This window comes from Neodiprion fabricii, chromosome 7, assembly GCF_021155785.1.
Source record: "Neodiprion fabricii isolate iyNeoFabr1 chromosome 7, iyNeoFabr1.1, whole genome shotgun sequence".
NCBI lineage: Eukaryota > Metazoa > Arthropoda > Insecta > Hymenoptera > Diprionidae > Neodiprion > Neodiprion fabricii.
Genome location: NC_060245.1, coordinates 17526702 through 17805425, shown reverse-complemented (window position 1 = coordinate 17805425; position 278724 = coordinate 17526702). Strand labels below are relative to the sequence as shown.

At 37.4% G+C, this 278724-nt stretch overlaps 31 protein-coding genes and 4 long non-coding RNA genes across 79 annotated transcripts; 16 read left to right on the top strand and 19 right to left on the bottom strand.

Moving 5' to 3' along the window:
* The first annotated feature begins 41063 nt into the window (after positions 1-41063).
* Positions 41064-42231, top strand: LOC124186499. Of its 2 annotated transcripts, none has more exons than XR_006871681.1 (3): positions 41064-41253; positions 41450-41509; positions 41658-42231. It is a non-coding gene; the product is annotated as an uncharacterized LOC124186499 (long non-coding RNA). The 2 variants fall into 2 exon arrangements; XR_006871680.1 differs by having other exon boundaries at positions 41450-41545.
* A 9041-nt stretch (positions 42232-51272) lies between these two features.
* Positions 51273-55081, bottom strand: LOC124186448 (seipin). Of its 3 annotated transcripts, none has more exons than XM_046578184.1 (5): positions 54552-55081; positions 54238-54383; positions 53900-54102; positions 52498-52804; positions 51273-52365 (listed from the first exon to the last, which is right to left on the bottom strand). In XM_046578184.1, the coding sequence occupies exons 1-5, from the start codon at positions 54773-54775 to the stop codon at positions 52295-52297; spliced, it is 951 nt and encodes a 316-aa protein (XP_046434140.1). In that variant the 5' UTR covers positions 54776-55081; the 3' UTR covers positions 51273-52294. The 3 variants fall into 3 exon arrangements, with proteins under 3 accessions (XP_046434140.1, XP_046434141.1, XP_046434139.1); XM_046578185.1 differs by having other exon boundaries at positions 51273-52326; XM_046578183.1 differs by having other exon boundaries at positions 51273-52175.
* A 16667-nt stretch (positions 55082-71748) lies between these two features.
* Positions 71749-77025, bottom strand: LOC124186446 (nuclear exosome regulator NRDE2). Its single transcript, XM_046578179.1, has 9 exons — positions 76904-77025; positions 75401-76071; positions 74948-75314; positions 74623-74769; positions 73935-74203; positions 73008-73877; positions 72785-72931; positions 72191-72360; positions 71749-72100 (listed from the first exon to the last, which is right to left on the bottom strand). Exons 1-9 carry the CDS (start codon positions 76977-76979, stop codon positions 71848-71850), a joined length of 2970 nt encoding a protein of 989 aa, XP_046434135.1. The 5' UTR covers positions 76980-77025; the 3' UTR covers positions 71749-71847.
* A 974-nt stretch (positions 77026-77999) lies between these two features.
* Positions 78000-81284, top strand: LOC124186077 (rRNA 2'-O-methyltransferase fibrillarin). Of its 2 annotated transcripts, none has more exons than XM_046577443.1 (5): positions 78000-78153; positions 78444-78811; positions 79283-79456; positions 80279-80524; positions 80635-81284. In XM_046577443.1, the coding sequence occupies exons 1-5, from the start codon at positions 78141-78143 to the stop codon at positions 80803-80805; spliced, it is 972 nt and encodes a 323-aa protein (XP_046433399.1). In that variant the 5' UTR covers positions 78000-78140; the 3' UTR covers positions 80806-81284. The 2 variants fall into 2 exon arrangements, with proteins under 2 accessions (XP_046433399.1, XP_046433400.1); XM_046577444.1 differs by having other exon boundaries at positions 78006-78144.
* Positions 81285-85066: 3782 nt separating this feature from the next.
* Positions 85067-106866, bottom strand: LOC124186078 (GTP cyclohydrolase 1). 3 transcript variants are annotated; one of them, XM_046577445.1, is made up of 6 exons: positions 106556-106866; positions 98464-98703; positions 95642-95851; positions 91386-91551; positions 88137-88253; positions 85067-87161 (listed from the first exon to the last, which is right to left on the bottom strand). In XM_046577445.1, the coding sequence occupies exons 1-6, from the start codon at positions 106641-106643 to the stop codon at positions 87032-87034; spliced, it is 951 nt and encodes a 316-aa protein (XP_046433401.1). In that variant the 5' UTR covers positions 106644-106866; the 3' UTR covers positions 85067-87031. The 3 variants fall into 3 exon arrangements, with proteins under 3 accessions (XP_046433401.1, XP_046433403.1, XP_046433404.1); XM_046577447.1 differs by lacking the exon at positions 106556-106866 and adding an exon at positions 99302-99561; XM_046577448.1 differs by lacking the exon at positions 98464-98703 and having other exon boundaries at positions 106556-106865.
* Positions 106867-110987: 4121 nt separating this feature from the next.
* LOC124187229 (saccharopine dehydrogenase-like oxidoreductase) lies at positions 110988-117068 on the bottom strand. Of its 2 annotated transcripts, none has more exons than XM_046579632.1 (8): positions 116885-117068; positions 115384-115556; positions 114887-115062; positions 114220-114536; positions 113991-114137; positions 113630-113720; positions 113263-113525; positions 110988-111749 (listed from the first exon to the last, which is right to left on the bottom strand). In XM_046579632.1, exons 2-8 carry the CDS (start codon positions 115553-115555, stop codon positions 111644-111646), a joined length of 1272 nt encoding a protein of 423 aa, XP_046435588.1. In that variant the 5' UTR covers position 115556; positions 116885-117068; the 3' UTR covers positions 110988-111643. The 2 variants fall into 2 exon arrangements, with proteins under 2 accessions (XP_046435588.1, XP_046435589.1); XM_046579633.1 differs by lacking the exon at positions 116885-117068 and adding an exon at positions 116743-116764.
* Positions 117069-117347: 279 nt separating this feature from the next.
* Positions 117348-118640, top strand: LOC124187237. The gene is made up of 2 exons (XR_006871804.1): positions 117348-117479; positions 117976-118640. It is a non-coding gene; the product is annotated as an uncharacterized LOC124187237 (long non-coding RNA).
* Positions 118641-120144: 1504 nt separating this feature from the next.
* Positions 120145-136869, bottom strand: LOC124187217 (chromodomain-helicase-DNA-binding protein 1). Of its 2 annotated transcripts, XM_046579601.1 has the most exons (23): positions 135412-136869; positions 132611-132723; positions 130807-131097; positions 130108-130296; positions 129854-130023; positions 129572-129735; positions 129311-129470; positions 128906-129218; positions 128575-128782; positions 128201-128478; positions 127381-128107; positions 127051-127296; positions 126807-126974; positions 126602-126728; positions 126213-126373; positions 125779-126140; positions 125441-125678; positions 124946-125065; positions 124619-124846; positions 124148-124471; positions 123484-124058; positions 123281-123394; positions 120145-123148 (listed from the first exon to the last, which is right to left on the bottom strand). In XM_046579601.1, the coding sequence occupies exons 1-23, from the start codon at positions 135418-135420 to the stop codon at positions 122926-122928; spliced, it is 5508 nt and encodes a 1835-aa protein (XP_046435557.1). In that variant the 5' UTR covers positions 135421-136869; the 3' UTR covers positions 120145-122925. The 2 variants fall into 2 exon arrangements, with proteins under 2 accessions (XP_046435557.1, XP_046435558.1); XM_046579602.1 differs by lacking the exon at positions 130807-131097.
* Positions 136870-136892: 23 nt separating this feature from the next.
* LOC124187235 lies at positions 136893-138463 on the top strand. The gene is made up of 2 exons (XR_006871802.1): positions 136893-137308; positions 137674-138463. It is a non-coding gene; the product is annotated as an uncharacterized LOC124187235 (long non-coding RNA).
* Positions 137370-140035, bottom strand: LOC124187230 (trafficking protein particle complex subunit 13). The gene is made up of 10 exons (XM_046579634.1): positions 139871-140035; positions 139546-139714; positions 139370-139454; positions 139163-139290; positions 138732-138855; positions 138487-138583; positions 138193-138419; positions 138009-138109; positions 137731-137878; positions 137370-137592 (listed from the first exon to the last, which is right to left on the bottom strand). The coding sequence occupies exons 1-10, from the start codon at positions 139911-139913 to the stop codon at positions 137500-137502; spliced, it is 1215 nt and encodes a 404-aa protein (XP_046435590.1). The 5' UTR covers positions 139914-140035; the 3' UTR covers positions 137370-137499.
* Positions 140036-140118: 83 nt separating this feature from the next.
* On the top strand, positions 140119-141048 carry LOC124187234 (probable small nuclear ribonucleoprotein Sm D2). The gene is made up of 3 exons (XM_046579640.1): positions 140119-140279; positions 140520-140775; positions 140862-141048. Exons 1-3 carry the CDS (start codon positions 140137-140139, stop codon positions 140964-140966), a joined length of 504 nt encoding a protein of 167 aa, XP_046435596.1. The 5' UTR covers positions 140119-140136; the 3' UTR covers positions 140967-141048.
* On the bottom strand, positions 141037-142963 carry LOC124187231 (proteasome subunit alpha type-6-like). Its single transcript, XM_046579635.1, has 5 exons — positions 142803-142963; positions 142523-142617; positions 142337-142418; positions 141355-141784; positions 141037-141251 (listed from the first exon to the last, which is right to left on the bottom strand). The coding sequence occupies exons 1-5, from the start codon at positions 142876-142878 to the stop codon at positions 141194-141196; spliced, it is 741 nt and encodes a 246-aa protein (XP_046435591.1). The 5' UTR covers positions 142879-142963; the 3' UTR covers positions 141037-141193.
* A 39-nt stretch (positions 142964-143002) lies between these two features.
* LOC124187227 (probable galactose-1-phosphate uridylyltransferase) lies at positions 143003-145911 on the top strand. Of its 9 annotated transcripts, none has more exons than XM_046579623.1 (9): positions 143254-143305; positions 143421-143456; positions 143750-143876; positions 144115-144252; positions 144322-144491; positions 144566-144771; positions 144849-145077; positions 145192-145408; positions 145487-145911. In XM_046579623.1, the coding sequence occupies exons 3-9, from the start codon at positions 143801-143803 to the stop codon at positions 145759-145761; spliced, it is 1311 nt and encodes a 436-aa protein (XP_046435579.1). In that variant the 5' UTR covers positions 143254-143305; positions 143421-143456; positions 143750-143800; the 3' UTR covers positions 145762-145911. The 9 variants fall into 9 exon arrangements, with proteins under 9 accessions (XP_046435580.1, XP_046435584.1, XP_046435578.1 ...); XM_046579626.1 differs by having other exon boundaries at positions 143289-143305; positions 143750-143822; XM_046579624.1 differs by lacking the exons at positions 143254-143305; positions 143421-143456 and adding an exon at positions 143003-143065.
* LOC124187226 (adenylyltransferase and sulfurtransferase MOCS3) lies at positions 145884-148420 on the bottom strand. The gene is made up of 5 exons (XM_046579621.1): positions 147858-148420; positions 147580-147793; positions 146822-147120; positions 146241-146708; positions 145884-146072 (listed from the first exon to the last, which is right to left on the bottom strand). Exons 1-5 carry the CDS (start codon positions 148033-148035, stop codon positions 145921-145923), a joined length of 1311 nt encoding a protein of 436 aa, XP_046435577.1. The 5' UTR covers positions 148036-148420; the 3' UTR covers positions 145884-145920.
* A 128-nt stretch (positions 148421-148548) lies between these two features.
* LOC124187232 (ras-related protein Rab-39B) lies at positions 148549-151747 on the top strand. The gene is made up of 4 exons (XM_046579636.1): positions 148549-149378; positions 149893-150002; positions 150323-150799; positions 151552-151747. Exons 1-3 carry the CDS (start codon positions 149271-149273, stop codon positions 150759-150761), a joined length of 657 nt encoding a protein of 218 aa, XP_046435592.1. The 5' UTR covers positions 148549-149270; the 3' UTR covers positions 150762-150799; positions 151552-151747.
* Positions 151748-152897: 1150 nt separating this feature from the next.
* On the bottom strand, positions 152898-160252 carry LOC124187222 (actin-related protein 2-like). 2 transcript variants are annotated; one of them, XR_006871794.1, is made up of 6 exons: positions 160037-160252; positions 158383-159207; positions 157862-158225; positions 157114-157417; positions 156341-156612; positions 152898-155958 (listed from the first exon to the last, which is right to left on the bottom strand). XR_006871794.1 is itself a non-coding variant. In XM_046579612.1 (5 exons), the coding sequence occupies exons 1-5, from the start codon at positions 160162-160164 to the stop codon at positions 156524-156526; spliced, it is 1710 nt and encodes a 569-aa protein (XP_046435568.1). In that variant the 5' UTR covers positions 160165-160252; the 3' UTR covers positions 152898-156523. The 2 variants fall into 2 exon arrangements, 1 of the variants encoding a protein (XP_046435568.1); XM_046579612.1 differs by having other exon boundaries at positions 152898-156612.
* Positions 160253-160760: 508 nt separating this feature from the next.
* Positions 160761-167005, top strand: LOC124187220 (protein Son). Of its 5 annotated transcripts, XM_046579607.1 has the most exons (13): positions 160761-160795; positions 160919-161281; positions 161387-161764; positions 162304-163009; positions 163129-163280; positions 163361-163506; positions 163689-163797; positions 163989-164191; positions 164264-164374; positions 164473-164586; positions 166046-166274; positions 166623-166738; positions 166836-167005. In XM_046579607.1, the coding sequence occupies exons 2-13, from the start codon at positions 160963-160965 to the stop codon at positions 166947-166949; spliced, it is 2697 nt and encodes an 898-aa protein (XP_046435563.1). In that variant the 5' UTR covers positions 160761-160795; positions 160919-160962; the 3' UTR covers positions 166950-167005. The 5 variants fall into 5 exon arrangements, 2 of the variants coding, with proteins under 2 accessions (XP_046435563.1, XP_046435564.1); XR_006871790.1 differs by lacking the exons at positions 160761-160795; positions 166623-166738; positions 166836-167005 and adding exons at positions 165660-165721; positions 165890-165979 and having other exon boundaries at positions 160802-161281; positions 166046-166180; XR_006871792.1 differs by lacking the exons at positions 160761-160795; positions 166623-166738; positions 166836-167005 and adding exons at positions 165602-165721; positions 165890-165979 and having other exon boundaries at positions 160802-161281; positions 166046-166180.
* Positions 167006-167329: 324 nt separating this feature from the next.
* LOC124187219 (DNA mismatch repair protein Msh2) lies at positions 167330-182051 on the top strand. 4 transcript variants are annotated; one of them, XM_046579603.1, is made up of 15 exons: positions 167330-167513; positions 167596-167645; positions 177090-177213; positions 177325-177581; positions 177704-177871; positions 177957-178145; positions 178375-178769; positions 179274-179488; positions 179697-180014; positions 180144-180365; positions 180505-180737; positions 180816-180907; positions 181093-181315; positions 181434-181526; positions 181654-182051. In XM_046579603.1, the coding sequence occupies exons 1-15, from the start codon at positions 167480-167482 to the stop codon at positions 181807-181809; spliced, it is 2769 nt and encodes a 922-aa protein (XP_046435559.1). In that variant the 5' UTR covers positions 167330-167479; the 3' UTR covers positions 181810-182051. The 4 variants fall into 4 exon arrangements, with proteins under 4 accessions (XP_046435559.1, XP_046435562.1, XP_046435561.1 ...); XM_046579606.1 differs by lacking the exons at positions 167330-167513; positions 167596-167645 and adding an exon at positions 175932-175951; XM_046579605.1 differs by lacking the exons at positions 167330-167513; positions 167596-167645 and adding an exon at positions 175974-176090.
* LOC124187236 lies at positions 172369-172947 on the top strand. The gene is made up of 3 exons (XR_006871803.1): positions 172369-172492; positions 172556-172765; positions 172829-172947. It is a non-coding gene; the product is annotated as an uncharacterized LOC124187236 (long non-coding RNA).
* A 1236-nt stretch (positions 182052-183287) lies between the features above and the next one.
* LOC124187223 (death-associated inhibitor of apoptosis 1) lies at positions 183288-192749 on the bottom strand. 7 transcript variants are annotated; one of them, XM_046579617.1, is made up of 4 exons: positions 192545-192658; positions 191976-192081; positions 185895-186808; positions 183288-185442 (listed from the first exon to the last, which is right to left on the bottom strand). In XM_046579617.1, exons 3-4 carry the CDS (start codon positions 186744-186746, stop codon positions 185083-185085), a joined length of 1212 nt encoding a protein of 403 aa, XP_046435573.1. In that variant the 5' UTR covers positions 186747-186808; positions 191976-192081; positions 192545-192658; the 3' UTR covers positions 183288-185082. The 7 variants fall into 7 exon arrangements, with proteins under 7 accessions (XP_046435573.1, XP_046435569.1, XP_046435570.1 ...); XM_046579613.1 differs by lacking the exons at positions 191976-192081; positions 192545-192658 and adding exons at positions 189258-189370; positions 190142-190380; XM_046579614.1 differs by lacking the exon at positions 191976-192081 and having other exon boundaries at positions 192545-192749.
* A 479-nt stretch (positions 192750-193228) lies between these two features.
* Positions 193229-199731, bottom strand: LOC124187221 (baculoviral IAP repeat-containing protein 7-like). Of its 3 annotated transcripts, none has more exons than XM_046579611.1 (8): positions 198416-199731; positions 198179-198299; positions 196592-196753; positions 196264-196442; positions 195024-195164; positions 194505-194647; positions 194164-194420; positions 193229-194053 (listed from the first exon to the last, which is right to left on the bottom strand). In XM_046579611.1, exons 1-8 carry the CDS (start codon positions 198908-198910, stop codon positions 193863-193865), a joined length of 1689 nt encoding a protein of 562 aa, XP_046435567.1. In that variant the 5' UTR covers positions 198911-199731; the 3' UTR covers positions 193229-193862. The 3 variants fall into 3 exon arrangements, with proteins under 3 accessions (XP_046435567.1, XP_046435566.1, XP_046435565.1); XM_046579610.1 differs by having other exon boundaries at positions 196592-196798; positions 198416-199730; XM_046579609.1 differs by having other exon boundaries at positions 196592-196801; positions 198416-199728.
* A 562-nt stretch (positions 199732-200293) lies between these two features.
* On the top strand, positions 200294-206518 carry LOC124187233 (MIP18 family protein galla-1). Of its 8 annotated transcripts, none has more exons than XR_006871801.1 (6): positions 200295-200651; positions 200868-201131; positions 201613-201718; positions 202208-202382; positions 204773-205816; positions 205918-206518. XR_006871801.1 is itself a non-coding variant. In XM_046579639.1 (4 exons), the coding sequence occupies exons 1-3, from the start codon at positions 200495-200497 to the stop codon at positions 201708-201710; spliced, it is 519 nt and encodes a 172-aa protein (XP_046435595.1). In that variant the 5' UTR covers positions 200294-200494; the 3' UTR covers positions 201711-201718; positions 203169-203336. The 8 variants fall into 8 exon arrangements, 2 of the variants coding, with proteins under 2 accessions (XP_046435595.1, XP_046435594.1); XR_006871798.1 differs by having other exon boundaries at positions 204773-206207; positions 206290-206518; XR_006871800.1 differs by lacking the exon at positions 204773-205816.
* Positions 202013-206017, bottom strand: LOC124187061. The gene is made up of 14 exons (XM_046579309.1): positions 205910-206017; positions 205728-205833; positions 205370-205612; positions 205070-205291; positions 204743-204936; positions 204525-204654; positions 204338-204427; positions 204140-204240; positions 203349-203483; positions 203130-203287; positions 202819-203035; positions 202473-202632; positions 202229-202386; positions 202013-202036 (listed from the first exon to the last, which is right to left on the bottom strand). The coding sequence occupies exons 1-14, from the start codon at positions 205955-205957 to the stop codon at positions 202013-202015; spliced, it is 1986 nt and encodes a 661-aa protein (XP_046435265.1). The 5' UTR covers positions 205958-206017.
* Positions 206519-207768: 1250 nt separating the features above from the next.
* Positions 207769-209996, bottom strand: LOC124187060. Its single transcript, XM_046579308.1, has 5 exons — positions 209516-209996; positions 209119-209403; positions 208444-208564; positions 208004-208195; positions 207769-207935 (listed from the first exon to the last, which is right to left on the bottom strand). Exons 1-5 carry the CDS (start codon positions 209756-209758, stop codon positions 207769-207771), a joined length of 1008 nt encoding a protein of 335 aa, XP_046435264.1. The 5' UTR covers positions 209759-209996.
* Positions 209997-211303: 1307 nt separating this feature from the next.
* On the top strand, positions 211304-220491 carry LOC124185925 (protein fem-1 homolog B). Of its 3 annotated transcripts, XR_006871503.1 has the most exons (13): positions 211304-211961; positions 213756-213933; positions 214086-214303; positions 214413-214753; positions 214979-215139; positions 215409-215569; positions 215709-215852; positions 216129-216358; positions 216449-216565; positions 216689-216795; positions 217294-217447; positions 219571-219756; positions 220422-220491. XR_006871503.1 is itself a non-coding variant. In XM_046577148.1 (12 exons), exons 1-12 carry the CDS (start codon positions 211830-211832, stop codon positions 220447-220449), a joined length of 1971 nt encoding a protein of 656 aa, XP_046433104.1. In that variant the 5' UTR covers positions 211304-211829; the 3' UTR covers positions 220450-220491. The 3 variants fall into 3 exon arrangements, 2 of the variants coding, with proteins under 2 accessions (XP_046433104.1, XP_046433103.1); XM_046577148.1 differs by lacking the exon at positions 219571-219756; XM_046577147.1 differs by having other exon boundaries at positions 219571-220491.
* Positions 219764-225405, bottom strand: LOC124185927 (SHC-transforming protein 1). Of its 4 annotated transcripts, none has more exons than XM_046577151.1 (12): positions 225162-225405; positions 224950-225101; positions 224642-224748; positions 224475-224545; positions 223656-223716; positions 223186-223359; positions 222949-223103; positions 222494-222729; positions 222255-222401; positions 222045-222172; positions 221297-221407; positions 219764-221215 (listed from the first exon to the last, which is right to left on the bottom strand). In XM_046577151.1, exons 3-12 carry the CDS (start codon positions 224741-224743, stop codon positions 221063-221065), a joined length of 1338 nt encoding a protein of 445 aa, XP_046433107.1. In that variant the 5' UTR covers positions 224744-224748; positions 224950-225101; positions 225162-225405; the 3' UTR covers positions 219764-221062. The 4 variants fall into 4 exon arrangements, with proteins under 4 accessions (XP_046433107.1, XP_046433109.1, XP_046433108.1 ...); XM_046577153.1 differs by having other exon boundaries at positions 224950-225079; XM_046577152.1 differs by having other exon boundaries at positions 224946-225405.
* Positions 225406-226137: 732 nt separating this feature from the next.
* Positions 226138-231837, top strand: LOC124185926 (WD repeat-containing protein 43). The gene is made up of 6 exons (XM_046577149.1): positions 226138-226660; positions 227898-228395; positions 228566-229013; positions 229202-229511; positions 229577-229821; positions 230428-231837. The coding sequence occupies exons 1-6, from the start codon at positions 226466-226468 to the stop codon at positions 230628-230630; spliced, it is 1899 nt and encodes a 632-aa protein (XP_046433105.1). The 5' UTR covers positions 226138-226465; the 3' UTR covers positions 230631-231837.
* A 471-nt stretch (positions 231838-232308) lies between these two features.
* LOC124185928 lies at positions 232309-240620 on the bottom strand. The gene is made up of 8 exons (XM_046577154.1): positions 240361-240620; positions 236219-236408; positions 235977-236094; positions 234593-234703; positions 233979-234128; positions 233609-233878; positions 233176-233473; positions 232309-232796 (listed from the first exon to the last, which is right to left on the bottom strand). Exons 1-8 carry the CDS (start codon positions 240379-240381, stop codon positions 232689-232691), a joined length of 1266 nt encoding a protein of 421 aa, XP_046433110.1. The 5' UTR covers positions 240382-240620; the 3' UTR covers positions 232309-232688.
* Positions 240621-242958: 2338 nt separating this feature from the next.
* Positions 242959-245749, bottom strand: LOC124186416 (arylphorin subunit alpha-like). The gene is made up of 6 exons (XM_046578126.1): positions 245437-245749; positions 245001-245340; positions 244503-244918; positions 244076-244392; positions 243655-243992; positions 242959-243542 (listed from the first exon to the last, which is right to left on the bottom strand). Exons 1-6 carry the CDS (start codon positions 245650-245652, stop codon positions 243130-243132), a joined length of 2040 nt encoding a protein of 679 aa, XP_046434082.1. The 5' UTR covers positions 245653-245749; the 3' UTR covers positions 242959-243129.
* Positions 245750-247754: 2005 nt separating this feature from the next.
* On the bottom strand, positions 247755-250671 carry LOC124186504 (arylphorin subunit alpha-like). The gene is made up of 6 exons (XM_046578265.1): positions 250421-250671; positions 250016-250352; positions 249188-249585; positions 248788-249104; positions 248382-248716; positions 247755-248296 (listed from the first exon to the last, which is right to left on the bottom strand). The coding sequence occupies exons 1-6, from the start codon at positions 250637-250639 to the stop codon at positions 247887-247889; spliced, it is 2016 nt and encodes a 671-aa protein (XP_046434221.1). The 5' UTR covers positions 250640-250671; the 3' UTR covers positions 247755-247886.
* Positions 249019-253260, top strand: LOC124186505. The gene is made up of 5 exons (XM_046578266.1): positions 249019-249114; positions 251672-252140; positions 252691-252885; positions 252956-253076; positions 253154-253260. Exons 2-5 carry the CDS (start codon positions 251823-251825, stop codon positions 253258-253260), a joined length of 741 nt encoding a protein of 246 aa, XP_046434222.1. The 5' UTR covers positions 249019-249114; positions 251672-251822.
* A 4833-nt stretch (positions 253261-258093) lies between these two features.
* LOC124186520 (arylphorin subunit alpha-like) lies at positions 258094-260775 on the top strand. The gene is made up of 6 exons (XM_046578297.1): positions 258094-258322; positions 258385-258715; positions 258812-259230; positions 259329-259645; positions 259812-260158; positions 260235-260775. Exons 1-6 carry the CDS (start codon positions 258164-258166, stop codon positions 260642-260644), a joined length of 1983 nt encoding a protein of 660 aa, XP_046434253.1. The 5' UTR covers positions 258094-258163; the 3' UTR covers positions 260645-260775.
* Positions 260776-263051: 2276 nt separating this feature from the next.
* On the top strand, positions 263052-265886 carry LOC124186389 (arylphorin subunit alpha-like). Its single transcript, XM_046578051.1, has 6 exons — positions 263052-263302; positions 263370-263703; positions 263892-264310; positions 264395-264711; positions 264807-265144; positions 265219-265886. Exons 1-6 carry the CDS (start codon positions 263087-263089, stop codon positions 265635-265637), a joined length of 2043 nt encoding a protein of 680 aa, XP_046434007.1. The 5' UTR covers positions 263052-263086; the 3' UTR covers positions 265638-265886.
* A 2627-nt stretch (positions 265887-268513) lies between these two features.
* Positions 268514-271153, bottom strand: LOC124186438 (arylphorin subunit alpha-like). The gene is made up of 6 exons (XM_046578172.1): positions 271003-271153; positions 270592-270922; positions 270077-270495; positions 269662-269978; positions 269114-269460; positions 268514-269029 (listed from the first exon to the last, which is right to left on the bottom strand). Exons 1-6 carry the CDS (start codon positions 271150-271152, stop codon positions 268620-268622), a joined length of 1974 nt encoding a protein of 657 aa, XP_046434128.1. The 5' UTR covers position 271153; the 3' UTR covers positions 268514-268619.
* Positions 271154-274281: 3128 nt separating this feature from the next.
* Positions 274282-277637, bottom strand: LOC124186437 (arylphorin subunit alpha-like). Its single transcript, XM_046578171.1, has 6 exons — positions 277459-277637; positions 277067-277397; positions 276552-276970; positions 276137-276453; positions 275624-275970; positions 274282-275547 (listed from the first exon to the last, which is right to left on the bottom strand). Exons 1-6 carry the CDS (start codon positions 277606-277608, stop codon positions 275138-275140), a joined length of 1974 nt encoding a protein of 657 aa, XP_046434127.1. The 5' UTR covers positions 277609-277637; the 3' UTR covers positions 274282-275137.
* Positions 277638-278724: the final 1087 nt, after the last annotated feature.

Genomic DNA, 278724 nt, shown 5'->3' with positions numbered 1-278724 from the left:
ATTGCGTCCCTGTTTATACAAATTTAGCGCAAATTTGTCGAAAGGCAATGATGATGATGTTTTTTCACGAGGCTAATTCGCACGGTATAATTTCATTCCTCCCTTCACCAGCCGCTGTGCAACAACCCAGCCAAAAGTCCGCGGAAATTCAACGTACGTGGAAATTCATGAATATGTATGTACAGTATACCTTGTACAGTACAAGTGCGATGAGAAAATACAAACGAGAGCTTGAATTAACACAGCTGCGGGGGGTGGAAACTTCGAGTTTATCATCGAGTATAATACTTAATTACACAACTGTGAAACATCCCTTCGCGCAAAATTTTACAGCCTCGCGAAGCGTAAGTTGAGACCGAACTTGATCATCGGGAGGATTAAAAATAAAATAATGAACGAAATTCGGTCAGGCGTTAAACCGTAAAACTGGTTTGAGCAGAGCCCGATTTCTCATGCAGATCGTCGAGTAGAGTATCTCAACATGCATTTTACTTCTCGAAGATCGTACAGATACCCCCGAGTTACGCGTCAAGGCTCGGACAAATTGGTGTTAGGATTTGGCGAAATACTCGAGGTAACGACGTGAAAGATAGAAATTAATTCCAAGATCATCGTTTAGTCAAAATTACAGGGTTGAAAATTTGGCAGTCGAATCGAAATGGCGGGAATTATGGATCAGTGAAGTGAAAATTTCAAAATAGTGTAAATCTGAATATTCAAGCTTATAATGAAGATTAGAATCTACTGATGATTCTGAATATTTGTTTCACGATTAGGTGTACAAAATGCAAGATCTTTACTTTCCTGAAATTTGATTTGCCGAATCATCGTCTTTAACCATCCTCGTCGCAATTTTGTTTACGTTACATTGTTATATTGTAATTTGCATCATCGATCCCTAAATTTTTAAACATGGGAACAAAATTGCCGTACTAGTTGCATTTATTACGCTAGTAAAAAATTTGGTACTGTCACAGTTTACTTTCAAATTTACCATACACGGTTTGTTATTTAAGTTACTACAGCAATGCTGCGAGTTACCAGATCGACGATAGAATTCGCGACGGAGAAACTCTGCACTTGTAAAAATTGTACAGTAAGATCAATAAAAAAAAAAAAGACTAAAGTCAACTTCGACGTAGGCTTGGGGGTAAAAATCAACGCTGAAAACGGAGAGAAACGATAGGTGAAAAAAGAAGGAAAGAGAAGAGACAGGCAGGTAGAGATGTACGTGTGAATCGAGTCGGATGATAGTCGCTGGAGCAAACAGCCACCGTGCCTGCAGTCTCTCTTTCTCTCAGGAGCATCGGAGGGCAAGAATCTCGCCGTATCCCTGACATTGCCCGAAGGCAGGCAGGTGTAAGCCATCAGCTCTCCGGCACCATCTTTCCTTCCTTTTTTTCTCCCGGCTATCTCTCTCCGATTCCCTGTTTCCCCCGGCGGCTCGGATGAGGCGCACAGCATCGATGGTCCCCGCTGCGTCCTACCTACACGTCGTCCACTTTCCACCTGCAGGGTTCCCCCTACTCTCGACCTCCGGATCCGGCACTTGCATCGTTTCTCTGATGCGAGGCTACAGTAGGACCTTGTTACTGTCGTGTAATCGGGATTTGTTACCGAAATGACGAGGCGAACAAGATACTGACTACGACGATGTTCAAAACCGGAGGGTTTAATGGAACCACGAAGTTAAAAACAATACCATTTCATGGTAGCAGAACTGCGAAGAACGAAGTTAAAAAAATGAATTTCGCGGTAGCAGAGCTGCAAAGAACGAAGTTGAAATCAATGGAGTTGAAAACAATGAATTTCGTGGTAGGAAGTTGCGAAGAACGAAGTTGAAAGCAAAGGAGTTGAAAACAATGAAGTTGAAAACAATAAACTTCGTGGTAGCAGAGTTGGGAAGAACGAAGTTGAGAGCAACAGCGTTGAAAGTCACAAAGTGGAAAACACGAATAAAGTTCAAAAGAGCGGAGTTTGAATGAGTAGCGTTGGAATTGGCAGAATTAAAAACAACATGTTCATAAATGTGAGCAAGGTTGAAAACAATAAAGTTGGAACCAGTAAAGTTGAAAGTAAAGAAAAATGAAAGGGGAGATTTGAAAGCGACAAAGTTGCAAACAACAAAATTGGACGCATCATAGAAATTGGAATCAACAGGAAACAACAAGCAGCAGGATTGAAAACAGAAATATTGAAAACTACAATGTTGATAGCAGTAAAGTTGATGACGATGAAGTTGGAAATAATAAAGTTGAAAGCAACTAATTTATTGTAAGTTGAGAGCAACAAAATTGTGGATGACAAAAGTTCAAAACGACAAAGCTAAGCCAATAGAGTCAAAAGAAATAAAGATAGAAACAAGTAGCTTCATGGCACTGTGGTTAAGAACAACGGAATCAAAAACGTCAAAGATGATAACTATGAAAGCAAAGACAACCGAGAAAGGTTGATATTAAGAATAACAAAGTTGACGCGATCATAAAAAATTTCTACGGTAGGTTGAAAAAAAGTGGACTCGGACCTTCTCTTCACGAAACTCTTTGGTACAATCAACTTCATTTTGCAACACCTAAACAATCTCGATAACAGCGAGCTGTTGTTCTTACTAACCGTGTAATTGCTACCAAGCTTGTTATGTTCAACTTCGTTTCTTTCCTACCCGTCGATATCAACGTTCGGTATCGTCGATTTGGTTGTTGCAAGCTTTGTTGACTTTGTTCTCAAACTTCCGATGAATCCTATTATCAACCTTGTTGTCGACTTTGTTTTCGCCAACTTTATTGTCAGCCTTGTTATCGACTTTGTTTTTGTCAACCTTGTTTTCAAGCTTGTTGTGAACCTTACTGTTAACTCTGACGTCATCTTTGACGTCGATTCCACTTTCGTAAACCCTGTTTCCAACTTTGAAGTCGACTTTGTTTTTGCCAACCTTGTTGTCGACTTTGTTTCTGTCCATCCCTGTTGTCAACTTTGATATCGACTTTATTTTTGCCAATTAACCGTGTTGTCAACTTGGTTTCCGTCAACCCTGTTACGAACTTCACTTGAACCAACCCCCTTGAAGTGCGCCTGGTTTTTGTCAACCTGTTTGTGACCCTAGCCTGCAACATCAAGGTTCTACTGTATCTAGGAATACGTAGATGCGCCAGGGTCGTACTCCGAAGAGCCTGCACCAATACGGAGGCGCGCGCGTCCTGCAGCTTCCAGGTCCACGCGGCTACCTTGGCGGCTCGTTAAAGCTCCCCCCTCCATCTCTCCTCCCTCCCTCTCATCCCGTCAGCCAGCGTCCTCGAGTTCCCTGATCGCTCCGTATTTCAGCCAGGTGGAAGAAGAAGGAGTAGAAAGAGTGAGCCTGTGGTTCGGGAAGAAAGAGAGATAAAGACGGGGGTAGCACAAGACTACACGGAGCGGGCACGCCACGCGATATGCAGGCGGAGGCCGACGTGCTCCCTGAAGGAGCAAGTGAGCCGAGTAAGGGCGTAGACGATGAACGAGGGGAATTACGCTTTGCTCTCGTCCTCTCGGTGCACCAGCTCATTTTCTCTCTTCGACAGAGAGAGAGAGGAGTGGGGAGGAGAGGAGAGACGAGGATAGGATCAAGGCATAAAGTGCGTGCGTTCGTTCGTTGCGGCACGTAGAAACGCAGGTACAATTCCCGGTGCTCTGGAGTGTCTGAAGAGGGGCAAGAAAGAGACGTCAAAGACGGGCTAAATTGCTATTGATCAATTGAGTATAAGGTACAGATATGAGGAATATGCGATTTGTATATATAATATATAGATGCAAATTGTTAGCCACATTCATTACGGGACACATGGATACCATAAGTGATTATACCGCTTCGCGTGGTGTGCTATTAACCACGAGGACATTATATTGGTTGTAAATGATGCCGGTAATTATTGTCATTTAGGATTCTTTCCTCCTATTTTAAACTTCAACGGCACTATTCTTCGTCAATTATTATCGTCACACCATTATTTGGTCTCACATGGCATTAACCTACGCAAAGGCTTGAACGTTCCGTCAGATAGGCTGACGATTACTACAATTCACTATGAAAAACACCTAATCTTTTGTTTTTACAGATAACTTGACAATTTCAAGTAAGCCACCATTCATTGTACCGGTTTACACGACTCGGTAAAATCTTTGGACCGTATGAAAAATCTTTGAGAATCCTTCCAAGTTCTCCAATTCTGAAAATCCTTCAGAAGTCACATAAAGTTGTTCTAACATTTTTTGTAAATATTCTGAAACGTACGTGCAAGCCCACAATTTATGATCGTCAGGAGATCTCTTGACATGGTTATAAATCTTCCGAAACTTATAAATAATCTAATTAAGTGTGTTAAAACCATACAAAATCTTTCGATATCGTCTACAACCCCGTAACATCTGACGGAAGAAACGATGATAAATCTTCTAATTCACACGAGTCCATTATTACCCGAAATCTTAAGATCTTGCATACATTCCTAGGTTTCACCGTTGAAACTGTGGTCGAAAAATTTAGCAGGAATAAAAAAAAAACCCCGAGGATATGAATCAACTGCTCAACGATTTGGACCAAGCCTCGCAGCTCGATATTTTCCGTGATACCAAAAAATTTTCCTAACACAGGCCTATCGATACTTGATACAGTTATTGACCCTGAATCTCTCCCAACGAATGTTTTCGTTCCAAGACTATTTTGAACATACCGTGATGTAACATCCTTAAAAACGTTTTTCTTCGACATAAATGAGAAGAAGCAGCGAAATCACCGCGTACTTGTCAATCCCGCGTTTTTCACCTCGTATTCATCTTGGTCCCCGTTGTCCATTGCTTACGATCGGCTGGGCAAGACGTGACCGTCGGCGTCGTTGACCCGAGCATCCCGAAGTAGTCGAGCCTTTGCCGAGCCAGCGGGCGTTTACGCAACTAAATGCAACACGTCTAGGCCATGAACATTGGTGAACGAACACCCATGGCCTACCTGGATGTGTGTTACGTTGGTACATACAAGCGTACCTTCCTAGCACAGAAATACCTGGCAGATATACAGATAGACGGTCTGTATAAGCCCGAGGCTCTTGTAGGGCGTGAAATATAGATTTCCTCAGTGTTTATTCAACACCAAACGGTGTTGCATGCTCGTGTATATGCCTGTTTTGATGATCACCACGCTTCGGGCATGTGAAGCACGCGCGTAGCTACAGCCCGGCAATAATAATGACGTTGTGTGATGCGTGGGAAGAGTAAACAGGACTATTTTTTTTCTCCATTTTCTTCCGATTTCTTCTATCGATATTTATTTTACTTTTAATTTTTTTTTATTTTTTTTCTTTCATTTTATTTCTTCTTCATCTTTCTTTTATATCGAAGATCCCTCTTTGCTTTCTTCCTTCAACCGCTTGTTACGCTTGAGCTTTCCTCCGGCTCTTTTCACAACCGATCACCGAACGCCGCTTTCGTTCTTCGTCAATGTCAACGTCCATCATCTTCTTCTGATTTTTATTCAACAAGACTTGTGTCAAAAGTTATCGTGAACTTTCTGAGAACAGCACTCGATTTCGATATACTCTACTACACTTTGGAAACTTAAAGTCATTTCAGATGATTTCATCCAGATCGATGTAGGCATAGATCAAGGTATCGAGATTCATTCAAACAGTTGCCAGTGGTCGGGTCTTTAACTCTTTCAGTCACAGAAGCCACTATAGTGGCATCCATTTTTTCATTTCTTTTATATTCCACGCAAAATCCTGAATTGTGAAGCCATAATTGTTTGTAATTATTATACAGAAACATATGCGAATAAAAAAGTATTTTCGTAAATGTAATTCGCTGGTGGAGAAATTTGACAATGAACGTGTATTAAAAACGCTTGGATTTCATTGGTTGACAAACGGAGACCTCGGAATGGCCATTAGATCAACGAAATTCGATAGAAATAACCAAAATCCTAAAAACCAATTCGCAGTGTTTGTTTAAAGAAAAAATTGTCAGAAAATCCAAGTATTAAAATTAGTTCACTCGTTATTTTTCCAAAAGTACAAACCCTTTGAAATAACGACTTTACAACCAACCTTAAACTAGAAATTATTCTTAAACTCTCTAATGCCACGTGACCTTTTAACAGTTTTCGAAATATTCATCTTTTTCACCCGGTTAGTCTTATCATCTTCTAACTGCACTGCTTTAATTTCGTAGACATGACGATTCATCGACGATCGTTTGACGCTGGCTCGGCAATAAATTGGTTCCACATCGATCACAGGGATATTCGACGTCTGGATTTCGAGGTAATAAATAAATAAGTAAACTGATCGATACAGGTGTACTTATGTATACGCATACATAGTGGATACACATTATAGACGGGAAATTGACTTCCGTGTCGAAGTTGTGTAGATGATTCAAGCGACGAATAATAAACACGGTCTAGACTGGACGACGAAAATCTAGATCAACGTTACAGTTACGTCGCCTCGACGTCGCGTCGCTGCCGTTGAACGTTAGATCGAGGGACCGACGGCTATCGATATTTATCAATCATTCGTACGGCGGACAGTATAATCATTTGGATATGGTAATTCGGTGTAATTTTTATACAGATAACGGACAACGATGTCGAGAATACAACGAAACGACTGACGTTTCGACGTTCGAAAAAGCGACAAGTAAGTATCTCGCCAAAATTATACCAAGGCTGAATTTAACGGAGAAACAAATTTGCTGCATCGACGAAAAATTTTTCCTTTATTGACGATGTTGATTTTTTCTTTTTTCTTTTTTTTTATCATTCTACGTTATCGTTTCCCATTCTTTGGAATAGGGCGTCGTTTGTAATACATTGCATGCATCAATCTGGCGAAACGGTTTCCCCGACTCGAGTAACCGTGTCTAGTTTCAATAAAACGGATAGTAACGCGTCGCGCCGCTAGGCGGCGTATTTTCTTCATCTCTCTCGTGAAGCAAGGAACTCGAGTAGTGCATTAGAATCAAGGTGACGGGCTTTTATTACACTTCGCGATGTCGGTTGTTAGACTAATTGCTGCCGGTTTGAGTCGAGTGAAATCTGTGGGAGTTTTGTAAAAGAAATATAAAAACTCATTACGATAAAAACTGCTCTTTCGAATAAACAGCAGTTGCCTTGCCGAATCTATTTTATTTTTTTGTGTGTATCGGTAAGGAAAATTGAGTTGAACAAAAAAGTGTCCAAAAGCTGCGAAATAAGTGATTACTCGTGCCTGCTCTGTAATTACAATCATGGCTGAAATCTGTTAAAGTAATCAAGGCGACGGATGCATGCATGTATTTTTTTTTTTCTCTTTCTTTTCTGCCAACACAAGTTCCAGACTCCGTACCTTTTTTTTTTTTTTTTTTGTTTTTTACTCCGTACATGTTTTTGTCAATTCTTTACCGCCGTCTGATTCACCTGTCAGCCGTGCTTCTCAGGCGTGACCGAACACTTTGTAAGTGCCTCACGCTGCAGATTTACCAACGGTGCAAAAAAAAAAAAAAGGCGTCGGAATGGATGGGACAAAAAATGTCGTCGCTAAAATTTCAACCGATACCTGCAAGCGGACATTCCGTTATTCGCATAGCGTAGTGAGTGTCTCGGGTTTGCGTGAGAGGCACTGCACAGATTAAAATTACATTGATCATCGTGATCTTGGTGAGAAAAAATCGCAAATTATACGTTGTCACAACTCGTAACGTAGCAAGAAATTCAAACAGATTTTAAATCACGGATTTAAAGGTGCCATCGACGTGATTGAAACGTTTTATGTCGGAAATGTAACGTTTTGGCAATTCTAAACCTAGTCGAGGTTTAATTAGTGAATAGAATATTTTTCGAATCAGAAACAGATGTAATTCAAGTTTAAGATTCAGAATTGAAGAGAATCGAAATAATCCGAATAAATATACGTGATGTGTAATTTTTAATTGTGATTCAAAAACTGAAATTCGTAAATCTTGATTTTGTGTATTTTGAAATGTAATGAAAAATCCAAACCGCAGTTTCAACTGTGAATCTTAATAATGCAATCGAATTAACTTGAAAACAAAATCATAAAAAATCGTAAGTTTAACATTCAAATAATAGCCAATAAAACAGAAAAATAACACTGAAATTGAAACTTTGAAAATTAATCTTAACGACGGAAGAGAAACTGACAAAAAATATGCAAAATAAATCACTACCATCAGACAAAAAAAAAAAAAACTTGTAAAAAAGTTGAGTATAATATTTCAATCCTTAGAATAAAAGATATATAAAAAGCAAATAAAAAAAAAGGTTTCGTCAGTTTTAAGCAATTAATTGACTGATGAAGGTCTGCGATGTCAAGAAACGGACAACGGTGTAAGTTTATTTATACTCTTTCCATTTCTATTTTTTTTTTTTTTTTTTTTTTTTTTTTTAGCAGTAATCGCACATGGCCATAGGCAAAATACATACATCATAGGTGCGAATTGATAATACTAGTAAATCATATTGGATATCAGCTAGTTTAAGTAACGGAGCGACGAAACGAGCGGAGATTGGAAAGTGACGATTCTATATGATGTTAGGGGCGGGGATGACGAGGGAAAAAATGAAAAATGGTGTAAGGTCGCGGATGCAGGAAGGCGTAGTCCAACATGCTCGGCCCTCACGTCTCGACAGTGACGGAGTTTCAAGAATTATATGAAAAAGCAAAGACCACCCACTTACCCGGCCCATTTCTCTCTCTCCCTCTCTCTCTCTCTCTCTCTCTCTCTCTCTTTTTTTTCTCTTTCTCTCTCTTCTCTTAGCGCAAGACAGACAGACCGGCCTTCCTTCCCCGGACAATATAGTCGCAGTAGGTAGCCAAGGGTGAAGTAAACAGGTAGGAGTGGCACAAAAACAATTTTTCTTACGCCACTCTCTGCGTGATCTGGAATAATCTCACCAGCGCGGCGGATATACCTAACCGGAATTTTTCAACACCATCGCCGCGTCCACGAAAACCTTCCATCAGCAAGTATGTGTATATATGTATATGTAGAGGCAAGCTGAGCTAATGAATGGACAAATTGGATAGTTTTTTTCATGCCGCAGTTCAAATCTCTCGGCCAAATAATCCTGCTTCCTTCAAATTTTTACTCTGCTATTCTTGGAATAGTTGCTTATATATATATATATATATATATTACACACACACACACACATATACATATATATATACATATTTTCTGATTGTGAGTGTAACTTACAGACCAACGGTAAATCGGAAGATCTTATAATGATATTCATGGTCCGAGAGAAGATTCTTATGAGCATTCAAAAATGTCTGGAGCACTGTCAAGAATGTGGTGTTTAAATTGGCTGGCTCGGACGTACACTACAGAATAATTGTTGCAGCCAAGTCAAAGAAAATTCAGAATCACATGGTATTGACTCGGCATCAAATTATCTTATATTGACATCAAATAGTGTTGTATTGACATCAGACAAAGTTAGATTAACGTCGGACAATGTTGAATTGACATCGGATTGTCTTTAAGTTAACATCAAATAGTGTTGTATTGACATCAGATTGTCTTATATTGACATCGGAAACTATTGAATTGACATCGGATTGTCTTAAGTTAACATCAAATAGTGTTGTATTGACATCAGATTGTCTTATATTGACATCGGACAAATTAGGATTAACATCGGAAACTGTTGAACTGACATCGGATTGTCTTATACTGACATCAAATAGTGTTGTATTGACATCGGATTGTCTTATATTGACATCAGACAAAGTTGTATTAACATCTGACAATGTTGAATTGACATCGGATAATGTTGGATTGACACAAGATAATGTTCTATTGACGTCAGATAGTTTTAGATTGACGTCAGATGAATTTAGATTAGAATCAGATGATGATAGATTGACATCAGATAGTTTTAGATGAATACCAATTTATAATCTATATAATTGAACACTCAAATATTTCTTACAGTGCGTCTATTCATTAAAAAAAAATTCCTCAAAATTCGAACAGCGAACGATTATCGATGCCCGAGTATTTTTGTTTTTCATTGAAAGCCGACGAGGAAAAGAACTCGTAGACCCGTATCATGAATTATTGACCATTTTATGGTAGAAAACTTTTCTCGAATAGTGTAAAATATGTATGGATATTCACAACGTAAGCATGAAATAAATTTCATCGAGATCGTGCATACGGCTGTACACACGTATGTGTAAACATATATACCGGGCTATAATGCATAATTGGAAAAAGACATCCTCACGAAGCTATAAGGCGAGTGTAGATTTACAATGTTAAACGAATGGATTGAAAATTTATAGATTTAAAAAAAGAACTTACGCGTATACTAGAATATTAAACGATGAATAAATTGTCATTGGAACGATAAAAGTGCGTATTCTATAGGCATTGAACGTCATGTCGGCAACGATCGTCTTGCTGAGTTGTTGAACGGGAACTGTACAAGAACTCTGACGTCTCGTCACTTTATAGGTACGAGTTGCGTCTATGGCTTGTAGACAAAAACAACCTTATTACGGTATTACACTTTACGGTGTGGATGTAAAGAGTCGCCGCAGTAGCTCGAGTGATAATAAATAAAAGTGAACGTGGAATTAGGGCGAAGAAAAATATTAGATGAGATAGAGAAACGAAACAAAAAAATCATTCCGTTGAGAATCTTCCCACAGAGTGAGAATTCCACCTATTCTGCAAAGACACACGCCTTCCAATCTTACCTATTCCAACCATTTCCGTCCACTGCTTTCAGCCGATGCTAGATCATCGAACCTCTCCCGACATAAAACTCATCCCCGGTATTATTACCTCCTGATTACAGAAATTATGCAGCATTTTTACCTTGAATATGTCCAGCACCTTAAACGAAGTAAACGTCAACGATCTTCATGTTCTTCAACTACGCTCACTGCTCCGTAAAAATTTGAAAACTTCAGTAAGAGACTTCCATTTTAGAATGATAATGCCAATGGCAAGTATAATCTAGATTAATGCAGAATACTCGAGAAATACGAGAAGAAACCTGCGTACGAAGCATCACATTGTAATTTCAAGCACGATTACTCACTTCCTGGACAATCTTATTATCTGCACGTTAAGCCACCAAAATTGTTACAGCCAACGTATTCAGAATGATAATAAACTGCTCGCGGTCAGTAATTGAATCACGGACTCCCAAAGGGATTTCATTGTACACAACACTTTGAACATTTAATCTGATTAACAAAATGTATCTCGTTGAAAATAATTTGCAAAAATTCATTAATCGTGCTACTGTATCTTTTATCGAAAACTATTCAAACAAAACAATTGCAAGATTTGGAAATTAAAATTTGGGGCATTTTTTTTTTTTTAAAAATGAAAAAACCTGGAACATTTTGAGTTTGAGGGCTTTATTGTTCATAGTTTAAAGAACATTTTAGAATTTTTTCATTGAAATTAATACCAAAATGGCGGCATGGTGCATATAGGTATGATTATAGACCGTCCAAGCTGTACAGCAGCAAAAAGGTTAATGAAATATTGAAGTTTGCAAAATTTGGCAGTGATTTAAGGTGTAATATAGACCGAAGTTAGCCGTTACCGTCTGTCATAAGAAATACTCGAAGCGTGCAAAAAAAAAAAAAGAGCAAGAGACAATTTCTCTAACATAATAAACATCGAAACGAAATGCTGAACTTTTTCGCAGAGTAGGTAGATATTTCTTTTATTTTCGCCGGTCGTGACTCTCTTGCAACAAAGCCTGTTACTTCAGGCCTACTATGTAAGGTACCTACATATAATATACCTACCTATACAATAAATATAGACCATATATAGAGCTGATATCCGCAGATAAACTCGTTATTGGTAGAAAAATTGCTATGATTCAATTTTCAGAGTTTCTTTCGTTGTCGCCCCCTTATTTTTTCTTACTTACTCTTATGAAAACGGACTGTTACCGAATCACGACATTTGAACACATATTTATAATTCAGAAACTCATTGGCGATTTGGAAATCGCTACTTTTCGTTGGTTTGATTACGAGATAGTCGTAAATTCCGTTTTTAGCCGATTAATACACTACGTAAGCTACGATGGGTTTCATAAAACTGCAAAAACTAAAATTAATACTGAAATTGTAAATGATTTCGTACTACACATGACTTAATTTTGTTGAGGACACTATTTTTTTTTTCGAACGAAAATCGAAGATACGATTATATTTCTTCTACATGTATAAACAAAGAAAGAAAAAAAAGAAAAAAATTTACCGATGGAAAACAAATGTATTCCGATCAGCAGAGACTGACCGTGGGCGAAATCAACAAAGTTAAGGTTATTTAGTACGCCTACCTTTACCGACCGAGCAAACTCTCATTTTATCTTTCATTTTTTATTTACAAATTTATTGCAATTCCTAGTTCTCGTCTAGCGACCTCAATATTACATGAAAACAGTATCACGATGGCTCATTTTACTCCTCATTCTTTCGGGAACTGCGCAAAATATCCGAGCTATACACTTTTTGAGCCCTGAAATGCGGAAAATATGGAAATAGTAACACGTATTAAAAACCCACACATCTTTTGACAATTTTCGGCTTAAGAAGCATAAGAATTCTCGGGTGTGAAGGTCATTTCCAAAAAAGTTGCAACTTCCTTAAAACGTTTCGATCGGGGCATGTCCGGCCATCCTCAATTTAACAAATTATACAATACGACTGTTTTATAACACATACTGAAATTAATAATCGAACCAGACGAAAAAACAACATTACCAAAGTTCCTGGAAGTAAACCTTATACCCAAATTGTCGGAACTTCTACGATTTTGTAGGTTAGGAAACCCCACCTTACGTTTTGTCTTCGATATATAAAAAAAAAAAAATGACCTTGAAATCAGTTTCAGATTTTCGTGATAGGATTATAACTTTCCTGAATTCCGCTACAAAAGAGCGACGCATTGTCGAAATTTCAGCAATTTCCGTTCATTTGTTTATTTAATATAGAAAGAAAAAGGGTGGTCTTGCTCGGTCGGTAAGGGTAGAAATACTACATGACCTTAAGTTTCGCATCCGAATTAAGAGATTATAGAAAAAGATGGTCTGGGAGTGAGATAGAGAACGAAGGAAAGTGAGAAAGACGGAGATACCACACCCTTCCTTCTTCATCCCGCTAATCTTTTGGGGCAAGAGAAGCAGGCCGAGGGGTAAGATGCCGCGATACCGCGCACTAATTCGCAATTCTGCTCGACGTTTCGGCCTCCGCGTTCTTTCTCCCCTCTCTCTCACTCTCTCTCTCTCACTCTTGGTGGCGCCCGTTTTTCACTCTCCCTCCCTCCCACCCTCTCTCTCTCTCTCTCTCTATCGCGTCCGAAAGCGAGGAGCAGACAGCCCTCAGCTCCCGGTCTCCTTTTTCCCTCTTTACCCCGGAGCACCCCGGAGGCCATCCTCACCGCAAACTAGACAGAGTCTTGAGGGCCACTTAGAGACCTCTTAGGCCGATTAGTTTTGCTAGAGGGTGTTTCAAGTTACACCGAGGTGGAAAACTTGTCAGGGATACTCGCCGCCACATCGACCTCGAGTGTCCACTCCCTATTGACCTCTGAACCCTCGGCTTCACCTCGCCACGTGTACCGACGAGACCCGCCTTATTCCGCCCGCCTCAATCTCTCAAAATCAACCCGCCCGTTTTTCACGTACCTGCGCCATATTACCTCTTTGTCAAATTTCAAATTCACGATATCACACCGTAAGGGTGATTCATTTTTGACAACAGTTTTGCTATCAACAAACCAACCACGCTCAAACATTCAAAGGAACTAGATAATCGCTGAAATCAATTCGGTATTTGTTATAATACACAATCTTTCCTCCGAGATATGGTTAATTACTCATAGGGTGAAGAACTTGCTGCGCGTGGCAAAGAAACGAAACAAAATTCCCTCACGTAGTTAGATCCCATTTTAAAATGACGCACTTGGAAATTTCAAGTTTTCCCATTTAAATAACAGGGAAGATATAATTTTTTTTTTTTTCTTTTTTTTTCTAAAAGCGTTCACTGACAATGAGCGACATCCGTTGCTGAAACGGTTCAAAAGTTGTGAGCCTCGAAAATTAATTTTTGGGCGTTGAACAACACTGCAAAGGAAATTAAAATCACGATTGTTGTACGGAATTCAATTCTCTACTGACTGTTTCCAGGACAAAATCCGCATCATCAAATTCCTCTGACAATGAGTGGTAACGATTGAAAAACAATTAAGAGCATCGTACGCGTGATATTCAAATGAAAAAAACATAGAAATTCGAGAGCAACCTTTTAACATTGGATTCAGAACATATCCTTGAATTATTTTTGCGATTCTAACTTTGTCTTCAGACGATAAATGATAAGAAATACATGGACTTTTTGGTGTTTTTTTTTTTCTTTTAAGTTTGCTTTTTCGAATATCGCACCGAAAAAGTTATGATGAAAAAAGAAAATTAACGTTCAAATGGCAGGCATTATCTATTCATACAGAAAAAAGCTGCTGGAAATGTTTTGAAGTATCAAATATGTACAAAATGAGTGACGTGAAACGTACTTCCAAGATGAAGGAGAAAACTTTTTCCGAGGCAAAGTTTCTTGCGACTCGTCAGCTCGCTGCGATATCCTTCAATCTAATTGTACGATGTAAGAGTATAACAATAAAACTTTACTTATAATATTTATATATCTTTATACATAGAATATATGGTGTATATATTACATCCACTTTGTGAAATAATATTCAAAAGTACCAGACCGAGAAGTTTCACTCAAATTCAATTGTTACACCCAATAAATTATTCGCAATTTGCGAACTTTTGAAAAGACGACGAGAATAAAAAAAACAAGAGCTCTCTTCTTCTTTATATCCCGACTCGCCAACTCGCTTCAGAAATTGATATTCAATAGTCATAACGAAAGCTGTATAATAAAACTCTTCTCGATGAGCTGAGACGAGAAATATATACAGAAGCTATATAGATAGATAGATACCTTTACCAATATATTATACAATATTATACATGATATCGGAAAGAAAGTTGATTACATGCATAATATCTACACAAATGTGGGACATTCAATGCTAATGAGAATTTTGTCGAACCTTTTAAAACTTATGTTACAGAGACTTCGTTTTCATACTTTCAAAGACGCGATATTTAAATTAACCCCTGACAGGCAATGAGGGTAAAATTTTCCATTCAACGTTCATTTTTATTTGCCTAGTTCAACTTAATTACTTTTAAAATACAACCATTTTATGCAAAAATGTTTGGACTTTATTTAAAAAAAAAAAAATCTCGCTAGCATTATTAGAAGCTGAGATATTTGTAATTAATTTCCACTGGATTTTTTTTTACACTCATTGTCACGAGAGATGGCAATACGGTTTGGACGTTTGGCTATAAGCGCAGTTAAAGAAAAATTCTGCTATTAAAATCGAAAGGAATTCACAGAAGAACAAAAATCAGATGGTGCGGAAGTTGAACCGAGTTCAAAATAAACCATACCAAACGGAAACTGTGCTTCTACTTCATAAAATTATTCTGCAAATTTATACTCTGATAATTAGGGGCCCATTAAACAAATACATTCGCTTTTTGGACGATTTTAACCACCCCCTCTTTTAACCCCCTTTCTTTTGTCTATTAATCCTTAATCCGATCTATTTCTATCATTTTCAGATTTCTAAGAAACATATTAAATGTTCGAAAAACCAAAACTTACCAATCTGAAATCAGATTTTGAAAATTCAAGATGGTGGATCCCACACGGTGGACGAAAATTTCAAATTTAATGGAATCCGAAGAAAAAACTTTATTCTGGGGTATTTGGGGTCGCTGATTGGATTCGCCATACTGAGTTTTCAATATCTCTTTATGTAAAACATGTACAGGTGTAGAGGAGTAACTTTCTCGGAAATGAATGATTCCTTCAATTTTTACGATTATTTCCAATCAATTTGTTTCCAACAACAACAATTTACATTATATCGCAACAACTACTCTCGAGTGTTGAAAACCTATTAGAATACTATCAGAAATAGCAGAGCAGATGTTTAAAAGTTTTCTAAACATACAAAAAGTGGATATAAAATAGGTCTTAACAACAACTGCCACCGTGACACAAAGGGTTAATCAAACAGTGCGAAGAACGTTGATGAGGTTGATGAAAACAGCAACGAGACCGAGAACATTATGTCATTACGGACCAATGCAGGAGGCATTTACACAAAGGGTAGACCATGAAATTTTTAGAAAAGTTCGCATACCGCGAACTAACAACTAATGGAGGCTGCGTCGGAAGAGGAGGAGTGGCATGTTGGTTCACCACGTGGAACTGGGCTTCGGTAACGAACTCATAATGGCGTTTAACGATAACGATAACGAGAACGAGAACGACGTGGGCGACGTGACTTATACGCACGTCATGTTGAGTGCAGACAGACACACGAGTGTCCGGTAGGCAAGTGCAATACCAGTTCAGGTGGGCACTTGATCCTGCTGCTGCACAATTGCCCCTCGATAGTTTCAACGCGAGTTGTCGGTGATGCGTTTCACAAGAGCGTGCAGGTTGCAGAGATTGCAGGTTAACGTTCCTTGCAACACACAAACCAGTTCCAACAACCCTGCATTATTCCCCTGTACCGATTCATTTTATTATACCCACTGCTCGTTCACGATCATAGATACTGGTCGGATGGAAGGTGGAGAGGCATGCCAAGACCATTTATGATCCCTCAGTAGAGCACCGGGCTTATTATCGGACGCGTTTAAAATTAGCTGTGGGTATCGTCAGCGACAGCCGCATCATCGTCTGGTCTTATACCAGTAAGTTGTTGCGAGAAAAAGCATTCCTGTTAGCCGATCCCATGCTTTGGTATAAATGACAGTCCACCACGTTTAGCTTGTTATCATAATTGCTTCTTTCGCCGAGAGAACGAGATTTTCTCTGCCAATTTGTACAATGGTGGATATCCTTTCTTATGTAGCTGCTGAGTACATTGAATATGCGGGAATCGGGATACGTTTTGATGTGGTAAAAAGTGGCATAATATGACAGTTGATATGAAGAACAATAATTGTCGATGCTGTTCAAGCCATTATCATAAAAAATTTTTGTCTCATGAAACGTTATTGATCGTTATTAAATTTTATATGAACTCTGAGGATCAGATTTACAGACATTTCAGACATGCTGTAATTTAATACCATCCAATTTTCGTTCTTCTACTGTTAAATTACATTACCCATTGAGCTTCCATTGCAGCGAATTAAACGACGAGAGTTTTCGAATAATTTATCATGAGTAGGATTTTAAGCTCTTTCGTAGATTATATTTCATTTTGTTTCAGGTCCATTTGTCCAGCAGTCATCACAGCTAGGTACAAAAGCTATACTTTATCACTTTCGAATCGCGTTTCAGGATTGATGGACTGATGGATCATCTATAATCTCACCGTTTGGCAGAAACAAATACCGACACACGCGGATCATCGTCGAAAATTTTCGAGTTCATGAGTCAACCGATTGAGATACAAGGTTTTGAAATGTTTTTCATCGTGATGTTAAAATATGTGTTACAAGATTATTACTTATCGTATATCAGGAATGAACGACGACCAGTTGTTCACGGAATAAACCGACCTACATGCATGAAGACACTCAACTCGACACAGTATACATAGTCATATGTATATAAGGGGCAATTCGAGTGCCCCTTTATTACTTTATTGAAGTTGTAAAAATATTTTGAAACAACATTCGAAAGGATTTGATCTTTGTAAGGTGATTGTGCGCTTGACCGTTCTTAAAACTTGGCTTAAAGTGGTCGGAGGATGGTCGCAAAGTAACTGTGCTATTTCCAATATTCAACAAGTACGAATAAAAACTTTTTTCAAACGAGAAGTGAACAAAAGTTGTTCTCTGAACTCCGTTCTTCAATTTTTTGTCTGCATCACTACAGTTTCAAGGGATGTCAAAATTTCCAGTTCCAAAACAAAAGAACACTTGTCGGTACACACTCTGACCAATTGAGCCAGTAAATTCAAGTCTGAAACAATATCGTAATGTTATTAATTTTATTCACCGCTGCGGCGCAGGTGGATTGATTAATTCGCAAATTAGTTGCATTTGGTACAAAATCTGCCTACCTATGTGCTATATATATAATAAATTCAACAAATTTTTGCGTATGCGTACATCGACCAATTTTGAATACAACTCAATTCGCAGGTGAGTGGTATATGAAGTTTATAAAATTAATGAGGTGAAATTAGCGTTTGCACAATGGCATTATACAAACTGCAGAGTATTGACTCATGGCGTATTGTACCTACAAGGTACATCCCATAAATCTGGTATTATAGGCACATGTGTAGGTATATTATACATGCGTGAGCGTGAAGCTGGTGTAGCAAGTGGCTGAAAATCCATTAGTTGGGTGTTCTCTGTACACCGCGAGGCAAAAGTTTGAGATCTCTGTGTTGGCGCAGGTTCAACAACCGGTACACAAAACGTCTGGATGGCGTATATATGAGAGAAATCGTTGTGTGAATGTGAGTCTAGGTTTTATGTCAAAGTGGACGTTTTGACAAGGGTCAAAGTTATCCAACGTTACATTACAGCGCCCTCCTCCCTCACTCTGCTTATGTACAACCACACACTACGCACAACCACGAGGTAGAGGAAAGAGGAAGACAAGGAGAAGGTGAATGAGAAGGCACAGGGTAGGCGCTAAGGAGTGAGGAATAAAAAGAAGAGCACGAGAAGAAAGTGAGGAAAGTAGTGAGGGATAAAGAAGGGAACGGTAGAGAAAAAAACCTACACAAAGCAGGTGAAGAAGGAGGAGGTGGACGTGTTGTAGAAAAAGGAAAAAGTTTATATGCGCGTGTGTGTGTGTGTATGTGTGTGTGCATGGAAGAGGCGACTCACGTGATGGGCGAAGGAAAGAAAATCCACTGGCGGATTTTCGGTACGTACAACGAAATGTGACGCAAGCTAACACAAACGACAAATTGGACCAACGTTCTGTGACGAAAAAAGTGAAGTATAGTGTTGTTCGCGAATGGGTTATTATATTATGCCTCATGCGTGTTTGAATTTTTGATTTTCTCATTTTCGGTAAAAGTATGCTCGGCACGTACGATCGATCAACTTGTTGCCTACCGTGATGCTTTTAGTTGCCAGTTAACGATGACTATTCCACACAGATTTCACCATAAATAGTAGCTCAATTAAGTCAAGCTTTATGACGAACACCGCGCGGTAACTTTTGATGTTTCAATCGTCATTATACCCTACCATTTAATGTAATGAATCTACACCATTGGTTCCAATTATTGACCAAATAACCTTTACCGTACTAAAAATCTTGGGTATATTATTCGAGGCCATAGAATCCAAATGTACACATAGTGAAAGTATAGTTTTACTAATTTTTTCTACTGGAATCGATTGGGGAGTAAGTAGATTGAACTTGTTCCATATTAGTTCCGACTTTCCTCCCTTCGCCATCTCTTGCATCGGTTGAAACGTACTCGTGACGAGGACTCCATAGATTATTGACCTCAAAAAGTGTCCGAATCAATTGATCGAGGTGTGTATTATAGCGACGGTAATAGGTTGGTATACTTTGAACGAAATATCATTCGAAGTGATAAATAGTCAAGTTGTGTCCCTGATATACATGAATGTAATTAGCGTTAATGATGATAATAATAACGACAGTAACTTCCAAATAAACGAAAAAATCAGTTTCTATGTATGCGCCTAAAAGGAATTCATAAAAAGAAGAGCTACCTTGTCGAAGTAGCGACCTGACTAATTAACTCTTACTTTTATAGCCGAGGGTATATAATAAAAGCTCGGGAGTAAATTAGTCCCCGAAGGCGACACAGTGTATAAACGGCGTCAGAAGCATCGGGAAGACCATGATCGAGATGAGGACGCCTGGTCGAGAATAGGAGGAGATAGGAGACGAGAGAGAGGAGAGCAGATGCGAGATTCTTGTTGGGGTCAGCAGCACCTATTCCAGCCATCGTTCCGCAGCCCCCACCCATAGCATCTCGTCTTGAATCCGTCCATCTCTCTCTCTCTCTCTCTGTCTCTACCTCTCTATCTCTCTCTGGGAGAGCAGTTTTCCAGGGCCGGAAGGTGATCCAACCGGTCCAACAGGTTAGCATGGCTACAGGGTGATCGCGTGTTGCTCGCGTGGCCGAGGACTGACGAACGGTGGCGGAAACCGGCGATCTCCGGCAAGGTGGTGCACGGTGTCGGTTCTCCAGCCCGTGGATCCCCGGTATAATGACACTGCATGGACTACGTTGTAGGCACAGTGAGGAGTGCCGCCTTGCCCACACCTACATCGTGGTCGAAGGAATGAAATATCCCGGAAGATGTGAGAGAAGGGTGTTGGACAGGCCTTCGTTCCCGCGATCTCGAACCTCTTGACACAAAGGACTCACTTTGATGGACGGTCCAAGGAGAGGAGAGGAGCTTCGGTGAAACAGAGAAGGCACCGGGTGCGTGAAGAGATTTCGAAACTGTTAACGAATCCGAAGGGACGAGGATGGCGAAAGGATGGGAGAAAATGAAAACCTCTAGTTTCGAAAGACCCGATAAACTGTCGTTAACGTTAATTAGAGTGGGTACAATTATTTACCGATGGCTCTGTGTTCCTACGTGACTGTTGGATTTCTCATTTCTCAAATATCATTCTACCTCGGGCAGCTCATAACTTACCTCCGCTTGTGCAGGCTACACGGCGAACCGTTCACTATAAGAAATGATCACATCAACGACCACGTATAACCTCCAGGGAATTTCTTGTAGATCGTACGTCTTACCCGTCGTTTGGTTTTATGCCACGCGACGATGATACGACGGCTAGCGTCCATGCATTCGAGGATGGTATTCAATCCACAGCTCTTCATGTCCCGCTGTAGTTCGAACGAAATTGAATAATTTGTACCGTGAACGGAGATACTATTTCCACCTACTTCAAGTCACACGCTCGTCTCACGTTTTTCATATACCTGCTCTCACCGATTCTTGAATAATAAGAATCAAAGAGAGGACTTGACCTGGCAAAGTAGCAACACAACGGAGGGTTCTTAACGCAGATTCCTACTACCGATACTTACCGACATCTTACCCAGACTCAAACCCTTCTACGCGATTACGTCACAGCGATCGATGCCTGCTACACTGACGCGAAGATCAAAATCGCACTGCCTTACCAACAATTTTATTAACCGCAGATCAAGGCATCGAGGAGAAGAGTTTGAGTCTGGGTAAGATGTAGGTAAGTGTTGGCAGTAGGAATCTGTGTGTAGAACCCGCCTTGTATGGCTATTTGGTAACATCTCGTTTGAATTTTCACCAAAACCGTATAAATTGTACAAATTTCGTTACACGAAAGAAACATCAACTTCATTCATGGAAGCAAAAGTTTGTTACACACCACCGAAAGACATATTCGAATTAACAATTCATAATCCTTCTTTATTCTGATACCCACACAAGATAAACAACATTACTTGACTTGGGTAATTTCAGCTTCCATATATCACAGTGACAATTTCAAAACGGGGGTCTCGCAATTGTTTAAATTACGATATTACGTTTCCTCCCAAGAGAATGGAAATAAGACGACAAAACTGTCACTTCCGGCGATAAGTAGGATGAAAAATAGCAACTGGCCGCACGTTCCAGACTCGGTAATATCGTGCAGGAAACTCTATTTTGCAGTCTGGCAAGGTCTGAAACGGTATAAAATATTTGTCTACCGAGTAACCTGGCGCCTTTCCAAACTCCGATTCTCAACGACTTCAGCCGAGTCTGTACAATGACTTCCAAGAAGACACAAAACGGTGGATAATTTCATGCATGGAACAAGGGAGAGGGAATTTATGGACTTCGGTCGGAAACCGAAAATTGAAAATGCGAATTACAATCGGGACAAGCGAGTGTAAAGCTAAAAAAAAAGGACAGCTGCTGAGCTTTTCGGACCTGACTAAAAATAGCAAAAATTCTCCTGCGACAAAATACACTCAAATCTCGGTAGAATCGTTTCACCGGAATACGAGGTACAAAATTATTTCTTTGAACGCGCTACGCAGAACGTAACTAAAAATGGGACACAGGCGCGTGACAAAACGTGACTCCTGTTCAGAGAAGACAATTTATTGTTTGTTCGTTTGTTGTTTTTCTCTTTTTTTTATCTTTTCAAAGCGAGACGTTTCACACGATGCGAAATCTCCATAATAATAAAGCAGGTTTCCTTCAGAAATACAGCGAGGAGTTTTGAGAAAAGAAGAAAGCTCTTCAAAAGAACGAATAAAGTCGTGCAATTGAGATGCGCCCGGTACTCTAACAGCATCATGTACATATGAAAAGAAGAATTAATCGTAGCAATTTTCTCGCATCTTTCTCGCTCTTTTGCAGTAATTGAGACGAGCAATTTCGGTTTTCCTTGTTTCTTTTTCACACCTCCTTTCATCCAATTCCAGCAATTCCAGGGCGCAGTATACGCGTATCCCACACCTCTGGTCGCATCGATAAAAAACGATTCGAAGGCCCTGGAAGAATAAAAACGTCTCGATATTACGCATATTGTGTATCCGTGCAGAGACGCAGACTCGTGTTGCAGTGTACATAACGGTGTAAAACCTAGAGGTGAGTCCATAACCGTCGGTCGACTTCTGAGGTTCGCCCCCTTCCCTCACTTCACATCTCCGCAATCTTCCTTTTTGCGGTACATTTCGTACGTGTTCGAATCATTCTGAACCAGGCTCGACGATCGACTTCCACGAATCCCGGCAGCGCAGCTTCCTTCAGGATCCATGAATCCTTTTCGAATATAATTGCGAGCCGGGAACGCGTCGAGAGGCGGACCGTTTTTGCACACCTCATCGCCCGGAGAGCTCTCTGTAATTTTTGCCGATTCAGGGGTTGTTGTTCGAAATTGGCCTCCGAGAAATCTACAGCCTCACACATACCCGGTTCCAGCCTGAATCATCATCCTTTACATACATCCATCCTGCTGTGTGAAAAGGACGAGAATTTACACACTGACTCGGTATCTCCATCACCTGTGCACGCCCCCCCATCGTATTACTGTGTAACCTTTAATGTGTATTCTTGAGTCCCTTCAATCTTCGCATATTTCACGTATATTTAATTAGGATTCAAGGTTTTCAAGGGACCCTCGTCAAGTTTGATTATAATTACTCATTCAGCTTGAAGAGGAGGTAAACCATGAATTTCAAAATTTTCAACAATTTTTTTTTTCCCCGACCATTCTATTTGCTCCAATCTCAAACAAATATCATCAACTTATCAATGTATGATAGCTCCCCTCGATTTTGCACCAAGTTTTATTATGATAAATATACAAGAAAGCTGAAAAACGATCCCTCGTAGGATAATGGAGTTATTTATTATTGCAAGTATATGTGTATGATAATAATCAATTTGTCGCATTTTTCAGACATGCGTATTTTTTTTCAATATAACAAACGAATTGTTTTATTCAAACTATTAAGCATGTAAGAGCACAACTATTGATCAATATTTTGAGAAATTTAAATTTTACAATATTGAAAATTCAGTCGTTATGACCTGGTTTTCGGAGATCCTTTATAAAAAAGTATAATTTTATCTAAAATCAAAAAAAACCTACAAATTTTCTAGCAGTAGGTGAATATAGCTACTGAATTTTTTGAAAAACGACTTTTTTGTTCGAGACAAAGAAACATCCTGTTATTTACGTATCGAATACGTTTCAGAAAACAAGGTGAGCCACAAAATTGTAGGGAAAAATCCCCAGTCATCAAAAACCGTTCCGATAGTATTTGCAGTTAAAGAAGAAAAATGATCGATGCTCGGTTTGTGCAAATTTCGAAAACAACAAATTAGTGAATATTTCTTAAAGAAAAAAATTGTGACAGTAGTTGTTCATAAAAAAAATTCAAAACTATTAACCTTATTCGACAGCATCTAAATATTGTAATCATCGAAATTTACTGATCTTCCATTTTTTTCGTAAGAAGTTTAAGACTAGATCTACAAAACAATAAACGTTTAAAAGTAGTAACGAATTTTCCTACCTTCCGCGCGTGAGGATTAAAAAGAAAAATATCGAGCTTTCGCCATTCTCAACCCTTTCTTCTCGTTGTTAATATTTTTGCATTGTATTACGTTATTCATCTTATTCGCTACTCCTTTTTCTACATTAAAGGCGATGGCTTAGGACTGGCGGCAGAGTGGATAGCAGAGAAGCGTAAAAGAGGGAGAGATGGAGAGAAACGAAGGAGAAGAGGGAGGGAGGTGAGGTGGGGAGGAAGATTTTAGAAAATTTGCATGGAATTAAACGGGGTGAAATTACACGCGCAGCCAGCCGGGCTGCGCCTCGCGATGCAAAGTGGCTACCTTGCCGCTCGCTCACTCGCCCGGTTGATGCTGTTCCTTCTTTCTTTGTCTAAATAATGAGTTTAATCATAACTTTGGAGACAGGAAGATCGGAAGGAATATAAGCGGGCCAGGTACCCGCGCATGATGCCCCGCTTAATAATAACCGAGCGAGGCGAAATGGAATTAAAAACTTTTTACGACAAAAGGCTGCATTATGTATGTATGCATGTATGTGTGTATATGTATTACATAGATTTATTATACAGATGTGCACATAATGTATAATACAACTGTACATATCGTGCAGCGCCCTCAAAGACCGGTAAGAATTCAAGTGTTGCATTTATTGCCTCAACTGCAGATTGTAGAGATATGAGAATGAAGTTGGCGACAAGGAGGAAAAATCGCTTATTCGCACCCTTGCGAATTTCCAAAATTTAGCAAACCATTATTTAAATAGAATATACATCGATTCGGAAAAAGCAACTACTTGAAAGTCGTCCTAAAATTGTCCAACAATGATTTTTTATCCGGATGTAACGTTACGTTAACGTTAGTAAATTCAGCCTCGTAGGTTATACCGGGACAATCTCTTGAAAGTTGAAAATCAACCGCGCATGCGCGAGTGTTATCGCCTGTTCGTGCAGACTGGCAATCCCGAGTTTCAGCTGTCAAATTGTTTCGAGCGGCGATGTAGTTGATACGAATTTTCGAGGTTAGAATCTCAAATAATTGAGGTAGTAACTCGAAAAGGTTTGGGAAGCATTTGTTATTTGGCCGGAAAGTTGATTCTTCAAAGAACGGTCGATATTTAATGTTCATACTCTTTGAAAATTCAAACGTACACATTTTGCATACGTTGGCCGGCCTGCATCGCAGACAAGAATATCGCTGCGGGAAGATTTCGCCGACCAATTAGATTTAATTATTTGGCGCATGCGCAGTTCATTTTCAAGTTTCAAGAGATTATCCCAGTATACTTCGATACGTTATTATGGGTACATTGTATATATGTAAATTGACATTAGACTTCGTCTACGGATAATGATTGTGATGATAGTGGTGAGGATGAGGTTAAAGTTGATGACAAAGGTAATGATGATAATCGGGATGAACAACAAGGTAAAAGGATGACCGCATGAGAATAAGAATCAAAATTAGGAAGGATGAGATTGAGGAGCCTTGTTAAAGGACAATTGAGGATAATAACGAGGATTTGAATGAGAATAAAGATGAGACTTGGGCACCTTTAGTAACGAAATGAGGAAATTACAAATTTGAAAATTGGAGATGAAATTGGTAAATCAAAAGAATCTCTGTGGCTTAAGTATGATTTGAAATAAGAAGGAAACAATTGTGATAACTGAAATTATTGTAAATCTCTTAAAATCGTATAATCGTTGTGAATATTGCGATAAATGCCAAATGATTGCAATTCGTTAACATTCTATTTATTTCCATCTCATCAAGTGCTTTCGTTGATTTAAAGCTTGCCAGTTGATTTTAAATAATTTCCAATAATTTACCAACGTTACAACCGACTACAGTGATTTTTTTTTAATTCCCTGTGATTCTGGCCAATTAAAGAAATCGCTGAAAACCGGCCAAAACGCTCGAAAATAATAAAAAATCATACGTAACACCGAAAATTAACGCGAGTCATACGATAATCTATAAATCAATAGAATCACGCAAAATTAATGTCAGCTGATTGATATAATTTATTTGATATTCAGGCGATTCAACCCTCGCTTTGACACAGTTACAGTTTCAAAAATCGCCTGAATTCACCGCCTCACTATATTTAATTTCATTCAAAATTAAGGGCTACGTTATACTAAAATACAGGATAAACGACAATTTTCCGAAGAAGAATGTAATTTAACCTTTATAAAACAATTATTATTTTCAACGACACTGTTTCGTACACGCGCTCTACGCATATTGCAAAACGTAAACACAATATATTGTACTTTGCCATTTGCAAAACTTTCTAATGGGCTTGTCAAAAGCGCGCTGCTGCATCGTCGTACAACGTGAGTTGCTTTTACGCGGAATCTCTTTTTCCTCTATGCATACATACGCACATGTATATATGTATTATATATTACATAGCTGTGTACCGTACAGCCAACAAGTGTCAATACCACAAGCTGGGTCTGCTCGCGAAGCGAAGTTGGAGAAGGGAAAGAGAGTAAAAAGGTTGAAAACGAAATGAGAAGTCTGTAATGGCAAGAAGATAAAGAAAAAAGAAATACCAATACTGCTCTCGCGGTATAAAATTGCAGGACATATAATGTGAATAAGGATAAGGAAAAGAAAAAAAATACAAAGTATACCTGCGACAAAAGTCTCGCGATAAAATTTTCCGACATCTATGTATAGGGTGTGTGTACCGGGACAACCTCTTGAAACTTGAAAATCAACTGCGCATGCGCGAGTTTTATCGGCTGTTCGCACAGGCTGGCCATCCCGAGTTTCAGCTGTCAAACTTTGTTTCTGCCGGCGATGTAGTTGATACGAATTTGCGAGGTTAGAATCTCAAATAATTGAGAGGTGGTGACTCGGAAAGGTTTGGGAAGCATTTGTTACTGGGTCGGAAAGTTGATTCTTCAAAGAATGGTCGGAATTTAATGCTTGTGCTCTTTGAAAATTAAAACGTATACATTTTGCGTAGGTTGGCCCGCCTGCATCGCAGATAAAAATATCGCTGCGGGCAGATTTCGCCGACCAATTAGATTTAATTATTTGGCGCATGCGCGGTTGATTTTCAAGTTTCAAGAGATTGTCCCGATATGCTTGTATATGCAACACGTTATGCAATAGAAAGACAGAGTTAAACTACCGAATATTTGAAAACCAATCTCGGAGAAAAGGGTGATAAATCAATTCATCCCCCCTTTTCCTTGGCCAGTCATGAACGCAGCGACCCCACAATTTGCAATATCGCGTTTACAAAAAACGTGTCAACTACATAAGTGCATGTATACGCATTCATACAGATAAATCATGTGAGATAAAAAGAAACAAAAACAACATTCGTATGATGTATTAGTTTCTTTTGTCTGCGATATAGAATTGAGAGGCCAAGATATGGATACGGTTTACCAGGTTATAATCCAAATTGAATTTCCACCCTGCAATTTCTCCCCCAAGCTTATATATATACGTATACGTAAAACCGCCATCCCAGAGTCATATGATAAAATATATCTTTCCAGAATTCGCCTTCCGTGTATGTGTATAAATATATGTATATGGGTGCATGCATAACGAGCAATATAATCGTTTAAAACGAAACCTGTGAGTATGCACGTTTTATAGATACATATATCACGGAGTTCGTTAAGATGCATCTATAAAAATAATGCCCAGAGAGCGATTTATGCGCTCGGTTTATTTATAATATTTCAACGCAGCGTATGAAAAAAATAAAATAAATATATAAATATCCACTGGATTAAAAATTGCGAAATGCGTTTCAAACGATAATTACGATATTTATTTTAACTGTTCGAAACCATTTCTCTTCATTTTTATAATTAGAAAACATTTTTATACCTCTTTGTATATGTATAATAATTAATTAAAAGCTATAAGTATCGTTTTTAATATCTGCGACGTGAATTATACTCATACGTTATAAATAAAGTGTGTAAAAAAAAAAGGAGAAATAACGTCTGCACGAACGTTATTAAAGCTTTCAAAACATTGTTCGAATGAGTTAGATGGAAGAAAGAGTTGGAAAAAAACAACGATACGTCATTTGTATCGTGCTAAGGCACCGAGGAACACGTCCACTTTCGTTGTTAAAAGGATGAAAGTAAAAAATTTCTACAAGCCCTCGGCGTAGATTTGTGAAAAATCACATTAAGCCTGTTTTAACGTACACATATATAAAGTTTAATTTGCATGCACGTGACTGCGGAGAAATTAGCGACGCGTTCTTTTATACCTCGAAATTCAGGCGAGCTTACGACTTCTGCTAATTTAAAAGTCAATCAAACTTGCCCCGTTAAACGATCAAATGGGACTATTTGCCGTTAGACAGTTTGCATGATGCCCGCGCCAATAATTATTCCTCGCAAAGTCTGAAGCTCGGATTAAAAAAAAAAGAATCCAAACTTCTTAAATAAGTGTGTAAAAAATCTGTAAGAATTCGCTTTCATCAGAATAATTCAGGCAAACAAATTTCATACATTATAACGTTAAGGGGGGAAATAGCTTTAAGACTACATTTTTTTTCAGTCATCTGGATGATTTTTTTTTTTTTTTTTTTTGCAAGACTGGAATGTATATAATTTATTGAAACTTTGAGAACATTTTATACACATATTCAAATAAATATCATAATTTTTTTTTTGTTTTTTAAGTATTTCCACCCAACGGAGGTCTCCACTATCAGACTGTGTACATTCTGGAAGCCACAGTTTTCATCTGAAATCAATAGGGTTTCAAATTTACCTTAAGAGCATGTCTTTGTTGTACATGAACCTAAATTTGGGGTAATATTATCGTTTCAAGTATTTTTCTATTGGAAAGAAAGCTTTCAAAAAATGGCAAAAAATTATGCTCTTTTGTTTAAACACGTCTAAAAAATGAAATTAAAAATTTTCTTGGGACAAGTTAAGTTCACGTATTTAAAAGAAAGACATGTACTTAAAGTAAATTTGAAACCCTATTGATTTTAAATGAAAACTGTGGCCTCCAGAATGTACACAAACAGTTACGTCTGATGATGACCTCCGATTGACGGTAGCTGATGTCACGATAAAAAATCATGATATTTATTTCAATTATTTATAAAATGTATTCAAAGTTTCAATAAATACATACATTTCTGAACAGAAAAATTCATGAAAATCACTTTAAAAAAAAAATGAACTTTTTTCGACTTTTTCGATACATTAAAGACCTAATTTCCCCCCTTTAATGTATCGAAAACGTTGAAAAAAGTTCACCATTCGGCAATTCTGTAAAAATGACTTTAACGGAGTTGAGAGTTTACAAAACGTGAACCCTGTCTATGGATTCCTTCATTAGGGGTGACTGAATTACCAAGAAATCCCTAAATTTGCTAATTAAAAATCGTATTCCCTTGAAATAAAAATACACTGACGAAATTCGACGAAATTTTTCTCCGGCAGCGATTCTAATTCACAAGAGACCTTCGACCAATGAATAGTTAGAATAGTTTCATAGCGGGTTAATTCGAAAACACACCTGACGATCAACCGCGATTAACCCCACAGAAACGGGGTTTATACTTCGTGTATAAAATTATCGTTCGAGCGATATTTATACACTTGTTTACGTAGGTATAGATGCACGTCGTTAACGATGGTCGAAGGTTCGCCTGACCCCATCAGCAAAGGCACGCATCACTGGACCATGATACTAGGTACGTACGTAATAAACTGCTCGACAACAAAACTCGCGCGTAGAATATAAAAAATCTTTAAGGGTAAAAAAGAAAAGGAAAAGAAGGTGACACAACTCAAAAATTCACGGTTGTCAGTTAATACTACGTTTCTATTGCCGGGAGTTGAATTTTTAACCGTATAAGTGAAAACTTGTTTAGTTGCGAAACTCGCCACCAGAGTGCAGAAGTGTCACTGTCGCAGTGCAGCGGTTCTTAACCGTATTTGTCGTAAACAGTGCCAACTTAAATTATGCATTTATTCGAAGTTAGAATTACTGGTAATCAGTGATACTTTAAAAAATTAAGATCTCGTACAATTCATCTTCCGTTATCTCATTTTCGCATGTTTGAAATTTTGATATATCGGCCGTTCCAAATATTGATCCTTCCAACTTTGGCCCACCGTTCAGCGTCGGCCAAGTACAAGCGTTATTGTACGGATTTTTGGATACGAAGATTGGACTCCTTTACCGTGGTCTCCATGTCCTAGGACTTATTGTTAGAGGTGGTATTTTCTGTACTCCGCGAATGGTTTATGTGTGCGAAATGCGTATGAAAAAAAAAAAAAACGGGTAAAACATGGTTCCGTTGCATAAAGGTATAATATAAAAAAGTAAACCGTTCCATCCCGTCGTATAATAAATTGTCAAACGAAGAGGAATCGAGGGGAGGTGAAGGTGTTACGAGGACTGAAGTAAGCGATGCTCGGATAATTCCACGGTCTGATCCAATCCTCTCTAGTGTGATAAATTCATAAGCCGCGTATGAATTACCATGGCCAAGGGAACGTAACTAATTAAGGTTAATCGACCGATGAACTAATCGAATAAAATCGTCCCAAGCTCCAATCTCCGCCTCTTCTTACCAGTCTAAACAACCTTGTGAACCTTTCGGATGTGCGGTACGGTCATCCGAGCGATATGCTGGACCCTTTCAAATTTGGGAAATGCTAGTTTTTTGATTTTTTTGCTAAATCAAGGTCTAGACGGTAATTTTTACTGACCGAAATATCCTCCCGAAACATAGGATATTTAGTTCAAGTCTAACGAGTAGAGTACCGGAGATGTGATTTCTCGTGCTAAATGAAAAAAACATTAAACAAACATTTTTTTACGTGCTAAGTAACGCATATTGTCGTCCGTTGACAGTGTATATCGTTCCATTAATTTTGCAACAAACATTTGCTTCATTATCGAGACATGCTAAAAAAAAAATTGCTTTTTGGAGGTAAATTTTAGCGGTGATTTTGCTACTTAATCAGCCAAATTGACAGGTAAAAAAAAGTACGTCCCAATGGTTTGTTGATGTACTATAACATATCGCTACATAAAGAAAATCGAAATGATCGAGAAAAGAAAAATGAGGAGAAATGTAGTTTACTTGATAAACTTGAGCCAAAAATTCTACATTTCGGCAGGATTTTAGAGACAGTATATGGTGAGAAAAAAACCTCCTAGCAGGTCCACTAAAATTTTTGTATTGATTTGATCACTTTTTAATCTACTACTCACATCAGTGAAATAAAAAAAAAAAACTTTTACAAACTGAAAATTACAAATGAAACGTTGATATGACAATGTCAATGTTAAAATCACAAAAAAAGGGCGTCATATTCACTAACAGAAATGTAACAAATAACACAATTACAAAGTCGAATTGCTCGCGATACAATCTAAGGTTTAGGACCTTGTTCGAGGAACGAACAAAAAATATTGCCTTGATTTTTAAACGGTCCAATCGAAAACGCAGAATTTCGACTTTCCACGGGCTCTGCTTAATTTCTCCTCCACCGCTTGGCGAATACTCCACAGGGTGAAAAGTTGATGCCAGAAATTCGTGTCTATACACAGAACCGCCGGGCTATCTCTTGACGTTTCCGCGTTGAAACGATGCTAAGTGAAAAAGTCGGGGGAGCCGGAGGGTTGCAAAGGGTTGTGCAAACGTTCAACCCTGCCTGCAACTTTTGGGGGAAAACCAATTTACGCCATTATCGATCCTCGTGCAGGCTCTCGGCAAGCTGTACCAATTAGTACGATTTCGGTAATTAAAGCGCGGGCCTCGCGTATACCAGAAAAAGGAAACGCATTCCTAGAAATTTTTTTGTTTTTTGCCCGGTAAATTTTCGCCTCCCTTTATTTACATTGACTTGGTCTTTTTTCGATTTATATATACTTTGTTTATTTTATTTATTTATGTTTTTAATGAGTATTTGCTCGTACCGTCATCGCCATTTATACCCTTGTCATTGATAAATACCGTCCCTATTTTTTACGTGCAGCGATAGAAACTCACTATATGCCCATAAACACCGTTTTAACTGTCAACCCGAATCGGTCCGGTGCCTCTGGCAAAAAAGGTCGCTTTGAACAGCTTTCAGTTACATTTTCTTTTTTTTTTTTCTTAATAGAGAATGCCGTAATTACGTTATACATATGAGGGTCGATTTTTTTAACCAGCCATTCACCGCGCGGTAGCGGCTTTATAACGTCGCATGTATCGAATATGATCATTCCTCGTCTAATTACCTATTCAAGGTGCCACTTATCTCCACACCATCACCCTCGACACGTTGTATACCTACTATAATATTGTACGTAACCAATTTTTACCGCCAAACGTGACACGATGAAGATATAATATATTCGAGATTTATATTACGGTCTGATTCTTCACAAATTGAGTCATTTTTTCTTCGAAATTTATTCACAAGTATATCGCTTTCAAGTAACCTGATATTCGTAAATTTTTCAATAGTACAAAGATGCGGACATTTTTCCGTTTCTTTCATTTTGCAGCACGTTATGTAGGTCAAGTATAAAAAACAATGAATAAAAAAAAAATAATAATAATAAACAGAACGAATTTTAATCAATACATTGTTGTGTTTTTCACTCTTTTTCATCAACGTTCCAATTTGGCTGCACGTTTCAGTACTTTTACAATTGGACTGAACGATGAGAATATCCATGAGTTAGAAAAACTGAAATTCACGTCGAATTTCACATGGAATCGTGCGATTATATATCTATCTGAAAATAGTTACATTCCGTTTATATTCTACAAACGTACAAACTACATTGTGAAGAGAACAATAGGCGGCAAACTGACGGATTGTAAAGTAATCGATTCAAACAGTTTTATTCCCGATTGAGAATAATATATAAGCCACACTGAAAACTGTTTTCCATTCTTTTATGCTTCGATGGATTCCGCCGCATATACAATCAACAATCCCACAGATTGTGAACAATATTTCATGAGGAAATCAACGATGCAGTTTTATCGAACAGCGAGAACTGTGTCGTTCTATCATCGCCGAGTCGACGTTGGAAAATTCAGTGATTAATATTTTTTTAGCTTTTCTAATACTGTAGAAAACATACGAACGTATAAACAATTCCGAAAGATTACCTCAAACATGGTATAAATACGAAAACGTAAGCAATCGTGTGATATATCCAAAAATCTATTAACATGGTTATATATATTCACTGTACAAGAAATATCTTCAGGATATTTTCGTAAAAGACTCCTTTAACGAGTATCAACCAAACTTCGGAGCTTTTGAAGAAAAGTAGAAACTGAGCATTTCATCATTTCGTTAATGTACAACACTTGGAACAAAACTTTGTAGCGGATCAAGTGTCGTTTAAATTGACACATTTCGATCGTTGATTTTATCCAACTGATACAGCCCGAAAGGGCATCACTTCGCTTCCATTTGATTGGGCCTTTTTTTTAATGAAGATTTTCGTACCGCGCTTTACAAAATCATACAACGACCGATTCCACAAACCACTGTATTCATGATCCGTAATAATATTCTATCGACACATAGTTCATACCAAAATTAAAAATCTTACACCTGATCTTCTTTCCTATTGTTTACTCCACTTCTGAGAGGTCTTGGCTGGAATATCTCTAACTTGTACATGTTTAACTGTTAATGTAAACAATAACCTGTCACGAAACAATAATAACAATTACAATCTCGATAACGATCAAGACTGTCAACGACAACGTCGTTAATCGGAAATCTCGACGATACTTGAATTCCAACATCTGACAGAACATACGCATTAATTCGAAAGAGCAAAGCGAACAAACACACAAGGTAACAAGGAGAGAGCTGGGAGTCTGAGAAAGCGAGATCAGATAAGGGACGGAATCAGGTTGACAGCCACTGGGAACGAGACGTCGTGGTCGTCGTGTTGGTCCTTTCTTATCCCTTTTCCTCTTTTAACCATCAATTTTTTTTTTTTTTTTCTTCTCCTTCTCCTTTTCTCTGTTCACCTTTATTTCCCGTTCTATCTCGGTCGTGCTCGGGTGGTTCCGCGGCTCTTCGGGCACGCGAGAACCACGCGCACCAAGGCCGTCCGCCGGTCCCCTTTCCATTCCTTTCCATTCCTTTCCTTTCCTTTCCTTTACTTACCTCGGCCCGTTCACCTGACTACAATTCACCTTCCTCCTCAAGTCCAGGGCACGTAGATCTCGACGTCGGTGAAGAGGCGAGACCTGCACCAACCTGCCTGCCACCGAACCCCAAGACCGCAGGTCTAGTCCGATGCCCGTGTGTATCCGTGAGTTGATCCAACACGAAGGACTGACCCTCCGCAGGCAGGAGAAACAAGTTCTGGTTGATTTGTAGTAAATTTTAATAATCGTTATGCACGCATTCCTCCTCCAGCTATATACCCGGTGTCGATTGTAATGGGTGGGTACACCCGCCTCATGCCTACCAGCCTGACTACCTGACTCTTACTATTTTCACGGAGTTTAATAAGACCACGTCAAGTCATCCTACCTAACTCTGTACCACCAACATGGCTGATCCTGCCGCTTCTACACGCTGTTTTACCTCCTAATTGCGACTGCGTACAGTGTTTGCAAGGAATCTCGAGCGCCATTAACTGACATTTTTTTACAATTGAATATTTGAGAAACGACCATCCCATAATTGAGCATCTCCAGCACTCAAAGAATGTCAGTCTGGAACCATTCCAGACAGTCTTCAATTGGCAAGAAATACCGGACTTTACTGGGACTGTAAAGTTTGAAGCTTGACGGTGCATAAAGGTGATGCTATCATCAAAGGAGGTTCTCCCTTCATTCGGAAAAACTGTGAGAAATCAGTGTCGTACACGCGAAGATCAGTTCGAATGATGAAGTAGGAGGTTGGAAGTGTGAAAACAAAGAGGTTCGCGGATGTATCGATATAACAAGTGCAGTATTTTTCCAGCGAATAATAAATAAACGAATTGAGTAAGTAAACGGATGAATAAATCTCAGCGGAGGATGTATTGTGAAGCAAGCAAGTAAGCGGAATCATTTGACGGTGTAGTGTAGAGCTGGCACAGCACCACCTTGCGGCTACCGCGAGATAGATGCTGGGACGGACCAAAGTGTTTAGCCTGGGGCAGGACAGGTTGTTGCCGCCTTTCTCCGACAAAGGTTGATCTCTTATAGCCGAGGCGTGAGAGTGGGGGATAATTTAAAAGCAACAAAAATGCGAAGAACGAGTCGTAGTGAAGAGTGAGCGGAGGGAGCGGGCAAAAAGGAAGAATAGAGCAGAGCGGAGCGAGGACGAGGACGAGGAGGTAGAAAATAAGAAGGAAGAGAGAGAGAAGAATGGATGGTAAAAAGTGAGCCACGAGTAGGCCTTTTGTTCGACGAGTGTTTCGAAATAAATTAATAGTCGGTTCCACGGCAACGTGCCTGGTCCAGGCCGAGGGAGGAAAGGAAGATGATCATTTAATTGACCCGAAGAGCTCCGAGCCTCTGCAGAACGAGCGGTATGGTAGCTGATGAGTAAAATAATCGACGGGAGCCGAAGTGGTTATAAACACGGACGAAAGGTGAGACTGTTTCGGTGGGGTTACGATCCCTGAAAAGCTGGCGGAATAAAAAATAACACATCAGCAATTTCGTAACACACGGATAAACCCTTCCTACAGCGTACAAGGCGCGCAATTTTCAAGCGAGATATTCGAGCAAAAAGGATGCTGGAGTCGTTTCGAAAGTCATTAGGTATTCATCACTCTGCTAATTCGAATTTGGAAACTTTTCTGGTATATTCAAACGCTCGGCGCACAGCCAATGGAAATTGATGTTCTGCAATTAACACCACTCCACACAGACCAAGGTATCGTTAAGAAGACCACTGTGTTCACTGGGTACCGACAAAGTTACATCGAATGAACGTTAATTGAGTTGTTCACCTAATCCTGCGTGTAATTCGAGCATCTTCTTATCGTTGTTCACCCAATGACTCAGCTGATGATTTTTATCTTCAATTAATATCACAATGGATAATGGTCGAGTCATTTAATTAAAATTCATGCACAGTAACCCTGTAAATACCCCACCTCGACCTTTTTGTCAGGTATAAATGACGGAGTAACGTTTGGCAGTACAATGAACCACATAAATGGACTATGAACACTTTCAGCGGCAAGTTTTCTTACGATATCTTCTTTGTGTTATACCGATCGTCTCTGAGTACATACACCTAACCGGCGAGGAAAGGTCTAATAGTTATACCTAAAGTTTTTCTTGCGATGTTTTGGGTTAGACGGTTGATCCCTGTGACCTCTGTGCATATAGGTATAAGGTCCTCAGCTCAGACAACCCGCGCTAATTGTAAGCCGGGTATTTCCGTAGCCTCTGGGATCTCTGTTAACCTACCAAAACCACAGGGATCTTGGAATTGACAGTTACATAGGTCCGAGGATCTGTCAAAGGGAATTGCCTACGCAGACAGAAGGTTCGACTCAAAGGACCATTTCCTCATGATGATTTAATTGATCCCAAGTCACAGGGACTACCAGAGGCCTCGTCGTTTGGTATTACGTATAATACCTGTATCTAGATCCAATGCCGAGAGGAAGAAACTCCAAGAATAATTGACGCTCTGCGCAGTTACCCAATAAACTATTTACACCATAAGTTCTTTAAAATCTTCTCTTCTTTGTTCCAGCATCTCCTCTCTTAATACATCCGGCTGTTTATTCAAGGCCACGAGCGAGTCGATCAAGTCGAATGAATCTTGCAAGTAAGTCGTGATCGTACCAATCAGACGAATCGAATTTCAACGATCCGAAGAATAAATCCATCGACTGAAAATACTGTGTCGTATCAATAACCAACACAGAATGAAGAGAGTACCATGGATAAAGATCCATCTTGAATATTTATACTGTCAAATGTTTGGGAGAAAAAATCATCATGGAAAACATGTAAGAACACACCGACAAGTCAAAATCACCAGTTAACGATTCGAAGAGCTATATTTTCCTTGCCACTCCGCCTTCTTCATCATTTTTCATCTTTGTTATTATCAGTAGGTAATATTATACCCCGAAGTTGAGCAACGGGCGATCACGTGTTTGGTTAGAATTCCAAGTGTGGTAACAGAAGCAAAGCAACGGGATAAGAGATTATTTTCCGAGCTCTTTTTTTTACGTTCAGCTAACCAGGGAGGCCCTAATTCAAGGATACATATATATTTTTTCAACCTTTTTCAATACTCTCAACACGTGTGTAAGTCGTATTGCTGCAGAGAGTAAAACCACAAGATATTTTTACTCGGTGTGCTGGAATCGACAGAGAATTCTGTACAAAGTGTAAAAGTATGGGTTCAACGCAGAACTTGGATTCCTTGACGAAGGATTCGACTAGGGAAGAACACGAGAGGCTTCTCTTAAAGCGGGGATCATTTGGTTACCCGCTTGCAAGATGACGCCAGGCCCCGTGGCCGCCACGCACACACAAATCCGACACAACGAAGTCACCACACAGGCACAAGTAACCTTTGAAACCAGTTTTTGGTCGTTCATCGGCTAATCGCACCTGGTCGCGATCACCAGATTGGAATTTCGTCGAAAGAGAATGAGCAGTGAAATCGGTTTACACACAGCTTAGGTATAAGACACACGATGCGTGTAGGACACCCGAATTCGGGACGTTTAGCACCTTTGCGACAAAGCTGACACAACTGAAAATTGTCATTTCTCGTATTGAGACCATAGTTGGATTTGCAAATTTCGAATCTGGAAGCTTGAAAAGTGACATTTCTGTAGTTGAAAAATTACGGCTCATTAGCCAGCAGAAGTGACACCAGTCAAAAGGACTCTTCGTTCCTGCCACGTAAGAGCCTTTAGTAAAACGGAATGGATCCGAATTTTTTACAAATGAATTAAGAAGCCGTGAAAAAACTTTTCGCCGTAAACGGTTTACTTGATAGAACTACAGGCAACTTCCTTAGCAAACATACAAAGCTTTTACTCGTATTTATCTGCTTCTAAACACGCAGACTCCTTAAATTCACTTCACAGTCTTTTTCTACACACCGTGTTTCAAATATTTGAGGAAATGGATGTAAAGGGGATCGTAAAGTGCACAATACAGATCTACGACGAACAAGACAAAAGTGGCAAAGTGGTTTCAAGCTGTTTGAAATCAATGAGATGCTTTGAACATGACATCAATTCATTGCCATTACCCGTTACAATTATACGAAGAAGTCTACAGGAAGTTCAACCCATGCCTTTAGCGTATTTCAAAACATGTTACCAGCAGTGCAATGTGCTCAGTTCGTTCTAACGGGTTCTTAAAATAACGAAACAAGTCGATCCGGTTCCCTTTTTCATCCAAGCACTACCAACCGTGTTTCGCTCTTATTTAAATCCTTATATTTATGCGATGCGTGGAGAGAGACAGAGAGAAAGGAATTTTTCAGCCAATCTCCAGAAAAGATTGTAACTCAATTTATTCCCCTTTCCTGCCTTGTTCGTCAATTACATTCAATGAATTTCGAACGCAATTTCACCATGGTAAAACGAATTTATTCAATATTCTGAACCGAAGTATCGAAACAGTTTGGAAGACTGGCTGATGAATGGTACTCAGATGCAAGAACACATTCTTCCTCTCCACCAAAACTGAAAGGTTCTCGCAATTATTCACGTAAACGAACAAATTCCGGAATCTCCGCGGTGTCTCCTACCCAATTCCTAATTAAACGCTTCTCTGGTTCTCCGATCCTGTATTATAAACATAAGGTATGTTTACGGTTCCGTTCGTTTAGATCCTAATCATTGCATGACCAAAAACGTCCCAACATGCTTCTCGTTAGTGGGGCCTAAAGAGCTCACTTAAAGTTTACGGTAGGCCAAGCAACCATTACACGTACATACATAGAGTCTCGAAGAAAGGGCTGAGAAGGGTCAAAATTTAGGTTTACCTTGGAGAAAGAAATTCGCTTTGATCGTTTGACATGGCGGTCAGACGAGACTGAGGTCGCGGATGCCATAAGGTACAGTAAAACGATGTGCATACACTGGTGAGTTTCAGCGTGTACAAGGACAGGGGTAGGTAGGGTACTTACTCAGTCTCTCCTTGGTATATACAAGAAGCAAACATTTATTCTGAAGATACGATCTATGGCTCGACAAGGAAGCGTAGATCTCGCAATACCAAGTGTGGTTCGTACACCTACGTGTGTACTTCAACAACGTGCGCGTCACTTTGCCGGGGGAAGTTTAGTGCTCGGAAGAAAGAAAGTGTGAGAGAGAGAGAGAGAGAGGGCTTAAGGGAGCCTTCGAAGGCCTTCCGTTCAGGAAAACCGATCTTATCATCCGTGTCAACTTGTTTGTCTCTAAGAACCGCACGATGATCACAGATTGCAACCATCTCTCGACGAGTTTCAATAATGCGCCTGCACCTTGCCGCCCTTTTACCTTCTTCCCTGTTCCCCCTTTTTATTATTATCATTATTATTATTAACCGCTCCTGAGCCGTCCAGGGCTACATTCGTGTCGAATATCATCAACGTATCAAATGTCGTGCACGAAACTTTTCGACTCTTCGACATACAAAAGGAAGAAAATAAGGCGGTAAACATCAGCTACAGCACCAGCTATTGGCTTCTCTTTCGTATATAATCACTGGTGAAGGTTTCTTTTCTCTCGCATCAACACTACCGATCAACTTTACAATTCTATTCAATCATCTTCTCCGAGACCTTACACGAATTGCGAATACACTTAGCAAGACCTCAAGAAAATTTACAAATTATTCGACGATCACTTCACTCATGTATGAGTTCGCTTGATTCCAACCGTATTCAAAATGTAGCAAATGTGAAAATTTTATAGTATCGAGGGCGCTATTTTAATACAGTAATTGATACTTTGTCAAGCATAGTAGCTAAAAATATGAATTGTAGGGTCAAATCCTTTAAAATAAAGCAACCGTTGCCATTTACATACTAAAGGATACTATGCGGTCAGGTTATTATGTACTGTAATTATACAAAATAGTAACCATTACTATGTGGTATAACATCAGTTACAATCTATTTCGTAATAACTGTTATACGAATGGTAGTGACTACTCCATGAACATGGTAAAGGTTACTAAGCGTATTACATAGTAGCCGTTACTACGCTTACGGAGTTTGGAGCATGAAAATAGTAAATCAGTCACTTGCTATATTTTTTTCTACTAATCATTACTATAGAATCTTCTCAGTATACCAAACGATTTCACATAACTCCCCGTTACAACAAGTGACTAAAAATACCTTGATTTGAATATTCCTGACGTAACTTTATCGTAACAAGAAATTGAGATTGAAGTATGGGTTCACACCGTAGCCACAATCGGAGCCACATTACCTTCCAAGACGTTAATTCCCGGTTTTAAACTGTGGCCCACCTGCACCTCGATTAGGCCTGTGTCCTTAATGAGTTATAAAAAAAAAAGGAAAAGCTATTTCTACGTATCAAACCATTTTCTCGGAGTGTGAAAAGAGTTATAGGTATGGACCGGGCCAAAGTGTCGATAATGAAAGCGTGTACCAATAACAGTTATATATCTTGCATCGAGCGATACACAGCATTCCAGTACTTATACGAAGTATATTGTATATACCAGCATGTAATCGTAAACGTCAAATTTGGATCGATTGGATCGAAGAAGGACTAATGCGGTGTCGAAGTCGATGTAAGAGTGACGCGAAGAAATAGACACGGAATTTATTTCCGGTTGAGTGACGTTCGAAATTGCTTTTTCCCCTTACACCTACACACATACCTGTATATATAAATACATGTACATTTATATGTGAGTAATGCATGTACACACGCGTTTACGTGTAGGTATGATACCTACACATATACATATTCCCGTATAGCAGTAGCGGTTCAAGAGATTTTCTCCCAGGAATGAAAAATAAGGGACTTTGAAGGAGCGCGTGTCTCTCCGGTTTCCGGAATCCAGTTTGATCTCGCGGATTCCAGAGGACTGTATACCTACACTCGCCAGTACCTGCCAGAGCGTCGCGACGCCGTCCTGTCAACCTCCCGCAAGATATTTTTCCCGTATGGTACGTTGCCGTATCACCGGGTGTTCCATTCCAAATGATCCATTAGAATATTGCGAATGCTGAAGAAGGTAGTGGAAAAAAAAAAGAACAGCGTCAAACAAGAGTTCAATTTTGTTGCATCCGATGCGCCACTTTCCAACTACATTACGACCATCGAAATTCCTAGCAGCTTAATCAACTTTTTTTTTCTCTCCAGGCTTACGACGAAGTAAAGTAACACCACTTCAAAGGGTGGCTCGACTTACAATCGAACTGGGTTCGTTACTTTGAGTCTTTTAATCAACTCGATAACGTAAATACTTCCGTTTCTCGTTTATTTCACGAAATTAACACACCGGTTCAAAATTATACACCTTGTATGTGCATGTTATACGTACATAAAATATATATCTGTGCAACTGTAGGTGCGAAACTGGGACGCTTGTTCCTCCCTTCGGCATTAAACACTGCAGTTCCTTCTACATCGACGATCAGTGTTGTTTTACCGGAAACTAAGCCCCGCGGTGTCTCAACGAAGCGTGGGAGCGGCGAACGAAGAAGGGAAGAAGAAAAACGAGGACAAAGGAAGGAAAAGGGAAAAGACAAGTCGCTGAGCATAGGGATTCATCCGTCACTGTCGATATGTCGGAAAGCCAAAAAGCCGCCTCACCGTGGAAAAAAAAGAAGGTGAAAACCCCGATGTATGTACATAAATGAAAAAACAACCATGACTCGATCGGTGTAACGGAAAAATTCAACCAAAGAAAGAAATAACCGTGAAAAATCAGGGTGAAACTACAAACGATACACTGGGGGCCGTTTCCACCTGTACCCGATAAGTCGTTTCGCCTTGTTGGATATTTTCTTTTTCACTGTTTTCGTTATTACTCCGATTGTATACGTATACCGATCAATCTAGAACAACGTTAAATGGAACTTCGAGCAAAGGAATTAGAAACAAAAAACAAAAAAAAGAAACACGGTGTTACTTGTTAAATAGCAACGCCAAAAACAATTCCCGCATTTGATGCAAACTCTTTATTATTACACTTGCGTCTCGAAATGCAATTATATCCGTGCTGTGTCTTGACGCGGCTGCAGCAATTACTCTCCCCTCTCTCTCTCTCTCTCTCTCTATTTTCATTATCGTGTAATTACTTTATTTCTTCTTATCAGTTTATTTTTATTGTTATTTTATTTCTTATTTTATTAGTGATACATATTCTGTACAATGTCTTATTATATTTATTGTACTTTTTAGTTTATTTTTTAATTTATTATTATTTAAACACGTTTCTATTGTTATATTTTATCAATCACTATAGTTTGTTTATTTAGTTATTTTTCATTCTTAAACAGCAATCACAACTATCATTGGGGTTAATTTGTTAACGTTGGTTATACTTGTGTATGTATTTTCTTTTTGCCCCAAAATTTTCTAGGGCATAATATATATGATTTCTCTCTCTCTCTCTCACTATTCTTGTACACAACTAATAGGTGTAAGAGTATACACAATGATAATAATAATAATAATAATTTACACAGCACAGCTGTAAAGCGAATTTCAATTATGCAACTCGGCAATATAACACTAGTCGGTCGTTACCGTAAAAGCTTGGAAAGAAGTATAAAAAAAAAAGAAAAGAAAAACATCATTCGTCACCGTGAATTTACTTCTATCCATTTTCTATCCAAACCAATGGTACGTATACCCACATATCGTGCATAACGTGGTATAAAAATATCGTAATCAGAGTAATTCATCATTGTCAAAGTGCGCAGAGGGTACGAAAAGAGAAAGGGAAGGAGGGAGGTACCGAGGAGGTAATGGATTGGTTCGTCAATAAAATTATGAAAACATTAAATTCCCTTGACTGCTAAACGCGTACCTATGTATGGTACACGGAGTGTATATACATATATCTATAAAGTACTCCACGGTATTATTCGCAGCAAAATAGACTTGATGATTGAACATTGTGTAATTATGAATTATATATGCTTTGCAAATGTAAATGATCGATGAAGAGCCGTTGAACAATAAACAAAAAATTCTTATACCCTAAAGGTATTCACGCGATGAAACGCGGCCAAATGAACTGTAACTCCTTGTACATCCACATGGTGGTGTTCGGCAGTAGTACCATGATCGCCGGGTCCATGAATATTATATTCAATCCACCTACGCTGCACACACGTTCCGATTAATATACGGTTCCTAGGCTACGGGTGTGTCGGTTATGGTTCAGGAATTATTACGGATGGATTCGATGAGCCCTCCGGTGAGGCGTAACGATCATGAGAAACCGGGCCTCATCGACTCGGCTCCAGATTCTGTGGCAGTACCATGGCGACTGGCGTGGGTACCGTACAACGCATTGATACAAGTGTACATGTATACCAGCTACAAGAAGCTTCTTGGCGTGGCACCAAACTGCTTATCCCGACACGCGATCGCTCGCCAAGACAGCTCCGCAAAACGTCGCGGAGTAGAGACCACTTAACCGTGTAACACAGAAGGTATTTCATGCCGCGGAATGATTACTCCAAAGCTTTTTATTTTTCACGGTTTTAAGGCTCCATGATTAACGAAGGAGGTCCTTTTCTCATTCCATGTCATCCTACGGTTATAGTGTATGCAGATTTTTAAGGCTTTCCAAATCTGTCAGATGCGCGTGTTGCTGCTCCGAAGAGCCAGAAAACGACCATGTGATAAGCGACCTGCCTTTCACACCAAGAGACCAACGAGTGTGTTCCCGGCTTTGTGTCCAACTTTATCGCTCCAGCTGCAAGTAATTTACCGAGGACATGTTACGGACACGTACATACATACTGTGTACAACTTATCACCGTCAATCTGGTCCTCGATTTGTTACTTCAAGAATGGAATGAAATTCGCATTCACCTTGATCAACCCCGTGACGTATACGTACAATCAGACTGTCTGTCAATGGCTTCAAGTTGCCACTCAACGATATTTGCAGCCGTGCTTTATTTTTCAGACACAAAGCGAGCAATTATCATTTTGGACTTTGTTATTGTACACACTATTGGTGTTTCGAGTCCATAAGACTTTTCGAACACCAACGATTCAGGATTCTTGCCTTTCCAAAGCTTGTTTTACGCTGATTCATTCGACGTTACAGAAATGTATGATAAATGTTTTATGCAAATTTTTCAGCGAAGTACCGTTACTTGGGAGAACGTTTAACAGCATACCTCGATTGATTCCAACCAAACTTTCCACAAGTGAATACCAAACCTCAAGTTACAGGTATATACATGAACAAAGAAAACTTTGCGATACAGTATATATGTATAATACTCTCAATTTTCCATTAATTTGTTATTGAGTAGGATATCCTGGCAAACGAGACGGCGAGGATGATTCTCATTCGGCAGAACTCAATAAAAGAACAAAACGACAGCGAAAAAACTAGGCATCGATCAGTGCCTTGGTGATTTCACAAGGTTCTTAACCCAAGCATAAATAAGGAACTTCTTCAGGTACAATAATAATGTTTCCATGACTCGATTCGGAGGACTTGGAACACATCGGGGATCAAGGTCCACACTCTCACACGAGATCGAGATCATTACTCGTCGGAGGTTTGAAGCCGAGTTAAAATGTATAGCTTGAACCTTGATCCGGCGTGAGAAGAAGAGTATCGAGAGTTGAACTTGCGGTGGGTAATTAGTGAAAAGGTGAGACCAGGCGGCCGAGGAGGCGATAAAAAGCGTTCCATATTGGCCGGGCTTCCTCGGGACGGTGATGGCCAACTCCTCTTATCTCTTCGCCGGCGATCGGGCTTCACCGGATCGAGGGTTGGGGCGTCCCGTCCCAAGCACTTCGTTATTATTTCATTATTTGGTTGCGCTCCACTCTTGTGGCATTACTACCGCACGCCAGCACCTGTCGTGTGCGGCTTGGGGGCTTCTAAGGTAAATGGATGAGCGACGGAGCGCAGAGAGAGAGAGAGAGAGAGAGAGAGGAAGACGAAAGCCAAAGCATGGGGCAGTGCGGCTAGAGAGGAAGCTTCGAACTCCGTCTAACCGGTCCAGGAATCCGGAGAGCAAGGAGGCTCAGAACAAGGAATGAGAGGAGAGGGAGAAAGGGCCACGCTTACCGAACAGCGATCCTCAACCGATCGGGATGACGTGCCTTGGTACTGGGCAAAATACAGAATTGTCCGAATTCGGACTTACTCTGTAATAATATCCAAAGTAATATCCATTCGTCGAAATTCACAACGACTAAGGTGGCGGTGTACTGCATATTCCAAGGTGAGTATGAAATTTGGAGAGTATTGGCCATTCGGAGTTTTAACCATTCTCAACCTATTCGAGGTTTTGACTATTCAGTTTTCAAAGTTAAGAACATTCACCATTTAAAGTATCGAACGTTCGTACTTTTTACCATTCGGAGTTATGTCCAATTGTAATTTCGACTCAGTCAAAGCTTTTACCATTCAGAGTTGTAACCCTTGGCAACTCTCGTCTATTGAAAGTTTCGACCATTCGGGGTTTTAAACATTTGTTACTTTGATCCAAGTATTCCAAGTTTTCAACATTCGGAGTTTTGACCGTTCGAAGCTTCAATCATTCCAACTAATGAACGTCTGGAATTCCTACTATTCGGAGTTTTAACTATTCGCAACTCCGACCTACTCAGAGTTTTGACCATTCAAAGTATTGACTCTTCGCAACTTTGGCTTATTTGAAGTTGTGACCATTTGGAGTTTCGACCATTCGGTGTTCTGACCAATCGCACCTGCGAGGATAACAATCTATAATGGCCGATTGATAGAAGGACTGAAATATCGAATTTCCAAAATGGTAAAAGTCTAAATCGCAGGATTATCGAACCATAGAAAGCCCAAGTATAGAAAATTGAAAATATAGAAAGACTAAATAATAGAATTATTCAAAGATAGAATGGCAAAGTCTAGAATCCGTATACGATCTATATTACCGAGTCCAATTTCGTCGACTCTACATTTTGGCATTCTGTATTCTGACCTTTCCATATTTCGTATCTCCATACTTATACCTCCTACATTCCCAAATTCTACAGATCATGTTTTCGCTTCTTTGAAAATTCGATATTGTGACCCATCGATTTCTCGATCTTTCTATATTAATTTACACCCGCGCCCTTCGATCATTCGATGCAATAGTCACTCGGAACATGGAAGACTTTGCCTACCCCGACGATAACCGGAGTGGAATGGATGCGGTTTCTTCAGATTGCCGTAATGGCGAAAGACCGGGTTTCCAGCCTCGCACGCAACGAGTTCCAGCAGCATCCTCTCTGTATCTTCTTCTATCCTCCGCCTATCTTTCTCAGGACAATTTGCTTTACTTCTCGCCGTTGCTGCGTGCGTGTGCAGGATGCCCGGGAATTACTGGAGTTACATGGTCCTCGGGTATTATACTCAATAGGTATACTATTCCCTGGTAGAGAAAGGTCTTGACGAATCGAACCAGGAAACGGGCATGTATATCGTACAAGACAAGGCGTAACGTCCTGCACCGGACGATCAACGGATAACGATCTTCGCAGTGGATCAGGGATCCGTTAGTCCGTGAAAAAGAGAAATATCGAGTCAATAAAAAAAAAAAATATATAAATAAAAAAAAAACAGGAAACGACACCACGTCTCAATTTCCTACGGTTAATTATGTGCACGCTGTGCAACAATAACGGCAGATCGTCCGAGTGCGACGCACAATAACGGACAGCTAGATAAAACTAGAAGATAATCGTGAATAAAGAAACCTGATACTTGTAGCATAAAAGCATAGGTATAATGATAGATCAACCACTTATCGTTAACATGGTCGAAACATCAACTCGTGACCGTAAGGATGATGCAATAAGTGCAGGCATAAGATATCACAGCATTCGGGTTGAGATACCTAAATACCATTACCAGTAACGACCGAGTTCGTTAAGAAAAATTCCAGGAGTATTTTCAAGAACTTCTAAACATTTAATCACATTTTTGTATACATTAGGCTATTTCGTTTATTCTTTTTTTAGACTTGTAAAAAAGGGACTTTTATGTCTCCCAAAGCGGCCAAGTCAAAGATTAATTTCACATCTGGCAGGTCTGACTCAATACTAATGAATTTGTGTTTCACTGTCCGATCCAAGTTACTCAGTCCTCTCTCTGTAATATCGTCAACGACTTTCAGACTGTTTAATAATTCTAAAGATCTCAAATGACTGTCGTATATTTTTCACAATTCACTGGGTTGAGGTTGAGAGCGTAAGATGAAATTTCAATAAACCAATCAACGTGACAATTTGATCGTTTATTCAAGCCTCGCAGATGTTTCTCATATATTATAATTATTCACAGGAGGCGTTATAGTTTTTACAAAGATATTATTAAAATTCTATGTAAAATTGATTAATTTAACCAATAAACGGATAAAACAAACTTTTAACGTCTAGTTCTCTGTGATAATAAAACCGACATTGTTTTTTTTTCTACAACGGAGGCTTGAAGAAAATGAGTAAAAAAAAAAAAAAATTGATACAACCTTAGGTGCGCACGTCGTACGAAGATATTCACCCCCCTGAATTATCCCTGAATTCAAACAATTTTTACCGCACGCCCACGATGGTTTTACGTACTAAATAAGAACCTAAACTGCCCTCTCAGCGATTGATATTTAATTACACCGTCTCTCGACGCGTCGGATTTATTTGAAATGGTAACTTTGCGAGGTAAAAATGGGAGGGTAGAAGGGGTTTAAAAGTGTCGGTAAACGCCCCTTTGCGGAGCGATTATTTTCGTGAGGGGTTTATATACGTATAATTAACTCTATCTCGGTGTTATGCATAAACCTCCTTTTCGACAACGCCGCATATTATACCGCATGCATATGGATATATCGGAGCAGCCATCGCAACAGTGTTTTATTGTTGGCCAATTTATTGTTGCAGACTTTGAATTACCGCGTCCCCTGCACCGTCGATTGTTTATATGTATGCCCAAATAAGTATGAATGGGGCGTTCCATGTCGACTCGGTACAGGATTGACCGTGACATTTTTTTAAATTTATCAGGGATTTTTTCCGCGGTGAAAGGGGTTGAAATTCCGAATTTGAAACGTTTCGAAAGCGACTAATACCCAATTATTTGATGGCAAAACTTGAAGTAAAGAAGCCAAGAAAATGGTTACGAGAAGAAAATACGCGCGTTTCAATTTAAGAAATAATAAATTTCAGAGTAGAAGTTTAATTTTTTCCTTTCGTTGGATCTTCTGTTTTTACACCAATGTTTTAAATATCACACATCTCAAAATCTACTTACACAGCAATAACATATCCAATATAGATAGTTAACGTCATGATCTAACTGATCAGAGATCAAGCCCCGATATAATATTTCTGTAATACTTCTTATTCAATTGTCCTATTAGAAAAATCTAAAGAGATGTACTACCACACTGAAATCCGCATGTAAGAAACTATCAAATCAAAAATCAAACATACCCAACGTTGATTTCTGAAAAATCAATCGTGTCATTCTTTCAATGTATAAGATCTGAAAATTAATAGACCAAATAAAGCATCGCAAATGAAACAAAAAAAATAAATAAATAAATAAAAAAAATACACCCAGACGTTTCAGGGATTAAATATTATTACGTTATCGCGGGAAAAAAAAAACCGCTTTAATTAATTGAAATAAAAAATCTCGCAAAGTCAGTCACGTACGTGTACAATGACTTGACATGGAATACCCCATAAACGTGTAAAAAAGTATCGTACTTCATAGCTGTGTACGTACATATGTACAAATAATAGTCATAATACAACAACCACCCCCCCACCCCTCTCCCCGCCACCAAATTCTCACCCCTCGTTATATCGAATCGCATGGCGTGGGAAAATAGCGTCATAGTGATAATTAATATATCGGAATATATATACATATGTATATATGTATATATATATATATATGTATATATATTGTATTTACGAGGTGTAACGAGAGAAAACCCTCCCCATCGGCCAGCGACAATTCACCCGAGCTGTTTTCCTTCCGCTAATTGGATTATACGAGCTCATACCATCCGGCCCACCGACGAATCGATGGTAAAAGAAAAAATTGTGCGTACGATACTTTGTACATTTCTTTTTTCTCCCTTTCGATCGGATTTTTTTTTTTTTTTTTTTTACCTACTCGTTTTCCTCTTTTAGCTTTTGTCGTTTGCTTTTCTCTAATTCATCTCAAACCGTTTCGCGCTTTCTTTTCCCTGCGAACTTTTCCGCCTCTACCCATCTCTCTTGCCGTCTTTTCGCAAGCTCGCTTTTTCTTTATCCCTTAACTTTGTTGCGTTCTTTCCCATCTCTGGCTCTATGCCAGATTCTCGAATAAGGGTCGGATGAGAAGAAAAATTCCAACAATACATACCGCGTACATTCGACAGGTGCGGCGGGCTTGCTTTTCCGGTATGCGAAAAAAGCATCATCCGTAAACAACCGCGAAAGTATCTTTTGTCTTTTTCGTTTTATTTATTTATTTTTTGATTTTTTTTCTTTTTTTTTTCCTTTATCTGAAAAAGAATTTCACGCACGTCGTAAATATGAGGCATTCCAGGCCTGGTTTTTGAACCTGTAGGTGCTCCCATTTCTACATATTCTTCGAATTTTTTCCCCTCAATTTTTCGTACCGCGTATAACGTTCAACTAAAAGAACTGAAACAAAATAAATAAAAAAAAAAAAAAAAATACACACACGCGTGATATCGAAAGAGAAAAACTCTGGAATCTTGTTGCTTCTCTGAAATTTAATTAACGCGGGTGAAACAGCAAATAATTTTCATACATCCGCGTTGAAATTGTCGTTTTTTTTTTTTTTTTTTTTTTTATTACAGATAAAAAATGTCTCGATAATTGCGTGCTATTGATCGTTGCGTGCAAATAAGTTTTTATAAATTCTCGATTCAAGTGTAAAAACTTCAAAGCTCAACCGGAATGCTGAACAATTTTCGAAATCATTAATTCGTTTCACCTCACTACATCAAATTGATAATACATTGATCCTAAAAAACGACTTTATTCGATGAAGTTGAAAAACGAGCATGTATCTGTTTGACAGTTGCGGAAAAAATTTATAACAAGGTCTTTGAGTATACACTTTGACTGCATTTTGCAAATGACGAAAAAATTTCAAAACCATTCCGCAAACTGCGAAGAAGCGGGGTGAAAAAGAAAAATAAATATAAAAAAAAAAAACAGCATATCAAACCCCGAGAAAATTGAATCTTTTTAATCAAAGTGCGAATTTAAATTTGCACTCAATTACAGAAGATGAATGAAAACCGTTTTTGATTAATTAAAGCTGCGATAGATTCTTAAAAGATTTATTCTTTGTTCCAGAAAAAATACTACATCTTTCAGTATCCACAAGTTTTTCAATGAAAATGAAAATAATCTCACAGTTCCGATGTTTGCAAAAAATTTCAGTTTCATTGAGAAACAAAAGATTGATAATAAAGTGTCAAGATAAACAATTGGAAACACGCTTTTACCGAGAAGAGTAAGCGATCGTTATTCATAATTTGTAATAAAAATTCACTTACAACAAAACCATAATAATATTTCATTTAATATCCTGCAAGAGATTTAATCGCAAGTGCCAATTGAAAGCGAGGCAGGAATATTTGCGATTTTAGGATTGTTTGGGTGATTTAAATAGCATTATACAGAATCGAGGTTCGCGTATATACGTTCGTCAATTATACGACCATTGGGATTTATTCCCAAAGGATATTAGCGGCTTGTTCCATTCGATAAACTAATTTCACTAGATATTGAAAGGTGTGTTTGTACGGTGGTGAAAATAGGAATACTTGATTTGACAAATTGTATCACGCTGTTCCATAATTATTTATTCTCACCTTTCCGCAACTTATAATTAAAGCATGCATATACATTCCACCATTAAATTTTATACCCCTAACATTACGATATTTACATTATAATATTATGTATTATAGATAAATATATGTATACGTATACGACTACATCTAAGTACATAAAGTAAAAAAAACAATTCTTTTTCGTTGCATTTCACTCCCTTGCTATCACTTTCTTTTTTTTTTTTCCTCTCTTATAATTCGCTTGAATTGTTATTTCTGTAAATCTTAACAATAATGCTTTAAATACACAACGATATCGAAATTATCTTGGAAATAATCCTATCACATGTGACTGCCCGAAATATTGGAATATTTGCAATTTCAATTGAATTCATACTAAACGCGCGTCTTCTTACTTTTTCACACGCGTTAACAATTCAACGTTTTCCAACATTTTTCACATAATCCGTACACACAAATGCACATAATTAAAAAAAAAAAAAATCATTAAAACACTCTATCGATATCTTTGGTTAATTGTATAGCACAAGTAAAATCGGTGAAATAGAAATAAAACATACTGTAATTAATATTGCAATGCGTGTATAACAACGACAATAACAACAACAGCAATAATAATTATAATAATAATAATAATGATAATAATGATAATAATAATAACAACAACAGCAACAACAACTGTAGTCCGTTTGATAAAATCACGATTTGCAAATAAAAATGAAAGATATAAAAATAAAAATAAAAACAGTCAAGGAATGTAGCTCAGAATCCGAAATTATTGTAATATTCTGATTGATTCGATAATAACGAAACGTAAAATTACGAATCTTACATGTTTTGATCCTGCAAAATACTAATACAATAGTTTATCAGCTTCAAAATCTGTTCATCCACTATGAACTTGCAGACGATAACCGATTACGTGATCATTTCAACTCGCAAAGTCGCAGCAGCTGTGCTCGAGCCCTCTTCTTTTTTACGCTTTGGAATTTCTTCAAGCATCGAAGTATCTCCTTGCGACGAAGTATCTGAAGACACTTTGAGAAGGCAATGGTGTATCGTTGAGATTCGACAAATTATTCTTGTTGCAGAAAAGAGATAATTTTCACTATCCCATTACCACAGCAGGCCTTCCACTCAATTTTCTTAAGCCGCTTCAATTTACACGATGATCGATCGGTAATTTCGCTTTGCATTTCCAGGTAAACAAAAAGAAAATAAAGTTTCCTTTTGACAAAAAGTTTTAATGCAATTTAATTTGAGCAAAATTTTCAATTACAACCCTTTGTTTGTAACCCTTGTACTTAGCGGGAAGGCCTGGCGAATAATTATTACATGTTGTACGATTATTGAACTTACGATCAGTATTGGATTTCTCATCCTTGTAATCGTCATCCTCCTCCTCGTCCACCTCCTCTTCACCTTTCTCAAAAATAAAATCATCGTCCAGTATCTCGTCCTCGGCAATAAAGTGCAAGTAAGATAAAACGCATATCAACGCTATAAAAAATAGGTTGGTACTGATCCCCAGAATGGCAGACAATATTGGCCAATGAAACATGATGTAACGCAGCCCGGACAAGTGTGCGTTTATCATCACGGTAGCCGAGTAGAGTTCTACGAAATGCGACTGTATTTCCACGTATACTTCTGTCACTGGATGACTCTGTGCGACAGAAAATATATTCATCGTTATCAGTATCTGCCTGCCTTCCGCATCCATTATCAGGTAAATTGTCACCCCTTCAAGATTCCATTTTGTTGCAAGTTGTTCCTTAATAAAAAGAAAAGCTGACCGATTGAATGTTTGTGAAAAATTCATGTTAAAAAGTGATTGAGAGACTTTGTAATAAACTCTATACTCATCTCTGAATATTAAGATAATTAGCGAATTTCAAGTAAGCACGTTTTTAAATTTGAAAAAAAAAAAAACTATTCATCTTTCATCTTTCGAAGAAAAGCTCTGATTTCTTAAAAGCTGATCGAAAGTTTGAGCAACGAGGACGGTGGATGCTTTCCAGGAAATACGTCAAAGCTTTGACGCAAAATGTGTCCAAAGCTTATTGTTTATTTCAATGGGTAAGTAAAGCGACTGCTGTAGAAACAAAAAGGAAAGCCGGTTTTTTAAATAGAATTCTATGTCGACAATTGCTGGCAGGAGATTCTGTTTGTAGCCTCTTGATGAAAGGTTGGGTTAGCAGAAAGAGTATAATCTTAGAGGATTCGAATTTGCACTAAAAATGATATAACGCTGCTTTTCCCTGTGTTTCAAATGTTCATAGAAATCAGTGCGCACTCGCAGTTTAAAAACTTTTAAAAGGATCCCAGATCCTAATTTCCTGAATTTCATAGATATTCAGAAGGTTTTTGATAAAAGTGTTTCTATTTTGCAGAAAAAAAGACGGTATCTACAAGGAAAGTGCGCAGCTTGTAAACATGGAAGTTTTTTGCTAAATGAGACGCAATCGAACAGTTTCTTTTTACATCGCTGTAAGTCAATCGAGCTACAAGTTCCAATAATTAGGATCTTAAGTAACTTGGAACTAATATTTAATAAGGTAATAACAATGAAACGTATCAAACGCAAGCTTCTTGTGGATACATAAATTCGTATCTCAAATAATGTCTTTTACCCATCTTCTAACGAACAAGAATTCTAGATTTCAATAAAAATTTTCGAGCTCACTCTTTCTATTACTTTATAGACAAAATATTCATTTCATATAAGAAGTGTCTTGATGGAATAAGTGAAAAAGCATACTTGATCTTCCTCAAAATTGGCAAACATTTCGAGAACAATATTTTGCTTCTCTTCAGCACTGCCCAATATCATCATCGGTGAGAATGTCAAAGTAGTGAGAATATGCAGCAAAGAACTGCGATAGTGGAGCATGGCTGAACGGCAAGCATTTTCGACCAAGACTCCATCCCGATCCCTCAAGTCAGTGCAGACCATGAACATTCCTCAATAACGAATAATTGTAAATGCATAAGACGAAATCAAGATTATTTAAAGATGCCTGATTGAGAAAATTAATCCTCCGACATCAAAGTCATGGCCGATACTGGGCGATCAATCGATCTGCCAAACAAACGTACCGAGTTCCCTGTTGGTCGGCGATTCCGGCATCTCCAAATGCAAATTTACTTTGTAAGGCTGGCCGACCATCAGGAGCTGTTGTTTCTTAGTCAGCTGAACATGGGCAGAGGGATAGCTACATATCCCTTTCTCGTAGGTGCATGATCTGGTGTGGAAAAATTGAAGTATATAAACAGCGAATCGGGTTGACAATGAAAAAATTGAAAATGCACGTGCCAGACTTGAGAAGGGAGAAGAATGTAAATAAACAGAAACGTAAAAGCGGATTCCTAACCTCAAATTTTAACCTAAAAATTTTCACAGCTTGACTCACTCGAATTTTAAGTGGACGGGGCGCACGTGAGATATGTTCGGCATGTAAGCGTAGTAGAAAGCGGCGTACAAAAATACAGATATCCAAATAACAACAACCGCTGTCATAACGATGATACCGCCGCGTAGGACAGCATCGCGTGCCGTTTGAACGCCTTCGGCAGTCTTTTGTTGAACGTTAAAAATCCTCTCTTCCAGCCGGCGAAACAATCGAAGTACAACCATTTTCGTACACAAATTTTACTGACAGCTGTCCCGTTAATGAACGATGCTAAAGATGATCAATGTGTGGAAAAACGTTTGCTTCGTTTGATTCCCAGATTTTATAGCTTGTGTCAGAGATGATTGTTATTAATATCCAACGACATACACCGTGTCTCCTGCAGTCGGCGACTGTTTCGAATACATTTTTGATAACGAATCAAGTCACGATGTCGTTTCCCGTGTCAAAGTGCAACATTTGCTCAATCACGCTTTGGTGGCTTGATTAGTGATAAACTTATTTTCGTTATCGTACTTTGGTAAACAGGCATCGAGAAGCGCCAATACTACGACACATAAGCTGATGCCAGCGCTACCTGGCGCTGCGTTTGCTAAGCTTGTGCTAAAAGAAACTTTAAACAGACGGTGAACCAATTTTTTTTCTAGAGAAGAGTTGCCAGCATTTAACGTAGGCTTAGCATGCATTCTGCAATACCGACGTTACTAGCTGGCATACTGACAGTAAAGATTAGCGTCGCTTATCTTCTGTCTCAAGTACGCATGCCCGCATGCAGTCTGAGGAGGCTAATTTTTTCCCTAGACGATTACGTTGGTAACGGGGAATTTCAGCAAGCGTAAGCCATACGTAAGCCTAATGGAACTCTCCGTAATCAAAAACGGACGAGATAAATTCACCGACAAGCGTTGCTGCTGCGCCGAAAAACTCAAGTCCGTAAACGGTCGGTACGTAAAGATGAATCACCTTAAGGTGCCATCACGTATAGACGGAGGGATAGTGTAGTGTCTGATATTAGTATGGGTATAAAATGACCACACCGCAGATGCAAATTTTTGTGTATCGCCGTATAGACGCCGTAATTATATTTCGAGGGTTAGTTTTCGTTTAAGTAGTCCAAAAGGTGGATTTACGCCTACGTAGGACAAAAAATATTCTTCGCATCACTTAGCGCCCTTGGTGTGAAAATAGCGCAGCGATTCCGTTGTGCGCAATCGATTCCTCTTGCAAAATAACGTCTATACGGTACATCGAACAATTGTTCCCAACATTTTTTATAGTCCACAGGATCTTTAACAAAACTCAAAAGGGGATAAACTTACTTTCTTTTTTAGTAAAATATCTTGCCTTCGAACCGATTTATATGACTCTATCTTGACTGATTGAACATAGAAGTGCGGAAAAGAGATCTAAAACAGTAAAAGACCAACAGCTGGAGGAAAACAAGAAGAATACGGTGCAAATTACTTTTTCAGTCATACTCGTGTGGGTAACGTGTGATAGAGAAAATACATCATACATCATACATCGGATCCTGCGGAGGTGTATACCACCTCTACACAGGCCTTAACTTAAGATATATGTTAAAAATATGATACTAATTATCTAATATAGTATTTTTCATATTCTCTTTAAGACAATATATGCTCCATACATATTTCCTCGTGTAAAATCGAGATTTCTGGACTAGTTACATATCATATTTTAGTGTTCCTCTTTGTCTCTCACTTAAGTACTATTTGTAAACTAGTTGAATTACCAAACACTGACAGCTGAAAACTTGTAGTAGATAGACGTACATTGAATAAACTACTGAGAAGTGTATGCTAAGAAATTGTAGTTTGTCTTCCCCTCCTTTTTTTTATTTACTGAGCATATTTTGTGTTCTCGCGGGTACTTTTATTGCCTTGCTCTTAGCGTGCTGGGACTGCGCCCTACCAATTCCTCTCCCAGGATGACGTCGGAATTGTGTCACAAATAATTTATTCCAGCATTTTTCAAAATCGTCGTATTTTCACCAAAATGGCACAGGGGTTAGCCTTGGTTTTTCTTCATTTTTCGACCGAAAATTTTGGGTCTTCGATTCGATTTCATGACCTTATTCTGACTAATTGGACCCTCCGGAACTCAGAAAACGCAGCTAAAAGAGCGTGGGATCAACAGGAGAGAAATGGCGAAGGAAAAAGCACCTGCTGAAAAATGTCGAAAACACAGGTTCTGCTTTTCTGTCTGTAACTTTTCATACAATAATCGCAGCGTATTGGGACTGCGCCCGATCGATTCCTCTCGCAAAATTACGTCGGAATAGTGCCACAATGAATTTATTCCAGCACTTTTGGAAATCGCGAAAATTTTCGCAAAAAATGCAAAGGGGTTAGCCTTACTTTTTCTTCGTTTTTCGACCAAAAATTTTGGGTCTCCGATTCGATTTTTATGACCTTTTTCTGACTAATTGGACCCTCCGGAACTCAGAAAACGCGGCTAAAAGAGCGTGGGATCAACAGGAGAGAAATGGCGAAGGAAGAAGCACCTGCTGAAAAATGTCGAAAACACAGGTTCTGCTTTTCTGGCTGTATCTTTTCATACAATAATCGCAGCGTATTGGGACTGCGCCCAATCGATTTCTTCCGCAAAATTACGTCGGAATAGTGCCACAATGAATTTATTCCAGCACTTTTGGAAGTCGCGGAAATTTTCGCAAAAAATGCAAAGGGGTTAGCCTTACTTTTTCTTCATTTTCAGACAAAAAATTTTGGGTCTCCGTTTCGATTAGCATGACCTTTTTCCGACTAATTGGACCCTCCGGAACTCAGAAAACGCAGCTAAAAGAGCGTGGGATCAACAGGAGAGAAATGGCGAAGGAAAAAGCACCTGCTGAAAAATGTCGAAAACTCAGGTTCTCGTTTTCTGGCTGTAACTTTGTGAACAATAATCGCAGCGTATTGGGACTGCGCCCAATCGATTTCTTCCGCAAAATTACGTCGGAATAGTGCCACAATGAATTTATTCCAGCACTTTTGGAAATCGCGAAAATTTTCGCAAAAAATGCAAAAATGCAAAGCCTTACTTTTTCTTCATTTTCAGACAAAAAATTTTGGGTCTCCGTTTCGATTCGCATGACCTTTTTCCGACTAATTGGACCCTCCGGAACTCAGAAAACGCAGCTAAAAGAGCGTGGGATCAACAGGAGAGAAATGGCGAAGGAAAAAGCACCTGCCGAAAAATGTCGAAAACTCAGGTTCTCGTTTTCTGGCTGTAACTTTGTAAACAATAATCGCAGCGTATTGGGACTGCGCCCAATCGATTTCTTCCGCAAAATTACGTCGGAATAGTGCCACAATGAATTTATTCCAGCACTTTTGGAAATCGCGAAAATTTTGCGCAAAAAATGCAAAGGGGTTAGCCTTACTTTTTCTTCATTTTCAGACAAAAAATTTTGGGTCTCCGTTTCGATTCGCATGACCTTTTTCCGACTAATTGGACCCTCCGGAACTCAGAAAACGCAGCTAAAAGAGCGTGGGATCAACAGGAGAGAAATGGCGAAGGAAAAAGCACCTGCTGAAAAATGTCGAAAACACAGGTTCTGCTTTTCTGGCTGTATCTTTTCATACAATAATCGCAGCGTATTGGGACTGCGCCCAATCGATTTCTTCCGCAAAATTACGTCGGAATAGTGCCACAATGAATTTATTCCAGCACTTTTGGAAATCGCGAAAATTTTGCGCAAAAAATGCAAAGGGGTTAGCCTTACTTTTTCTTCATTTTCAGACAAAAAATTTTGGGTCTCCGTTTCGATTCGCATGACCTTTTTCCGACTAATTGGACCCTCCGGAACTCAGAAAACGCAGCTAAAAGAGCGTGGGATCAACAGGAGAGAAATGGCGAAGGAAAAAGCACCTGCTGAAAAATGTCGAAAACACAGGTTCTGCTTTTCTGGCTGTATCTTTTCATACAATAATCGCAGCGTATTGGGACTGCGCCCAATCGATTTCTTCCGCAAAATTACGTCGGAATAGTGCCACAATGAATTTATTCCAGCACTTTTGGAAATCGCGAAAATTTTGCGCAAAAAATGCAAAGGGGTTAGCCTTACTTTTTCTTCATTTTCAGACAAAAAATTTTGGGTCTCCGTTTCGATTCGCATGACCTTTTTCCGACTAATTGGACCCTCCGGAACTCAGAAAACGCAGCTAAAAGAGCGTGGGATCAACAGGAGAGAAATGGCGAAGGAAAAAGCACCTGCTGAAAAATGTCGAAAACTCAGGTTCTCGTTTTCTGGCTGTAACTTTGTAAACAATAATCGCAGCGTATTGGGACTGCGCCCAATCGATTTCTTCCGCAAAATTACGTCGGAATAGTGCCACAATGAATTTATTCCAGCACTTTTGGAAATCGCGAAAATTTTGCGCAAAAAATGCAAAGGGGTTAGCCTTACTTTTTCTTCGTTTTTCGACCAAAAATTTTGGGTCTCCGATTCGATTTTTATGACCTTTTTCTGACTAATTGGACCCTCCGGAACTCAGAAAACGCAGCTAAAAGAGCGTGGGATCAACAGGAGAGAAATGGCGAAGGAAAAAGCACCTGCTGAAAAATGTCGAAAACACAGGTTCTGCTTTTCTGGCTGTATCTTTTCATACAATAATCGCAGCGTATTGGGACTGCGCCCAATCGATTTCTTCCGCAAAATTACGTCGGAATAGTGCCACAATGAATTTATTCCAGCACTTTTGGAAATCGCGAAAATTTTCGCAAAAAATGCAAAGGGGTTAGCCTTACTTTTTCTTCATTTTCAGACAAAAAATTTTGGGTCTCCGTTTCGATTCGCATGACCTTTTTCCGACTAATTGGACCCTCCGGAACTCAGAAAACGCAGCTAAAAGAGCGTGGGATCAACAGGAGAGAAATGGCGAAGGAAAAAGCACCTGCTGAAAAATGTCGAAAACACAGGTTCTGCTTTTCTGGCTGTATCTTTTCATACAATAATCGCAGCGTATTGGGACTGCGCCCAATCGATTTCTTCCGCAAAATTACGTCGGAATAGTGCCACAATGAATTTATTCCAGCACTTTTGGAAATCGCGAAAATTTTCGCAAAAAATGCAAAGGGGTTAGCCTTACTTTTTCTTCGTTTTTCGACCAAAAATTTTGGGTCTCCGATTCGATTTTTATGACCTTTTTCTGACTAATTGGACCCTCCGGAACTCAGAAAACGCAGCTAAAAGAGCGTGGGATCAACAGGAGAGAAATGGCGAAGGAAAAAGCACCTGCTGAAAAATGTCGAAAACACAGGTTCTGCTTTTCTGGCTGTATCTTTTCATACAATAATCGCAGCGTATTGGGACTGCGCCCAATCGATTTCTTCCGCAAAATTACGTCGGAATAGTGCCACAATGAATTTATTCCAGCACTTTTGGAAATCGCGAAAATTTTCGCAAAAAATGCAAAGGGGTTAGCCTTACTTTTTCTTCATTTTCAGACAAAAAATTTTGGGTCTCCGTTTCGATTCGCATGACCTTTTTCCGACTAATTGGACCCTCCGGAACTCAGAAAACGCAGCTAAAAGAGCGTGGGATCAACAGGAGAGAAATGGCGAAGGAAAAAGCACCTGCTGAAAAATGTCGAAAACACAGGTTCTGCTTTTCTGGCTGTATCTTTTCATACAATAATCGCAGCGTATTGGGACTGCGCCCAATCGATTTCTTCCGCAAAATTACGTCGGAATAGTGCCACAATGAATTTATTCCAGCACTTTTGGAAATCGCGAAAATTTTGCGCAAAAAATGCAAAGGGGTTAGCCTTACTTTTTCTTCATTTTCAGACAAAAAATTTTGGGTCTCCGTTTCGATTCGCATGACCTTTTTCCGACTAATTGGACCCTCCGGAACTCAGAAAACGCAGCTAAAAGAGCGTGGGATCAACAGGAGAGAAATGGCGAAGGAAAAAGCACCTGCTGAAAAATGTCGAAAACACAGGTTCTGCTTTTCTGGCTGTATCTTTTCATACAATAATCGCAGCGTATTGGGACTGCGCCCAATCGATTTCTTCCGCAAAATTACGTCGGAATAGTGCCACAATGAATTTATTCCAGCACTTTTGGAAATCGCGAAAATTTTGCGCAAAAAATGCAAAGGGGTTAGCCTTACTTTTTCTTCATTTTCAGACAAAAAATTTTGGGTCTCCGTTTCGATTCGCATGACCTTTTTCCGACTAATTGGACCCTCCGGAACTCAGAAAACGCAGCTAAAAGAGCGTGGGATCAACAGGAGAGAAATGGCGAAGGAAAAAGCACCTGCTGAAAAATGTCGAAAACACAGGTTCTGCTTTTCTGGCTGTATCTTTTCATACAATAATCGCAGCGTATTGGGACTGCGCCCAATCGATTTCTTCCGCAAAATTACGTCGGAATAGTGCCACAATGAATTTATTCCAGCACTTTTGGAAATCGCGAAAATTTTGCGCAAAAAATGCAAAGGGGTTAGCCTTACTTTTTCTTCATTTTCAGACAAAAAATTTTGGGTCTCCGTTTCGATTCGCATGACCTTTTTCCGACTAATTGGACCCTCCGGAACTCAGAAAACGCAGCTAAAAGAGCGTGGGATCAACAGGAGAGAAATGGCGAAGGAAAAAGCACCTGCTGAAAAATGTCGAAAACACAGGTTCTGCTTTTCTGGCTGTATCTTTTCATACAATAATCGCAGCGTATTGGGACTGCGCCCAATCGATTTCTTCCGCAAAATTACGTCGGAATAGTGCCACAATGAATTTATTCCAGCACTTTTGGAAATCGCGAAAATTTTCGCAAAAAATGCAAAGGGGTTAGCCTTACTTTTTCTTCGTTTTTCGACCAAAAATTTTGGGTCTCCGATTCGATTTTTATGACCTTTTTCTGACTAATTGGACCCTCCGGAACTCAGAAAACGCAGCTAAAAGAGCGTGGGATCAACAGGAGAGAAATGGCGAAGGAAAAAGCACCTGCTGAAAAATGTCGAAAACACAGGTTCTGCTTTTCTGGCTGTATCTTTTCATACAATAATCGCAGCGTATTGGGACTGCGCCCAATCGATTTCTTCCGCAAAATTACGTCGGAATAGTGCCACAATGAATTTATTCCAGCACTTTTGGAAATCGCGAAAATTTTGCGCAAAAAATGCAAAGGGGTTAGCCTTACTTTTTCTTCATTTTCAGACAAAAAATTTTGGGTCTCCGTTTCGATTCGCATGACCTTTTTCCGACTAATTGGACCCTCCGGAACTCAGAAAACGCAGCTAAAAGAGCGTGGGATCAACAGGAGAGAAATGGCGAAGGAAAAAGCACCTGCTGAAAAATGTCGAAAACACAGGTTCTGCTTTTCTGGCTGTATCTTTTCATACAATAATCGCAGCGTATTGGGACTGCGCCCAATCGATTTCTTCCGCAAAATTACGTCGGAATAGTGCCACAATGAATTTATTCCAGCACTTTTGGAAATCGCGAAAATTTTGCGCAAAAAATGCAAAGGGGTTAGCCTTACTTTTTCTTCATTTTCAGACAAAAAATTTTGGGTCTCCGTTTCGATTCGCATGACCTTTTTCCGACTAATTGGACCCTCCGGAACTCAGAAAACGCAGCTAAAAGAGCGTGGGATCAACAGGAGAGAAATGGCGAAGGAAAAAGCACCTGCTGAAAAATGTCGAAAACTCAGGTTCTCGTTTTCTGGCTGTAACTTTGTAAACAATAATCGCAGCGTATTGGGACTGCGCCCAATCGATTTCTTCCGCAAAATTACGTCGGAATAGTGCCACAATGAATTTATTCCAGCACTTTTGGAAATCGCGAAAATTTTGCGCAAAAAATGCAAAGGGGTTAGCCTTACTTTTTCTTCGTTTTTCGACCAAAAATTTTGGGTCTCCGATTCGATTTTTATGACCTTTTTCTGACTAATTGGACCCTCCGGAACTCAGAAAACGCAGCTAAAAGAGCGTGGGATCAACAGGAGAGAAATGGCGAAGGAAAAAGCACCTGCTGAAAAATGTCGAAAACACAGGTTCTGCTTTTCTGGCTGTATCTTTTCATACAATAATCGCAGCGTATTGGGACTGCGCCCAATCGATTTCTTCCGCAAAATTACGTCGGAATAGTGCCACAATGAATTTATTCCAGCACTTTTGGAAATCGCGAAAATTTTCGCAAAAAATGCAAAGGGGTTAGCCTTACTTTTACTTCATTTTCAGACAAAAAATTTTGGGTCTCCGTTTCGATTCGCATGACCTTTTTCCGACTAATTGGACCCTCCGGAACTCAGAAAACGCAGCTAAAAGAGCGTGGGATCAACAGGAGAGAAATGGCGAAGGAAAAAGCACCTGCTGAAAAATGTCGAAAACACAGGTTCTGCTTTTCTGGCTGTATCTTTTCATACAATAATCGCAGCGTATTGGGACTGCGCCCAATCGATTTCTTCCGCAAAATTACGTCGGAATAGTGCCACAATGAATTTATTCCAGCACTTTTGGAAATCGCGAAAATTTTCGCAAAAAATGCAAAGGGGTTAGCCTTACTTTTTCTTCGTTTTTCGACCAAAAATTTTGGGTCTCCGATTCGATTTTTATGACCTTTTTCTGACTAATTGGACCCTCCGGAACTCAGAAAACGCAGCTAAAAGAGCGTGGGATCAACAGGAGAGAAATGGCGAAGGAAAAAGCACCTGCTGAAAAATGTCGAAAACACAGGTTCTGCTTTTCTGGCTGTATCTTTTCATACAATAATCGCAGCGTATTGGGACTGCGCCCAATCGATTTCTTCCGCAAAATTACGTCGGAATAGTGCCACAATGAATTTATTCCAGCACTTTTGGAAATCGCGAAAATTTTCGCAAAAAATGCAAAGGGGTTAGCCTTACTTTTTCTTCATTTTCAGACAAAAAATTTTGGGTCTCCGTTTCGATTCGCATGACCTTTTTCCGACTAATTGGACCCTCCGGAACTCAGAAAACGCAGCTAAAAGAGCGTGGGATCAACAGGAGAGAAATGGCGAAGGAAAAAGCACCTGCTGAAAAATGTCGAAAACTCAGGTTCTCGTTTTCTGGCTGTAACTTTGTAAACAATAATCGCAGCGTATTGGGACTGCGCCCAATCGATTTCTTCCGCAAAATTACGTCGGAATAGTGCCACAATGAATTTATTCCAGCACTTTTGGAAATCGCGAAAATTTTCGCAAAAAATGCAAAGGGGTTAGCCTTACTTTTTCTTCATTTTCAGACAAAAAATTTTGGGTCTCCGTTTCGATTCGCATGACCTTTTTCCGACTAATTGGACCCTCCGGAACTCAGAAAACGCAGCTAAAAGAGCGTGGGATCAACAGGAGAGAAATGGCGAAGGAAAAAGCACCTGCTGAAAAATGTCGAAAACACAGGTTCTGCTTTTCTGGCTGTATCTTTTCATACAATAATCGCAGCGTATTGGGACTGCGCCCAATCGATTTCTTCCGCAAAATTACGTCGGAATAGTGCCACAATGAATTTATTCCAGCACTTTTGGAAATCGCGAAAATTTTGCGCAAAAAATGCAAAGGGGTTAGCCTTACTTTTTCTTCATTTTCAGACAAAAAATTTTGGGTCTCCGTTTCGATTCGCATGACCTTTTTCCGACTAATTGGACCCTCCGGAACTCAGAAAACGCAGCTAAAAGAGCGTGGGATCAACAGGAGAGAAATGGCGAAGGAAAAAGCACCTGCTGAAAAATGTCGAAAACACAGGTTCTGCTTTTCTGGCTGTATCTTTTCATACAATAATCGCAGCGTATTGGGACTGCGCCCAATCGATTTCTTCCGCAAAATTACGTCGGAATAGTGCCACAATGAATTTATTCCAGCACTTTTGGAAATCGCGAAAATTTTGCGCAAAAAATGCAAAGGGGTTAGCCTTACTTTTTCTTCATTTTCAGACAAAAAATTTTGGGTCTCCGTTTCGATTCGCATGACCTTTTTCCGACTAATTGGACCCTCCGGAACTCAGAAAACGCAGCTAAAAGAGCGTGGGATCAACAGGAGAGAAATGGCGAAGGAAAAAGCACCTGCTGAAAAATGTCGAAAACACAGGTTCTGCTTTTCTGGCTGTATCTTTTCATACAATAATCGCAGCGTATTGGGACTGCGCCCAATCGATTTCTTCCGCAAAATTACGTCGGAATAGTGCCACAATGAATTTATTCCAGCACTTTTGGAAATCGCGAAAATTTTGCGCAAAAAATGCAAAGGGGTTAGCCTTACTTTTTCTTCATTTTCAGACAAAAAATTTTGGGTCTCCGTTTCGATTCGCATGACCTTTTTCCGACTAATTGGACCCTCCGGAACTCAGAAAACGCAGCTAAAAGAGCGTGGGATCAACAGGAGAGAAATGGCGAAGGAAAAAGCACCTGCTGAAAAATGTCGAAAACTCAGGTTCTCGTTTTCTGGCTGTAACTTTGTAAACAATAATCGCAGCGTATTGGGACTGCGCCCAATCGATTTCTTCCGCAAAATTACGTCGGAATAGTGCCACAATGAATTTATTCCAGCACTTTTGGAAATCGCGAAAATTTTCGCAAAAAATGCAAAGGGGTTAGCCTTACTTTTTCTTCATTTTCAGACAAAAAATTTTGGGTCTCCGTTTCGATTCGCATGACCTTTTTCCGACTAATTGGACCCTCCGGAACTCAGAAAACGCAGCTAAAAGAGCGTGGGATCAACAGGAGAGAAATGGCGAAGGAAAAAGCACCTGCTGAAAAATGTCGAAAACACAGGTTCTGCTTTTCTGGCTGTATCTTTTCATACAATAATCGCAGCGTATTGGGACTGCGCCCAATCGATTTCTTCCGCAAAATTACGTCGGAATAGTGCCACAATGAATTTATTCCAGCACTTTTGGAAATCGCGAAAATTTTCGCAAAAAATGCAAAGGGGTTAGCCTTACTTTTTCTTCGTTTTTCGACCAAAAATTTTGGGTCTCCGATTCGATTTTTATGACCTTTTTCTGACTAATTGGACCCTCCGGAACTCAGAAAACGCAGCTAAAAGAGCGTGGGATCAACAGGAGAGAAATGGCGAAGGAAAAAGCACCTGCTGAAAAATGTCGAAAACACAGGTTCTGCTTTTCTGGCTGTATCTTTTCATACAATAATCGCAGCGTATTGGGACTGCGCCCAATCGATTTCTTCCGCAAAATTACGTCGGAATAGTGCCACAATGAATTTATTCCAGCACTTTTGGAAATCGCGAAAATTTTCGCAAAAAATGCAAAGGGGTTAGCCTTACTTTTTCTTCATTTTCAGACAAAAAATTTTGGGTCTCCGTTTCGATTCGCATGACCTTTTTCCGACTAATTGGACCCTCCGGAACTCAGAAAACGCAGCTAAAAGAGCGTGGGATCAACAGGAGAGAAATGGCGAAGGAAAAAGCACCTGCTGAAAAATGTCGAAAACACAGGTTCCGCTTTTCTGGCTGTATCTTTTCATACAATAATCGCAGCGTATTGGGACTGCGCCCAATCGATTTCTTCCGCAAAATTACGTCGGAATAGTGCCACAATGAATTTATTCCAGCACTTTTGGAAATCGCGAAAATTTTCGCAAAAAATGCAAAGGGGTTAGCCTTACTTTTTCTTCATTTTCAGACAAAAAATTTTGGGTCTCCGTTTCGATTCGCATGACCTTTTTCCGACTAATTGGACCCTCCGGAACTCAGAAAACGCAGCTAAAAGAGCGTGGGATCAACAGGAGAGAAATGGCGAAGGAAAAAGCACCTGCCGAAAAATGTCGAAAACTCAGGTTCTCGTTTTCAGGCTGTAACTTTGTAAACAATAATCGCAGCGTATTGGGACTGCGCCCAATCGATTTCTTCCGCAAAATTACGTCGGAATAGTGCCACAATGAATTTATTCCAGCACTTTTGGAAATCGCGAAAATTTTCGCAAAAAATGCAAAGGGGTTAGCCTTACTTTTTCTTCATTTTCAGACAAAAAATTTTGGGTCTCCGTTTCGATTCGCATGACCTTTTTCCGACTAATTGGACCCTCCGGAACTCAGAAAACGCAGCTAAAAGAGCGTGGGATCAACAGGAGAGAAATGGCGAAGGAAAAAGCACCTGCCGAAAAATGTCGAAAACTCAGGTTCTCGTTTTCAGGCTGTAACTTTGTAAACAATAATCGCAGCGTATTGGGACTGCGCCCAATCGATTTCTTCCGCAAAATTACGTCGGAATAGTGCCACAATGAATTTATTCCAGCACTTTTGGAAATCGCGAAAATTTTCGCAAAAAATGCAAAGGGGTTAGCCTTACTTTTTCTTCATTTCCAGACAAAAAATTTTGGGTCTCCGTTTCGATTCGCATGACCTTTTTCCGACTAATTGGACCCTCCGGAACTCAGAAAACGCAGCTAAAAGAGCGTGGGATCAACAGGAGAGAAATGGCGAAGGAAAAAGCACCTGCCGAAAAATGTCGAAAACTCAGGTTCTCGTTTTCAGGCTGTAACTTTGTAAACAATAATCGCAGCGTATTGGGACTGCGCCCAATCGATTTCTTCCGCAAAATTACGTCGGAATAGTGCCACAATGAATTTATTCCAGCACTTTTGGAAATCGCGAAAATTTTCGCAAAAAATGCAAAGGGGTTAGCCTTACTTTTTCTTCATTTTCAGACAAAAAATTTTGGGTCTCCGTTTCGATTCGCATGACCTTTTTCCGACTAATTGGACCCTCCGGAACTCAGAAAACGCAGCTAAAAGAGCGTGGGATCAACAGGAGAGAAATGGCGAAGGAAAAAGCACCTGCCGAAAAATGTCGAAAACTCAGGTTCTCGTTTTCAGGCTGTAACTTTGTAAACAATAATCGCAGCGTATTGGGACTGCGCCCAATCGATTTCTTCCGCAAAATTACGTCGGAATAGTGCCACAATGAATTTATTCCAGCACTTTTGGAAATCGCGAAAATTTTCGCAAAAAATGCAAAGGGGTTAGCCTTACTTTTTCTTCATTTCCAGACAAAAAATTTTGGGTCTCCGTTTCGATTCGCATGACCTTTTTCCGACTAATTGGACCCTCCGGAACTCAGAAAACGCAGCTAAAAGAGCGTGGGATCAACAGGAGAGAAATGGCGAAGGAAAAAGCACCTGCTGAAAAATGTCGAAAACACAGGTTCTGCTTTTCTGGCTGTATCTTTTCATACAATAATCGCAGCGTATTGGGACTGCGCCCAATCGATTTCTTCCGCAAAATTACGTCGGAATAGTGCCACAATGAATTTATTCCAGCACTTTTGGAAATCGCGAAAATTTTCGCAAAAAATGCAAAGGGGTTAGCCTTACTTTTTCTTCGTTTTTCGACCAAAAATTTTGGGTCTCCGATTCGATTTTTATGACCTTTTTCTGACTAATTGGACCCTCCGGAACTCAGAAAACGCAGCTAAAAGAGCGTGGGATCAACAGGAGAGAAATGGCGAAGGAAAAAGCACCTGCTGAAAAATGTCGAAAACACAGGTTCTGCTTTTCTGGCTGTATCTTTTCATACAATAATCGCAGCGTATTGGGACTGCGCCCAATCGATTTCTTCCGCAAAATTACGTCGGAATAGTGCCACAATGAATTTATTCCAGCACTTTTGGAAATCGCGAAAATTTTCGCAAAAAATGCAAAGGGGTTAGCCTTACTTTTTCTTCGTTTTTCGACCAAAAATTTTGGGTCTCCGATTCGATTTTTATGACCTTTTTCTGACTAATTGGACCCTCCGGAACTCAGAAAACGCAGCTAAAAGAGCGTGGGATCAACAGGAGAGAAATGGCGAAGGAAAAAGCACCTGCTGAAAAATGTCGAAAACACAGGTTCTGCTTTTCTGGCTGTATCTTTTCATACAATAATCGCAGCGTATTGGGACTGCGCCCAATCGATTTCTTCCGCAAAATTACGTCGGAATAGTGCCACAATGAATTTATTCCAGCACTTTTGGAAATCGCGAAAATTTTCGCAAAAAATGCAAAGGGGTTAGCCTTACTTTTTCTTCATTTTCAGACAAAAAATTTTGGGTCTCCGTTTCGATTCGCATGACCTTTTTCCGACTAATTGGACCCTCCGGAACTCAGAAAACGCAGCTAAAAGAGCGTGGGATCAACAGGAGAGAAATGGCGAAGGAAAAAGCACCTGCTGAAAAATGTCGAAAACACAGGTTCTGCTTTTCTGGCTGTATCTTTTCATACAATAATCGCAGCGTATTGGGACTGCGCCCAATCGATTTCTTCCGCAAAATTACGTCGGAATAGTGCCACAATGAATTTATTCCAGCACTTTTGGAAATCGCGAAAATTTTCGCAAAAAATGCAAAGGGGTTAGCCTTACTTTTTCTTCATTTTTCGACCAAAAATTTTGGGTCTCCGTTTCGATTCGCATGACCTTTTTCCGACTAATTGGACCCTCCGGAACTCAGAAAACGCAGCTAAAAGAGCGTGGGATCAACAGGAGAGAAATGGCGAAGGAAAAAGCACCTGCTGAAAAATGTCGAAAACACAGGTTCTGCTTTTCTGGCTGTATCTTTTCATACAATAATCGCAGCGTATTGGGACTGCGCCCAATCGATTTCTTCCGCAAAATTACGTCGGAATAATGCCACAATGAATTTATTCCAGCACTTTTGGAAATCGCGAAAATTTTCGCAAAAAATGCAAAGGGGTTAGCCTTACTTTTTCTTCGTTTTTCGACCAAAAATTTTGGGTCTCCGATTCGATTTTTATGACCTTTTTCTGACTAATTGGACCCTCCGGAACTCAGAAAACGCAGCTAAAAGAGCGTGGGATCAACAGGAGAGAAATGGCGAAGGAAAAAGCACCTGCTGAAAAATGTCGAAAACACAGGTTCTGCTTTTCTGGCTGTATCTTTTCATACAATAATCGCAGCGTATTGGGACTGCGCCCAATCGATTTCTTCCGCAAAATTACGTCGGAATAGTGCCACAATGAATTTATTCCAGCACTTTTGGAAATCGCGAAAATTTTCGCAAAAAATGCAAAGGGGTTAGCCTTACTTTTTCTTCATTTTCAGACAAAAAATTTTGGGTCTCCGTTTCGATTAGCATGACCTTTTTCCGACTAATTGGACCCTCCGGAACTCAGAAAACGCAGCTAAAAGAGCGTGGGATCAACAGGAGAGAAATGGCGAAGGAAAAAGCACCTGCTGAAAAATGTCGAAAACTCAGGTTCTCGTTTTCTGGCTGTAACTTTGTAAACAACAATCGCAGCGTATTGGGACTGCGCCCAATCGATTTCTTCCGCAAAATTACGTCGGAATAGTGCCACAATGAATTTATTCCAGCACTTTTGGAAATCGCGAAAATTTTCGCAAAAAATGCAAAGGGGTTAGCCTTACTTTTTCTTCATTTCCAGACAAAAAATTTTGGGTCTCCGTTTCGATTCGCATGACCTTTTTCCGACTAATTGGACCCTCCGGAACTCAGAAAACGCAGCTAAAAGAGTGTGGGATCAACCGGAGAGAAATGGCGAAGGAAAAAGCACCTGCTGAAAAATGTCGAAAACACAGGTTCTGCTTTTCTGGCTGTATCTTTTCATACAATAATCGCAGCGTATTGGGACTGCGCCCAATCGATTTCTTCCGCAAAATTACGTCGGAATAGTGCCACAATGAATTTATTCCAGCACTTTTGGAAATCGCGAAAATTTTCGCAAAAAATGCAAAGGGGTTAGCCTTACTTTTTCTTCGTTTTTCGACCAAAAATTTTGGGTCTCCGTTTCGATTCGCATGACCTTTTTCCGACTAATTGGACCCTCCGGAACTCAGAAAACGCAGCTAAAAGAGTGTGGGATCAACCGGAGAGAAATGGCGAAGGAAAAAGCACCTGCTGAAAAATGTCGAAAACACAGGTTCTGCTTTTCTGGCTGTATCTTTTCATACAATAATCGCAGCGTATTGGGACTGCGCCCAATCGATTTCTTCCGCAAAATTACGTCGGAATAGTGCCACAATGAATTTATTCCAGCACTTTTGGAAATCGCGAAAATTTTCGCAAAAAATGCAAAGGGGTTAGCCTTACTTTTTCTTCGTTTTTCGACCAAAAATTTTGGGTCTCCGATTCGATTTTTATGACCTTTTTCTGACTAATTGGACCCTCCGGAACTCAGAAAACGCAGCTAAAAGAGCGTGGGATCAACAGGAGAGAAATGGCGAAGGAAAAAGCACCTGCTGAAAAATGTCGAAAACACAGGCTCTGCTTTTCTGGCTGTAACTTTTCATACAATAATCGCAGCGTATTGGGACTGCGCCCAATCGATTTCTTCCGCAAAATTACGTCGGAATGGTGCCACAATGAATTTATTCCAGCACTATCAAAAATCGCGAAAATTTCGACAAAAATGGAAAGGGGTTAGCCTTACTTTTTCTTAATTTGTCGACCGAAAATTTTTGCTCTCAGATTCGATTTGTATGACCCTTTCCTGACTAACTGGACCCCCAGGAACTGAGAAAACGCAGCGAAAAGAAGCGTGGGACCAGCAGCAGAAAGATAAAGAAGGAATATTCTCGTTTCTTGACTGTAACTTTAGATCCGTCGCTGGTAGCGTATCGGGACTGCGCTTAATCGATTTCTTTCGCAAAAGTACATAGATCAGTTCGAGCATTTTCCAAAGTAGCGAAAATTTACAGCAAGAAATCGAAGTAGCCAACTTCATTTTTCTGGGCATCAAATTTTCAGTGACCCGATCGTAACCGATTTGCTCAACCCTTTCAAGACTACTTAGACTGTGAGAAACACATAAAGCACATAAGAAAATTTAGCTTTGCTCGCTAATCAATAGAGCGACCTATGATAGAAACTCACACGCAGAATGAAACCAATCAATGCAAATTCAAGCTAACGGAGTCCTTTAATCATATTTTGCCGTGGACCTACCAACTCAATAGAATAAATTTGAAGTCCGACAGCTTGAATAAAGTTTTCCTGACATCAATGTTGGTGCAATTCTCGCAAAACGACTATAAGATGGTACAGTTAATCATATTGTTTTAATTCCAAGTTTTACAGCCAATCAGATGAATTGATTATTGTCTTATTGTCAGTACAAAATGTTTTCACAAATAGCTAGACCATACGATCTACGATTAATATATACCTACGACGAAGTTAGAATTCCAATACCTTGCAAAACATGGTTATAAGCTCTTTCATCCTTCAAGCACACATATTTCATCATTACAAATTTAATAAATATAAATATATTTATAATGGATATCTTTACATACGTACATACATATATTACATAGTTCGTATGAGAACAATAATAAATGGAAAACCAGGTTTAGCCACGCAGAATGTCCAACTCCTCGGGAGTAACATGCATTCTTAGCTCTTTTTCACGAATCAAGTCTTGAATTTCGGTAAGAAGTTGGGGTGCTACTTGAGCAGCATCAGTATAAATGCCTCTGGCCCATGGACACTCAGCTACACTCTCGTGATACACTTCCTCGCCTCTGCCCTCGCACAGATTACGTTCACGCAAGAATAGCATGTAAAGTCTCCATATTAACGGGCATCTCTGCGAGCCTGGATCTCTGTGAATTGATAGAATTTTACGAATTACGTTGAGTACAATAACAGAAATCGAATTCCAGAGTAAAAGAACAAGAACAACGAACACCCACTTGGCTAGTCTACGATGAATCGACAAGAGCTTGTTAGTCGCAGCGACTGCAGCATCTTGAAGCCCTAGGCTCTCTAGACGCTCGATCCGAATGTGAATAGCAAGACATGAAGCCATTGCCTGAAAGGATCCAGTTCGATGATGGCTCACCTTCCAGCAAGGTGATTCGCTCTGTGAATAAAGCATTGAAATAAAAGTTTAACAGATTGCGTTACAAATATAGTATGGTTTCTTTCATGCTCAAATATGTCACTGCATAAATACGACGTATATACCGAACAGTGTTAGTAAAAAAACGAATCGAACTTGTTTCTACTTCTTTGTGCCGTTAAAATATCTACTAAACTATCTTAAGTCATTAAAGCGATAGTAAATTTTTCATCATAATTTAAGTCAAAATTGTATTTCACTCGTATTTTTCACATAAATTGTACATCACTCTAAATGGAATCCCATCGCGTTTATTTTCTTGTAAACATGTAGAAATCAGTTTGCCGTGTTTTTCTCACTCGTACAAAGTATATCATGACAATGAATGAATTAATCATGTTCTCAGAGAAGTTTCTGCAATCAATATTTGACAGTAATCACTCACTTCAATTTCCATTCCTACAGAAAGTAAGTAGCAGTTCATGGGGTACAAATCCAAAGCTTGATCAAGTGTTTCCTTCGAAATTCCGTGCAACTTCGAACGTTTGGAATCCAAATGCAAAAGTGCAACCGTACTTTCATATAAGCATTCCTGAAAACAAACATTTACGTTGACCTCACTATTTTAGTCGCACCAGCGTTAAATAGCAATAAATCGTTGTACTCACCTGCAAATATTTATTTTCTTTTGAATGTTTCAAACATTTTTCCAATACACCAATTGGCTCCGAGATGGTCGAATTTTTCACATAGAGAAAGTACGCGTAACAAGTGATCAAGTCGCATTCGAAGCTTGGGAGAAAATACGTTTTTTCAATCAAATCAGACACAGGTTGCCGTAGAAATTCATCGACGCTAGTCTCCAAGAATTCCTCCGCTTGTTCTAAACGATTTTCATCTGGTCCGGAGACCATTCGAGCAACAGCTGTAAGTATGCGGCCTCTGTGATTTTCCTGATAAGTTTTGGGGTCGAGAAGAGTTTCGAACAGAGCTCTGAATACGCTGCACAAGACAGTCTTCTCCTGTCGAGTAGAGAGGTTTGCAAGAAAATTAGTTTGCATTCCAATAGTGGTTTCCAAAATGTTAACGCAGCTGTCAAAGCGGCCAATTTCTTTTTCAATTAATGCGTATTCCCGGTAAAAGTGAAGATTGTTTCTGTTCCCATCTCGTTTGAGAAAATCTTTCACCATACTTTTGAGCTTCTTCTTTCTGTGATCATCTTTATCATTCTTATTAAGCGAAGCTAACAATCTCTCGAATCGCAACCACCAAACATAAATACTTGTACGCTCGTACTGCGTTGCTGAGAAACTTTCTGCAATCGCCCAGAACGTGTCTCTGACAAAATCCAGATACGGTTCTTGCGCAGGATGATATTTCAGGTATTGCGGTCCCGATGTTAACTGATCCTCAAGTATTCTCTCCATTACTTTCTTCTTCTCTTCAGATCCAGCCAAGATTCCAACAAAAGGATGAACCAACGGCAGCAACATTTCGATCGAATCAGCATCCCATTCTATTTGTGTTAACCCTAAATCCTGAAAATTTATTCTAGATGATTATTCGTCAACCATTTAAGAGGCAGCACAACTTACATGGGCAATAAAATCCTGCATTGGAAGCAAAGGCACTTTCAGTGAAAGTATAGAGTAAACGGCAAGTTTCAGGCTGGAGTCACGTGACATTATTGGCTGTACAAAATCAGTCACGTCTTCTGGTAGTACAAAGCGCCGCGAATCTCCAAGTACTTCTAATTGGTCGCTGCTTACGCTAATCCAGTGACAACTCTCTCGGAGAGACTCTACCCTCAACCATAATTGGTTCAATGGAAGTCTCGATGTTAATATTACCTCTTCCATTCCAACTGGAAATTAATAATTTGCAGTTAGGAGAGTTGTCGGCTTGTGTAGAACTGTGTCTGTATCATCTAATTTTCAGACCAAATTGGTTCTATATTATTTACGGTACAAACTGTTCAACTTCTAGAATTACAAATAAAGATCAATAATGATTCTAGATTTGAAATCGCACGCATATCTGAGCATTTATAAGCAGCTCTAGGAATGGATGAAAACATATACTCTCTTATATTTTTGCAGTTTTCTTATCACTCACTTGCACTTTACAGTCTTCCATTTTCTGGTAGTTCATTAGTTCCTACCGACGATACAATGCAATCCTCACACCTGGATTTTTTATTTTATTTTCTCTTTTTTTGCTTCTCTCATGCACGGTAAAAACTGCTACCGAAAGATATTTGCTGATAGATAATTATTGACTTACTTAATTTTCGCTCGTCAATAAACCCTCGGAATCTAAAGTTGTCCTTACTCAAATTCAAATTCAGAGTTAAATTGAGTCTCAACGTTTCCCACATCTGTTCCCAAAGTCCTGCCTGCCTCAGAAACGTCAGGCAGCGATACAGCATTTCTAATTAACATTGAAAACTGTATATCCAATAAGCAAAAATGATTTATGTTTCAAAATATTAGGAATGGAATTAGCAACCGATTAATAGACGAATATAAAAATTGAATCGACATTATCGATGCACCGATTGTCTCCTGTTAGATGTCGCATTATGTAATATTATTATTTCATGTCTCACCAAGGATCTGTTGATCGTATAATCGTGGACTGGTCCTAAGCCGTTGGCGTAGACTCGAAAGGCATCTAGAGTACAAGTCCAAGACTTTAGGAACTGTGCAAATGGCTACAGAAGCTTGAGTGGCCATAATTAAAGCACGCCACAGCACAATGTTCCCCGAATCCTTATTGACGAGGGCCTCGACTTCACTTGAAAATTGATCAGCAGGTAACAACTGAGCAGTGAGGCTTAACTTGAGCTTCAAGAGTTCTGTAGAACTTGGATTTTTCTCAAAAGCTTTATTCGCTATCGCCAGTTTACGCTGGCAAGTTATCGTGTTCCTAACATCCGTGATCCCGCGATCCTTTTGGAATCGGGAAATTACATCCTAAAATGAGAAATTAATTATAATTTGGAATCAATCGTATCGCCCAGAGATCTCAAGACCGGATATAAATTTTCAACATCGAATACCTGGAAGTTGATGTATTTCATCCACAATTCAACGTCGTCAGGGTTTTCTGCCAACCCTTCGTTAAACTCTTTTGTTTTTTTCGTCTGCTCTTCTTCCATGTTAACACCCCAGTTAAAATCCTCCATCTCATTTCGCAGCTGCTTGCTTTCATCGCTAGTTTGGCTCCTCTTAATTCTAGTATCTTGTTTCTCACCTTTGCGCACAGAATCTATATTGACGGCGTGATACCTTCGCGGTGTTTGTTTTAGCAATTTCTTAAATGGTCTAAACCCGAGATGAGCAGAGTACAAGGTATAGCTGGGTCTGTCTGAGCCACCAAGCGTAGATACCGTTAAATTTCTCTTGTCTCGTGCCGTGTCCTCAAAATACACATTCTCAAGTATCTTTGTGTACTTCTCCTTCTGCCTGTGACTACTTCTGTCGCGAGTTTTTTTCTTTCGCTTCTTGTGCTTCCTCTCGCGTCTCGATGTGGAACTTCTGTTATAATCGCTGCTGATACTCCCATCCAAATCTATAGGTATTACCTCTGATTTTGGTGAAGGTGCGCTGTCGTTAAATATTATTTTCACTGACTCATCAGAAGATGAATCTGACCAAAGATCGATCACGGGAGTTTGAACCACAGGTGCCACAAAGCTGGAATTTTCCAGCCACAAATTCGATACTTCATCTGCAAATTCAAAATCAAATAGCTTCTGAATGGATTTTAACCAATCTCGTGGCAAAAAGTAATACTCAAGAAAAGAATTAATCAACCCAAGCTGAATAGGTAGAGAAAGCCGTATTTTTTTCAGATATAATGTCCCGACTTTTTGCATGTTCGATAGAAACAGAATTTATTTTGCTCTCGTACCATTGTTGTAAGAATAATAAGGAAGTTTCATCGATAACATCAATTACAAGGCAGCCAGCATTTTTAAATCAACGATGTGAATTTTGTCGGTAAAGCAGCGTGCTTAGTTTAGTGCAAAACTCGTCAACTCTCTCAAATTCAGGAATATTCCCTTCGAATCTAGTTTGAAATACTTTCAATATTTTGAGCCAAAAAAATATTTATCCTTTAAAAAATTTTGAGTTGGCTGAACCTCTCGAATTCTAACATTAATTTCATGGAGTTTTAGGATTAGATCCATGTTAGGTAATAAATGTGTTACGAGTTGCATCAAAACAACGACAGGAAATAAAACTCAATGATCATAAAATTTTCAAACCTATTTGACTTTTAAAGTTGATGTAAAAAGCTGACTTATCCTTTTTACCAAGCCAAGATTGCCGAAAAAAATACTACCAAAGAATTGCCGAAAAGATGCCACCACAATTCTTGGGCTTCTGGCATATAACAAACCATTGTTTAAGATCAAGTTTAATCAAATAATCGTTTACAACATTCATGCTAGGGAGAGTGGTTCGCGGTCATGTTTTGTTGTGATAGGTTATGTTAGGTTAGATAAGATCGTTCGCACAATCTAGGTATGACACAGGATAAATTGAGAAATATTTACCTGAACTTTTCTGAGCCTCATCCAAGGACTTTGCCTCGTTATTGGAATTACTCGAATACGCTGGAAATAACGACATTCTAAACCAAAGCGTACCACACAAAATTATTTGACAACTGCGGTAATTGCCGCCATATTGTTTTGGAAACAACACCTGCAGCCCGCGTTGATTATGTGCTTTACAAAATGCCTAGAGTAAGGCGCGTCCGTACTGCTTTTTAAACAATTTTCAAACCTTTGAGAACCGTTGACTGAAGATTTATCAAGACTGCTAGCCTCATGGACTTTAGCGTAAGAATAAGAACTTACAATAAGCGGTACTGACGGGCAGGGAAGAAAATCGCAGTATTCTGCTACATTGATTCGATTTTACATTGGAATCCTATAAGACCAGTCGGTAAATGTAAGGTAGAAGAATTACTTCTTAAACCTTTATCCGATACCCGGCAAACCTAGATTTAAATATCTTAAACCACCTCCTCTATTTTTCACATTTTGCCGCCACTAGTTATTACTTTTCACCCATTACTAATAAGTCGCATATAAATGTGACTGTTTAAAATAATTCTCAGTGAGTCGTGCCAAACTTGTGATGCGTAAAATCTTCCGCAGTTTTCATAAAGAATTTACCATCACTTACAACCGTTACTTACGTAGATTAGAAAGAATAATTGAACAGAAGGAATAAGATTCAGGTTACAGAAATATGAGACCATGTGATTCAATTTGTGATCACCAATCTGACCTAATATTGTTTGTTTTTGAAACAGATCGTTGGTTAAAGATTGTTTACGACGGTTACCCTAATGAAGTATTGTGTGTCTCATTAAGTTGCGTGTTAAACGGCTCCGCCGATAAAGAAGCTCCTGGACCGCTAACACGGCATCTTAGGTCCCCAGACTTATTTACCAGTAGAGTCCTGGTCACGTAAATTTGCTCAAGGGTAGCCAATCTTTTAATTCTTTCGTCATCCGTTCACACTCATCAATGAACAGGTTTTCTATCCACTGCTTTCGAAATCCGGAAACCACGCATGAAGTTGTTCGATCTTTGACGCTTCCGAGCCTCGATAGTCGTTAGTCGAAAATCGATATTCGAGAGTCGATAAGGGAGAATCCGGTTTCCGCGCCAGCAAACGTTTTGGTTCACGTGTACGGCGTGTGCCTAAAATAACCAAAAGTACACGCGATACCGAGCACAGTAAGGATCGTGCTTTTGATTCTACATACTGTAAAACAATATGGGTAAGCCAGGTAAGCGATAGCCCCATCATCCATTTTTTCACATTCAAGTTTTCCTCTAAACGCACATAATTACGAAGATGCGAAGCACCTCGTCTCGCGGCATCTCGCACGCGTCCTAGGGGTGTCCTTTAACCGCGTTGGAAAACACGTTAATTTTCCACAACTGATGTTGTGACATTTTTTTCATCACTTTACTTCCGTTCCCCTCCCACTTCAATCAGTTATTTATCAGCAAAGTTCCTGAGAACAAAAGTGATCAAGAACTCTTAAACCTTTTCTAAGCTTTCACGTACTTCCAGGATTTTCTCCAGGCGGTGGAGGCGGTGGAGGTGGCGGATTCCGGGGTGGCCGAGGAGGCGGTGGTTTTCGAGGGGGACGAGGAGGTGGCGGAGGACGAGGAGGCTTCGGTGATCGAGGAGGTGGTCGAGGCAGAGGTGGCGGAGGTTTTGGTGGTCGAGGAGGTGGCGGAACCCCGAGAGGACGAGGGGGTGGTCGAGGAGGTGGCCGAGGCCGCGGGGGTGGTGGCTTCAAGGGCGGGAAGACCGTGGTGATTGAGCCACATCGTCACGAAGGAGTCTTCATAGCCAGAGGAAAAGAAGACGCATTAGTCACATTGAACCTTGTTCCAGGTTCGGAGGTTTACGGTGAAAAAAGAATTAGTGTTGAGGTGAGAACTGTTTTAGAACCTCAGTAAAATGCAATACAATACGTACAAATATTATATTGTTGATCTGAATTTGTCCAGATTTAAATTCAAATGTGTACATCTGATGTGGTTTTTTTTTCATAACTGCACAGTAAAGAAAAATTGGAAAACTCTTGCAGAAGTTTTTAGATGTATAATAGAATGCATACATTAGAGCCAGATAAGTTAATAGTTGCTTACTTGGTGTCGAAGTTATGCAAGAAAAAATATTGCACGAATTATTAATATCTGTAGGATACCAAATTCCTATTGAAAATGGTTGGTGCAGATAATCGAGTTTCTATCTTCCAATTTTAAGCGGTGTTCTTGTAAACTGTTTAGATTAATTCGATGAACCTTGAGTAAAACTTTTCTACTTTCGAATTGTGTTTCGTATCTCAGTATTCGGTTTCAAATAGATGAAGAATCATGAAAAAGTATGCTTGATTTCAGGCTGACAATTCAGAAAAAGTTGAATATAGAGTGTGGAATCCGTTCAGATCCAAATTAGCTGCTGCAATTCTTGGAGGAGTTGATCAAATTCACATGCCACCAGGCAGCAAGGTTTTGTACCTAGGAGCTGCATCTGGAACGACGGTGTCACATGTGGCAGATGTCGTTGGACCGGTAAATAATGAATTGAAAATAATTTTAATCCGTGACCTGCAACACGCATACATTAGAGCCAAGTTTGTTCATATTCACTTACTTGGTGTCGAAGTCATGCAATAGAAATATAAACTTGCCTATCTGATATTCTATAAAGTATAATACTTCTATTGAACAACAGGCAAGTGTACAATAGTCTTTGAATGATCTTTCATTAGGATATGGTATATTGAAAAGTATGTCTATCAAGCTTGAATTACATATTTTTTTATTACAATAAATTGATAGTATTGTCATTGGCAATAGCGTCAATTTTCGTTATTCATTTTGCTCATGTTTTGTGATTTACTTGAGACAGTATTCTTGGATAGTTAATCCGCTTTGCCATGTATGCAGTTTTTCTTCCAACAAAATGGCAATATTTGAAGTTGAAGATTGATTTTTCGTCTAAAATTTACTATCTTGTTTTGTAATTATCAAAGAAAAGTGAGAACTTGAAAAAATAGGATCATGGAAAAGAAAACAAATTATCTAAGAATACTGTCTCCAAATTTGGAGTAAATTGGTTAAGCAGTTGTTGAGATATGAATACTGTAAAACATCTCAACGAGCAAAACTATTGACACTATTGACAACAACAATGCTTTCTAATAATTCTTTCTAATTAGAAAAAAAATTAATTTAGCACTATCTACATACTTTTAAATGAAACAAACCTCATTCGAATAAAATAATTAGTTGTTGAGATATTAATTCTTAAAATTCACGTACTCTCTTAGCTGCTTGCTCCGATAACATATTTCCCTGATTTATTAACAATGTTTACTGTTTTGCATTTAGGAAGGACTCGTGTATGCTGTAGAATTCTCGCACAGATCCGGTAGAGATCTGATAAACGTGGCAAAGAAACGGACCAACATCATTCCAATAATCGAGGATGCTCGACACCCGCACAAATACAGAATGTTAGTTGGTATGGTGGATACAATCTTCGCAGACGTTGCACAACCTGATCAGGCGCGAATTGTTGCTCTCAACGCGCAATATTTCCTCAAAAATGGTGGCCACTTTGTTATCTCCATCAAGGTAAAATAAACAAAATAAAATAAATAACCAGTATGACATATAATATGTATTACATATTTGATCCTCCAATCGCTGACAGTTTAATAATCATATTCTTGTCCTCACATCAGGCAAGCTGCATCGATTCCACAGCGCAACCAGAGGCAGTATTCGCAGCGGAAGTGAAGAAATTAGTTGCAGACAAACTAAAACCCCAAGAACAAATCACACTAGAACCCTACGAAAGAGATCACGCTGTAGTAGTCGGAGTGTTTAGACCACCGGCCAAGAAGGCTGCGTAATAGAGTATAAATTTGGCTTAAATCACGTCAAACTGTAACCGAAACTATGTTTCTTCTTCATAAGCTAGTGATACGGTTGACCGCTGCCTTGGGATCCAAAAGACTGTAACGACTTTGAATCAGCCAAGAGCAACCCAATCACTGGATCCATATTCACGTTCTAATTACGAACAGCAACCATACTGCAAATTCTGTAACAAATATTACCAGCTGTCTCGTAGTTTTCATCGGTACAAATCGTCGGCGAAGAGTCGTATCTGTTTATTGATGTTAAGCGCTTGTGAATTCCGTAACAGGTTTGTTAAACTTGCTAATCGACGCAAAGATGTGCATTTAAGTATACAAGCAAGTGTGCTCTTGCACGCTCGCATCGCTACAGACGATTTTTCTGGCCGTAAAGAGACCTCAATTTCAATACTTTCAAGCTGTAAATAATGGTCGTTTATGTTTGCATCTAATAAAGCTTGAAAACTTGCAAACTTGTATGTATTATTTCATTCTCGAATGCGTAATGAAAATTAGTTTGAAAATATAGAACCGATATTCATGAAGAGAAGAATTTTATATTATAATATACTAGTTTTTATACAAAAAACAAAAATATTAATGAATCGCGTCAACTTAACGACATGTTTGTAGAATGTGTAAACTATTATGAATTTAATAAATCCGAAGTCTAAAAATTAATAGTCACATTTTCTATTTGGACGTCGACTGCAAAGTAAACTATTCTACTGTCTAAAAATCAAGTTCCCTGAATATATTTAGAACAAAGCACTAGAGATCAGACTAAAACGAAAAAACAACGAAGCAGTAATTAACAAATAATAAACGGAAACAGCATTTAGCAATTACGATATGCAATGAGGCAAAATTACTTGTAGGAAATTTTCAGGTATAACCGTGATGTACGGAAATGCGTTGTGATTATTTTTCGCCATGTATACGCACGAAATTTTCGCTACGCTAATATTTAATCCGAGAAGTAAATAAAAATGCTTTCGATAATTGACTCAATGAAAATATTATGTCTGATCTGACTGAACCACCAAAACGCGATTCGTTCGCTTTTATCAACAATAAAATATCAGGTATCTGCTATTAATATTGTGACAAATAATGTTGTGCTAGAATTCATTGGTACAGAGCAACTAAACTTATCACAAGTGAATCATCACAGAAACTATGGCCACTAAAAAAAAGCCGCCGATTCGGGTGGCGAATAATACTCAAAAGCGAATGACTCAGGGAGCGGATGATCAGATACACTCGAGTACGCGTAAATCTCTAAACGAGGTTCCAGAAAACAGTTCAATCCCTTGTGAAGATAAAAATATTACCGATCACAATGACCTCAGTAGCCAGGATGATCAAGCAAACACCGCAAGTACCTTGAACAGTCTTCGAGCCGAAATTGACAGCGAGTTCAATACAGCGTATTTGAGCGCTGGTACTTTTCGGGGTAAAGACGTCTCTTCAAACAAGATGGGTGTGGGTAATGGAACGATGTGCTTCTGTGCTCCACAATCGAGCGGATCGCCTGGGTAAATTGATAGAATAAAGCATCAAGTTGAATGTAACGTCTATTTCTGTGCAGGCAAAAAAAGGCGGACAAAATGATTGACTATACAATGAAAAATTTAAACGAAGCTGGAAAGGCGCTGACAAATTTGGGAGAGAATTTTGAACAAGATTTAAAATTGATGTTCATGGATATAATGGGGAGAGTTCAACACTGGGTAAGCGTTGTCGAAAATCGTATCTGTGCTGCTAGCGCCGATCTCGAATTACTTAGAAAAGATTCTATCGCTGGAGTGTCCGACCTAACAGAAAAGGAGCTCGAACTTGTCGTATTGCGAAAAAAGTTAGCAGAAGCGGAGGCATCACTTGCCGCACAAGAGAAGGAACTCGAAGTAACTGGGAAAGCGCCAGCGAATCCAGTAATAATCTTATGAAAAATAAGATCTTAATAAATCCATTGTGAAAAACGCACTCCTTGTCGTCACAGGTGGCGGAGCAAGAAAAAACTACCACAACAGCGCAATCAAATCCTGGGAATGATAACGCAATGGTTGATGGAAATATTTTGGAAACTAGAACTCCCATTACCTTAATCGATACAGCGTCCCAATTTGTCGAGGATGGAGAAAAAGAAAAAGCTAATAGAGAAGCTGAGGTATGACGTCGAGCGGTATTGAGAGCATGACTAACTGTTGCTTTTCTAGCTGGAAGAAGAGTTGGCTCAACTTCGCGAGGAAAACGAACGGCTCCTTGAAGAACGGATAGAGTATGAGAACAGCGTCCAGTGCGCGCTGCTTAGAGGAGTCTCGTCGCTGAACATTGAAGGATTCAAGGTGTTGCGGTGTCCGCCAATTCCATGTTGCACCCCTTGTGCACATATCCCACCATGTTCTATTTCTCAGTTAGTTGAATCAGTGGACTCGATCAGTAACTGGTCCATGCCTCATCCATTGTCTTTGGTGTTCTAGAGAGCCAACTGTTGTTTCCTGCCATCCGAGAAATCCTGCCAAAAGGCTTGATGCCGTCCCACAGCCAGCCCAAAGAGGTTCAAAGACTGTGCCTAGAAGGGAAAAAACTGATAAGACTAGAATCAGAAATAGTCCGGGGACAAACATCTGCTCCCAGCAACACTCTGAGCATTTACTAAACTGCAACGGAGACGACAAGAGGTCTTGCAAAAATGGCGTGATCCTTTTGCTGCATCATGGTGACGCTGCGAATTTATGCCAACCCTGCATGAAGCCTCAGCCTGAGACTTATGGTGCAATAGATTGGAGAACTGATCGCAGTAGCATGATCTTGAGAACAAAGCAATAATCGATTATTTTTCTCATTACGCAGAAAAACTTGTAGCAGTTCTGTCAGAATTGATAATAATCATTGCGCAATATTCTTTGATACTTACATTTATAATACTCGTGTATGTGTTGACAGGGTCTACGAGTAACAGGGATAACGTGTGTGTCGGTGGAAAATGTAGGAAACTAGCCGCTGGCCAGAGGGACAGAGTTTCAAGTCCCAGAAGATCTTCTGGGTCGCGTCCAGAATCACGCGATATCTACTTTCGAAGCAGAGATGGTAGTTATATATATCTGCTAAACGTAAAGACGCGTATAAAGACTTCGTCGACACTAATTGTTTAATTTTTAGGAAACCAGAGAGAATAGTACAGCAAAGTGGAATGCTGTGACAACTAAACGATGGTGCCCTTTTGATACCAATCACTGTAACAGAGAAGACTGATAATTATATTGTCATGCGACACTTTTTCTGGTACATAAAAAATCACTATACACGGTTTCCTTATTATTGTTGCAACGCGTCACTGCAATGGAACTGTTTTTATAAAGAACAATAAGGAATTACATACTTAATTTTTCAATTGTTTGTTATATAAAATATAAACAGATTAAAGTACGGATCGAAAGATTGTGAAGGAACGCACTTAACAATTGTATATAAAAATGAGACGTTTGTTTTTGAAATATAAATTGAACTTTATATAATATAATATCATAAAATATCATAAATGTCAAATTTCATCATGTGTATAGATAACTTTTTAAAACACTATTACTATTATTATTATTCTTTACAAGTAAAATCTGGTCCTGCATAACAATATATAATATAGGTATGTAGTCTTCAAAAATTTCTCATAAATTTAACGTCCAATTGTAAACATATGATTTTCATTTTGTTTCGTAGATAGGCTTATATTTGCACTTTATACTCATCATTCTTTTTTAGTGTGCTTTGCTTGATATCGGTGTTAAATTAAACAGCATGAAACCACTCACATCAGTTATAAGGGAATCTATATCCAAATATTACTATGACTGAGCAAGAATAAAAATTAGTTTTTACAATATTTTCATAACAAAATATTACTATGTTTCATGCTGAAATACAGAATTTTTCCATATATCGCTATTTAGAAAAGGATTGAAACTTTTAAAATTTCTATAATTTGATCCCAAATTTACCATATATGATGCCATCAAAATTATTGGGATGTACTTGAAAGGAGATTAAGCTGTACTCGTTTCTTGTACATGACTTGTTAATGATGTGACAGTAGGTTTTTCTCATATCTTGTGAAAATTTACTGGCGTAAATTTTTCACACAATGATGCAGAAAAATTATTTTTATACTGATATATAAGTTTAGCGTGCGTATAACAATACTGTTCATCATCTGATATTATATTTGACAGTTATAAATAACAGAACGTTTATATAAAGTAATATGAATCGTAAAATTTTTATTTAATAAAATATTACTAATGTCGTGACGGAACAATAAAATCGAGACAACTTGTATCGATCATTACTATCAGCATGGACAGTGTAATTGGCTGAGTTACCGCAAACCATGCAGATATTCACGATGTAAAATTTATTCAAAATGAAATGACATAATAAAGGAAACTATTAACAAAAGTCTACTCTAATCAGATCTCTTTTGTAGAGAAAAAAAGTGTTTAAATTATAATTTATAGAGAGACAATGTTGTTGAGAGCAAAAAAATAAGATTTAACTTCAAAATTGTAAAAAGAATTGAGCGAATACAAAATATGTAAAAATTATTCCGTATAATATTATTCTCAGTAAATTGAATGTTAATCAATCGGTTCGACAATTAGCAGCAATTATCAAACATCTATAAATTATCACATAATTATAATCTTTGCACGAAGTTATGTAAACTGGAAGTACAGTATTAATTTTCACAGCAGAAAACATATATCCTATGATCAATAAATATTAGGAAAGTGTTCACGATTTTAACATGTATATGCTGTGTACCGATCAACATTTCTGAAGAAACCAAACTTTATACTATAACGCAATATACACTTATTCACTTATTAGGTATACTAAATTACAAATAACAAGTTGCATTGCGGCGAGCAGTTTGCCCTACTGAAAATATTCATGCGTTAAATCGTAAAACGTTACGAAAGAATTCTACATGCAATTTATTACATGATTTGTCTTGTAAATTTGATAAAATATATAAAAAAGTCACATAATAAATTACAAAAGCACGAATCATCAGATATACTAGACTAAAAATCATATAGTCAACTATATATACATGTAATAAACGACACGCTAAATTTGTTCAAAACATTTCATGATTCGACACATAAATATTTTCAGTAAGGTAGAATGATATCAGATTCAGCATTTAGATTAACGATGGAATGTAAAGTGCCTTTGTATGGCTCGCGCATTCTAGACATCTAAAATACACACATGTACTTCCCTGTGACAAAATACAATTGCCTAAGCACCTAGGTTCAAAGGTATGGCAAGTCGCCAAACATCTGGCTGTGAAATTTTGCGATAACCATACCACGGATATCACCTTGTTAGCTTTATAGTTTAATTCAATTTAATTTAATTTACTAAATGTTACTTTCTTATCTCAAAATAAATTTTCAATGCATATCTAAATAACAACGACACGTCATTGTTCTATAAAATTGGAAGAGCAAGACCTGTAGTGCGTTATAACAGATTTTCTTTTTCTGTTTCTCGCGCCCTGTGATACTTTGCAAAAAATCGCATTCAGAGTGGTTTGCTTTATGACGTTTTAATACTATCTGCAATGATTGACAGAACGATAATGCAGAATGGCGTCTACATGAGTTTCTTCAAAGATGATGTAATATTCTCACATCTTGGGTTGGATGATTAATGAGAAAATCATTCAAAGTACTAAGATATTGTCTTGTTGTCAACTGGTCAGCAATTTAAGTACGTCTCTGTGTTTGCGGGACGCCTGAATGTTTGAGTAACATTAATATCTATAATTTATATTTGATAAGATTTCTCCACGCTTCCGATTCTTGTACAATACATAAATATTTCATGTTTTTTCTCAACTTTGACTCTGATACACAAATATCTATCTGCGTTTCACAGCTCTGCTAAAAATTCCATTAGACACGGATAGAAACGTACAGATAATGTGATTCTGCGTCTGCTTTTAGTAGATTTTCTGTACGTATCGTGTGCGTTTAACAGAACTTTTACCAGCGAGCTTCACTGGTTCAAGTGAACATAATTTCTAAAATGAAACTACAAAAAAGTACAAAGTATGAGAAGAAGGCAGAAATTTTTCAGTTTTCAATCTACTGGGTGTTGACATCGCTTAGTGAGAAAACTGCAAGCAAATCCGGTGTTATTGAAGACTCTATTTTGAATTAACTAAGTTGAGGAACTCCTCCCGAGTCTTGGGATCGTTACGAAAAACGCCAAGCATGGTCGATGTTACTGTTTTGCTGTTAATTTTTTGAACTCCTCGCATCACCATGCACATGTGCCTGAAATTTAAAAAAATCACCCATTATAGTAACATGACAGGATATGTAAAGAATCAACTTATCATTGATATTGCATGCAGCTTACGTTGGACATTCGAATTGAAAATTTCTTTCTGCAAAGCTATGCAGAGAATTTCCATTCACAGAATTATACCCATTTTAGCCAAAAATGTAAAAGTGTTCGTACTGTCGATAAATGCTGTTATTATTTTGTTAATATATAAAAATGTAAGTGTTTTCTCTTCATCTTTCTACAATGCTCAATATCACATCCAAGGTGCTTGAAAATCTTTGTCAAGTTATTTAGACCGAGGTATTTTTCAGAGACAATAATTGTTGAAAAAAAATTTTTAAACCGCTAGCTAAGTCATAAATATTCGTCTGACCTTGAACCTAGTTTTTCTACTTAACGTATAGAGCATATAACAGATGTAATCCAAACGTATACAGACATAAATTTGTATGTATCTTTGCATCAGTGAAAGGTAGAATATTGATATCTAGGAGTAAAAAATTCAAACTCGCGATGCAAATGGCACAAGATCGTTACGTAATTATTATTTGACATCGTTTTAATTACATGTCTCAAGTATTTGTCGAATTCCAGAGCCTTGTGAAGATGCTTTCTGTTAACTTTGGCTCGCTAGCTTTGTTCATACAATTATATTTTTAATTTTTTTTTTTTTTTTTCAGAAAAATTCAAAATTACAACATTAACAAATTGCACCTGAAAATTTTCAATAAATTTCAAAGGATCTTCGATCGAGCGAGATTTCTGAAGCAGTCGTAATAAAGTAGAATTGATTGAAAAATTCTTAACGTATCGTCAACTTTCGAAGAAAGACAAGCATCCTTTTATAAAAAGTAAAAGAAAAAGAAGTTGGCAACGTGATTTTTCAAAGTGCTTCCCAGATATTATTAAAGGAATAGTAAAATTATATTCAGAATTGTATGAAATTATAAAATTATACTGACACTCCTTCGACGACGACTGCAACACCGACAGGTTGTACAGCCTTGGTAACTGCAATTGCAATTTGTTTAGTAAGACGCTCTTGTACTTGAAGTCGTCGACTGAAGATCTCAACAATTCTGTAAATAATATTTGGAACACATGATGAATCATGAAAAACAAAGATAGTGTGAAGGGGAGGGGGGCACAAAAAGAACCGCAGCTATATTGTAACCAGTTCATAGAAAACTACAAGCAATAAAAAAAAAAAAAAAAATAATAACGGAATAAATACACCTTTCATGAAGGAAGAAAGTATGTTACCGAACATAACCGAGGCTTCTGGAGCAGAGATCAAAGGTCGAATATAAACTTGATACATTAAATAGAAATTTGAAGACTACAGCAGGGTCGAGTTTCAACAATATTCTTTTTACAGATGCAATTATGCACGCTCAGTGGGCCACGTGAATCATATCCTCCTATTTTAATTTTTTACTTTCGTTGTACACTGCTTCGTGTGTTGATATTTTTATTTTTATTTTTTTTTCCAATGGTTTCTACAAAATTTCTCTTGTTATCTGGAATTTTTTTGTTTTCTTTTTTTTTTTTTTTTTTTTTTATTGCCGACCATGAGATCCTTCAAAGACGCCGTGCCATTTGAAACAGTGACGAACGAGAATAAAAACCGAATTCGATAAAATACTTCTTCAACGAATATCAGATGGTTGCATTTTTTTTTTTCAATGGTGTGTCATACATATCTCAAATTTTATATCCTTAGAGGTCGTAGTGTTTCCCTTTTTTCTATCTATACGTATAACACGTCTCGTTCATCCTTCTGTACTGCGGTTAATTTTGATAATTTTTAACAACGAGTAAAACAACACGGATCCGTTTACGTTAATGTAATTATGGATAGGAACCCGTAGAATGCGGTAGAAGCTATCGAATATTTTATAAGCTTATGGTAGCGTTATTAATATTATATATAATATATAATAATTAAATATGTAAAACATAAAATATTATGGAAGAATTCAGTGTGTAATCTGGTACATGACTTACTTTGTAAGTTCGATAATATATATATATATATATATTTTCACGTAATGAATTTTATTGAATTTACAAAATGAATCATGTCACAAATTACAGACTGAATTATTCCATAAAATTTTACGGTTTATGAAATAAAGATTTTCAATAGGGTTCTACGGAACAGAATCCGACTCGGTATAATATGAGTAGTAAAACGTAAATATTAACGAATGGAGAGATAAATAGTCCAAGGAACAATCTAAGGTAGCATGGCAGCGACGACAACGACCTTGTCTATCGCTGCACAATTATTTGCGTTGTTCTTGTACAGGTTTACAAGTATATATAAAACAATGTGTGATTGTTTGATACGGATATACACACGGATGCAGGGTCTCACGTGTCGAGTTACTTTACTCCATATATCTCAAGGTAGAATTTGTATCGGATGGTTTGTATAAACTGCACGGGAAGAGGGAGAGAGAGAGAGAGAGAGAGAGAGAGACACGTGTACCACCTACGTTGGTACATAACACCGTCTGTTTATGCATGTATCTATACATACAATCTTATATAGAGAATTGTGTCCGAACCGCGTGACGACGTGAAAGTCTGAACAATTTATTCCCTGTGCGGTTGTAATTGGCTCCTTCGACATATTTCGCGCTAATGCAATGATATTAACAGTCATACAAGGTCACGTGGATGTGTACGGTAATATACGCATTTGCGGACGTCTGTATATGTGTACATGTGCTGTATAATGCAATTTGCAATAATTCTGTCGAAATGACACCGTCCTCAGCTCCTTAGGATGCTAGATTAAAATCTGAAACGAGGGAAAAACCGGTATCATATAACGAGCTGCTACCGCTGCTTCGATAATTGCTGTAGAACATTAACAGTCTACGATTCTACTCGACGCGATCATTCTTGACCGACTAAAATACTGTCCTTGTTACAGTTTTTCACTATTCTACTGGTCAGCGCGGAATAGTTCACGTGAGGAGCGTAACAGAATCGCGGAAATTCCAGCAACGTCGGTCACATTGTATCAAAATTAAATTTTCAATTGCCGAGATGCAGCAAGATGGCGGCTCGTGATGCGCGGGTTAGGCGTAGTTGGATTATTTTTGAAGATCATGCCGCAATTGGATCAGGTAATCATGTAAAAGGTTTCCGAGAAAGAGTGGGAGAAAACAGTTTTATATAACGCAAGCATGTTTAACGCGTTTTTCCATGCGTTTTTTCCGTACACAAGATACAGTTTCTATGACGGTCAAGTGAGTCTGCGAATGTGCATGCGCGGAGTACTGAAAAGACCAGTTTTGAGTCCTCGGGTTAAAAGTGGTTTTTTCTGTACTGCGCGCATGCGCTGTCACAAAGAAAATTGTCATTGCACGATCCTAAACTCAATTTCATGCTTCGTAAAAAAACGCGTAATATAATCTTGTTAAATATAGCATCGTGTGCGACAAGGAGGCAACGATCTTTGCGCCTCACGTATTTGAAATATTCTTCTTCGGCTCACCTACGCCTTATATTGCAAACTTACGCTCGACCCGAAAAGACCGAGTTTGCTTCCTTGTTACTCAATTATACTATTCCGGAACTTTATAGACTATAGATTTTTCCTCAATGTCTGGCAAAAAATATCTATACACTGTCGATCGAGACTTTTAGGAAGTAATTTAAATCATGAAATCATATTTAACGCATTTAAAAACCGACATAAATATGTGTCGGTGCTCACTAAGAATTGAGAAATCAAGCTTTAAAAACTTATATTCTGAACGAAATCTTGAAAATAAAAAGCTTGGAGCATATTACTGAAATGCTGGTTTCCGCACTAGCTACTTTGTTTTGACTTATACATTAGTTTGCATCATTCGTCCATCGTTGATCCCTTTCACGCAGAACAAAATCTTAATGGCAATTATAGTACGGTCGTCAATTTACTTTCGAAAAATGAATTAAAGGTAAGAATTAAGCCTTCGAAATTCACGTTTGTAATTGCAAGCGTTGCTCGTGTTATTCAATAATCTTCACCCACTAAATTATTGAATTGCATCAACTAAATTAAGGTTTTTAAAATTCCAAGTGGAAATGATCGATATATTGCACTAAAGACAACAACTAATTTTAGTACAACTTAATCATCGAATGAGAAATTAACAAACTACACATTTAAAAACGGCAAGAGAAATACCGATAATGGATGCTGTGCATACCTCGCCAATTTACTAAGTCCAAGAATCTTCTTGGAGGGTAAATAGCCGATTGATACTTTGCCGTAGAAAGGAACGAGGTGGTGCTCGCACATGGAAAACATCTCGATGTCCTTCACGACTACCATCTCGTCGTGATCTTCGTCGAATACGGCGTCGTTGATAACATCTGTAATAAAATAGTTCGTATCATAAGTATTACATAAGTTGGCCGATTGATTGTACACAAAGCGAATAACGTACATAAACTGAAATACTCTGATCTTAAGTAAATTCAATGTTTGTTCTTTCTTTTTAGCAATGAATAAAAACTTGTATCGTAATTTAGGTACCTACACGTGTAATATGTTTGCTCAATAAACGTATTTCTGTTCGGATGAGCAAGCAATTTATCGTAAGTCGAGGCTATGTGTGTGTAATGTACACTCTCTTAATCCTGTGCCTGATAGAATAAGAAACGGGAAAAAAAGAGGAGAGGACAAAGAACGTGTATTTACAACAATTTCCAAGCTTTCGTTTCAAAATAAGCGAGGATTATTTTTATACGTTACGACAAAGATATGCAAACACAATTGAAAGGACTTGTAAAACGTTCCTCCCATTTTTTACGCGTTCGTCATAAAGCGAAAGAAGAATATTTCATTGTAAGAACGAAAACATTCTTATTCTCTAAAATTCATTAAAAGTATGAGTGCCGTTAATCGAAGATGACGTAGATATCAGAAGGGGACAGATGTATGAAGCACACGTCGATCCATTAAAATAAAGGCTTAATTCTCTTTTCACGAAATTCGTTAGTCGTTACAGTGGTCGTTACTCGCGTAAAATCACAGAATTTCTCTGAATCACGGGGAGGATAACGAGAAGGATGGATGGGATTTATTCGTTATTGACCTACTTTAGGAGGATGCTATAGGTCAGTCTTTACCGACGGAGTAAAATGTCACGGATTTCGTGTCTTGCTAAAGCCTATAATACGCATGGATGGCTGACGTAAAAGTGCCTCAGATAGCGTAATTCTAAATATTTGAGTGTTAAATAAGAATACACAAAAACCATTTTTCATGCGCGAGCAACGCTGAAAAATGTATTCCTAAAAATGTAATGGATTTTGGGAAGAACATTTTTTTCTATATTTATGTTCGAAATCACGCGAAGTCTCGCGCTAGCTGAAACTTTTTCGAATCGACCATCAATAAGCACCATGAGCACTGAAAATATTCAAAAAGTGGCATTTTGCTCGATCGGTAAAGACTGACTATATTTCGGAAAATTGCTTAGGGTTGGAAATTTTATGTGCATAAGAAGCAGTGATAAAAAGCAACCCTATATCCTCAACATATCATCTCCACCTATCTCCAGTGTCTTCAATGGCTTTCGCTGTGCTTTGTACATGTAGGTATGAGTCTGCTGATTTCCAACCCTCGTTGCCACGGTAACCCTTAACTGGAAACTCTGACGCCCTAAGGAAACGCTGTGATTCGACTGAAGTTTGGCAACATGGTGTTGATCGTAATTAGTCTTTTTTATTTTTTTTTGTTTTTTACCGACCGAGTAAAATTCACTCATTACAGCTATTGAAAAAAGCGTTTGTTTTACGTGCAACAATAATGTCAGAAGACGTCGTAAACCTTTAATCGAGTTGCTTCTCGTTGCACGGAACACATTTTCTGGCCGTTATTCTCGCATATTGTGAAGGAAAAAAGCTTAAGGATATTTTTGTTCAGGATTTTACATAGAATTGCACTACTTGCCGCATTGCTACAATAAAAATAAGTGACACTTTACCCGATCGTAATTTCCAGTATCCTCATTCCGTGAATTATTTTGAAACGTTTTTCGTTTTCGAAACTTTGGTGTTTAGATTCAATATACTTATACAATATTATGTAAAATGTTCTGCACGTGCGGAATGCGAACCGGTAACAAGCGATTTAACAAAAGAAATAAAGAGAGCGAGAGGGAGACGCGGAGAGAAATGGGAGTGGAATAAATCGGGTATAAGGGTCTTGGAAAACGGCGTGGGAGGGTAGAGCTTTCATAGCGAAGTGCTCGTGACGGGATTTCATGCTCTGAGATTTTCTCCGGTTCAGAAGCGTAGAATCTTGCAAAAAGAAAAGGTTGTGGGTCAAGTGAATAAAAAGGGTGATTAAGCGTGCATGCATGTATATGCACTCGATTTTTACATCACTGTGAGAATTTTAATGTTCTTAACTTTTTGAAAAGCAAAAATAAAGGAATAGCCATGACATAGCGACAAAACACTGGCAAAATAAATTGGAAGCAGTTTGAATTGTACTATGATTGGAGTGAACATGTTCCTGAAAATTTTACAAAATAACTTTTCGATATTCTAAAAATGTTCGCTACTCAATGGAAGGACAAAAATTCGCGCGTATATTGGAATTTTCACTTTGCAATGTGTCATCTGGTGGAAAAAAGATCAGACTAATCCAACGAGGCTGAGATCTGATCGTTGACCGTGTTTTTCGGGTATGGATATAAGAACAGATATATTATTGATTATATTTAAATAATTTGTGCGACACGAGTAATTTGAAACCCCAAGAATTACGATTTGCCTCCGTTAAAATGAAAAAAATTTAGGTTATGTCGTGATACAATGGCGCCGACAACTATACTCTGGGGTAATGAGGAGACGTTTCAATAATAGTAGGTAATACTTATGTAGTGAATTAAAATACCGATAATGACAAAATTATCGATCCCAAGATGATCGTCACCGATTACACCGTAACAAAAATATTTGAAATCATGTGAATCTTCAATATATGATAGGACTTTTGTAATGTAAAATATTACGATGTTTTACCACTAATAGGGTGACAAAATTTAGGTACGACCTACGCCATTGGATTCGGGACTCGCAATAGGAGGAGAGAGGCAGGCTACTTAGCAGATAAGCGAAGCTTTCTGCCCCGTTCTCCACTCCCCCTTCATTGCAGACTTCGAAGAGCGAAAAATTTATTCGAGAACATCATAAAGCGAGATTCCTTCCAAGGATTTTTTCCCGTTCTAGTCTGTACAAAATTCCACTTGTGGCTTGGACTGATGCATAAAAAATGCTAACATAATTGACATGAATTACAGGTGTAATGTAAACAAGAAAAAAGCACATTTTTATAATTCTATAAGAACTAGAAAAAAGAATAACCACTCCAAGTACTTTTACGAATTTCAGACTTTTTTACAAAGTTGATTCGCAAAAGGATTTTCGAAAGCTGGAAAAAAATTACTAGGTAATCGAACATTCTTTGACCATATAACGGATATCAATAAAAAGAAACTTGAATTTCAAATATTCGTTACAAATAAGTTTGTCATGTTCGCGATGAAAAGATTGACGAAAAGCGAAACCGTGTTCCCGATTTTGAAAATAATATTTGTTTCCTCCGTAGTTCCGAATAAAATAGAAGTAAAAGGAAAAAAAAAGAAATGTATCAACAATAAGGAAATTCTCTCGAATCTTTAATTTTGATCGTTGATTCAAACACTTCAATTATTTATTTGTAAGACCAAATAGAAAATAATAAAATCTTTATTCGTCGTCGTCCTCGTTGTTATTGACGTATAGTAATTCCAATATATATATATACAATTATATATACATTATATACGTATTAAAATGCGTAACTAACGTTAGAGAAAAATTTACAATTATATCGTCCTTGTTTGGTGAGAGTTTTTCTGTTCATCCTGTATTTGTAATACAATGAAAATAATCACGGGCAAGTATTTTATAGTAATCACCTTGTACTAAATTCCACGCAACAGAGGTACAGGAAAACAAAACAATGGTACATAAATAATTTTATTAACCTTCGTGAAAATATCCTTTTTTCCTACGAGAATTATCATAATTTATATTCAGAGAACCTCAGAACAAAAATTTAGCAAAATTTATTCCAACATTACCTCTACAAATCATACGCTTCTATCAATAATTAAAAGATAAAAACCCTTTCTTCAAACGGTATAGTTGGAGAAATTTCTTGTAATCATTTGTAATTATTGAAAAATAAATAGCGACTAAAAACGACTTACAATGAGAATATTTTACGTCAGTAAAAATTTGACAAATAATTGCCCCAAAGAAAAATGTGATTCAGTCTGGATTTCTTTTAAAGTTCGTCGCGCGATTTTAAACCAAGGTGAATATCTTTAAACAGAAATTTCTTCGTGGCGAAATTCACTAGGTGACAATTTTAAGATCAAGCTTAAAATTTCTACCAACTTACCTTTTAAACTTTGATCATATCCCTTGGTGAAAAACAACATGGCTTTAGCGGCTCTTTCAGGTGTTTTAAGGAGACCCTGGCGTTCAGGATCCTCTCCAAGTGAGCTGAGAAGAAGTTTGTAACTCCTGGACATTTCTGGTAACAGATCTTCTCTGGTTGGCGGTCGATGATCGAGCTCCAAGTCGTGATGAAACGTGCATTTCTCGTGTCCTGCGTAAAAATTCAATCCACACAATAAAGAATCGTCATTTTTTCAACCCCTTCGAAATTGTTTCTATCCTTCTTTTTCACTCGCCAGAGAAAACAGAGTAAAAATACTGGATTGGCTTTGCGGTAAGTGAAAATCGTTCAATACTTAATTGATATAAAATTTGACAAGCGAAGCTCGTTTTGACGAAATTTGTTAAACACTATGAGAAAAAAATTAATTGAACAAATTATTGTGGAAAACAGTTCCGTTTACGTTGTTTCTTTTTATACATATACACATACACATACTTTTTTTGAAAAATTTAAAAAGATGGTGATCTTCCGCAATCGAGTAAATAATAATCTCAGCTTGCGTCAGAAGTAGAATGAGAGAGAGAGAGAGAGAGAGAGAGAGAGAGAGAAATCTTTACACATCCTAGATCATAATATGTAGCATAATAATACATGATGAAAGACGCGTATGATTTCTCAGGGCGGAATCACGGATAACAGTGATTAGTCTCGGTATAAATTAATTACGAAATCACTTAGTCGTTTTCATTATATATGCGTTTGTTTGCGTATCGCTTTTTTTTTTTATACACATCAGCAATTCAGTTATACGTTAATAAACGCCTGTGCATACGTTCAATTCTTATCGTATAGGCGATAGTCGCGCGGCGAACCCCGTCGTTAAATAAAAACAAACTTTTTGCCCAGTGAAGATAAAATATTGGCTCCAAAATTTTGTTTACATCATTAATTATCTACTAGCATTATGAAATACTTCTCGTATGCACCTTAAAATATTATTATATAAGACAGAAAATCTCCGAAGAAGAAATTATGTATTTTCTACAATTTTTATCCAGTTTTTTTATTTATTAATTTTTTTTTTTTTTTATGTCTTTTCTTGAAATACTTTTACTCTTTCGTCCGTAGAACATCAATTTAGTATTTCGTATATACGTACAACTTGTAATTCATTTTTGTATCCTACAAGTTTGACGATTATTCATCTTTGTTTGGATACGCGAAGATGAAGGAAAAAAAAAAGAGCACACAGTCAAGGCCTCATAAAATTATACATATATGTTTACAATAACTGTGCGTACGGTAAACTGATGAGCGAATATCCACATGTTAATGGATGTTATACTTCGAATAATTCATGCCCTTTTAAATATTATGTCGAAAGAGTAAAATCCAAAGCGTCCGACTGTTATGTTATATTTGTATTTATTATTATTATTAGTGTACCTTGTTCACGTGTAATCGGATCAAAAAAATGTCAGCAATGTACGGAAGTTAAAATTACACCGGCTTTTAAACATTCGTTTCGGTTAATATTATGCATTGTATCAATAATTTAGTGCAGTTAAACGATTTACTTTATTGCGAATCTTATGATAAGATATAATTCGCGATCGACAATTATCATATAAATCTTCATAAATTGTAAAGTAAAATAAAAGAATTAACTCCACTGGTATAACATGAGGCTGAAGTTGAATTATGTTTCGGAAAAATAGTTATTTCACAATTGCGGGATTGTAGGAAATGCAATAAATCATGATAAGACAAAACGTATTCACATTTTGAAAACTGAACCCCTTCAAAGTCACTATAAACTTGCAAGATAGTCATTTTTCCCCCAACGCTCCGTTGCGTTAACGTTGCCAACTTCAGGTTTTTTATAACATGAGGCTGCAGTCAGTAACGTTACTGTAATGATTTACGTTTCTAAAAAATAGTTATTTCACAACTGTAGGAATGCAGTAAATCATAATAAGACAAAACGTATTCACATTTTGAAAACTAAACCACTTCAAAGTCACTAAAAACTTGCAAAATAGTAATTTTTCCCCCCAATGTTTGAATTAACGTTATTAAAACTTCAGACTCATCATGACTGCGAGTTCGATTTGTCATTCCACCGATTCAAATGAATTTAGTAAAATCAAACGTCTCTTTCTTCAATATATGAAAAATAATGATCAATTGATCGATCGATGTCCGATAAATATTATATAAACGCGAGTAACTTTTTCCAAAAAATTACATGACTCATTATTACAGATAGAAAATACGAATTTCTAATTGCCCAGGTTACCATTTTCACTTATACATACGTGTTACTATTCTCTTCGATTACGGTCACTCGCACTATATTTTCTCGATTTACCATAATTCGATATTGTTTCAGCGATAAATGAGCTAATAAAAAAATTAAATTATTCAACATTTTTGCACGATAATAATGAAAAAAATATAGTATCGTCATCTATAATATACTATGTACATATACATAATCACGCTAAACAATAGTAACAAATACTGTATCGAACAATATTCCAACCGTTACATTGTCCAACGAATCCCGTTTTTTTTTTTTTTTTTTTTCTTTTTTATACCAGCACTATTTCAAGCAACCTTATAATCTATATCAAAAAATTAAAAAAAAAAAAAAAAACGAACATCCCAGTTACAAATGTAAAAAATCCTGACAATTATAACACAATTAAATACACGTATCCTTTTTTCCTTAATGTTTTTTTTTTTTTTTTCCTTTCTCGCGTATATTCGCGTCGCGATTATCGGCGGGGTTCAACGTCTGCTCGTGAAATTTTTACCTGGAGTTGTGGAGGTCCTCGGCGTTCGAGGTGTTCCCGGTATATCGAGTTCGGAATCTTCGACATTCTCGTTCCACGAGACTGTCCTAAGCGGTCCCGGCTTTTTGACAATATTATTCTGCTGCATGTTGTTATCGTTTTGTTGTACGGCTCTTTCATTATAGATGGCTACCTCGCTCTCCCCTGCGCCTCCGTTCGCCGCGCATTGATTGTTAACACCGTTCATCGTCTCTCCCCTATCTGCGTACGTACAATATTTTATATGTTATACACGATTACACGACCGCGATTTATTCCTATAGTATATGATTATTATCTTCGTACTATCGTTTGACGAATTTCAACGTAAATAAATTTTTCACGTGACTTTTGATTATTCTTTTTTTTCTGTTTTTTACTTTTACTTTTACTCTTTCTTCTTCCAATCCTCGGTCAGCTCTAACTCACCGCGTGTTTTTTTTTTTTTCTTCTTTTTTTTTTACACACTCGAAATATTTTTTTCAAACTCAGGGATAACTATGATAGGTACATGTATATAGAACGGTACAATTAGTTATTCATCACAGATTCAAACAAGTGCCGTGTGCTGCAGTTATGTTTCTCATTCAAATTTCTTGAATAAAGATAATAACAATGATAATGAATTACGGTTGTAAAAAATTGAATGTCCGTTATAATGATATAACTTTAATTCGAAGATAATTAGTTTATTATTACATATCACGCGCATATAGAAATTTAGTCTACATAATACACGTGCATACTTGATTCTATTTAACTTCTTTAAATTCTGTGTATTTGTAGAATTTGTACGATTAAATCTTGTTACTTTGATTACCTCATAAGCCTTGGTAAAGAATAATTAATCACAATAACAGTATGAATTGTCAAACGATTTATAAAAAAAAAAAAAAAAAAAAGAAAGAGATAGTCCGATTGAAAGGATAAACCAGTTCAAAATTTTTTATAAAAAACGAGAGCCGATCGAATGTCGGATTGTCGGTGGAAAAAAATGGAAATCGAACGAAAATTGAAATGATTAAAAGTAAGATCGTAAGGATCGGAACGCGATGTTCCTCGTTCGACTGCCGCGGTGCGACTGGCCTGCCGTCACTGGCTACTCATATTCTATATACTCGCTTTTACTACCGTGCACAGCTGCCCAGTAGATACAGGCTGCGAAAGAGAACCGCAACGCGGCGACGCGACGCAGCGCGAATTCAGAAATCGCTGCAGGGTGGGGCGATTTTGAAACAGGCCATTGTTGCCCTCGGAATTTAAAAGGGCCCTAACACCAAAATGTAAAAAAAAAAAATACCGTCTCAAATAGGTGTATTTTTTGAGGACAAATCGGAGAAGCGAGAAAAATAAGTTACTGTTTTTCGCAAATTTCGAATTAAGAGACTTTTAAATTATGAGGGGAAATTTTTTACCCTTCCTAAAAAGAAAAATTTGCGAGATAACACGAGCTGAGCTGATGTTTGTTCTACTGACATTCCAATAATTTTGGGTCAAAGAATGCGGTGAATTTGATCGTTACAAAAATTCTGTCATTACTATCTTTCAATCTGAAGATATTGGTAAAAGTTTGAATAATTTTCTATCAAATGATATTTCAAAAGTAACGGAGACACCAACTCCTGATTTTTTACACACGAATTATATGCTATGTGCTTCGTCTTTTGTTTACCATAGAAAGAATCGTCAACTTAAATGTGAAGTCGTACTCCAAATTCATAGATAATACTAAATTCCCCATGAGAAAAAATTTTAGGGTACGAATCGATATCCAAGGTGAGGGTTTTTTCAGTGAGGGTATATACGTCTTTTTCCTGACAGGTAATAAAATTTCGCTTGGTAATTAACGGTATAGTAATATTCAATAATCGATTAACCTTTCGGCTAACCTGTTTTTGATCCGAATCGAAATGCGAGTTTGATTCTATACAAGTTACGTGACAATGACCGGTGATGACAGCTGACGTAAGATATCGGGAGTCATTGTTACATAATTCGCATAGAATCGAACTCACATTTTGTTTCGGACCAAAAACAAGTTAGCCGTAAAGTTAAGGAGTTAATGAATGTTTATACTCTACACCGAATCCTAGGCAAGGGGAATTACTCATTATGTTCAGGTTCGGCACCGTATTTCGCCGCCACATTATCCCGATGAATAACTGGATCTGATGACAGTTCTACTCTTAGTTGCCTCATTGCCACAGTTCTTTGTCCGAATTCGATTATTCATAATTTTCCACATTGCGTAATATTCGGGTTATTTTGACAAATAATGTTTGACGATTGACCGTGATGTGATACGATGCTTCCCTCATGGAAAAAACTCCAACTTGGTTGTAAATTCGTACCCCCAAGTCATAGATAATGTTCATTTCCCATAAGAAAAAAGTTAGGTGTACGAATTTACACCCGAGTTGGGGTTTTTTTTTCGTGAGGGTCAACCTGAACATGAAGTGTAACTCCGGTTGCCTGCTTCAGGCGCACGGATCGTTCCGCTGTTAGAAAAATTGACGATACATTTTATGGTTATTGCAACATTCAAATGGATTTGTTTCGTTGTCAAGTTGTTCAATTGACTGCTGAATCAACATCAGTTATTTACCGTAATAGTTACGAAAAAATATGCATACGAGTGACCTGCACGATGAAAAAAATTGTACCACATACCAGATATTCTTGTTACAGCTAAAGAACTCAGTTTCATTCATATCCCCATAAATTAGAATTGCGAAATCACAAGAACGAATAAGGACGTTATTTGTAATACTTGATACGATAACTAGAATTTTTAAACCTCTGGAAATATCTATAACGCAGATTGCGGTTCTGGCTGTAACTAATTGCAGTCAGCTTTTTTTCGGTTTTTTATTGGAAATACCTTTTTGAACATGCTGTATAATGTAACGAGGGCATGCCTAACGCAGCGTCATAATTGCACGATGAGGTTGCTCGCGGGCCGGAAATTCCCCGATTTCTCTGCCTTGACTCCGCGGGGAAAATAACTCACTGAATTGATGTGTAAAGTGTTTATAAATCACCTGAATTAACGAGAATCAACTGGATTAATGCAAAATAAATAAATCAACGAGAGTTGACTGAAGTAATGAGAATTAATAGAGAAATTACTGAATTATTAGAAATTAACTCAAGTTGATTTTCAATTAGTTTGGATTCGTGCCGGAACAATCTGTTTATGGAGAAAAAAATATTGAATTCGAACCAAAAAGTTGAGTTGAATTTATGAAAGAAATCAATTCGAATTAACGAGAAATAAAAAAAATGGGTCGAAATTTTCTTAAACTCACTTGAATTTGAATGAATCACCGAGAATTATCGAGAAAAACATTGAAGTTCATAAATTGAAATGAATCAAGTTGAATTGGAAAAATTTATCTAAATTAATAAAAATTAATTTGAAATAGGTTGAATCAGATCAATTAATTCAAATTAATTCAACACATCAAATTATTGCGTCACTCAAATCTCGAGTTATTTCCCCTTCGCTTGACTCGAATGGAAAAATCAGCTCACATCACCTACGTCAGTTGTACAGACGTCTGCGGAATTACCGAGAATATGTGTAGGAAGATCGGTCATAACCGAATAGCCGACAGTTATACCTATGCGTACAAACACACACAATGTAAAGAGTAATCACGGAAAATCCATGCACCATCGTAATTGCCACCTTGCAAACTTTCGTAATCTGTTTATAATAGTTGAGAATATTATTAGAAACATTTTACCTACGGCAATTACTCGTCGGAACCACGATAGAAGAATTGTATTTTTTGGATTTCGCTGATTCATTGTTTATGTATTCCTGTATTCGTCTTTCATTTGTTTGTTTAATCATGAATTTCAAAAACTGTCAAATATGCTCAGCACGACCAAATCATATTTAATTATACGCGACGTTCTTTGTTGTATTTTCCAATTTTTATCGGCTCAACGAGATTCAAATCAAGTCTTTAAGCTTTTACAGTTCACCACCATTTTACACATTATTAGCCGTGAACGCTAATCTCAGCTTCTATTTTAGGAAATTTCTTGAAAATTCGACTACACCATTGATCATTGAAAAGTTAGTTTTTCCACTAATGTATACTGGCATTCGAGGCTCAATTAATGTCTAAGTAAGTGAGTCATTCCATTTTTCATAGATAGGATTGGACGGCCTTAAATGATACCTATTTTTAGGATTTTTTTTTTTATAGAAAATGAAAATACTTAGAGCAATTTCATTTTAGAGGCTGTATTATTTATATTTTCAATAGGTATGATTTTAGACCGTTCAAGTTTTACCCCGCCCTTCGGGTACTTATCGAGTAATCTGCAGTTTTCACAAAAGTATTAAATCCAAACAAGCAAGCCAATTAACTGAATGTTAAAAAAATTGCATTTTTTCTTATCCTTTGATTTTGTCACAGTTTCAAGCCTTGAGAATGTTTTTGCAATTTTTTTTTTTTTAATCTTCGAAAACTCACCGCATTGAAAAAATTCTCGAAATAGTAAAACGGCCAAGCATTTATTCAATCTTTTGGTTACATGTAACCGAAATCTTGAAAAATGTTTCGACCAATTTCGAAACAGGTCGTCATTGTTGTTCCGTCCTATCTGTTCAATGTGATCCGTTGAATAACGATTATCCTGCGTGTTCCAATTGCGCAAACTAGGGTAACAATTCTACCGACGATTAGGTATTTAAAATCTATAATATAGCATCCATTGTTATATTTAGATATATGTAATTATATTATACTAGAAAGAAATTTATAAACACGTGAACAATACGAATAAACCCGCATCGTACCAAATACGCTGTATAGAACCTTGGATTCAGTTATAATATACAAGGTTGTCAGGAAGAGAATGATAATTCCGAGAGACAAAACTGTATAAACAAGACAGTGGAGCTGAACGAGCTCTGTGAGCGATACACAACGGACGATATTATCGATCGTAAACTAAATTGGTCGATAATACGAGTAAGAAATTATAAGCGAAACAGAGTAAAACGGAGCTGCTCATACAAGAAACGCTGCGTGTAATTGTTGCAACAAATAATATGCCTAGCTTCGTTTTGTGTGACTTTTTTTTTTTTTTTGTACCTCTTCGCAAAACCGTCAAGGTAAATTGCAGTTCTTTTTCAATCTTTACTATTACGATCTAATTCTGCAGTAACGGTTTTTCTTCGTCAGTTTGTCTTTTCTTCTTTTCCTTCACTTTTTGCACCTTATATTCCCAAGTCTCTAATTGCCTTGCTCGCAATTACGGCTGACATTAGTGATTTAAATATTTGAAGTATGACGAAATCATCTGAGTGATTTCATAGGTATATTATTATACCGCTATAATAACATGACTGGGCAGACTTTTTTTTAAACCAATCAATATTGATTTATTATTGGTGTATTTGTGGTTATTTTTATTACTTTGTATTTTCTACCGAGGAAGTAGTTATAAACAATTATAGATTGCAATCGAACGTCAATCAAGTGTCAATATGGATATCCGTGTACTCTTAATTTGAAACTTGAATAACGTGTTGCCTATATCTGTACAGAGATTCAAAAAAAAAAAATCAATAAAAAAAATAAAAATATACGTGTTTTTATAGCTATAGAATAAAATCGTTCTATTTTTCGTATTCAGAATTCATTTCTGATAGTAACCTTTGAGAAAATAATTTAGAAACTGATCGACCAACCGATCTATTCTCCTTTGAATTCAAGAGCGGAGTTTTCCCTGTTCTCGTTAAAGGCCCATATCGTAGGATGATTAATCGAGAATAACCTTAGTTTGCAGAAATTATGGTAAACCGCACGTCACTTTTGTGAATATAGTCAATACTACGCGCGTGACGATTGACGTGCGTTAATGAGAAATATCATCAAGCTTCCAGGATAACTTCGATGGGTATATTATAAGGTAATTTCGGGTGATTTTCCTCGATCCAAGAGAACCTAAAGTAGACAGAATTGCATAAGCAACCTCGGTGTTCCTGTTAAATAAAATAATCAAACTATGAACCTATGATAAATCGAAGGAGTAAAAATGTTTACAACATTTAGGTCCGAAATTTGTACAGTTTTTCTTCAATTCTTTGATTTGACTATCATTACTGTCAGTATTATACGAGGAGGAAGAAAAAAAGATTGTGAAACGGTAAACCGCAGTTTTATCCCACATATATTAGTGAATAAGCCTTTCCTTGGGTTTTTTTTTTTATTTAACATTTCTTAGTATTTAATCGAAATTCTGTTTTTATCCCCGAAAATTTTGACAAGTAAGGAAAATGGATTATCTGTTCAGTTTCATATTATTTTCAACGTGAATGAATTGTAGGAAAAGGAGTGAAGGTTCATAACGACATTCTCTCGATTTGTTCATCATTGATAAAGTAGCAATCAGTGACAAACGTATACTAAACGCCTGACGTTATGCAATTGGCGTGACAAAACAGAAAAGGAATTGCCGATGCTCAAGGCGTCGCGCGTTTAAAATTTTGATACTTAGTTGAGCTAATTACCGACAAATCCATACTTATAATTAGCACAAACCGAAGGACTACGGCTAGACCTTCGGATGAAATGATGTGCAATATCGAAATAATTTCGTGCGTGGATTAAATCGGACCGGAGACAGAGTTACGTTATTTTCGTGACACTGATAATTCTGCGGGATCGATACGGGGGCGCTTGCGAAATATCAGCGCGGCTAATTGAACGAGGCTAAAACTCGACAAGGCTTCCACTTGATGAAAAGGAAGCGAGGCTGTTGATTAACTGCGAAGTATCTCGTGCGAATAAATTGCGCAACCAGGTTGATCGACTTTTAATTTATATACCTATAAATACATAGGTATACAATCTATTTACACCCACATGTTACACAGTCCCGAAAGCTTAGCGTTTCCGATTTAGTCGAATAATTTATTTACTTATTTTATTACTTTTTAGCATCCTGCAACTACACCATACCGTTCGGGTGTAGAAACTTTTTGCCAATGATACGCTGCAAATTCATACAATTTTTTCCATCTAGATATAATTATGTTGTAGATTATGAATAACATTATTATTCCAGATCAACGACGATTGTTGTGGTAGACTAATATACACTGACATGCTATACAATTGCCCGAGGCCGGGATTAATCGGATTCCAAAAAAATTATTCGGCACTCAATGGAGTTCAAGGGAGAGTAAATCAATTTTAAACGTTGCAGACGGTGACGGCAATAAATCGTTGACCTTGTCTCAAGTACACCTATCTACGAATTGTTCTGCAATCTCAGATCGATTGTTTTCACACCGGATTATATTTTTGTGTAACACGTTTTATCACGGTGGTGCATTTTACCTATGAACAGATGTAATCCTTTAGTCACCTTTGTCAGCTGACTATTCACAAATTGTCGAATAATTTGATCTTTTTCAAAATTCAAAGCTTCACAGCTTTGCTTGATTCATATTTACACTCGTTTTCTATTTTTTCAATCATTTATCAATAAGGATAAAAAACCGACGTACCTATAATCTGTAATACGTGTTTAAAACGTTGAAAAATAATTCCGGCCATGCAATCTACGTCTTAATCTCGGTTAAACAATTTTGAAGTTCATCCCCTACGTTGTGTATAACTTTTAAGCTACTGCGACAAAATTGCAGTCCAAGTTTCGAAAACCATGGAAACGCATTTTTCAGTTTCACGTTATTATAATATTTCAAATTGTTTCGAGGATGAAATAGCGCATATACGAAATCTTGACATAACTTGACTTTTATTGTTTCCAGTCCATTTTCCGGGATTTAGATCCAAGTATTCGACATCAATAAAATTACGCGTCTCGGACTTCGTTAGTAATCCCCCCCCCCCAACCGCCCAAATAAACATTGGACTTTAACAAATTACGGATCTCAATAACATTTGACATTGATTCGGAAGAATAATTGTTTTTTAAACAATTATAAATCATAATAAATATCGATCATTCGATTATTTAGTCGACGAGTATTTTCTGGGAGATTTACCCGAGTACATATATAAAAAAGAGTTCACCTACTCACCGTTTCCATTACTGAGAACGCAGAGACACCGGCTTTTTCCATTTTCCGTACCGTTCTCTCGGTTGTTGGACTCCTTCTGATCCTTCATGATTAGAGTTGCACCGCGTCTTCGGCCTGGAATTCGGAGTCGAAACGAAAAGATATGATAAAAACAAAAAAAAAAAAGATATAGGAACAAGTGTGTTCAGAAACTGGCGATTTATTTATTTATTTTTTCTATTTGTCGGCAAGTGTAAACTTCGCTATACTGTCGACGCTTGGAGGTGACTGTTTGTACTGTCTCTCAAGCGAAATAAGAACGAGAAGTAAGCTTGGATTGTGGAACTCCCCAGGCTTATATATACGGCGGCTCTGTACGATTGCAATTTCGCGTCAGAATCTATGCTCGGTCTGCCTGGGACCCGATATAGACGCAACCTCCAGCATCCCTCGGCGTAAAACTCTCACCGAAGCGACGGTGACTATAATAGCTAAAACCCGTCTATTCACGGTCATCGGGTCTCGAGCGTTGCCCCAAAAATCGTCAATGAAATTTTCGGGTCCGAAAAATTAATTTGAAAAAGCCTTATTTTAGGGGAGAAAATTTGGCAACACCAAAATGCGCTCGCGTGATTAAAGAGAAAGTAAGTAGTTTAATTGAAATAAAAGTAAATAAAAGCCGGAAGAAACTCGAACAATTACAGGTGCATTATCGGTTTCGAAAAATCGACCTTCTGTAATTATTGTAGCTTTTGCGGTCGTTATACGCCGTATACAACTCGTGCAGATCGAAATAGTGAGATTGAATATAACCAATGTTCGAAAAGAGCAAATTCGAGGATGATTTGAATTTTTCTGTTCCTTGGGACGGTTATCTTCGATCTGCCATTTCGAATGTCGCAATTTTCAGGTCCGATTTGTAATTAGCGGATTTATTGCATCCTACATTCCTACTACAGGCGTCATACTTCTGTTTGCCACTTTTTGTGTTTCACAATCTTGTTAACGGATTCTATATTGGTAAATTCAGAATTGTGGATCATATACCGGGGGTTTTTGGTGAGTCTTAAATTGTTACTCGACGCCAACGGATAGGCAACCGATGATACATAATGTATACGTCAAGTATAAAATATTGCCTATCTGCTGGCCTGGAGCGACGTGATTCACGAAAAACTTTGGATATAGCTATATTCGTAATATGTCAATTGGAAAACTGATGTTGACCAGCTTTTAATTGTCTTAAAATTTTTACCCATTCGTTTTATGAAACGTCTGCAACAGTGAATTTATTCAAATCAATGCAGAATCACAATTCGTTTCGATGAATTTTTTTTCACAGAAAATCGACTGGAAATATACTAATTAATAGATTTTTTCGGAGAAATCTTCTCTGAGCTACATGGAGGAAAAGAATTATTTCTGAGTCAATTAGTTTGATTCTACTAAATGCTATAGTTAAATACGACGAACACAATACTCATTTAATTAATTCAACAAAATATTTTTGTCCATCGTTTTGTTTTCAAAAATATGAAAATTTTGTATCAGAAAAAATTGAGCTTGTTCTAATTCATGTTTTGTTGGACACTCAAGAGTTTAACGGTTGAAACAGGGTAATGAAATATGTCGTTACGAAAATCTTTTGCATTGATTGAACAATAGAGTTATTCAAGTGCAAAAAACGTTTTCTTCGAATGATATCAATTATAATTTTGATGACTCAAAATTTTTCGCGATTGACCTGGTGTTTAATGGTTAAAACACGAAACTTATTGTTGTATATGTAGAAGTACAATTTAAACACGTGTCTGCGGTATTTGTTCCTTTGTCAACCATATCAACTTCGATGACTCGAAACTTCGTATTATAATTTCTTTATTTAAATAACGAGCGATGACACATTTATATTGTGTAACCGAAACTGACTTGTGAACAGAATACCCGGCGTTATAACTATTTCTGATGCTACTTCCGTAGCGAGAAAGTTCACCCCCTAGTGGCCGTTTATAGTACTAGTGTACTAATATTTACCATGAATATATTCTCTACTTGTTTCAAAGCATGTGGTGTTTCTTTTACATCGTAATCGTACGTAAATTTTTCTTGGCTAGATTCCATGTGTTTATTTTATTTGAAGTACCCAATTGTTATAATCAATGAACATGCAACTCGGAGGAACAATACATAAACTTGAAACGAAATGATATTTAGTTGACTCAATATCGTAAACACATGAAAAGGTTCACTCGAATCAATACTTCGCTCGATCGCGACAAGAAAGGCTGAATCAATGAATTCGTTTGACTAAATCATTTCGACTAATTAACGGCATCGAAATTGTTGAATCGGAGTAATCGTATTTGGAACAAACAATGGATAATAAATTTAAGGGAAATCTGTTATCTTTGTTCAAGAATTCCTTTCCCTCCGCGTATAAATTAAATATCGTCATATCGTGGAAGTTTCTTTAATCTGCTCGGCTGGTTTCCATGGTAAGAACTTGCGGGACGACTTCACTTGCATTCTCCACCAAGGTGTAAATCTCCGGGGGATTTCCCCTACAGATATAAGGTTCGATGCGTGTGCCTTTGCCATCTGCGTCATTCAACCAGGGAACGCGTATAATTATCTATAAAGCATTGAATGAACGGAAATCCAATTCACGTTAACGGGTGGTTTCGAGAGGACGAGGAAACACCTTCGGGAGGTGCAATTATTGCGTCTCATAGCGGTTTCGGTATCGTGTGCAACCGAGTTCTCCGATATGATAATTTCGGGAATTTCCCGGGGATCGAATCATCCTCTTCGAACTGGTTCCGAGAGTAGGGGGTCAGAAATGGATTGTTGAAAGTTCCTGCAGGAATTTCTTCGTTATATAGAGAGAGGAAAAGAAATTGACGTTGACCTTTAAACACCGGGATTCCCAAATATTATCGCTATAACTTCCGGTACATGAATCGAATTATTACAACCCTTAATTTAGCTGCCTCTGATATTCATTGTCAGTTTTTATTACTTCCGACTGTGAGGTAAATTTATCACTGAATCGAAAGTATCTCAAATACTATAATAAAAAATATGTCAGGTATGTAACAAAAATTAGTAAACTATACATTTTTACCGACCTATAATAGTGCAAAATAGTTGTAACCATTCAATCATAATTATTTATTATAAATATGTACCATTCTTGAACGAACTTTTGTATCAGCGAATAACAAGTGTGCATTTTAAAGTTTGCCGTGAAGATTTTGTTTCCAATTCAAATGAAATAGGCATCAATCGAAGACGTACTTTTTTTCGGTAATAAACAGGTAATCAAATTTAGTGTCTACAGTTTACCGTTTTGTCAACGAGGTATCCGCAACGTTTTTGATCCTCCAAATATATGAATTGATTAAAAAATAATCCATAATTTCTGACAGACATGAAAAAAAAAAAAAAAAAAAAAAAAAAACGAAGTGATCTTTCGATAAAATTCTTCGCGACGCAAGCACGGAGCGTACGTAATTATAAAAAAATGATTCCAGACCGGAAATAGGCTTTAATATCTTTGCATCTTAATCTCAATGGCAGTGAACATTTCAATAATTACAATACTATTCTGTCAAAGTATGCGCCGAGGGAGTTATTTGTCCGTCATTTCCAAGTTTAAAACGTATTTGGATCAACATTTTTTTCACCTACTTCGGAATTCATTTCCTCTTTTAAATCCCCGCGAAACACGGGTCGATAACATTTGGCCGAAGGCCTCGAGTCGAATTCGTATATACATATACTTACAATCGTATATGCGGGGCACGCGTGTATCACACGTGCGTATGTGTGAATAAATATAATAGCACATTGATCACGTGAAACGAGTTATCGACTGCTTTTCGGAGTATAATCATATTAAACGGCTGCATAATTAATGTCACAATGTAAAATGGAGACGCATATACTATCGTAGCAAGGTCACAGATGTGGTGGGGTCACACGTGTAAATCATGCAGATACATGATTTCGTGATTTGCAATATCGAAAACTAAGATCTTGACCTACTTTTCTACGTACACAATTTTTTTTTTATTTTTTTATTATTTTTTTTTTTTTCAATCCACCTTTGAAAATCGCAACCGACGGCTGTTGTAATAATAATCGCTTACTTCCTTATGTAATGTTCACTTTGATGTAATATCAGACAAATCAGAAAAAAAAAAAGAAAATTAAAAAAAAAAAAATTAAATTGTCAAAACAAGCGGCTTGATGATTATGATCGCACAAAATTCATAGATCTATAGGTATAGATATATAAATATACCCTAATATGTTAATTGAATAGCACACGTTCGACTGAATTTCTCAATACCAATTCTGACCTAATAATAATGACACGACGTCTCCCGATTAACGTTTTTTTTTTTTTTTTCATTTACCGTATAATATCATAAGCGATGATGACGAATGATTATCAAACATTTTCTTTTATTCATAGAACATTGTACAAAATAATGTAACGAGTTTATTAGGTATATGGGTATAACACCTCTGGTTTCTATTTTTATACCCGGAAATGATCACAAAATTAAGACTTTTCTGTTAGAATATTAAGATGTAGATATATATATCTATAAGTACAAAGATAACTATATTCTTTTCTTCTTAATTCATATTGTAAATCAAGTGTTAACATGTTTAATACATATAAATGCACATGGGTATATTAACGATTAATAATAATATAATTAGTATAATAAAATAAAATAAAAGAATAACAGATGCGTATCAATGGAACGATTGTTCACGGATTATAGAGAATCTTGAATTTTACTTGCAGTGTATTGAATTCGTAGAAAGCTGTCCGTTATTTATCGTTATATAATACTATACTATGCCTTGAAAGTGGAATATATAATTTACTTCGATATTATATATGTAACGGTACATGTTTGTGCGATAAACTTTGTATTAAAATATAGTAGAATATTATTATTATTCAATTAGATCTCTTCACCTCGCGTATATCAGTCAAAATTCAAGAAAATACAAATAGGGCTGTCATATTATGCATTGTATGGTCGATCGAAACATTCGGAGATATCAAGTTTCATAGTTTGTTTACCTTTACTTTTCAATGGATGATACTACTTCGAATTTCAAATCGTGTTTATTCAATTCCTCGATAATTGAGGTCTTGCCAAAAGCTGCGCCTGGTGAAAGAACTCCGCCGCTGAAATAACAACAAAATATATAATTATTCAGTCAACTTCAATTTGATCAGCTTTATATCCAAGTCTGTGAGAAATTTTTAAGGTTTTTCATATTTCCGACGCTACGGGAAACTTGAGAAATGTTCAATTAGCTTGAAGTTCAATATTGAATAAATGAATCTTAACACTCTTCAAGTAGTTCCAAATTAAGACTGTTTACAATTTTACCGCGAACATGGCTACCGACTTTCAGAATAGCACGATTGTAAATACAATGGACATAAATAGGTCTGTGTATTGTACAGAGTACGAATTCACGTAAAATATAAATTAAAGAATACACGTTAAAAACGTTTTGTTTTTTTGACAATGAAAAATAGGGATAAAATATCTACTAAACTTACAGCAGCAGCTGGGAAAAATAAATTACAGAATAATCAATAATCAAGAGATGTGGTCGCATTTCGCACCAAGTACATTAAAAAAAAAAATAAAAATATAGCTCACGAGCCGATGTACGCTCTTTTATCGCGAAGAGAATCCTTAGAGCTATACGAACAAAATGTTATCACATATTTCTCCTCCTTATCGATGAAATGTGACAGATGACAATTTTATTTATAACGTAGTTTTGCCGAGCTTTCATTTAAACTCCATTTCAATGCAATCGGTTAACGGAGAACTGACATATGTAATGCGTATTATTTCCAATCTCGTAGAAATCGTTAGTTCGATGAAGAATTTTTCGTTCCTTTTTCAAACTACAGTATATATATCTCTCTATATCTGTAAAAAGAAAATCGCCCGCCGAGTACAATCACGCAGCGATAACAGAGTGCGATAGGACATTTATAGTTCGGCGTCACAGGCACAGACAGTACGCACTGCTTGAATCTCGCTCGGAAATTTATATTAAGTTTCATTGTAAATTAACAGACATGTACTTGGCAATAGTATGTGATAGTTTTTTTTCTATAAAGGATGAGGACATTTATTTGTGTCAAGTATTTTTGCGAAATGTGTTTTTTGCATAAAGTGATAGAATGGCGAAAGGTTTTTGCACCAGAGATGCGTTTTGGCGGGATTCATAATTCTTCAAATATTTCACGCTAGAACTCTTCTTCTAATATTTGTAATCCAAGTACCAATCCATACTCTACTCCGTTAATTATTAAGGCATGCTTGAAGGTATCTTAATTGCCTTCCAAAATCTAAACATTGTTCACGCTGTGCAATAGTCAATTTGTATCGAGTTTCTTACTATATCATTGCTTTCATTTATTTTCCTTCTCCTCATCTCCTTGCTATCAAAAACTAAAATAGCCTCATGTTTACACTGTTAAAAATATCGTGCTACTTTTTTTGCCAACTTCGATGTACGTCATACTTTTTTTGTGCTAAAAGGATAGATTTTACGCAATACATTTCTTCACAATTTAAAGCTGCCAACAATTTTGCACATTTAAGAATGCATGGAACTCTAAAAACTGAATATCAGGAAAATTCTGTAGCAATATTTAGAAGTAAACTTACTTGTCCGGCATTTTATCAGACTCTCTTAGAATAGTCAGCGCAGCAAATAAGAGAGTAATACAGGTTGCGCCATATCCAGGATTAACGCCTGAGACTTTGGTTATCATTTCCTTATTTGGAGGCTCTTTATGCTCATCTGTTGGTTCAGCTAGTTTTTCTGTCCAGCCACAAGCTTTAAAAGTTAGAGAGAAATGAGCGTCGTTCATCGATTCCGGTGCGGGACCCTCGTGACTGACGAATCCTCCAGAGAACAACTTTGGATACTGTAGATGAAAATATATTGTTCATGTAGCGGTCGCTATGAGAGATGTGACCTGATGTGACTATACTCAATTACTCATGCATATTATCCAATTCTAATTTGTACCTTAAGAAGCAGCGTTCGTCCGCATCCGAATTTCGTCATTAGGCTAAATACTGCACCAATAACAGCCGTAGCGAGTAAAGTAAAGAAGGACCTACAAAATAAAAAAAGTGATTAATAAACGAAACAGAATAACATTACAGAAACCGTGTTTTAATCGCATTTACAGATTTAGACAAAACAGAAGAAAAAAATTATAAATACACAGCGGTGCATCTGTAAACTGTTTGTTTGAAAAATCGACAATAGAAATCACGGACGGATCTTTTGAGTAGTACTAAAGCATAGTAACTTGTGCATGTTAGAAGACATGTACCGATTTGAAAAAAGAAAACCCTACATCATTCTACTAATGCAAACTTACTTAAATGTCATGTAGGTTTGGATCTGTGCTGGCCTTTGATTGTATTTTTCGTACAAAAAGCGTTGAGTACGCAGCGCCACTGATCGATCAGATCCTGGGAATATCATTGACCAGCCTTCAGATATAGCACTTCTATGAATGCTGCCTCTGAAAAAGTCGATTGTTTATTGCAATAACTCGGCGTTTCAAAGTAACGATCTAGCTCAGACGTGAAAATCTTTCAAATTACTTGGATTCAAGTTTTGGTTTCAACTTAGGTAAAGGTTCGGGATAAAGTTTTCTTCTGAGCTCGCGGAGTTCATTAGCGTGAGCCAATCCATATACGGCAGATTCCCATGTTCCGTAGTGGATCGAAGCACCTCCAGTGTTCTTCGTATTCCAGGAGTTAAGGTAAGTTTCGACACTATTTACTTCTCCATTGAATTTTTCTTGCAAAAATATAATCCCCAAGTCACAGGGAATGCTGTCAAATCCACAGGCGCTAACTACGTAAACCCCTGCTTCTTTCGCCTGCTTTCCATACTCCAGTGCCATCCGTTCTATGAACTGCAGAAATTAAATTAATCGAGAGAATACACAGCATAAGTAAAACAGAATTACGAAAATCTACGTCACAACTTGCATTTCCTTTCTTCTAACGTATGTTCTAATTATTCATTATATTTTGATTGTGTAGTTATTTTTACTTTTATACGACCGTTTTGGTTTGTTTTTTGTTAGTATGAGATGTTTTTAATTGTATGGTATTTCTAGTGTAGTATTTTTGGATTTCTGCTTTTAGAGATTTATTATGTTTTTGTAATTGTTTGACTCGTTTGAGACAGATTATTCTAATTAGTTTTCCAACATTGTCATGGATATTAATAAATACTAATACTTATATAAGTGATTATTACCTGCGGTTCACCGCTGACATCAACGTGATGCGTTCTGGCCTCAATACAAGCCTTGATAACCGGCTCTCCGTAAAATCTATAAGGTCCGCAACAATTGACAATAACTTTAGCGCGTTCTGCCATTTTTTTCAGCGACTCCTCATCGTTCACATCAGCAATGATGATGGGAATATTTTCTGCAATGTGAAAAAAAGAAGATATTCTAGTTATTTCCAAGAACGTAAAAAACGAAAAATGCCTCGTTCGCATTATTGATACACAAATATCTAAAGTTATTTGTAAGGAACTGACTAATCATCTTAAAAATAGATTATCGTCTATTTATATTTAACGTGTGCAAAAACTTTGATTCATTCACTGCCGCCTAACAGTACAGAATATTGCTAGAAAAGTTTTCAACTTTTGCGCTGTTGGGGCTGCGACGTTCGTATCACTCCCAGTAAGTCGTCAAAGCAAACAGCTAGACTGGTTTCGTTATCATCGTTCATTGTAATCACCTTGATCAGGTGCAAATTCTTTGAGCACTGCCTCCAATGCCTCCTTGCGTCTACCAGCAATCCCCCATGAAAACGGCTTCTCAGCAGCCAACTTTGCTGCGTGTAAAACGGTATATTTTCCAGTAAAACCAGTCGCTCCAAATATTACAATGTCCAAACGTTCTTCCGCCATTCTGTTTGCAAAAAAAGAATGCACAAGCATCTATTATATATGTATTTCTGTGATTGTAGAGGCAATAAATTATAGATATATTTATTGTTAGAAATATTTTTTACGACTTTTTTTTATTACATCTTGTAGGTTCGGCAGTTTTCCAAAGAACTTTGCGAGAACACATTTAAACAAGTTCTTTTCTCAGTGTGTTGCATGTAATACCAGGGAATGAATAACAATTTCTGTCTGATAAGATTGAATGGTATTCTCATCTCTCTGACAGAGCATGACAAATGAATATATTATATTGGACGATAAATTAATACGAGGAATAAAAACTTGGCAGAGATTGTTAAACAAATTAACAAAGGAAATTTAAGTGTTTTCTTTCAGAGAATTGGAAATAAAAAAAAATAACTTCGATCACCAAGAAATTAAAATAATTTTCAGACAATCAAGACGATTGCCAAAAGAAATTTGTGAATAGTATCGATATCTTAACTATGTAATCGCAGTCGAGGAGTAAATGATAATGATTTCAATTTAATGATAATATGTAATTCGATGGCAGACTTAAGTTATAGTCGATAAACATTCCGAAACAGAGTTTCTACATACAGCATATGTCGATTGAAAATGCAGTTGCGCATACATGTCAACTGGCTACCTAATTAATACGTATAACGTACATTAGCAGGTATATATATATATATATATATATATATATATATATATATATATATATATATATATATATATATATATATATATATATATATATATATATATTCGTTGCAACTACGTGCGTAAAGCCGGACTTGTGTTTCAGAGTTATATTTACAAACAGTGTAAGCGATATGCCACGCCCTGAAAATATGCGTGGGTGAAAACCGATGTTATTACACTTTACAGACCACAACCGAGAATCAATCACTAATTAAAACGCGTATTTATACAGGAGTAAAGTCAACGTTCGACTGTGAAAACCGGCGAACCGCTGGCCAGCTTTTGTGCATTACATAAATGATATGATCCGCAGCTGATTTGGCCCCGAATGTAATTACGGCGAAAAAAGCAATATAAGCCCGAAATCGACTAGTTTTAACCGATTATCTGATTTTTTAAATAATGTTTTAATTTTTATCCAAGCAATCAAATAGAGGTATTGTATATAAAATAATTGCGGTGTGTTAAAAAGAACGTACGTGAGTTCGATGTGAAGTGAACCACAATTCGTGGCGTGAAATAGGCTTCGGTTCGAAAGCCGACAACTAGCTGTCACTAAGCGCAATTAAACCAATAAAGGAAAATAAATACGCCTTGACTCGACAAAGTTTTCATACTTACTCGTTGAGAATAGCTTCCCGATGATGTGGACACGGTTTGACTAATACCTCTTCGCTTATTAACCGAGTAAATGCGATAAATTATACGTTTGAAACCGTTGAAACGCACAGCGTTGTTCCGCTCCGCTAGACTTTCCGCTGCGCCGGTCCGTTCCAAACTCCAAAAGCATACAAGACACAGGCGGTTCAAACTGCGCAGCGCCGTCTTACTCATGCGAAACAGATGAGGGTAGACAGGTCACGTGATCAAACGAAGGCCGGCTTCGGCAGCTGATTGGCTGCTTCCGATAAAACCTGCGGCGCTATTGGCTGACGTGAAGCTAAGAAAAGCGATGAATGTGTACGCCTAGAGCGTGGAGGCGCAGATTTTGCATGACTGTATCGATGGCCCCTAATAAAATTCACTTCATTTTAAGAGAGGCGATTATAAAGGACCTGACTCTGACGTGACGATTATAATTCAAGTAACTTTACGGATCCTGATGATAAAACAGACAATTTATCATCGGTACCCGCAGAGGTCAACGCGTACAGTTACTTGGATTATTATAATCGTCAAGCCAAAGTTGGGTCTTTTATAATCAGCCTCTCTGAAGGTGAGTGAATTTTATTAGAAGCCATCAGTATCCTGTATCGAATTATTATACATACATACATTCATACTGGCATATAAGGATGCGTTGAAATGTATGTGTCCTTTCTATTCCTTCGCGATTGAAGAAAACACTGATGCGGTCACGGACTGTTTCTCTGTAATGAATATTGTTCCAGTAGTTACCATTTTCAATCCGATTAGCATAAAGTAGTTTTTCACAATAGAGTGCAAAGTATAATGCGATGTATTTTTTTTTTTTGTCGTCAGAGAGATGCCCAAATGATATCTTATGACCAATTTTTTTACCCAAAAATATATCGTCATACCTGAAGGATATCCTTGGCGACTTATACCTCACAAAATAGGTCATAAGACATATCATTTAGACGTCTTTTTGACGACTCTAAGTCTTGTGCCGGCTGGAAAGCGATATTCTATACCAGCTGTATGTATATTGCGTAACGTGTCATAAACGAGTTTTATTTTCGTTCCAGCAGAATCACGGCTACAGGAAGATAAAATATACTACTTTTTGCCAAGGTTATTTAATTACCACCTTCAGAAAACAAAAATTACATTTAAACTTATTTTAAGGCTGTCGTTTATCATAGCTGGCAAATAAAAACATACCTTTTACTAATATAGTTCCCGGCTTTATTTGCAGATATTATGCTCCCATTTCATCCGACAAAATTTCTTCGGAAACTCGTCAACTTTACGAAGATTACATATTATAAAGACAAAAACGAAATATCTAAAGTGTATGTCGCATAATCGGGCAAAGCTGTAGTTAGCAAAAAACCAATTTTCTCTGCACCTGGTTACTTGATTACCTTGTGCAAACGTATTTCCTGATTAACCGTTTACGCAGATTGTATAAGATAGAATCCCGAACGTTTCAAGCATAACTCTTGTTGGGAATGTTCTGGAAACTCAAGAGCATGCAATGAAAATATTTAGAGCACGTCTTCTCCATATAGCATTCGAAAATAATTATAAAGAATCTAAATACACTGAAACTTACTGTGCGATCTTGACATATTTTTCTGTACACGCTTGTATGTAAAATTTGTGTTGATAGAATTCGTTTGTTTCTCACATTTTACAATAACTAGGTGGAAGTGGGATAGTCGAAATATTAAGCGATATCTCTTCTCTCTATTGTGCAATAAAAAAAAGTTTTGAGAGCGTTATTTGTAATAAAAATAGTACCGCATTAACGATAACAAGAAATTATAATACGTGTATACGTATTACTTACTGTATTATCGATAATAACAATGGTATTGTACCGTCGACGATAAAAAAAAAGTATTCTGTATAATTGTGATGTTATCAGTGATGGCATAAACCAAATAGTATGGACAACATACGAATCAAGGGCCAAAAACCAAAAGGGCGTAAACTATACAGTTTTCACGAAATTTCAATTGAGAAAAAAGATTATTACTTAATTTATTAATTATTCAAAAAATTCTTATAAATTTCATTTTTCATAAAGAATCTTTTGTGAAACTACTGAGAATATGGAGATCTTCGAGAATTGCACGGCAACACTGTGAATTTTTTTTTTTCATTATAACAGCCAATTCGTCATATATTCGGAATTCATCTTTATTGTTATTGAAACTACGACACTGTTTAAAAAAAAAAAAAATCATACGCGTTAGTTTCGTCGGCTGATTGAGATGAGCAGTAACTTCCCGTATATCGTACACGAGAAAACGTGTAAAAAACTGTAAAATGTATAGTTAACTGAGAGATAAATGTTGGCATATTTTTTTCTTTCCAATGCCGCGGTAAATGCTTGAATTTTTTAACTGCTCAAGCGAATAGTAATAGGTAATCCACAGTAATTAGAAACGTCTGATAATAACATCGAGTCAATCCATTTCAAGCTACTCTGTACTCTACGAAAATACTAATCAGAAAGTAATCCTATCACGTACTTTACGAAAGGACGTGTGTGACACATACGCAAGTGTTTAAAACGTCATCTTATGAGTTTCTTAGTTTCTTTTCTTCTCTTTTTTATACACGTGTTTTTATCATACGGTGTGACGTAATCTGCTGAATATTAATATGTGTATATTAATATTCCTTCACTAGTATATTTATATATCAGATTCGAAGCATGTATGTACAACACATATACATCATACGCAATTTAATACTTCCGCTAATGTTGTTCTTTATTTTTATTTTCCGCTGCCGCGAACAGCTTTTAGTAGTTAATATAAGTAAACCCTTATCAGTTTGGTGATGCGTAATTATTTTTCAACTTTTACGCGTAGCGAAAGGAAACTTTATAAACGAAGAAAAGAAAGTGATAATAAATATTATTACACAACGATATTTACAACCCTGTATAGGCTTGTGGAACGTCATTCAACTCGCGTTTGATAAGATTATGTTTTAAATTAGAAAACGGGATTTTAACTATCCTTGTAACGATACTTCAGAATTGCGTCGTTTGAAAAAACGTTAAAAATCTTATCCGTCAACATTGTCAATGTCAATAGAACGACTACTCCAATAATACTGTCCAAAAGAATATTTGAAGTCATCGATACAGTAAATTCAGCATATCGTTTTCAACCAATAATGTATACATTTATACAAGTCATAGGTCGCTACTGTGTGAGCTAAAATTAAAATAATTCATATACCGTTACCAATACTTAAGCTGTTTTAATGGCGAATCTGGACAGATTCAATTTGTATACAAACTTTCACCTTTACATGACTTTTAAGCGTTATTCATTTCTACACTGTGCTAGAAAGAAGCATTAATTTGTCCAGCTATACATGGTTTTACTTTTTCAGATGATTTATAAATAAATACAGTTTATTTGTTTGTTTGTTTTTTTTTTTTTTTTGTTTTTTTTCCAAGTTTTTCAGGACTTATCCTAAAGTTTCAGTTCATTTTTAATTGTCACTTCACTTCTGTTAGAACGAAAAATGTATCAAAGAAAACAAATTATATTCACAAATGACATATATTCATTCAATAGTTGTAAGTTTCCTGTGGTTATTATTATAATTATCATTATTCTCTCTCTCTCTCTCTCTCTCTCTCTCTCTCTCTCTCTCTCTCTCTCTCTCTCTCTCTCTCTCTCTCTCTCTCTTTCGTTCTTATGCATCCATATATTTCCAGAAATATCAAGTTATCTAGAATGAAGATAGATAAAATACATTACCATCATATTATGCGTTTAAACTGATTTTTATGATATAATAATTAACTACATACCTCTTGTTATACACTATCAATAATTACTTTTGCTTACTTAATTATAATATATACACAACATTTCTACCTCACTCTTATCTAAATCATGATTCCGTATTCGACCATTAATAAATTATAAACGGCTCTGTTCATTTTCACGTCTTCAACTTGATTTAATCAAAAAATATAAATCTAATCTAGCAGGGGTTGTTTTGTCATTCATCTCTTAATTAAACGGTGCATCACGCATTTTTAGTATCAGTTTTCGAAACGGACTCTAAACAATATTATCATATCTGTGTTTTTCACGTGCACACAATATAACCTTAGCGTTCGTTTATCTCTGTTAATACGTTTTATATTATTTACACATGATATACATCGAAATCTGCGGTTTTTTTTTTTTTAATGAAAAAACGTCTGTCTCTCATTTTGAATAATTAAAATGAAATAAATGCCAATTTACCCTCTGATAGCACTATATTAGAGGCGAACGAGCATAATCAAATTAATTTACGAACAATGAATGGAATTTGAAAAATGAATCACCAAATTGTCAATAAGAATAGCGGATCATGATCAAACTACAAAAATGATACTTCTAAATCATTTGTGTACAGTTAGTTCAACTTCGATATCGACAAAGTGCCTGGGTATATATTCAACATTTGTTTCCAGAAAACAAATATAAGGTATTGAAACAAAGAAACTGTTTAAGAAGACGGTGTCAAGGTAGTTGGTAATGTGATAATTGAAAAAAAAAAAGAAAGTAAATCGCCACAATATGATCTCTGATTTCACCGCTGATTCCACGACACAGATATATTTATTTTATTTGTTTTCCGTTACTTGATCTCCGTCACATCGTAAATGACATATAAAAAACATAATAAATAATGGTTAAGGAGTTCCGGACGTATTTATTTCTAGTTGGTTTTTAAATTTGACTGAAACTGAATGAAATAATATTACTGGATCGAAACAAAATAATCAGATCATATTATTTTTAACTGTATCAATGAATATATGTATACCTAAAGACCTGTCGAAGAACAATTGATTACGATCCAATATTTACTCGATACGTTGACATGATCGGAGAAAATATACATGCTTAAACTTAATTTCTTTTTTTATCAAGTTAATACTCATTGCTTTAAAAATTGCACAATAAACTGATCAAACGAAACAAGCAATGCCGTGCAAATGACCAAGAAGTTTAATAATAAAGTAAATGCCTAAGTAAAAATTAATATCTTATAAAATCAATTATAACTTCTTGCTTTCACAGTTACGTTGAATCGGTGATTGGTTTAATCGATAAAGTTTGGTTAGCTATTTCCTTTGTGAAGAAATGAAATGAAATGAAATAAAAAAAAAATAAAATAAAGTGGCGTCAAATCAGTGTATGATTGTAAGTCATGAAAAGCTAACTTATTGGCAGAATTTCGGTCTTTGCACAGCAACTTGTGAAGCAAGAAAAATAAATAGCTTCTCCGTATATGGTATTGATTAGCAACTTAAAAAAAAAAAAACAAATAATCATAAATTTATAATCTGAAACTCATTACAAATAGAGAATCTAATTGGTAACAATTTCGCATAGTTTTCTATTTTGTTTTGTGTTTTTCAATATTTTGTTCCAAGTTTTAAAATTTACCAATTCAAAGAAGTCTCGCGGAGGTGTCACCCTTGCAAAATTCTTGAAGATTAATACATACATCCATATTTAAATATACATATGTATATTATTTTCTTCGTTATTTTCGGCATCTATTTTCGAACCATGTTTATATTTATTCAAAATTCATCATATATTCCACTATATGATAAATCAGTCAGATGCTCGATATAAAATTGTATTTTATTCTGTACGGGTGGAAATAGTTAATTTCGTTTTTTTCCGTTTTCTCGTTCCTTTTTCTTTGCCTCCCTTTTGTTTTTTTTGTTTTTTTTATTTTTCTAAATCGTAGTGATATTTTTTTTTCGTCTTTTTTTTTTTGCCGTGTTAAATGCCATCAACTTCTTGAATGACAATAATGGATATCGCACTTGTAACATAATACAAAAGGCAAACCTTTCCAAGTTTTGCCTCAAGAGAACAATTCACAACGGGCACGAGGACATTGAAATGAATGATAGACGACAAAGCAACTTTAACCAGGTTTTACAACCGGTTGACGACACATTCGAGGACGGTGGCAAGAAAGGAGCACTAGGAATTTGCATTCGGCGGAGGTGGCCTACGGTCGTAATCACGTCTATAGTCTTTGTTGGGCCTCCAATCACCAGGATATCCATCCCCTGGGTATGCTCGTCCTCTGAAATGTCCAGGCGGTAGATCTGAGGGTGGATAACCACCGCTGCTTCCGCTTCCATAACTTCCTGGACCACCATATCCATAACCCGGAGGTCCTGGAGGATATCTATAGTAATCACTGCAAAGATAATAGTTCGGAAATTCAATTCTCAGTAGAAGTAAATTTGTTCGCAAATACTCATATAAGCTTTAATACAGGCAAAGAATGAGAAAAAAAAAATTGATTTCTACATCAATAAGTAACGCATACCTTCGTTTCTCGTTCATATGCATGCCGCGATCACGTTCTCTGTCTCTGTCGCGATGATAACCGCTAGGCATACGTCCGTAAGATTCGAATCTTTCTCGTTTATGATCTCCAAACCTGGCGAGCAGCGGAACGTTAATTAACAATTAACTATGACGAAATAGGTGAATAAACCAATTGCAAAGTTCAAACGCATCACATTTTACCTGCTGTCTCGAGGATCTCTACCGTCTCTGGGTACCCAATGATCGTCTTCGCGTCCTCCACTGTAATGACCACCGATGTTGTAACCTCCGCTGTCTCTCCTCACTCTCTCATCTTTCGCTCCGCCTAATCTATCCAAACCTCTTTCGCCGTGGGATCTTTCCCTTTCCCTATCTCGATCTCTGTCTCTTTTCATTTCCTTATGTTTGATTTCTTTTGGTTCCTTGTGTCTGGACGGTTGTTCGCTACTCAATGAATTACTGGAATTCGAATTCGAGTTTGCCATCAAAGTGTTCGCAGCAATTGGCGTCGTTGTTGTGGTTGTTGTTACCGTCGTCGTGGAACCAGTCGTCGTACTATTTGCAACCGAGGTAATAGATTGATGTTTTTTGTTTGGAGTACTGCTATTTGAATTCTCCTCCACTTCGTCTATTCTACGTTTCACCTGTTGTCTCTGTGAATCTTTGCTGCTACTATCTTTGGATTGTGAATTATCGCTCCACTTATCCGTATGTCTTTCAACATGTTTCTCACTATGCTTCTCACTGTGCTTATCGTGTAGTTTTTCACTATGCTTCTGAAATGAAAAGAATTTCTCGTACATTGTAGTAAAAAATTAATGTCGGGTTTGTAAAACCTAGCAAATTATTGTCTTACTGGACGTACCTTCGGATTGACAGTTTCTTCCTTCTTTTCGGGGCTGGATACTGGATTCGAGCTAGTCTCATCCTTCTTAGTCGCATGTTTATACAACTTGTATAATTTTTTCGCGTCAAATTCCGTAAATTTAGACACGAAATACCATAGATTACTTCTCCACTCTTTTATAAGTTCGGGATCCTTGTACTCGGCCAGACAAATATTTATCTGATTCCCAATTTGAACGAGGCATTGCCTGGTATGCGTTACTTGTTCACTCTGACTTAAAGACTGATCCGGCCTATCCAAAGCTTTCAGAGCTTTTTTGACGGGCCGCATTTTTTCCTTGCACTGTAAATTACGGCATTAATTATGATTAGATATTAATAGATTAGGAAAATTAACATACTTTCAAATAGAAATATATCCAATCGTACTCAATTGGATTGCTCAATCTAGCCCAAATAATAACAATAAGAGATTAGATGACCAACTTACCTCGTTAAATATAGACGGATCAAGATCACCAAGAACATCAAGAGCTCTAGGCTCATTGTTGGCCGTAAAATGCATTGGACCGACAGGTTGTTTGTTTTTCTTCCCTCTTCTACTCTCTTTCTTCTCTTTCTTCAGTTTTTTATCCTTTTTCTTATCATCCGACGTAACCTCGCCTTCTTCTTTCGGCTCTTTCTTGCACAAAGGCTCTTCCTCCTTTTTAACCGGTTGCTGAAATTTTCCGTTCGTGTATTGAAATTTCATAATCTATCGTAGAATATCTTCCCTTATGTTACAAGTAAACTTTATTTCATAAAAGTTTGATTTTACCTTGTCCAGTTTAAGCTTGAGCTTTTTATTTTCATCTCCCGAACTGTCATTCTCCTCGACAATTTCTTTAGTAATGACAGTTTTTACTTCCTTAGGCTTCCGAGGCTTTCTCGTTCTGGTCTGAAATAAAGAATATAACGAGAAATCTAAGTATGAGAATAACACGACAGATCTCGCTCGCATTTTTCACACATGAATTCTCATTTCTGAACAGAAAATGAAATCTGACGATATTACCTCGGATCTAGTAAGGATCTGGGAGAACAGGACGTATCCCTGTTGAGAAGGAATAGGAAACAATTAGGACAGGAAACGTGGATAACAGGAAAAAAAATCGATTTCTCCACCTGCTAGGCTTCTTGTGCGCAGGAAAGAGGTTCGTAACAATTTGTTACAAGCTAATAAAAACACAATTTTTCATCGTTACAAACTGTGCACAAACAGAGATCTTTGGAATTTGTTAAAACACCAAAAATTATCAATCATAGAACTCACCACTCCAAGTTTAAGGTCCATCTGCTTTTTGAGCACTTTCAATAAATACTCAGCTCGTGTGTTTAACTGTTTAACTTGAGGTTTACTGTCGTTGTGAGGGAGAATTTTGTCACCAAGTTTATAATTTGCGTCCAATTTAATCGCCTCCCAAGATCCCATTCCATGATGATAAATTCCTCTAAGTAACCTCGAGTCATCGTCTGGAGTCCAATCGCAGTCAAAGTTCGCCGGTTTTAATCTAAACATCAATTCATAATTGGTAGTCAACAATCATTTTCTAACCCGGTGAATTTATCCAAACTTATCTACAACTTTAATAGACTCCGATAAGAACTTACTTTATATCAAGGTGCCAATTGGCTCTCTGTTCGGAATCTGCAGGGAGTGCGGCATCGAGCGGTTCTAATTCTTTTTCAGCAGCAGAAAGGGATTTTGCATTAACCATAACGCCGCCAACTTTGAAGGTTGGACCTCTTCCTCTTTTCCGCCCTGGGCCACGGCCTTCCTCTTCAGTCCCTTTATTTTCTTTAGCGATAGTTTCAAACTCTGCTAAGCAAGCCTCGCATCTGATTCTTAGCTGCTCGCCCAAGTAACGCAACTCAGACATAGGCTTCTCTTGCAATTCGGCATCGGCTGCAATATCGTCTAATCTTTTCAGCGGAGCCCCAAACTTCTTGTAGCTCTTGACGAACCTTCGAATCTGATGATTCAAAATTGTATTATTTAAAATCAATATTGCGGAGTGAAATTTCGATTGAGATAATCAATTCACCTCGGCGTCGGTAAAACTCTTCATATTTTCTCTAGGAGTGACTCTTGGTCTACCCCGCTTTTTAGGCCTCTCATCATCGGTGCCTTCTGCCTCGCTTCCCGAATCTTCAGCATCTTCGCTGTCGTCGCCCGTAGTTTTTCTGCGTTTTCTACCCCTTCCTTCTATAAAATATTTAGCAGATTTTGTATATTCAGTACTTCAGTATCCCGTTATTAGATTTATACACTCAATCCAATGACATTTTTAAAAGATGATGTGGAAAATGTGTTCACATAAAACAGAGTGATTTCATTAGAATTATATCAATGGTTAAAATAAATTTTTCAAATCCAATAAATGATAACCTTCAGGCACTTGTTTAAATGCATTTGATCTCTAAAACAAGTTACCTTCACCAGATTGATTGATTTGCTGAAGAGTCTTCCGACTTCTGGGTGGTAGATACAGATCCTCCATTTCCTTAGATTTTTCCGCTTCCTCAAGCTTTTTCCTAAAATTTTCAGGAATAATCTCAGCCTGCAAAGAAAATAATAGATCCAAAGTTAATATTGTACATCAACGATCGCTTTTGCAGCTGTGCAAAACAATACTCACCCAATCTTTACTTTCATCGTCAATTTCATTAAGTTGAGGAATCGGCTCTGTCTCTTCTTCGAAAGCGGCAAAACTGGCAACTTTGAACGCCGATAAGAGTTCATCTCCTACTGTGGCCGGGGCTTCGTCTCTGGTTTCAGCACGTCGCAGTATTTCATCAATGTCACACTATAAACAATCAAAAGAGCGTATTTTTATTGCCAATGACGTTGAAGTTAATCTAAATTTGATCGAACAAACTTACAGTGGGCTCCTCATCCCCGTCTTCTTCATCTTTGAACAATTCTTCGGCACCGAACTTCAGAATAGCATTTAGATCCTCCTTGTTAAAAGGGTTATTATTTGTGTTGGGACCCTTTTTGTCCAAGACCGTTCTTCCCGTTGTATCCATTCTCTGTATTACTAAATGGTCGAGCACCATTTTTTGTTTTGCACGTTCAACTATTTCTTCTTCCACGGAATTCTTTGTCACCAATCTGTATATGTTCACCTGTCAAACGATAAACGGGGCAAATTCTCCATTAGTATGTCAGTTAAGAGATGTTGTCGTTGTGGCTAAATCTAGATAAAATACCTGGTTTTTTTGACCTATACGATGAGCTCTAGCCTGGGCTTGCAGATCGTTCTGCGGGTTCCAATCAGAATCAAATATGATAACAGTATCAGCTGTTGCCAAATTAATTCCAAGACCACCAGCTCTGGTTGACAGTAAAAAGCAGAAGTCTGTCGAGCCATCTGCATTGAAATGATCCAGCGCTTGCTTTCTGAGCTCTCCCTTTATGCTTCCATCTAATCTTTGAAAGGGAAAATGTCTTTTTTGCAGATATTCTCCCAAGATGTCCAACATTCTGACCATCTGGCTGAATATCAAAACTCTGTGACCAGTTTCTCGGAGTCGTACTAACAGTTTATCCAACAAAACCAATTTTCCCGATCCACGAATTATCTGTTGTAAATAATCCTCGTTGCTTTCTCGCCTTTCACCGTCCGTTGGCTTAGTTAGGAATGCATGATTGCAACATTTTTTCAACTCTATAACAATGTTGAGAAACGTTGTCGTCGATCCCTTAACACCCTTACGAAGGGCATTATAATTTTTAGTAAGTATCCACTTGTAATACTGTTTTTGCAAAGAGGTCATCTCGACACGTAATATCTGTTCGACTTTAGCCGGCAATGATTTCTCTACATCTTTTTTCACTCGGCGCAAAATGAATGGTTCCAATTGCCTGTGAAGCTTCGAGTAACCCTTTTGCGCCGCGTTGTCATGTTCTTTTTCAAATTCTTCCCAAGAGTTGAATCTATGTGTTTGAAAACAATTGTAATACATGCCGTTTAAAGAATTCGAATCAGTTTCACCGAGTACTTAATACAAATAAAAAAAATTCACTCACTTGTTAGGCATTATAAAATGCAGCAATGCCCACAACTCTTTCAAACTGTTTTGCAACGGAGTTCCGGTGATAAGAAGTCTATGATTGGTATGAAACTCTGTCAATGCTTTGTATAAAAGTGAATCATCATTTTTGAGACGATGCGCCTCGTCGACGAGCAGTGCGGCCCAATTTATGGCCCCCAAGAACGTTTTATCCTTCAAAACTATTTCGTACGTCGTCAAAATTGCGTTGAATTTCAACCTCTTTGAACTATAACACCATTCGAACTCCCTGATCTGTAAGCCGTAAAATTACATCAAGTAAAACAAAAATAATAATAATAACAAAGAGAACATTGAACAAAAATATTCTGCCAAATTCACAACACTTACCACGTTCCTAGACGTCACATCACCAAGATAAGTTACAAAATTCATATCTGGTGCCCACTGTGCCATTTCTCTTTGCCAAGACGTCATCGTAGATAATGGTACAACCAATAAAAATGGTCCATACAACTGTTGCGTGTGAAAAAGGTAGTAAAGGAAGCATATAGTTTGTATAGTTTTTCCCAGACCCATCTCATCCGCGAGAATCACACTGAGAATGAAAAAATAAACAAATTATTAATAATCTTTGATTCATAGTCATGTGAAATTATTGCCACTTGCTTGATTTTCGATAACTAATTTCGAATATATAACATATATCTCACAGCTTTACCTATTCTCTTTACACCAAGAATGAATCAACCAGTTTAATCCGTCCATTTGATAGTCTCTCAAGACTAAATCTTTCCCCCTTCCCATGTATTCGGGCTGCCCTTTGACTTGATGAAATTTTGGTCTATACTTTAATACTTTACAGTGTTTACTCGGTGTTCTTTTCGAATCTTCCCTATCGCGAAATTCCTTGATCTTCTCAGGCCATTTTTTTATTATCAAAGCTCCATCTTCCCACGTCGCATCGGCATATGGTAAACTTTCCCATTTACAATAATAATCTGGATGTCCAGAATCCGGTTTGTTATATTCAGCTGTGAAAAAATATTATTTCAACAAATAACGGCGCAGATAAAATTCGTCTAGTCTTTTATCCAATCAAGTATAACAATTAACAAGTTTTTACCAATTATCCGTTCTACGTAATTGTAGCTTTTCAATAAATCCTGTTGAAGTTCCAGCTGACATTCGAAGTAGTCTATATCTTCAGGTCCAGCATAGTCTCTCCACTGTTTGATTTCCCGTTCTCGCTTCACGAAATTTTCTAATTTTTTAATACCCTTCACCTATGACAAACGGAATAAAATATGGGTTTAAAATGTAAAATAGAATATACTCCAGTTTCCATCCACAACCAGTCTATAAAAGTACGAAAATTTTCTCATACCTTTTGCGCCTTCAAAGAATCCTCTGATTCCCACGTATTGTGTATATGCGACCAGCCTTTCCATTTTATTAGATACTGCGTCTCGGCTTCTTCGTCCGCCAAATTTGTAGGATTCAGATCACCGTTTTCTTCAACAGCATAGACAGTCGTCACATTTCCAGTAACTAACAGTAGCAAAAGTTTATACACGTTCGTTATAAAATTCCAGAAATCGTTAGACGATTTGCTTGTGTTGCGTTCATGTCATTTTGCTATAATTCGCATCGATTTACTAAAACTCACCTCCTTTTTTTCCTCTTCTCTGCCCCAAAATTCGTTCAATGGTTTCGGCATTATCTGGTTCCAACGGAGTCGCCAATGCTTCGTCAACCTCGACTATATCCTCACTATCAGTCCCCTCTTCGCTCTGTTCTTTGTAACTGACTGCCGTTCCAGCCCGTCGCGTGACTTGCCTAAATTGATATTTATCGTGTGTTGAATTACCTAACGATCATAACAGCCCAAACAATTTTAAATTAATACTGATGCGTGCTCACCTTCGATTATCATCGCTGTCAAACGAAGAATTCTCCGAGGATTCTGATATTCGTTTATGACGTGAACGGGTGTTTTCTTTCACCTTTTGCGCTGCTCGACGATTTATCGATTTACTTGGCGGAGGTCTCCGTTTAGTAGCTTCATCCGATTCTGATTCTGAACTGTCAGAATTCCAGGAATTTTGAGTACTGAAATAAGAAATGTTGCAGTGATAAATAAACGAGTGCCACTGTGAGATGTTATATCGCGTATTAAGACATTACACAAAACTCGACGACTAAGGCTTGAAGCTTGGGAAACAAATCACACTTGGAAATTAATTTTTAGCTTTATGTTAGCCTGTTAACAGCGATTAAAAAGTCTAACAATTCAAAGAATACATGATGATAACTTAACATGGAAAAAAGACTTCCTGATTCAAGTTGACGAGAGTCAATGCAATGCATTTGTTGCAAGAAAAATTTCAACTCGCTTACGTGGGGTTTGCTGAATTACAGAAGAATTGAAGTTTCATAATTAAGACTTTGATATCGCTTTCCGCTACCGTCAAATATCAGTGTAATTGTAATTGAATTTTCGAGCAAATGCATTTTTCTCAAATTTTATCACAATGAAATTTCCTTACGATCACAGAAATCCCAAAGGATATAATAAAATACTTACTTATGATAGCGTTTTATCTATTTCATTCTCCTTACCTTTTTTTTTGAACCTTCCGTCGTACATCGCCGTCGCTTTCGCGTTGCGTAGTGAGCCTCTCTGGTTCCTTGCGGGATCTCCCCGATCTTCGGATTCCATAAACGTCTGGGTTTTCATCCCATTCACGACTCGAGTCGCTTTTATGTCGAACTTTTGTCTCTGAGCTATGTACCGAGCTTTTACTTTGAATGCTAACGCTTTGTGCAGGAGTATCCGATTTCGACGATTTATCTGACTTTTCAGAGTCCGAACCTGATGCTGAACCAGAACCGCTTGAGGAGCTAGAGTCACTGCGTTAGCAGCCAAGCAGTTTTGTTTTTTTCGTTATACTAGTATTACTTTTTTTTTTTGTCACCCCCTTTCAAGGGGTTGGTTAATATTGGTAAATGAATGAATGAATGAATAAATAAGAGATATCTGTTGACTCGCATAATGATTGACCATATTGTAAGTTTAGAGATAATGTATTGATTCAAACAGAAGATAAGTATTATCTCTGTTGAGAATTAAAATTTTGTTCAGGATTAATATCTGATAACGATAATCGTCCACGTGTTGCTCGCTTGTAATGTGTCAGGTTTAATTTTTTCAATATTAAATTCTGACGTCTCAGTGTCTCGTAAAATATTGATGAAATATCTATAATTGTATGATTAAATACAAGACTGAATTAACAAAATGACTATATCATTATTCAGCTTTTACGCTCGGATGTAATACTTTCACTGTACGATTTTACAAACATTTTAAATAAGAAATATTTTCATGTGTGTAGAAACTGATACTGTTCGATAATTTTTCACTCTGGGAAGTAGTTGTTTGTTGTTGTCTTTAGCGTGGATCAAAATTACAGTGACTCTGGTATTGACATAATATGATGAAACGATGTAGTAGTAATAAGTAAGGCAAACACGCAACTTGATCTAATTCGCACTCCTAAACTATGATTTAAAATACAAATATTCAAGAGCATTTATCACTTTATAGATTATCATAAAATTTTTCAAACTTAAGTTCACAAGAAATATGAAAAATTCTATGTATCCTCCAATCTAATAATCGAAACTACTAACGAAATAGAATCGTAATAAGTTCATAAAATTCTGGCCATTGTATCCAGAGCCGAAATGATCTGATTGTAATAATCATTAGCATGTCTCTAAGTTTAATACAAAGTTTAAAGTAAATGAAAAAAAAATCTTTATTGGTAAATCAGAGTATGGAATGTAAAGTGAAGAAAAATGTACAACTTTTGTAAATTGAAACTCATTTGTGGAGTGGCAGGTAGTACAATGCCTCTTTTTATTTATTTTCCAACATCAGCTTCAAAGAACAAATAACAGTTAGCCGTAAGATCAGCAAGGTAAAGTTAGTACTGGCGTGCAAAGCTTGAGCAAGTAGCTTGATTGATTTTTAATCACGTGAAACTTCCAGAAGTATCGATCTGATCTCAGAAAAACCACAAAACAAAATTTTAAATACTGAAATTGGCTTTCACCTAATTTTATTAACCATTCATCCAATCTTTTAGTATTCACACAATACGACGTCCAATGGAAATCATAGAAGATCTTACTCATTCTTTATACTTTCTATCTCTGAATTCGAAGTAAGTATTTGAAATATGAAGCATACTTTTAGATGTACCAGAATTCAATTTACTAATTGTTTCCAAAAATATTCCGAGACTTAAATCAGAGATTATAATTTGCTTTTTTAGATATCCAGGTTTTCCCTGATACAATTGGACACCGTGTGTGTTATCACTAAATTCAATTCTTTCAATTCACTGCATATACACACCTGTCTGATCCAGAACCAGATCCGGAGTTGCTTCCGGATGATGAGCTGTCGCTCTTACTCTCGTTCTCCGAATCTGAACCAGATTCCTTACCAGACTCAGAATCTAAAGTTTTCTGTAAATGCAATTCGAAATATACAATCTAATAATCAGTAATCGCTTATACAGACATCTATATAAGAAAGAGCAGATACCACGGTGTTGTTTGGATATGCTGTGCTAATATTTATCCAGTAATTCAATACCAACGATATTATTAGGAACAGGAATGATAATAATATTAATAACGCTAATAGGTTTGACTATCTGTTGCAAATATGTAGTAGAATTTGTTATGGATCTATTCAATTAGACATTGCTACATCATATACAATTTCCTGTTTACGAAATTCCGTAGATTGCTTAGCAGCCATTTTGTCGAATTCATCCGCCATTTTGTTTATGCCGTATTATACCAAAAGCAACGAATTTATTGCAATTATAGCTTGCCGATATGGCTTGTGTTGCTTTGATAATTATTCTTAATCACCGCGAAGTAAAGCTGCTGGTTTTGTTCAGATTTAAAACTACTTTGCTATCCTTTTCTCAAGATTTGCAAACTTGTTGTACTTATACTGCAGGCATCCCAAGATCCACCTTATCCTTTGTCCACAGATGTCGATGGTGATGTAAATTCTGTGCGTTCTTAGCTTACGGAATCAGATCATAGAACAAATGATGCAACCTGGCTTACTAGATAGCTTAGATTTATTACATACAAGGATGGAGATAAAATGACTTATATACTGTTTTTAAAGTGTAACAAATAGGTTTATTTAATAATACAAAAGTTACATCAACATTTCAGTGTTGATACAATCATTTGTGTACAATATGTAAATCCAGGTGTTTAAATAAGGTGACCTTATATTACTTGTTATTTTTCATCAGGATCTCCGACAAAATTTACCCCACAAACATTGTCCAGCGAACTTTACATATTTGAATCTCTAACAGTTTGGTGATTGGAGGAAAAAAATATATGCGTGATGCGATAGCTCTTCCAAGTATCGAATGTAGATTCCTAGATATGTAAAAAGCATACGAAACACTGATCAACGATAAAGAAATAATATTGAGTGATTAAAAACTGAGTTCTACGCGTTCCAATAGAAAAAATATGAATATACACTTCGCAAGGAATATTCAATAGCTGTAATGCAATTATTTATCACTAATTTGAATCGAAACTATGTGAGAATTAAATCATGCATCCCAATTAAGTTATAAGAGAAATAATACCAGTGCCTAATGGTAAGTATTAATTTGCATTATAACCATCAGATGGAAGAACAAAACTTTCATTGCCATAAATAATGCTAGTTTCTCTTTTATTTTATGATATATCTATACCTATATATTTACAGTGATATGAATAATTGCTACTTGGATAAAATCTTCAACTATATAGAAACGAATAAGATGATTTGATTGACATTCGAATTCAGGAATACGAGCAAATAGTAATATTGAATCAGAGTAGTTATCATAATTTGTAAAAGAAAAAACAACTAGCAATGAAAATAATTCTATGTACACGATAAGCTTTCACTATCGAAATCTTTTATCTCTTTAGTTCAAGTTAGCAATGAGCCTTAGTATTTTATCCAATTTTATTTTTCTGTAGTTGTTCAATTTGCGAAAATAGTTTGTGTGGCATAACGAGTTTAATAAAAAAACGGTTGAGGACCATTTTTCATTTCGTCGCAAAAGAATTGAATAGCATTAAAAGCAGAAATATACTTTTACAATAGCAATGCAATAAATTTTTAGACGAATGTTACAAAAATTTACATTTTACTAAACAGTTTGTTTGCAGTGAAAATCAGACGACATTAACAATAAGCTTGTAAACAACATTTCTTAGCAGATGAGTATGGCTGTCGAATATCAAATGGATGTCGTGATTAAATCAGATTAATTTGGGCTTTTAAGCCGTACAGTGCAGATATTATTGCCTTGTAGAAAGTTGAATAACTTAGGTGGGTTTGAGGATAAAACTGATGCAAAACATATTGGCACAATGTTTTATCGATACTGGGAATACTGCTGTGTTTACGCACAATGAAACAAAGCGGTTGAAGCAGTAAAAGTATATGAAAATGATGTGGAAAACGATGGTCAAAGTTTGAATAGAATAGTAAGTAAGTTTGGAAGATTTGCCAAAACCAATGGCAGTAAGGATTATAATTTTTGAAGTAATGTCACAAAGCAAAGAGTTGCAGGTTATGTGGATAGCGTGCGGCCCAAACTTTAAGCTCAATTTGCAAAAATGGGTCCGTCACGAATATTTGAATAACTGTTACCAAAGGTTGGGAAAAATAGTGAGGAATGGTTTTGCGGGAAAATATGGTTGGAACATTGACATTTTAATTGAAAAAACTCGTTGTTAGTAGAATGTAAACAAACTTATAGGTTATTTGGATGATCAAGACTTTGTTAATTTGTGGAAAATTCGTTCAACAGAGAGACAAGTCCCTGGGCTCAGTCGGGGCACAAGGCCCCGCCCTACACGTAGAAACCCTTGAAATACAGGTGTAAATAATAATTTTAACAATTATCAAGCATTTTCTAGCCGCAGATGATTAAAACGCAAGTCGCAAGGGGTATTTTACATTATTCCAAACAACACCGCGGTCGCATCGGGCAAATTGGTATCGCAGATAAACGGTAACGCTCATATCGTAAATAAAAACAAATAATTATCGATGAAAATTGCGAGAAAAGCTCGAAAATTGACTATTTTTCGTACCCGTCCACTCACCTGCATCATTCCCCTTCACGAGTAAAACCAAATTCCTTATTTAACGTCGAATATGCACTATTTCACCCCCTGTTCACCCTTCCGATTACGAAACAACAACGTATTCACGATACTAGATATCACTGGTTATATTATATCCCGACATTGTTCAATAATATCGAATTTTCCCGTACTATATGGTCACGGACCTGAGCTTGGCCGCCATTTTGTGATCCCGTCTTGTTCGTCGCCCTCCTCGATTCCCCCCCTCTTGCGTCCCTCTCGACGGTACGACGTACCATCATGCATTGCGCGCGCGGGACATTACCTCACCCCTCGCGCCTCACCCGGCGCCATGGCCGTTTCAGGTGAGCGCCGCTGCGTCACGATTTCTAACTGCGTTTACATGGAACGTATTACGAGTAAACAATTCGGGTGGACATAGGACATATTTCTTGCCCAGTTACAGAGAAGAGAGGGGAAAAATACGATATTAATAATGGAGGATGAAAATTCAAGAAAAAACATCCTGTAACGTTCCGATCGATAATACATCCGTCGAATATATATGTACGCGAAACCGGCGTAATTTTCATCATTGATTAATCGATCGCGTGACGACGATGTGTCACAACATTTGGGTCATCGAACAATGAATCGGAAAGAAAAGAAAATAGAAGTAGAACAAAGAAAATTGAACATCGAGACACAACCGTTTGGCCGACATTTTTAATTGTCGTGTGGGGGGAATGCCTGAAATTTACCCAGAATACTACGCGATTGTTATGATTATTATTTCTTTTTTCATAACGACCTTGCTCACGATGCGGTGTCGAAAGAGGAAAAATCTTCGATCGCGACACTCAGTTTCCGAGAATTAATTTTCAGACAGCAGCTTGTTCCCTCTTTCTATCGTTGGCGGGTTTAACGGGTATAGTTCGATGAGTCTTGCGATACATAAAGATTTGATTTCGAATAAATGAACCCAGAGAATTCCTCTCATCTCTCGCTACAACAAACATTTCATTGAAATGAAATTCGAGATTCGAATATTTTTGTATAAAACTGGCAACGCGTAGTAGGTACGGGTATAAGTAGGTAGTTAGGAAATTACGTATCTATACGTGGGTATGTGTGTGTGTCATGTGTAACATACATATATGCATTCATCGTTATGTAAAGTGTTAGTGACGTCATCATGCGGGTACAAAGCGCCGCTCTAAGGCGGACTAGTAAACTACAAAGCTTTCATTTTCCATTACATTGGGACAGGGCCGAAAGCAGAGCGTAATTATTGTTTATACAATGGTCTGTAAAGGAACGTATGCGTAATTATTTTGCATTAAAACAATACATGTAATTTACCCAATCCAATGAAATGTAACGAGACTTTTTTCCAAGCAGTAGGACAAGTGTAATTTGTACTGAATGAAAGACGAAAAATATTACCCGGAGACCCTGTGACACAACCACAACGGAAAAGGAGGAGTTTGACGATGCTGATCGAGGCCTCGAAACTCGATCACGTTTAATGCAACAACTTCCGATCGACGCATGCTGTCGAGACTACATATCGATGTTCGATGGATCGAGAATATCCGTAGCGATTAGTCAAATTCCGTGATATTTTTGCCTAAAGGGGATTAGATATCTGGTATATTATATGTATAGATCAGATTCTTGCTACCTTCTTTATAACGCAAGATTCATTGTATGATTTATATTAATCAAATTTTCGTCAAATAATTGCAGAATGTCACTAATGTATTGGGGGAAAAAAAAAAAATCAACTTGAAAATGATTAATTTTAATCATTAATTTCAATCGATTAGTTATTTCTTAAAATTTGTCATAACTTAACAAATCTGTGGCGATGAAGAAGGAATTAGGTTGTACAAATTTGTCATTGTTAATAATAGTAGGTAATTTTCGTCGATAGGTAATTATTAACAAGATCATAAAATTTCAATAAATTGATAATAAACTTTCTTTCATAATAGATAATTATCATCAGATTTAATAATTATTGATCATATTTACATATTTATACAACAAATATTATATTAGAATCTCTTTTCCAGTAACACTTTCTATTAGTATAAATAATAATTAGTCGACTTGATGTACAAATATTTGGGCTAGGTCATCATGATCGTAGACGCGTTTTAAAAATGTGTCCACTAATTTCAAACCTGAAACAGTCTAAAGGCGAAAATGATCTATCTTTAGTCTCTCTTGTGAAATCATTACCCATTATAATATATTGAAAATTATTTGTTTTAGCACTTTTCACTATACATGCAGCTTTGGATATGAAAATTTTTGAAAATAAATACTCACAACAAGTCCTGTGTCGAGTGGAATTAAACACAATGGAATGTCGCATGATGCTCCCGATTTAAGAGTTCCTATCACAGTCTCAGAGACTCCGCACCATGCTATAGACTTATTAGATTCTAGGCCCAACATTATATCCATATTTCTCTCTCTGTAAACAAAACATATATTGAACTGAGCATTATTTTTCATTGATGTTATTTTATTTCAATTTGAATACGATAAATTCGAAAGGTTCTCTACACATTTATCACTGTCAATGAATGCTTTCAATTACTCACGAAGTATTTACAATACGACATTTGAAGTTCACTGGTTCTTCCAGGTACGCAATAGGTGGTATCTCCTTCATTGTTACTCTCAAGTCTCCAAAATCTGGAGCCTTAAAGACAACCGAAAATCAATTAGATCGAATACCAGCTGAGCTTTACATGTTAAACGCATATTGCTGTTTTTGAAACAAACCATCCTCTGCAGCTGACTCGTTTGTAGGCGTCCTCTTTCACCCAAATTACTCCGCCAAACGATATCAAGTTTTCCTATGTTAGTTGCATTATGCATCATTTTTGGATCCTTGGTTAAGCTCGGTTGAGGAGTAAGGCAGTATAAGTACTGCCGGCTCGATCCAGAATCTAATAGATTCACTCGCCCGTAAATAGACTCACCTTGCAAGTTTGTGTTCAAGGTTGTTACTGTGGAGAGTACATTTTTAGTTAAAATTTTTCGTTTCTCCTGCCATAGTTACAAAAATTATCTCACCATTGAATAAGTGGGATGACTCAAGTGCTACTTTCTCCAAACAAATTGGACCGGCAGTTTGATTCTGTATTTGAGCCTCCAGATAAACGTCGTCAGACTAGAAAAATCATATGATTCATCGTAAACTTTTGATACATTTATAACTGGGTCCTTTAATTATAAATTAAATAGGATAACAAATTTTCATTAATGTATTCTTTGTCATAGTTTTCAAACAAAGATCCATTAAAGGAAAGATCATTTACCTCTGCATTATAGAATTTGGTTTTAACATCGAGTGGTTTGACGACTTGAAACTTGAAAAATTTGCGAAATGATAATGGAACAGGTTCAGAAACTGTGGGGGTATATGTAACTTCGCAAACCAATCTGAAAATGAAATTGTGAATTTTTATTTTCGAAACTTCGCAGTTCAGGATTGAAGAGAGTGGTTTGCTCACAAAAGTACACCAGACAGTTGAAATTTTCAACCAAAGAAATAACACGGATTGCTAGTAATCTGAGATTTTATAAAAATTGAAGTTGTCAAATTCCAATAACTATAGATTTCACAGAGTGGAATCAACAAAATTTGTACCTGTAAACAGGAACCCAATAATCTCTGAAAAATTTGACTGTACTACAAAACACCAAAATATAATAAATGCCATACTACAGAATAGCGCAACTCTCTTACATGTGTGTCCCAATCTCTTTAACTTCGTGATGGATAACTTCGTCCACTGTATTATCAGGGCCTAGTTCCTTAGGCATACCGTTATGACCAGACAAAGGTATTCGTTGGGAACTAGTTTGAAGATCAGCCTGTAACAGATTTTAGTTAAAGCATTATTTATGCCAACTCAAATGTTGTCATACAAACTGAAAAATAAAAGAATCTTACTTTCACAATCACGTCTTTAACTAATTGGGAACTACCGTTGTGAACGCATAAATAGCTCGAGAATATTTCTCCCAAGTAGATATTACTGAAACAATTGCAAAGCATTTATATTAAGTAAAATTATCGGAAGAAAATGGAAAAAATTTTTCATCTCGGCCACTGTGATCAATTATTACCCAAAACTCTGTGGCAACATCATGAATTGGCCAACAGCAAGGGTCTCCATTCCCTGGAGGGAGGTGTTGTCATTTTTAAGCTCATTATTGAGTGTGTTACCTGGAAGATCTGTCGAGTCGCAAGAGACAATTACTGGACTAGCAAGTGTCGGCCTGGTAAGCCGCATAACTAGAAATAAATAGAATTTAATGAAGAAGTTTTCAATTAACAAAACACAAAAATCAACGAATAAGTTAGGCGTATGATGCAGTTGACATGAATTTTCTTACTCATTCAATTATACAATATTTTAAGAACTAATTGGTCATGATTGTTCAAACGCACCTTTTAACGCTAACAAATGTTCACTTTTCGGTTTTGCTTCCATTTCTCTCGTTCGGTGGTAATCAAGTAATAAATTCCGTGTTGTTTTTCAACAGTCAATCTGGATCTGAAAAATCTGGATACATAACCTATGACATCTGGGGGATTCTTATGTCAAACATTGAAGCAGAGACCTACTCATCTCCATAGAGCTCATCGCTGATTGAAGTTAAGATCATAGGGAATTCTGCGGCTGAAGACTGGCAATTTTGTAACTAGTAAAATAAATGAACAAATACGGAATCTGGGTGATTCCGGCACAACCACAACGTTTGCACGACGAAAGAGAGACGCTTTTCGAGGTTCGAGAAGAAATTGATGATCAATTGAAGCAGTTTAAAAACAGCAAGAATTTTTCCAACAACATAATGTGAGTGTGCTCTCAATAATATTGATCAAATTATCGTTGAATCTGATAGCATAAAGTAGCCGAATTATTGCCAGTTTAGAAGTCACGAACAAAAACTAACCTAACTTAACCTCTCATCAAGATTTAGAATATTTTTTAAATATGATTTATGACCATACTGATGTGTTAACTTTGGCTAATAATTAAACTCTGTTTTAAACGTGATACAACAATTTCATTTTAACAAATGTTCGATTACAGGGCGTCGCTAACCAAACCAAAGTCTGAAATGACACCTGAGGAACTTTCTAAAAGGGAAGAAGAGGAGTTTAACACCGGTCCCCTGTCCGTTCTGACACAATCTGTTAAAAACAACACCCAGGTTTTAATCAACTGTCGGAACAACAAGAAACTGCTCGGCCGAGTCAAAGCATTTGACAGACACTGTAATATGGTATTGGAAAACATCAAAGAAATGTGGACAGAATTACCACGGACTGGAAAAGGAAAGAAAAAGGTAATAAAATCGAAACTGACCTCACTTACCCTAACATTTATAACTGATTATAGGTAAAATTTAATAACTATGATTAAAAATTGCAGGCTAAACCAGTGAACAAAGACCGGTTCATATCAAAAATGTTCCTGCGAGGTGATTCAGTTATCTTGGTGTTGAAAAACCCACTTGCCACAGCATCGGGCAAATAATATCACTAGTTTGTAAGAATTTTGTAATTATTTTTAACAAGCTGCGATTATACTAAAATAAAGAACCTACTTTAAGCCGTAAGCCAGAGTTTATTTCAGTGTACTTCGACCTATGCATACTTAGTACATATCATCGATAACATTGATTATTCAGTAAAAAAGAAATCAGATGACACTTTGTGATTAATTACACATTTGGTCATATCCTTTCGACCCGATCTCACCAATTAATCCTTTTCTGCAATTGCGGTCAGATGCTTATCGATTTCTTGCTCGTTGAGAACACTAAGATGCCATGAAAGGAGAGAAAGAACGAGTTAATCACAATGTATAACTGCAAACAATTGGTTCAAAAAAAAAGCGACATGAAAATTCATTCATGAATTACCGGAACTTCGGATTGCTCTGGGAGACAACTCCGACCTCAATTTCAGTTGGTTTAAAATCAACAGAAAGAACAGTTGAAAGACAAGTGATAGCCAGCTGAATCGCTTCGTCGTGATCATAGTTCTGCTTCTTTTTTAACTTTTTCTCCAAGTACGAGTTGGCCTCGGTTTGTTTAGCACCAACTGAAATTGCTCTGTAGCCACAGAAGTACCCCGCAGGATCAGTTTTATAAACACAAGGCCCTTTCTCCTGATCGTATGCTATGAGTACCATCGAACATCCCAGAGGCCTCATTTCCGCATTTTGAGTGTAAATCTGACTAATATCAGCTACACGGCGGCACAAAGTGTCTACAGGAATGCTGTAGTCATGTTTGTACTTGAAATGGGCAGCTTCGTAACGAGCACGTTGTACTTGAGATTTGCTGTCAGCTGTAAAAATATCAATTCATTAAAGATTCGTTCAAGTATCAATGTAAAACATAATGTAATTTTTACGATTTAATTAAATCGTTGTAAATAACAGTTTTGAGTATTATTACCAAAAAAATATACTCCACGATTAAATATTAAGTATCCTGAAAAATGATGGTTCTGTTTTTATAGCAAAATTTGATTCTCAATTAATGAAACCTTTTTCTAGGAATATATCAAGAGCATAAATAGCAGTATTCTTAAAAATAATTAAAAAAAAAAAAAACACCTAAATTCCATAGGTTTCATGCTTAGAAACAAAATCTATGTAAGCAGGTATACGTTGGGTAAGTTTCAATTAATCAAGGGGCCACACTTGAAAATGGTTGGTGAAATTGAATTGGTTGGAAATGATTCTTAAATTCACAATTGTCAGTAGAAAATATCTATGACAAAAAGATTTTCTCGAGATTAGTTTGGAGTGTGAATAAAATGTATAATGCATATCAATACAACACTTTTAAAACTCTCAATATCACAGGTTAATTACGGAAACATTTTAAAATTTACCAATCATCCCAGTCATGACGCAGCCAATATCTTCAGTCAATTGGAAAACGTGTGTAACGCTTGAGGCATCGAGAAGCTTGTCCTGTAATTTAGATGAAAAGTAAATTATTGAGTGGTGTGAAGATATGAGTCAATGATGTGCCGATGTAAAACCGTTTTTCTCCTCAATCTGACAACATAACCTACCGGAACTTTTTTTTGTGTAGCAAATACCGCGGTGTCGACGCCTTTAAGAGCGACGGAGGTCAGGCCGCCTTGATTAATTGCCTTAAACGCATATTCTGGAACACAAACAACGGTTTAATTAATACAGAATACTATCCATCAAAAAGTGAAACACTAATCACGCCGAGTCATCATAAACACGGTAATGAAATGTCGAATGTTGCACGGAATACTCGCTCGGGGATCGTCGGATTTTTCGTAAAGAAAACGGCGATACTGCCGACTTTTTTGTCAGACTTACCTACTTGGTAGAGCCGACCTTCCGGCGAAAATATCGTAATATGCCTGTCAAAACCAGCGCTACTTCCTCGCGACATTTTCGCTCTCTGTACTGACGGCTTTGCTCACAGTCAGTTTTGCGCTGCTGTGGCGGGTGGGGGCGTTCCAAAACGCCACCTGAATGAGAAGATTAGCTTTCTTTTCACTTAGGGTGCGTTCCGATTCCGAACTACCTCCCAGTGCTGTCAACAATCTTTTATCACTTTTGCGCTGCCGAGTTCGTGAGTAGATCTGCCTCTGTCCTAGGGAGTTTTTAGGGCCGTCAGCCAATTTCAGAACACACCGTTTAGTCACCTGGGTGGCATTTCGGAACGCCAAGGATATCTGATTTTTATTTCATCAGCCTATTCTGTTACCATCTATGAGATTTTTAGATGGCCGTCCGCCGATATAAGCGACCTCTTTGTTCTGGTTTTGAAACCGCGGCGATTTGACACATTCGACCAACACTTGACACTTTCGAAAGTATCTATTTTTAAATTAAGTCCAAAATAATTGCCAATTTCTAAAATAAACATATTAAAAGGATCAAAGTTCTTACAAAATGATGAAATGAACAGTTCAATTTTTTTCCTTTCAGAGGCTTCAAAAATTGATTTTGTACACGCGTCAATAAGCAAGTATATTTTGTCATTTAGCATGTATGTATTTCCAGAAAAATTAATTGACAACCGAATAATAAATATTTGTTTTGCGGTATACGAGTACACTTTCTTAAAGTATTTTCTTTTCATTGTCATTGAATAGTGATCGATTTCTTCGTTTACATCACATACAGTTGTAATAATCAGGCAGCATGATCCGAGATAACAAATGACGATGTTATCAGATCCGGATTACGCTACTTAGCTATGTCATGTTATCTAGTATCTAGTTGGTAAAACTTCTAATGACATAATGTCCACATAGAGACTCGGTACCCTGAGAAGCACCGAAGAAAAATCGATTTGACACGTCAAGATGAGTTCCTTGGAAAAGTGTGGTAAGGATCGCACTAGAGATGGTAATGGCAAAGCAAAAGGGGTGTGCGATATTGGTGATTATAAACTTCAACAGTCGAACTGCAGATAATCGACAGTATGCATTGTTTAAACTCCCTTGCTACAGCGTTTCATACGCTATTGCGAAACTGAACACATGTGACTCATAATCATTATATTGCACATTCTTGCACTATTATTTTCAAAGTATAAGTACAGCAAAGGTCACAGATATTGCTTTCATCTGGTGGTGATTGCGTTAAGTTTGATTTAAACTTTATTCAATTTTTTTAGGTAAACAAAGAAGGTCCAAAGAGCTTGAATGCACTCGTGATACCCCGAGCAAAGATGAATCATTGATGTCGGAGAAAGGGCAACCTTCGAGTGTAACCTGTGGAAATATGGCGACTAACAATGACTTTGATCCAACAGGTATGGTCGGGAATGATGCATAGGTATACGGATGTTTGTATATGCTAGTTATTTAATGTTGTTTCGCAGAACACCAACACATCAGATATAACCCTCTGAAAGGAGAATGGATATTGGTATCCCCGCATCGTATGAAACGTCCTTGGGGAGGGCAAGTAGAAGATAATCTCGACGAAGAGCTTCCCGAATATGATCCAAAGAATCCATTGTGTCCTGGAAACGTTAGGAGCAGTGGTAAAGTGAGCAGAACCTGCAAGAGATAAAGAAAAGTAGCGCAACTTCTCAAATACATTGTGATAACTGTTGTTTCCAGGTGACTCCACCTTACCGCAACACATATTCATTTGAAAATGACTTTCCCGCACTGTTGGAGTCTGTTCCAAGTCCGCCAGAATCTTCGGACGAGCTTTTCAAGATTGGTCCAGCAACGGGAAATTGTAAAGTGATGTGCTTTCACCCAAAATCGAACGTTACCATCGCTTTGATGAAAGTTGAAGATATCAAAGAAGTAATAAAACAGTATGTATTATCGCAAAAATGTGTTTCAACTGTATGATACAGCGTCGTGAAACCTTGACTCAACATTTTACAATCAGATGGATACTCGAAATGCATGAACTGAGCAAAAAATGGGCCTGGGTACAAATATTCGAGAATCGCGGGGCTATAATGGGATGTAGTAACCCTCATCCGCACTGCCAAATTTGGAGTAGCTCATTTCTGCCCTTTGAAGCCCAGAGAAAGGACAAATTTCTCTGCAACTACTACCGCCGTCACCAAAAACCGCTTTTGATTGATTATGTACGAAAAGAGATTGATAGAAAGGTACTTCGGGAAATAATTGTTCAAAGGCAAAGATTTTGAGTAAATCAATTAATATCTTTGAATCTTTGAACTGTGCGAATAAATGTTGCGATACAGTAACTGATACGTTTTCAGGAACGTATCGTGATTGAGAACTGCGACTGGGTAGTTGTTGTCCCATATTGGGCGCAGTGGCCTTACGAGACTATGGTGTTACCCAAAAGACAAGTAATCAGAATGCAAGATCTGACGGCAAGTCAACAAGAGTCTCTGGCACTTATAATGAAGCGACTGTGTACCAGATACGATAATTTATTCCAATGCTCCTTCCCTTATTCAATGGGATGGCATGGTAGGTTTCGGTAAATCAGCTGCTAAGTGCAGGGAGAAAATCATGAAAATATCAAATATCGTTTCTTGAATCTTGCAGGTGCTCCGACTGGCCAATACTTGAACGAGGACTATCGCTACTGGACATTTCACGGAATATATCTCCCACCATTGCTCCGTTCTGCAACGATAAAGAAGCACATGGTCGGATATGAACTCTTGGCACAAAGTCAGCGAGATTTAACGCCTGAACAAGCAGCTCAAAAACTTAGAGCAGTATCAGACGCTCATTACAGACATCCCGAAATGAGTTTGCCACCTGACGAGCCTGCTAAATTTTGTGTGTGCAATCCCCCTGAAGCATCTAAGTCATAGAGGCTAGTCAATTAGGAAATTAGAGTGATTCTGACATACATTTCACTATCTGCCAATTATCACTTTTTAAAATATTGACTATATATTTTTTGACGATTGTATAGAAAAGATATACGTGTAAATAGGAAATTAAAGGAGGTTTATCAACGATATTGTACATCAATAGATTGGGAATGTCGGGTCGACGTTCTTTGCCCATGCGTGAATACCGCCGATTACGTCTCTTATGTTTACAGCCTCGTCATTGATCAATCCTTTGAGAATTTTCACCGCCTTTTGGGAATCATTACCACGTCTGCATATCACAATTACTGAAAACGCAGAACAAATTTTCATTTGAAAGATAGTTCGACTCTCCATAAGAATGTAAATACTAAAGCTAAACAGGAACAGATTCGACTGTTTCAATCAAGAGATAATTTATCTCACGTAGATGAACGAAATCGTTGATCTTAAGGATCAATTTTGAACTGACTTACCGTCTATAGGAGTATCCCCATTTCTCATACTTCTGATAACTTGTTCCACAAGTGCATGGCTGTCAGGTTTAGAAATTTGGGTGAATGGAACATTAATAGAATTGGGCAATTTGCATATTTCAAATTCTTCGTGAGACCGAACATCAATTAGTACATGAGATGTTGCACTGCTGTCAGCAAACTTATGATACTCTTTAACAGAGAGTCGCTCAGATTCTTTGAGCAATTTTAAACCTGGATTTTTATCATTCGCTTTGGCCCGGCAAAACTCTTCGTAATCAATCAGCTTATCGATTGTCGAATTATCTCCACATATTAAGCAATTCTGATTCTTTGGTCTCAATTTCACATTTCTAAATAATGTCTCTGTTCCGTCAAATAGTAGCAATCTGCCAGCCAGCACGCCGGACATTTCCAAAATAATTTTCATCGCCTCTAAGGCTTGGAGAACGCCGATTGTTCCTACAGCTAGAAAATAGTTCAGATATTTTTAGTCGATTCCTGGTTTGAATCAATAATTGCTAGCAACTAGTAATTCTTTGTTGCACGTTTTTCAAATTAATGCTTGGCCTCAAAAGTACCTGCGCCCAGCACGCCTCCGTCTCCACAGTTCGTCACAGTTTCGGGAGGTGGTGGGGTTGGAAAAACGCATCTGTAACAGGGACCCCGATAGTTGTACACAGTTAATTGTCCCTCAAATTTCAAGGCAGAGCCAGAAACCAACGGTTTTCCAGTCAACACGCAAGCGTCGTTCAATAGATATCTGGTAGCGACATTATCGGTAGCATCCAAAATAACGTCATACTGCTTTACTATTTCCAAAGCATTGCTGCTGTCCAACTGCATCTTGTAAGGCGTTATATTGACGCTGCTATTCAACCTGGGAATAATAATTAATACTTTTAGCAATTACAATGTCAGATATAATTAATATTCAGACTTCAGACATCGCATATAACGCAAGTAAAATAGAGTACTGTTCAGTTTCACCTTACTACGATATGGCAGGAGACATTGGACTTGTTTTACTATCTACTCTATGAAAATTCTTCATTTTTCTCTAGCCACCGATTTCTGGTGCATATTCAAAAACTCAAAATATAGGTATCAAATCATTAAATCTGTTTCACAGTATCAAAATAAATAATCATGGTTTTGATTGTACTATGTAGATGAAAAAATACATCGACTCCTTTTGTTATAATGAAACTGTTGTAGTGGATCAAAACTGAACGCAGTAGTTTATTTCACTACCGACCACGCATGAATCGGCAGGATCTGTGAAACCTATGAATAGTCATTCGATCTGACAAAGCTTCATGCGCCAAACAAAATCTACCGAGTCAGCGCCGCTGTAGCCGACACGACTTTGGGGACCCTAATGCTCTCCTCGGAGTGTAATAACTGCCTGTGAAGATTGTTTGTTTCGACTTCATCATAGTCAATGATACCAATGTGCCCAATGCCAGCACCAACTAAATATAATGCTGCAGGACATCCCAAGCCTCCAGCGCCAACGATCAGCACCGATGACTTCTTCAACTTTAATTGACCTAGGAAAAGGAACCGAGATATTTCACTGTTACTTGTCAAATGGGTTGGATATATTTGATCTACCTTTCACCCCAATTTCAGGCACTAAAATCTGCCTGCTGTATCTGCCAATTTCTTCATTGGTCAAGCCGCATTCTTGAACTACATGCTTATCTCGTTGTACGCGTCTGAGCGTATCTTTCTTCTCGCGTAATGTCTTTGTAAGAGCGACAATTTCTCGTATTAATTCCTCTTCGTTCATTGCTTAGAATTATCTATCAGAAACCAAAATCAACTTCGATACTGACGCGAGCCAGTGAAAACCTGTTCCGAGAACGTGCAGATTTCTTAACCTAACCTGACCTAACCCAATCCTGAATTTGTCGACATGACAATGTCATTAGGAATGGAATTTAGAATTGTCCATGGACGACATCTTGGCTGAGATGTCGACTGTTTTCGACGCTTCTACGTATAAATTAATTGAAAAAATTTCACTCATTCGAAACTTTGTGGTGGTGTGGTCCAATATTTCACATTCACAGCAAAATTATAACGAATAAAAACGCTCTCGCAGCTAAATTCATAGAACGTTGATTCAACACGTTCGAGATTTTCACATTTTAAAACGTGCGCTAAATGATCTCAAATGTGATTAGTTGAAAATCCAATATGGCTGACATACAGATGGGGAACCAGGAATTCCACTGAAATATACCTATATACATATATATATATATGTATATATATGTATACTTCAGTGAGGAACACGCTTGAGATATATCTCTCTCTGCTTCAGGAATACACCTAATCTCATGGCTAATTTTTACATACGCATCTGTAGATATGCAATAAAGGCTCGTATCAGCTCAGTACGCGTATGTTACGTCAGCTGTGATCAATGCTGATCAACCGAATGTATTTGTTGTTGGTGATATTGACCATAGCAAAACAAAAGGCAATCGAGAGCAAATGTTTTTCTGGCATATCTCCTGCCGTTCCGCGATGCTTATTAACCTCAAAGTGGCATTACATGACGAAATAAGTTCTACTGCGTATCTGACAATTTAAAGTAAAGTGCTGGCCACTGCGATATCGCGGTTAATTATCTAGAGCGCTGGGATTCGGCAGTGAATTTTAACCGTCTGCCAAAAATGAGTACTGGGATAATCAAATTTTACGTTAGTCGAGCGAATGATAAGACGTAGTTGATTCGGAACTATAGAAAAAAAAAGCGCGTCATGCGCAGTTGAAATCATATGCAAGTCTCAGGCTTTGCTCGTAATAAACAATACAAATCAAACAAAGCTATTGCGAGAGGAAGTGACAATTAATGTGTCACGATCAGCCGAAAGGACTCTTGTGTTTTGTACAAATTCCACTCTTCTGGCAACGTTCGGAGGTTACGAAGATGCGCTATTTTTAACACGGCGACGCACAATTTTATCGCTCTGTAATTGAACGAATCGCGCCGCCCCTAAAAGCGAAAACGTCAAAATGGTGGAACCTATTTTTGACTATCAATTCCGATTGATTCTTATCGGAGACAGTACGGTTGGAAAAAGTTCACTGCTAAAATATTTTACCGATGGTAAATTCGCCGAGGTACGTCTGGTTGTCATTTATTTTGCTGTTATGCATATTTATTTTTACTCTTGACCTTTCATCGCATCTGATCTTTGTAATTTGTTGATAACAACCTCGAATACGCATCATAATTGATCAGAACTTTTACCACTCACTGGTTTCATCTATTGACCTAAGAATTTCGGTCGCCGATTATTTTCATTTCGTATGCTGAAGTCTGTATTTGAAGATCATAGATATTATTGTACAGATGCCGAGCTGATTGTCGGAAAAATTTTCCTTGTCCCTTACTCGTACTTTTGGCATTTGTTTCATACTATAACGGTCACTTCAAAACTAATCCATGACCTTCCAACCAGCTTAGTTTTGAGAAATGAATCGTCATTTATTGCATATCAAAGTGCAAGCATGACTCGTAGGGAATAACCTTCCAAAATTCCAAGTTCCATACAAATAGCATGATTCATACCTAAACATTGGTTCGTCTGTTTTTCTAATTTAGGAAAACTATAAGCTTACTTTTTCATTATAGCTATCGGACCCAACAGTTGGAGTAGACTTTTTTGCCAGATTAATTGAGGTCAAAGATGGGACGAGGATTAAATTACAGCTCTGGGACACGGCAGGCCAAGAAAGATTTAGGTAGCTACTATGCACAGGAATTGATCCTATTTTCAATCAGTATTGTAAGAAACAAGCCAAGAATTCGCGAGGCTTCAATTGATTCATTTTTCTCACTTCTTACACTACGGCACCCTATTTTAGTAGCCTTGTGACGTTTGTAAATGTATTGATGATAAAAAATTAATTTATTACAGCATGAATCCAGTGAAGATGCATTATTCTTTCAAATTTCTTACATTCTATAATATTTTTTTTGAACCGTCGTTTAACTAAACGCCCAGTATTTTGCATATAATTACATAATTAGTAACAAAAGTACATGTCTGTCCATATTTCAGGTCCATAACGAAGTCTTACTACAGAAATTCGGTTGGAGCACTTCTAGTTTACGATGTATGTAACAGAGCGAGTTTTGAGCACATACCGCAATGGATGATGGAAGCACGGAGGCATATCGAGCCTCATCGTCCCGTTTTTGCATTGGTAGGATGTAAGGTAGATTTAGTGAGCAATGGAGGTAGAAGAGAGGTTTCAAAGGAGGAAGCAAGGGCTTTTGCCGATCAGCACGGAGTCCACCACATTGAGACTAGCGCTAAGACAGGGATAAATGTTGAAGATGCTTTTAAAACGGTGACGCAGGAAGTATACAACAGAATACAAACGGGTGAGTATAAGTTGGAGGATGGATGGGATGGGATCAAAACTGGATTTGCTAGACCCGGAGGGTTGGATTTCAATTTAATCGAAGCTGAACCTGCGAAAAGTTCTTGCTGCTAATAATAGCGGCAATTTATGATTAATCCAAATTTATATTAAGGTAGTACCGTGATAGCAGCAGTCCTCAACTTCCAGAGAAATATCCCTTGTATAAAACATAACTAAAGTAAAAAGTAGTTGAGATACAGTACACCTTTGCGCCTCCACTCACATGCGCAGAAGTATAAAAATTTTCCCATTGCGTCTTTTGTCTGACTTGGCAACGTTGCATTCTAACTCAGTATCTCTTGCCCCTCAAGCATGTGTGTAGAGAAATGTATTGTTATGAAATCAATTTGAGGTTAGTTATAATTGGAGACTGAACCGTACCGTAACCTATATCCGCCAAGTTCTGACATTTATTTCAATTCGTTGGGTCTTTATGGCATTTTAAACTTCCCGCATAGGGCAACGTTGCCAAGTCACTATTTCTCACGGGTTAGGTTATGAGAAAAAGTTCGAAAATTATTGAAAGCAACAAACTTTAAGAATTATTTACAAAAAAATGAATACTGCTTGTTTATGTTTTTTTTTGAAAAAAATTACTTGTTATATCCTCAATTAATAATTCTCAGTTTTTAAAAAAAATTCTAAGAAAAGTATGGCTGTTATTAAATAAAATGCTCACGCTAACTACGGTCGGGATAAGGAATACATGTAAATTGTACGATTTTTGATCGCTAATATTGCAAAATTTAGTACCGCAAGGACTATTAAAAAAAATTCCTACGTATAAAGGACACTTCAAATTATGTGTATTCAACAATTGAAAGATATTGTAAGAAAAGTGATTTATCACGGTACTACCTTGAAGGTAAAAACTTTTTAGGATCATAACATGTAAGCGCTGTTGGCAAAAGTTGAGACGAGGTAGAAAGATATACCTTTTTTTGTTCTCTTGTTCAAAGATTTGCCATGAAATTGATCAAACCGTGAACATCCATATTCATAAAAATAAAAAAAAAAAGACTAACAGAGAGAATTTATAAGCATCGAAACAGTTTGTTCAGAGTTATTGTAACAATTTTGTATATAATTTGTATATATATGTAATAATAATAATATGAAAGAATTAACATGTATAATATTGAAGTATCAATAGATTAGAACATGAGCCTGAAGTTTCCAACGTTCATTTGAAAGAAAATATAAATTAATTTATGGCGCACATATTTTTTCCGGCAAGTTTTTCCAAAAATTAAATTACAATTATCAATTTGTAATAATTTAGATGAAAAATTTTTGCACTTACAATTACTGAACAAGTTTTGCGAAATAACTATCTTGGTATAATTACGATCAAAGGAACCTTCAAAATTTCAGGTACATATTGGAAGATTGAAATATTTCTTTCTAGATAAGTCTTGACACATTTACATATATATATGTATATCTATATATATATATATATATATACATATAGAAAGCGCCTTCTAATATTTTAATTGTTTTTAATAACGCGATAGTACCTTTGTGGAATACATAAAGTGTCGTTTTGTTAATCAGAGAAGAATTGTCTAGCACCCTTATGATTTTTTTAGTGGTTTGCTTTACAGTTTCGAAATTTTTTTTGTGACAGAAGTTATCCCATACACGTACTATTTTACAGTGATTATTGTTAAAAAGTCAGAGTATAATTAGTCAAAGTATCGACATAAATTCATAAAGTTTTATTAACAAGAATAAATAGTCGTTGTTTGATACCACTGCGATTTTCAATAGTTTTGAAACGCTATTACATAGATAATATATAAGATTTTACAAAAACAATTGTGAGCCAAATTTGCATCACAAATATGCAGGTAGAAATTAAAACAAAATATTCTTCAAAACTTAGGGTATATTTTATATATTCTAATTTGTAATATACACGAACATACATACATTCATACATTTAATAGCTGTTGGAAATAGAATAAAATTTAATACTCCAAAGTCCACGTCCAAACATGTTACATGTAAATCATCGTCCGTTTAATTACTTCATCGTACTCGAAAGTTCTTGCAAAAGTGCGATTAATTGAAATTCGTATTAAAACGAAAACAAAGCATCCTGAGACATGACAATGCCAAAATAAGACAAATATATCTTAAAGTATTTATTTATTACTTATTCGAGAGAACCAAACTTTCCCATGTTAGATTTTTTGATACATACATTTCTAATAGCGAACTTGTCATAAAATACGTTGTTTGTACTTCAAATTTCTAGTTCTAGCATACATGCTTCTTGAATTTAAATATGACAGAATCTTTGAAACGTCATTTTTGTACAGATTCTCAACCGTTCACATTTTCTATCAAATTAAAACGTGATACTTATATTTATGTATACCCATTGAGTCCATTATTTTCATTAATTTTATCGAACTTGAAATACCCAAGTAAATTAAGAAAAATAATACATTTTCGCGAAGATTCCCATGTAGTTTTTTCGTTCCGTTGCAAATTTTTAAAATGCAACTATGGCCTCAAGTCATAGCGCTCAAGTGTAACAGTTTATAAATACACGGGTCTATCGATACGATCGATATTTAGCAAAGATTGACGTTCAGTGGCTTGGGTGGTTTGACCTGATACCAAAAAAAAACAAAAATTAAAGTAAGTAAAATAAACGATTAACTGTTAGTAACATAGGATAAGATTGTACTAATTGAGTGATTTGCATAAAGTCATTTGTCGATCACGATGTACGTACCTTGCCTTTATGATCTCCAACAGGCTTTTGCCTCGCTCTTGTATTCCGGTCGTATTTGTTATCATCGGAGTAAATTTAAATTGCAAGAGTGATTATCGTGGGTCATAAACCTGCACGTCACAGATCATAGAGTAAAAAATACATCTTCTATTATTACCATGTATAATAATGTTTCTTTTCAAATGATATGAATAACTATTACCACATTTAGCCAAAGGTTTTTACAGTTTATCTAACGAGTATGCAATTCGTTATTTACTTATTTGTCAGATTTGTAACAATTCGAATCTGTAATTTTCATTAATTCTATTGCTACTATTCAATTAGTATGAACAAATTAAAAAGCGCTAATATTTTGGACTGAACGATGAAGAAATAATTCTTAAGAGTATAAAGCGGAAACGAGAGTTGATAAAATATAGAACGATTAGAAAAAAAAGTTTTATAAAACTATTTTTTTTTATTGACTTTCTATTCTTGGGACAGAAAAAAAAAAAAAAAAATTTATTCACAAAATATACAGTCGTAAATAGTATACATCGATAGAAACACAGGCATTTGTGTGCGCGTGTGTAAATATTGTGTGCGTATACATACATATGTATATATATGCATAAACATATACATGTGCGTATGTGTAAACATAAATATATATGTATATGTGTATCGTACGCATGCCGTTGTATTTTATTTTATCTATAATATAACGAGACTTCTTGATGTAAAGTGTGATGAAATAAATTATTGAATAAATGTGTTTCTCTTGTTATTTACATAATTTAACAAAATTAAATGTTAAAATTATAAAAGCTTGAGCGTACAACAAGCTTAAATGTGTCGATGTAATTTCATAACATATCCCTTTCACTCACATGTACTTATTTATTTATTTTTCCATCAGATAAAAACTTGTGCCAAGCAACAATAATTACAGGATTATACATAAATATTTTGTAAAAACTGATGGGAAATGAATAATTATTTAACAATTTTTCTTCTTTTCATCCACTTTCACTGACATTTTAGATTGTTAGAATTCAGGTGTGAAACTGTTTTTTCTTAAATAGATAGAGCTGATTCTATATTGATGTTGGTATATTATCCTTTGTTCATATCCGTAGCAGAACACTGATTATAATACAAATTTGAATGTTGAGAACATTCACATTATGAATAATCTATGAAGGAAATCACAACAAGTTACCAAATCTACAGCCTTAAAATAAATACAGAGAATGAATCACCGAGTACGAATTCTCGTTCGTTGCGGTAATGAAATATTTTAAGATATCGATATTGAAGAAATTATAACTGGAATGATGAACTTGTTACACATTATAGAAAAGAAATGCAGCTTTAGTGCTGTGAGTTCCTTCAAGGTTTTAGTCGTTTAAGGAACTACCTGAAGAGAAGAAAAAGTATGGTTAAAAAAAAAAAAAAAAAAAAAAAAATCAACATTGTGCTAGTAAAATTCAATAAACTTATCATTAAATTGTACAATATCTTATCGAAAATATTTTGTATTGATGGAATTATATAGTAAGCTGATAAAAATCTGCTATAATATGTAACAAAATATGTTCATTGAGCTCGTTGCTGTGAACTAATATTAATTATATTTTATACCTCATCATAAGCAGCATTATTAGGTATAGTCATTATTAATAAATATTATGAAACTTGACGTATAAATTATTATAACAATTACTTCTTTGTTCTTACTTTGTATAAACCTATAAACGAGAGACTCATGAGTTTAATATATTATTACTTTTTCTCAATTAATTATCATTACTAATTATTACTCAATACATATATATCATATGTATACGTATATATTACTATTTTGGAAGTATACTCTGTTCTTAATGTTCTAGGTAGGTTTATGGTGACTAGAAAAATCTCTACATACATACATACATTTATGTATATATATATATATACACACACACACGCACATACACGTTATTGTGTTGCTTTTTTGTTTGTTTTTTTTTTTTTTGGCAAAAAATCCAATATAAATTTACGAAATAACAAATGACATTCTTCGGAATACTATTGCAAGTTTAAAATTCATTTAACGCGCAAAATTAAATGATACTAGTTGTTTTGATCACACTTTCCTTTTTCCATATCATTCTTCAATGTGAATTAAAGAAAGAATATAGCGGAGAGATAAGAGATGCAGTAACATATTAAAATGAAACTATTTATTGCGCGTAGAAAACTTTACCAAGTAGTAAAAGTTTTAAAGATTTTCATTGCTAAATTTTTGACATCTGTATAACATCTCCCAGTCTTGTGTCATGTAATAGCGTGTTGAACACTTGCCAGAGATACATAAGTAATAAATTTAGCATAGTGAAATAAGGCAGTGAAACCATTCATTCCACATTTCAATCAGATTAGATTCTCATTTTCATCTAGTTGTAATTTTATCAATCTTTAGTTGAACCTCGAATTCAGAATCTGGTGAAATAAGAAATTCTGAAGTTCCTGCAGGTATCATGAGCGGGTAAGCTAGAATAACATTTCAAACTTCTCATATATATCAAATATTATTATAGTTAAAAAGTTTCAAATTTCATACGTTCATTCTGAAATTAAGTATTCTTATTTGGTTCAGAATGCAACAGAGTTACGTTAAAATAGTTTTACAAGTGCAAGTTTGCTTATTGTTGATTTACTATTTGAATAAGGTTAATTTGCAACGAATTTTTCGAGTTGGTATCTGGTGAGTTAGTCTGTTAAAATATATGAAGAAATTAGATGAAATATGTGACACCAGTTACACGATAATGTGCAGGCATATTTAAAACCGTACAACATACATGCATTCAATAATGTATAAAGTCATTCTAGTTAATTTAACATTATTATAATATTATAAGAGAATTCATACCTTGCGAGTTGATAGACAATATAGGAATAGAATATACTTGACACTGGTAACATTTCTCTTCCTGATATTACGTCTTGACATATGTACTGGTTTGCTAATTTGCATAATCATTGCTAAGGTACTAGTATTCATGACTTGAATCATTCGTCATTGATATCTATCTCCCACTTTGCTACTTTGTTACTATTCAAGCGATTCACATCCAAATAAGACGTACTCTTCCCGCGATAACCAGAATGGATTCCCTTCCACATATTCTGGTGGCGTTTTGTCTGCAAGTCAAAGAAGCGGATCGTTTATCGATGCAAGAATAAATAGATACAAAAGGTAAGAAGTAAAAATATTTTGGTTCTGAGATGAACGAAAAAATTACGGCAAAGTGCTTTCCGTATTAAATAGTTAAATACAATTAAATCTTGCTGAATATTTTTCAGCTCCACATTAAAGCTGGACGACGATGTTGATTGTTCAGCATTACAATTCACAACGCAATCCATGTATCGAGATTTCTATATTGAATAACTAACCTTGTAATTTCAAATATTTAAAATGAAGATACAAATTGCATTGGACCTTTTTCCAGAATCCACCCAATGCTTTTCTCACAATGCTTTATAACGATATTCAATTCCCTGTATTTACGCCATACGTGAAAATAGCGAGAGACTTTTTGCACTCTTTTCTTATCTCATCCTCAACTCCTGATACAATCCAAAATTCTGATCGATGACAGTAGAAAAATATGGTGTTTACCAAACAAGGTGACAACATACCAGGATGTACGGCCAAAGGTACGTAAGTTGATCCCATAGCCACATTCCAACTGTGAGTTCCTGGGCAGCTTCTGACCTCCAAAATTGGACTGTGCTCCGGAAGTAATTCGCGCAAATCTTTAGATAGCCTGAGGTCAAATCCCGCCAAATCAGTGTTACCTCCGGTCAACAGAATATGGGATAGACAATCCTGGGTCAGTTCTTCCGAAAGGCCCATAGTCACTTCCTTGATCACTTCGGGGAGCCCAAGGCTAACATACATCATCTCAGGTGCGATGTAAAGCTCAGAACCCAGCGATACTCTCTGCCAAAATCAATTTCTTGTTCTATCAATCTATACATTGGAGAATAATAAGAAATATTTGACTAATCGCTACAGAAAGTTTACAAACTTCTTTCCGATCATTAAAGAATTTGATGATGATAAATCGTCGAAATTAAAATTCACCTCAAAAAACGTGGGTGGATCGCAACGCCCATCAACCAAGCATATCAATTTTCAATGAAAACTTATTTATTTTAATAACAATCGATGGAATGCAAAAGATTTTCATCACATATTTCATACTGTTCAATTACCTTCTCGACAGATTATTACATGAACAACTCTTATCGATTCATGACAAATTTCAGTAAATTGCGTGTTAATTAAGGATATATTTAACATTCATCAAGAATAGTTGTTACTTGTTCTAATTAATCGACACACCTGCATAAATAATTTTAATATTATTTACTTTTTACCTACCCAAAACTGTTTGTAATCTGCGTAACTATCAACCCTAAGATTGATGTGTTCTCTTCTGGTTGGCCCTCTTTTCCGTTCTTCATTTTCAATGTTGTAGCTCAATCTGCATCTCTCCTTGACAGCCATAGTGTCCAAATAAGATACAGGAATCTGATGGTATTCTTTTGGCTGCCAATGCATTGCTTGCTTTAAATAATGGGCTACGTGATATCCACCGACAGGCAATAGACGCCACCGATCAGGCATCACCCTTCCTCCAATGACAACAGCAACTGTTGTACTCAGAGCACCGCTATCTACTACAACGCAAGTCTCCACATCGAGCATTGCGCAAGCAGCTAAGGGTTTTGGAACTAAACATACCCTGAAACGATTGTGAGAGAATTGAAATTGTTAAAATTCAACTCAACAAGTAAATCTTCTCTCTGAAGCAGTGAAGATTATACTCCAAATATCTAAGAACCGGCTACATAATTATTTCCATATGATTCTATTTTTATAAATTCAGCGAATAAAATTACCTAGCAACTTTGACCTCTTGAAATAAGTAATGAAGTAGCTGTTTTCTGAGTAATGGATGCATGGCGAGTGGTTCGCAGAACATAAGTACAGCGTTTGGCTTTCTCAGTGTCGCCGTTAAACCCATCTGGTGAAACAAGTGATCGACGAAAGTCTTTAGCACCGAAAAAGTTCCATCGCTTAAGAGGGCTTCCGCTGGACTAACAACATCAACGTTAGGAATTCCTAGAACCTCAATGGTGTCTGCACAATATCCATTCAATAATTTTTGATAAATAGGATTTGTACTAGAGTATTTTTGTACATCATTCTGGTGCGATGCGAGGCGTTTTTTCTCGCGATACAATTTAACCGGATTGCAAAATACGCAAAACGGTCCACTGGGTCGTGGAATTTTTGCCGTTGCTAGCTCGGATAGCCTCACCAGTTTCAGCTTTTTGGCAATTGATTTTGCATCAGTTTTTAACCTGCTGCTACTGCTCGCTATGCTTGGTGCCTGTGTTTGCACCTCTGCGTTGGCCGTGTTGCATTTCGGTATGCCAAACATAGAGAAATGCCGTCTTAGACCGAAATGAGGCGTTATGACCCACGTGTATTTGTTCCCAATCTCGATGACCACCTTTGAACTCGAACCTTCGACGCAGTTCCTTTGACACGTGTAACCACTGCAGTGGTAGCACTTAGGGAATGGAACGCTCTCTCCCAGCGTCACTACCATGTGAAGTCGGTAGCACATCGCCTTAAAACTAACGCTTAGTAACTGGAGACATTTCATGTCAGGAAATTTGAATTGTACTTTGGATATGAGCTGCAGCCATTTGATTTTCCTGAAATAAAAAAAGTTTTTATGTACCGAAGCGTGCATGGTTTACTTAATCCATGATTCACGGGTGCGGCTGAAGTTGGTTGGGTTTAATTTTGACAATACAATTACCCTGGGTGAGGGTATAAGATTTCAACTTCAAATTTTAATCAAATGATCTTGGCTGCTGACAATTACAGAAATTTATGAATTATATAATCTATTTTAAATATCAAAAGTAGATATTTCGTCCAGTATCAATGAATGACGCTCTCAACAAATCTTCAAACCAATAACATTCAAAATAATTTAGAAAAAAATCAAATATCTTAGTATAGTTGAAGTATGAAGAATTCAAATAAATTGAAAAAAAAAATTTCACCATTAGATATAATGCAGTTCAGAATGGGTTAAGGGAATGCCTTGCTTGATTTCAACATTGACATATATATCTCTAAAAATCAAAGTTCACGTATCCCAAATGCTGATAAGGACTTAACAGCCTTATTCGTGCTGATTAAGACAAGACAACCAGTTATAAATTTGTAAATAGCTGGGTTTTCATGTTTTGAATTTTGGTTGAGTAATTGCGGGTCACGTTGATGGTAATATTTCGAAAAAATTTGGCTCGACAGGCTTGATTTCTTTCAGCTGTACATGCTACACCATCATTTTGTGATCTTTTTGCTCAGAAACTTTGTGGGATGTACAACATAGTCCTGTAATACTACCTTTATAAGAGTATGTGTTAAGGGTTGAAAAATGATTAAATAATTAGCTTGTCATTCCTAACTATAAGGCCTTGGCTCGGTAAAGTACGAAGGGCGTTTAAGCAACATAACCTCGAAACTTACCACAAGTAATCGGTGTCCGATGTTTTCCTGAGGTATTTACAGGTGCTCCCGAAGGCAATAATGTCAGGCACATCACAGTATAAAAGAATTTTAATCCATATTTCCTCGGGGAAGACAGCTGGATCCATGATTATATTTCGAAAATAATGAAATATAAAAGATAAGTTTGACAGGTATGCCGACCCGTTGAAAATATTCGAGACACTCCCTTTAGCTGATAATGCGCTAGTCAAGTTCAAGGCTATAGTTGAAGCTTTGCTTCGCGCGTTTAGGCTTGTCTTTAGCGTTTTTAGCTGGCTACGCTGAGTGCGATATCTTCAGTTTCCAACTAATAGCAAAGGCGTAATCCTAGGGGAAACGCACTCAGGGCAGCCAACTGAAAAATATGCAGTGACGAACCACGTGATCAACTCACGGGACGTTTATAGGACAGCGTTTTGCTGCCGCTACAGACACATTTTCACGGGTAGGTTTTTGCTTTAGAGCATATACTACTACTGGTGGTAGCATCGCGCAAAGTATCGCCTATACAAAAACTGTGGCGGAGGAATGAGATAGAGCACTCGTGCTATGAGCAGCCTGTCTCTCTCGCTCTTCAAGCTGCATGGCCGATACGTTTTCTCTCAGCCAATAAAATGCAGAGTGAGAGAGGCAGAGTACCCATGGTGGTAATCCAGGGCTATACATCTCGCTCTCTCATCGCTACGACCACAGTTTTAGCCAAGTTGACGGTTAGGTAGCTTACCACTGATCTCTGTGGTAGCTACGTTCAGTAGTACTTAGAAAAGTACATGGCATAAGGGTGTTTGTGATGGGACGTAGATTATGCGGGAGGAGGGATATTTTTGCGTTTTGACAATTTTATCTTTTTAAATTCTGCAGGTGTATGGAATTTCATTGACAATTGGTAGGAAAGAAAATTACCGATGGCCGATTTATTCGATATAGCAAATTTAATTACGACGGTGGGTGTAGACGCGGTTAAAATTAAATCGGAGCCAGGGTTACCCGAAAAATCGTCAAATGAAATTTTGACCGAACTTTTTAGTACGTTTGACGCCGATGAAGGAATAATTTCACCTGGAAGCGGCGATAACGAGATTGCCAAAGATATCAGTGTAAAGAGCGAAAAATCGGATAAGCTTAAGAAGAAAAAGAGCAAGAAGAAGCACAAGCATAAGGATAAAAAACACAAGAAGAAAACTAAGAAACATTCATCCGATAGCGACAGCGAGGCTGAAGATGGTGAGGAGACATATTGATTTAGGATCAACAATTCCAAATTAGTTCAACGAATCTTAAGTTCCCAGTCTCTTTTATTTTTGCTCTTATTTTGCTCTTATTTTTCAGACTCGAAGAAGCGAAAAAAACATAAAAAGAAATCTAAACGCAAGCGAGATACTTCGTCGAGTCGAACTTCCGAATCGGATGAGCAGAAACGAAAAGTACAAAAGATTGATAGTGATGGCTTTAAGAAGAACTCCAAAATAAGTGAAAACTACTTTAACGATGAATTTGATGCAACTACTAATGGTAATGCGAATAAGAACGTTTCAAAGCTTGCAGAAAATGCTTTGATCAAAACAGAGCCAGGATTAGCAATGCCTGAGCATTCAGTGCATCAACAACATGAGGCACTTTTGGAACCATCAAGTCCCCGGCAACCTTTTGTAGCAAGTAAAACTAACAAGGATAACTTGGAGGACATAGTCATGCCAAGATTACTTGGTGTGTATTAAAATCACTTTTAACAATTTAATTCACAGTATTAACTTGCAGATAGCAAACATACTTTTATGTAGATAATAAAATTAAAATAATTCATTCATCCGTAAGTTTCATACTGTTAGATATACTTAATGTTATACAAGGATTTCCTATATTAGGATTCAGCAACAAGAATTATTCTATTGGATTCTTATTACAAACGTTTTTATCCTTAAATTTAGACATATGATTTTCAAAAACAAATTATTTTATTTTATAACAATTGAATCATCAACATTCCTCGCATAGCAAGTAATAGACTGTATAAAAGTTACTTTTTGCTAATTGAAAGCTCTGATGGCAAAGAGGGATAAGTCCTATATCTGTGGGAAAGGCAGAGTATATTAGGGAATCACTGAAAAATGATTATTATATCGATTTCATTACCGTCCTATTAGTCATTTGTTTGTTAGTTATCGATTTTCGTTTTCAGCATCTAGAATTTTTCACTATCTTTTGTAAGAGATCACCTATTAAAGAATACTTTTCTTTTAATACAGAAAATCCGAAGCAGGGAGCAGCAGGAAAAATTCTTATCAAGGATCTGAAGCATAGCGTGGTTTACAGTGAAGTCGTGAAAGAAGTTGAGAACAAGGCAAGAGAAAAGGCTGCTCGCATGGAAGATGGCGAACTGTCTGACAGCAGTGGCAACGATAGAACTCCAACGCTGAGTCCAAGTCCCTCACCATGCGATAATCATGGAACGCCATCCTTGAGTCCAGAATCAAATAAATCAATTGTGAGAACGCCAAGTCCAATGCTAAGGCTGCAGCAAGTGGGTGTAACACTAAGAAATGATCTGCGGATGATTTTAAAGGAGAAGGAAAAGAAGCGTCGGGAGGAAATAAAGTCCAAGTTGAGAAACGGCAAACAGGAAAGAGAAGACAAGACGCGTAGAGATTCCAACGACAAAGGTCACGAAGAAAAACATCACCGCAAAAGCGGGTCTCGTGAGAGAAAAAGATCCAAGTCAAAAAGCCATTCCAGATCTCAGCGCAGCAGGAGTAATGGCAAGGAAAGATCTAGGGAAAAAAGCAGAGACAGACGAGATAGGGAGAGAAGCAGAGATAGGTGGGATCACGAATGGAACAGGGACAGACGGAAAGTCAGCAAAGACGGAGACAAGGATAGGTACAGAAGCAGGAGTCGGGATAGAAGCAGAGACAGGCGCAATAATCGTGGAAGAACGCGGAGCCGAGAAAGAAAGTTAGTCGTGCGTTTTTTCTGCCTGAAATTCTCGAGTTAAATATTGTAACGTTTCGCTAAAAGTGATGTCTCGTTAAGTCTACCTCTCAATTGATTCTATTATTGTACAAAATTTGCAGAGAAAGAATAGAAATTGACAAAAAAAAGCTGCTCGAAATCGCTAGAAAGAATGCTATAAGTATGATTCAGCAGGGAACACTTCCGCTTGCTCAACAAGACAAAGTGATTGCCGCTATTCAAGCTGGAGGAAAGTCGGTCGACGAACTCACAGGTGATTATCTTCGAAAGCGTATTAATCCTTAGAAAAAATCTGCCGTCGAAGTATCCTAATTTTGTCTATTGTTTTCTCAGATTTTTGCAAATCCCTATCAAAATCCGAAGCCTTGGGTGAACTGTCCAGCATATCTTCGGACGACGATGGCAGTAATTCTGAAAAAGGCTTTCATCATCCTTTCCTTGTCAAAGATAGGCCCAATTCAATAATCATGAATATTCGGGTGAGTTGGCAGCGTGTGAAAGAATACCGATTTCAATAGCTTCTGATAACAATCGAAATCAAAATACTAAACTTTCCCACTTAAAATTCGGGTTTAATTATCGCAAGGTCTTGCCATCGAAATACGATTGAACAAGGCTTTAGAACGAAGTTTTATGCTCACTGGTTATATTGCTATTTCAGGATGCAAAACAGTTACCAACAAAAACATTCCAAGAAAAAGCGGCAGAGTCGTCGACCCAGTTACGATTACAATTTCCAGTTTCTAGTGGACAACATCACAGAAAAACTGGTGAGAGAATGTGTAACTTACTGTTGACAGATATTCACAGTTGCAGAATGAACATTCGACTATGTAAATAAAAATCTAAGAGCCTTCATGTTCTCTTGTAAAAAACGTTAAGAAAATTATTCAGTCTACTTTAAAGGTTGGATATATGCGGCATGAACGCACTGATATTTTTTCCCATTATTTGTACACAGAGAACGAGTGGGTACCAGTTAACCCAAAGAAGCCCGAACCAAAGAAGCCAACTGCTCCAGTGACAGCTCCACCTGAGCCGCTTGCAATAATGCCAGCGCCAACACAATCGCCAGCACCTGTACCTGCACCTGCGCCTATACCTACACCTGCCCCCACACCTGCACCACAATCGCCTGTATTTTCACAGCCTTCCCTATTGAAGGTATGTGAGGCAATAAAAAAAATTTGAAGTTGTGCGGTGAATCGTGAGATCATTACATCGTTTACGTTTCAGAATGTTGATATAGGCTGCATCGTATCTCAGAGATTAGCCGCGATGAGAAAACTCAGAGAAAATCCAAACGACGTCCAAGCATTGAATGAAATGTACAGAGCTCAAAATGGGGTAAATAATTTCCACTGACAGTGATAATCAAATGAGACAATGCAACAAAACACGTTAGACGTAATTTGAAAATACTAATTCGAATAATTTCTGTTCAGATGAAAAGTTGGGCTGAGAGTAAACAGATGCCAGGTCAGTTCACGGGTAGCACTGGAGTCAAAGTGCTATCAGCCTCTGAACTATCTGCTGGCTATCAAGCATGGGCCCGTAAGGTAACACGATCGATTATCTTTGTCTTCTTCACTTGTCCCGGTATTTTAAGTTCCAGCTCTTTATTCAATATTTGTCTCGAAGACTATGGCGAATTCGATTTACTACACTAAGTACAGCTTCCCTAGTTTATCAGACTTTTAACAGGTATAAATACTGGGAAAAATTTACAAAGTGCACTGAATCGAATTCAAAATGAAAAATCACTATGCAATTTACTTGCATATTTTAATATCAAATTTTCGCTTTCGTTTTTTAAAGTACACAAAATATTCTTTCGTTTTCTGAGGAAAAAAAGTGTTAATATGTATTCAGAATTTATTTTGATAACTCAAACTTCTCTAAGTAACATGTTTTCTTTAATTTTTTATATGACGATAGCGTCTATCATAATTGCACATTCTGTGTATAACATTGGACGTACTAGTTTTTGTTTCTTTTTAAAAACAAACTTTTATCAAGTAACTTTTAAAATTTTATTGTTGGGACAATTCTAAAAAAAAAAAAACTTATGTAATAAATTTATTTATTTGACTTGTCACATTAGCCATCGTTTTGGCTTATTATTTGATAGTATTGTTTGGTCTAAGTTATCGCAATTGCCTATAGCAAGTTTTCAGGTACAGTCTCAGTCCAGACCATCCATAAAGAATGACTTTGGTCTAACCGAGACTGTGTTGCAGGCACAGACCACTTCTCACGCAGAGGTGGACTCTGTGTCTGCACGGACACAAGAGCCTTGTTGCCATAAACGAAATGATGATTACTGCATAGTTGAGAAAACAAAATATAACGATCACTTGTCATCAGCACAGATTCATTCGTTGATGCTATTTATTTCCTGTTCACTTTGCCACATTTTCATCTCTCTGACATCAACGAGTGAACTTCGTTGCATAATTATACAACTGGCAACTTGCTCCTGTGAGATCAATGCTAATTAATCTTCAGCTGCTCATCTTTGTGTTTCATAAATAGAAAAGAAAATACTGTGACTTTAATTTATTTGAAATAAAGAGTTGACGAGCTGAGACTAGTTAGCACTGGTCTGTATCCACCTGAGGGTTTGTTACAGGCACATAGCTACATTGGAGAAGAAACGACCTTCGCAGCGCAGTGCTCATTGATCTTTGTTTGGTAAGTATTATCAAAAAGAAAAAAAATTTTGCTGGAAAGTTTATATTTCTTTTGAATATTTTTTAAATTGGTGTTTCCTTGAATAATGTCTCTCTTTGATTAAAAGATGATAGTAGTGAACTAGGAATCATATACATACTCGAAATGATCTTCAATTTACCTTGACAGATGAGTGAGAAAGGTTACATTTCTTCATTACTTTATACTCAAATATCACACAACCGCTCTCGAGATGAATTGAGACTTGCTTCAGTTCCTGTTAGTAAAAAACGAATAGGTAATTCCTCCTGCATTATTTACAACGAAATTACACTAATTACTTAGGATCAATTGCTAACTGCACAACCTGTCTCTGGTGGAATGGGAATGGCGCTACTGCAAAAAATGGGATGGAGACCTGGTGAGGGTTTAGGCAAAAATAAGGAAGGCACTTTAGTGCCATTACAGTTGGAAGTAAAGCTTGACAAACGAGGTCTTGTCTCCGATCAGGATATTGGTAGTCGAGTTGGAAAAACAGCAAAGCCAGTTGTGCCAACGATCAAGACTCTTGAAGGTAAATTGGCTTCAAAAATAGACAGATCGAAATCACTATATCTAAATTGAGAGAAAAATCTTAGTTTCGTGGAATATTATTCAGGTGAACTATTTATTTTTCATTCATGAATGAATAACCTGTCCATGTTTGGGAATTTCAAATCCTATTGACGCTACACGTGACGCTGTAGGTTTCTATCACCTTTGTTCGTTTATTATTGACTATTGATCAGAGATAAATATTAAATACTTAATGCTCTAATACTCCAAAAAGTCTTTTTTCCAGTGTAGATTTTTTTTAAAGTAATTATACAGCTGTGCATTATTCTATTTAATGCATGTATGTTTAATCAATCTAAACTTTCAGGAAAACATCCAGTTTCGTTGTTGGGTGAATATTGTTCGAAACGAAAGTTTGGGGCACCGGTATATGAGCTGTGTTTTGAGTGTGGACCAGACCATAAGAAGAATTTTCTATTCAAGGTAAAGAGTTCTGTTTCTGACAGGCAGTAAGTACTTCCTGGTTTACCACGTGTAGTAGAGAATTTAATTCTCAGATAACATGTTATTGTGAATGCAGGTGAAAGTAAATGGGATAGAATACAAACCGAGTGTCGCCAGCCCGAACAAGAAGCAAGCTAAAGCAGAAGCTGCTCAAATATGTCTGCAAACTTTAGGACTGCTTGCAGCATAAATCTTGTAAATATATGAAAATAGATAAAATAATGAATAAAATAAGTTTGTTTAAAATTGTTGTAGCAAATCCTTTGCACATCCTTTGCAATCAATTCCTTTTCCACGAAATCTAACAATTACGTCGTTGACTGAGGAGTTCGTGTGTTTCGAAGTTGTTTTTCAAATTTCCAATTATTACGTGTAATGGTTCGTGCGTTGAATGAGGAGTTAAATCTATTTGTATTCTCGAATACTTTGGCGACGTTTCGCGTCTTGAAATATTCAACCGAAGTACCGCCATGTATTATACAACACAATTTGAATATGGTGGTATTTGAAAAATAATCGATTAAACTCGATACCTCAGGACAAAATAATCGATTATTTTTGATCATTCAATTCTTAAACGGCGGGAACAGCGAGGACGTCACATGACATGATTTGTCGCCGTTTTACCGCTCCTTAAATAATCAACCAATTATTGTTGAAAAGAGTCATTGACATTTATCTATCTCTCGTTAACGGATTATTCGCAAAAAAGGGATCGAGATGGCTGTTCAACCAAATCAACAGTTCAACATGGGTTAGTAAACAACAAACATAACCACACTAATTAAAAAGGCACCATTTACTTCACACTACGTAATCATTATTTTCACTTTTAGACAATGCGACGCAACAGAGCTTTATCAGATTCTTTAAAAATCTTCCTGAAGTAAGTATTCATCATCTTACCTTGGCTCAATTTACGGTCCAAAATTAATTCCAACCTAACCACAAGAAAACTAAATCGCACTTCGGATAAACAAAATCACAGTCTGAATGTATTTCAAGATCTGCATTGGATACCCTCCGTGCAGTAATAAAAAAGTGAAGCATATTATTCGTCGTCTACTCTATTCTACTTTCAGTTTTCAAAAAAATTATTCCAAATCTATTTCTAGTGCAACTCCTCAGTTTTCTTGCTAAAAAAAATATTTGCAGAGGGTATAATCATATACGTCAAATATCATTGTTAATGTTGAGAATAGAATAAATACTAACGAACGTATCTGCTAAATGAATAAGCGATGCGATGAATTGACCATAGAAAAATTGAAGAAAGAGAATCAACCTCACTATGATAAATTTCTATCTCTTTGTGGCTAATTCATTTTCACTTCAGACTGCATAAATACCGCAAACTTTTTCTCGAAGCATTTGTTTACTTTAAGTTGCACTCTGATTGCCATATTTCCTACAGAATATTGTCTACTTCGTAACAATATTTGTTTAAAATGAGTGAGTTATGTCAGAAAATGTTTATTAAACGTTCATAATTCCAAACTTAATTTATTCATTCATTTACAAAAATTTTATAATAAAATTGAACCTTCTAGAAACATTTTAGCCAGATGAGAAAAGAAAAAATGTAATAATTCAACTACATAGAGTTTTCGCAATTTCTTCTCATCAATTCCTGTCAAATTAAATTCTGACCACTTCGAAGCAAGTTGAGATAAGTGCTCATAATTATCATTAGGTGCTTGATGTCAGTTGATCAGATTGCTCCTTTATGTTTACAATATTTATTAAACAGAAAAAAAGTTCTCGTTATCGCATATCACTACGAATTCATTATTACTTTTTGCTTAGTTATAATTTGAGGGAATAAAGAAACAGTAGCTTAATTGTATAAAAAAATTTGTTAACTCAGTTAAACGTAAATGACAATGCTTTACAATTTCTCGCATATTCATAAAATGTCGTGAAATTCTTAATACTAAGTAAATGTAATGTTAATTCTTTATACTAACAATATTTCATATCATTACTGTATTATTGATGAATAATTTTTTGCCAGACTATCGCAATAATCAATTCATACGAACATACATACGCAAGCTTTGAAAACATATCAGTATTCCGTTTTTTTTTTTTACCATTGGTTACCTGACACTGTATACTCATTTTTGTAATAGTTAACTTTATAAAAAAAATTTACCATCTGGTAAGAATACCTACAAAGCATCGAATGGCTTGAAAGCAAAATACAATGTAAAAGAAAAAAGTGAAATTAGAACTGTTTGTAATAACTGATGGCACACAAGATTCTTTGGTCTCACCTTTGTTAAAACATTTTACATTTATATTATTGGCAAATAGCTATGATATGACGTCTGAATTAGTTATGACTGTACAATTATAGTTGGTCAAAATGAAAGAATGTTGATAGTCAGTAGAACTACAGTCATCCAATAGCACTAGTTAACCAAAGATACTTATTGCGCGTTCTCTGGCTTTGTCTATTGTGTTACTAACTCTGTTTCTAAATCTGCGCCATAATGAGGGAGCAGCAGTTGTTGTTGGCGGAGGGACAGTTGTGGATGTAGAAATTGGAGACTCAGTGGTTGTTGGAATGGAGACCTCGGTGGTCATAGTTGTGGGCTCTGTGGATGTAGTTGACCAAATAATTTCAAAAGGTTCCTTGTCGCCATCTACAGGTGGTAATATTGCACTTGGATTTGGCTTAACAGTATTAAATAAATCTGGTTCATGATCACTGTTGTATGGTCCATTTGCTCCGTATGCTTCTATAAATCTGTTTTCAATTTCAGGAATCGGTTGTACATTTTTTGGATTGACATTTGAATCGCCTGAATTCTGTTTGTCAAGTTGACTTACATGGGTGTATCTTAGAGTCGGCTCTTGGCTGGTCGTTACCTCGTTTGGAACATGCTCTACTTGCGAATCCTGCCCATGTTCTCCTTGGTTAACTTGAGGTTTATGTTGAATGCCGTAATACCTATTCCTCCGACGGCCCCCAGTTTTAGTCGGCTGAACTCGATGTGACTGTTCACTACCGTATAATTCTGTATTGGAAATTGTTTCATGACTGGGTTGATCTCCTCTATTTGACGGGGAAGTCACAATGATTTCTGGTGCACCATTTTGTATATTAGCCATTGATGGCTGTTCCTGTTCTGTGGAAAATTTTTGTATGTGGATTGTTCTGTGTTTTGGACGTTTTGGTTTTGGTTTTGGTGCAGGCTGTATTCCTACTTGCGCTGGGTAGTCCAATACTTGATCTTGTCCGAATTGATTTAAATTTCCATTGTAAATTCCTGAGTTACTTGTTGCTTGTTGGTTCAGATCTTCGGCCTGTTGACCTCCAAGTTGAAAACGATCGAGCCCCCAATTAGTCTGCTGTCCAAAGTCTGAATTTCCACCAGTAATTTGCTGTGAGAGGTCTTCCGTTTCTTGAGTGAGACCCTGTGTTCTTTGGTTCAGATCTTCGGCCTGTTGACCTCCAAGTTGAAAACGATCGAGCCCCCAAATAGTCTGCTGTCCAAAGTCTGAATTTCCACCAGTAATTTGCTGTGAGAGGTCTTCCGTTTCTTGAGTGAGACCCTGTGTTCTTTGGTTCAGATCTTCGGCCTGTTGACCTCCAACTTGAAAACGATCGAGCCCCCAATTAGTCTGCTGTCCAAAGTCTGAATTTCCACCAGTAATTTGCTGTGAGAGGTCTTCCGTTTCTTGAGTGAGACCCTGTGTTCTTTGGTTCAGATCTTCGGCCTGTTGATCTCCTACTTGAAAATGATCGAGCCCCCAATTAGTCTGCTGTCCAAAGTCTGAATTTCCACCAGTAATTTGCTGTGAGAGGTCTTCCGTTTCTTGAGTGAGACCCTGTGTTCTTTGGTTCAGATCTTCGGCCTGTTGACCTCCAACTTGAAAACGATCGAGCCCCCAATTAGTCTGCTGTCCAAAGTCTGAATTTCCACCAGTAATTTGCTGTGAGAGGTCTTCCGTTTCTTGAGTGAGACCCTGTGTTCTTTGGTTCAGATCTTCGGCCTGTTGATCTCCTACTTGAAAATGATCGAGCCCCCAATTAGTCTGCTGTCCAAAGTCTGAATTTCCACCAGTAATTTGCTGTGAGAGGTCTTCCGTTTCTTGAGTGAGACCCTGTGTTCTTTGGTTCAGATCTTCGGCCTGTTGATCTCCAACTTGAAAATGATCGAGCCCCCAATTAGTCTGCTGTCCAAAGTCTGAATTTCCACCAGTAATTTGCTGTGAGAGGTCTTCCGTTTCCTGAGTGAGACCCTGTGTTCTTTGGTTCAGATCTTCGACCTGTTGATCTCCAACTTGAAAACGATCGAGCCCCCAATTAGTCTGCTGTCCAAAGTCTGAATTTCCACCAGTAATTTGCTGTGAGAGGTCTTCCGTTTCTTGAGTGAGACCCTGTGTTCTTTGGTTCAGATCTTCGGCCTGTTGATCTCCAACTTGAAAATGATCGAGCCCCCAATTAGTCTGCTGTCCAAAGTCTGAATTTCCACCAGTAATTTGCTGTGAGAGGTCTTCCGTTTCTTGAGTGAGACCCTGTGTTCTTTGGTTCAGATCTTCGACCTGTTGATCTCCAACTTGAAAACGATCGAGCCCCCAATTAGTCTGCTGTCCAAAGTCTGAATTTCCACCAGTAATTTGCTGTGAGAGGTCTTCCGTGTCTTGAGTGAGACCCTGCGATTGTTGATTAAAGTCCTCCGTCTGCTGAGTAAGGTCCTGTGTTTGCTGGGTAAGGTCCTCTGTTTCTTGGTTAAGATCTTGTGTTTGTTGGGTGAGATCTTCCTCTTGTGGAGAGATCTTCTCTATCTCTTGATGTCTATTGTCTTCTTTTTCATCATCGAAAAACAATTCATGCACATCTTTAAAATTTGATACATGCGGCACATAGTTTGGCTCCCCTACATCTATGGAGTGACCAGATTCTTGTTGAAGACTTTGTGTCACATCTACGGTTTGTTGGGTAAGATCCTCAGCTTGCTGGCCAAGGTTTCCTGATTCTGCAATAAATCCTTCCGTTTGTTGAGGAAGATCTTCTATCTGTTGCGTCAGATCTTGCGATTGTTGAATATATCCTTGTGTTTGTTGAGGGAGTTCTTCCGTTTGCTGTGTGAAATCCTGTGATTGTTGCGTAAAGTCCTCCGTCTGTTGGGTAAAGTCTTGTGTTTGCTGGGTAAGATCCTCTGTTTGTTGGGTAAGATCCTGTGTTTGCTGGGCAAGATCCTCTGTTTGCTGAGTAAGGTCTCCTAATTGCTCAATAACACCCTGCGATTGTTGACCAAAGTCCTCCGTCTGTTGGGTAAGGTCTTGTGTTTGCTGGGTAAGATCCTCCGTTTGTTGGGTAAGATCCTGCGTTTGCTGAGTAAGGTCTCCCGATTGCTCAATAACACCCTGTGATTGTTGACTGAAATCCTCCGTCTGTTGGGTAAGATCCTGTGTTTGCTGGGTAAGGTCTCCCGATTGCTCAATAATACCCTGCGATTGTTGACCAAAGTCCTCCGTCTGTTGGGTAAGGTCTTGTGTTTGCTGGGTAAGATCCTCCGTTTGTTGGGTAAGATCTTGCGTTTGCTGAGTAAGGTCTCCCGATTGCTCAATAACACCCTGTGATTGTTGACTGAAATCCTCCGTCTGTTGGGTAAGATCCTGTGTTTGCTGGGTAAGGTCTCCCGATTGCTCAATAACACCCTGTGATTGTTGACTAAAGTCCTCCGTCTGTTGGGTCAGATCCTGTGTTTGCTGGGTAAGGTCTCCCGATTGCTCAATAACACCCTGTGATTGTTGACTAAAGTCCTCCGTCTGTTGGGTCAGATCCTGTGTTTGCTGGGTAAGATCCTCCGTTTGTTGGGTAAGATCCTGTGTTTGCTGAGTAAGGTCTCCCGATTGCTCAATAACACCCTGTGATTGTTGACTAAAATCCTCCGCCTGTTGGGTAAGATCTTGTGTTTGCTGGGTTAAGTCCTCTGTTTGTTGAGTGAGATCCTGTGTTTGCTGGGTAAGATCCTGTGTTTGCTGGGTAAGGTCTCCTGATTGCTCAATAACACCCTGTGATTGTTGACTAAAGTCCTCTGTCTGTTGGGTAAGATCTTGTGTTTGCTGAGTTAAATCCTCTGTTTGTTGGGTAAGATCTTCTATTTGTTGGGTAAGATCTTCTGTTTGCTGGGTAAGATCTTCCGTGTGCTGGTTGATATGTTGGGTTTGTTGATCAAAATCTTCAGTATTCCGTCTATATTGTGTATGATATTGGGAATTCTCATACGTGGTATGTCCACTTGCAGTATCTACACAATCAGGTCCGTGTGCCAGTCGCCCTAAATCAATACCCTGTGTACTCAGTCTTCCAGATTGAATTCTGTAATTCCTGTGATAATTATTACCGACGGTTTTATCCTGGCTCACACCATGCGTTTGTTGTGTTTCTCTATTACTATCAGCTTGGAGGTATCGTCTGTCAATATTCGGATACTGGGACGAAGACGAAGAGGTAGTTTGAAATTGATCATAATGCTGAATGCGGCCTGGTCCTGTTCCTGCGTTATGTGATGAAGAATGATGAATTTGCTGCTCACGATTCAAATTACCAGTGGACACTTGATCTTGGTTCCAACTTTGAGACCCGTGATTGCGTATATACTCTTCCTGCTCAGACTGAGAAAGATAATGACGCTGAGTTTGCCGAGTATTTAATTCTGGGTAAATCGGTTTTTGTACTCCCCCAGCACCATGTCCATTGGTATTGTCGTAGCTGCCGGTCACGTGGCCATAAGTTTGACCCCTTTGGTTTCCACTTTCTATTTGCCGATTAATACTGCTCCCAGTCTGATATACACGTTGACTTTCGCTGTCATGAGCACCGTGCCGTATTTGTTGAGAATCTAATCCCAAGTTATCATAGTTCTGTGACCCGTAGTTACCTGTCGTTGACACATGTCTGAAGTTTGTACGGTCTACAGTCGGACTTGACTGTCCGTAATTTCTAGAAGTCTGCTGCGCGTAATCGCTATTTGAGAAATGTTGACCAGTTTGATGAACCTCTCGTCCCATAGAATCAATCTGTCTCTGCAGTTGCTGTACTTCTCTTTCAAAGGTTGTAGCTCCATCAGTCCCTGAAATCAAATTTGGAATCCCGCCATCCGAGCTGTAAGTCGAGGTATAATTTTTCCTGTAGAAACGAATTTTTTGCGGTCCTGTAACAACTTGTCCTCGTTCTTCGTACACCCTGCCGTTACCTCCGTCAGTTTTATAAGTGTTAGCTGTGGTCCAATTTCCTGGCCTCAGTGATTCCTGTTCAGACAATCCTTGCTGCGTCGACCAACTGTTGAATCCGGATGTATTTTCGCCAAACTGACTGCTCGTTACACGTTGCTGTTGACTTCCTAGTCTTTCATCCTGGCTGCTAAATTGATTTGCTGAATGTAAAGAACCCTGCGAAGCGTATGAATTTTCACGGATTGCAGATTGATCGTAAGCATAGTTCTGTTCCTGGCCAAAACTGCCCTGGTTTGCCGATTGACTACCGTATTGAATGTTGTCAGAATCAAATCCAGATAAAGACGGTACTTCAAATCCACCTGGGTTTCCGCTGCTGTAGCTCGAGGTGAAATTTTTTTTGTAATATCTCACTCGGACTGGGCCTTGAACTTGTTGACCTTGCTCTTCGTACACCCTACCATGACCGTCAGCTGTTCGATACTGTTTCACGTCCCTCCAGTTTCCAGGCCTGGTATTATCAAAGGCTAACTGATTCTGGGGTCCACCGAGTTCACCCTCTACTTGTTGTGTCAAATCTTCCAAATTTGCTGACCTCTGCGATAAGTTGTTGCTATTTACCCAACCACTCTGCGTTTGGTAGCCACCGGTAGTATCTGATGTCACACATCTGATACACCCATTCGGTGCTGAGAACGATTCTACGAACAGCGATATTACGAAAACAGCCACCGCTGCTGGCGCCATGCTTGAGCTTTGACCCCTGGAAATAAAAGAATTTTATTCTTATTCAAATTATGATGACAACGTAATTTATATATTGAATAAATTAAAATCGTTTCAGATTAAATATATCATTCTATAGACTGTCGTTAGTCGTTATAAAAGATTTATTGACAGTCTAATGAGAATTCTTGTTTGTAATTATTTTTACAGTATATACTTTTGGCTTTTATTTACGTTATAAAAAGAATTTTGTTGATAACTTATTATTTGCTCCTTTTAATTTTATATCCGTACCGATTGAATACAAATTTCTCCTTGCAACTTCGTTTTGCAATATAACGTAACAAGAGGTTTAACCATTTTCAACAAAGAGGAATTAAATGTGTTTAAACGTATAAAAAGGAGTGAAATTCCCGCCAACAATTGCGTCGTTTCCGAGTTTTAAATTACAATAAAATGAATCACATTTCACTATTTGAATATTAAGTACCCTTGGTCAATGCGGTATTGCGTATCAAATACTTAAAATAATGAAACCATGTTATGTAAAGATGTAAAGCAATCCATATTTCAAATTAAACATTAGATTTTTCATCAAATATACAGAATCAGTAAAATAAAGTCACGCATTATCAGAATTGAAAATGTAAATGATCATTAATAAAATGCAGAAAAAATAAGAAATTACTTATATAGTACAGTTTTGGATTGACGCAATGTTAATTACCTTATCATGAAAGCTCAAACTGCCACTTTCTTAGTGCGCTTTTATAATTATAACGAGGATGTTAACACTTAAACAATTCACAGATTATTGGCCGTAGCAGTCACCAGCTATTCCCTATATGAGGATCTCCCCCTCTTCGAATCTTGGACTCTTGAAAGTTCTTCTGCCGTCATTCACAGACATCTCTTCTCATTATCCGCTTGTTTACTTAGCATAATCATTTTTTATCAGTATTCTAATGTCAGTCACTATTAAAGATATTACTGATATCTGTTTAATTCGCGGGAAATTATTTGTTCATAAATTCATAGAAAGCTGGATCTTCTGGGAAATATAAAACATCCAAAACACTTTGTATAATTAGCACATTTATTTTATTTTTTTGCTTTGTGCAGATTACGGCGACCGGTCCATATCTCAAATAATGAATAACTTGCATTTTTCATTGCCACGAATCAGTTCTATATAATTATTAGTTATGCCATTATTATTCTATGAATGTCTCAATTATGATTATTATTTTACTTGTCCCGGTGAGATCCAAGGTAAAGTGCAAGGCTTGGCTTGTCCATCCAGTCACCCAGTCATAGTTTGACCGTGACATAAGTTCTCAGAAGGCAGTTTATGTATTTTTTCAATTCATTAGCTCATCGCACAACCACGAAATGATTGTATACAGTAATGGTAACTGATATATTGCTAATTTTGATGAATAAACCATTCCAAGATTCTATTTTTTCTATTTGCATTCCTCGTTTTCTGAGTAGCAGCAGTAATTATCAAAGTTCATAGCATCCTTTTATAGGTCTGTAGTAAGTTGATGTATGACTTCTGATTTACAATCGTTACTGATTTTTATCACCCGTTTTATCCACCATGTAATTGATATTTCAACATTCATATTTTACATTACTGTTGGTTTATTTTCAGCTCCATGTTGTTTTTTACCAATTCATTATTCAATTGTTGTTACTGTATTAAATATTCTGACCCCAAGCTATTTTATTATTCACTATTTAATAGAATATACAAATATTTATTTCTAATAGTTCTATTTCGTTAAATTTGACTGAAAATCATCTCCCAGTCATAAAAGTAATTAACAGATCACCCTGCAATCAAACGTTTAACAATACTCATATTGCAGAGGAATGATGAATTTTTATCTAGCTCTCTAAAAAAAACGAAAATTCATGTCGAGAATAAATAATATTGTTTATTTCGTTGGTGAGATTTTTACAAAAATATGACTTTTACTGGATTTCTTTGATGATGGACAAACGTTTGTTCGTCGATGTCGAGATTTCCGTAAATTTGTTTTTCAGCGTAACATGCCGTAGTAATGATATGCCCTATCACCCTATGACCTGCTGATAAATCCCGGTATAACGCCATCCGTGTCAAGGTCCACTTTCCCAGAAGCAAGCCAATAATTTATCATAAAATTATTCAGCAAATGTTACATTTTCAATCGGAATATTTATTCCTTTTACGTGTTATCGAATGCTGTCAAGGTTGAAGATTTCTTTGTTAATTAATGTGCTATATAAAGTATGTCTATACAGCCTTATTTTTCTATCGAGCAACGGTTAATGACTAGCCAAAAGTTTTTGATATTAAATTGTTATATTGTACCAAAGATGTAGAATAATATACTGATCGATTTCTTATTTCTTCTTTCAGAAACCATCTAGTACGATACGATTTTTCAACAGGACAGAATACTATACGCTACATGGAAGCGACGCCTTGTTCGCGGCTAAGGAGATCTACAAAAGTACAGCTGGCTGCAAGATGCTCGGTGCTGGTGAGAAAAAACTTTATTACATTTAATTTTACGGTGTTCAATCAACAGTAAGAAATTATTTTCACCGTGATTTATATATCCATTGTTAATCAACCAAATTCATCCCTCCAGAGCCATACAAAACGCAAGGATTGATCCTAAGCAAGTCCAACTTTGAAAATTTTGTTCGTGATTTGTTGCTGGTTAAACAGTACAGAGTGGAAGTGTTTGTTAATCAAGGATCAGGAAAGAATCAGGATTGGATTCTAGAATACAAAGGATCTCCAGGAAATTTAGTTCAATTTGAGGATATTCTATTCAGCAATAATGATGTCGCAGTCAGTACCTCGGTTATGGCTGTGAAACTTGGTGGTGAGGCAAAAAACAGGGTAAGAATATAACAGTCGACGATAAATTTGAACAGCAAAGTTACTTGCCATTGCATCTATGCTTCATGTAATATACACAGTTGTAATGGATTCTTGGATAAAATTTAATCTCGTAATTACAGATAGTCGGAGTGAGTTGCGTAGATTCAGTTGAGCGTTTAATTGCTGTTTGCGAATTTGCTGACGACGATTTGTTCTCAAACCTAGAAGCGCTTGTGATTTCCTTTGGACCAAAAGAATGCTTAATAATTCAAGGGGATGGCAGTCAAGAGTTTCAAACTTTGAAACAGGTGATGAATTTACTTTTGCTCGTCTAATAATATATATGTAATAATGTTCTGATTACTCAACGCGACTCTCTGATAATGTCTGTAGTTAATGGAACGAAGTAACATCATGGTCACGCTAAGAAAGAAGAGTGATTTTTCAACGGATTCAATTGTTCAAGACATGAACACGCTTCTGAACTTCAAGAAAGGCCAGCAAAGAAATGCCCAGACACTTGTGGAAATGAATTTAAAAGTGGCTATGGCAGGAACATCAGCGATTATCAAATATCTTGAGGTGACTATCAGCTCTCATCGTCAGCTGTATATGAAATTACAATATATCAAATATATGAATAAAAAAATTTCGTAGGTGGACTTCGTTAGAATTTCTTAGCTATTCTTTGCCTGAAAATTTTCACAGTGTTAGTCTCTTCTATGAAACCATCCTTACAATCAAATCAACATTAGAAACATTTATGTTTTCTAGAAAAATATTAGAAACTAACAAATCTCGTTATTTCTAGTTGACATCGGACGAAGGAAATTTCAATCAGTTCAAGGTAAAACAATTAGAACAGTCTAGATTCGTCAGATTAGATGCAGCAGCAGTGAGAGCGCTGAGCATCGAACCACGCGGCGATCTTCCTTCTGGGACAAGTACAGGCGCTCCGAATAGCATACTGAATCTCTTGGATCGATGCAGAACCCCACAAGGACACAGATTGATATCTCAGTGGATTAGACAACCGCTGCGAGACATTGCGTTGATCAAAGAACGACATGACATTGTTGAAACTTTGGTAAAAGACAACGAATTGAGGTCCTCTCTGATGGAAGATCATCTGAGACGCGTACCCGATCTTCAGCAGCTTGCAAAAAAGTTGGCCAAAAAGAAAGTCACTCTACAGGATTGTTGCAGGTGAAACAAAAGCATTAACATTTTTTATTTCAAACAAAAATGGGCATAACTTCTATTAAGGAAGTATGTACGAGTAGACAGCTAAAAAATGAGTGAATTTTAGAAATCCATATCTCGATAACCAATTATTCAATTCGATTGCCGTTTGTTTTACTTAAAAGTACGTAAATCTAGCTTCATTTATGTCTTTCCTTATTGGAATCAATTATTAGGAAGTGTGTTGTTTATTGACGAAACATGTCACCGAACGGAACAGTTGACATTATTGCCAGTAACAATGCTTCTTATTACTTCTTATTACACTTTATTTATTAATTGAATTTAATAAATGAAATATGTCAATGAAAATACTTAACGAAACTGATTAGTTTGCCAAAAATTACCCAGTTTTCTTCACTATACTTCTATACACCCCATCTTAAAAGTCGTTTTTATTTTTAATCTCTTACGTAGTATTTTGCAGTATCATGTAATCGTAAAATTATAGATCTATTTGGTTTTCAGAATTTACTTTTGTGTCTCGCACTTGCCAGTACTCACCGAACAATTGTGTAATGCAAAATATGGCGCAGCGATGAAGGCAATGATAGTAGATCCACTCAGAGAGCTTATTTCTGATATGGATAAGTATCAACAAATGATAGAACAAACTATTGATTTGGAAGCTGCAGAGAAGGGTGATTACATGGTGAAACCAGAATTTAATAACGATTTGCAAGGTATGAACGACTTTTATAAAGCAATTTTTTAAATTTCCAGCATATGTTTAAAATTAATTTTACTCGTCGATAAATTGACAAACAAGAAAGACCTTACATATCTCTGAGCAGCCACTATGCTCGAAAGTGAAATGTGTGCTTTATACCAGAATCAGACAACTGTCGTTTATCCATATTTGTGCAATTGACAGAGTTTGCATTATTGCAGAGCTTAAGCTGAAAATGAATGATTTGGAGGAAGAAATACAAGGCCTGATCAACAAAGTTGCCACAGACTTGTCTCTTGAAGCTGGAAAAGTTCTCAAACTGGAATCGAATCAACAGTTCGGATATTATTTTCGAATAACGTTGAAAGAAGAAAAGTCTATCAGGAACAAGAAAGGCTACACAACTATAGATTCAAACAAAAGCGGCGTGAGGTTTACAAACCAGAAACTGACGTCTCTTAATGAAGACTTCATAAGCGTCAGGGATCAGTATTTGGAAGAACAAAAATCTGTCATTTCAGAAATCATCAACATCGCAGGTTGACGTAAAATTAATTCTCAACTGCACATATAAAAAAATGGCATATTTCTAACATGTGCTTAATAATCTGCTAACTTCTATATGAAAGCAAATATTGTTATAACTTCTTTCCGTTTCTTTTTTACAGCTGGATATACTGGACCAGTTCATTCTATCGGTTCTGTGACGGCTCAGCTCGACGTACTTACAGCTTTTGCATTAGCTTCAGCTAATGCTCCGAGAGCTTATGTTAGACCAGAAATGTGTTCCAGTGATGTTGGCGAGTTAAATCTCATTCAGGCAAGACATCCTTGCCTAGAACTTCAGGAAGGGGTGGATTTCATCGCAAACGATGTTAGCTTCAAAAGAGGTAACTGTAGTGAATTGAAGGGAAAAGAACTGTGTCAGTTTCAGTTGTACGTTTTTTATTTGATTAGAATAAATTTTCAAATTATACAACCAAATTTATGAATACTGTATTTTGATGATGATAAGAACTCTGTTTACAGACGAATGCACCTTTCACATAATAACTGGGCCAAATATGGGCGGAAAAAGTACGTACATTCGAACAACAGGAGTTGTCGCTCTGCTAGCTCACATTGGCTGTTTTGTGCCTTGTGATAGTGCAAAAATTTCAATACTTGATTGTATTTTGGCGAGAGTCGGAGCCGATGATTCTCAAACTAAAGGACTTTCTACCTTCATGACTGAGATGATTGAAACAGCGGCTATTTTAAGGGTATTCAAGGATCCTAGTTCTCCTTTTAGTATTCGCTCAACTAAGACTTTCTTCTAACACTGTGATTGCTTGTTTTAGACCGCAACGTCTAACTCTCTTGTCATAATCGACGAACTTGGTAGAGGAACTTCCACGTATGAGGGTTGCGGAATAGCTTGGTCTATAGCCGAGTGAGTGTTTCACGTTTGAGTTGTGATTTCATTGGTAGAGTTTTCAGAATTATGTAAATTATTCGCAAATAAGACATCTGTACATGCTCCTGAATTACCAGCCTTTCTCTGTTACCCAATTCCCAAAGGACAAGTAAATTTATTATAGATGTATACCTAATATCTTCTCTTTTTTATCTCCACAGTCATTTGGCCACAGAACTCAAACCTTACTGTCTCTTCGCTACTCATTTCCATGAAATAACGAGGCTAGCAGAAGATGTACCAACAGTAAAGAATCTCCAAGTAACTGCAGTTGTCGGAGACAACAAGCTCACTTTACTGTATCGCGTTAAACCAGGTGTTTGCGACCAAAGTTTCGGAATACACGTTGCTAAAATGGCAAACTTTCCAGACGATGTTGTGGAGGTGATAATGACGTTCACATAAACAGCATGTTATAAGATTGAAATTATATTAACATAATTATAAGTAACATTGACAAGGAATGTATCTGAATTCTGGAAAATTCATATTCTCGTTACAGGCCGCTGAAAAAAAACTGATTGAATTGGAAGATTGTCAAAAAATAACTTTTGAAGGCTCGGATGATCCAGCAGCTAGAAGAAAAATTATAAAAGTAAATCTATCATACGCATAGCTGAAAATAACATAAATAGTTCACAGTATAAAATCTAAGTTTAGCAACACTTTTAATTCACAATGATATGGGAATATTTTTAATTTGTTGTGCAATTTTTTTGCAGGCTGGAGACGAGCTGATCGCAAATTTTGCAGCCAAATGCAAAGCACTCGATCCATCATTAACGAAGCCAGAAATTGAAAACAAAATTCAGTTATACAAAGAAGAGATTCTTTCTCACAACAATCCTTATATAAATGCACTGTTGTCGAGTCCGTGAAACGATTGACATTTCGGGCGCTCGGTAAGGAATACAAATAAAAAAGCAAGAGACGAGAAGACCAGTAAGGTAAAAAACTAGTACCTACTATTTCAACGTATAGTTTAGCTTTTTTCACGTAATGCAACCTCGATATTTATTTATTTTTTTTAAATTTTACTACTGATTCTTTCTTTACAATTTTGTAGAAAATATCGAGGAAAAATGTTGTTTTCCACTTGGCTGTCATAATATTATTATTATTATTATTAATATTAGATCACTGTTCCTGTACTTAATATTTTTGTATTTTGAAATAAAATATACAAGCTGTAGAAACCTGTACGTTACAAATTTATTATTAGTTTGTTCCACGGGAATTAATACCTATCATTGAGGCAATTATATACATGATATGTTAATATAAACTCGTACGCTTTGTAAACTGTTCGTTTAAAATCAGTTGCCTTTTAAAGCTTGCCGAGCTGTAACACCCGCGTCACGAGTATGAGTAATCGCAATTACTTCTTCTAAGAAGACTTCGATTTGCAGTTGTCAGGAGCGATGTTATTAACAACGAATGCAAGAAGATAAATAAAACGCCTGTACCGTTATGAATTTGACCTAATGAAAGAATGCACATCTATTTTATGTAGTATGTATAATATATCCGTCAATATTGCATCCATTCACGTGATTATTCGAGCTGAAACGAAATCATCCGTCTTGTTAATCAGGGATAGCAGTAATGGACAATTGTTTTGAAAGTTTGTGTTAAATTGAAAGAGATTTTGATGAGAAAATCATTGCAAAACAATCCCAACAGTGGGCTGTAGAAAATGACCTGCGTCAGTTAGCGTGAATGAATTCCTTGTACTGGATGAGATCACGGGTTAAGTTTCTCCGTGAGTAGCCTACGCCCTTCGTGGGAAAGGAATGCAGCCAAGGGCCGAGCAAACCAGTTTATTATGATGCTGCTGCGTTAGTGTGCTGGATACTGGTTTGGTCGGCTACGTTTTTCAGCCCTGAAGGAAAAAATGATCATTGGAATGCCAGAGGTCTGTGGAGTACTTGAAACATTCTTCATTTACCGCTCAACAATATCTTCTATGTATTCGTGGATTTTTACCTGGCTTAGAAACCTTAAAATCGTACCCAAAAACAATTTAGCAAGAATTTCCACTAAAGTTCCGTTTTTTTCTCCGTGAGAACAAGGACGAGCAATAATAGTTGTACCAACCTTTCGTATCAAAGTGCGCAAGCTAACATTGCCTTGTATTAATTATCAATAGGGAGAGAAAATATTAAATTGTCTGAGAAATTAAATCTTACATTTCGGTGCCAGTCAGATAGTATATAAACTTTATAATTTTCAACTAAAAATCAGTGGAGCATAAGCATTGAGGTAGCTTAATAAACACGACTGTGGTCAGTGGTTATTATTATTATTATTTACCAAAACCGGTGTTGTTATCAAAGGAGAATAAAAATCAAGGAAATTCTGTTTCGGTATTTATTTAAATGTATACGAATACAAGATTATACTTAGTGTAGTCATATAGTATAGATATACATTTTTGATAATTACACAGTTGAAGGTAATTCACTAAATATAATATGTCGCGAATAATTTCTGATTTCGATATTCCTAAATTTATATTTATAGTACATGAAATTAATAATACTGTTTTTCTACGACAGGTTATATGCGTTTATTTATTCATGAAAAAAAAAAGTATTCGCGCAATTTGTTATTCTATTAAAACCAAAATATTATTACCCGGCATACCATCTTGTGCACTTATGAAATTGTATAATTCGTTAATTACTGAAAGTTGAAAAAGCTATTAAAAAAGGTCCTTATTAAATTTGGGACTTCTAAGTGCTTATATTCTAAGTATGGTTATCGAGCCATTGACGAACTTTCTTTGCTTGTTATACTTAATAGCTAAAATTATTCACAGTTTCAGTTTTACGAGTTACTATGTTTCATAGCGACTGTGATATTTTTTAAATATAAATTGTTAATACTACCTAGTTTGAAGTGCTTTCAGTGGGCGTTTTATTTAGATATTAAAGTGTATTAAAATACCGTTTGTGTGATACTATATTCCTTTTTCGGTGTCCCTTGGAACATGGATCCAACTCCCGCGAATAAAAGCCTTAAATTATTGAAGCAGCAAAAAAAAAAAAATAAAATAAATAAAAAAATCATCAATTAAATAATTGCTTAAATGCTTAATTATTAAGGTAGATCAAAAGTTAATAATTTATTTACTGTACAGTTGGTTCAACGTGTACAGTTTGATCTTGTTTATTTTGCACTAAGTGCTTACTAGAATGATACCGCAAATGCCAGTTGGTAATATACAAGTGAGTGTGAATGCTTTTGAAAATTTAATTCTCTCTCCTATGTTTTTGTATCACTACGTTAAATAAAAAAAAAAATTCTAAACCAAAATAATATTCCGGGTGGTAAGTAATTACCAATCACAATTTCTCATGAGATCATTGTGCTTTGAATATGTACATAGTCAAGAGTCAAGTTGCTATTTTTCCCCATTTAAAGTGAAAACACTAACATTTTTTTGAAAAAAAATAAATAAAATAAACATAATGTTGTTCATGTTACTTTGTCCAATTGCCTTTGTTTTCCGAATCACATATAATTGCTACAGAAATCTCATTACCGAAATAGTGTTTTGTGCAGTATGAATATAAGCCATGAACATTACATCATCGATCGATTAGTATAAAGGTATAGCGAGAATTATATTGTTACTGATTTTGTTAACATGTTAGTATTTTCACAAGCAGTTGTAATTTTTCGCCGGAGGCACAATTACATATTTGATACGAAATGTATCTCAATCACAAACAATGTACCGAATATGCTGAAGATTACGAATTTTTTCTTCTTTTTCTTTAGATACAAAATATATAAACTTCATCAAATTTTCAGAGAAAAAGAAAAACGAATTCGGGACACAGAGAAAAAAAAAATATTGTTTTGAACGGAATAAAAAAAACTAAAAGAAAAGAAACATAAAAGATGACGCGTCTAATGTTTTAAAGCAAGACTGATCAATCCGAACTTCCAGCTCTCAGTATCTTGATTGACAATAAGAACAGCTGGCAACTAAAGAAAATAAATCACAAAATGTCTTTGAACTTTGATGAACTGTGCCTTCACTTCATTGATATGCCAAGAGTCATGTCTTGGCGAAAGGTATAGTAATGCTAGACATTATTCTGGCATTTTGTTGAATTTATAGTTTATTTTATGATGAAAAGCTATGAAATGTAAGCCCGCACAGTCATTGTGAAAGGTTTCCGGCATACTGCACAAGTTGTCAAACTTGGCGCGCACTTGACACAGGCTACCATGTGCCCACAAGGTAAAAATACAACTCCCAGTTCTTCCGTGTAGCAAATTTTGCAAAGCCTTCCGTCATCCGCTCTCTTTTCATCATTCTCCAGGTTGTGATGCATAGAACCCTCGCTTTTATGTGATCCCAACTCTAATGAACCACTTTTACTACAACTTTCTCCAGATTCGCCACTCTCAGCAATTGGACAATGTTGTTCAGGCTCAGCTTCTATAGGCCTCTCCACCTTCTTTATGCAGTTCGGTAGAGTCAAGTTCTGTGCTTCCTAGAAGCAGAATGAATTACTTAATAAACAGTAGCCTTTCAAGTTTGCGTCCAGCTATCATTTTCTTTTGAAAAAAGTATTCAAGAACTCGCATGAGATAAATAAGTCTAAAATATTTAGACCCATTACAATGGATATTCTCTTCTGTGCACTTTGTGAAAGGAAACGTACATTCTTACTGAACTCCAACTTTAACAGGCACTTTGTATTTCAAACTTTTAACTTTTACAAACACCCTGGATATTAGTTTTTCCCGCTCCAACGATGCTTTCACAATCTTACAAAGTGGTGCAATGTAAGTGAAATGTTTTATAACAGTGAAAAGAAAATTACAAAATCACGAAATGGCAAATAGTGATACACTGTTTTTCTCCAAAAGTGATTGATTTAATGACCCTCGGCATAAAAATATTTTTTATTTGACAGCAGAAGGTGCAAGTTATAATATTCACCTCGGCTGAAGGCTGTTCCCTGGTGAGACCTTTGACTTGGTCAATGAAGGCTTGTCCTTTTACCATGAATAGATAAAAGCACTTGGAAAACCAGTGGGCGTGTTGTTCCCATGGATTGTCAGTTGGCTCCCAATCTTTAAGACCACCACCACAGTAGTAGCAGAGTGTCTGATCTCCTTTGCCAGTGTAGAAAAATCCTGCATCAGCCAATTCCTCTTTCGTCTGTCTCATAGATTTTGGCCACAAGTTGAAGGTCCTTAGCCTTGCGTCGCGGCTGGCATATTGTGGATGTTTGGGCTCCTTGGGCACACCGATCCCCCAGCTCCCAAGGGTTGCAGTGCTTACGGTATGCTGAAGGTTCGGTGGGGATGAGCTGAGGTCGGGTCCAAGTTCCGACTCAACATTGAATCCATAGGGGCCACAGACGTCTGTGGTTCGAGGAGCAGAAAAAATGTTTGCACCGTCAGTGCCGTAAGGTACATTACCGCACGGTAATCTCCTGACAAATCTGCATCTTTCGGACCATCTCTGGTGTTCGAATTGAGGATCGTCACCCTCGACCCACTTGCAAATTTCGATTTTACATTCGAAACACCTTACTTTATCACCTTCGTTGAGATAGTAAAACCCGGCCTCCGCCAATCTCTTCGGATCCATGAACCTGACCGGCCAATTTGCGAAGCTTCTTCTACGTGCAGATTCAAACCGGAAATCATTACGATCGTCTGTTTCATCGGGAGGTTCACAACGTAACGGCGGCAGGGGTGGTTGAAAGTAAGGCAGCGAGTCTCTGAACCTGGGCGTGTTCATCGCCGAGTACCCACCATAACGAGACTGATAGCAATCAGTCATTTGAAGGCAGTTAAGTGTGCAAAGAATGTGTTGAAGACAATCTTTGTGGTGCTTACCTGAATCTGAAGACAAACAAGAAGAAAACTAATATTATTATTATTGCTGAAGCGGTGCATTCGCATTTCTGTCTACTCGAATCCCCACCTTTCTCTGTGTATTACTCATTGTGTGCTTATGTCATTCCTTTTTTGATTCTAGTATATCATCTTTGTTTGTTCTAACAACGTTTTGGACTTGCAGTAATTGGTGTTAAGTAGAACAGAAAAAAAAAAATATTAAGTTGAAATTTTAACGGATTGAAAATGAGCAAAAAAGACTCTTGCTTGCTTTCAGTTCGAGTTTTAGAAGTCCGAATCTGCATCAACGGTTTTTCTTTGTCGTTAAATTAGCACAGGCCGACACAGTCCGTATCATCGCTTTTGAATAAATCGCCGCAGCTGCTTCTTTCTACAATAAAGCGAACCCCAGGAATCAAAAACGTACTTTGTGTGACCTTTCTTTAGTTTCCGGTACTTGGATAAAAATTAAACGACAATAACACGTATGCATGTACAAAACATCCGTCCGCATCCGGGGCAAAAATGATGTACGACTAATTTTTACGCAAAGAGGCGCCAGAAGGGATCGTAATAGTGGTAAAGAAGGGTTGAGGAGGGGATCGGGGGGGTGGGGATGGGGGAAGAGCTTGAATGGGCGGACACGGCCAACTTTTGCCTTTGTCAATACACGTACCGCGATCTCGCAATTATAAGGTGTTGTAAGAAACGATATAATAATGATAATAACAATAAAAATAAAAAGAAAATAAAAAGTAAATAGGTTGTCTGGCGGCGAGGGAAAGAAACAATAAACTTACGGTAATTTTGAAATTTGTTATTGTTCCAGAGACGTCATCGGGCACGATAAATACGTACGTAGAATGATCGATGACCGAGGTGAATTTACAATGAATTTATCAATGTTTTAAAACAGCAGAACGCGCGAGGACTCGGGTACTTCCATGTCGGGTATGCGGCTATGACGATCGCGCTTCGCGCAGGCCTTACAAAGCGGAGAGAGAGCGGGATCGAGTGGTGCGGTTGTGTGAAACTACCGCCTGAATTTGCCTGGCGTCTCGTTCTCGTACTATAGGTTGTTGCAGCGGTCGTGAGGCGCCTGGGCGAGCGTACGTACGGCGTAGCGGCGGGCTTGTACGTACATAGGCGCACACACGCGCGAAGCCTAACAAGAACAGAATGAAAGTTTTCGATCCGGCAACGTTGCCAAACTCTCGAGTTCGGCCGTGGGTAGTCAGGATGCGTCCTATCAACCATATCAAGACCTTTTCTCTCTCACCTCTCTCTCTCTCTCTATTTATACAATTTTTATCGCATACTCTGTAGATGTTTTACTCACCGTTGTTAGTAAAAACGTTACATATTTTGCAGAAGAACCGGACAAGTAATAAAATTTCCGACAAAATCACTCGATTTATCATAGATTTTTACCGTATGTGACCTATACGCGAGTGTTATCCGCTGTATTCCGTTCTCAATTCGTAGAACTACTACAAACGTATACATACTATGTATGGATATAATAGTTGTTGGGAATATACTTATATGGGGTTTTTAACCCAGCATTGTGGTATTTTGTTAATGTTCAGCAAATACGGCTTATTTTTTTCTCTATCTTTTTTTTTCTTTTCTTTTCATTACGGAATCCCACGCAGAACGGAATCAAGTTGACGCGCATTTGATGATCCGTATATAGGGATTACCTCGACTCTAGATATGAATAATGTTGGATAAAATGAGTTCGGAGAAAAAAAGGTGACCTTTACCAGTCACGGTGCCGATTAAATTTGACACTGTCCTTCCAACTACGCTGGTGTTTTACATCTCGGTTAAATAAAATATACGATTAATGTTCAGTGATTATGAAAGACTCGACTTTTTCTTGTTTCGAAATATCTACGAGAACGTTGGTAATAGAGGAAAAATATGGAAAATTTACATTTATATATTTTATTTCCTTATTTATAATTTTTGTGGTATATCTGGTGAGTGAGAGTTGAGGAAAACCGATTTCACTTCTACGTTTAACAGCATGATACAATTTCCAGGATAATTATTTCGAAAAATTACAACGACGATAATTTCAGTCGGTTGCGAAGCAGATTACAGAGTTCTTGAGCTCTGTAGCCACGAACCTATCCCGACATATCATTCCCCTACCAACAGGATGTGAAAGCGTTGTGTGTGTGAAAATGTTATATCTCCGCATACCACGGCCCGGGATTTCTTTCTGTGAGACGAGATCATGCCGAGGATGAATGTTGCATGCATGTAAGGCATACGGTAGGTATATATTTACAAGGGTATATAGACGACCGATTGATGAACGCTGACGTTCATTAGTTACCGGTAGTACATGAAACGATATAATTTAACAACAATCAGGAAATGATTGCAAAGGAATGAAAAGAAACGATATGGCAGAATGCATGATTTCATTACGCATATCACCAGCCGGCAGGATTTCGATGACGTGGGCGATTATTCAGAATCTCGTGAAGCCCCGACAATGTGTGCAACCAACGGTATAGCTGTGTTTGTGTGTGCGTGTACAGCTGCGTGCCTTGTCTATAACAATAATGATACGAGCCAGGCTAAGTTATTTACATTCACCGCGACGTGACGTCGAGTCACACGCTCTCATACACGAGGTACAAACACACGAACGGAGTCGAGCGTTAGGTACAAAGGCCCCATTGACGGGTGCTGGGAAGCCCAACGGAAAGGGTCTCAGTTCGAGGAAAAAAAAAGAGGAATTCCTTTCCCCCTCCCTTCCTGCCCACCCTCGAGCTTCTTTGAATTTTGAAATGGCGGGTGCATGTTCGAGCGTCGAAAAATCGTTAACTAACGAATGGATAGCAGATAGCGTAACCACTATCGCGAAAGATTGAGAACGAAACTACACCATCTGTCGTTTCGACGTAATTTCTGATTCCGTTCGATATTTCAACGGGTGATTTTGTATGCGGACAAAGCGATTATCGACGTATCGACGATAAGGTGTGAAGTGTCATCGATATAAGCTGTAGACTGTTCTCAAGAAAATAATATTATTGGTTTGATTATCTTGACGTTTCTGCGAATCTATCGGTCACGGCTCGAAGTTTGTTTAATTGACTGGAGATTATATATATACCGAGTCTTTTGGTATTTAACACAAAGGCTGTTCAAACTGGTAATTTTAACATCGTGGCGCGCGATAATTTTTTTTTGCCGAGTATAGCGAATATTTGTATGACACACCTAGCTGGCGGCGCGTTATGATCACTCAACTTCCGGCGGAGATAAAAATTTTATAACCGCGATTTTAAAATAGTATTATAGGCCATGCAAGCTTACCGTGAGGCGAACACGAGCAACGAACGCGATCGTTTCACTATGCTGCAGTTCAACGAGTCACTGAGGAAATCGTGGACTTGTAACACAGCACGAACATTCACGCGGGAAGGTTTTTGAGTAAATATTTCCGTGTGCTCGATCGCTTTTAGTTCTGTTTTACCGACGTCGACTGGGATCGATAAGACGGACCGCAAAGTTCTCGTATCGGTTATAAGTCGGAGCATGCGATCGTTCGACCCTTCTGGACCAGCACAAATCGCCCTAAAAATCGATTTTCCCCTGTATCACAGCCTTGTTTAAATTACTTTGCATGTGATAATTAGTAGGTGCAAGACCTTGCGCATTAATAGATGAACCAGGTCTGCGGCTGTAGGACTTAGATAATGAAAATGAATGAGAATGAGTAATACGATTAGCGAAAATATCAGCTTTATTTACGAAGATATGTGGTCAGATATTGTACATCCGTTAAATTCCTCGTTATTCGTTCGTCATTGTATGCATAGAAAATATATAATATATTTCGGGGTCATTCACTCACAATCAGCTGTATAATCGTGCACAAATTCCAATATTCGTTATCGCACTGCGGTAGAATTTTTATCTACAATATTATGTACTGGAAAAAATCCGCAGTAAAATGATGACTTACCTATCTGCAATTCTTTGTGAATTTTGAACATTATATTTTTACAAATCAAATTATATTTTACATTTCTCAAAACAGTTGATCCACTGTTTATTTGTCTTTCTCAATGTTTCTTGCAATAAACCGTTTTCAAAAAAATATCGGAAAAAACAAATGACATGCGTCCGTGCACTCCGTGCCTGGCTCTACGATTAAACAATCACACTTAATATCAACTACGTCGGCAACACATAGATAAATATATGTAAGCTACAGAAGGATTAATTATTCGCTTTGTATAATAGACGCAATATAATCGTAATAGATGAAAAATCATTTATAAATGACGTGGAAACGATCCAAGGGGCATCAGGTGTCTTTTATGCAATATATTGAAGGATATTATTATATTTTCGCGAGTGAAGCGATTAAAGGCGTAAATTGCGAAAATAAATATAAATGAACGAAGCTGCAATATATTGCGTATCACAATTTCTTAGAATCGACCGTCATCCGCTCATTTCAAGCGATGTCTTTATATGTATTCATTGTCCTTGGGCCCCTCCCGTCTTTTTTGGCGCTCGAATTATACTTCGAGGTATGTCGATGTATTCATCATTCAAAAATGACGCCGTGCAAGAATATCGCGGAGTTTCTGTCCCCACAACGGCCGTCAGTGCGGTTATCAAATGAAGGAAAAAACAGATCCTCTTGTCTTGTTAATAATCATATTTTCCTGAGCTTTATATATTAAATTGAAAATATGGTATGCTCGACAGCGATAGGAACGGATGTGGAAGGCGCCACACCCTGTGATACTTAACCGAGATATGAACACGTGAACAGTGGTTGCGTCTCAAAATATCCGTTAATATTGTGAGCATGAAAGTTCTCACGTACGCCCTGCTTTTTATGTAATCCTGATGTAATCACCTCGTTATCAATTTACAATTTTAATAATAAAGCGCACCTATCGCCCGGCGCTAATCTCTGGATCGCCTAACTACGCGCCTGCCTTTAATCAACGCCGCGTGCACACTGAAAGCATGTATTTTTTGGATATACCTAAATGTCTAAACTTTGGTCGATTTTCTCATCGGTCCTATGAGATTCTTCAATTTTTAATTATTATTTCATATTTTCGGAGCTAATTATCACGAAATTATGATAGATTTTAGGCCATCGATCAAAAAGCTGACACCTTACCACGTGAGTCGCGGGAGAATTGATGTTGGTCGTTACGGCAGAATTTGAAATTCGAACAATTTCAAACCACGATCCGCTAAACGGCAGCACGAGAAACAAAGATCCGCTGCAAATATAAATAATAATGCTTATTATCTCACTAAATTTTTTAATCAATTTCCCTCAATTTTCCTGCTTTATAGTTTAACCACCGTTGAACTTTTAGTGAAATTGAAATGGAATCACTAATAAATTTTTGCAGTTGGCTGGACATCGAGAGCTTTCAAGTATAAAAAATATTAAGGATAAAATCGTTCTGAAGATTGGATTTGAGAGTTTGACAAAAAAAAAAAAAAAAAATACATAAATAAATCGAGCCGAATACGAAAAACTTTTATTTTTTCATTTAACAGTACAACACTTTTATAATATGTAAAATAAATATATTTCTAGTGCATTGTCGTAATTTTTGTACGAAATGTAAAGCGAAGTTCCTTCATCACATCTCTTTCCCATTTTTTTCAATCCATGCGCATATAATATATACAAAGTATATTAATTGAGGTTGAAGAATCGGTGTATGTACTTACTGATGCGATCCAGAAAAAAGTCGAATTCACAAAAAAGGAAATTAAAAGGTTGTAAACATACAATTAATTCTAAACACTTGTGTACCCAGTGACTGAATGACAGTACAACAAGAGCGCCGTATTTATGTGGTACACTGTCTGATAACCACACAATACAACCTCTGGTATTTGCGGTGTGTGTGTGAATCATATTCACGAAGAATTATTTGAAATTTTATTCCGAATCAACAATGGTCTTAATCTTAAAATTGCTTATTTTTGTATTCTTAGCACCATTGGCAGCATAATTGTAATAGCATTGTGGTATAACAGTTCAATTTTGCTAAAAAAAAATGATTGATTAATAAATTATTCATATAACTAAATTGATCTTTCAGTTTCGAGACTTTTGCAATATCAGCGTATTTCTGTGAATGTCCTGTACTTTTTCCTCTAAGGGATATTGTAGGAAAATTTCAAACAATCGCGGAATGTTGCTAACGACTCTATCTTGAAAAACACCTTATCTTATATTTAATGTCAGCATACACTGTAATGATAAGCTATCACCGATCGTTCGGCAGTAACCTTATGAACAACAAATTCAAGGAGAGTTGTTTTTCCAGATAGAGATAAATTCTGAGAATGGAATTGTTCGTCTGGAAAATGCTGGGAATGATAATTTCGGAATGAATCGTTGATGAATAATGTTCATAGTTTATTTAGCCCATATAGCTCGATTTAACATTTAATAGTATAATTATATCTGTATAGTATTTTATTCAACAAAATAAATTAGTATGTAAAGATCTCGGAAAAAAATAAATAGTGCAATCTCAGTTGATTATATTATGATAAAGTAGTATATATCAACATGTCTTCTTACAACTATGGAACAGCTTTTGATATTTCTTAGTATACATTTTAGACGATTTAGGTTGAACAATTGCATGATCAGTGTTCCAAATGTTCGTGTAAATTAGCTACCTTCTATAACTTTGTTAACATCAACGTCAAATGGTTGCTTGCAAATATTTCAATTTGTCGAGAATAATATTGGAAACTATGATTTACCGACGACTAGGATCTATAAGTACTTACATTTCAGTAAATAAAAATTATGATGATCACCATCATACAGATTTGATCCGAAGTATAGAAAATAATTTGCAAAAAAAAAAAAAAAAAAACATTCATTTTTCTATAATAAATTCACATTTTTTTACTTTGGTTATTTTGGTTGGTGCTATGAAAAAATTGGCTCAAAAACAGCAATAATAAGAAGTAAAATATACAATTTCGTTAGGTGTTTGGTATATCACCAATAATATCATGGAAATTATGCTAAGAATGTCCGGACTGTGGCTCGAATTTCTTGACGACACATTGGACAATGTTTCAAAGACGGGGCACAATGAACACACGTTGACAAATGTCCACACGGTAGAAAAACTACTGCCACCTCTTTGTCCATACAGATTTTACACAATCGAGCTTCTTTTAGTCTTCTATTCTCTTCCTCCAGGGAAACTGAAGAGTAAAAACAGCAGATCAGTTGGAAGATAATTTCGAAGGTTTCGTGAAGATAATAGAAATTATAACTGGAAAAAAAATTTACTAAGCACGCTTCAATGCATTACCTGTACAACTTTCGCTAGATTCACGTTTTTTGATTTCCACAGAACTCTCGTTTCCATCCACCGTTCCCGTGCATTTGGAATTCATGACTTTATCTTCACCCCGATCAACACCTTGTGGCATATTTTCTTGCACTCTATGCTCTCCACTGAATTGCTCCCCGTTGCTATCCGAATCATTCAATGTTCTTGATGCTATGACTTGGTTTAATAGATTAGTCAATTCTGCTGATGGCGACTCTGGAGTATGATTGTCAGACCTGAAGACGAACATGAAATGTTTCAATTTAACCAATATCTGATGGAATGTCTCTTTTATGACAGAATATAATTTGTCAACTCACCTGCCGCCATCTTCTCTGAACTGCACATGAAGCGCATCTTCGATAAGCTGATCGGCGTTCGTGAATGGGATACCTGTTTGTTCAATTCTTTGTCTAAGCGCTGCTTTGACTCTTCCAACGTGTAAGCCAATTTCCAGTGCTGCCTACAATATTTAGGATAAATAAAATTTAGTTACAGTAATTTACGGTTGTTGTGGTCTAATCAATTAAAGATTCGTCCTAACACACAAGACAAGTGCTTTATGGAGAATCTAAGAGATTATGTGCTGAAAAGTCAAATGGTATGTTCATGGTTTTTCCCCGGATTGTACCTAATGTCCTGCCGGAATTGATAGCAGGCTGCTATAAATCTGTTGACGATTTTAATACTCCTGCCACTTCGTTATACGATTAATCTATTTACATACGGTTTGGTTTTTACTTTATTTAAAGTTTATTAGGAGGAAATTATATAGGAAATAGAAAGGATATAGAAATTATATAGGAATTGCGGTACTTTATACAATTTCATGCAATTACCAATGCAGGAGCTGTGTTGAGTAACTCTTCAATCTCAGCTTCGGTGACGCTGCGTATGTTTGGCGGGGTAACCGTTGATAGCGAGGGTGGATGAGTTTCTCTTACGTCACCGGATCCATTGTCTGCCACTCCAGCAAATATCTGCGAAGATTCAAAAAATACGTTATATCACGAAAGGTTGCAACACAAATCAGAAAGCCCAGCAGCATGGCGATGGAAGATTTCTCGAAAATTTAAATTGTGCGAGTAAATGGCTAAAAACGTGGGTGAATTTTGGGAATTTATATCTGAAGAACCAGTCATTTAATTCGAGAGTTTGTTTTATTCTAAAGTACACGGATCGAGCTTCATTTAGATCTTTTTTTTTTATTGGAATCAATTGATAGGAAGCATTGTTATTGGCAGTAAAGTCGACTATTTCACTCGGTAACATGTTTTGCAGTAAACACGATATCTCAAAAACAGTTTAATCAAATTTACTTTAAATTTGAAGATAAGATTTTTGAAAAATTGAACCTCTTTTCTATGACCCTACTTTTTATTAAATTATCACACATTCATTGTTAAGTACATAAAAAAATCGAAGTTCTACCTCAAGTGTCACCATTTTCATCTAAATAAAATACAAAAATTCGGAATGAGGCAAAGAGCAAAAAAACTATCCATGAATACTGTTTCCAAATTTAAAGTAAATTGTTTAAGCCCTTTTTGGGATATCGTGGGCAAGCCAAAACGTGTCACTGAGTGAAATGATTGATGTTATAGTCAATAATAACAATGTTTCAACAAACAACAAATAAAATTTAACCAATAACTATCAATTTATTATAATAAATATGAGAATATGTAAATGACGCTTGATGTACATACATACTTGTAAATGAAATAAACCTCCATAGGATTGAATAATTGATTGTAGATATAAATTCTCTAAATACATCCAATTTTTCAACTGTCTATTGGTATATACCCGTTTAAGAATTGATTTCTCAATTTGGTTAGTTTGACAATTACATATTATGGTACTGACACCAAAAGATATCCAAGAATCTACATTAAATCTTTGTACACTCATACAAGCATGTGCGCAGTTTAAATATCAAACTTTTTAGAAATTTCTTGATACTTGTCTGCAAATTGGAAATCCCTTAAATTTCTACACTTTTTGGATTGCTGGACGCTCTGCTAAGGAACTGCTATTGGTCATTTGAAGATAATGTATAACATGATTGTAGCGCACCGAAGGATCTAGAGGCGGTCGATTGTCTATACAATGTTTGATGAATTCTTGTCCTCTAACTAGAGCGACGAATCCACATTTTGGAAACCATTTGGCATGCTCGGTCCATGCGTCATCCGTTGCTTCCCAATTACGCAATCCTCCATCACAGTAGAAACACCTGACTTGGTCCTCAACCCCTATTATACATATTGAATGTGAAGATTTGCAGATCAAAATGATCAATGTCCCAAACTTTTCATTCAAACAGTTGCAAGAATTCGTTGAGATTGATTTTTGATATCTCGACAACCATTATCGTCTTTGAATAATTTGTTAAAAAACTTACCGACGTAGTAGAAACCTGCATCAGCCAACATTTCGGGGGTTTGTCTCAGGCTTTCAGGCCATCCTTGATATGTTCGTAATCTACCTTCATAGGTGGCATGTTTGGGTTGTCGAGGCGCGGTGTGCGCTTGAATTCCAAGCTCCGTTAAGTCTGACTCTGTCCCTGAAGTCAATTTCACATTACCCAACTCCACGTTCTCTGTAGATACTACTAATCAAAGAAAAGAGTTCAGTAAATAATCTTGTCTAGAAATAGCGTTGGAATCATATCTCAAGATTTTCTCTGGTTTAACTTTTTACACCATTTTATTGGCAGATATTTTTCACTCTATTTCTTGTTAGTTTACACTTTACTTCATATTTGATGCACAAGTCTTTCTTGCAATATTATCGAAGAAAATTTACAGTTCTATTCGCTTTAAATTTATTTTTATCAAATTACCTGCACCCATTTTACTGTTTGTTTGTAAAATAATCGCCAAACTTAATGCCTATACTATACGTTCATGACATTGCCAGAACAGTTATTATTAACTTTTGTATTGCAAAACTAGATTGAATAATAAATAGATGGTGGTCCCAGTGTCACCCCACTTAGTTAAGTGCAAAATATTATCAATTTAGGCAACTGTGTTGTAAATGTAATGATATTGTTGAGCACTTTCTTAAAAGGGGCGCTAACCCAGAATAATACGTGACCAGAATATTTTTTCATTAATAATTCCTGAGTTACAGATTCTGAAGTGTTGAAAGAAAAACATGTTATTAGCCAACCCCTAGCATAAAATTGAAAAAACAAAATGGCGAGGCTTTATTTTGTTAAATCAAAGAATCAGAGAATCATTCATATTTTCGTTTGACTGTTCCATATTAAATCATCCGTCTGAATTATGATTTTTGTTGTGAAATGCAGTTTTTTTTAGGGTTATTGAACTGTTTATCGAGCTACATATGTGTGATTTTTTTGAGGACATCAATTGTGTCTGAACAACAGTTTTGCAAGTTTTTAATTTTGACATGAAGTATTTTTTTTAAATTTGAAATTATTCTCAACCTTTTTTCCTGCAAGTATATTTTGCGATTGGAAAATATTGAATTTGAATGTTTTTGATACAATTATCATAATAGAAAGGAAGTTTTTGAGAATGCGGAAATGAAAGTCTCTCAAATTAATCAGATATTGTTATTAAAACTAGTAGTATATGTAAAAAAAAGTCTCATGGTTAATTAAACTGAGCTAAAATACTCTATACGTGTTTCATATGTTTTCTGATTCACCTTGTGGTAAAATTGATGAAAAAGTGTCACCGATACTACTTGCATTTAGCAGATCTCTGCACTATTCTTGATATTTCATTGTTTTAAGTTTTCGACCATTCATACAACGCTGTTGCGAATGTAAATATTACCAAAAAAAAAATCTAGTCCAAGTTACCATTTGATTGAAAACGCAAGGACAAGTAATCAAACGCGAGGAAAATAATCGGCTACAAGCCCTGCAGACATAATTGATTGGAAAAAAAAGAGGTGGTTTTTCTACCCTGCTGATAAAGTTAGAAAACCCGGCAAATCGATAAGAATGATTTACATTCATTATTTTCTCTATGTAGGTAGAAATCACAGGTTGGGAAGTGAATTCTGTGCTCTCTGTCAGGTTCGTCGCCAGATTCCCACTTCATGATAATACCACGGCAAAATGCACACTCCACCTAGAAAAAAAAAAGGATATCAATAAACTATACACTCATATAAGTTATATTTCAATTATGATAATCCAAAAATAAAAGAAACGAGCAAACCATTGAATGTTCTAGCATTTTCCTACCATGTCGGCTTCTTGAAGGTAATAAAATCCTGCTTTGGCAAGGCTTTCTGGTGACACGATCATTGGCACAGGCCAATTGACGAACGATCTCAGTCTCTGAGCCTCGGTTCTGTACTCTGCTCTCGGTTCCTGGCTTCTTCTTACGGCTGCAGATACGGCTGGTATCGGGTTACGGTTGTTCGGCTGCTGCCGAGAGACTGATGACGACGATGATGACGAGGAGGAGGATAGAGGATTTGGCGATGAGACTAATGGTACGTTGCAAGTGCTAGATGGATTCAGAACAAAGGGACAATTCGGATCGAGCTGACGGTGGCGAGCCATCACCTGGTCCCCATAATTCCATTCGGTTATTTTGCCACCACATAAAAAACATTGAACCTCAAGGCTCCGACCCGTATAGTAAAATCCGGCCCTGGCAATGCGGTTGCAGTCGACCGCCGCGTTCGACGGCCAGTCCGAAAACGTTCTTAACCTGTTTTCCTCGACGTTCATTTTTAGGTGGATGATATTGAACGCGTTGATGATATTGCGTATCACGACTGGCAGCGAGTAAGCAATTTTTATCAAAACACCGAACGTCTACCGGGTCCCTGAAGTTCTTTTGTGAAACATGATGTTTGACATTTCTGCTTTGACGGTTCTCCGCTGCAGCTGTGTTTATGTGTGCGTGTGTGCAGATGTGTTATCACATATGCCTTGTGCTCTTCACTCGATTCGACGTAACCTAACCTAGATCCGACGAATATGCAAGCTTCTCCGTCTTTTGAATGTACAGCATTGGTATTGGACAAACGGGTTCAACCTTCTATGAAATTTTTCTTATAAAATTTAAAATTGAGATTACACCGTTGAATAAACGCGTCGTTAAAGAATATTTTAATTTCTCTGTTTAACCTTCGAGATTAGAACGCATTTTTAAATTCCTACCCTGCGGTCATAATGGTCGCGGCTCACACAATGGGTGGAAATTTTTTTCCATGCTATCCGTGCTGCATTACATCTTCTGATAGAAATCATGTGTAGCATGATTCGTCATACGGTGTTGACGAGAATGAACGAGAAATTACTGTAGCGCTAATTGCTAGGAAAGAGAAGAAAAGAAATTATAAACTTTATGTAACACGTCGAGCTAAATTGATGAAATGTGATCGATTTTTTACATCCTATTTGGATCAAAGTTGGTCTTTAGTAACGAGCCGCTGTTTGTGGGATTCGAATATACTTGCGAATAAACAATGAAATTGAATATTTGCGAGGCCAAATAATATTCCTAACTTGATTTATTTGTTTAATAAAATACGTAATCATGTTCGCTATCTTATGTTTCCACCGAGGGTTCAAATCTGGTCCGACTCGGATTGGGATTGGGTGAAATGAGCGCTAACTACGTTGAATTCACCTGAACCTGAACCCATACCCAATTGAACTCAGGGTGCGTCCCGATTTGTTATTAGCTCCTAGTGCTGTCAGGTGCTGTCAACAATTTTTGTCTCTTTTGCACTGCCGGGTTCGTGATTAGCTCTGCCTCTCAGCTAGGGAGTTTTTTGCATTGCCAGTTAAGTTTGGAACGTACCCTAATAAGGGTGTTGTTGCATGGTAACGACGGATCGACAGATCGGGATGACAACGGATCGCAATGAATAAAATTTCACAGATTCCGAATTTCGTTGACAGCATTCCGTCATGTTTTGACGGAATTAACATTTTATCGAACTTCGTGAAAACTCTGCCGCTGCCGACACATTTTTACGGGCAATTTTTCGCTACCGCGCTGCTTGCTGCAGCGGTATTTTGCTCCCCGTGAACATTGGGTCTAGTTCGGTCATGGGGCCTCTCTGGAAACTTACTTGAAGTCAATCTATGTGAATATACAGTTCGTGACTCGAAGTTAATCAGTGCAGCTGAGTGCGACCAGTGTTGATAGTTCATGATAGCTCGAGTAGTTTTGGATGATTTGGACCACTTGGACTTTGGAAATCTGTACACACCGCTCGAAATTGGTTTGATTTCGTAACAGTACATATACCTATATGTGTTAATTTTTTTTTATTTTTTGTTGGTACGTGAAAAATAAGTATGTTATCGTTTTTTCGTAAATTGTCGTTATCGGACAAAGTTAAGGAAGGCATACTGCCGTACGGAGTTATGGCCACCCCAGAAGATCTTTTGAAAGCTAAAAACCAGAGCAATTTATTATTGAAGGATGAAAATGAGCTGAGGGAAACTATTTATGGTTTGTGATTTTGCCCAAATCATCGAATAATATATAAGTTGTAACCTTGAATTATAATTATAAAATATTTCCCTAAGTTCTGCGTAATCTGTGATCAAATCTCTCTTCTAACCTCTAATCTACTATTGTCATTTATCCGTTGTTTTATCATAAATTTTTTCAACGTTATTCTTTTATTATTGCTTTCGTTTTTCAATTCATGTCAAATGTTTCTAGATTTGCTCCGAACAATAAAAGACCCCGAAAAACCCCAAACCCTTGAAGAACTGGATGTTGTGTATGAGGATTGCGTCTACATAAATAAACCGACAACAAAAGGTGTTTCAGTGATTCGAATTGAGTTTAACCCAACAGTACCACACTGTTCCTTAGCTACGCTCATCGGTCTCTGTATCCGTGTTAAATTAGAACGTCACTTAATCGCTTCGTTCAAACTGGATATCTATATCAAGGAAGGGGCTCATGCAACAGAAGATGAAAGTAATGCTCTCTGTTTACTCAATCTATGTTTTAAAACAGTTTTTTCTAAGTTTTCAGATGAAAACTAGTGTGTATTAGAATTTTCTTTAATTTTTGCTGACACGAATTTGGACAACTTTCAGGAAAACCTTTATTTTTTCTTCGTTTTTTTTGTTTTCATTGAAAATTAAAGGTGTTAAATAATTCTTCTATTTACTTTTTAAATTTTGCGGAGTAGAAACTGAGACATTCAATTTATTATAAAAATGCAGAAAAAATTGGAAAAAAATCAGGAAGCTCTTTAAATTTCTTTGAGTAAAATGTCACTTTTGTCAGAGTAGCGCGGTTTTCATCACAAAAAAGTGACATTTCACTCCCCAAAATTTAGAGAGTAGATGTTGATGGCTGTCCATTAATAAACAGATAACGATATGGTTATTTTTTAATGGAAGTGTGTAATTTCTTTTTCATATGTCGTAACTACTTGGTGATGTGATTTTAGTTAACAAACAAATAAACGACAAAGAACGAATCGCCGCTGCAATGGAAAACCCTAACTTGAGAGATCTTGTTGAGAAGTGTATTCAAGAGGAAGAATGACCTGATTTGTAAGTTATTAATATGTTGGGAAAAATTAATTCACATTTATCCATAAAATTTTTGTACATATGTATACATATATTTTGAAAAGCAAATCCGCATTTCAACTTTTTTTAAAATATCAAGTTACTGTTTTGTAGTATAAAAATTATTAGGTCGTATCTTGGGAAATGAACAAGTAGTTAATGGCAAGAAATTATATCCATAAAGAACTCGAACTCTTGAGCAGCACAAATTCTTCTCAAACAATCTGTAATACAATCTTGTCAATCTGGTTCTTTGATTAATCCTGTAACATACATTTACTTCGTATAGGTCGATCTGACCTGTAATGAGAAAAGAATTAAATCGTATCAAGTAATTTTACACCGAAGAATTGCCAACTTTAAATAACATACTTTCGTTAAGTCTGATTCCTAGTTTATATCATAGTAATACTTACAGTTATCCAGTAATCTTGTAAATTGTATTTCACTGTTATGAATATTTTTGTCTAGAATTATATCGATTTTACATACCTGACTGGCTTTGCATTTGGAATGTCTTCCGCATGTATGCTGGGATGATTGTTGGGGATCTTTTGGTATGTTTGAAAATTCGATGTTCATCTCACAAAAATAGTTAATTCCTTCGATTGGTGAGAAAACTATTTCTTCATTCAAATCTTTCCAGGTAACTAGAATCAAATATGAAAATATTCAATCTTTGTTAGGTAAAATAGGTTCGAAGAAATCGTGTTCAAAGCTTATCTATGCTTCTTACCACAACCATCGTGCATATCAGTGTGGCACCATTTTTCATATATTTGATCAATTTCTTTTGCGCACTCGTTATCCTTAAAATCAATTGCATCTAAATTTCTGCCTTTTTTTAATTTTTCTGCTGCAAGTGGATTTCCCTCTTTTTTTACAGCACTTCTCACCTGAATCATACAACAAAATTACTAAATGTCTTGTTAAGTTCCGGTAATCTTTTTATTTCCAATTAAAAGTCAATCACACAGAGACCTGAGTTGATAGCACAAATTTGGAGACAATCAAAAATAACATTCGGAACAAACTACGTTGCGACATTTATATTTTTATTCTGAATACCACATCAATCTTACATGCTCGAAGTTGTCGCTACATTTGATATCTTTGGCAATTAAAACAACATGTCGCTCCAAAGTGTAGATCCAATCACTGATCATTCGGGAAACAAATTTCTTCACCTCAAACAAGTTTGTGGTATCTGTCACCTTTTTTACCATGAGTAACTGTTTGGCCAGTACTTTTTGGGGATCTCGTAATCCATGATTCTTCAAATATTTTAGGACCGATTTTCTAGACGCGTGAATAAGTTCAATTTAAATAATTTCAATGCTCATTTCACATCCATGACAGCTGGAGCTTTTAGTAAGTTTTGCATATGTATCACCTGATTATTCGACGTGATGTAATTATGAAAATTGTACAGAGAAACCCGATGATGTCAATGTTGTTTACTGGTATGACATTCAGTAAATTTAATATTACTGAAAACGAAGATGGGCTGTTCACAAACCTGGCCAGAAGCACCATCAAAGTATCTTTGATCTGTGGAAAATATGTAGTAATTGTATACAATTAAACAGCATTTAGAATATTTTAGTACTACCTTGTTATCATGAAGAGTTGAAATGGAACCGTAATTATTTTTAATTGTCTGTTTAATGCTTTCCAGTTGTAAAACTATTTCTTTTATTCCCAATCTAGCAAGATCATCTATATTCGAGAATTCTTCTCGTACTGTCTAAAACATATTGACATATGTTATTACTCACAGTACGCAAAAATAATTTGAATTGAATTAACGATTCCATTTATATATTCGAACCTCGCGACAATTTTCTTTATTTTTTTTCTTCTTTGAAGGCAATGCCTTTTTGAATTTCGTCCTCTTATGTACAATCAGATGTTTCTTTTTGACACCTATCATAGAATCCGAGAACGATCAAACATTTCAATTGATAAGGAGTGACCGGAAGGATAACTAATAATAATAAATATTAGAAATTCTCAAATTACCGCAAATATTTTCACATGTTGAAAGTATGGATTCTGGGCTTGTTGCACTAACTTTACCACATTCAAAAGTAATTGCAGAAATTTCTGTATGTGTTAAGTTGAAACTACTGAACACCTTGTAAAAATCATCTATGTGTGGTTCGTTCGTTATCTTCTGCGACAAGATCATTTCAAGTTTTTCTTGATCTTCATTAACTATTTTCTCTATAGTCAATGGGATTCCGGAACCTACAATATTTGCGACAAATAATCTAAATGAACTAAACATGACAAATTCGTTGAGAAATAAAAATGCCTCTGGAGTAATTTCATCTGGTCAAATGAAAATATATGTCTTTCAAAAACAACGAGTAATAAATTACTGCTTCAAAAGAATTATACCCATAGCAAAGGTATCCCTAATTTCTTACCACGTGGTTTATTCTTTCTTTTCAATGTCTTTTTCACGCACGTCTTTTTTTTGTCAACACGATCATGATACGCTGAAAACAGATAAGCAAAGAGGAAGGTTGAAAACGTTTTCTCTCAAGAAAAATATGATACAACAATACATAAACGACGCATTATTCTTCAACTCACCTCTTCGTGTTCTACAACGTTTCATCTTTGAATTATATCTGTATTGAGACACAGATTGTGCTGCTTTTAGAAACGGATTTTGATCTACAGCTTGCATAAGAACAAGTGTTATCATTACTCCCAAAAAGTTACAAACACACACATTTAGTGGTGAATATTATTGTTGTAATTTGCATATTATACTCACGAACAGAAACTCTGAGTACTGTTGTTTCTGAATCAATATCATTAACATTTGTTAGATTTATGAGTTGTGACGGTGTCATTTCAACGTTTGAGTCTAAACGCGACGAATTTGTTTCATGCAGCTGGTTCAACTAACGATTAAGGAATAAAAACATCACGACCGAGACTGACTGTTTTCTGATAATCAAAAGTTTTTTCTACATTCAATTAAATAATTACCAGAAACTCCGGAGGATATTCATATTTTAGCAAAGGTTGCGGCTCTGGTACTGGCGGAGGCGGTTCAACATCTTCAATGTCAAATAATTTGTAGATTACTGAATTTGGAAGGAAGCCAAACAATCGCAAATGCGGATGCTGTACTTCATCAGGTACAGCTTCTGGATATTCCGGGAATTTTTCAATACTGTAACCTGATTTCCATCGAAAAATATTAAAAAATACTAATGGTATTATGCGCATCGATATGACGATCTACATCAAATGTACGTCTAACGGTATTTAATAGCTATTGAGTAACTTCTGTATTTTGATCTCGATCCTTACCATAAAACATTTTGAATATTCCAGGTTTGTTGTAATATCTTTTCACAGTTTTGTACTTTTCAACCATAGCCCAAACATCATATGGCGGTACTTCTGTGCTTGTTTTATTCGATCTTCCCAATATATCATCGAGATATTTTTCCCAGGCTTCTTGATTCATGAGCGACTTTCCTGTCACTAATTTCACCGCCTTTATTTCACCTTTCTCTATACTAATTACATCTGAAATTCAAATTAAGCTAATAATCTCACATCATTTGACATGTAAATCGCCATCATATGAACAAGGTTTCCTCATACCCTGATCTCTACGTCGTAGCTGAGCACACATTTGTCCCTGGATCATTAATTCCAAGCGAGGTGCGTCACCGTCACTGATGTCCAATGATCCAAGGGGTGCGCTGCTAACAGGATGTAACAAAAATTCTCGATCTACGATACTTTCATAGACTCTGTAGTCTTTGTTCTCAGGTATCATCTCTTCTTCATTTTCTTCAGGTATTCCGTTCATCAGTATTCGAGCTCTGTATTTTGGGGACAGATCTGCCCAATGAAATATACTTCAGTAACGATTCATAAATGGTTTGAAAACGAACTAGAATATAAACTCTTGATATCTGTGTTTTGTTTTTTCTAGTACAGAGTAATGCATTCTTACAATGACAATACGAAATTCTGTACAAGTGTCTCCCAGCGCCAAAGACGATATCTCCTCGCTGAGAGGAGAAAGCAATGCTGTTAGCACATGTGTTTATTTCTAATACCTGAAAGTTGAACAACCATCTCATATTGATGTTACATACGCATTCAATTACTCATGCTTGAATTTTGGACTCTTACTTTAATAGGTATATTCTGGTGGTCCCAGAGACGTATCGTGTTGTCCATAGAGGACGTTGCACAGATTTGGAGGGACTCTGAAGCTGCTATGTCCACTATCAAATCTGTATGATCTTTCGTCGAATGATGATCTACTCGAACTAACAGATAATTTAATGTAAAGTCATTTGTGCAGTTTGAACATTGACAATCAGGTACCTGATTCCACCATGTCGTACATGAATAATTGATGCATTGGAGTCAGAGGACTGCTACTCGCCATGCAAATTACTGATCTGTAAAAATATTACACATACATGTGTGTAATTTTCAGAACGTTTTATATAAAAAGAATAATTTTTTTCTGGCCTCTAATCAGAGGTTTTTTGTCAAATTTAAAGTACAAGCAGTCAAGGCACGACTCACCCCATGCTAACAACGTGCGTTATCGGAACTGTATAATAAACCGAGTGTGCCAAGGCTAATGGAACTTCCAAGTCAGGAAATACTCGCCAAACTTTAACACTTTTGTCCGCTCCCACAGATACAACAAGCCGTGATATGGTCGATGACCATATTTTTGTTACTGGTCCATTGTGAGCCTACGATATGAAAATATAATTATCAAAATGACTACCACGGAATTATTTTCCAATATTTAATTTTGAAATATTCACCACGAATGTGCCTTCGTGTTTCCCACTTGGCTCATCGACATTTAAAATAGTCCCATTCTGTGTTCCCACGAAAATTAGGGTATATTTTGGGTAAATCACTCTTGGATCTAGAGACAATCGGTAAGAAATTTAGTGTCGTTTATACTGAGCCTGTTACTCTACCTGATGCGATAAATTACTTTGTGGTTGGCAATCGTATCCTCGAATTTCTTCGTAATATTCATATGCCGTGATACATGTTATAACATCTCTATCTGACACCCAAACATGTCTGCATAAAAGATACATTATTATCTGAATCAATGTTGAGAATTGTAATGCAAAGTGACATTTACTTGAATTCCATTGGATTCATTTGTGTATTGCTGACAAGAACCTCGCCAGTTTTTAATATGATTGTATATAATCTTTCTGTAATCAAAGGACACTACATTTTTAACGGTCGTCAAATTTTTCTAATGTATGTGGAGTGATTATTACCCACCTCTATTTCCACTGTATGTCATTGATACCAGATTCAAAGTCTTTGGTAATATTTGCAGATTAATTTGCTTTCCAGTCTGAGAGCTTAAAATGCGAATAGTATTATCTGCACTTCTCACAATCACCCTTGTCGAATACATCGGATTCATAGTCGTTATTATTTCTGTAGCAGACTCTCTATAGGTGAAATGCGATATGACGTTCGTAGTATTGTCTATGAAAAATTATTGATCGAGTCATAACGAACGCAAGTCTTACGACAGAGCAGCGTAGAATGTGTATAACTGATGCATGTTGAAGCAGCTCAATTTTTGCCCTAGGGTTGCTATGGCCGCAGCTGATTTGTTAATTGCGATGCCTTGTATTTCGCCGATGTCAGAAAACGATTCCATCTGTGCTGATATTCCAATAATTGTGATGTAGAGATTTGAAGAGTTGCAGAAAATATCGAAAGGATGAGTTAAGAGCGGCTCAAAAAGTGGGTAACTTTTGGGAATTTATATCACAGCAACCAATTCCACTTGATTATTCAAAAATTACATGCTGATGAAGCTCGATATACATAATTTCAATAATACGCTGCTCAATCAAATTGAATAATTGGTTGAAAAGGCATAAATTTCCGAAATTCACCCACTTTTTCCATGATCTGTATATATGTATACAAATATACACCCTCTTAAAGAAACTAGAAAATGTATGTCTTTTATACAGTACAGTTTACGAGACCTTTCCTCTTAGATTGCAGCTCCATATTTGGAGCACATTGTCTTCGCCACATGTAATGAATCCACATATTGAGGGATGAACGACTATCTTTTGAACGTATCCCTTATGACCACCAGGACAGCTCATTATGCAATGCAATTCAAGGTCCCAACCCATGACTAAACGGTTAAGAGACTTAATACATAAGGCCTGAAATATTTTAGAAATTTGGATAGTGGAATGGTACCATTTCCTTGCTCGTCTCCCGTTATAATCCACTGGCTTGTGTCATGGAAGAGCAGTGCTGTTATGGCAGCTTCTGTAGCGGCAGGATTGCGGGCCAGAAACATTACTGGAACGATGTCTTCCTTTTCTTTCAAAGGTTCCAATGGCAGTACGTAAATAGTGGTCATGTATGAGCCAGCCAGTCTGGTCATTGCTACTTGTCATAAAGTTCCTTAAAATATTGTCATTACAAGATGTATCATAGATACATATCTATAGCAGTTAGTCTCAACATTCAGTGTTACTGGGATCGACTACCTTTACCCGAACTCAAGTGAGTCTGGTATTGTCGAGTAACATTGTCTATCGCTTCCAATTATATCGCGATACATATATTCAGATATGTTTCAGATATATTATTTTGTCAATGTCGACGAATGTTGCTATAGATACTTAACGCACATGTACTCGCTGGAATCAACGACATGCATTCCAATTTCCAAAGTGCTCCATACTCGCTGTCTATGTAAGCCATTGTCTTCCAAGGATTCATAGTTGACTCTTTGTTCGCTAGTGGGAATCTCTGGAAGGTAATATGTCCATTTTGTTAGAATTAAGGTTTTCTAAAGTAGTTCATCAGAATCCGTTCGTTATTTCAATTATTTCTGCATTATCAATAAAAAGTTATCCTTAAATTCGAAAAATAAAATCGCGTATCTAAATGTGGTTTTAGCTTATACATATTTATTACAAATGGTCTCGCATACAATGAATAGTAAGTTAGCATATTTGTTGATCTGTGTGGAAGAAATTGCGATTCAGTACTAGCTATTAATTTTTTTTACCAGTAAAATTATAATATCTCGCATAATTTGTTTCAGTCTATATGATTGCTAAAAGATGAATTTGGGTTTTTAATTATAATACACTGTGAAAGAAATTTTTTTGTATGTATGGTAGTTACGTGTAACTCAATCATAATAGTTTGATCATAAAATGCAAGACTAGAAGACGGTGAAATTGAAAGTAAGACAAATGTGATGTGAAAATTTTGTGTCTTTAGGAGTTCCAATTTTAAAGTGAAAAATTGCATTTATAACCATTTTAAAAAATTACAGTTTTTGCTAAATTTTATACCGTAACTTTGTTGGGTCCTGCTACAACGATTTCGTTTGTCATAGGCTCGTAAAATATGTCGGTTATTCGAAATTCGTTACGAATGACTTGGTAGAGCATGCAGAACGAAGTCATGAGCCAGATCATATCGTCGTTTGGTACATATCCAATTAGTACCTTAGCTTTTTGACACCACAATAGTTTAGTAAACAACATCGTACTGCTGAGTGGGTACGAGGGTTGAATAAGTTTAGCTTGCACTGAAAATCTCAGCATATTTGATGGTGGATCGATGACTAAATATTCCTAATAAATTATTGCAAACAAACGGTTAATTGAAGTGGACAACAGTATGCGTGTAAATTAATTTTTTCATATTAACATTTATAATAAGCAGCATTTATATTTGTCAACCTACTTGGGTTTCCTCGCAGTAACAAATTTCCGTAAAATTCCCGAACATCGTTGTTGACGAGACCAATTTCATACCGTGAAACAAGTTATCGTCACGTTTACCATCAATCGTATTTTCGTCAAGGCGACTTTTCAACCGCTCTCGCATCTTCGTTACTTTCTTTCTCCATTCCATTTCCCTTTCTTCCCCATCCAAATATGACTTGGACATATTTGCTGTGTGGCCTAGAAGCGACATACTTTGCATCCACGGTATATGGTATCTTTTACCATAATACCATGGTCATAATACGCTCATGTTGTACAATTGTGTCGGTCTATTTATCGCATACAAAGATTCCCTCGCTCAAACAATCGATTGCTGAAGTGCGATTATCGAAAATCGAAGGTCCAAGCCCTCGGGCTGATTCTAAAGGCGCGCGTTGGAACGACAACCAATCATTGCATTGTACTGATTTGGCGCCACAGCCGTTGAGTGAAGATAGAGAGTAGAGACTGCTATCCTCATGAACTTTGCTTCGGGTACAGGTACGGTAAGGGAAGCTGAAGGGCTAAAGGGAAATTACAGTATTCGGCTATGCTGACTCGATTCAGCATAATTGGAATCCCATAAGATGGGTGCACTGGGAGCTAATATCGGAACGCACCGCACTTTATACATCCTCAGCGGATGGACATAGAAATTTGAGGCCAAGTCGCTTTCCGGCCGCTAGAGGGCCCCACTTTCACATTTTTTTTTCTGGTCCGGCTTGCCGGGGCGCTTGCCGCTCAGTTTGTATACAGCGAGGAGTTGGAGCAGACGTCTTCGTTGGTCAACTGCTCCGTTTTCGGGTTGTAACTGAGTATCTGATTTATTGTCGTCTACCCATATTTTGGTATGTTCATTGTTCTCTTGACTTCAAATTGTATTACTGCTGTTCTACTGTCTCTAGAGCAGGCGCTCATTTCGACAATACGAAACCAGGTGAAAAGTCCCTTCTCAATACGTGATATATTTATTTTTTTATGACCTATTCTTCCTTCTGACCCGGCAAATACTAAGTTGTAGGTTTTTAAAAACAACCGGAAAGAGTCGAAATCGGGCCCACTCTTGTTGCTGATCAACCGGTTGGGGTTCCGTCTTCTCCTTGTCTCTTACTTCCCGCGCAAGTTTTCAGCCAATCATAATCGCTGTTTGGCAAAAAAGTGCTCTGACAATGATCTACTAGAAATTAGGAAATGTCCCTATGACGTCAGAATCTCATTGTCGGTACCATTTTGTTGCCACATATCCTTAGTTTTCAATTTTTCGAACGTAAATCGTAAATTTGTAGCTTTCAAATTACTATTGTTACACAAATTGATAATACGCAATCAATAATATAATTTTTCAATCAATCGTACGTGAAAAAATATTGCCAAATACCAGCTACTAAGCCTAGTTATATTAGTTTAATTTTTCCACCCGCACTGCAAAGTGACGGTTCACATATCGAACAAAACACAAGTTGCCTGTAAGGAAGTAGCGTTCGGAAAATAAAAATTGTGAAAACAAACCCTAATAATGGGTGTATTCCGAAATATACTCTCAGTACTGCAAGTACTGGCAACCGCGTCCTGAAATCGCGCGACAGCTTACTGGGACGGGAGGCAGTTGCAGTACTTGAGAGATGGCCGCGTCCTCGGTGTAGCGTTCCGATTTTACTGCGACTGACAACTTGAAGTAAAAACGGAACGCAGTACGCAGTGGACTGCGTGACGTCACGGTCGGCAGTACTGGAAGTATATTTCGGAATACACCCCATGAAGATACTATTTCCACAAGTGTCATCACCACAGTCACTGGATTAATGTGAATATTAAATAACTTTATTGTCTCATAATAATACAAGTGAATTATCAGTCGTGTACGACAAGTGTCGGAATAATAACAAAAAACGTTCGATAAGCCGTGACTGCATGTTCAGCGGAAGAAAGACGGCACTAGGGTGAGGAAAAGAGTTGAAGTGTACGGAGGAAGGAAAGATTAGGCGCAGGCAATTTACGGAGCGTTGACTATTTTTGCAACGGCGAATCAATACATTCTCTGTGTGCGTGCTTATTCCATGTAAATATATCTGTAAAAATAGACGTCGGATCATCGCCACGAGTATTAATACGGGGAACGGGTGCGATGTTCAGTCAGTTTTGAGGTTAACAATCGCGCAGTCGTCGTCGTAGCGATGATGCGATTTTATTTCTGATTGCCGTCCGTGCCTCTGGCGAAACAAAGGAAGAAACTTTGCCAAAGTTCGGCGGACACGCCTACGTCTTCGGAAATTAATCCAGCACCGAAAGCCATGGAGGAATCTTCTGAAATTTGCCAGTCGCTTATGAATCGTGTTTATTACGCGGCTCGCGATGGCATGGCAATATCTCTATACGATATTCTCAGCGAGCGGGGGGACCACCTGGACCAGCTTCTTAATCAGGTGAGAATAATGTACACATGAAAAAGAAGGTGCATTTCTTAATCCATAATGTTCATTTCTCTAATTAACCATCATTTAAAGTTGTTTTACAGAAAAATCCGTACAGCGTAACAATGATTCTCTGATCTTTACCTCTGCTACTTAGGTGCATTAACTCAGGCCTGATTCAAGGGGTGAATTTCAGTGCCTAAAACTAGGCAACCCAAATCTCGTTAGGTTTGCAGTTTATAAATAAATAAAAGACAAAGAAGAAGGCTAAATTGGCGCCGGTGTCCCTAAAGAATTTTACCTCTTCTTTGTTTCTCGAATGAAAACAAATGTCATATATGCAAGCTGTGTTAATGTTTCTATTTATTGCACATAAACTTGTGCGAACTTGTAGATGGTGTTATGGCTTCGTCATTGCGAAATGATACTAAAAAAGATCACAATATCGCCAAATAAAGAATTGATTATATTATCAAAAATGTATTTTACGCAAATTTCATTGCTTTTCATCATAGTACTGAGGTTTCCAAAACTACTGCATGCTTCCCTTTAAATGATTAGTTTTAGTTTTGCAATATGATTCTGGTCGAAAGATAACAAATGAAACTCCAGCTCGATGTCTTGTATCGCAAAATACAACATTCAGTATTCAAGGACAGACACATTCGTTTACTTATTGAAAATCCTCCATGCAGTGTACTCCACATGACTTCAGAAATTACTTGTGGCAAATTTTCAGGAGTACTGTTTATCTGCTTACGGCTGTATTTTTTTTTTTTTTTTCCATTTGAATTTAGTGCGCTTTTAAATTTCTGCTTAGATATCTCTCCTTCACTTCTTCGTGATTGAAAACAAAAAAAATTTCGAGGTTGACCTACTGGTTATTTTTAATTGTGGATAAGAATACTGAATCTAGTCCATTCAAGTTCATTGCTCCATATAAGTTGTCAAGATTCAACAGTGCCTGGTTTCAATCACGGAATATATGCAGTTGAGTCGAATAAATTGAATAACTCAATTTTATTCATATGTTTGTCTCAGTCTAACACATTTCATAATATGCTAAGTAAAATTCATTTCTGTTTGATGAAATCTAATTTTGATTTGTAGGCTTAAAATAACACGAATGAGAAATGTATAAATACTACCACGTCTGAAGGTTTCTACCAATATTTTCACAAACGTTGGTGGAAGTTTATAAAAGATATAAATGTTCCCTGGGAAAAACAAGTTAAATACCTTTCACACATTCAGAGATTCGTAAAAGAATATGTTCAAAGAAAGGTTCTATATTTGAATTAAGTTTTCGGAGAAGAGGGAAATGTTTTTCATCAATGTTACAGTGGAACCAGTCTTGGAGAAACTTAAATCAATAAAACTTTCGCAGACAACTTATTATACGATTATTTATAAACTTTGGTAAATGAAGAAGATAAATGGGGTTTGTCAATCATATGAATTTGAATTGTTCTCTTAGAACCAATGGATTTTTTATATTACCCAAAAAAAAAAAAAAATGCTCTATATTGATTCGGTTGAAATAAGATACTGTGCAATCAAATGAATAACAATTAATTGAAAAATTAAATACTTGGAGCTTTCATCTCATATTATTGTTTAACAGAGAAATATCAAGAATCGACTAATTTCCATAGCGTGCAATCTCTAATTAGTTGAACTTTGATCAGATTTGTTATTTAATGTTGCAATAGCCAAGCAAACAAGCCCTATGCAATTATTTATATTTCTTAAATCCGAGTCCCCTCAACCAGCGAGTTTAAAAGATTGAATAATTCATTATTGCAGACAGTGATAGAAGACGATGGCCAGCACTGCACTCCATTGATAGTTGCGGCACGATATGGTCACAGTAGAGTCGTTAAAATGCTGGTCGATAAATTTAAGCCAGACTTGGAGCAGGAGGGTACTGTTAAATTTGACGGATGTGTTATACAAGGGGCGAGTGCTCTTTGGTGCGCTGCAGGTGCGAATCAATTATCATTTATTGTTATCCCACTTTTTTCACCCGTAGTATTCATTAATACATATTTCCAATGTTCATTCTCGTGTGAGAAGCTCCAATCTTCGATTAATAAATATTGCCCATTATAACTGTGTAACTGTATTGTACGTTAGGGGCTGGGCATCTGAATGTAGTAAAAACTCTTGTCAAGGCTGGAGCGAATGTTAATCATCCGACGAGAACAATTTCTACACCCTTGAGAGCCGCATGTTTCGATGGAAGGCTCGACATCGTTCAGTATCTGACTGAGCATCATGCCGATATACACATTGCCAATAAGTACAACAACACGTGTTTAATGATCGCTGCTTACAAGGGACACCTCGAAGTTGTTAGTACCATGAGAATTTTACTATCAAACTTTTAATCTTTAAAAAAGATAATTAACCAATACAAATTAGCTATTACTTACTCAATTGATATCCTTTTACATAATTTAGGTGAGTTATCTGCTTGATATCGGTGCCAATCCCAATGACAAAGCACTGTGTGGAGCAACGGCATTACATTTTGCCGCTGAATGCGGGCATTTTCGTATAGTATCAGAATTGCTAAGGTATGATGCCAAGATGACAAAAAACGTCAGCGGTATGACACCATTGATAGCAGCTGCCGAAAGAACAAGAACTGAAGTAGTGGAATTTATAGTTGAGAGAAATGAAGTTAGCAAAGCTGAGAAGATTGAAGCTTATGAATTGCTTGGTGCTTCTTACGCTAATGATAAAGACAATTATTGTGTTAGCAAAGCGTTCAAATACCTGTACAAAGCGATGAAATTAAGGTACCTACATTGAATATAACTTATTAACTATAATTTATTTATTTCTTGCTTGCATGTGCAATAATTGTTTAATAAAACGTAACAGTTTTTGATTACCAACTATCTTCAATGATGTTTTTTTTTTTGCTTGTTGAAGACAGAAGAAGAGAATCATAATATCCAGAAGCAGTATAAATATTTTTCATATTCGGTTATTGAAAACTACATTTGAATTTGATGCTTTAGATACAGTGATCCTGAGAATATAATGCACAAACCAGTATGTGCACCGATATCGGCGTATGAAAATTGGAGCGAGTCTGTTACTCTGGAACAGTTATTAAATATAGAAAATAATCACAATGCTATCCACATGGAGTCGCTTGCAATTAGGGAAAGAATATTAGGTAAGCATTGGGTTTAATGTAAAGAAGAAAATAATTCCAAAAGAAATGAAGGGTTGAAAGGAAACAGTTTTTACATAGTAAGTTTCAAGTAACTTGAAGCTTTAACTTGATAATTACTTTGAATAATATCTTATTAGATATTCAATATTTTTACATAGTTTTTTGTTTTTCTTTTAAGATATTCTCTCAATTATTGATGCGATTTGGGTTTTCTCGATAAATTACTCATTAGGAAATGATACAAAATAATTTTCCCATACTTTGTTTAGGAACTCATAATCCGGAGGTACCACACCCAATAATATTCAGAGGGGCCGTTTTTGCTGATAACGCAAGGTTTGACAGGTGTATCGATCTTTGGCTCCATGCGTTGAAGCTGCGGCAACTAAATAGTATTTCGGTTGTTAGAGACTTGCTTCGTTTTGCTCAGGTATTTTATATATCCTGCGTGATGGTTACATGGTGTGATATCAAACAGAAAAACAAAAGAGAAGACAGTATGACGTATAACAGAATTCAACAGTTTCTTGAGCTCAAAGTAATTAATATTATAAATGTTCATTTTTTAGGTATTTTCACAAATGATCCATGTCGGAATTGACCTGCAATTCACACAAGTTATCAATGTCTTAGAAGCTAGTGTGATAGAGCTAAAAAGAAATAAAGACCAAATAGGAAATCTAGACTCCAAGGATGATTTTGAGCAAATTATTGTAAGTCATAACGTAATCCGTCAAGCGAACTTACAGCCCTAGTGAATTTTTTCCCATCATATTTCTCTACGCAACATAAAGAAAAAAAATTGCATTCTGAAAAACTGTTCGTAAAACTGAAAGAAAAAAAAATGTTCGTAAAAAATTTGGCAGCAAATTTTATGCAGTTTTCAAAAAAAATCTTTAGAGAATTGGAGGAAAATTATTCACCCTGGAACGTTTTGAAGAGAAAAATTTGAGCAAGCTTTGAACATTTTTCAATATTGCTACTTCTAGGAGGAAATGGAATCCAATATTACAACAACGCTTTACATTTTGACTATTCTAATGAAATTAATAAAGCTGAATGAGAAGGGAAGTGAAGAGGAAAAAGTTAGCCAAGCTCATCGGCTGGTACATAATTTATGCGCACTTGGCGTATCTCTGAGAGATGGACAAACTCTGCTTCATCTTGCTGTGAACGCAGATACACCCGTGGACGAATTTCATACTAACGATGTTTGCAAGTATGTAGATTCCTTGTAATGAATTGTTTTTCAAAATATCATTTCTTAAATAAGTACCAATTGCTTACGGTATCGTAATTTCTTTCAAAGATTTCCTTGCGCTGCTACTGCCAAATTTCTTATCCAATGCGGGGCTGATGTTAACGCGATGGATATAAACAGGAATACACCTCTACATGTGATAGTTAGTTATCAAAAACCTATCAGGTAAGACTAACTGGGGATATACGATTCTCTCATCTTTTTTTTATGCAAAACTTTACTTTCATTAGATAGCCAATCTGCTTTTATAACAATGTTTGTAAAATATGATTGGATTGGTTCTTGCAGTGACTTCTTAACGCTTCATTCGATAATAATTGATCTCACTGAAGCTGGAGCACACATGGATACAGTTAACATTGAAGGAAAAACTCCATATGATGCTGCAACAACTGGTGAGTTATTCTCTCGCTCGATAATAGCCATGCATTCACGCTATGAAAACGGTGACAAAGAGGCTCAATCACACTTGAAAAAGATGACACTGTTTTTTTTTTCACTACAACTACAAAGTTATCACAATAGCATCAATATTTTTGTTACGATTCATCTTATTGTACTAGCTTTTATTTATTCGTTATAGCATCTTGTTCTTACAACTTGATGCGGTGAAAAAGCATTAACTAAATAGCTTTCGATAGTATAAGTAATTCAAAAAGAGTATCCGGTGACAAGTTTCTTGAAAAAATAATATTGAATAATGTTACGTGAAGAAAAAGTATCCCAAGCCATTATCGGCATCTACCTTAATTTTCATTTCAGTTTTTATGAATGTTCGCTGTAATTTTTATAATATTTTATAATTACTTACACATCTTTAATATCCATTTGAAGAAGAAATACTATTAAGATTCTCATACACTACCAATTATTTCCGGTTTTCCGTGTTACAGGTGTTGCTGAGATAATACTTCGAAAGCAAACTAAACTTTCATTAAAATGTATGGCGGCTAAAGCAGTAAAGACATACAACTTGTCCTACTGTGGTAGCGTGCCACGTTCGCTCGAAAGTTTTATAGAGCTGCACGGACCCGGACTTAATCAAGGGTAACTACTACGTGACTATTGATTCCGAGACAAGAATCATCACCGTTGTCACGTCATGTTGTAGGAAATTTTTAAATCCCAAATTCGGTTTTCATGCTATTTTTGACAAGATTTTCAAACTGAATTACTATTGTTAGACACGAATCTGAGAATTTAATCAACCACACAAATATGGTGCGTCAAAGAGTGAAGTTATTTTTGCTACAAAATATCCAACATTCAATATTTGAATTCCTTTTCTATACATGATAAACTCTGAAAATGCTACAGCTAGGCGCTAGATAATATGAATTTCCCTTGTAATATCACGGTTTTTGGAGCTCAATTTGAATTTTTCTCTGAGTGAACATAGTACACCACTTCCACTACTTGAATAAGTGGATTGTGTATTGATTTTCTAAGCGTTAGGCACTTGATCAATGGTTTGGCATCCATGTAAAAAATTTTTTAAGATCTCGCAACAGAATAGGAAGCTAATCATTCTGACGTACCAACTAATGAGCTGTACAATTGATGCCTTTTGAATATTATAATATTAGTGAACAGAAAAGAGTGTAAGAACGAATGATTCAAATGAAAGTTTTTATTTCTATTTTTTAACTCGACTTTTTTGTTTTAGTCTGTTGTAATTGTTATAGACACTTCTAAAGTGATCTGTGGTGCAGTAATGAAAGTACCTGCGGTTACTGAATTAGGTTTTTTTTTCAATACTCTTTTCGTTTACTTCTTACGAACTAGTCACATTTTTAACTTTATATTATATGTATACATAGAATTTAAATAACATCTATCTTATTTTAGTGATATATCTCTAATAAGCATAAGTAAAAGTAATCTTGACTTGTGTAGTTTTTTTTTTTTTCCTTCACATTACAATTTGCTTCGAACTATTAAGCTATGTATAATGCAAAATATTTTGTATTCGATTCCCGCGTCGCAGATGTAAATCGATATAAAATGGATTCGACTCGAATAATGATTATGATATTTGAAATTAGCTTGTCTAAATTGTCAATTCAACGGATTTGATTTTTATTTATTATAATTAATTCGATTACCTAAGATAACATCTTGCCAATTAGTTGGTTCGATTTTATATTAAATTCACATTATTTTACTAAATTAGATGATCAGATTATATTCGAGGTCATGCATATCGCTCTGTCAGCTATAGATGAGAAATTTGAACTTTATCTCAATTACGGTAATTGAAAGATTAATTAGCAAATCACCTGCGCTTACTGATATCTTTTTACTATGGCAAATTTGACTGTAAAAATTATAATTTTGTATAAGATATAAATTATTTCTATAACATATATAATTTTTATACTGTTTGAATTCGTTCTGCAAATTTACTGGTGGGTTTACTTTATTATTATAAACTTCTAGAAAATTAAATGAAACTTGCACACTCTGTGAAACAGTTGATGTACAATACCAGCTGGATATCTCTAAATATCAAAAGGAACGAACGGGTGTCATTTTTTTTTATACACATTTCATTGTTATCACAATATCTAAAATAACAATATTCGCTCAGTGTTCCCAAATTTTTTCTAAGTAAGATATTATGTTACGGACGTTTATTAAACTACCCAGATAACAACGTGTGTGTAAATTTCGCATCAAAAAAATAAAACTACAATGGTTGAAAAGTGTTGCTAGCAATATTAGAAAAAGGTGTGTCCTCAATTGCTATCAAAATCAGATCAACCTATTCTAAGCAAAATTTGTCAACACAACTGCTAAATGCAAGCTAGCTTTGCTATACAATAAAATAATACAAAAGTGATTTGCTGTAAATCTGCTGCGCAAAACTTATGATGCTAAATAATCAGTGTACAGGCAACAATTATTGCGGCAAGTGGGATAGACATTTTGCACAGATAAACTTTGTTACCTGGATACTTAATAAATATTTGACGAACTTTTTAAAATGGCTGTAAATTTTTATAGAACTTACACAGCACTACAGAATAATGACACGCTCATAATTTTGTCATAAATTTGATCCACTGAAGTGAAATATGTTTATATTTATGGTAAACGAAAATAAGATACAAAACAAAAGAAGATTTTATAATAATATAGTCTATTTTATTATTCTTATTTACATGCAGGTTTATTATTCAAATTGTATACCACCAAACTAACAAGGGGAGGGCGCGACCTTGAGATCACCGATTTCAAATTCCTTTTCATATAATAAAGTACTTCGCAATCTGTAGTCAAAGGTGTCCAGCAGAAAACGCAATTTTCAAGCTGGAATACTTGGAAAAGTCACGGAACTTCAGATTCCAAAAAGGGTATGAATCCCGATTTATTCAAATATTTATTGATCATTGACATAGTACAATTTAAACAAATAAGCTAATTGTCGTCTGCCGTAGTTTCGATTTGATGCGCGTTTGCATATTGGAATATTTCATGATTTTTTGCTTTTTCGTACTTTATTAGAAGCAACAGTTGATAAAACTTTGTAAGAAAAGAAATGTTGACTATCTTTTCAAGCAAAGTTGACCGGTTTAGATGTAACATTTTGTACGAAAGTTTCAGACTTAGATTCAAATCTTGCTGACTATTTTCACATTTTATATTCTATCACTATAGTCGGATATTCAGTTTATTTTATGTATAATTGTATAGACCGTATAAGTTCTGAACAAACGTCTCTCGAAGGGAAAAAAAGAAAGAAAAATAATATTATTCTACGTATGTATAAAGTATTACTATATCATTATATACAATATATTAAATCGAACTAAAGTGGTAGCGATTAGAAACAATTCGAACTACTTTTTTATATAGGAAAGAAAAGAAACATGAAATAATCTTTCCTCAAAAAGTCGTATTATAATAATGGCCTGTAAAAATTATTGTAATTCTTTCAAGCACATACCGAAATTAATTTCGTACAAAAATAGGTATTAAAAACTAATGTCTTAAGAACCAGCATGTTTTCTGTTTTTAGGACGGATGTGTGGAAGGTGAGCTGTTGATTATTTCCTATTTTACCAGTGACGTCGTCTACTGCATGTAAATTCTTAGAAAAAATGCTGAAGAGTAAGATAGAGACTGGAATTTAAAGAATAAAAACAAGAGTTATAATAATGTAAGTAAAGAGAAGCATAAATCGACTTAGAGATAACTGGAAGAATACAATTCATTGATTTCATTTCATTTCACACACTGGTTTATGAACTAGAATAAATGCAGTAATTTCGCAACTTTTGCATCGCTACTAGTCTATCTAAATATGTATGCACGAATTTTATCATCAATTTGTGTATAATTTACCATACTTTGAACTCTCTTGCAGAACATGTCTACATACTTCCAGTCTAAAAATATCAAAAATAATATGTCGAATGTAATAGATTAATTCGTTTTACATGGCATATTGAAATTATTTTAGTGTCACAGAATTTTTTAGTTTCACTTATACCAGACTATTGAAGGTAAGCTGAGGCATCTATTCCACGTACACGAGGAAGATAAATAATAGGTAATAACAATAGGTATCGCATTACAGTTTAGATTGACAACAGCAGCTCAATTATTCTTTCTATATGCTTTACGGGGGCAATACTTAAACTCTTGTTCTGGGAATCATCATTTTCGCCCCTCGCTCGGTTGTTCTGCACGTCGATGAACGGGATAACGAAGTACCAATGTGCTGTCTGCAGATATAATTGGAAGCGCATTGTCACAGTGGTCATTTATCAAATGACTTACGCTATCGAAAACTCGGTCCTTAGTGCGAACCTAAAATTAATTTGTCAGAAATTGATCTCTAGAATGTTAAAAGAAAGGAAATGCATTCATTGATAGCATGCGGGTACTCACCACGCCTTCGGGGTCTATAAGTAACAAATGTCTAGGTGTACCGCCGTTCATTCCTGTGAGAACATACTGCCCTGGGGAGCCTTGCGATTCTCTGACTAAAAAATCTCCATCCTAAAAAAAAAAAAAAAAAAAAAAAATTTCGTCAAGCGATGCAACAGTAACTTTGAAAATCGCAGAACTTTTGCTGTGTGTAATTGGAACCAATATAAGTAATTCCGATCACTAAAAATACTAATTTTTGTTCGGATAACTTGGTACAGCACAAAACTTTTGTAGTTAGTTTGAAAAAGCAAGCGATATTTTTTTTTCTATTGTAAAGACAAAAAGCAGCTCGATTATTTTTGTTGAGCCAAAAATTAATGGAAGGTCTGCAACGACTTTAAGGTAGTTGTATTCTGAAATTTAAAATTGAAGGAATTGTTTCGTTTCTGACAATACTGTGTTTGATGTTTGTTTTTTGAATATAATCATTCGTGAAAGCTGCGGAATATGAGTAAAATTAGACACCTCATGCAGAATTCATTTGATTTTATGGTCAGAATTTTTCACTGCTCTATAATTGAATAGTATTTAAGTTTAAAACCTGAAACCGTACATATCGCGTCTGCTCTCCTGTAAAATCTAATGTATATCACTCATGTCACATTGCCGGCAACACATGTTATTCACCATTCACCTAGTTATTGCAATTATAATGCTACAACTACGATAGGAATGAGTTGAAGGTAAATACTGGTTGAGTACTTGCCTTGGTAAGCATAGATTCAGCTTCCGCTCGACTTATGCTACCATGAAACCAAATCTCCCTTTTTAATTGTTGCTTTTGCGACTGCGGGCTCAATTTGCTAACTTCAGGAATGGCGGTATTGAACGGTTCTATGAAAGGAGAGACAGTATTAGTCGTTGCTGGTCCATCACATGAAATAAAGCATTTTAAACACGAAATCTGAAAACTAACGCATATCAAAGGCGTCTCTTTGTTCTCTGCGTGTATCACGATTTGCCGCTATTACAGTATCGTTGACATAATTGTGTTCCACAATGATGCTGCTTGATGACATTGCTGATGCAGTGTCAGAGCTCAAGTCTATTAAATTTCCAGTTTCTGGAAGAAGAGAAAAGAAAATAGATGTCATGAAAGAAAATGTCGATTGACTTGTTTTAGCGCATGTTGAACAAGAATTTCATTTTTTGTACCTGGCCACTGCTGCAGTTGTCTACTGCGATTACTTGACAGCGTATCCGTGAGTGATGAGCATTGGGAGGTACCAGCCACTCCGTGATTGTGATTAGAATGATGTTTTAGATTTGGTAATGTTGACGCATTAATTGGTAGAGGAGGAACTGGAGGTGGCCCGATATCTGGGGGTACTTTACCAGGTAGATCATTGTAGTAGTCTCTATCAGCGTCGCGTGGGTTTGTCAATGCAGTGCTATTTACAATAACAACACATTAGGCGGAGAAATGGTTTATAATATTCTTTTAGACTTAATGAAATTGGCGAATAGGAATTCCCATAATGATTTAAAAAAAATTTGGATGAGTTGCTAGAAAAATACCACTTTAAATGCAATTCCGTAGAAATTGAATGCCCTGAATAAATCACATTATTATTTTAAGGTTTGGGACATAATTTCTAACGATTACTAACGATGGTTTGGTGAGAAATTCTTTGAATCTTAATTCAAACGCTTGACCAATCGTTGCAATTACATCCTGTGCCAGTCCCCCGCCACATTCCAAAACGTAGCAGGCTCGCCAGTCTTTTAAGTTCTTAGCTATGTATGCAACAAAATCCAATGTATCCTATAAAGATTAAATATATCGTCAATTCGAAATAAAAAATTCCGCCAGTACAATTATTATTCAAGATGTTTTTAAGAGCTACCGTGTCACCGCCAGAAGCAAAAGATATTCTTGGCATATCATGCTTAGCAACTATCGCACCAGTGTCAAGCATAGTTAACGCCAAACTGCAGCTACTTATAATGAGGTTTATGTTTGCTCCTGCATGTTCCATCCGTGGTTTATCGGCAATTGCTTTCAAGACTTTTCGATCGACCTGAAAAACGATAAAAAATTTACTGTTATAACTACTCTTCTTTTGTTTTCCTGCTTATTATCAACTTCTCTTAAAACTTTTCAAAACATACCAAAACGACTAATAAAAACGATATCGTGAAATGCTTGTATTGGAATTGAACTTTGATGACCTATTCTTAATTGAGTCAATCATGACTTGAAATGTACTTCCGATTTCTTGACATTTTTATAACTTGCCTATGATTAAATAAAACTTTTGACCGATTTTTACATTTTCCAGGAAGTGACTATACTGAAATAACATAACTAACTTACTCGTCTTTTCTTGTCAGCCGATTTGAGTCCAGCTGCTTCGCAGACTCTGTTTATACATTCTCTGCAAGAGCAATTAACAGGCTAGATTATGAAAGACTCAACTGTAATATAAAATGTAAATTAACATGGTGTCATGCCTCACTAACATTGTATTATAATTATAAGACAATCATTAGTTTTTGTTGGGTCTTTCAATCGCGTCTCGTTTTGAGGAAAAAGTGTTAAAATACTTTACAGTCAGGAAATTGGGCATTTTCAGTGACTAGATTGACTGAAACACTGTGAGTTTATAAAATTACAGGCTTATCGAGGTTCCTTAGGCATTAAATAAAATTTTTTTACTGCCTATTTTATAGAGTCAATTCTAATTTTTTTAATGTTATGTCCCAAAATATTTCTCCGACATTTGTAAGTTTTTGAAATTTCCTACTTTCGGGAGCATTCTTGTAATTCAGCAGGATTTCTTTTTAATTAAAAGAAGTATTATTTCCTTTGCGAACGTGAAGTTGTGAAAAACATATGTAAATCATCTCTTAAACATATAATAATGTGAAAACGGTAAAGAAAAAGGAGATAATTTGCTTTGTGAAGTAATCTCCTGTGATACTTAACAAGAAATGACTAATCACTAAGAAAGAATTCGGTAGGTGTACAAATTGATCCAGCAAAGCTACATGTTATTAATCATCCTAAAGAATGTCGAATAGCCTGAACTACAGTTATCCAATTTCTGTGTTATAGAAACTGTGTTCAACTTTTCGAATTATTCATGTTACAGGCATGTGGTACAGGAAACAAGCAAAGAGTGACAAAACTAACTTAGCAACGCAGGATCTAGTCTCAAAATCCAGGCTCTTCATCGAAGTGTAGACTTCAAGACATCCGATGTACTGTAAAATTGGAACAAAATATGATATTGCATGAAAGGAAATTATATGGGAATGAAAGGGAATTGTCAGATAATATCATTTATGTGGAATTCATACCCTGACTGCATATGTTATGCCTTCCTTGGTGACTTGGTTATCTGAATGTAACCAGCCCCTCGCGGGCTTACTTATGAAGCTTCCTCCACCTCCGCTAGACATCGCTGCTATGAAAATTAGACAAGAATAAAAGAAGTAAAAAAACGTATTGTTGATGATAATTTTTTAAACAATGTCGAAGTTCTAAATGACATGTTAATAAGTTGTATTTTGTTTCAATGGTAAACGAAACGGAATCGAAGGTAATGCGATTTGTTATTAATTGTTGTTCTTGTGGGTTGTGACAATTGATTGAATGTTGTACCTACGTATTTATTTTAGGTTGAATGGTGCGACGAACGCAGCAAGTGTTCAGTTGAGGATAATTCGGAAACTCATGATAGGGTTAAAATTATTCAGCCTTGATGTCAATCAACTAATCCTTAGGTGACAATCCTTCTACAGAGTAAGACTATTTTACCTAAAATTACGTTGGTGAATCACGTCCTTTGCTCAAGTACAGTGAAACAGTAATAATTACATGATCATTTGACAGCTGACAGAAAGAATGGTTCACGGTCCGTGATTCCTCGTTTCATTCATATGCATGCACTAGGCAGTTAAAAAAGAAATATTAACGCGGATCATTCATGCGCGCCGTTTGAATGGGTCGACTCGGGTCTTTTGCACTCGAATTAATACGCGCATCGGAGTCTGGGCCACTTTAACATGATTGATTAAATATTCGTCTATGCAAATGCCGTGTCTACGTATAATCGTGCTGTCGTACCAACCAGCAAAAAACCAACACAGTATCGTCTTGCGCCTGCCGCACCCTACGGAAATCAATTTGAATTATTTCACGTTTGTCCAGTTCTTGTTCGAACGCCGGTCGCGTTTCAAAAAACTTCAAAAAATTCCGAAGGATGTTGACGGTAAAATTTAAAGCTGTTTACCCTTGGCCAGATTTTCGTGATCGGTGCTCAGCAGATAAGTGAGCCTGAGGCCATAAGAAGCTGTGTTAGCGAACTGGTAGCTTCTTTGTCGGCGCAAAAGAGAACTTCCAAGTTATGTGGCGCGTTGACTGAAGCTACTAATGTCCTTTACTTTCATGGGCATTAATGTCTTACATCGAGGTTATGCGCACGGAGGTAGGATCTCAATGCTCGCATGCGTGACTGGCTTAGTTAATCGTCTTTAAGTAACGAAATTCTTCCTCAAAATATTGTAACATCATTTAGAAGATCCAAAGGTTACCACGTGCATAGAAACTTCATGAATTTCCCACCCCATTGATCTCGCGCAAAATGTAGCCGAAGTGTTGAAAGAGAGATATACATATCCGAGGTATTCATCGCTCTCAATTTGCATTTTGATTGGCTGAGAGGTAACGTATTAGCCAATCAGGTGTAGTGCAAGAGAGACAGATTATAACCAACACGTATTTCTCTCTCTTTCTCTCACTTCTCCGCTACACTTTCTGTACACTCGAAGCTACCTCTAGTAGTATACGATCCAAGGATTCAATCCATAAGTGGTCTGTGTATAAGTCTATGGATTCAACGTGTTCTAAATACTTCCTGTACGGCAATAACGCGGCATGATCGGAGATTTGAAGGTTATGAGGATGCTATTCTGTTCGAAAATCTGCTAATCGAACACTTGTGTTAGGTGCTACACTCTCATTTTGGGAAGTGATTGTAGAAAGTACACCGTGTGTGATATGTGGTGGGTGGGATAAAGCACTGCGAACCGCTCATAAATTCCTATTAGTACAGTTAAACAAACGTTCGTTCGTATTCCCTTGAAATACTACATGTGATAAACACAGCAGAATATTGAAAGATGGCGGGTACAAGTTGCTCCGCTTTTTCTCACGATGGAAAATATCTAGCCAATTGTGGTAGCGACGGTAAATTGAAGATCTGGGAGACAGCCACAAGTAGGTTGAAACAGGAATACATACCAAATTTACATCTGTCATCGCCCTGCAGTGTCCTAGCATGGATCTCCGTTACCCGTCAATCAAACTCCAACTCGGTAAGCCATGTGCGCGTTATATAACTTTGTCTACTTTATTAATTAATTACTCAACCAATTTATTATCAATCCTGTGACACCCATCCCAATTATGCCCATCTTTTTATGTGGTATCAATTCAACCGGATCGTTCACCCCCAGAAATAATACACATATTCACTCCAATAACCGGCATAGGTTATGTCAAACAATCGAGACGAGGCTGAATCTAGCAGCCCGAATTCGCAGTCAAATGTTCTAATATTCATTCCAATAAGGTAGTGAAGTCAGAAAATCAAAATTTAGTAAAATACCTCGAACCCCTGATATTTTTATATAATTATGAGGATAAAACAACTGCATTTTTCTCTTTCCAACAAGTTGAATACGTTTGATTTCTGACTCCTGCTGCTAGCTTCAGCTTCATACAACCGAGCATTCTTGTAACCCTCGAAATTTTTTTTTATGAATTTATGAAACGAATTATGATTATTCTGCGACTAATCTTCGCTCACTTGGACTGTAGATGCTTTAACTATCGCTTATTCATTGCGATCTGCAGCGTCGATTCGATGTAGCCTTTCATCAACTGTAACAGTCTTGTTGTAAGCATTTAAAGATTGTTCAATAGCTGACTAACGAATCTTGTGTAACATGTCTGACATTATGCTAAAGAGCAAAAATAATCGCTCATTATTTTGTTACAAATCTGGCAGTTGAAAAGAACCTTCGTTTTTGAATTTTAGAGTTCGCGTTTCTCAAGAAGCTTTGGTCAAATTACAGAGACTCTATGAAACCTCGAAACTTTGAATATCTGGAACATATCTGAATTTACATTAAATTTTTAGTGTTGTGATTTCAGAATTAAGAGAAGTCATTGGCTGTACTAATCAAAAGTCAATATAATTTACTGTTCATTTGTTCAGAATCAATATTACGTGAAAGAACTCGACATATTTATAGATTACTAAATATTGAAGTTAAATTTATCTTTTAACGAAATCTTTAAAATTTAAAATAACTTTGAAATGAATTCATTCATAAAATATGTGGCATATTTTGTTTTATTACAATGTACTGAATTAAATTAAATCAAATTAAAACAATCTTAATTCTGCGAAGTAATGATTTTTCTTAAAAATGCATCGTTATATCGAAGTTACAAAGTTTGACTTTACCCCATTTTACCATTTTTCATTTACTTCCAATCTGAGAAAGACGAAATCTGTGCTCTGCAGTATAGGAACATATCTGTTAGGTTTCACCATGGAAGAAGCGAAAGAGAAAATCAGTATCCGAGGAGCCGGAGAGCATTGGAATGGTTGCGATGGGTTCGGTTAATGGGAATGTCATTCTCTATGATGTAGCGGCTGCCTCAGTTAGTAAACAATTGGAGTCGGGCCACACGGGAGTAATAACAGCAATCGACTGGTCAGATTGTAGCGGCTTGTTCACAGCTGCGGAAGACAAGATGATTGTTCACTGGAATATCCAGGACGATTGCGTCAAGGCCAGGTTTAAGTCTGGCAAGGAAAAAGTGACGGCTATTGCTGTTGTTCATGGCGAAAATTCCATCATCTCAGCTGGAAAAACTATCAAGTGGTGGGATTTGTCTAACCAGCGTGTCATTACGAGCTTTACGGGACATGCCAGTTATGTAACTTCCCTAAACCCCATAAAAATGAATGGCAAAAGTATCTACCTTATCAGTGGAGCCAGCGGCGATAGGCAATTGAACATTTGGTCATTGAATAAGGTAAATTTCTCATTGATTTCTAAGAGTTTTCGATTGCTATACAAAATTTGTCACAGATATTGGAATTTAGGTTTTTACTTAGTATGGATATTGCGCAAGATTGATTTTACTTGTCCAGTAGAACCAGGTTATCGGCTACTTCACCCTTATATTTTATTATTCAAATGCAGGAAAATAGGGACAAGAACTCTGTGGCTATATTAGTGATGCAGGATGAGGCCACTTCGGTAACAACGCACGTTGTCGCAGACTCACAAGTCGAGGTATTGGCAGTGACAAGGTCTGGTAAAGCCCATTTATTTAAGCATCAACCAAATGGGCGAAGTTCCAAGCCTCTTAAACCGACACTTGACGTTGTGGTCAATTCGAGTCGTGGTCAGAGAGAAAGTGTTCAACAGATTCAAATTTTAACTGCTAAACTGACGGTAGACTCGCGGATGCTTTTGGCGTATGGTTCATACCTTAATGTATCCTTCGAAAAAGTTACGCCTGATTTCTCAGAGAAAGTACAATGTCTTATGAGGCTTGGTGCAAAGATATCGAAGGAAAGAAATGAGCTCGCAGTTTCTAAACTTAAACCTACGGAAGTCGATGGAGAGGTCCAATATTTAGCCACAGGTAATATTTTAATTTAGGTGTAAAGAAATAACACTATAGATATATTTAACTGCAATATTTTGCCCTTATTGTAATACCCTACTATGATAAATATGAATAAATCGCTATATTCATTTCTTGAAGATTGTAAATGATTGGAATGTCTGCATTACGGCTCCTTTACTCTTAATTTTTTTTTCCTTTTTTAGGAACAGCCACTCCAATAATGAAAAGGAGTCGATCGAATGCTGCAGGTTCACAATTACCAATGGAAGTTAGATTAGAAAATCTCAGTTTAAAAACAGCAGCGAATACACCGGGCGAAGCACCTACAAAAGCTACTAATATGGCGCAACTACTCATGCAAGGTTTACATAGCAAAGACAAAACTATACTTCGCGACGTCTTAATGAGGCGGGATGAAACGTTGATCAAAAATACGGTATCTAGGTTACCAGTCGAGACGATTGCTCCATTGCTCAAGGAACTCACCATCTTGATGCAAGGGAAAGCATACACGTACGTTCAAATTTTATTTGACGTTTTTCTTAATACGACGTTATGCTCACTGCTCGCTGTTTTAGGACCAAAATAGCCATCACCTGGCTGAAAATGTTGGTTCAACAATTTGCGGGGCATTTGTTGGCCTATCCGGACATTGGTGATTTATTGGGACCCATTCTAGGTACTGTGGATGCAAAATTGAGCCTGTTGCCACAATTGTGCAGACTTAAAGGGCGTGTTGCTCTTGTCACTGGACAAATCACACAAGCTGCTGAAAAACGGGAAAGAATCAACGAGGAGAGTCTCCTCGTTTATCAAGAGCCAGGTTTGTATTGTTGATTATGAAATGCCGGATGAAGGTCATAGTGTGATTGAAAAACATGATCCCTGATACTGCGGTTTGATGCTCTATGTTACCACTCGTAATAACATATTGATTTGAAGAAACCAAATTTTATTGCTTTATATATAAAGCTTTAAATATTTTCCAGCTTATTTTTCTTTCGATTTCAATTTTCTTCACAATTTTGATAAATATTTAAAAATGCGGCGTCATTGTGCAATGAGATGAATGAAAATGGAAGTTGATGTAAAAATCAACGAATATAAAACATAATTAATTTCTGATTTTTTAAATGAATTTTTAAGAAAGATACTTTGACTTCTGAATCTCGATTGAAAGATTGGTGTATTACTTCGAAAAGTTGCATGGTTTTGACCGTGGCATGTTGGATGAAGCGTATATTTTACATCGTATTCGAAATTGATATATCATTCGACGCAAACTGGTTTTGGAACTGTTCTAGCGAAAAGTTAACATTCATTTGAGAATTATGAAATTGTACGATTAACGCGTAATTTTTTTTTTTTTGCGAATAATACCGCATTTATTTATTATGTTACACGAGCGGTCAAATTTTGATTTGAATAGATTCTTCAGACGACGACACTGAGGTAGAGGAACTGGCATCTGGAAGTGAATCAGATGATATTTGGGAGGAAGCTTCTGACCAAGAGGCAAATCAAGAAGCTGACGAAGCGAATAATCAACCGGGCGATGATGATGAGGATGACAACGATGAGAGTGACGATGACGAAGGTGACGACAATGACGATATATCAATGTCTAGTTGAACTTGTGAAGAAAACAGAAACAAGTAAAATTGGGGCAAATTTTTTACAAGGAAATGTCTGCTATTTCTTTCGAGTAAACCTTTTGAAATCACTTTGCCACCTTGAAATGAAAAAGGAGGAACGTGATGTTGATTAACAAATCTTCTTTCTTTTACTAGTAATTGAATGTATGATATAACAAAAGCCCGAAGGAGCTGGATAATTACACTGTTTCGTAAAAGACTGCGAATTAATTAGGGCTAACTTATGTTGACGTTGTTTTTTTTTTTATTTACGTTGATTCAGTGTTCGTTCAGTATAAAACTTGCTGCATTATATTTTTTTAAATGTAAATACAAATTGTAGATCTTTAAACTCGTTTTGTGGAAAGAAACAAATTTACCAAATTTTCTTATTTCCTTTACCGTTTTCACTTTTTACTGACGCTCTTTTTTTTGTAACTAACAAAGTAATTAAAGTATACAGATATATCCACTTTAAATTTTAAATTGTAGCCTCTTCTGTAGAACTTGTTCAGGCTAATCGTCGGTTTCACTGGCTGTACTTGTGCACCAGGAATTCTAGGAAAATCACACCCAGTGCGAGCCAAGTGCAGCCAGTGAAAGACACTACCAGTGTTGCAGATTCTCATTGAAATACGAAAATTTACTGAATTCAAAGAACCGTTGCTAATTGTAGTATACAGTTTGGGAAAATTGATAAAAGAAAGAAAATTTCATAGGTTTACGTACATATGTGCACATTATATTTTTATATCATCGAACTGTTATCAATTTACGAATGAGAAGCTATATGAGTAAATTTTCGCCTACCCATTATGAAAATATATCCTCTAAATTACGTTAGACACGTAACGATCCGGATTTTATATGGGTTAGGCGAGTCTATTCCGATTAAATAATGTGAATAAACAAGAATCTATCTAATTGAATGTTGTTTCAAAATATCCGAATCTTCAAAAACCTTGTCTACTTGTTATATCTGAATAACATTAATGATTGGTATCACTCGTGCAAAGATAGAAAGTTCGTTTTAATAATCGGTATTTTATTCATTTTGTTCATTACGTTTAATACTCGTTCCATTTTTAAATATAGACTTATTCAACACAAATGTGTAATAGAGTTATCGATACATCTATACCACACCATTAAAACTATACTGTAAGATGACAAATCTTCACTTTTCAAGTTATTGCAGGATACATGAAAATCTATAGGCATATATAAATATCTGACTTCAAATTTTTATGTGAGTTTCATACGGTAATGTAAATATGTTGGTGACCATTGATTTATTTGAAAGAAAGAAATATTTCACTCTAGAGCTTTTTCTCAATTTGTAACATGATTTATATTTTAGAAACATTGAATGAATAAGTGCCAGTAATTGACTGATTTAAAATCATTGTAATTCTGTTTAGAATATATTGATCAAGAATTATCAGTGGTAAAAAATTATCGTTTGAATAAAATGTAATTGAAATTTTTATCAATGTAAACATTACAGTATTATTCTCGAGGCGCAACATTTAAGTGGTATAACTGTATAGATACAAGAAAATAAATTACGTTGTACATATACGTTTTGATCGTCTCCAAATACATACAATAAATAAAATGATAATGTATCTAGTGAGTACATTATTCGAATAATATTCAGGATATTTTTTTTTTACTTACGTTAAAATATCTAGAATTCAATACTGAGTTCGTGAATATATATATCTAAGAAAACGAATGTTAACGGTATGATATTTGGACTTAGCAGTTCTAACCTTATACATTCTAGTTTTACAATAATTATTAAGACTAACGTAACTAATAGTTTAATATGTGCAGACTGGGTTAGACCTGGTTAGTACATACACAGTGTATGCTGTTTATAGTAGGACACTCTTTTGAGAACTTTTTCTTCTGGCTTACTTATAATGATCATGTCAGTCGTTTGTAAATCAACTTTTAAACCGCTACTTTCAATGTCCTGCAATTTGTTTCTCACGCCCGTATCTGAGGTCATACGTGTTTGTGAATAAACACAAGTTTTTCTTTCCTCTCATCACAAATCGGGACTTGAACTACCCCGGCGAACGTAACGGTTGAAATAATCCGGTCGCCAACACTTGCAACTTCCTGGTACGAGGAACCAGTCGTAGTACAGTCGTACCTGTAAACAAGCAAGTAATACAACATTTCGTTAACATCGCAGGTCAGTGAAAGAACTTGGAAACTATTTTTTTCGATGACGTGACAAACATGGCGTCGAAAATTCAGAGTCGAGAAAATTACTTTCATATGTTGTGGTCTTTTAACTGCTTAAGATTTGAAAATATGAATGTTCACAGCCGTGCAGGCGATAGCGAACCGATAAAAGACTCTACTTTTAACTCTCGAGAAAAGAACGAGCAGAACGCGAAGGCTGAAGTTGCGAGGTGGGTCGTAGATGCGACCAATATGGCGACCACTTTACAATTGAAATCGCGATATCGAGAAAAATCATGCACTGAACATGAGCATACACAGGTATGTATGTATGATGTACGTACCTGAAAGCATCCCATGTCATCAACGCCATCGCAATGCTGTTGTTGCTGTTGCTGGAACTGAGACCCACTGTTGCTTCTGGCCTCACTTTCGCCCGCGCGTTTCTGCAAGTACTGTTGATAATTTTGGAAATCGTGAACCGGCGGCGGGGATCCAGCAACGGGTTCCCTGGGTCCTGGCAATCTGGCGTTTTGATTTTCCTCCAAGAAGGTGTCAGGGTAGAAGATTTCCGCCACCAACAAGCTAGTCCATCTGGGCGACGACAGACACCCGCCGTCCAAGTAGTGGCATCTGGTTTGCCTATCCGATAAACAACATGAAATTATAAGAATGAATTGCCCCTATAATAATTGTATGCCCATAGAACGTCTCAAGGAAAGAACCCGGTGTACCCTATCGATGCTTCGTACTCAAGACCGTGAATTATTCACTCACATGCATCTGGTGATTTCGATCGTCTGGGTGAAGTATCCTTCGTATGGTATTTGCACAACGTAACGCCAAACGCCTTGATAATTCTTGGCGAATACCGGTGTGGCGTACTCGACCTTAGCAGGACAAGGAGTCGGCGGGCCTGAATATTCGGCTGGTGCTTCCTGCGGCGGTGTTCTCTGACGATATTCCGGTGTCGGAGGATCGTCTCTGCGTTCTGCAGCTGCCGAAGCTAGAGGCTCACCCTGAATCGCCTTGTAGAGCATGCAGACTCTGCATGCATAATATACTTGGTGTTATGACCATTTCCTTTAGGCTACTAAAACCGTTCCTGAACTATATTTGTTTCCTTACTTTATGTATTAATACTTACACGCCACCGCCACTTTCACAAAATTTTCGCCCAGTCCTCGTCGCATCTTTTTCCGCCGCTACGGGCTCGGTTTCCGATGCTGCCCTCCCAGCCGCGTCTGTATTCGTTGCTGATCTTTTAGTTATGCTACGTTTTTCATCTGTATCGACACTGTGCAGTAACAAAGTGAGAAATGAAAAATTACCAATGCAAATCAATTTCTGGGACAAAAATTGTTAAATAATATGTTGTATGATATAATCATATCGCACTATGAGTCGTTAAAGATACAATCGGATCCGAAATCTGTTTCTATCTTATTAGATTTGTTTTGATATATTTAAATACAATTCGATGTAATCACATTTCGCTAAGCTGTGGGTTTAGTCATTATGTGTAATGTCATACAGGTCAGTGTACGGTCAGATGTGGAATATCACACATAACATTTGCCGTAAATGTAAGAATAGCCGGGTAAAATATGAGATTTGACCTAAATAACATGCATTTTTCAAAATATGACTAGAATGGCCGTCGTATTTGGACATTGATATTCAAATCTGATTGTACCTGTATGGTCATATTTGGCATTATATTACGGATGTAGAAATATAAACATTGAAAGAAAAACTTACGAATTTTGAGAGAATGGTTCTATCTTTGCAACTTTTGGCAGTGAGTTGTCAGCCTTTAGGATCGGTAGAGCCTTGCTCAAGAACTTCAAGGTGTGATTGCGCAACAGTTCGCTGAAAGCATTTTTACTTGATCTTAATCGCTGTTTCTTTTTTTGCTACAACTGTAACCCGCGATTATCTGGACTTATTCAACGCTCTCGAATCTACTTGTTACCAGTGAATTTCGCGATGTTATATCGGTTATGTATTACTATGTATGTTTCATACTCTTGTTAATTAAACTGAACGATTAATCTTCAACGATACGATCGATGACCTCTGCTATACAGATTCGTAAATGCAATGAGTAATGGTTATTATACTTTAAATGATTATTTTTTTGTGTCAAGAACTTTGGCATCGCTGTAACGGATCAAATTTACTCAGTATAACAAACAAGCACATAAATAATAAAAAAGAAAGCTGATGATAAGAAATAACTTTCTGCAGCTGTGTTTTGTAATAAGGTCTTATCGCTTGGCGAGAAAAACAAAAGAGTGAAAATATATTACGCAGAATATCGACCTATCATAGTAAGTTAATTATTCACGCGATACGTGAGAAAAATTCTTTGCACCGTAGTTATTTGTAATATATAGTTTAGGGTTGTTAATTTTTTTTACTTCTTTTTTTTCTTCTTACGTGCCATTCGAAAAATTTGTGACGAATACTGAAAAAGATTGTCGTAAAACCTGGAGGAGGTGGAAAAATATTTAGTGGTCGATACCAATTATTATAATATTTTTTATTTATTCTTATGTGTACACCTTACGGACTTATATATATATTAGTTTAATTTTTTTAGTATCGTGGTCCGATTAATCGGTCACCCATCAACAGCAAACCGTATCTAACAATTCCGCAGTTGTCTGTTCTCGTCTTTTATCCGGAAGATTAATCGTCTCGGAGAAATTTGGATAACAGTTTTTGCTACCGAAAGAGGAGTATCATATCACCTTTAATGTCTCTATTTCGTTTCCAGTACTAATTTTTATGAACAATGATTAATTAGTCCACAATACGAAAAAAAATAACAAACTAATCAAGTCCGTAAGGTGTACACATAAAAATATATAAAAAATATTATAATAATTGGTTGCGACTTGTAAATATTTTCTTACTTCATCCAGGTTTTACGACATCTTTTTTTGTTTAGTATTTGTCGTGAATTTTTCGATAGGCATCTTAGAGATAAAAAAAAAAAAAAAAAAAAAATTAAAAAGTAACCACCGAAATCGAAATCAAGCGTTTTAGTGTTTTTCGAATCCAACGAAACAGAACGACAAAAATAATATTAATACTTATAGTTGAAATAATAATGCAATTGATGCTATTGTCTTCTTACAAAGGGTACGAAGAGCCGAGAACGTTTTGCCGCATGGGATTTCGCGGTATATATCCTTTGTTCAGATCCCCGCATATGTTATGGACCGAGACGAATCCCTTGCCCTGTTTTCCGGGGTCTGCAAGATGAAAAATAAAGAAAAATTGAATTTTCTTGTACCCGTTTGAAACGAATTATTTGCCACTGTTATTGAACTCGGTGACAGAATCGAGTTTATAAATATAAAACACAGTTAATCGTACCTTGGCATTCTTTATCGCTGTCCATGTAAGGCGGCGGTCTAACTTTTGGTGGTTCGGCATTCGGAGATTCTACAAAAGCGTAATAACCCTCCGGAGGTTCGCTTTCCTGTACCGCATCCTCGTTTTTTGAACGGTCGAAATTTGGCTTAGAAAAATCTTGACCCTCCGCCGAAGCGCATATCAGGACTAGCTGCAATCAATCGTACAATATTTGACCATATAATAAGGGACGTATAGTTTCTTTATTCTCAGGTTCATATATTACGTATTCAATTCATTTTCCGAAATTTCTGAAAATCTTAAACTTTCGGTGACTTCTTAGGTAGACGAAAATTTCGCTCGTTTATTCTAGAAAAAATCTCATTAAATCATTTACAGAAAAAGTCTTCTCATCTCGTTTGCGAGATATGTACCCTGTACATGATTTCACATGGAAAAACTGATTAATTCCGTGCAATTACGTAAAACGATCGAATATCTGAATATCAAATTAGCTACGGCCACTAAAAGCTAAAAATAATCGATGTGTAGATTAATCGAGTCCAAAAAAATTATCGAACACGATTCGATTGAATCGATAAAAAGTAATCGAATCAATTATTTCGTATTTTTTTCAAATGGTGCATACGGAACCAAAATTTCGTAAATTTCAGTTTGTAGTCTTAATAGCGGAAAAGTGTTTTCGATTTGATTTATAGTTTGACACAAAATATTTTTCAACTTCAAGTAAAAATATTCATTCATCTTTCACTTATTATATAAAATAGGTACTTAGAAAGTAAGACAATGATAATAATCGATACTTTAATCGCACGAATTGATATTGTATTGCATTGTTCATAGGAGTGAAAAACAAAAACCGATCGTGAGAGAAAATAATCGAGTTTGAAAAATCGATTATACTCGATTAATCGTGATAAAATAATCAATTATTTTGGGTCATTCGTACGATTTATTCATATAAAGCATATGTAAATGCGTGGCACGGAATTCCTGTTAATCCTGATCACGAATTGCGGTTCGGGCGTTCGTGGTACTGAATCATTGACACATGAGTATACCTATATAACGATAAAGTCGACGAATGCCGCGTGCGCAGAGGTATGCGAAGCCTCGTTTCGGTTAAGGGCAAGCCAGCAGTCGGACAGACACAAACATGACCCGTGTGCTGACGTTTGTTAACATACGGATCTATGCCGTTGAGTTGCTTTAGTAACGGTACCTGGTCCACTGACTGCGGCTATACATACCTATATATTAATATTACCGTGTGTATTGGAACGTATTTTAACAGTGGACGCATCGTTGGTTCCCTCGAGGTCGGATAAGGCGAAGCACCGTTGGACGAGTTTGTGAATGTTTTCTCAAAAAATACCTTGCTCCGATTTTATCGCATATTTCATGGCACCGATGAAAATTTGCATTTCAATCGAGGGAGTATTGATGAGGAGACGGTTGAAAATGTGGGTGAATTTCGAGGAATTAATATCTCGATAACCAACCATTCAATTTCATTAGACATTGTTTTATTCAAAATTATGCAGATCAAGCTTTGTTTCAGTGTTAAAAAAAAAAAAAAAAAAAAAATTAGAATCAGTTGATAAGAAGCATTGTTGTTGACAGTGACATGTTTTGCGGTGCTCACTATATCCCAAAAACTATCCAAGAGTAGTCTCCAAATCTGAAGTAAATAGGAAGCAAAACATGTCACCGAGCGCAACAGTTGCGGTTATTGTCAATGATAATGCTGCTTATTAACGGATTCTCATTCAAGGGTAATTGAACACAGCTGGATCTACATGCTTCTGAATACAATAAGCTTCAATTGAATTTAATAATTGATTGTTAAGATATAAATTTCCAAAATTTATCCAATTTTTCAGCTGTCTACTCTTGAATACAGGATGGTTTCGAGTAAACGTTGCGGTATGTTGGGTTGCTCACAACTGCGGGGAAGAAATATCGGTAAAACAGACCTACCGAGTCATAATCACTTGAGTCAAGTCAAGTCAAATATAAATTACTTCAACTTGACTTCGCAATGCGATCGCTGGATTCTTCAGCATAGGTTATAAACAACGAAACAACGGCTTAGCCGAATTCGCACAACTTGTCAACACTACTTACCGATAACTCGGTAGGTCTGTATTACCGATATTTGTTCTCCCGAGTAGTAGGCAACGCAACGTACTGCGGCGTTTGCCCCGGAAACACCCCGTATTCTCTCTTAATGAAATCACGTGCGTTTCGAATAAACGTGACAATTATCTTTTTTCCACGTCTGATAATCAATTCAAAAATCTTGCATTAAGTAAATTTTAGCTATTCAGCGCTGCGTTTTTTTCCTGTCATACTTCGCAACGATTCTTCTGCTGCGAGAACGCAGAACGTCAGCTGGCATGTGGCGACCAATCGTTGTAACTTTTATTTCGTAGATTTTTTTCAGTCTGTGAAATGGACTTTTGACACGTACAGCGTAGTTGCGAAAATTTTTACTATATACTTATAATACTTACAAATAAATAATATCAACTTTCTCGGAAGTAATACAGGATAATGCATAATGTACACTGTTCGTCGATTTGATGCGAGCGATTGTTTGGATCAATTACGCGTTTTAAGCATGCAGTTACAAGTTACGCAATGTGATTTTGCAAGTAAAAGAACTTTCACGTAGATATTGGTATATTACATACCTACATTATACATGCCTCTATAAGGCGTATAATAATATTATATTATACCGTAACAACATTATAGTACGGAAATGAATATCGTGACTTTGAGAGGAAGAAATTTCAACCTACTTACACGTGTATTATAACTTCCTCGCATAACTTATCATCCATCAGTTCTGGGCCGGTTTTGCGGTGTTACGCACGATTGGCTTTGCATGTGTTGTATCATATACCGTACGTGTGACATAGACTGCGTGGATTGACGAGGTGCTTCAACCGGTAGCAGCATACCAGTTACACGAGCATTCAAGTCCATTAATAAAATTTCTAATTTTCTTCACTTTTTATGTGACTACCAAACCAGATGCATTAAGGAGAACCGCAATTTGAACAGCTGAGTTTACATCACTTTATATCGCGGTTGCTTTACGTGAACGGAAAACTGGAGTTGTCGTTGGTTTGTTGTTTATTTAATTAGATAGCATTAATATGCGGTAAACGTGTCAGGAGGCTGGTCAGTTGCTTGACCACCTCAATTTATTTACCGTTTTTCATTGCGGAAATTTCTTTGCAACTTGGCCTTCTTTTTATCACGTGGAACTTGTTTTTTCGAACTGATTTTAGCGCATCTAAATATCAGAATTAAATTACTTATAATATTACGGTAAATATATAAAAGCTTTTGATGAGTGGGTAAAAATTTTACTGTGCGGATTTGAAACATCACTAATTTTTCCTTGTCACTCTCTGTTGATAATTGAACGGTGAATCTAAAATTCAGCTCTATTCTAAAGTATAAAGTGTAGCTAACTCACTTGACGAACACAAAATCAACCAAAACCTTTCAATAATCAGCTTGTTAGATGTCATAAATGAGTACTATAAAGTTTTTCATCTTTGACCAAAAGTCTGGTCATATGATCGTTTTCAAGTTGCGATTGGAAACAAAAAAGAAACACCTGTAGTAATTGAAGGTGATATTTACGGGAGGCTTAAGTCAATAAAAATTAGGAACGCACGATTCTGGCTAAAAAATGAAAATCGGTGAGATGCATCGTAATACTCGCGTACCAGAAAATGTGGTGCAATCGGCTAATGTTTTAGTTGATAGATACTAAATGCTATATTGTCAAGCACCGATAGCGTTTAGACATTTCTGTAACACTTATTAGTTGTCACGTGGGATAGTTTACTGCGTTGTTCAGAATAAGTGTCATGTGAATTGGAACTGATCTGAGAATGAGTGTTAATGTGGATAATAATCTAAATAATCTAAATAATCTAAATAAATGGAAGTACAGAATGCATATTTCTTATTGAAACCATGCATCGGATTCGACCTCAACGTTACCAAGATGCGAAATGGAGTTTTAATATCTTTGCTAGAATTTACCGCAATGGAACAATTCTAACAATGAGTACTGTGGATTTCCGGGGACACGAAAAAAAGAAATTTCAACTCACGATAAAGGTGCGAAAATTCATGATGTCAATCTGGCTGGTATCACCGTGAACCAGAAGTGATACAGATTTGTGGTGTCGGCGTAGAGTAAAGAAGTTGATCCTCGGGTGATTATCAACGTCACTGGAACAAGCGGACTCAGTCTCTTCTTCTGAGGTCTTCAGTCCATCGACTTCGGAAAGACTAAGCTCGTCGAGTCTAGACCGATGGCCCCGTTTACGTCCCCTACCTTTCCTCACTTGCCCTCATCCTCAATGGGTGGACGGGCGTGTTGTCCGAGGAATCTTCCTGCTTGTTGTGGAAGGAGCAGCAGGTTAACGTGCTACATTCTATATATTATACGCCGGCGTTATGTAGCGTTATGCGGCGTGTATAATGGAAAGACTATACGGAGACCCGGCTAGAAGTGTGATCCACTCAGGTGAAACCACCTCTACCGACTTCCTTTTGGAGGAGGATGCTTGACCTTGACCGATAACCAGGAGTCTCGTGCGTCTTTGATACTGAATCTTGAGCGGAACTGGTCTTGGATCTCAGGTAAGCCATGACACCTTCTCGATGTTCGTCTGACAATGAACCCCAAAGGTATTCGATTCGTGCTGTCTCTATTATTACAGCTTACCGCGTCATGGCAAAACCATTATAATTTTCATCGATTTTATCGTAGATAAGATTTTGTAGGAATCTCAGTGAAATTCGATATCATCTTCATGCGCAATGTACAGATATAGATGAGTTGATGTTCGTCACCATGCAGATTATGATGATTTGGACATACATAGTCATACCTATAATTATTGTAATATCGCGACGTGCGGTGGCAATTATATTGTACACATTCATTGTCCGTTATTGAAAGTTTCCATTACTATAGAGAGTACCGAATTCTTTCCTATAAAAAATCGTATATGACCTTGACAGATAATCGGGAGTCCTGTGCGTCTTTGATACTGACTCTTAGGTAGAGCTGGTATCCGATTTCAAGTATGAGCAATGAGAACATCTCGATATTCGTTTGAGACTGCAACGGTATTTGATGCGTGGTTCTATAATTACAGCACATCGTGGTATGGCTATTACAGGTGGCTTGGATACATCGTACTTCTCGTGGATTTTGACAGACCAGATTTTGCATCGGGCTTTACAAAATTGGAAATCAATTTCACTGTCTCGATCAAGTGCATAATTGTAGAGGTATGTTAATATAACTATAATTTAGCGATATGCGGTGTAAGGTATAGTATACAGTTTCATCGTCTGCAGTTTTTATTTAATCATGTTATTGTATACCAGTCGTGATACATTTTTTCAAAATTCAGTTTTGAAACCGATTTTCGTTTATTAAGTATAAAACGTGATTTGTCGATTCTTCACAGTAAAGTGAATTTCCATGATTATTTGTATTTTAATGAAATATTTCATGAAATGAGTGTGGAATGTTGAAGTACTCGCTCATTTACTATATCTGAAAAATTTCAACTTGACTTGACGCCGGATTAGTACTTCTATAAAAATTAGAGTTGAAAAAAAAAGTTTAGTTTACGCTAACGACAAATCTGAGGAGAATTATAAACGTCAACAATGAAACATTAGCTGATTGAAAGGTTTTAGAAGAATTTAAACTTTGAATCCAAAAATTAACTTCATATTACATAACTTACATGCCAGCATAAAGTACCGTAGGTAATTAGTCGTCATAAACTAAAAATAAGTATTGCACATCGTTTCTCGGTGCTCAAAAGTAAACGAATATGGATGCGTGAGTACACAGTGTACATATGATGAGAGTTATGAAGTGAAAATAACACGTCGAAGCGATGTGACCAGCAAACCAGAAGAAATCCTCGGAATCCCAGAGTGGCGTGGAAATGATTTTGTTAAATTATCACAGAGTAAATTTATCGCGTAGGTGTTGTGAGTGTGTCCGAAGTTACGTGTTTAGCGTCACATGGATTTACCGTTACTCTGATGGTACAGTTAGAAAGCGCCTATACGGGGAATCGAGAAATAAAGCGAGATAGTAGAGGCGCGAGCTCACAGAAAGGTCCATCGATTCGAATTGATTATGACCGAAATAAAAAACCAAAAAAAAAAAATTACTATTAAAATGTATGAAATTAAATGAAAATAACAATAAATAGAAAAACATATCCAATCAGTTAAAAGGATTTTTGTATTTGTAAGAACGTTGATTAAGTACAGTTGCAATGCAGTACTTAGTTTTCAAATGTTATTGAAGCTTATGAAAATTATGTCCAAATATCCCTTCGACGATTCATTGTGTACACTTGTCTGCGTAGAGAAGGAGTGACATGTCCAATGGAGGAGCTGTAGATTAAATAGCATCGAAATATGTAAGTTCAATTGTCTACTGAGAGTGCCACGTAGGGTTTGTCTTAAATTTCTAGGAGTTAGAGGGTCAATTTTCTAGGTTCAGTTTCCTTCAAAGTAGGTTTATCTGAACCTTGGTAGGATCAAATGTAGGCGCCAAATTTCGGCCGGGTATGCTGCACATCGTTTACTGTTCAGGAAAAAAAAAAAACCTAAAAAAAAACCGACGTATATATTGAAGGGTAAGAAATATAAATAAGCTTGACGTGTTCGGAATGCATTATAGTTTTTATTTGTGTCTACTAACTTCTACAGTGTACTTGATTAAATATTCGACCAAAACGTATATCTTGAATCGGTCGAGAGAGTGATAATTGGACTGAGCGATTGTTTTACCATTAGCGTCGAGCAGTCTGGATTAACCATCTTAATCTTAAAGGTTAAGCAGTCAGGTTCAACTTTGACTCATCCTCATAGTGGTGAATTTCGGTGGTGAACAGGTACATGTTGGGCAGGCTGAAGGTGTATGCCTTCATCGGTCTGTCCAGAGGGAATCCGAAGGGCTTGTCTATGGTTATGCCCTTGGTGAAGAACCGACTCTTAAGCGTTTTCGCCTTGGTCTCGTCGAACTTTCTGACGTCCACGAAGATCTGGAATTTCATTCCTTCTGGTCGACCTCTGGGCAGAACCAGGCGATTCGGGAATCCAGTTGGGATGGGGTTCTTCGGCACTGGGTCCACTCCTTGAACGACTTTATTAACGGTCTTGTAGAAGTGCTCGTCGTTCTTGTGGTCAACGACGGACAAGGTGAACTCCGTGCTCTTGCGGATGATCTCGTTATCGCCACTCTTGACTAGAATGATAGAAGTAACAGTGATTCATTAGAGTGAACGAAAGACCGTGTATTCATGCTTGCATGAATTCTTTTTTTTTTGGTGTGGTTCTTTTTACTCGTATGCACTTACGATCTGTGACGTAGTAATCAAGTTGGTAGAAGTACTTGGCTGTGCCGGTCATGTTTCTGCCATACTGGTCGTATTTGGGTCCGAGGAAAATGCGAATGCTGGCCTTGGTTGCTTCATCGGTGTGAACCTTGATATTGATATCGAATGGATGGTGGTTCAAACGGCGCTGACGAACGTAGAATGACACCCATTTGTTGTCGGCGGTTCTGTTCACACCCGTCACAAAGACGTTGGTATATTCAAAGTAAGTTACAAGTTTGCTAACGGAAGCTTCGGTGACCGTGATTCCAGGTGAAGCCAGCTCATTCTTCGTGTAGGGCCCGAAGCGTGCCATGAACCTGAAGAGACATAACGTATAGTCACTTGTTTGATTGTAGGGAAAGAATTGTGGTCATTTGGAAAGATTGTTAGATCGTCTCACCTCCTGTAGTAGTCGTCGATTTTATCGTATATTCTGTAGAAGCCTGGGTCCCTCATGCTAGTGGAAGCGTGCTCAAGGGAACTGGGAAGGATCTGGTATCTGTTCTCAGATTCGAGACTGAATCCAAGAACGTGTCTGCTGAGGTGGTCCACCGATCCGTAGAAGAATGAATTCAAGGAGTCATTGTTGCCTTGCACGAGGTTAGCAAATGTGTTAAGGCCCTCTGCGTCGTTCAGGTGCTTGAGGTTTCCATCTCTTTCCACAACGATTCCAGACTCTGCGACCTCCATTACGCGACTTTCGTACTTTTCTAGATGCTGGAAAAAAAAAACAACGTCAATTAACTCTAACCAATCATCACAGAATATAAGACAAGTTTAAATCTTATATTGTTGTGTATTCTAGTATTAACTCTCCATCCGTTTACCTCAACGTGGTGATATTTATACATTGGGACTTTGGTCCATTCGTCGCGATGCGGGAAGTGAAGGCCGTTTGAGTAAGTCATCTGTGGATAATATCCCACGGCGATCGGTTGTTCCCAATCGATAGTTTCCATCATCGGAATTCTGTGAGACAGGAGCTCCATGCGGTAACGGTTAATCAACATGTGGTGAACCCAGAAGTAAACCGATCCTCTGAATTCATGTGACAACTGGTTGTACATTGTGCTCGACATCCAGAACGGAGATTCGACGTGTAGGTAGGTGTAGAAGTCGTTGAGATCTGGGTCCTCAAGGTAGTACGTGAGGTTCGATTCGGGATTCGTTGATCTCGTGATGTACCAGTTGGTGTAGTTGCCCGGCACGACTACTTCGTGGACGTTCTCTCCTCCATCGATAGCTGTTCAAAAAAAAGGGAATGGATGAGGGTTTCAGACTCCGTTTTACTGTTGTACGTTAGTAAAGAATGGTCATCGTCTTACCTTCGTACTGGTAGTCCATTCTGAAGGTGTGTAATTGGTGCAAGACGTCGGTGTTGAAGAAGTAGTTAGGGAAAATGGTGTGGGGATTGGGCATAGCCATTGACTTAAAGTCGTCTCGGTACATGATGGCCATGTTGAAAGCGTACGTCCAGTATTCACGGTTGACGTTTTTGAACGCCCAAACACTGAATTGGAAGAAGAGCCAGGGGTTTGCTGCGGTGTGCATGACCTTGAAGATCGACACAGCTTCTTCAAGCTGGTCAGGGTAGTAGATGGAGAAAATTGCACCAGGTGGAAGCATTCCGTACTGGTATCGGGCCCAGAAGTCCGCGAGCGCTTCCTGTTTACAGAATCGATGTGACCAGTGTTAACCTTCAGCCGATCTGTGCTGCTTTTTCCGTTATTTACCAGAAGTGCCAAGTTATAAATTTCTTACCTTGTCCGGCCAGGTCAGCAGGTGATTCGGGATGCTGAAGTTGGGATCCACATTGTCCTGAACTTCTTTGGATAACTTGCCCGTCCGTTGAGTTCTCCATACTAAATCGTAGGTCAGCCTTAAGGCCAAATCGTTGTCGTGAGCCCTCAGAAGGACGGGATCAGACGCCGCAAGGCAGAATGCCGCGACGGCAAGAATTGCCACCTGCCGAATCATTTTCTATAAAATCTTCGGCTCCTCTTCCTTCGTGTATACCCGATCAACGTTCTCGTATGCAACGAGTAACACCGTTCTGACTACTTGTTCAGATCGAAGTGTAACGATTCCACGTCAAGGGGTCTTTTATACTCACCGAAACTGTATCGCAATCATTTTTTGTAACCCCTGTGCACTTTTGCACACAGTAAATTTGACAAATGATAAAGAACCGTTGCGCAACTATCGCAAACAGGTCATGATGCGACAATGTTTCCGATAGGAATATCTTGCATATTTGGTAAAACAGGTACGTGTACATGGCAATGTATACAGTATTTGCTGGTCTTGAAACGTTTTTATCATCACATCGATATTCCAAAAGGCCATTGATGTGCCCTAACAGTAAAAATTATTTTTTCAATTTCTCTGCTTCCCCTCACGGAAAGAAAAAGAAAATCAACTTGGGTGTGAAAACTCGCACCCCCAATTCATAGATAATGCTAAATTCTCACAAGAAAAAAAGTTGAGGGTGCGAATTTACGTCCGTGTTGAGAATTTTTTTCCGTGACGGGTCTAATTGGCGAATAGAACTAATTTTGGATTTAATTTTCTCGTTTTCAATTTTATTCGAAATTCAGTGTTCTTAGGAATTTGGTGAACGTAGGAACAGATAATATTTTAAGCATATACAGTTCGTTTAAATTTGTAATTAAGAATAAAACTTTGGGAAACTTACCACGGAGGTTTGAAAATAATTAAAGCATTTTACAAATGCAAGGGTTTCGTACGAGATTAAAACATGCTTCTATGATGCGTAGAACAAAGTCTTTTTTTTACGCAGTTTAACATTGCACAATCTAAAATGAATATATACTGTTTTTCGGTTGTTTAAACATGTACCAGACTTGGTTAGTCTTGTTTTCATTTTTGTCCATACAACAACTGTGAATTGTGTCTTTTATGTAGATATCATCGAAGTTTGTTGCTTAGAAATACGTTTTTCACTTCTTAAATATTTTTGACAAAATTAAACAAAAACATGAAAAGTTGCGAAATTTTGAAATATCATTTTCGGTTTAATGACAAACCTATTTGTCGTCGATCACAAAACGATATGTGACCGAACAAGCTTTTAAAACATTCAAAAATGGCTTTCGTCGTGGGAAATACCAAGTTTTTTTCTGTTGGTTTCACACCTGGTGTTTATTCATTCGACATAATTTCCACAAGAAAAATTTAATTTCATAGCAACAATTTTCCACCCGTAGATACTATACAGATATGTGATCGATTAATTCGTTTTTTAATCAAAAGCAAAAAATCGAAAATCTGTTATATCTATAAACATAATATAGTTACATATATAAAAGCTTTAAATTTGAAGTGCTATAAAAATATTTCCTCGGAATTACGGTAAATTTGTTACATACAAAAAATCCGGTACAATATATTCGATTGACGCGGGGAAAATTTACCGTATCTTGAATAAAATTTGATTTATGTTTCTGAATATCAGCGTTCACAGATAATCGATTTCGTAACATTTAATATTTTATTATTGCACTCACGACTTAAGTCAGAGTCCATCGCGTAAGTTTGATTATCGCTAGCGACGAGATTGAAAAGGGTGCAGGATTGCTCTTCATAATTATATTTGGTTGAAAGTTGCAACATGGCCACTGCATATTTGCCAATTCGAGTGTCGTGAAAATCCCGTGTACAGAGAATTGAAAAAAAACTGATAACTGTATGAACAATTTGATTTTGAATATTGCACGGTTATAGCTATGTCTGAGTGATTGGGTGACAGTTTATTCTATGAAGCCATTGAACATTGAAATTGATAAATTTGATAAAATTGATAAAGCAGCTAAAATATCATGCAACGAAATGTCGCACTTGAACTTGAATTCGGACTGAAGGTCGAGCAATCTAATTTTGTCCTGATAATGTTGTCGGGGCGTATAAACGTCGCAATATGTAATGCAACTTTGTAGCAGTTTTATTTAGCGTGATATTTTCGTGTCGTTTTTTTCCCTCTTTATGAGATAAGAAATATTTCGGGATGATCGTTACGAAACAGCGAAATAAATAATCAAGGACTGAGTTTCATCGTTCTTTATTCAGCGTTATACCTTTGCCAATTATAATCACAGCAGGATATACATACATATATATAATATCAAATGAAAAAAGTAATTTACGATAGAAACATTGTATGACTATGATCTCGGGACAATTTAAAACTTTGTTTACACAGTGGCGTTTATTTCCGCAGCTTCTCTGTGGAAAATGACAACCTCTTCGAAGCGCATATTGGGCAGGGTGAAATTGTTAGCCTGGATCGGTCTGTCCAGAGGGAATCCCATCGGACGACCATCGGTGTAGGCCTTCCCCCATATCGGAGAATCGATTTCCTGGATGTGATCCTTGCTGCAGGGAACAACGTGGACGAAAACCTGTAGCCGGAGTCCCTCCTTCTTTCCCTTAGGGAGGAGAAGCCGATCCGGAAATCCGTAAACATGTTCCGAGTAGGTGAGAGGCGCTTTTTCCTCCACCGCCGCTTTCAACTTGCGGTAAAAAACTTCGATACCCTCGTCATCGGGAACCACGAAGAGGGCATTGTTGCTGGTGCGCTTGATATCATTCCACCCGGGTTCAACTGTAAATCGAAGCATCATAAGCGTCATAACGATCCGCGAATCGGTGTGTAAATTCGGAAAAGTGTATATTATGTATGTACTAACGTTTAATCTTCCACGCATCGAACTCGTAGAAGTTTTCATAATTCTCGGTTATGGCAAGTTCGTTGTGCAACGCGTCGTACTTCGGTCCGAGGAAAATCCTCACCATGGCTTCCGTGTCCTTTTCAGAATGAACTCTGATCGCGTAGCTAAATGGTTTGTGGTTCAAACGTCGCTGGCGAGCCTTGACGGTAAAGGAAAAGTCGTCGGAACTCTCAATGACCGAATCATAGTGGTCGAAGTAAGTTTCTAGCTTGTCGATGACAACAGATTCGATTTTCAAACCGGCTGATTGACCCAATTCCTCAGCCGTGTAAGGCTCCAAGTTGCTCTTGTATCTGAAAACGAATAAACATCGGTTAATTATGATCTTTCAATCATATTATACTTTCCGAAAACGCTCAACCACCTGTTGAAAAATTCGACGATTCTGTTGCAGATACGATAAAATCCGGGGTCTCTTAAGCTGGTGCTGAAGTGTTCCAGAGCGCTGGGGAGTATCTGGTGATTGCTCAAAGGATCGGGACTGAAACCGAGTATGTTTCTGGCGAGGGAGTTGATCGAACCGTATAGCTGTTTGTTCAGCGAATCGACGTTACCCTCAATTATATTGCCGAGGATGTCGAAGCCGTCCGAAGTGTAGATGCTCTCTGATTTCCCATCCGCGTTAAGAAAGAACCCTGAATCAATGGCCTCCAGTATGCGGGATTCCAGGTTCTGTATGTCCTGCGAAAAGGTAAATGAAGAATCAGTCGAACCTAGTTTCAAAAGTGCGATCATTTAGGGATCAATCATTTTCATCGACGCACTTGAAGCTTCTTGTATTTGTTTCGTGGCACCATGGAGTTGTGATCGCGTCGTGGAAAGTGCAATCCGTTGTGATAAGTCATGGATGGATGGTAACCCGTTTCAATTGGTTTGTTCCAATCGATGTATTCAATTTTGTCCAAGTTGTTACTGATTCGCTCCAGGTTGTAACGCGTCAGTATCAGCTTCAAATTGTGGTAGTAAAGCTCGCCGCGGTAGCCCTTCGGCAGATTGAACTCCTCGCTTGACATCCAGAACGGGAATTCGAGATTCAGGATTTGGTAATAAGCGTTCATTCCCACGTCCTCTACAAAATAGTCAATTTCGTGCTCACGGTCATCGTGATTTCCTGCGTACCACAGACTGCGATTCGCAAGGATTACGTGAGATCCTGCAGAGCCTGCGGAAAACGGAATGTGTTAGTAAAGAATTGTCGAGTTACTGAATTGGTTACAAAATTTCGCTACGCGGCTTACATGCGGCGTCAAGTGACCTGACGAGTGTTACCGAGGGGTTAATCACTCATCCATTTGATGTACACCTAATTTCAAGATTACAAGGATTTCAGGGAATTCGAAGGATTAAAAAAATTACAAGAGAGTTGATGGGATTTCAAAGGGTTTTCTCAAAGGAAAATTTCCGAGATTTCAAACGATTCCAGAAGATTCTAAGATATTTTAAAGATTAAAGAAGATTTGAAAGATTTCAAGATATTTCACAAGATTTCTGGAAAAGTGTATACTATATTTCACGAGTGATTAACCCCTCAAGAGTAACAGAATACTTTAAAGACTTCTCACTTCTCCGAAGCATGATATTAAAATACGCACCAGGCAAACGGTTCAATTTTTGAAGCTGAGCTTGGCGGATGATTTCGGTGTTGAAGAACAAGTCCGGATTTATCTCGTAGGGGGCTGGTAGCTTCACGTATTTGGTGTCCGGTCGATGAATGACTGCAACACTGAAGGCGTAGACAAACTGCCCTTCGTTTACGTGGATGCGAGCCCAGGCTGCAGTTTTGTAGAATGTTTTGAAGTCCACGGCGGATCGGAAGAGCCGAAAAAGGGCTATGGCTTCGTCCAGAATGACCGGATAGAAGACGGAGAATACCCGACCACGAGGCAACATTCCACGCTCGTATTTATCGAGGAAGTCATTGACGATGATCTGAAAGAAGAAATCGAATGGGAACGTTTAACCATCTGCGATTATTTGTCGTACGAACACCTTCTCACCTCGCTATCGTACGCTTTGAGGTTTCCTCTGACGTCCCATGAAACTCCTTCTCTGTACAATCCAGGGTTTCCAACATCCACACAATCCAAATGCTGCAGAAGATCGTAGACGCTCTTTTGCTTTGTCACAAAATGCTCATCTGCCAGGTGGACTGGGACGTGATCGGCCATTCCTAACGAGAGGACCGACCACAACAGGATCACAATATAACCAGACATCTTGCCTGATCAGTTTCCCTCAACAGACTGGCCAGCAGGGACAGATGTGCCTTCTCATTTTATGGACAACATTGTTTTCTTTCGTATATCATAGATCATACCTAATCTCATTAACCTCTGTCCTCGCCTGTTATTTTCCATTATTGTTACGCTGTGTCGCGATTATGCATTATGGTGGTGCATAAAAATAGCCTGTCGCGTTGTTCAGAACAATGCCTGTTTTCGCATTCTGCTTCGTCTTCTTCGTCTTCTTCTTTTTCTTTTCCATCTTCTTCTTCTTTCGATTACGATACACCGATCGTCTTAAAAGTTTTCCTAAAGCCCATGATGCCCATGATGCAAGAAAAGCCGTGTCCGTAGGCTGGATCACCTACAGGCCGTCCGTTCACGCACACGCGCTCGTATTTAGTCGGAGCCTGGTGTGAGTGAACGCTACGGCCAGTTACCATCTGCAGGTAATGTAAGTGCACTGTTTTTTATGCGATAGGCTTGCCAGCCAAACGGTCCGTGCGCCTGATTCAGGCAACCGGAATTACACTTGATTTGTTTTGACAACGTTTAGAATTCTCATGGCGGGATGCGATGGAAGAGGACCGGTTCTATACGGATCAGTTCTACAAGTGAACGGTTCTACAAGTTCCTTCCTACAAGTGACGGTACTATAAGTTCGTTTCTTCAGATTCGTTTCGAAGAAGGAGGATCGATTCTACAGAAATCAGTTCTACAGGGAAAATATTTTACAGAATATGTTCTGCAGACTCCTTGCTATAAAAATATTTTTCTACAGAACATTTCCCTTACGGCAAAGAATTCGAGATTCACATCAGAAATGATCCTGCATGAATTATTCTGCGGGGGAATTCTTTTACAGAACATTTTTCTACGGAAATTTTGCTGTAGAATAGTTTTCTAGTTTCACACATCCAACATAATACCTGTTCGACACAACGCATATTCTCACTACTTATCTTCTTACATCGTCACACTAACTCAATTGTGTTACAAATGACCTGATAAATTGTCGTTTCGCAGCCAATTTCAGGCGCCGAATAGCGCGGTCATCAATTTTCTTTCGCTCCAACTTCACATGGGTCATGCTGTAGTGGTAATGGTTTTGCCGCAATCGTGCTCCTATCCCAATCTTGAGAGGTTGGAATCATCCGTCGACGAAACATGATCAGCGATGAGTTCTTCCGACAGTTTGAGTTCTAAATATGCGGTGGCCAGGATGGCCGAGGTCATGTCATCCTGTAACGAAATGTTGTACATGGTCCAGAAGGAGGTTTACGACGCTTCCCGCGAGATCGAAGCCATGAAGAAATTTCCAGCCGTCTGTAGAACTTCAAGCACCTGTTTCGGCCGTGGTGAAAAAATCGCGTTTCAACGAACGCCCATGAGTAGAAGCACGAGTTTGCCAACGCCACCCGATGCCAAATGCGTCCGAGACCCGGTGTTGAGGCAGCTTTACGAGAAGTTGATTGAAGTCGAGGGTGTCGGACGAGTGAGAATATACCGTAAATCCAGAGCTGGGTAAAATTCTGTCGCAAATACTGCACTCGAAATAGAATGTGGAATATTTCGGATAATTACATTAATACAATTCATAATTATAAATGATGGAAAATAGGTATTTAAAACGAAATGTAAAGTTTAAAATGTTAGAGATTATATGCCGGAAATATTTGTATTTATCTGGTAATTTAGGGTACGCCTTGTTCCTGGTTGTCATTGTATTAACATCTTATCGAAAATTGTTGCATTGCTAATAACGTTCTCTTTAGTTGGAAAATTGATTCAAGACCTGCTAATCCCAACATAATGTATTCCATTCAAAGGGAATCGTTTTTGAATATTGGCCACGAAATTTTTGGGACGAGTGTAAAACTCGTGTGAATAGTTGCATTTGACAAATGACTAGATGCATTATATGCATATCTTTCTATTTCAAACGGAAAATAAAAAATATAATTTCAAATATTACCCAGCTCTGACTTTAACAAAGTCGAGAGCGGGTTCAGACCGATTGATCTTGAAACCCTTTCCAAACGCAGCACCAGTGGCTAAACGCGTTTATGTACGTAAGCAGCTACATGCGAGTCCCTCGTCTTTTGGCCAGAAGTGAATTTGACCAGCCTAAAAAATTTGTTCAACGACAGACGCTTCTTTTCGACGGTCCCTATCCTGGGATTAAAAACGATTTGATCGTCACCGAGAAAGGAGCTTCTGACGGCAGAATTAATGGAAAGGTAAAACCGATGGTCCGAATTATTTTTGCTTGTCTCTTCATCCACTCGTGTTTCATAAATTTCTTAACAGCTTTCAGGCCACGTTATCGATGCTAGTCGTCCTTCGATTTCCGTGAGAAACGTAGAACTCGAAGAGACTTCATTGTCGCCAAAATCTACTCCAAGATTCGCTTGCGATTGTCTCGGACTCGGTGATGATGATGCATGGAGTGATTTTTCCGGCTTGAGTGTGGCGGAGTGAAGATTAATTGTTTCCGTTTAATTACAGGTAATTCTTCGCCAAGTTTTTCATCGGAAATCAGGAAGAGACGACTTTTAGTTAACAAGAAACTTGAACGAGGCTTTCAAAAGCGGCTCGATTATTGCTTGGTATAATTAAATCGTATATGACTGGTGCTTCCATCGTGTTATGGAGAAATTTCTAATGAGAAATAATGAGTGAAATGTCAACAGATATTATAAATTTTTTTTTCATTTTAAATAATCGCTATCCTCGCTGCAGCTGTCGGTGGTCTATAAATGAATCTTTGCAATTATTGACGCATGTTATATCATCGTTGGAAATAATTTATGTGACACATCCCAGCGCATACCGCGGTCAAGTGTCAACTTTTTATCATTGCGATTTAGATAACAGAAAAAAATACATGCATATGGAAAAAAGAACTCGCAATCTTGTTTCGTAATGATATTCGCTAATCACCTGTCTCTTCTCTCACTGAATTCATCTATCATCGACGTTGGTTCGCATGATTTTTTATGTTACTTTTCTGAATTTTTGAGTGATTCAGACTAACGCGCTAGTTGTAAAATGAATTTTGTTTATTGCGCAAGCGTAACGAGATTAAGGGCTTGCGGGTCTTGTATTACATTATGAATACACGTTACATCATTATTTATTACGAAGCTGCTACATGAATTCTTGAAACAACCAAATAGAAAAAATTACGTACTTTAAATAACATAACTACATGAACCTAGTATTACTTCGTGCATGAATCTAGCCAAAAAAGATTTACATCGATCTAATCGGAGTTTATTTGGCGTAACGGAATAATAATTAATATCATTCGAAGAAAAAAACTCCAGGATTCATCACTTTGCGAAGGTTCTTTTACACTCGAATGTAGTACGGGTAAAATTCACCTAAATTTAATTCGTTTCATTATTAGGCTCACGAACTGAATTCTGTAACTTGAATTCACGAGTTTCTGTCAACTATCCCCTAATATTATATTTCAATTTTCACTATGGATTTTCCGTATTCATGATTTATAAAGCCAATGTGCATCATTATTTTTTTTTCCAAATATATACAATGAAGAGTACAGATGCAAGATGTTACTCTATGAAACTTCATTCGACTTACGATCAACATTCGCGTATCACGTGTTACTGTTTGACAATCAAGTGTAATGATGTTTACTGAAAGTACAAGCCAATTCATTTACCCCCCGAGTAAAAATAGATAACGGCATTTATCTTTTGGTTAATTGTATTATAAACACTCATGCTTTTTTCGACCGATGAGTTTTAGTTTATTATAGCCATCAATTAGTTAGTTTGTCTAACTCGTAGATATAAAGTTACATAATTATCATCTATACATTACATATTTCCCTTCTAGCAAATGGGAACAAGATTTTGCATTAATTTGTACCTGTTTCTTGATCAACCCAAATCAATGAAATTCAATTATAACATACTGGAGACTATTTGCGGAATCGAACAAGATTTTAAGGTTGCGTTTTTGATTTCCTACATTGTGTTAGTTTCATTCCGTCTGTCAAAATGATCATTTATGAATTCTTTGAAATTTATATCTTAATTATTGCTCAAGTTGTGAATTTTTTGAAAGCTCCTATTTAAATTTTTCAAATCGATACAACTCAAAAATTAAATAAGATATTAATTAAGGTCGATTCATTTTATTCGTCTTGAGTTATGATAAGCAAATCAACAAATTATGGTATTATACAAATTCACGACTTTTTTGAATTTGAGACCAAAAAAATAAAATTTCCTTCATCGTGCAGATGGTTCGGTTGTATTTTCTTTCGAAGGATATCCCCGAAACTGTCAGTTTTTTCATGAATATTAAGCGTTCAGTATCATTATGAGCCTACGTCTCTTTGAATTTTTATAATTTATTCAAATATCAATCTAGTAAGGTAATTTCACAAAAAGTTTATTTGTAGTCAGATGAAAAGCTTATTTAAAAAAATTAGCCGGTTTCATTAAAAAGGTATTTTTCATATCAATGAGTGAATGTCTTTTTTTTCGGATGAAAAAATACATCCAAATCAAAGTGTAGCTGAATCGACTACAAATTTCTCTAAACGAATTTCTTAGCAGGCGTGAATTAAATCAACTTTTTTTTCAGAACTGACATTCGATAAAATTCGTATTCAAATAAATAACAGAAATGTAACGAATCATCGGCCCATTGTGATTCTTGGCTTAAAATTTATGAAAAAATTTATTCTTCCAAAAACTCTAGTTTTTGGAAACTATTCTTATAGATAAGGTATTCTATACTTCGCGGGTATTTGGACTAATTACCTAAAGCAATAAACTGATTACCGGCCTATCGCCGCCGTATTGGAAGCTCGATCATCTCCTCTCCAAATAAATCTTACAAATTGACCTTTGTGCTGCTGCCTGTGTTCTGCCGCGAGGTATACCCATGCCTGTCAAATAGCTAGATTGGTAGAGTTATCGCGTAAAAGTGATTAACGCGAAGTGTAATTGCGGAGGTTTTTTTCCAAATGCTCACGGTATGTATTATGTCCTGAACTGATATGGAATTCGGAACCTATAATTTTTCATCTATCAGAAAATATTGCGTTGTACCACGGCCTGGGCGAAAAATTGCGAATGGAGAAAAAAAAAACGTTTAAAAAATGTTGAATAATGTTACTTCCATCAGTAATAATGAACACAAATAAAACAATATTTTCACCACTCAAACGTATAATTAGTTGATTTTGACTACCTGCTGAAAATGAACAAAAGATGCTATTTCTCAATGAATCGCGTGCGTGTTGAGAAATAGTGAGCCATTTCTCCACTGGTGGGAAAAAGCTGTATTTTCACCACTCAAACGTAAAAACAGGCGATTTTAAACAGGTGGCCGTAATCGCCTAATTTTGCATTCTTTTTTTCACAGAGATAACTAATTAATAAAGGGATCGGATTGTTGGTATTTTATCAAGTGTATATTAAACTCGTTTTATATAAATTTTTATCAAAATATATTTAAAACTAACAAAGATATGGGCCTTGACGTAACGACCAATGAAAAAATTTCCCTTCCATTGTGGCATTGATATCTCGGTAAAGGGTTGTCTGAAAATAAAAAACAAAATTTTATTAATACCTGTACAAATTTAGCTATCGTTGTACGTGGCTGTTTTTTTAATTTTTTTTATTACTTACAATATGGCGATGACTTGAAGAAGAAAAGGGGCCTGGAAAAAAAAATGATTTTTATTAATCTGCCGCCATTTTGTAACGTATACGTACAACGATAGCTATATTTATATGGATATTAATAAAAAAAGAGAAATTTCCAGATAAGGCTTCACCGAGATATCAATGCCACGATGAAGGGGAAATTTTTTTATCAGTCGTTAAGTCAAGGTTCATATCTTTAATTTTGAATATTTTTTAATAAAAATTTATACAAGACAAGATTAATATACACGTAACAAAATATAATAATCAGATCCTGTTATCAATTAGCTATCCCTGTGAAATAAATTCTTAAAAATCAGTTATTTTTCAGGCCGTCACAGTGGCTTCTCGAATCGAGATTTAGAACCTCGTATACGCTGCAAGTTTTCCGTTTGGTAGGACGTAGTAGAACCTGTGGAAGAATAATTTTGTATTGTCAATAGAAACTGTTCTAGACCTAAAATTGGCCGATATTACCGTTTCATTCGCGTTTAGGTTCAAAGTAGGACATTTTTAAAACCTCTACAGGTCCTCTATATCCTCAAAGCTTTCACAGGTCTATTACTATAGAATGTACAATTTCAGTCGTTGAATATTAACATTAATACTTCCAAACATTCGATAAAAAAGAAATACTCATTACTTTGGTAATAATTAATGTCATTCAAATTTATTTATCATACTCTGACAATTATCTATTGTGTTATTCAATTTTTGGGGCGATTAAAAAGTTTAGGCTTGGGGAATTATTTATTATTTTGGTAATAGATAACGCAGTACTAGTTAAATTATTATATTTTCGCAACCTTGGTCCCGTAACGCATCTAATTACTCCGATTAACAATAATTAGAATAATATAATCACCAATCCAGACACTACTGCAGTACTTTTTGAGGATCTCAAGACTTTAAATAGGCCCTCATATGTATCACATAGAGTACCAGAATAGGTTATAATAGGACGTTAAGGTCCAGAGGGGTCCAATTATGTAAAAGATAGCTCTCTCAAGGTTCTGAATAGGATGTGAGGACCGAAAATTAGTAAATAAGGCTCTTCTTAGTACCTGCAGGCTTATGGTAGGGTCTAAATTTCGACTCGGGTTTTCCCCTTATAGGATTCAAAACTCTCTTCATACATCCTCGTATACCGAATGATACAATCATGAAGTACTGTTGTCATTATAGTCGGATATAGCGCCAGGTTGTAAATGTCCTTATACAGCAAACAGCCGGTGTTACGTCTCCGGTTTTTGGAACAATGGCTAATGAATTAATGGACAAATGGTGTTGACGTTTCACTGTAATCGGATGACTTCAATGGTCTGATATATTATGGCGTGCTAATCGTAACTTTTGAACATTTTTGAATTACAAGATTGAGATCCTGAAGCTGTCTTACTAAGCTGGACTCAGTTCTCACTTGAAGGTCATAAATGATTGGACAGAGGTCTTAAAGAAAACAAATAAGTAACGCCTCCTGAATCTGGGTCGCCAGATATGATAGAACAAGCAAGATTTGAGAGAATAAACAACGTCCGTTCAGATTAATTATCTCCGTTAACGAAAAATGATGGAAAAATAAATTGGAATTTTTATAATTATCAGAGGTATCAATGCATTTATCCCAAGGACTTGTCATCACTGGTTTTTCACTGACAGAGGCCAGGCCAGCGGTGAATGATAATGCGGCGAACAAAGTATAAAAGACCACCGTTTCCTGAAACAAGTACATTTGCACATCACCGAAATGTGTAAGCAACAGAAGCTGTTTCGGCTTTCAACGATACTCGTCCTGATAGCTTTATGTCTGTCTACAATCACCATGGTGGAGACGAAGAAGGCCGGAAAGGAATTCCTCAACAAGCAGCGTGCGGTTCTTGACTTATTGTGGCGCCCGGATCAGCCAGAATTGAAGCCTGAACTTCACGCCACGGGGCTGTCATACAAGATTGAAGCAAACTTGGACTGTTACTCTAATCAGGTGAGGAATCATGTCACGTTGTTTCTTATCAAATCAGTAACCATAGCGACAATTATTTTTAGGATGCTGTTAAAGAATTTCTGGTACTAAATCAGCGTGGGATGCTGCCTCGTGGAGAAATCTTTTCGATTTTCCACTCGGACCACCTGCACGAGGCCATAGCTCTTTTCAAGGTACTTTATCACTCCAAGGACTTTGATACCTTCTGCAAGACCGCCGCTTGGGCTCGAATCTACGTTAACGAGGGGATGTACGTCTACGCCTTCAGCGTCGCCGTAATCCACTATCCTGAAACCTTTCGAATCCGACTTCCTTCTCACCACGAGTTATACCCTCATCTCTTCTTCAAGAACGAAGTTATCCGAACTGCTTACGATGCAAAACTCTACGACGGTGAGTCAGTCAATCACTCGTTCAAGCTCTACGTGGCTTCTAATTTCTCTCACGTATACGGCTTCACTAACCAGTCTTCATTTTCGCTATTTTCAGATCCCACCAAGACCGTGGCGTCATCCGATGGTGCAATTATCATTCCGGATAATGATTCTATCCCGTCCTCGGAGTGCTGCTCCCACGATGAATATAAACTTCGTTACTTCACCGAGGACGTATATTCCAATGAAATACATTACTTCTCCCAACTTAGTCATCCATTCTGGATGAAATCTGGAGAATTCGGACCGCACTTCCCAAAACGCGGTGAAGTATATCTTTGGGCATTGAGGCTCCAACTTGCCCGCTATAACATGGAACGGTTCAGTAACGGCTTGGGGGAGATCGAAGATTTCGACTGGAGTTATCCGATCCCGCACGGTTACCATCCTAGCGTGAGCTATCACAACGGTTTGCCGGTCCCTCACCGAAGCGACGACGCCATGCTTCCAAACCACAAGCTCGGTTTGATCAAGGTAAACCATTTTGGGCCTCGAATGCACGTCCATCAGAAATTATTTTTCACTTGAACGTGTCGATCCAGTCATCGAGTTACCATTTGATTTTTCAACAGGAGCTTCGCAATCTTGAACAACTTTTCGCGTCGGCAATCGATTCGGGATTCGTCTTTCACAAAAATGCTACATTCGAATCTATTCGCACTCGAGGTGGTATCGAGGTTCTCGGTAATCTCATCCAAGGAAACGCTGACTCCGTCAACCATGATTTGTACGGCAATTACGAGCTGCTTGCTAGAGACGTGCTCGGCTTCAGCCCGGCGCCTCGTGGCAAATACGACGTTGTGCCGAGCATCATGCAGGTCTACGGCCTGAGCCTACGTGACCCGATGTACTGGAGTCTTGTCAAGAGGATCATGAGCTACCACAAGAAGTTAGTGTTCATTATCCATAATTCTACTGAGCACTTCTGGCTGGCTAGCAATTGCGCAAACGCAGAATACGACGCAATATTGATTACCAAACTTAGTAATAAGTGGCGTGATTTTCTTAGACCACAGATTAGAGAAGACTGATTCATTAATGTTCTTTTCTTCCAGATTTGTGTCATACCTGCCAAAGTACACGTACAAAGACTTGGCCTTCCCCGACGTAAAGATAGAATCCGTGGCTGTCGACAAGGTCGAGACGTATTTCGATGATGTCGACTATCTGATCTCGGCTGCGGTGAAAGCACGCAACGTAGACGACAAAACTTTGATCAAGGCTCGTCAATACCGGTTGAATCACAAGCCTTACACCTACCACATCACTGTGAACAGCAAGACAGCCATACAGGGCTACTTGAGCATCTACATGGGACCCAAATACGATTTCAACCACGAAGATATTGATCTCACCAAGTACTACGACCAGTTCATACTTCTGGACGCATGGGCCGTTGATCGTTAGTATAATTTGGTGATTATATATACAGGGTTTCCGCTCGATGACTGTTGCATCGTCTCTTCGTTCAATTTCAGTACAACCCGGGATCAACAAAATCGAACGCAGCAGTGCCGAATCTGAATACGTAGGGTGCGACCCAGTGAGCAGCGATGTGTTCTACCGGGAAATCGAGAGAGCTATCACGGGTGAAACCGTTTACGAGATTCCCAAGTACCCTTACAGATATCCGGAGCGCCTGGTTATCCCTAAGGGATCCCCGGAAGGTGTGCCCTTCCAGTTCTTCGTCCACGTTACTCCCTACGCCGAGAAGAGCATGTATCATTTCCATTCTGCGCTGTTCGGAGAAAAGAAAATTTTGGACAAGCCTCTAGGATTCCCATTGGACCGACCGTCGGACTTTAACATTGCCGATCTGCCGAATGCGTACTTGAAAGAATTCAAAGTTTATCACAAGGAGGGATCGGAAATCAATGAAAGTATCTGATTCGTTGATACATGGCGTCATTGTTTATTTCTTATTTTTATCATTGCCGATGACCAGATTTGAACAAGGCTTACGTGACAGTGTCAGATTATAATTGATGCTTGACGTATATTAGCACATTATTATTCAAATAAATTTTATTACTGTGAATACTGCAATTGCTATATATTTCTTATGTCGTCAGATGAAAATTCATAAGGCAGTACGTATTCAGTACACTATGTGATAGATCACCCAAGTACCTAAAAATTTGCGCTCGTTCTGCTTCTCACTGTCATAGAATTGAATGATGCTTGGAGGCAAAAAGTGTTATTCAAAGCAACTGAAGTCCACAGCCAAACTTCTATTAATGATAGTCTTTCAATATCAAGTAGGTACATATATTATGAAGGTTACAATTTTCCTATTCGCTGAATGCTTCGTTGTGTATTCAAATCGAAGAATCTATTACGATTAGTACTAAGGGTATAACGAATTATCACAGAGTGTCGTCGAAAAATTCCAGTTGATAAACAAGCGCGTCAACATTCACGGTAGGTTCAAAATTCAGGAGTTCAAAATGGGGGATCCAATATGGCGGACAAAAATCCAAAAATATATTTGATCCGTATCGTAATTGGTACTAGATGCACCATACTCTTCGTAATATCCACGTATAGAATTCGTCGTAGGTTCTATGCAACTACCATAAGTTATTACCTGCAGTGTAAAAATACGAGAGAAATACCTCGATTGCATTTTTTGCGTAATTAAAATTTTGGGTGGACGATGAATGGATACGCAGAGATAATTTCCACCGCGGTTGATTTTTTGGTACCAAAATAAATCACGGCATTATGACAACTTGACTCTTGTTTCAAAGGTCTGCTGCGATTAGAAGTCAACGCTGCAAGGTATATTATGACAAGTTCAGATTCTGAGTTTATCACGAAGAAATATATCATGACGATTACACTTCTCATTTTTAAATAGCCGTTCGAGTTATTACGAAATCGGCGAGAGATTACGCAACGTAATGCAATGCAATGCAATGTGAAATTCGGAATCAATGACTACTTTTTAGATTTTGTTTTAGAAATTATTTAAAAAATTTGGTTTTTAGTTTGGTCTACTATTCATTTTGATTTGGACAAGAAGATCAGGTTGCATGATTTATGAATTTCAACATTTATTGAACGTACACAATTATACTATTTTTCACTTATTAGCTCTACTTTCAACCTAGTTATAATTTTCCACATTCTGGTATAGAATACTATAGATGTCTCGCGTCGCGGTTTTTTTTACCTCTTTGCCCAGGTTAGTTCTTCCGCCAAAGAAATTTTTGTACTCGTGTAGTCATTCAGGTTTTAACGATGTTATGCAAAGTGAAGAAAAAGTGATTTAAATGTACGCGCGATGAGCAAATATTAAATAATAAATATTTAAAAATTCGCTCATGTTTTAAATTTAACAACGTAATTAGACTCGATAAACAGTATTTAAAAATTGGACTCTTATATCTATTGATTTTGGAAAATTCGATATATATCCGAATCTGGAAATCTTCGCTGGCATTACAATCATTAACTTAGTGAAGACCAATTATTGATTTAAGATGTGAATTTGGAGTTGCGAATTTTTATCAAATTTTTGAAAAAAGATTTTGATTAATTTGTTGAGAAACTTCGTATTTTAGGCAGCGAGAAATAATTTTGATAGTATTTCAGATCCCATAATTCCAGAATTTTATTGAAAAATGACCGGGGACCCTGAAGCTTCTTCAGAAAAAGAGACGTTTACTTTTGTGTGCTGAAATGCCGGCTCCTGTTTTTCATCAACGCGAATAACATGTTTTCATGAAAATTAATTTGCAACTTATACTTTCAAAATGAGATATTGACAGCGACTAGAGAGAGAGAGTAATTTGACCTACCGAGTACGACCAAAACTTGTATGCCAGTTCCTAAAAAGTTGCGAACGGCAATGGCATTATTGATTGCAAATTGGCTGGGTAATAATTTATTGAATCAATCGATCACATTTGGTTTGTCGTATTTAAAAGTTTCAAGGATTTATTCGGAACTTGTAAAAATCTGTTCGACCAAACATCCAAAAATCTAAAACTTCTGGAAAAGTAATTTTTCTAGACTTCCAGGATCTAATGCTCCTTGAGATTTTCAAACTGACAGGACGAACTACTGATCGTGAGAAACAGAAACTCTACAACATAGTTTAAAATATCAGTTCACGAATAGCGAATGAAGCTACAGATCGAACTTTGAAGATCACGAACTTGCATAACTTTGGGAGCTGCAAAGATGATACAAGATGTAACAGTGATGAAATCTGATGCAGGTCAGGGGTGACTGACGACGATAGGATAGGGTGATCAGCGGTATAAAAGACCGGCGAATTTCGGAGAAGTCGCATTCAGTCCCGAACGGCGTACTCTGCTCCAAGATGTTTCGGGATATTCTGATTCTCACCCTGGCGGGTTTCTGCCTCTCTGCGGTCACCCTGGTGAACGCGGATGTCGCCAACAAGTTGTTCCTCGTGAAGCAGGAACAAGTTTACGACGCACTATGGAACCCCTCACAGCCAGAACTCCAGCCTAAGATGTACGAGATGGGAAAGTCTTACAAATACGAGACGCACATGGAGTCCTATAAGAACAAGGTAACCTGTCACTACCTTATTTCATCTAAGGCTTGTCAGTACTGGTTGTCATCCGAATTATTTTCAGGATGCCTTTTACGAGTTTCTGACGCTGTACAAGGAGAAGACATTGCTTCCTCGCGGAAAGATCTTCTCCATATTTTATCCCGAGCACCTGCACGAAGCCATAGTTCTCTTCAAGGTCTTTTACTACGCCAAGGACTTCGAAACCTTCTACAAAACTGCCGCTTTTGCTAGAAACTTCATGAACGAGGGAGTGTACATCTACGCTTTCAGCCTCGCTGTGCTACACCGTCCTGACACAAAGTCTATGCGCATTCCCTATTTTCACGAAATTTACCCCTATATATTCTTCAACACTGAAGTTATCCGAAATTCTTACGAGGCGCTACTCTACCAAGGTGAGTTCGTTGATTGCGGCGTAGATTTTTTATTGGGTTTAAATCACCAACCATAAATGCTCGAATCGACGTGTGATCCTTACTGATCGTATAAAGAATATTGTATGCACATGAATTTACAAATTCAGATGTGATCCACTTCGAAGTGCACAATGCTGAACCATAGCTTCTAACACACCGATTTTCAGGTTCCAGCAGCCCTGCTCAATCCTCTGATAACACGATCATCATCCCCGCAAACTACAGCCTTCTATACTCGAGCTCGGCATCGCAAGATGACTTCAAAATGATGTACTTCACCGAGGATGTATTTTTCAATGAATTGAACTACTTCAATCACCTTTCTCAACCATTCTGGATGCCTTCTGAAGAGTTTAATCTCCAGTCGGGGAAACGTGGTGAAGAGTATTTTTTTGTACAGAGGATGAAATACGCCCGCTACCAACTAGAACGTTTCTCCAACGACTTGTACGAGATCCCAGATTTTGACTTTAACTACCCCATCCCCCGAGGTTACAACCCCAGCCTCAGCTACCACAACGGATATCCGGTCCCTCATCGTGAACCATACGCTACTATTCCAAACGACAAGTTTGCTGTGATCAGGGTAAAGCATGTCGCAATATATGTTTTTACTTGGAACTGACAGAAGGCGGGCCAACCAACGATTTTACCTAAATTCATTTAACAGGAACTCCGTGATCTCGAATACAAGATCCAAGAAGTAATCGACTCAGGATACGTCTTCTACAAAAACGGCTCATTCGAATCAATTCGCACTCCAAATGGTTTGAACGTTTTCGGAAACCTCTTGGCAGGAAACCCAGAATCTCCAAACCGCGATTTCTACGGCACCTATGGGATTCTCGCCAGGGACGTGCTTGGATTCAGCCCAGCACCTCGAACCCAATACGACGTTGTCCCGAGCGTTTTGCAGAACTATGGTGTCGATGAGAGGGATCCCATGTTCTGGAGTTATGTCCAGAGGATAGTGTATTACTACAAGGAGTTAGTATTCGCTCGCCACGTTTGAGTGACGTCACCACATTGTTATATAACGTCATGCTCACGAGTGGAGTAAAAAAACTTCTCTTTTTTACCAGATTCGCCTCATACTTGCCAGAGTACACTTACGAGCAAATGGTCTACCCCGATGTGAAGATAGAATCCGTGAAAATAACCGACGTAGAGACGTTCTTTGATACTTTCGACTACACAATTTTTTCTACTGTGAATCACGGAAATGTCAATGACCCGACCTTGATCAAGGCACGCCAGTATCGTTTGAACCATAAACCTTACTCATACGAGATGATAGTGAACAGCCATAAGGCCGAAAAAGTTGTCGTTAACATGTTCCTTGGACCCAAACACGTGCCGGGGGTCACTTTAGCCGATAACTATGACCAATTCATGCCATATGATCAATTCCTGTTTGACCGTTAGTATCGTTCGCTAGTGTGTGCTGTCGGGTGTTTTTTCCTGCAGCTAATAGCTTTTTCTATAAAATTTCAGTGAAGCCCGGAACCAACAAGCTCGAACGCTCCAGCACCGAGTTCCTCGTCAATGGATTTGAACCAATGAGCAGTGATGTGTACTACAAAGAGATCCAGAAGGCGATGTCCGGCAGTGTTGCATACGAGATGCCCAAACGTCTTTTCACTTACCCGGGCCACATCAGCATGCCCAAGGGAAAACCGGAAGGTTTTCCGTACCAGTTCTTTTTCTACATATCCCCGTACAACGAGGAGTACTCGTTTGAAATCGAATCCAGGGTATTCGGAGAAATCAAGTCCTACAGTAAGAGTTTTGGATACCCCCTGGATAGACCGATATACTTCCCCATGGAAAAACTGCCGAATGCGTTCTTCAAGGAATTCTACGTCTACCACAAGGACAGCTACCACAAGGACAGCTTTCACCATACCCATTGATTCATTTATCTAGACCCCATTTCTCGCACAATTCCAACCAGTGCAGGTGTTCTTCGCTTATTAAAAGCAAGTCACCTTAGGTGATTGCGGGGAATAATGTCCAAGCGACGTTGGCAGTAAACGTAGTCAATGTTACGTCTCAAATGTTGCAATCTCAGTAGGCAAAATGTGTAAACCGGTTATATTACACGGTATTAGATTTAGTTATACATTATTACGAAAATTATAATCAATTGCAAATTATTAAAACTGGTGTTTTACTTTATTATTATATCACAATATCCATTCGTCTCATACAATACTTGTCGAGCTTGCATGTGTGCTATATAATTTGCTGTTAAAATGGTCAGTTGATCAAGGAAAGTGCGACGAAATGTTGCTTATAAGTGTGACATCAAATCGATATTCAGCCAAGCCTTCGGTGAATCACACTCAAAATTCAATATTCCATTTCTGATAGACCGCTTTTTGAACGCTGAACGCGTATGGTCACATAGTTTGGCTCCCGTCTAGAATTCCATTTCCAGTCATCATCGAATATCCAAGTCTCATTGCCGGTTATAGTCCTTGACATTGCGTAGTTTGGATAATATGGAGTTTCAAATTGTGCAACAGTATTTTTTCGGAAATATTGAAATCAATTGAAATACTCGGGTTCTAATATATTGAAAATATAAAAAACAAACAGTGCTCTTTAGTACCAAGAATGTCGAATTTTTAATGTTACCAGAATGAATCGTCTTCGAGTGTCACTTGACCTTCCGCTTCTCAAAGATATTTCTTTTTCAACGATTTCTGGTAAAAGGGTTGTATATTTTTTTTATAAAAAGCCAGTTAACAATGATCTATCAGCCTCTGATCGGAATTTGGCCCAGGATTTGGCCTTTAGTGTTCTCAAAGTGGTTTTATATCTTCAATTTCGATGTTTTCTAGTCGGCGAAAACCAACATAAAAAATGACGTCACATTGACTGCTTAAAACTGTTGGTAGGTACATAATCTCTAACGTGAACACTAGTTACGCCACTGAACTAGCGTGCAATAATGCGATTCACAATTTTCTTAGCTGATTTATTACACTTATATTTCAAGTCACTATTTTAGAGACTTCTTCGTTTTGAAAGATCGTTTGTTTCGTATCTTCCGAGAGTTCAAAATCTTTAACTAGAGTTTAGAACTGCAAAAACTGCATTTTATCGATAGCAAAAAAATGTCGAATGCATCATTGCAATGTGACTTGCAGGTAATATCTCGACAACAAAGGTACCACGATAAAATTCGGTTCAATGGTTTGGTTTTAATTATTTATCTAGCTACTGATTAGATACTGACGGAAATCGCCCGAGTCATCCGAAAATTATTTGTCAGAATGAATATTTTAACAAACCGATAAATGAAAGTTAGCGTCACTGCTGTCAAGTATGTATTATAGTTGTCAGTGTTTCTCGTGAAAAAAAGGAATAAGAGATTGATTAGCTGAATGTAATTTTAATCTTTTCATAATCAGATCGAAAACACACAAGCCATTTGATTAATCTAAAACGAAGAACATTTTTGAAACGCTAACAACTATTTGATTCTTAATCGCGAAATGATTAATACAAATTCTCTCAACTTTACAAAGGATACAAATTATTTAATAGTAGAGAAAAACACTTTTTGCCATCATAAAATTACGTAATCCAATTTCTTCAAAATTATAAGCATTGATGTCCCAATCTATCACCACTTCTAATGATTGTTTATAATACGGTGACGTATCATCTCAATAATCCAAAAATTGACTTTCACAATTGTGACTAATAAAGCGTGGAATAAAGATACACATAGATTTATGTATAATTACTCGTTATCATAACTGCGATGTCTGATAAAGAGACGATGTCATTACGTGGAACTACTTGAAGATATATAAGGAAGAGGGATGAAAAAACAAAATTTTCAATATTATACCATTGTTTATTCAAACAATACGTATATATATACATATTGTAACGTTGACAGGTTTTTCAAGGCATGTTGCCTTGGTAAGAAACTGTGCCGGTGAGTTTCCTGTCCTTATTCAAATGATAATTGAGTTACATTAAATTTATTTCAAGAGGAGGCTGTGTTCGAATCCGGAAGAAGGCTGGTTAGTTCTCTGAGCCATAATCCTGGTTTTATTCAGAAGTTAGTCAGCAAGAAAGCAAGTATTGCATTAAGAAGTTATTTTAATTGAATTAATCAGATCAGAAATGAGGGATTACAAAATGTCGGACCCACAGTACCCGAGTTCATGCGATAACAAATGTTAGTAATGCCAAAATTCCTACTTGCTACGTGGAAACCAGAGATTAATTATGAGAACACATTTTCTCGTATCTAACTACTTGATCTGATGCAAATATGAGATTCCGAATGGGCCTTCCCTTTACAATGAGGTAGGTCTACCCGTTCAGATGTATTTTACTGACGCTAGCGCTATGCTGAGATCCTACTCAACTGAATCTTGAAGTAGATGTTGATCTACTCAAAGCGAGCACGACTCGGCAGGTAACTGAGATTCTTAGGTTGCGCCGTCTCCAAATGGGTACATCTTACATGAAACCATCAGTGCTACAGTGACCTGAGACTTTTACCGCATGTGAGCTACCATCCGCCAGGAATTCAACTTATATTAAATGATTCCTGCGGTACCGTCGTCGCGGGCGTGTCGGCGCTGGTCCTCTACCTGTCGGTGAGACACTGTAATTATAATGCGTCCGTCCGTGTGCCGGCGTTCTGTCGCGATGCCTCGCTAAGTGTTGACTCGTCGTTGCTGTCAGGTGATCGGTACTCGGCCCTCCGTCGGACAGCCAAATACGTTACAATTTAAATATATACTCGTACACATATATATAGGTTTGTATTTGTATATTTGTGCCAAGATCTGAAGATAAATACAAGCTATGAGTGCCTCATTTCGTTACAGCTATCAATAAAAATGGCAAACTAACTCATTGAATTAAGCGCCAACGCTGATTTCCGATCGCTCCTCGTGATAAATTTTGAATTCCTTCAAGTAAGCATTCGGTAACTCGGCGATGTTGAAGTCCGATGGTCTCTCCAGCGGGAATCCAAAAGGATCGTTCCACATTTTTCGCTCTCCGAACTGTGCGGAACGATAATGGAACATTTTCTTCTCGTCGTAGGGGCTGACATAAACGAAGAACTGGAAGGGCACGCCCTCCGGTCTGCCCTTGGGGATCAGCATGCGCTCCGGATACAGGTAAGGGTACTTGGGCAGCTCGTATACGTCTTCACCTGCAATACACTTCTCGATCTTTCGGTAGAATAAATCGCTGCTCATTGGGTCAGGTCCTCCATAGTTTGTTTCGACGCTGCTGCGTTTGATTTTGTTGATCCCGGGTTTGACTGGAAATAAATACGGAGATGGTTTAACAGTCATTAAAAAGAAATCCCGTGGCGAGTATCGGAAAATTTATTATATGTACTAACGGTCCGTGTCCCAGTAGTCGACAAGGATAAACTGGTTGTAGTTCTCGGTGATATTCATCTCTTCGTGGTTTAGATTATATTTCGGTCCCAAGTAGATTCTTATCCAGCTCCTCATTCCTGCCTTGCTGTGGATAGTGATGTCGTAGTTGAAAGGCTTGTGATTCAACCGGTATTGACGAGCCTTGATCAAAGTTTTGTCGTCTACGTTGCGTGCTTTCACCGCAGCCGAGATCAGATAGTCGACATCATCGAAATACGTCTCGACCTTGTCGACATCCACGGATTCTATCTTTACGTCGGGGAAGGCCAAGTCTTTGTACGTGTACTTTGGCAGGTATGACACGAATCTGGAAGAAAAGAACATTGATGGCATCTATCCGACAATTCTACGCGCTCTAGCCGAGAATCAGTCTTCTCTAATCTCTGGTCTAAAAAAATCACGCCACTTATTACTAAGTTTGGTGATCAATATTGCGTCGTATTTTGCGTTTGCGCAATTGCTAGCCAGCCAGAAGTGCTCAGTAGAATTATGGATAATGAACACTAACTTCTTGTGGTAGCTCATGATCCTCTTGACAAGACTCCAGTACATCGGGTCACGTAGGCTCAGACCGTAGACCTGCATGATGCTCGGCACAACGTCGTATTTGCCACGAGGCGCCGGGCTGAAGCCGAGCACGTCTCTAGCAAGCAGCTCGTAATTGCCGTACAAATCATGGTTGACGGAGTCAGCGTTTCCTTGGATGAGATTACCGAGAACCTCGATACCACTTCGAGTGCGAATAGATTCGAATGTAGCATTTTTGTGAAAGACGAATCCCGAATCGATTGCCGACGCGAAAAGTTGTTCAAGATTGCGAAGCTCCTGTTGAAAAATCAAATGGTAACTCGAGGACTGGATCGACACGTTCAAGTGAAAAACGATGTCTGATGGGTGTGCATTCAAGGCACAAAATCGGTTACCTTGATCAAGCCGAGCTTATGATTGGGAAGCATGGCGTCGTCGCTTCGGTGAGGGACCGGCAAACCGTTGTGATAGCTCATGCTAGGATGGTATCCGTACGGGATCGGATAACTCCAGTCGAAATCTTCGATCTCCGCCAAACCGTTACTGAACCGTTCCATGTTATAGCGGGCAAGTTGGACTTTCAGTCCGTATAAATATACTTCACCGCGTTTTGGGAAGTGGGGGCCGAATTCTTCAGATTTCATCCAGAATGGATGAGTGAGTTGAGAGAAGTAATGTATTTCATTGGAATATACGTCCTCGGTGAAGTAACGAAGTTTATATTCGTCGTGGGAGCAGCACTCCGAGGACAGGATAGAATCATTATCCGGAATGATAATTGCACCATCGGATGACGCCACGGTCTTGGTGGGATCTGAAAATAGCGAAAATGAAGACTGGTTAGTGAAACCGTATGCGTGAGAGAAATTCGAAGCTACGTAGAGCTTGAACGAGTGATTGACTGACTCACCGTTGTAGAGTTTCGCGTCGTAAGCACTTCGGATAACTTCATTCTTGAAGAAGAGATGAGGGTATAACTCGTGGAGAGAAGGAAGTCGGATTCGAAAGGTTTCGGGGTAGCGGATTACGGCGACGCTGAAGGCGTAGACGTACATCCCCTCGTTAACGTGGATTCGAGCCCAAGCGGCGGTCTTGCAGAAGGTATCAAAGTCCTTGGAGTGATAAAGTACCTTGAAAAGAGCTATGGCCTCGTGCAGGTGGTCCGAGTGGAAAATCGAAAAGATTTTTCCACGTGGCAGCATCCCGCGCTGATGCAGTGCCAGAAATTCTCTAACGGCATCCTAGGGAAATTGTCGCTGTAGTCAGTGATTCAGAGAGAAACAAGGTGACGTGATTTTACGTGATTTGACGTGGTACTCACCTGATTTGAGTAACAATTCAAGTCCGCTTCAATCTTGTATGACTTTCCCAGGGCGTAGAGCTCAGGTCTAAGTTCCGGCTGATCGACGCGCCACAGCAAGTCGAAAACCTTTTGCTGCTTAACGAGGAACTCTTTGCTAGCCTTCGACATCTTGGAGCAGTCCACGTCGCTGATGACCAAATTCTATTTCTTCAGAATTCGCCTCCGTTTTATACTCAGTCTGTCGTATTGTTGTTAGTTATCTCTGACCTAAAAAGGTCATCGTCACAGCAATCTTTCCAACCCGAAAACAAATAAAGTTGTAATCAAACTGCCAAGTCAATTAATTTTTGAATTAATTTAATTTTCAAATACCAGTTATTCGTTTATAATTACTACTTTCGTTATATAAGCTCATTACGCAAGATTACATATGTATGAGATAAAGCCAATTACGTTGTGATTAATAGTTTCCGATTATAAAGTATGATTTTGAAGTATAATAGTCGTAGTTTTGTGTGTGAGTTGTTTGTGCGATCAAAGTTCATGCAGAAATTCATGAGAGTCGCGCAGGTTTTCATGCGCGCAGTTCTCATACTAGAGATGTTCCGTTATCTTGGAGTCAACTGCAATCGTACAATGCGATTAATGTCCTTCGATTCAACGTATTTCACACAACGTTACGCTCCGAAAGAAAAGTTTTTCATCGTGCGTTGTAGGTAAAATATTTGAAATAATAACAACATTATCAAAAATAAATGGGGTACGCTGAAAGTTTGAAAATCGGCGAAAAGATCGCACCTCGATTTGGTATTTGTCGTAGGAAAAGATTTTGAAGAGGACTATAACCTCCTGCCGGTGGTGTCAGTAAATTATCGTATCATTCGAATGTGCGCGCCAATCCAAGATGATTAGATGATGATTTCTACGTAGGTCGGGTCCGAAACAAAGAAATAGAGCCCCTTACGATTGGTTAGGAGGCCAAAACTTCGCGATCATGAGAACGAACTGTGATTATGGATATTTCCATTCTTGCGATTGACTTTAATTTTACCGATTCATGCTAGATCTGACTGGGTAATTAGACGGCACATGCCTGCATAATATAGCGTATAATACAATGTATGTAACGAGTGGTTGTGAAAGTTTAAGAATGAATATCGTGGTTTTTGTGTTCCCGAGGCAGTTACCAGTTATTGGGGAAACGCTCCTGAAAATCGAGTCTGAATTAAAAAAATTTTAGGCCCCGAAAACCGAAGCCACCAAAGGTCAAACCTTTCCATCTTATTCCAAACAATTTTGGCAATTTTCTGGAAAAAAGATAGAATCAATCTGAACAATGGCTATATCGACGCCATTTCATAGTAATAGTCATTTGCGCGTAGTTGTAAGTTGGGTCAATGACCGATGTAAATCAGAGACGTCTCAGCCGTATCTTCTTAATTTATGGTCTCATGATATTCTGGATGACCTTTGTAACTTTTCGAATGTCGAATCAGTAGCCAGCAGCTCCTGAAAATCACTTCTGATTGTGAGTCAAATTCCTTTCAGTTTGAGAAACCCTAAAAAGAACGGCTAACCAAGTTTATTGAAAATCAAGCACATTCGTGCGATTTCACTCTTCGGCGGCATATTTTATTGAGAAAACTATGTACCACAAAATCACCCATTGACTTAAAAAACTATAGTAAGTGGCATCGTCAAATCTTCAATTTCACAGCAATGCATCGTTTCTGATTGTGATCAGCAATTAGCAGTATTAAATCGACTGGTAAATGAAGTCTGAGTCAACGACTTACAGAAAATATAGACGCCAAAATAAAAGGAGCCATCGATGGAATGAAATGGGGCCGATTTAACAGACTTTTGATAACTTTCAAACGATGTTAAATCAAGCATCGATAGCTAAGAAATCTTTCTGTTTATTCATTTTCGAACAGATCTTTATTACCGAGTACTCAATTTGCGACTATCTCGTAATAAAATTGATAAGTAGTATCGATTTGTGACCGAACAACCTGCTCAAATGTATTAAAAAATCAGAGCCGACTTTTAATAATGATCAGACATTCTATTTACAAGATTGATCAATGGCTTATGAAGAAATGAGATAAGGTCGAATCAGCTGAATATTATTTTAACCTTTTCATTAATGAGGTGAATGATTTAACTTACTGAGAACTGTTTTCATCCGAGCACAAGTTGAGTGATAACAATTTTCGTAACGCAATGAAGACATGGAAATTCCGTAATAATAGAGAAAAGTATTCTTTGCCAACCACCATGAGAGGTTAATGACGGGATTGATTGAATAATTTACGCGAAATGAGCCGAGCTACTGTAGTTTCCGTAGAGGTATAAGAATGCTTTTCGACTCTTATTATTTATCTTTAAGCATGAGAAAACTTCTTCTGATCGTTCCTTTTTTTACCTTTTCGTTGTTAAGGTTGTACTGGCTACACATTCTCAAACAAAATCGGCTGCAATGAACACGATAAGCAAATTAAATTAAAAGAATAAAAATGTCCAAAAGTTACCTATGTATTGTTTAAGCAAAAAATTGTTCAACAAATCAATATAGAATGTTATTTCTTTGTTATGTAAAATGAAATCATTGATTTTTCCGAACATGTGAAGTTTGAAGAATTTTCTCATTATTTTGAAATTTCCCTTTCCGAAAATTTTACATTTTGAAAAATGGAGGAAACATCGTAAATTTTGAATATGCTCTTATAAGAACGTTGTACCTTACAATTATGAAGTTTCCGGGGCATTAAACGAACAGTTTCGCAAATACAGCCTTTGCAAATTTTCGAAATCGGAAATTTTGAAAATAATTAGAAAATTCTTTAGAAATTCACGTGTGTTTAGAAAAACAACGGATTTATTTTACATGGCAAAAGAAAAACATTCCCAAAAATTTGTCAAATTACGTTTTGTTTAGCCAGTTTATTGATAACTTTTGGGCATTATTGTTATTAAATTTCATTTTCCTATGGCCTCTATTATGGTTAATTTTTCTATCGATTTTTATCTCGTCATAGAGTATTCAGTCAGTTACAGACTAAAACCGTGAAACTATTTTTGTAATATCTCTGCTGCTTTTTCCTCCTACGTAATTCCTCTGCATTTGGTCATACGCTCTTTTTGGTGAGTTGTTTGCTTTTCTAGGGGTCCAATAAATCAAGGAGAGAACATACAAATAAATTCTGAGTAGGAAAATTATTTAAAAATAAAAGTAATGATAATAATAGTAATCCTTTATTAATCACAACTGTGCTTGCAATACGTGGGAGAAAGAGTAGAGAAGAGCAGGGGGTTGGCAGTGGTACGTTGAAACACACCCGCATCTGCACAAGGGACAAGGGAAACTGCCAAAAGCCTTGTCCAGGTGTAGCCGGACACGAGTCGAAAGCACCGACCAGCAACGCGGTGCCTGAACGGCGTGATCCGTTTTAAATTTTATTGCAAGTTGGCGTTGGGAACCTAATCGACAGGCCAGGGATTCGAACTTAAGTCCTCCCGCTCCACAGTTACGAATGCTAGCACTTTAGCCACTGCAGTCGGTAAGTAAGTAAGGCTATCCACTTGGGATTTTTTGTCAAAATTTGGACGATAATGAAAAATGCTGGAAAAAAATCCCTTGATGAATGTAATCTACCAGTACATACGACCTTTTACTCTCAATTGAGGTGTTATTTGATTTCAACGTTTCTGATGATATTTTCATGTTTTAAAAACGATCAACACAAAATATACACCCTTTCACCTGTTTGAACAGCAAAAGATCGTAAGATGGCGTTTATAACCTAATGCCCTTAGACACGCGTTGTATATCTGTGCCAAATTCGGAGACGAAGACAGGCGGATAAATGAAGCAGTGTTTATTGAATGGCGTGGAATGTCTGAAGAATATCAAGATCCAGTACAAATAGTTATATATTTCATGAGCATCAAATAGAGTAGCGTACGTTCATACGTTTTGAGACTACATTACATCGTATTTCACAATAAGCTTTCAAGTAGATTTCGAGGAATCTTTGAGTGCAGAGTCGCTCTTTCCCGTCATATGTCATAGACAGAAAAATCTGTAATAGAATTCAAATGTTCCAACAGAATGCAGCTGCTTGTGAAAATGGCGATGCAGATCAATGAATTAGGCGCTTTCACTGATTTCCGATTCCTCCTTGTGATAAACTTTGAATTCTTTCAAGTACGCATTCGGCAGATCGGCGATGTTGAAGTTCGACGGTTTGTCCAGCGGGAATCCTAGCGGCTTGTCCAAAATTTTCTTGTCTCCGAACATCGCAGAATGGAAATGGTACATGCTCTTTTCGGCGTAGGGAGTAACGTGGACGAAGAACTGGAAGGGCACACCCTCCGGGGATCCCTTAGGGATGACCAGGCGCTCCGGATATCTGTAAGGGTACTTGGGAATTTCGTAAAGGGTTTCACCCGTGATAGCTCTCTCGATTTCCCGGTAGAACACATCGCTGCTCACCGGGTCGCACCCTACGTATTCAGATTCGGCACTGCTGCGTTTGATTTTGTTGATCCCGGGTTGGACTAAAATTGAACGAAGAGACGATGTAACAGTCATCGAGCTGAAACCCTGTATATATAATCAGCAAATTATACTAACGATCAACGCCCCATGCGTCCAGAAGTATGAACTGGTCGTAGTTCTTGGTGAGATCAATCTCTTCGTGGTTGAAATCATATTTGGGTCCCATGTAGATGCTCAAGTAGCCCTGTATGGCTGCCTTGCTGTTCACAGTGATGTCGTAGGTGTAAGGCTTGTGATTCAACCGGTATTGTCGAGCCTTGATCAAAGTTTTGTCGTCTGCGTTGCGTGCTTTCACCGCAGCCGAGATCAGGTAGTCGACATCATCGAAATACGTCTCGACCTTGTCGACAGCCACGGATTCTATCTTTACGTCGGGGAAGGCCAAGTCTTTGTACGTGTACTTTGGCAGGTATGACACGAATCTGGAAGAAAAGAACATTAATGAATCAGTCTTCTCTAATCTGTGGTCTAAGAAAATCACGCCACTTATTACTAAGTTTGGTGATCAATATTGCGTCGTATTTTGCGTTTGCGCAATTGCTAGCCAGCCAGAAGTGCTCAGTAGAATTATGGATAATGAACACTAACTTCTTGTGGTAGCTCATGATCCTCTTGACAAGACTCCAGTACATCGGGTCACGTAGGCTCAGTCCGTAGACCTGCATGATGCTCGGCACAACGTCGTATTTGCCACGAGGCGCCGGGCTGAAGCCGAGCACGTCTCTAGCAAGCAGCTCGTAATTGCCGTACAAATCATGGTTGACGGAGTCAGCGTTTCCTTGGATGAGATTACCGAGAACCTCGATACCACCTCGAGTGCGAATAGATTCGAATGTAGCATTTTTGTGAAAGACGAATCCCGAATCGATTGCCGACGCGAAAAGTTGTTCAAGATTGCGAAGCTCCTGTTGAAAAATCAAATGGTAACTCGATGACTGGATCGACACGTTCAAGTGAAAAACGATGACTGATGGGTGTGCATTCGAGGCACAAAATCGGTTACCTTGATCAAGCCGAGCTTATGATTGGGAAGCATGGCGTCGTCGCTTCGGTGAGGGACCGGCAAACCGTTGTGATAGCTCATGCTAGGATGGTAACCGTGCGGGATCGGATAACTCCAGTCGAAATCTTCGATCTCACCCAAGCCGTTACTGAACCGTTCCATGTTATAGCGGGCAAGTTGGAGCCTCAATGCAAAGAAATATACTTCACCACGTTTTGGGAAGTGTGGTCCAAATTCTCCAGATTTCATCCAGAATGGATGACTAAGTTGAGAGAAGTAATGCATTTCATTAGAATATACGTCATCGGTGAAGTAACGAAGTTTATATTCGTCGTGGGAGCAGCACTCCGAGGACGGGATAGAATCATTATCCGGAATGAAAATTGCACCATCGGATGACGCCACGGTCTTGGTGGGATCTGAAAATAGCGAAAATGAAGACTGGTTAGTGAAGCCGTATGCGTGAGAGAAATTCGAAGCCACGTAGAGCTTGAACGAGTGATTGACTGACTCACCGTTGTAGAGTTTCGCGTCGTAAGCACTTCGGATAACTTCGTTCTTGAAGAAGAGATGGGGGTATAACTCGTGGAGAGAAGGAAGTCGGATTCGAAAGGTTTCAGGGTAGCGGATTACGGCGACGCTGAAGGCGTAGACGTACATCCCCTCGTTAACGTGGATTCGAGCCCAAGCGGCGGTCTTGCAGAAGGTATCAAAGTCCTTGGAGTGATAAAGTACCTTGAAAAGAGCTATGGCCTCGTGCAGGTGGTCCGAGTGGAAAATCGAAAAGATTTTTCCACGAGACAGCATCCCGCGCTGATGCAGTGCCAGCAATTCTTTAACGGCATCCTAGGAAAATTATCGCTGTAGTCCGAGGTCCAGAGAAAAACAAGGTGACGTAATTTCTCACCTGATTTGAGTAACAATTCAAATCCACTTCGATCTTGTATGACTTTCCCAGGGCGTAGAGCTCAGGTTTAAGTTCAGGCTGATCGACGCGCCACAGCAAGTCGAAAACCTTCTGCTGCTTAACGAGGAACTCTTTGCTAGCCTTCGTCATCTTGGAGCAGTCACTGTCGTTGATGACCAAATTCACTTTCGCCCACGTTTTATACTGAGTCTGTCGCATTGTTGTCAGTTATCTTTGACCTAAAAAAGCTATCGACAAAGCAACCGTTCCATTCCAAAAATTCGCAGAGATATAAACAATCTATAAAGTCAATTCGTTTTTTGAATTCGTAAAATATTAGATTATCGATAAAAATTCATACTTTTATTATAACCTGATAACGCAAAAATAGATATGAACAAGACAAAGACAATCAAGCCGTAGTCAAAAATTTCCATAGATAACGTATGTTTTTGCAGTACGATAGTTATTGTTGCGTGTCGTCAAGGTTTGCAGTTATCGGCGTCGGTCAAAGTTCACGCACAAATTCCTGAGAGTCGTGCAGTTTTTGCACCGAGATGTTTCATCACCTTGGATTCAACTGCAATCGTACAATGCGATTAATGTCCTTCGATTCAACGTATTAATTATAATATATATTAATATTATACGTACGAAAGAAAAGTTTTTCATCGTGTGTTGTAGGTAAAATATTTGAAATAATAACAACATTATCAAAAATAAATGGGGTACGCTGAAAGTTTGAAAATCGGCGAAAAGATCGCCCCTCGATTTGGTATTTGTCGTAGGAAAAGATTTTGAAGAGGACTATAACCTCCTGCCGGTGGTGTCAGTAAATTATCGTATCATTCAAATGTGCGCGCCAATCCAAGATGATTAGATGATGATTTCTACGTTGATCGGGTCCGAAACAAAGAAATAGAGCTCTTTACGATTGGTTAGGAGGCCAAAACTTTGCGATCGTGAGAACGAACTGTGATTATGGATATTTCCATTCTTGCCATTGACTTTAATTTCACTGATTCATGCTAGATCTGAGTGCGTAATTAGACGGAACATGCCTGTATGATATAGCGTTTAATACAATGTATGTAACGAGTGGTTGTGAAAGTTTAAGAATGATTATCGAGCTTTTTGTGTTGCTGAGGTAGTTATCAGTTATTGGGCAAACACTCCTGAAAATCGGGTCTGAGGTGAAAAACTTGTAAGCTCCGAAAACCGAACACAAAAAAGGTCAAACCTTTCAATTTCATTCCAAACAAATTT

Coding starts and splice junctions, on each gene's coding strand:
- LOC124186520 (XM_046578297.1), top strand. CDS start 258,164: ATGGTGGAGACGAAGAAGGCCGGAAAGGAATTCCTCAACAAGCAGCGT. Junction 258,323..258,384: donor TGGACTGTTACTCTAATCAG/GTGAGGAATCAT, acceptor AATTATTTTTAG/GATGCTGTTAAAGAATTTCT. Junction 258,716..258,811: donor CGATGCAAAACTCTACGACG/GTGAGTCAGTCA, acceptor CGCTATTTTCAG/ATCCCACCAAGACCGTGGCG.
- LOC124187222 (XM_046579612.1), bottom strand. CDS start 160,164: ATGGATCCAGCTGTCTTCCCCGAGGAAATATGGATTAAAATTCTTTTA. Junction 159,208..160,036: donor TCGGACACCGATTACTTGTG/GTAAGTTTCGAG, acceptor TTTTTATTTCAG/GAAAATCAAATGGCTGCAGC. Junction 158,226..158,382: donor CAAGAGGTCAAAGTTGCTAG/GTAATTTTATTC, acceptor CAATCGTTTCAG/GGTATGTTTAGTTCCAAAAC.
- LOC124187061 (XM_046579309.1), bottom strand. CDS start 205,957: ATGGACAACACGATACGTCTCTGGGACCACCAGAATATACCTATTAAA. Junction 204,937..205,069: donor AATATTCAAAATGTTTTATG/GTAAGGATCGAG, acceptor GATGGAAATCAG/GTTACAGTATTGAAAAATTC. Junction 202,633..202,818: donor GTAGCGACAACTTCGAGCAT/GTAAGATTGATG, acceptor TGTATGATTCAG/GTGAGAAGTGCTGTAAAAAA.
- LOC124186438 (XM_046578172.1), bottom strand. CDS start 271,152: ATGTCGAAGGCTAGCAAAGAGTTCCTCGTTAAGCAGCAAAAGGTTTTC. Junction 270,923..271,002: donor TGAATTGTTACTCAAATCAG/GTGAGTACCACG, acceptor CAATTTCCCTAG/GATGCCGTTAGAGAATTTCT. Junction 270,496..270,591: donor CGACGCGAAACTCTACAACG/GTGAGTCAGTCA, acceptor CGCTATTTTCAG/ATCCCACCAAGACCGTGGCG.
- LOC124187233 (XM_046579639.1), top strand. CDS start 200,495: ATGTTATCGTTTTTTCGTAAATTGTCGTTATCGGACAAAGTTAAGGAA. Junction 200,652..200,867: donor GCTGAGGGAAACTATTTATG/GTTTGTGATTTT, acceptor AAATGTTTCTAG/ATTTGCTCCGAACAATAAAA. Junction 201,132..201,612: donor TCATGCAACAGAAGATGAAA/GTAATGCTCTCT, acceptor ATGTGATTTTAG/TTAACAAACAAATAAACGAC.
- LOC124187060 (XM_046579308.1), bottom strand. CDS start 209,758: ATGCAAAGTATGTCGCTTCTAGGCCACACAGCAAATATGTCCAAGTCA. Junction 208,565..209,118: donor CAGGACCCAACAAAGTTACG/GTATAAAATTTA, acceptor ATTACCTTCCAG/AGATTCCCACTAGCGAACAA. Junction 207,936..208,003: donor GGGAGACGAGCAAGGAAATG/GTACCATTCCAC, acceptor TTAACCGTTTAG/TCATGGGTTGGGACCTTGAA.
- LOC124186416 (XM_046578126.1), bottom strand. CDS start 245,652: ATGATTCGGCAGGTGGCAATTCTTGCCGTCGCGGCATTCTGCCTTGCG. Junction 245,341..245,436: donor TGCTGACCTGGCCGGACAAG/GTAAGAAATTTA, acceptor TTCTGTAAACAG/GAAGCGCTCGCGGACTTCTG. Junction 243,993..244,075: donor ATCGACGACTACTACAGGAG/GTGAGACGATCT, acceptor ATGTCTCTTCAG/GTTCATGGCACGCTTCGGGC.
- LOC124187221 (XM_046579609.1), bottom strand. CDS start 198,910: ATGAACGTCGAGGAAAACAGGTTAAGAACGTTTTCGGACTGGCCGTCG. Junction 196,802..198,178: donor ACATAGAGAAAATAATGAAT/GTAAATCATTCT, acceptor TTCTTTGATTAG/TAGTATCTACAGAGAACGTG. Junction 194,421..194,504: donor TTCAGAGAAGATGGCGGCAG/GTGAGTTGACAA, acceptor GTTCGTCTTCAG/GTCTGACAATCATACTCCAG.
- LOC124187223 (XM_046579613.1), bottom strand. CDS start 190,365: ATGCTCCGACTTATAACCGATACGAGAACTTTGCGGTCCGTCTTATCG. Junction 189,371..190,141: donor TTGCTCGTGTTCGCCTCACG/GTAAGCTTGCAT, acceptor TTATTGTTATAG/ACAAGGCACGCAGCTGTACA. Junction 185,443..185,894: donor GGGAACAGCCTTCAGCCGAG/GTGAATATTATA, acceptor TTCTGCTTCTAG/GAAGCACAGAACTTGACTCT.
- LOC124187219 (XM_046579603.1), top strand. CDS start 167,480: ATGGCTGTTCAACCAAATCAACAGTTCAACATGG. Junction 167,646..177,089: donor TCTTTAAAAATCTTCCTGAA/GTAAGTATTCAT, acceptor TTCTTCTTTCAG/AAACCATCTAGTACGATACG. Junction 179,489..179,696: donor ATTTAATAACGATTTGCAAG/GTATGAACGACT, acceptor GCATTATTGCAG/AGCTTAAGCTGAAAATGAAT.
- LOC124187231 (XM_046579635.1), bottom strand. CDS start 142,878: ATGTCGCGAGGAAGTAGCGCTGGTTTTGACAGGCATATTACGATATTT. Junction 142,419..142,522: donor CTACACAAAAAAAAGTTCCG/GTAGGTTATGTT, acceptor TCTAAATTACAG/GACAAGCTTCTCGATGCCTC. Junction 141,785..142,336: donor CGTCATGACTGGGATGATTG/GTAAATTTTAAA, acceptor ATATTTTTACAG/CTGACAGCAAATCTCAAGTA.
- LOC124187220 (XM_046579607.1), top strand. CDS start 160,963: ATGGCCGATTTATTCGATATAGCAAATTTAATTACGACGGTGGGTGTA. Junction 161,282..161,386: donor CGACAGCGAGGCTGAAGATG/GTGAGGAGACAT, acceptor CTTATTTTTCAG/ACTCGAAGAAGCGAAAAAAA. Junction 163,798..163,988: donor ACAACATCACAGAAAAACTG/GTGAGAGAATGT, acceptor ATTTGTACACAG/AGAACGAGTGGGTACCAGTT.
- LOC124185926 (XM_046577149.1), top strand. CDS start 226,466: ATGGCGGGTACAAGTTGCTCCGCTTTTTCTCACGATGGAAAATATCTA. Junction 226,661..227,897: donor GTCAATCAAACTCCAACTCG/GTAAGCCATGTG, acceptor CATATCTGTTAG/GTTTCACCATGGAAGAAGCG. Junction 229,822..230,427: donor CCTCGTTTATCAAGAGCCAG/GTTTGTATTGTT, acceptor TGATTTGAATAG/ATTCTTCAGACGACGACACT.
- LOC124185925 (XM_046577147.1), top strand. CDS start 211,830: ATGGAGGAATCTTCTGAAATTTGCCAGTCGCTTATGAATCGTGTTTAT. Junction 214,754..214,978: donor TACAAAGCGATGAAATTAAG/GTACCTACATTG, acceptor TTGATGCTTTAG/ATACAGTGATCCTGAGAATA. Junction 215,140..215,408: donor AATTAGGGAAAGAATATTAG/GTAAGCATTGGG, acceptor TACTTTGTTTAG/GAACTCATAATCCGGAGGTA.
- LOC124186504 (XM_046578265.1), bottom strand. CDS start 250,639: ATGTCTGGTTATATTGTGATCCTGTTGTGGTCGGTCCTCTCGTTAGGA. Junction 248,717..248,787: donor ATCGTCGAATTTTTCAACAG/GTGGTTGAGCGT, acceptor ATTCGTTTTCAG/ATACAAGAGCAACTTGGAGC. Junction 248,297..248,381: donor CGATGCGTGGAAGATTAAAC/GTTAGTACATAC, acceptor TTCGATTTACAG/TTGAACCCGGGTGGAATGAT.
- LOC124186446 (XM_046578179.1), bottom strand. CDS start 76,979: ATGTCGTTATTTCCAGCGTATTCGAGTAATTCCAATAACGAGGCAAAG. Junction 74,770..74,947: donor ATACGATCAACAGATCCTTG/GTGAGACATGAA, acceptor AATGTTAATTAG/AAATGCTGTATCGCTGCCTG. Junction 72,932..73,007: donor AAGAAAATAAATATTTGCAG/GTGAGTACAACG, acceptor GTTTGTTTTCAG/GAATGCTTATATGAAAGTAC.
- LOC124187229 (XM_046579632.1), bottom strand. CDS start 115,555: ATGGCGGAAGAACGTTTGGACATTGTAATATTTGGAGCGACTGGTTTT. Junction 115,063..115,383: donor AGAATTTGCACCTGATCAAG/GTGATTACAATG, acceptor TTCACATTGCAG/AAAATATTCCCATCATCATT. Junction 113,721..113,990: donor CAAACCTACATGACATTTAA/GTAAGTTTGCAT, acceptor TTTATTTTGTAG/GTCCTTCTTTACTTTACTCG.
- LOC124186078 (XM_046577445.1), bottom strand. CDS start 106,643: ATGAAGGATCAGAAGGAGTCCAACAACCGAGAGAACGGTACGGAAAAT. Junction 95,852..98,463: donor GAGGACCTCCACAACTCCAG/GTAAAAATTTCA, acceptor ATTTTTACGCAG/GACACGAGAAATGCACGTTT. Junction 87,162..88,136: donor GCAGTCGTCGTCGAAGGAGT/GTCAGTATAATT, acceptor TTTAAATTTCAG/GCACATGTGCATGGTGATGC.
- LOC124187217 (XM_046579601.1), bottom strand. Junction 128,479..128,574: donor ATGTGACGTCTAGGAACGTG/GTAAGTGTTGTG, acceptor TACGGCTTACAG/ATCAGGGAGTTCGAATGGTG. Junction 124,472..124,618: donor ATCCGTCTATATTTAACGAG/GTAAGTTGGTCA, acceptor CGTAATTTACAG/TGCAAGGAAAAAATGCGGCC.
- LOC124186448 (XM_046578183.1), bottom strand. CDS start 54,775: ATGGTTGTACTTCGATTGTTTCGCCGGCTGGAAGAGAGGATTTTTAAC. Junction 54,384..54,551: donor CCCGTCCACTTAAAATTCGA/GTGAGTCAAGCT, acceptor TTTCCACACCAG/ATCATGCACCTACGAGAAAG. Junction 54,103..54,237: donor GCCGACCAACAGGGAACTCG/GTACGTTTGTTT, acceptor TTCGTTATTGAG/GAATGTTCATGGTCTGCACT.
- LOC124187230 (XM_046579634.1), bottom strand. CDS start 139,913: ATGGAAGCAAAACCGAAAAGTGAACATTTGTTAGCGTTAAAAG. Junction 139,715..139,870: donor ACATTTGTTAGCGTTAAAAG/GTGCGTTTGAAC, acceptor ATTTATTTCTAG/TTATGCGGCTTACCAGGCCG. Junction 137,879..138,008: donor TGTCGTATTGTAAATACTTC/GTGAGTAATTGA, acceptor TTTTGTTTACAG/AGAGAGAAATATGGATATAA.
- LOC124186437 (XM_046578171.1), bottom strand. CDS start 277,608: ATGACGAAGGCTAGCAAAGAGTTCCTCGTTAAGCAGCAGAAGGTTTTC. Junction 276,454..276,551: donor ATAAGCTCGGCTTGATCAAG/GTAACCGATTTT, acceptor ATTTTTCAACAG/GAGCTTCGCAATCTTGAACA. Junction 275,548..275,623: donor GGACGCATGGGGCGTTGATC/GTTAGTATAATT, acceptor GTTCAATTTTAG/TCCAACCCGGGATCAACAAA.
- LOC124187227 (XM_046579624.1), top strand. CDS start 143,801: ATGAGTTCCTTGGAAAAGTGTGGTAAGGATCGCACTAGAGATGGTAAT. Junction 143,877..144,114: donor AAAAGGGGTGTGCGATATTG/GTGATTATAAAC, acceptor CAATTTTTTTAG/GTAAACAAAGAAGGTCCAAA. Junction 144,492..144,565: donor ACGTTAGGAGCAGTGGTAAA/GTGAGCAGAACC, acceptor TGTTGTTTCCAG/GTGACTCCACCTTACCGCAA.
- LOC124185927 (XM_046577152.1), bottom strand. CDS start 224,743: ATGTCTAGCGGAGGTGGAGGAAGCTTCATAAGTAAGCCCGCGAGGGGC. Junction 224,546..224,641: donor GCATAACATATGCAGTCAGG/GTATGAATTCCA, acceptor CCAATTTTACAG/TACATCGGATGTCTTGAAGT. Junction 221,216..221,296: donor TTATAGACCCCGAAGGCGTG/GTGAGTACCCGC, acceptor AATTAATTTTAG/GTTCGCACTAAGGACCGAGT.
- LOC124187232 (XM_046579636.1), top strand. CDS start 149,271: ATGGTGGAACCTATTTTTGACTATCAATTCCGATTGATTCTTATCGGA. Junction 149,379..149,892: donor CCGATGGTAAATTCGCCGAG/GTACGTCTGGTT, acceptor TTTTCATTATAG/CTATCGGACCCAACAGTTGG. Junction 150,003..150,322: donor GCAGGCCAAGAAAGATTTAG/GTAGCTACTATG, acceptor TCCATATTTCAG/GTCCATAACGAAGTCTTACT.
- LOC124186077 (XM_046577443.1), top strand. Junction 78,812..79,282: donor AAAAAAGAATTAGTGTTGAG/GTGAGAACTGTT, acceptor GCTTGATTTCAG/GCTGACAATTCAGAAAAAGT. Junction 79,457..80,278: donor TGGCAGATGTCGTTGGACCG/GTAAATAATGAA, acceptor TTTTGCATTTAG/GAAGGACTCGTGTATGCTGT.
- LOC124186389 (XM_046578051.1), top strand. CDS start 263,087: ATGTTTCGGGATATTCTGATTCTCACCCTGGCGGGTTTCTGCCTCTCT. Junction 263,704..263,891: donor CGAGGCGCTACTCTACCAAG/GTGAGTTCGTTG, acceptor ACCGATTTTCAG/GTTCCAGCAGCCCTGCTCAA. Junction 265,145..265,218: donor TGATCAATTCCTGTTTGACC/GTTAGTATCGTT, acceptor ATAAAATTTCAG/TGAAGCCCGGAACCAACAAG.
- LOC124187234 (XM_046579640.1), top strand. CDS start 140,137: ATGAACAAATACGGAATCTGGGTGATTCCGGCACAACCACAACGTTTG. Junction 140,280..140,519: donor AATTTTTCCAACAACATAAT/GTGAGTGTGCTC, acceptor GTTCGATTACAG/GGCGTCGCTAACCAAACCAA. Junction 140,776..140,861: donor CTGGAAAAGGAAAGAAAAAG/GTAATAAAATCG, acceptor TAAAAATTGCAG/GCTAAACCAGTGAACAAAGA.
- LOC124185928 (XM_046577154.1), bottom strand. CDS start 240,381: ATGAATTTTCGCACCTTTATC. Junction 234,704..235,976: donor CTCGGCTCTTCGTACCCTTT/GTAAGAAGACAA, acceptor AAATGCTTTCAG/CGAACTGTTGCGCAATCACA. Junction 233,879..233,978: donor TGTGAAAGTGGCGGTGGCGT/GTAAGTATTAAT, acceptor TTATGCATGCAG/AGTCTGCATGCTCTACAAGG.
- LOC124187226 (XM_046579621.1), bottom strand. CDS start 148,035: ATGAACGAAGAGGAATTAATACGAGAAATTGTCGCTCTTACAAAGACA. Junction 147,121..147,579: donor GCTACAGCGGCGCTGACTCG/GTAGATTTTGTT, acceptor TATTATTCCCAG/GTTGAATAGCAGCGTCAATA. Junction 146,709..146,821: donor CGGAGGCGTGCTGGGCGCAG/GTACTTTTGAGG, acceptor ACTATTTTCTAG/CTGTAGGAACAATCGGCGTT.
- LOC124186505 (XM_046578266.1), top strand. CDS start 251,823: ATGAGTTCTTCCGACAGTTTGAGTTCTAAATATGCGGTGGCCAGGATG. Junction 252,141..252,690: donor AAGTCGAGGGTGTCGGACGA/GTGAGAATATAC, acceptor TTCCAAACGCAG/CACCAGTGGCTAAACGCGTT. Junction 253,077..253,153: donor TTGCGATTGTCTCGGACTCG/GTGATGATGATG, acceptor GTTTAATTACAG/GTAATTCTTCGCCAAGTTTT.